The 258,854-nt window shown below is 37.9% G+C and overlaps 2 protein-coding genes and 1 pseudogene across 5 annotated transcripts; 1 reads left to right on the top strand and 2 right to left on the bottom strand.

Moving 5' to 3' along the window:
- Window positions 1-20,492: 20,492 nt before the first annotated feature.
- LOC131035664 (protein SUPPRESSOR OF GENE SILENCING 3 homolog) lies at window positions 20,493-161,213 on the top strand. 4 transcript variants are annotated; one of them, XM_059207500.1, is made up of 9 exons: window positions 20,493-20,649; window positions 20,890-22,555; window positions 79,341-79,523; window positions 80,157-80,353; window positions 80,510-80,660; window positions 159,911-160,018; window positions 160,129-160,164; window positions 160,283-160,511; window positions 160,653-161,213. In XM_059207500.1, the coding sequence occupies exons 2-9, from the start codon at window positions 21,005-21,007 to the stop codon at window positions 160,739-160,741; spliced, it is 2,544 nt and encodes an 847-aa protein (XP_059063483.1). In that variant the 5' UTR covers window positions 20,493-20,649; window positions 20,890-21,004; the 3' UTR covers window positions 160,742-161,213. The 4 variants fall into 4 exon arrangements, with proteins under 4 accessions (XP_059063483.1, XP_059063484.1, XP_059063482.1 ...); XM_059207501.1 differs by having other exon boundaries at window positions 160,622-161,213; XM_059207499.1 differs by having other exon boundaries at window positions 160,283-160,528.
- Window positions 161,214-178,306: 17,093 nt separating this feature from the next.
- LOC131035649 (cytochrome P450 76T24) lies at window positions 178,307-180,247 on the bottom strand. The gene is made up of 2 exons (XM_057967369.2): window positions 179,312-180,247; window positions 178,307-179,231 (listed from the first exon to the last, which is right to left on the bottom strand). The coding sequence occupies exons 1-2, from the start codon at window positions 180,224-180,226 to the stop codon at window positions 178,596-178,598; spliced, it is 1,551 nt and encodes a 516-aa protein (XP_057823352.2). The 5' UTR covers window positions 180,227-180,247; the 3' UTR covers window positions 178,307-178,595.
- A 20,485-nt stretch (window positions 180,248-200,732) lies between these two features.
- On the bottom strand, window positions 200,733-202,607 carry LOC131035654 (DNA topoisomerase 1 alpha-like; annotated as a pseudogene).
- Window positions 202,608-258,854: the final 56,247 nt, after the last annotated feature.

Below are 258,854 nucleotides of genomic sequence, written 5' to 3'. Positions count from 1 at the left end.
AAATCTTGACTTGTATAATATGACATGAATTATAATATTCAAGTTGTACTCTAAGATATGATCCAAAATCTTGACTTTTCTTAGGCTTGTGTACCAAATTTCTAAATTTTTCGTTTGACATTACTTTACTCTTGACATGATTTTCACTCCAATTTTTAACTTGGCTTGAACTCTAAGACTCTACCTTGATTTGATATGACTATACATTAGGCATTAATACATTCGTACAATGGAAGCTTCACGGACAAGATTAGATTTCTAATACCCCACTTAATCTTGATTGGAGAAGCTATGCATTTGATTTTGACTTTGATATTTACTATCAAATTTTTAAAATCTTCTTTTGATAATTCTTTTGTAAATATGCCTACAGATTAACACTAATGATATATAAAATTTTAGATGTATTTCATCATTATTAACTAGTTCTTTAATGAAGTAATATATGTTGGAATGTTAAGATTGGTCATACTTTTGGGCTTAACTTTTGGTGACTTTGTCAACCACATTCCCTCCCCCCCAATCAATTAAAGAGGGAGTGCAAGGGGGGCATGGGGCATAATTGCCCATTTTTAATAAAGAATTTGGGTTTTATTTTGGCATGTAAACTAACCTTTGTGAACCACCAAAAAGGCTTGATAAATAAGTGGTTGTGTAATTTGAAATATCAATCATATTATAATTTTTTCTTAGCTAGATAATAGAAAGAAAGTGGATAGGTGGTTCACTATGGATGTAGCTCGCATTGGGTGAACCACGTTAAATATTTTTATTGTGATTTGTTATCTTTATCTCTTTTACTTTGTGTTAAATTTATCAAAGAGCCTTGAAATGATACATTCATTGAAGCCAATGTTTGTGTATGCAACCATTTAGGATGCATCTTCATGTGCCACAAATGGAAGCAAATGCAGGGCCTATTATACCTGTTATCCCCATTTTTTAGTTTTGGCGCAAACATGGGATAGCCCCTACAAATTTTGTCTAATTTGTAGCCCATGTGCTCTAAAAACACAAATCGAGGTGAATTTTCATTTCCCTTGTCTGCATTTTAATCCTTGTGAAATCACCTTGATTTGGGTCCAAGTTGTTAATTTGAGAAATTGGCAAAGTGTTCTTTTAAGAGAGTTAGTTTTTTATTTTTAGGTGTATTTTCGGAGAAACTCCGAATTTGCACTTGTCATGTTTCTGAGGTGCATTTTGAGGTTATAAACCCAAAATACACATCTTACTGCACTTCGACTTTATAACCCCAAAATGCACTTATTAATGTTGGCACGAACTGCATTTATGGCTAAGTGTTTGTATTAAAATTGGTTTCTTTTTCTTTTTAATTTACCTCTTTGCATTTCATTTTCATCATTTTGCTTTCTCCTCTTCATGCCCTCTTGGCAAATCATTCCCTTGCCTCATTTGTGTCATTTGAAGGTTCATCAAACACTCATATTTTAGCATTATAGTTTGGGTAAGTCATGTTCTTCCTTCCTCAGTTTTCCTTTCACGTTTTTAGAAATCTATTTTGTGCCCTAGTTTATTTTCGTAATGTTTTAGGGTTTCTATGTTTTACATCAAATTGTTTTTCGTTTTATTTTTTATTGAATGATTCATAGTTTTGATGTTGTTCAGGCCTGTAAGTCTGAACGACATTATATGTATTTGTGTTTGATATCAGTTTTAGTGTGTAGTGTTATTAATTGTACACCTTTATTAGTGTGTTCAATTTCACACTCTCCTAGCATCTATTTTAGTATTTCCCTTTCGTCTATGCATTATGGAACCTTTATTGTAATTAATTAATATTTAATTCAATATTATGGGTCTTATTCTATTTTATTACATCATCACACTCTTATTTGGGCCATTAATTCTAGGTGTGCCCTTTACCATTTCATCATAGTTTATCCTTAATTTTAGACTAATTTCAACTCTCAAAGCATATTTTGCATACTTATGCATTATGGTTTGAGCCATTGAGATAGATTTGGCATTAGATTCATGTTATCTCGCTTCCCTAGAAATTCAAAAAAAAATTGATATGACTAGGGCATTGGGATTCACCATGGTCTCACACTAGTTTCCCAAAATTTTGGGAGTATAATTTGGTAGTCCTATCTTATTTAAACCTGGCTCCACTAAAAAATATATCAAATCTAAGTCAACCTAATCGTGGTTTTAATTATAAAATACCTATATAAGGCATCCTTCTCAATTCACTTCAATAATCTTATCTTATGCTAGCATTATCATCAATTCAAGAGCAATTTCTTCTTCCTCAATAGAAGGTCTGATTCAGGGAGAAACAAATTACATCAAGGTATCTTTACATTATGTTTCAATTATGATTTCATGATGGATTTTATGTGATTTATAATGTTATTGCATCAAAACATGGAGGACTTATCCTAAGACCATTACATCACCTTGAAGGTATAATCATTTGCATTCAAGCATTTCAGCCTTGCCTCAAAAGGCAAGCTTTTCCAATTCAATTGAAGTTCAATTTCTTTTAATTAGGGTTAATTCCTATTAGAATCAAATATCACTAAGAGGGGGGGAGTGAATTAGTGATCTATTGGAAGTTAAAACCACAAACTTATTCTTTATCCATCGATTAACAATGCTTAACAGAAAAGAAGATAAACATGTAACAAAGAATACAAAAATCCACAATACCGGAATTTTTGTGTGGAAACCCGGAAAGGGAAAAAACATGGTGGGGATAAAACCCACAATATTCATATACTATGGTCGGGATTACATAAATATTACATAGATGGGGAATGCACTTGCATTCAGGCTCACTGCCTAGACCTCACTACTCAAATATAGCTTCCCAGAAGGCTACAACCTTCAGGGAAGTCTCATTGACTTACAATTTGTTTTACAATGAGGAAATACAATGAAATGAACTCTTAATTAGCATCTAAATATGCAAGAATGAGTTTTGGTTAAGCTCTGAATATATGCAAGAATGAGTTTCGGTTAAGCTTTGAATCTTTGATTGTCTTCACTCTGCTGAATACTCTGTTTCTATCTCAGTCAGCTACCAGATTAAATGTGCACATGAAATTATACTTAATTTCAACAAAACTAATCACCACACCTCTAACACACCAAAAATCAATCGCCAAATCGATCTTATATATCTAGTCTTTCCACAAAAGCAATCTCCTTCAAGTCGGCTTCAATAAGTGTAACGTGAAGATCAAGTCGGCTTCAATCTTGAACAAAACATAGCACTAGACCAAAAGATTATAATCACATGCTTCCTAAAGGTCTTCCCAATCACCAAGATCTCAAAAACAATCACCAAAAATACCGCAACCATCGAAAATCATTCTGGATCAAAGCATTACCGAAATACCTCGTTTTATCGGTTAATTGTCTACCCGTTACCACCAACTTCCAAATAAGATGAAACACGACTGCCGGATTGAATCACCATGAAGATTTTCCATCAATGATAAACCTAAACAAACAATCAACTACCAAAAGTCACCTGAAATCACCGAATGAGTGTCAATTGCCAACAATTCCAAACATAGGGTTTGACCTAAGGCAAACCCCTTCCCCTAACATCTTTCTCTCTCTTTTTGTGTGCATGAAATAAGTGTGGGAGTTGTACTCAATAATTCCAATAGAGTAAAAAGTGACAAACATGTTATCTTTTGATGGAGAAAAATTCGGAGGACTAGGACAAATTTTTGCTACCTGGTCTCAAAAAAATAGGTCGAACTTCTAGGAATAGGTTCTAAACATCTTCTTTTGCCCATATCTTAGTTGATGGCTCTATGGGACATCTATAGCTTACTATTTCTACCAATTTACATTAATTATCCATGGTTCAACCCTAATTTCACAATTACAAATCCAATTTCAATTTAGAAAGAGGGAACCAAAATGTTTATACAACTAGTGAATCCAATTAGAATTTCAACCCTTTCCTTAATTGGATTGAGGCTATATCTATTAGGTTCACACCTATTTTAATGTATTGGATAATTTGGTTAATTTTTGTTCTTATCCTATGATGTAGAGGATAATGGTCTTGATCAACTCGAAAGGGATATCATCAACCCCTTTCCCAAACTAGGTTCACAATCTATTCACTTTGTTTGATATTCAACCTTCACTAGGCTTCACTCAATGCACTCAACTATGGATTCCAACTCCAAAGACTTATCTAACACATCCAAAGGTCTCAAAACACTCATATAAACTTGACAAAATGTTTTTTACTTATCAAACTCAGGGTTCTAACTTCATTACACCTGGACTACTCTATAAGGCTTATTCCAACTAGCCTTACCTAACGAGTATTTACAACTTAATTCCAAATTATTCCCAAAAAAATTCTTAAAAAATTACATATTCAGACACCCATTTGGAATTCCTAAAACATATCCAAAACTTAGGTATAGGTACTTTGGACCAACTGTACCAACCAACACCCTGCTACACATGAAACTGGGCCAATTAGGCTACTTTTACAAAGAAACCCCTTCAAGATCTTAACACCAAGACTAAATACCCTCAAAAAGTCTTTCCTTAGGGTTAAAATCAACATATTTTCAAGGTTTCATGGGGTTCCATTCTTTTTTAGTCACTCAACCATTAAACCCTCCTTTTTAGAGATTCAAACTAGGGTATCCTCAAATCCACTCTTCCAAACTCTTTAGAACTCCTCCAAAGATTCAAAAACCATCTAATAAACCTTCAAAAACTCCAAAAACCATAAAAACACCCACTCATTTGATTGTTTCACTTAAACTCATTCATGGTACCAAATTTCCACTTACTCATCACACAATTCCTCACCACCCTTCACCTTAGGGTTTCACCATCACATCTCCATGGCCATAATTGCACTTAGAATGTTAGAAAAACCTCTAATACAACTTTCTAGATCCATTCCACAATAAACCATAGATAAATAAAGTGGAATGGGTCAATTCTTCATTTTGACCCTCGAACCCTTACAAAACTTGTCAAAAGTGATTGGTTTTAGAACAATCAATGTGCAAAATGAATTAAAGGAACCTTAAACCAGTGCCAAATGAAAGTTAAAATATTTACCTATCACTTCCAAAATGAATCAGATCAAAAGATGCTACGAATGGAAAGTTACAGTAGTTGGAAGTTCATGTTTTAGACCAAAATTGCAGGGAAAATCATGTATTTCATTGCCAAACTCCAAATATTTACAATGCCAATAAAATTCAACCATAAATAACCATTACTAGGCATGTACATTAGTATTTAAACTTTTCTAATGCCCATCCAACCAACATCAACCTCCTAACCAACTTTCAAAACTAATCATGACGGTTGGAATTCAAAAGTGACAACTGAACTAGTTATTATATGACAACTTTGAAACTTTAGACCCTTATACATCACATAATGAGATCAATACATCCCCAATGGACTCAAATACTCTAATAACACAGAAAAACATGATCACCACATTTGACACAATTTGACAACTTTTTGACACAACTAGACAACATGACATATTGACCCAAACCATTACATCATGGACCATAAATGGTCTTATTACATCACATATTGATCAAAATGACCTAATTAGACTTCATCTAGAATCAACAATACACATTTACTCATGAGGTCTCTTAGTACCCTTGGGTGCTCTTGCACCATACACCCCCCCTACAAAAAGTCTCTTGTCACAAGAGAATGTGTTGAAAAGGGGTCTTCCTCTTACTCCATTAATCCTCCTTGTTGGTCTTCCATTGACCTGACCATAACAAGAAAAAAAATCTATGCCAACTCCACCATGCATTTGCACACTAGATTGCTGCAACAACAACTCCTTGCTACCCCTTGCTTCTTTCACCAACCTGTGACTTGCACCTGCATCAAAACTCCATGGAATATTAATCCTCCAACATCTATCTACTAATTGATGCCATTTGTACTCATTCCTTGGCTATCTAGATCCACCATCAACCTGCAAATCAAAATATGACTTCTTATCCACTTCCTTGGACACATTAGGAGCGATATCAACAAAAGGTTTACCATTCAAGGAACATTCTATGCTCCCAACCATCACACCAATCTGATTACCAACTGAAGTTCGTTGTCTCAGACCTTGCACTGAGGTCTTGGTATGCATCAACACCTTATGACTGTCTTGAACTTCCTTTTGCTGCTGGTAGGGATGTTCAACCACCCCTTTACCTTTGTCCTTAGTTCCTCTAACACTAGGAACATTTGCATTCACACTATATCTCTCATCCATGTGACTCAACAATTTCTTCTTTCCCATGAAGATAACCTTGAAGTCTTAGGAACTTCATCATCGCCCTGCAAAGAGTTCAACATAAAGATTCTTACACCCTTCTTAATGGTGTAAGCATTATTAAACCCATCATACATTGACTCTCTATCATATTGCCAAGGTCTCCCTAGTAGTAAATGGCAACAATCCATCGGTAATATATCACACAAGACTCTATCTTGATATTTCCCAATCTTGAAATTAACATAAGCTTGCTCATTTACCAAAAGTGTTTGCTTATCATTCACCCAAGATGCTCCATAAGGATTTTGATGAGGTAGCCTTTCTATTTGCATCTTATCTACCATTTATTGAGAAACTATATTGTCTTGAGAACCAGAATCAATAATCATTTTACGTATCTTACCTTTACTCTTGCAATGTATCTTGAAAATAGATCTTCGTGGTGTCCTTTTCTACTCCTTGGGTACCACACCAATATGGAGCATTATTACATATATTTTCTCATATGGTAACATTTGACACAATTTGACAACTGTTTGACACAACTAGACAAGATGACATATTGACCCAAACCATTACATCATGGACCATAAATGATCTTATTACATCACATATTGATCAAAATGACCTTATTAGACTTCATCTAGACTCAACAACACACATTTACTCATGAGGTCTCTTAGGACCCTTGGGTGCTCCTACACCATCCTACTTGGTGAAACCCTAGTTCCAAATTACACCAAGTTACATAGTGTTGTTTAGACTTGTAGGTTCGAACAACACTCATTTTTTGCACTTCCCATATTAGGTGTAGTTCGATTTTGCAAGCTTGAACTACACATTGATTAACATAGTTAGGATTTGCAACGTCGAACTACATGTTTTTTTTTTACACTGAGTTGTGTATTTTTCTAAGTTCATCACACGGTATACTTTGGCTTTGTAACCCCAAATTACACCAAGGTCTTTCCCTTGTGGTGTAGTTCAAGGATACAACCCCGAATTACACCAAACTTATTCACACAAAGTTCTTCATTGATGTAGTTCAAGGTTGTAACCCTAAACTACATCGAACTCCCAAATTATTATAAAAGTGTAGTTTATGGTTATAACCCTGAACCACACCAAAAACATTGTACTAAGTGTAGTTCAGGTTTATAACTCCAAAATAATTTTCCCACTTATGAATATAAGTGTAGTTCAGGTTTATAAACCCAAACTACACCTAGCTTGTTACAACTCCAAATGTAGTTCGGGGTTATAAACCCAAACTAAATCATTACACTATGTAAGCCTAATTTTCTTAAGTGTAAATTGGGATTGTAAACCTGATTTACACCATTGCATTTCCTAAGGAAAATTTGGGGTTTTGAACCTATTTTTTGTGAATCCAGAGCATAGTTATGAATGATCTTCCTCAAGCTAGTTGTTCAAATTGAAGGAATATTTTCATGGGTTTTTATCCAGCACATAATGATGATTTTATGTCTAACTCTAGAAGACCAAGTTCCAAATAATGTCATAGTTTCAGCTTCCACAATGCTATAGATGATAGAGCCATCTCCTAGTAAGACAACCATGAAGTTCAAAAAGCAAGATATTCATCCTTTTAAACATAGACCATATCAAAGACATTTAAATAGGTCATTTGGACCTTGAGGAGCGTCTCAAAAGGGTCAAAGAGCCTCCTCAACACTACAGAATGGAGTCAACCATCAACAATAATATCCACTTGGTTTCACCCCTTCCTATGCTTGCACAAAATCCAAAATTTGTGTTTGCAATGGCCAACCATTTTCAACCTAAGAGAAGAATTGTTAAAGATGAAAATGGTAAGAAGATACTTCAAGTTGGACGAAGATTTCTTTGACTCCATCTTCAAATGTCCGAGCATAGGCAGGTATGTTGACATAGATATGTAGACAACCCAAGCTAATTATGGGAGACACTCAGATAAGTGTCGAAGAAGTACGAATGATAATTTGTTGAAAACTCCAAGGCCCACCATTTCTAGATGGCCTAAAACCTTTCACCACAATGACTTCATTAATGAGGTCAATTATTTAGTTACTCTTCTCAGTAGAGTAAAAGGTCTTCTTATCTCCGACAGTTATCATGAATGGATGTATCAATACATCCATACCATTAGGATAAATAAGGAAAGATATATTGGGGCAAACAAATAAGTGATGCATTGTGTGATCAACTCATCAAGGTACAAACCACTTTGAGGTTTATATGAATTTTTACTTGGTGTATGTTGTGGCATCAATGAGGCACTTTCCAGGTTTGTTCATAGAGGGATGTAAAAGATAGGTACCAATTCATGAGTACTACTCCCAACTAGTTCTAAATAATAGCTTACATCATTTCAGGAGAGTCAATGATTCTTTCTTGTATCATTTCATATGCATTCTCAACAAAGATCTACAAAAGAAGAGACTATTTGATGAGGCCTGGGATTTGGTCAACCAGTATGGGTGCATGTTCTTGCAATTTCCCTTTTTCACCTACCTCTAGGTAGGATGTTTTGATGATCAACCCTTCATGCTTCCTAGATATCCATCTGATAAAATTATTCTCATGGAGTTAGCTCGACAAATGGTTGTAGTTCATGAATGGTAATCAGGTTCCCATAAATCTTGCTTCAAATTCACTTTTACTATTGGAAGGTACCCTATCAAATGAAGAAATGAGAAGAGTCACAATGAAGTTTTTCAAGGCCAAAAGAGATTTTGATTATAGGGGAATAAAGAATACATTTAAAAAGAGCTATACTTATGTGCATCTCATAGAGGATATGTGGATTGATTATAGGACTGAAGAAGATATTAGGAGACTTGACTACTATCGTCTCACTCTGGAGCAAATTGAGAACCTCAATCTTGCATACATTCCTAAAGGTTTGAAGGATGATGGAAATGTTTTGAATCCAATGTATGTGAAAAAAAATATTGTAGATATACCACTTCCCCCCATTTAATGGTTTGAGAAGGAAGTGACTTCAATAAGAGCCAGATTCTAGAATATCCTCACAAACACCAATTTTTGGCTTACACAAAAGGGGATCTAATTGAAGCCATTCAACACTGGGTCAAAGGATGATATTGTTGGACCTATTGGAAATAATCAGAGCTCATAACAAAGAACATGCAAGATCTTGTTGCCCCACAAGAGACTCCTAAGTACAAGTTTATGGGTAAGGGTAGAGAAAAGGATCAAGGTGAATATTCTACTCAAGTTGTTCAATAGGAAAAAGAGCCAAAAGAAGGAGAATTTGAAGATGAACTCATGGATGAAGAACAATTAGAGGAATAAATTCTACTAGATGAGGAACAAGAAGAGGAAGAAGGTTCTATAGAGGAGGGCCATGGACGAGAAAAAAATAACAAAATCCCAGCCATGGTAGGAGCACAGTTCAGAGATCAATCCAGAGGCAAAATTGGTTCAGTTTTTGGCTTAGTCAGAAAAATAGACTGAGCAGTTTCTATGGAAGGAAACCTTCAAACAACTATGGAGGAGGGCCATGGGTAGGAATTTTAAAAAATCCCAGCCATGGTAGGAGCACAATTTAGAGGTCAGTCTAAGGCAAAATTGGTTTAGTTCAGGGCTTAGTCTGAAAAATGGACTGAACAATTTCTATGGATTGCAACCTTCGAACATTCTGCCATTACCATACTTGTACCCTAAATTGCCTTTTAAATTTCTGAATAAACAACAACAAGAAATCTTTGACATTTGTGATCAATTTATGCCTGAGTATTTTTCGTACTCCAGAGAAAAACAAAGGGTTTCTTGATTAAAGATTTGGAGATTTAGAGACCGATTTAAAGTCCACGAGCATAAATTATGGACAACATGATAAAGGGCTCCCATCCTTTGTCTCGTGGCCAAATATGCTCCCTATAAATCTAAAACCTAAGAATACCAATAGTGGACAAGATGATATCTGGCCTCCTTCATATGTGTCATGGCCAAACACGGTTCCTCTAAATAAAGCAAGCTTTCTATCAAACCAGAACAATATTTCTCCGCATAATGAGCGCAAAGAAGCCTTCAAGTCAAACACCTTTTCCAAGGAAAATGGGCAGGGCAATTTGTGGGTCTGGAGAAAGAAAGCTCAGGACTTGGCTTCTAATAGAGATAGAACATATACAATGCTTTCAGAGAAAATTGGTCGTCGTCATAAATTTATGCTACCAAACCACTTACTTCTGCCACAAGTCTCACAGCTTCGGGAAAGCGCAATCATTGGTAAGTTCTAGAACTTTATCTCGTCTTTCCCAATTTTATCACCATGGGCGGAAAAAAACTAGAAAGGGCTTCAAGATATTTTTTACACTGATAAGGGTCTGGGTTCTTTATTGCTACTTTCCATTTGCAAGAGTACAAAGATTCAGTTTATAGAAGAAAGGGTTGGTTTTGTATGGTCTACGGTCTCTTTACTATTCCACGGGTTCCAAATTTTAAAACCAATGTTGAGATTTGCAAATATGCCCCTTTTTGGGTGGTTTTTCCTATGTTGCCTCTTGAATACAGGGATCTCGATGTGATTGAAATTCTTGCAAACAAGACAAGCATCTTTATCAAACATGACCTTATGCCTTTCAAACTTACACATCCTAGGGTTCGAGTCTGTGTACTACTGGATGTCTCTAAGCCATTCCCTTCAAAAACCTCTATTCTTTCAAAACTCGGGACTTGGAAACAAGAAATTTGTATTCAAAATCCTGAAGCAGTGAATCGTCATTCTGAAGCTTTGGGTCATTTTAGCTTCCAATGTCAAGGGATCAAATGATCAATGGCTCAAGTTTGTGAGGATCATTCCTTTGATCCTAGGTGTTGTACTTATCAATATAAGCCTCTCTCCTCAATCTCTAATGCCACTAAGGGGTATCAGAAAGAAATGTTTAACTTGCACAAAAATCCAGATTTACTGGTAGCTCCCTTCGAATCCAAATTTTTTTCATGTGCTCTTGCTAACGACAAACCTGAATTGTCATTCCACTTTTTTCACCATCTCATAGGTACTTTGCAGAGTTTTTACCATTTTGTCCATAATTTTAATTATGTCTATGTTCATCTGCCACTATCCAAGCTCTCTATTTTAGCATCAACATACTCTTGTTCTCCTATAGTTGACCCCCCTCACTATTATGTGACTCCAAATCTGGGTGATTCTAAGAAGAATCCTATTTTTGATAAACACTTTATCGATATCATGGGTGATCCAAATAGAGCACAAGGTTTTAAAATATATTCAGTTAATATTGAACAACTAGCTTCAGATCTGTTGTCCTCAACAGGATCCCAGTTATTTGATGAAATCACAAAACAAATTGTAAAGGAAGACGATGATATTTCCAAAGCCTCAAGATCACTCATTAAATATGTCCTCTTACCTGTTCAGGTCAATAATCCAAATGCACTACAGGAGTTCCATTCGGTGAAGATGATTGCAAATAACATTTTATTGCATCCTGGTCTGAGTGTTTTCAATAGTATGGTGGAGGATGTAGGGTTTATGCCTTTCAACATCCCTCTTATAGCCAACATCCCCAAGTCTCATCAGTTACCTCCTTTGTTGTTAATGTAAGTTGAGATGGATGACTTCCAATCTGGGGATTCTGAACTAGCATCCGATCATTTTTCCCCTAAGGAGGTTGTTATAAAAAACATTGAACAAGATGCTAATACCTACTCTGAACCATTATTTGACTTCTCTCAGTCTCTCTCAATTAATCAATATCCTGCACAGATCCAAAACCATATTTTAAAGAAGTTGAGAGGTAAGAAATCATACAAAGCAAAAACTAAGGAAGAAATTAAGGAAGGTATCCAAACAAATTTTGATGGTAAATTTTCTGCAAAAATACTGAGGAGGGCATGCTACTCTCCTCAACAATCATGAAAATCATCTCTTTGAATGTTAGAGGCATTAATGCTTCTAACAAAAGAAATAGGGTCAAGAAGCAACTTGATTCTTCAGGGGCAGATATAATTATGTTACAAGAAACCAAAACCGCTAAAGATACTTTTTAGGCAACAATTCACAAGTGGTCTAATTAGAAGCCTGCTCATGTTCCAACATTAGGTGCATCAGGAGGTTGAATTACTCTTTGGAATCCAAAGTCTTTAGTTGCAATGTCCGTCAATGAAGGTAACAATTGGCAACTTCTTAGTGTTCAATATTTTGATCTCTCATTTATGCTCTTAAACGTTTATGGACCAACACCTACTCATGAGAAAAAGAGATTATGGGATAGCTTAACAAACATCATTCATCAGTTCCCAGAACATAATGTTATCCTAGGAGGGAATTTTAATGCAATTACATCTAATCATGAAAAAAAGGGTGGTATATGCCCTCCATCTAAAATCATCAAGGATTTTGTTTTCTTCATTTCTAATAATGATTTGAAAGATGTAATTACCAAGAAGCGATGGTTTACTTGGACAAACAAAAGGAATTAATTTCACCCAAATTGCAGAAAGGCTGGACAAATTTCTCATCTTTGCAGAATTATAATCTGGAATTTGACATTTTACCCCTCATTTTCTCAGACCACTTTGCTATTTCACTGAACATTACTAGTGCCAGTAAATGTTCAGTACACCAATCCTCCTTCAAATTTGAAAAAATATGGTTTAGGCATCCACATTTCTTTCTCGTCTTGTGCCAATGGTGGGTTAGTGCTCCTTTTCATCACGACACAAAGATGTTCTAGCTTGACAGGAAAATGCAACATATCAAGACTCAAATCAAAGAATGAAATGTTAAAGTCTTTAAAAACATCTTTGTAGAGAAAGACACAATATCTAAGCAACTAGTAGACATTCAAGATCCAATAATTCTTCATGTTTTGGATCTAGGTACACATGAACAACAAAAATAGTTGCAAGAGACACGGGAAGAGTTGTGCAAAAAAGAAGAAGTTTATTGGCGTTACAAGTCTAGGGAGTTATGGTTAAAAGGAGATAAAAATACAAAAAAATTTAATGCTACTGCCAAAGCTAAGCGAGTGAAATGATCTATCTTCTTCATTATTTAAGCAAACACAGGAAATAAGCTTGCAAATGCCATTTAGATTCAAGAAGAAGAGGTTAGGTATTTCAAAAATCTGCTAGCTCCTGATATTGCTCTGAATCAAATTCCAATTCAAGATGAGCAAGATGTTTTGAATAATATTCCACATCTCATTACTCAGCAAGATAATGAGGCCTTAATGAAACCGTTTACCATTGATGAAATTAAAAGAGTGGTATTTTCACTTGCAGCTGACAAAGCACCAGGACCTGAGGATGTTGTAAGTTTTGACTTATTGGCGGCACTTGAGGAGTCTAGAAAGAGTTCTTTAGTTCTCAAAAACTTTAATGCCACCAACATTGTAATCTTGCCAAAAGTTAAAGATCCAAAAACCTTTGCAGACTTTTGACCCATATCGTTGTGTATTATGTAATACTTTTTATAAGATTCTTACTAAGGCTATTTATCTAAGACTGTAGTACTTGATAACACAAATTATCTCTTTGGAGAAAGGGGGTTTTGTTCTAGGTAGAGAGACTGGGGAAGGTTCTTTAATTGATCATGAGGTACTTCATTCAATACATACCTCCCTCTTTCCTTCCTTCATTGTTAAACTTGATATGATGAAGGATTGTGATAAAGTAATCTAGAGTTTCTTACTCAAAGCCCTTCGTAGATTTCGCTTTTCAGATAAATGGTGCAAATGGATCAAGGCATGCATATCGAGAGATAATTTTTCAATAATTATAAATGGGTCTCCAATCAGGTTTTTTTCTACTACTCAAGGAGTCCGGCAAGGAGATCCTCTATCTCCTTTTCTCTTTATTGTCATGGCAGAAGCTTTCAGTAGGTTGATCAACCTTAATCATGATAGAGGTGTATGGCAAGGCATTCACATCCCTAACACTCTTATTTCTGTTACACACTCTTTTTTGCGAATGACACATTGTTATATGGAAAATCATCATATCAAGAGGTCATTCAAATTAAGAAAGTGCTGGAATTATACACTTCAGTCTCAGGCCAACATATCAACCCACTCAAATCCAAAACTTTCATTCTCAACACCAAGCCTATCATCAGGAAAAGAATCATTAAAACTTTGGGTTTTCAAGTAGATGACCTGCCAAGTGCACACTTGGGTATTCCACTTTTCATGGGTCTAAACAAGATTTCTTTTTGGAAAAATGTTATTGACAAAATCAAGAACAAGATATCAACATGGAAAGTTAGATGGTTGTCTTTGTCTAGTCATATTCTCCTCATCAAATATGTCCTAGATGCTATCCCCATTTACTATATTTTAGTGCTCAAAGCTCCCAAGTTTGTTCTACTTCAAATAGATAAAATTATTAAGAGTTTCTTGTGGAAAGACAACTTATCAGAAGACAACAAGATCCCTTTCATCTCCTTGCGTTCAATGTCAAGCGGGAAGAGAACAGGAGGAGCAGACTTTCTTGATCTGACCAAGCACAATATAGCTTTTGGAGGAAAACTTGTTTGGAAAATATACTCAAAATCAGATTCAAAATGGTGTCAAATAATGCAGGCCAAGTACCTTGATTTAAGTGACCATACTAGGATTTTCACTATTTCTAATCCATCGGAAGGCTTCGTTATGTGGAAATTCATGATGTCCTCCAGAGATGTGGTAACTCAATACATTTCTTGGCAAGTGCATAATGGGGAGTTTATCAGCTTTTGGCTTGGTTCATGGAATGGTTTTCCATCATTAGCCCAAACTCCTCAATAACAGTCAGCAATACCATTTTTCACACTTAAATGGGTTCAAAGCTAGTAGACTATGTGAGTGGAATCAACTTATACTCAGAGTCAGTCAAATGGAAGGATTTTACTATTGATAGGATTGAAGATGCAACCTCTCGTCATTCAACAAATCCTTTCATAGAGAACGGTTTTTTTGACAAATAAAGAGGACAAAATCATATGGGCTCCCTCCAAAGATGGAAATTTCTCAGTCAAAAACGATTGCACAACTTTATAACCTATGGAAAGTCAACAACAGGAGCAACGTGACTTCCTTTTCTATTGGAACAATGCAGTCATGCCAAAAGCAGGTACCTTCTCTTGGTTAGCTTTGAGAAATAGAATCTTAACCAGTGATAAATTAGTAAAACTCCAAATATCCCAATAGTTCAATTGTGTCTTATCTGATCAAGAATTTGAAACTGTTGATCACTTACTCATTCAATGCCCCTTTGGACAACAATGTTGGAAGTTTGTTATGAATAAATTTCATTTACAAATGCCTCTGTCAAACACAATATGGGATGTCTTTCAAGCCTGGCCTTTTCTCATTAAGTCCTCCGTTTTTTCATGAATTTGGAAAATCATCCCAGCCTTAGTTTTGTGGTCTATTTGGTGGGAACACAATAAGATAATTTTTATAAAAGTCTCTTCCTTTGTAGATAATGTTTGTGTGGAAATTGAAAAACCCATCTTTGAATTGGTTAATGTCTATGTGCAAATTCATCATAAATGCAACTCGCCCTTCACCTCTTGGGATGGGTCTTTTCTAAAAGAGTGGAAATCTATTTATATTTCTCCCATTGGTAACATGCCCCCTCACCCTTGCAATCCTAAAAGTGATAGATCACTCATTATTTGGCTTCCCCCGGTTCAATATTATGTCAAACTCAATTTTGATGGCTCATCTCAAGGTAACCCAGGTATGTCTGGAGTGGGAGCTTGCATAAGAAATCACTTGGGTGAACTAGTAGCTTTTAAATCTTCATCGTTGGCCAAGAAATTTGGTTTTAAGAAAATTAATGTTGAAGGAGATTCCACTTTGATTATCAATGTGTGTAAAACCTGAATGTCTTACAATTGGAATACATGCTATCTTCTATCTCAAGCTTGGGATCTACAAGACTCCTTTGAAGGTTTTATTCTCTCCCACACGTTCAAAAAAGGAAACAAAATGGCGAACAAATTGGCTAATATGGGCTATGACAATTATGAAATTGAGTCACATTGAGGTTGTAGACTTAGATTCTTTTCCCCATCTAAAGGAAATTGTTATTGATGACATTCAAAAGTTAAACAAGGAAATAAAAACATTACACTTTTGAGGCTGAGAAGTTGCAGCAAACGATGAGTGTCCCTAGATGTGAGATCAGACTGGTTAGAGATTGTTTCAGTTTGACCGAAGTGGTGTTGCTAAGATGTTGATGAAGAGCAAATTAGTTCATGTTGGCAGAGCTGAGTAGGATGCACAAGTGATCAAGTCGGGATAGCTATATTGATAAAGTTTTGTGTTGTTTCAGTGATCATATCGGGATAATTTATACCGATTAAGTGTTGTGCAGGTGATAACTGCTTAGGTGGTCATATCAGAATAGCTAGGCCAATGCCGAGTTGTGTGGAGGAAATTGCTATTTGTATAAGTCAGGTCGATGTTGAGTTGTGTGGAGTTTTCGTTGCGTTTTGTTAGATCGGGATAGCAATGTTGAATGTCAAGGCAGAGTCACTTATCGGGATAGTTGAACATAGGTGGAGTAGCGATTTTATGTAAAATCAATAGAACAAACTGCTCTAATATCAGTATATCGAAATAGCTATGCCAGCTAGGAGACCGAGGATACCTATCAAAGTAGCTATTGAAGGCAAATTGACACATTCTTGCTATGTCGATAGTGTAAACTATTCCGATAGAGGAGTATGAAGAGAAGTCCCCTTGGTAAGTTCATCGGAATAACATATGTTGATATGTTGAAGGACTGTGGGTATGCAATTTCAGAGTAACTATGCCGATGGAGGTTCAAGTTGGGTCATCAAAATAGGTTTGTATTGACGGGTTAGTGCCCAGAAGCTAATCGGATAGTGTTGGCTATTTTGATGGAAGTTCTCATCGGAGTAATCTATGGCGATGGGGATAACAATGTCGAATGTCAAGACTCACTTATCGAGATAGCTGAACATAGGCAGAGTAGTGATTTTATGTAAAACCGATAGAACAAACTACTCTGATATCAGTATATCAGAATAGCTATACCGACCAAGAGACCGAGGATACCTATCAGAGTAGCTATTGAAGGTGGATTGACACATTCTTTCTATGTCGATAGTATAAACTATTCCGACAGAGGAGTATGAAGAGAATTCCCCTTGGTAAGTTCATCGGAATAACATATGTCGATATGTTGAAGGACTGTGGGTATGCAATTTTAGAGTAACTAAGATGATGGAGGTTTAGGTTGGGTCATTGGAATATGTTTGTATTGATGGGTTAGTGTCCAAAAGCTAATCCGATAGTGTTGGTTGTTCCAATGGAAGTTCTCATCGGAGTAACCTATGTTGATGAATTTTGTCACCATGGAGCTTGAACTTTGGAATACCTATGCCGATAAAGGTGAGTTGATAGTGTGGCATCGAAATAACTTGTTCGGTCGATCTAGCATGATTTTTCTATGTCGATAGTTATGGCTATTCCGATGAGTAGTCATTTGGCTTGAAGCTTTTCAATTCAGGATAACCTAATTCGACAAGGTCTGTCAACATGGTGATTGTGCTTCAGGATAGCCTATGGTGACAAGGGAAATCAAAGGTGAGTTTCCCATCGGAGTAACTAATGCTGATGAAAGGAACTAAAGGCATCACAATGTCATCGGTATAGGTTGTGAAGGCGGTATAGATGCGAGAGGTTTGCCCGACAGTGATTGTTATGCTGATGAAGGGACAAGGTGTGATTTTGGGATAACTATGGCGATGAACACGAGGGTAGAAAAAACCAATTGACACAGTTGTTCGACATAAGTGTTTAACTGTAAGTTACTCGATATGTGCAACATGTCTGCATAACATGAAGGTTAGTCATGGCATGGAGATCAACTAATCTAAGTAGCCCGATTGTCCACATGGTAGTTGAACTGTCTTGACCGAATAACCTAGACGACAAATGTTAAGACATGCGTACCCCAAGTGGTCAAGAAGATATGTTAGGATGCTGAATGAGGCAGTTGGTCCATCCAATCAATGTAGAGGTCGAAGGACAAATCATATACGTTTGCATGTCAATAGACTCACAATCTGATGATGGCTACCTTGTTCTCAATAATGAGGTCAATGTTGGCTATGTAATATGTTTCATGTTAGAGGGCTATTAGAGATATCTGTATAAATCTCTTGCCCCCCTTTTTAGTTTAGTCTTGCAAAGCAAAGCGCATCGACCATGTAATATTTCCTTCTCTGTTTTAGTTAGGTTAATATGGTGTATTTTGGGCCTTTAACCGAAGGTTTTCTTATTGGCTATTTCCTCCTGGGTTGCCCTTTGAACTAGTTTTTGTACTCTTATTTATAAATTAATATATTAATGGCTTGCCACTTTTGCCAAAAAACAAACAAAAAACATTGCAATAAAATTCATTCAAATTGTGTAGCATTTTGAGACTTTGAGCTTATTTTATAAAGCATTTTTCAAGTAAATAAAGGAGTAGTTGTGCATTCAAACTTTGTGCTGAAGCATTATTTCATATGAGCGCAATGTTCTTATGTCAATGCAATTATATGACTTTTGTTTGAAGTATAATGTTATTGTTGTGAGTTTTAAAATGAGTTTGAATTTGATATTTGAAAGTCTTTGAGCTACAATATCACGTTTAGAAGTAAGAATCAAGAGTCAGGAGATAGGGAAATTTTGATGTCTTTGAGCTTCAAATTTTCTCTCTCATATGTTTTAGGTAGTATGATATTTGAAAGTCTTTGTGCTTCATATATTGTTATCTTTGTTGTTAAACCTCGATAGGAAATTCTAGAAGTCTTTGTGCTACACAAGTTTCTTAGTACAAGTATTAATTGCATTAGTACATTGTTGAGTTGTTCTTTCATTCAAATTAACTCTTTATTGGTTAAGAGAATAAGGAAACATTCATTCTAAAAGATAGAATTGAATGATTGTAATGCCCTTGGATAGAATAGAGTAGTTGATTTTAGAATAGATACCAGTTACGTACTGGAGAGGCAATAAGAAGACAACCTCCCCTTTGTGAGGAGAAATTTAATCTCGTACACTATGGCTAAAACTCACATTTTGTAAACCTTTCTAGTTTACCATATTTTCAACCAACAATACCTATGAGCCATTCCTCTCAATTCACACCAAACTTCCAAACAATTGGATGCAATGGAAAGGATAACTACTATTTCAAAGTGCTCTTAGATGCTACTCGGTTTCCTTTGCTCTCAAAGATAGTAGAGAAGACTATTAGAATATGTACAAAAGCATTACACAATATATGACGACTAAGTTGCAAGATTATTTATCTCTCACATAATTTTTTTAAAAGTTTCATTAATGTATTTTGATTATTTATAAATATTAATCTATACATTTAAATTTAAATTTATTAAAATATTATGTAATTATTTATATTTTCATACTTTTAAAATAAGATAGTTTTTGTAAATTTTGTATGCAAATTTGTCTAGATAAATAGAAATGTATAATTATATTTTTGTATTTGTAATATGAAAGAAAAAGATAAGATTTGTACATAAAAGTTTATGGTTAAACAAAAAAAATAGATGTAATTATTATGTTTCATATTTTTATTTTACCAAATCTTATATTTTAAATTGAATTTTATATTTTATGTTTGATAGCTGCCTTTATAAAGCTTTCTATAAAGAAAATGCCTTTTTCTTTAAAAAAAAAATATTTCACTCAATACATGTTAGTTAGTTATTCATTGAACTATTTAATTAATAAAAATATCTTAAAAAGAGATTATTAAGTCATTTTGTTGAGTTTCAACATTATACTATTTACATTAACTAGGACATGCATAAAGATACTATCTTCCTAGTTATAAAATAAAAATAGAATTGTGTTATATTGATTCTTAATTTTACCCCTCTTATTGATTAGAAGATTTAATTTTTTCTAATGATGAATCATACACTATAATCATTTAATTAATAAAAAAAAATAAAAAAAATACACACAATCTAATGAAAAATTAATTACTCAACCCTAAACATTTCAATTGAATCTTGCAATATGATCAACCCTAAACATTTCAATTGAATCTTGCAATATGATCAAAACATTGATGACACAGTTTAGTTCTCATATTTTAAGATTTTATATCTATCATATTTTAGATAGTTTTAAAAAAAAATATATTACCACCGAAAGATACCAAACTTATATAAAATTTTTTACCATCGAAAGATATTTAACATATTCCGAACAAATTTAAATCTCCACAAACGGGAAAGCAACTTGTGAATTACGTTTTATAAATTGCTCTTGGCTTCGCAGCGTCTAGCTATCATTCTAGGGTTTAAATTTCTTCTCTCCGTCTGAATTCACCGGTCATTTCTGTTTGAACGAGTAGGATCTCGTGCTGCTGTTAGTTCCAGTTTTTTGTTCTTAATAATTTGGGCATTGAAAAACATTTGTCGACTGGTTTTAGACATTCTCTTTCGTTGAGCTTCAACCGAATTGCTATATCATTCCCTTTTATGTTGTTTCTGTTTTGTTTCAGCCCATAAAATTTACATTTAACATCATTAATTTTAATTATTGGGTTTTTTAAATGCTCAATTTTGTTACTGTGACCCTCTTATGCAGGTCCCGGAATTGGAACGCTGCTTAATTTATTTTATTGGAAGCTTTCAGACAATTTCATGAACATTGACAAACCTTTACGTTTTCCATTTTCATAGAGTAATACTATAAAGGCAGGATGACAGAAGACAGCAAACATTGTCAGCCATCATCTCACGGCAGGAATTATGGTTCTGGTTATTCCATTGAGAGCGATCAAAGCAACCCATTTCGTGAATCACGAGCAACTGGTCACTTTAGGGGCACCCATGATGGCAATACATCCAAGCGCAGTGGCCCCTGGCATCAAAACCAAGTGGGTCCACCCAGAGAATTTAGACAAGGGATACATGACCATCGTAGCAGAGATAGTGCTAACCCATATGACCAAATCTCAGGTCCCTGCAATGTGCAAGACAGGAAAGCTCATAATGCCTTCTCTTCTCAAAGGGCCAGTAATGCCCAAATGGCCAGTGCCAACATGGATCGTTCTGGCGGGTGGCTAGATGACGACAGCTTTGTACGTCCAGAAAATACCTCTCATGCTTCTGGCTATACAAATTCACAAAAGCATCTACATTCTAAATATCATGTCAAAGATAAACATCAATTCATCGAAAGGCCAGAGCAGTTTAATAGAAGTTCGTACAAGGATAACCGCAGTCTTCAATTTCAGGAAAGCAATACAAGGCAAAATGCAGATTACAGCGAGAAGTATGGTGCTACTTCCCATAATTCTAATTTTAGAGGCTCAGCTGATAAACAAATCAGTTCAACAAATAATTTTAAAGAGACTTGTTATGGCAATGTAAATCTCACAGAGGATGAAGAGGAAGAGGACGACGACGACGACGACAATGATAGTGATTCTGAAAAAGATCTGGCTATAAAGAAGGTGCATCAGAAACTGTTGCCCAAAGTTAAAGAGGTCGTAGACAAGATATGCGGGTCTTCCAAGCCAAGCCTTGTTGGTAATATTGAATTGTCATGCTTAGTTTGTTCTCCACTCCAGTATTTCAAAGGATGGAAAGCAGTGTTGGCCCATGCCCAAAATTTTAGGAAAAAAAAGGTAATTCAACACCGTGGCTACTATCTAGCTCTTGATAGTGTCCTTAAGGACAAGGAGGAGCACGGAGAAGGGCAAGACCAGGAAATGCCATCTGCTGCTCGTTCAGCCCTCATTGATCTAAATCTCTCAGAAAGCCATCTCATAGTGTGGCCACCTGTTGTAGTTATAGAAAGCAGTGACTCAAAATCACAATTGAGTCGAGGCAATGCAACTTCAAAAGAGACTCATATAAATCAAGGCGAAATAAAAAAGGAAGATGTGATGATTCAGACCCTGCTTTCTCAAGAGTTGCAAGGTCTTCCTTACAAAGATATTATTGTCTGTGAAAGAAACCGATTCCTCATCTTGTTTGATGCATCCTCCGTGGGTTATATGGAAGCCAAAGTAATGAATGACAGACTACGTGAGGGTAAACGTGGGCGGGAAGATTGGCTGCGCTTTATGGACCATGGAGATTCCTTTCTCTCCACAAAATATTATGGAATAACATCATTGCTGTTTGGTTATTTGGCTGAACCGGCAGATATGAGGGTCATTGATCCAAATAGGACCATTGTCAAAGATTGGTCAGAAGAGAGCTATTGTGAGAAAGTGCAAAGCGCAAATAAGAGAATGAAACAGGTAATGGATATTATACTATTATTGGCTGTTTCCTTTTAACATTCAGCAGCCACCCGTTTCTTTACTTCAATGACTTTTTCCTTTGATTTTGTTCAGTATCTTCTCTGTCTTCACACAGCAATGCATTCCTAATGATTTATATGTATATTTGTTGCATTTTTACAATTGCAAAGCATATTAAGTTGCTTGGGTTACAAAGATATCTTGATAAGTGAAACCAAATAGTTGAAACACCTCCATTAGTTGCAAGAACATACAAGCAGGAATAGTTGAATCAAGAGGATGTTGCAGTATCAATGGATGTTCTGTGGAGATGCCGAACTACTGGTAAATCTCCACTATTTCCTTGATTACAATTGGTTCCCCATTATCTATAATGATAGCTTGCGGTTTTGCAAATTGATAGATGATTTGGCTGTAGAGAAACATTGCAGTCATTGGGTCCTTTGCTGCGGGAACTGCCACAGCCTGTACCCATTTTGTGAAGCACTGACTAGCATTAAGTATGAACTGGTATTGTTGAAACCATATTAGTTTAATGGAGCCTATGATGATAAATGTTCAGGTTGAGAAAGGCCAGGGAGTAGCAATTGAATGCAATGGTTTTACAGGCCTGTGAATTGTGGGTGTGTGAATATGACATCTGTGAGATTCTTCTAATGTGTAAGCTTTCTTAAAGTGGTTAAGCCTTAAGTAGCCCGTGCAAATGAATTTACAGGCAAGGAGTCTTTGCTCCAAAGTGCCCATCACATATGTTGTCACAACAGTCCAGCAATGGTACTCGAGGTTTCTCTTGACCCGGGCAATCTGTGGGGGGATCTTGTTAAATGATTGCTTGCAAAGTTGCTTAAAAGTTGATTTTTCTGCTTGCATTAGCAGTTAGCATCTTATGGGAAATTGAATAGATCTATCCTCCTTCAATAACCAGAACAAGTATTTTCACTTCCCTCATTTCTCTTTTAAGAAGAGGAAGAAGACTCTTGTTTATTATAATGAAGAGATAATGATTGAGAGGGTCACCTTGTATTAGAACTTGAGAGGAGTGGAACATGATTTTGAAGTGCCATTCCATCAAGTTCGCACATATCCATCTTTGGCATGAAGTGCCTAGAGCTACCCATAGAAAGAAGTATTTGGGTGATGGTCTTGCTTTAGATCTTAATCAAAGCAAGAAGCTGCATGCCCTTTAGAAGACATCTTTGCTTACCAAGTTTTGTGTTGTGTATCCATCCATTAAAATTCTCTAAAACCTTGGAGAGAAGCTATTTGTTTGAACATGTTTCGAGATCTTAGACACCCCTTTCATTTTGCTTTGTCACATTTGGGAAGGTTTTCTCCTTTATCTTGATGGGTTCTTCATTTATGGTATCTTTAATGTGTATGGGGTCCATCTCTTGTACTTTTGGATCATCTATGCTTGAAATCTTTCGAGTGACTTGATTCCTTCCCTTTCCTCTTGTTGAAGCTTTGGTCATGGTTCAGTCAAAATAATTTTGCAATAAAATACACAAAAAAAATTTAAATATGCCAAAATTTTCACTAACTTTATTTAAGCCCAGGCCTCACTTTTTTGAATAAACTCCAATAAATTCAATGATTTGTTGCCTTGGCAGCAAATTTGGTCAAAACCCTAATTTTGAAATAGCTCCTTCAAAACCACTTCAAATGATCTCAAATCTAGATTGTAGTAGCTTCAATATGTTCTTGATCAACCTTCTAAATTGTAGGAAAAAAATGCCTTGTTGAAAGAGATATGTACTTTACAATCTGAACTCCTAGATTGAAGAAATTGCCTAATTACTTGCCTTTAGACTCAAGATCATGCATTGACACCACTTATAATGAACTAATTTGCAGAAGAGAAGAATAGTTGGAAATGCGCTGTAAATAATTGATAATAAGAAGCTGTTTTGAGGGCTTAAAAAATTAAAATTGAAAAAAACAAGGTGGGGTAAATTGTGGAGGAAGAAATCTCTATTAAAGTACTGAAATTAGCCAATATTAGATTGTTCAAAAATATAAAACAAAGGGAAAAAACAAAAAGCGTCCAAAAATTAAAAAGTAAAAGGGTGAGTGACATGATAAGAAGGAAGTTATTTTTTGTAAGTCTAATTAAGTGTTTGCTTAAAAGACTTACCGCAAACAAAGAGGACCCTTATAAATTAACTCGACCAAGTCATTTCACCTCACCAACAACGCAAGTGCCAGAAGCAAAATTGACAAGGGTGACAGTAGCAAATTTGACAAAAAAGTAGGAAAAGTTCATGAAGGCTAGGAGGGAAAGGAAGTTTGTACAACAACCTGCAAGGTCCGTATGACATTCTTAGCAGTCCATACGAGGTCCAACCACGAGTTCATAGGGTCGTATGGTGGAGGTGGCGCAAGTAGAAAGGAATCCATACGATGGTAAAACTTCGACCTAGTTGTCCACAAGGAACCCATACGAAGGTAACCTCGACCCATTTGTACGTGGGTATTGGATGTGCAAGGCCATATGCGGGAGACAATTCGTACGATGATAGGAGAAAGTGGTTGTATGGAGACATACAATCAAAGCCATATAGGGTAAGCGTTCCATCGTGGCCATGCAAGGAAAGTCATTGTTCATACGGTAAAGGAGTTTCAAGATTGGACGAACAGGGAGGTGTACAAAAGCTGTACGACAAGGAGCTATTGGTGAGGCTGTATGAGGGGCACACCGAACCGTATGTTGAGGGCAAGCACAAATAAGGTGTACGAGGGAGAGAGTCTGTACAAGGGTGTTGAGTATTAATTGTTCGAGTACAAAGAACCACACATGGTGAAAACAAGTTTTGGCAACCCATGACAACTGAAAAGGAGTGACAGTTGTACTAAGTACTTGCTAGATTATAAAGCTGAGAAGGACAAAGGGCAGCAGTAATTATCAAGGTCAGTTCCAGTCATGGCGAGTAGTACTAAAGGAAAGAAACATTCCAAACCCCAAACTGCAGGAGGAGGAAGATAAAGGAATGATGACATAGTCATGACAGACTCCATTACTTGGGAATATTTGACAAGCAGTGAATGTAGAAGCTGGTGGTAGTACAAAGGACGACGTCTGTCATGCTTAGGTGGACAAAGCAGTCCGATTGTCATTTTTTAACTCCAAAGAATTTGAGCCCTATCTACGCGCCATGGTTGTTTGCTATAACTAGGTCAAGCGAGAATCAACCATTGAATATCATGGGTGCCAAGTGATTATTTTGTATTGGCCATCAAATTTTACTTGGGTGTCGAGCATCTCTTCTATTGGTAATTATATAGGGAAACCAAAGGTGAATCCACATAAGAAAGAACCATTAATTGAATGTGTGTGCCACCAAGGTTTGACACCAGAGGAGCGTGAAGGTAGCTTGAGCTCGAGAGTAAATAGAGAATCGAAGAAGAATTTCCTCGTGACACCAGAATGGAAATGTATATTGGACCTGCTCAAGTGCCGGTTGTGTTGATGTGTTTTTTAGGCACAATCGAACACAAAATAAAAAACCAAAAGTATTCTATCCTCTCTTGATCAAAATCTTCTTGGATGCTAAATTGAATGATCAACCAAGATGACTCCAAGGTTTCTATAGTCAGGTCATGACATGTGGATAGCTCAATTGGTTATTGCTGGTAATCCAAGGAGACTTACATTGAATACTTGAATGCTTGAATTGCTGGAACTTAGATTCTCAATTGGTTGATGTGATTGCTGGTAATCCAAGGAGACTTACATTGAATACTTGAATGCTTGAATTGCTGGAACTTAGATTCTAACTACTTGCTTGGAGAATAAAAAAGAGTAAAAGAGATGGGTTTAGGAAGACTATGCTACTCCTAAGAATGCAAGAAACGATTAACGATTAGGTGAAATTCAACTAAGCTCCACTTCGCCATCAAAGAACGACTCCACAAAGCTAGTGTGATCTTCTAGGGAGAGCAAAACGATGTTCAAATCACCACCAACAGCATAGATACCATCAAGACGATGCATATCAATGAGGCAAGTAGCAATTGAAGTTAAGCTCATTTAAAGATTCTAGCTGACCACACAAGACAAACTTACAATCAGCAAGTTTTTAGTGGTATGGATATATGAATTTCATCATCAATTATTCACAATTCCTTTCATTCATCTAATCGACATGAAAGCAAATGAGAAGTAGAAATCATGTAGCTTGTTGAAATAATACATTTCACCATATCTTCAATGAAAGAGTATATTCATTTACAAGCCTTAGCAACAATTTCTTCTTCTCCTACTCTATTCTAACTGCTATTTGCTACTAAGCTATTCTTGAGCTACTAACTATTAACCTGCTATTAACTATTAACCTTTACAAATGATGAGATTTGAGCCTTTTATAGATAGCTCTTTACAATGAATGGCTTAGATTGACTCACAATCAATGGCCGGGATTACAAGATGAAAACCCTAATTAGGGTTTGTTAAAACAACTCCCTCTTGCCAATGAGAAATTTACATTTAGGTTCGATATTGAATGCAAACCAATAGAAAATGGGGATAGGTAGTTCAAAGTTTTTGTCTCCATATGATGAGTCAGGTGCATTGCATCTAGACATGCTGACATAGAACCCTTTGATTGGTTGAGTGATGACAAGGATGCCACCTCAATTTGCTTGTACTTGATACGTCATCATGAATGATTATTGATGCCTTGGATAATATCTCTTGATACTCACTATTTCAAACTTTTGCAGTGATGATGATGAAGGCATGTTCCCGAATTATATCATGTTGTTCAAGATAATCTTCTAACTTTGATTAACTCTTCTGGAACTATCCTCTTGAATGTCTCAATGCTGAAAGCCATGAAGTTGCAAGGTGTATATGTTGACTTCCTCTTAGTCTTGAATCTTGATATTGCCTTGGAATGAACCCTTGATGTCACAACTGCTTTTTCACTCCTTTGGAATTCCTTCTATGTGATTCCCTTCGTGCTGTTGATTTTTTTTTTCATTCACATCCTTGGATGTGTGGATCATGTTCTTGTATTGGTGAATCCTTCCCACGCCGTCAAGGTGTCCCTTTTGAAGTTCTCAAACCTGAAGGGCAAAATATTTTACATCAAAACATTAAGCAATTAATGAGAATAATACTTGTACTTCAGCAAATCACTCTTCCTAAAAAAACCCCTCGCAATCTGGAAATCACATTGAAAAATCAGAAAATGCAAATCTGGAAATGTTCCTTAACTGAGTTTTAACTTGACATCAGATCTGATAAATTTTTATTAGGTCTGATTTTAATGACCTAACTCAGGTCTGTACCAAATTAGCTCCTTGAATTGCTTTGAGATAAATTTGCTGACTGTTGAAATCTTTCTTATATATATATATATATATATATATTCCTGAATTACTTTCACACACAGCCGACTTGATTGCATTTTAACATTTTCTATTAAATTTGAACCTTTGGTGCCAATAATGTTTATTCCTGCCGCTGCTTGGTGTGATCCAAAGAGGAATTCAGACTTTTTGACCTTCAAAGGAAGAAGGATCGGATTATAGATGGTCAATGGAAGTGATGCCGGACTTTTGCATGGGCAAAGGAAATGGGATTGGGTTTTTGGAGGGTCAAAGGAAGTCAGGTCGGGGTTTTAGGGTGGCAAAGGAAGTGTGGTCGGAGTTTTAAGGGAGCCATGGAAGTGTGGCCGAGGTATTGGGGTGGTGTTGTGACCTTTTTCACACATCACCCCATTAATGATGGGGACCCTCTCCTTTCCTGCTCTCTAGGGTTTTTGTTAGTGCCTCGTGGCCTTCTACTTCAGTTTTGCTCGGTTTTGTCAAGTTTTTAACGGTTTGAGTCCTAAGGATTGGAAGTCAGTTTTTGCAAGCCAAGTGATAGCAGAGTCCAGACACCATCAAAGTGCCTAGAAAGTCCAAAGGACAAAGAACGCAATTGATTTGAACGAATTTGAACAACTTTCTATTTTTAGAAAGTTTGCTTTTTTTGCTTTTTCCTAGTTTTTAGGAAGTTTTGTTTTTGGCATTTTTAGCCCGATCCTTTGTATGACTATTTTTAGAAAGTTTTCCCTATTTTTTAGGATGCCTGTTTTTTGCTTTTTTGGAGTGGGGACCTAGGTTTTGCATTGGTACCATCGACCTGCCTCGATCGCGATCAAAGATTTCCATGTTTTGACCTAAAAAGCCAAGTTCCCACATTTTAGGGGTCATGACGCTTCATATAGGTTACCTGAGTTTGGATTTCAAAAATCATTCTAATTTGGCGAAAGTTGGTGAAATTATCAAATTTTGAAGTTTTTCAAGTTTTTTCTCCGAGTCTGGCTAATCAATGTGGGATGGTGAATGTTATCACAGGAAAGATCAAAAGTCCGCCCATGATGAAGAAGCTGCCTAAGTCTCTCAAAGTCCGCCTTGATATGTGGTGCCTGAGATGGGAAAAGTCCGCCCTACCTTGCCTTGAACCAGCTCAAACTCCACCCTCCTTGGTGCCTAGGAAGAGAAAAAGTCTGCCCAAGAAGAAGGCAAGGTCATGAACTTCAAAAAATCCACCAAGGTGAGGGTGCACAAGACTCCAAAACTCCGCCCAAGGTCATGAACTTCAAAAGTCCGCCCTCCAAGCAAAAAAGATGGTATTGTGAAACCCAAAGTCCACCTTGAAGCATAAGCTAAAAAGTCCGCCCAAGGTAAGTAGTGTTGCGAGCTACCAAAAGTCTGCCCTCCAAGCAAGGTGAGTGGTGCCTAAGACTCACAAAGTTCGCCCTTCAACACTCAAAAGTCTGCCCTCATGGTATATACTAAAGATATCAAGTGCCCAAGGCAAGAAAAGTCCAACAAAAGTCCACCATGGATAGGATGCATGAAAGTCCGCCTTGATGGAGACCCTCCAAAGTCCGCCTTGAAGTTGAGTCCAAGAACTCCGCCTTCCTAACATCATGGCCAGCCAGAACTCCGCCCTGCTCTTGGTTGCATTGGAGCATGCCTCCAAAAGTTCGCCCTTCAAAGTGCCTGAGATGGCAAAAGTCTGCCCTACCTTGCCTTGCACAAGACTTTAAAAAGCCTGCCTTAAGGAGGTAGTGAGTGGGAAGTGGACATAGAAAGTCTGCCCTCAAAGTTCCCAAGAGGTAAAAAGTCCGCCCAAGGTGCCTAACTCCAAAGTCCGCCTTGAAAGATATGTAAAATGGTTCCTAAGTTGGAAGAAGTCCGCCCTCCAAAGACTAGGGAAGGGAAAGAAAGTCCGCCATCCATGAGCAAGTTGTGAGATCAATGGAGTCTGCCATGTAGGAGAGATGGAAAGTCCGCCCAAGCAATGGAGCATGAACAAAGAAAGTCCGCTCTATCTTGTGACTCAAGGCCTTCAAAGTCTGCCCTATGGGTGATGCGCAAGTTATGAGACAAAGGAAGTCCGCCTTTCATATGCTGGTGCTATTAAGTCCACCCAATCTGCAAGGTGGGGTGCAAGCAAGAGTTTCAATAAAGTCCGCCTTGGTGGTGAGCCATCAAATTCATCAAGTCCGCCCTAAGACATATTACTTGGCGCCTAAACTTAACAAAGTTTGCCTAAGGATATGTAGATGAGACAAACAAGCAAGTCTACACATATTTGAAAAATGGAATATTCCCTGAGTGATGTCAGCGAGATTTTAAGATAGGATTTGAACTAGGAATCAAATTAGAAAGTTTTGAAAAGAGATGTTTGCAGATCAAGTTCGAATATGAACTGAAGACTGAATTAGAAACTTGCATTTGTGAAGTGAGATGAAAGATTCGAACTAGAAAAGGATGACTATGCAACTTGACAATGAATTTGAAACTTTCTTCATAAACATTTGAGACTGAAATCAAAATGGAAACAGATTTTGGAGAGGATCTGCGTGTTTCTAATTATAAAACTCGACTTCAATACAAATAAGACATTCTCTCCTGCATTTTTACACACAAGAGTTCGAAGTTTCAAGTGTTGAGAGCAAGGTTAAGAGACATTCTTGCAGGTTGAAGGGTATTCGAAGGCTATTTCTGCAGATTGAACATATTTTTGGAGAAGTTAAGAGCATTGAGTGTCATTTCCAACCTTATTCTCCCACAACATACACAGATTTTGGAGATAAACCAGCTGATAGGAGGCAGATCTATCGAAATTTCTGAGTTTTTGAAAGTTCCTTCTATCTTGTCTTTTTCTTCTCATTCCACTGAAGGTGAAGTTGGTTTTGAAGGCAGATTTATTGGATTTTCTGAGTTCTTTGTTGGCAGATTCTAAAGGTTTTATCCAAATTTTCAATAAGAAAGATCATGCTAATTTTACTATTCCTTTCTTCTTTCTTATTTTCTGCCTATCCAAGCAAGGTTGAATGAGGTCTTCCAAGTTAAATCTGAGTTCAAGTTTAAAATCAGAATTTGATATTCTCTAGGTTTTCACACATTCTTCAGAATTCTCGGAATACCTACATGTGAAAACTTCATTTTTATGACTAAGTGTCGAGAGCAAAGTGAAAATACCAACCACTTAGCCACCAAACTCACAAATTACTCTTAAAAAGTATAAATTTTAACTTAAGTTGGTTTGATTATTTTGTGGATCTCACAGCCAGGATGAAGTTTTTGGTGGATAAGGATTCCCCTCCAGAATCCAAGATGAGGTCTAAGTGGAAGCTGGTGAAATATCCTAGACCAATTTTTTTCAATTTTTCAATTACAAAGAGTAATGCAACACACATCCGTTAGGGTTAGCACTTAAACCAAAACGATGCGGAAAACAACTCTAACCAAGAATGTACACCAGGATCCCGGGTTGGGCAAGGCGTGAGCATATGGTCAGAGGGTCTTAAAGCATTTTGAAAGTAACTCTAACCAAGAATGTGCCCAAGATGGACTAACATATGGTCAGAGGATCTTGGTGCATGTTGAAAGCAACTCTAACCAAGAATGTGCCCAAGATGGACTAACATATGGTCAGAGGATCATTACAATTACAATTGCTGAAAGGAAAACTCGACACCAAGCATGTGCTTTCAAACCGAGGGTGGGAATGGAGCTACCATATGGCGGAGATGCTAAGAACTTATAAATGGAATTAAATGTAAATAACAAGCGTGAAATGAAAATGGGAAGAAATGCTGCCAGTACTACTGTTCAGCTTACAATATGATAGTAAATGCTTGCCAAGATCATAGGATTAAGACTATACAATGCTGTAACAATATAGAAGGCTCTCTCGGGCTTAACAAAAATGATAAGTCCAAGAAATTCTACTCAAGGATCAATCTTAACATTCTGATTTATGACAGACCTGCACGTGAAATGCTTAATCAGCAACACATGGAATCACTAAAATGCTCATTACTCTCTCAATACTAGTCCGAATGACCCAAAACCAAAAGCAATGGCTTCCTATGAAGGATGCGACCCAACCAATACCAAGAAATCAGACATTAACCCAACAGATTATTTATCACGAACCCCAAGGCAATTCCCTACAGTGACGCCAGGCAAGAATGGCGATTCTTCTCTATAAAATAAAACACTTCATATTAGAATCTGCAAATTTGCACAAAGGAGTGCCCAGCCAAAACAAGAGGAAATATGCAATACCCAGAATGAATATGTTTTATTTTGAAATATATGAGTGAAACTACAAATCTGCCCTGCTAATCGTGACTCCCAAAAATGAAATGAAATGCAAATAACTGAACTTCAAGCACAACTCAAGCTACAATGCAATCCCCACTACAAACTCTCACAACTACACTAAATCACCACTAGTTGCTATTTTTCAAGCAAGAAGCAATGCCAAGGCTAGGAGGCATTCATTCCTCGAAGCAACCCCAATACCATTCCTGCAGAGTAACATTACAATAGACATGAGATGCCAAATGAAGGGAGGAGGCCTCCATTTATAAGCTTAACAAGGGATCTCTAGAGGCTTCTAGAAGAGAACCAATTGTGTCGAAATAATTAGGGCCACTGCCAGAAATAGAATTTACTAAAAATAGTAAATTCCAAAAAGTGCTTGGAACACAAAGCCGGACATACCATTGCGAAGCCCTTTGAAAACCCAGAAAGAATCCGCAATCCAAACTCTAATTCATGAGCAACAACAAACTCCAAAATTGGAAACCCTAATTTCACCCATTGAGTAGCCTACAGGTCTCCGAAATAGGCCATCGGCCAATTGAAACATTATGCCTGAGAAGGGGACATTACAGCTGGTCGGAGACATGAACCTGGGGCATATCAACTTGAGGGAGTTCAAGAAGCGAATGTATGGCCTTGACAACTTGATGCCTACTGCAACTGCCAGAAAGATGATGAGAAACGAAATTGTACAGGGTGCTGGTTTCCTTCCAGCAATGCAATGTGTTGAGTTAGTAGTGGAATGCTCTAAACACTATAATTCTATGAGTCGGGAGATCATTGCACCTGACGGGTGAGTCTTGGCGAATATTAGCGATGTTTTTATTAGGGAAGCTTTCCGCACTCCTGAATATCATAATCCTGTTTACATTGCACTTGATGGGTGAGTCTTGGTGAATATTAGCGATGTTTTTATTGGGGAAGCTTTCCGCACTCCTGAATATCATAATCCTGTTTACATGACCAAGGAAGAAGCAACACGGCTATACCAAGATAACATTGAAGAATATGAGGCCAACATCAATCATCAATGGTTGGAAAAACCGAGGAAAGGTGGTTCCAAGTTACCTAAAGATTTTATAAGAGCATATTTCAAGGAAGATATTGGAGATTTGATAGTTCTGCTAAACATGGTCATGGGTAGTCCACAAGGTGCACCATTTGAGCCTTGGATGTACTACTTCATCAATGAAATAAACACCGGAGTGAAGATGATTGATTGGGCAAAGATTATAAGTGATAATCTTGATGCCCAACTGAAGGATTTAGAGAAAAACATGACATTCTATATGAGTTCCTATCTGGTGTACTCTCTTGCTCCAACCTACAGATAGAAAGGACTCACCTGTAGAGGGGAAGTGGGAAATAAAGAAAATAAGTTTTCTGTCTATGATCGCTACCCGTAGTTGCACTTAGAGGAAAAAATTCACTTCAAAAGAGTTAATGATGCATTCTTAATGCATATTACTAGGACACTCCAGGGTGGTCTGCATCACATGCTCTCTCAGGAATCTAGATATTTCATCAGCAGATTCGGGCATTGGTACATCCAATATCCCAAGTTTACTTATCTAAGAATTCAAGGATTCTCCGGATCTCCTTATAAGTTACCTATGTATCCCACCAACAGGGTAGTATTGCTCAAAGTTGTTAGGCAACTGGAAAATTATATGATCATTCAGAGAGAGAAGCAGAAGAAGGCAGGGACATCTTCTCTCACCATTGGGAATGGATTGGAGACATGTCCATCGTCACAGGTTGCTGATAGTGTTGAAAAGGAGCTTGCTTGGTATCCATTATTCCACTATAAGGCTAGAGCACATTTTGACCCTTTTCACCAGATGAAAAGGGTCGATGGTGAAATATTCGAGCATAGACCGGATCTCGAAGACTATTGTGGTCTAGACTTCCCCTGAATTTGATTAGAGCAACATAAGTATTTAGGGTAGCAGATCAACTTGAAGAGGATCTTGAGTTTGAGTAGCCTCGCTTTGACAAACTAAGAAATGAGTCCCTTGCCTTGGTTAATTGGTTAGATTCTGAAAGATCAGACTTGAGTGAGCTTATGAGACCAATAATTGAATATTTGAAATGGTGGGCAAGTGAGAAGGCAAAAGATCTTAAATCCAAAGGTACCAATCTCACATATGATCTCACGGGGACCAATGAATCAATGTCTTCAAACCATGGTGTTTCGTCAATTGTTGGGTCTAGGGAAAGGAAAGAACCCACTGAAAATTCTCTAAGGGGTAAAGGAAAGAAAGTAATCGGGGATGCAAGCAGAAAATATAAATTTGACGAGGGTCAGTCGACCTAAAGTGCTACATCCACTGCTCTAGTCAAGGCTACAACTAATGAACAGAGGATGAATATTGATATAGGAGTAATAGCTCCTTCCCCTTCAGTGGAAGAGGTAATGGAAGAACCAGCCCAAGGGCCGAATTCTATTAAGAATGTAGAGGTTAAAGAACCTGAGTTTCCAAGGGAGTTCCTAGATGGTATAGTTACAGGACCAAAGGAAACAAAGAATAAGCTTGATGAAAGTGGCATGGAGCAGTCAACCATTCCAGATTGGTTAAAGGAAAGAATAAAGGCTCAGGCTCCTAAAGAGGATCATTCATAAGAAAACACATAAGCATTCTTGGCTATGGTGAGTAAACTGATTCAGATAAGACTGCCCAAGCCAGCCAAGAGATTCTCTTTAATTCAAAGAGATAATGCAGTATTCAGAACAATGCAGGTAGCTGTACTCAAGGAAGGTAAAACCGGGACAATGTTGCCCCAGAAGATTATAAGATTACTACAGTAGTGTTGGGTAAGCCTACTTAGGCTCAGGAGGTTCAGTATTTTGATGATTCTTGCAACACCATCAAGGCAAGACTAGCCAAGGAGAAGGATAAAAAAATTAAGGTTGAAGAAGAGAATCGACAGTGGAGAAAGTATGTTCTCCATTTAACTAAGCCACTTGATCATGAAATACCTGTTACTCCACCCATACCTCTTCCACAAGAGTCATTAAAGGAGTATGAAGACATGAAGGCAACCTTCAAAGAAGTGAAGGAATGGACTGCGGATGCTTCAGAACATGTTGACATACTCGTCGAGAACTTGATAGCAACACATGAGTCCACATCTTCCTTATTGAGCAGAATTCGAGACATGGCTGAAGCTTGGGAAGACAGTGAAGATATTCAGAAGAAGATTATTCCATATTTGAAGGAAATCAGGGGACTTTCTCGACAAGATCTTGTAAACAGGAAAGTCATCCAGCATGGTGACCTGTGTGATTTCAGCACTTGGTACTTTACCTTGGTTACAAGGGCTAAATCTCTGAGAAAATCCGAGGATAAGAGTATAGAAGTTGAGAAAACCGTCAGAGATATTCAAGACAAGGTTTTCCTTATGGCAGCCGAGGTATTACAATAGGATGAGGTGCGAGAGAAGCATTTGTGTGTGGAGAATTTGAGGTCCAAAGTTTAGGGAAATTTCTTCAAAGCTACGGGGCCAGTTCTCAAGGAAAATCTCTCCAGAGTCTCTAGCTTCATGCGCATGGACGAAGATTTCCTGACACAAGCACTCAGCTGGGAAGATACTCTCGCCACTTGTACCGATAACATGGATATGATTGACTTCCAAATCAGCAATTTTCCAAGTGTGACCCTAGAGGAGGTGCGGCTTATTGTGTCCAGATACATTGAATCTACAAAAGGGGAAACTGGACACTCACCTCAGTGAGAATAGCAGTTCGCCACTTGTCTTCTCCTTGTTCACTCTAACTGATAGAGTTTTGGGAAACCCTAATTAGGGTTTATAACTTTCAATCTGGGCCCTTGATCACTATTTGATCTCGACTGTTCATTATTTTCTGAGAAACTATATAAGGCCACCTCCTCTCATTTGGAGTGTGTGAGGTTTTTGATATATTGTTGCTTGAAGGTCATTTTTTCAAATAATACATTGCATGTGCGCTTTCTCTTAAGACTTTGTATCTTTGTTATTTGAGTGATTAGCATGGTTTCAATTTCCTCAACACATTAGTTAAAAGTTAATTTAGATTTGCTTTCATGTTACTAGAATTGAATGAAGGATTTGATAAGTATTAATTAACGGTGTGTCTTTGCTCATACTTTTGGTGAATGGATGATTTCCATTTCACCGTGCAAAGTTAGTCTAAGCCTATCTCCTGTGCATGACTGAAACTTCGGTCATACGCACAACCCGTTGAAGATTGCACCCCCTTTGTGTAGTTATCCTTAGTGTGGCTAAGCAAAGTGTGGTTTCTCGAGAACACCTAGTTAATACCGTCTCCAAAATTTGTAGGTTTAGATCAGCTTTCTTAAACCCTGTCTCCCTTTTTTCCCTTTTGAAAGTCTAAATCCTAGAAAATCCAAAAAAGAGAAAGAACCTAAATTGATGAATCCATCTAAGTCTAGAAGCTTAAAAGGCATTCATAAACGTAAGTCCCCCTTGAGATTTTCAGCATACACTACCCAAGTAGCTATCCCACTAAAGCCGCTTGTTCGCACATATAGACCTTGGAATCAATAGTGATTTTTTAGGAGAGGATAGAATACCTTTGGGTATCTTATTCTAATGTTTGGTAGATGATAAAACGTACACCAACAAGTGGCAAAGGAAATGATGCCGGGGTTTAGGAAGGGCAATGGAAATGATGTAAATCGCTGTGATTCAGTCCTTGTTGCCATCAAATTCTTCATTAATTCGGTCCTTTCACTAATTTATGCCATGTCAATGAGCAAAGGCAAGGTTGTATTTAAGATGAAGCACAAGAAATGCTTAAGGTTTTTGTTCTCCATACATCTAAGTTCATCAACTCACCTCCAAACAGACTTTTTGCATCTATATCAAACCTCTTGGATGTTGAGAAAAATGTTTTCTAGGCCATGTCGTTGGCTGAAAGATCAAAATCATTGCTTGACAAAGGCACTAAATCGTAATTCATGAAGAGCAAAGACATTTTCAGACTTCTTGGAAGGCAAAGGAAGTCATTTCGGGCCTCTAAGAGGGCAAAGGGAGTGAGGTTGCTCTTCCAAGAGGGCAAAGGAAATTTTCCTTTACTTGGCCAAATTTTGCCCATGCGACTTGCTTCTCCATAAAGTGCAATCAGACCTCTTGGATGGCAAAGAATTTTTTTTATACTTAGTGAAATTTCATCCAAGGGATTCACCTCTCAAGCGTCCTCGCCTATCTTGTTCAAATTGACCTTACTTGACACCTTCCATTTAATTTTTCACCACTATAGGCTTTGATCAATCGGGTTGATAGCCATACATTAACCCTAGTCACTCAAATGCAAGAGAAGGAATACTACAAAACATCAAATGCTCATCCTTGATCAAAAGGTTTTCTATGAGGTAAAAGGAAGTGACTGTCAATGCCTTGGAAGAGCGAAGGAAGTCACTGTCAGTGCCATTGAAGAGCAAAGGAAGTGATTGTTAGTGCCATGGAAAAGCAAAGGAAGTCACTTTGGACTTTTTCACTGGCAAAGGAAATTTTCCTATACTTAGTCAAATTTTGCCCAAGACACCTCATCTCACATCTCACATCTCACAAGCCAATGGTGATGATCAAATGGAATGATCATCATATAATCATTCATCTCCTAAGCTTTGACAATTGACTAACTTCACTTAATCAAGAGAGAGAGACTTGACTTGATTTCCTCCTAGACACCTGAGAAACTACACCTCTTACAAATGAAAGGCTAATAGCTAAAGATTTTACAACTATCCTAGAAAGCAGAAAAGAGTGGGGGTTCCCATTTGCAATGGGGCGATGTGTGAAAACGTCACAACAGGTTGATGGGTGCTAGTTGCACTTTAGATGCGACATCTTGGATGATAGACTTCATAATCCAATTGAGTGTGGGGAAGGTCTATAATTGGGCGAGGGGTTTATCTAAACGAATTCATGAATTTCTTTGTCTTAGGCATAAGGCCTTCTACATGACCTAACATGCTGTTGGGTTATTCCTCGATGCCATTTACACACAAGTGCCTCTCAATAGATGACGAGGACTACAACCTGTAGGGTAGTTGGAGGCTAGATGGCCAACGATAGTCTACCAGACTAATTTAGGCATCTAGGTGGTTGGTGAGGAGGTCGGTCCAACAACCCTACCAAGAAAATGAAAGTGCCAAGAAGAGAACATTGAAGACATGACAATTGTAGCATCGTCCTCATCTAGTGAGGACACAAGGAGTACTAATTTGGAACACTAGTTTGGAGGAAGAGGGTTCGGCAATAGCTTATTCAATGCCAATACGACCACCACCTCCACCTCTAGCAAAGACATTTGTCAGAAGTGTTGTCAGAAGTGTTTCATTCTCACCTACCACGCTCTTAGCCACCACATTGTGCCACTCAGAATTTCCTTAGGAGAGGGGATTCAGGAAGCTACACTAGTAGCAATTGTTGCAAGAGTGCGACTAGTTTCCACACTAGAATCCATTGCCACACCAAGTACCGCCACATAGAAGCGAGGTATGGCCACTCTAGTGCTAGATACCACCACTATGCTGCCAGGTGCCACCACTGTACTAGTACCAATTGTCTTTGCGAAGATGCTAGTTGTTGTTGAAGCGACACCACCGCAATTGGAGAAGGAAGTGGAAGATACATGGGTGGAGAGTTGGCTTAGTAGATTTGAGGTGGCATCCACAATGTTGTGACCTTTTCACACATTGCACCATTGTAAACGAGGACCCCCTTTTTCTTGCTTTCGCATCGTGTTAGTTTAGGGTTTTGGCTGTCAGGCGACAATTTTGAGCTTTTTAGTGCCCGATTCTGAAGTTTTAATATGATCATGCCTAAAATGATATTAGGGTTTTTGAGGTTTGAGTAGGATCAAGCACGTATAAAATGTCAAATTGTCTAGGTGATCCTAATTTTGTCTAAGTCTGGATTTTGAAGTGTTAGTGAGCTTAAATGTGTCTAAGTCAGTGATATTTTTGTGCCTAAGCGCCTAGAGGTCCTTTAGGAGTTGTTTTTTTCTCTCCTAGGAGGATAATTAAGTCAAAATTGCACTTTAACTTGATGAAATCCCTATTTTCTTGCTCAAATTCAGACAAATTTGACTGTCCTGATGCATAATGACGAAATTTGACATGTCCAAATGTTTTTGAGTGTGAAAATTGTTGATTTTCCCAAGTTTTATTGGATGTATTTTAATGTATATATCTGATTCAATCTGATACTTGCATTCTTGGAATTCTATGTGTTCTCAAATTGAATAACATTATACTATATATATTCCTTTGAGAGGCATGTCCTTGAATGGACATATCTCTCCTTTAATTATAATAATCTAATCAATATTATAATGTTTCATCAATCAATTATTAATTTACAATAATATAATAGATTAATATTGAATATTAAATTTTATATGATTAATAATAATATAATAATATAACATAATAATATATTATTATTAATCAACATATATTATATGTATTCTAAATGATCGTTCGACTGAAGCTACAAACATTAATACTCCCTCTTAGCTAGGGAGGATGATCAGGCAGAATGTGTAGTGATCTCCCATGTCAACACTTATGGCCCTCACCATAGCTACACAAAACATAATTAACACTCCCTCTTAGCTAGGGAAGATAAAATCAATGCAAACGTATTAAGTCTAGATTAATTATGGAATAGAGAAAATATTATCTCACTATGATATTAGGAAGTATGGTATAAACAAGAATATCAAGGCACATGATATTCACCATAACTCAAAAATATCATCTCATGATATTGGGAGTATTTGCATCAACCATATGATGCTCATCACAGGGGACCATAGTCTCAAGGTGTGAATTTGCCTCCGTCGACAATTCTATTCACAAGCTCTTGCATGGACTGCCTTTGTCGGCGATTCTATCCATAAGCTCTTGTGTGGATTGCCTTAGTCGACGATTCTATCGATGAGCTCTCACGTGGATTGTCTCAGTCGCCGATTCTATCCACAAGCTCTTACGTGGATTGCATCAGTCAGCGATTCTATCCATGATCTCTCACGTGGATTGCCTCAGTCGACGATTCTATCCATAGTTTTAAAACTCGTGGACTCGCCACGGACTCGCGAGTCCATGGGAGCCACGAGTTGACTCGCCAAGGACTCACGAGGCGAGCCCTGGCGAGTCCATCTGAAAGACTCGCGAGTCTTTTGCATGGACTCGCGAGTCTTTCAGATGGAGTCGCGCGACCTAGAAAAAAGTCATGCAAGCTTTAAAATTGAGTTTAACATGTGAAAAAATTTGTTCTCTCCGTCAGGATTCATATATGGAATATAACATTTAAGTATAAGAAATTCTTATACTTTAAGTTATATTCCATATATACTGTTAGGATGTTTGAGAGTGGTTTTGGACCTCCAGGGGTTACAATACAAAATCTAGTTTTTGGAGGATTCTTCAATTTTCCAGACTTGGTCAAATTTCAGGATCCTTCGGTGATGCCCCTTGACCCCAACTTGGGGGCCCTGCCTCCAAACCCCCATCGAAAAATATAGGGGGAAATTGTGCCGATGGAAGTAGGGAAAATTTAACCTTTGAGTCTGATTAGGCTCCATATAAAAGCATAATTAGCATTGAAGAAATCTTGGTATTATACATTTTAGAGTTGAAAGTTTGAAACTATGAGTATGTGAAATGTGTAATGTTTCAATTATGGCTCTTATGTTCTCTAAATGCATTAATTTCTTTATGTTTTTTTGTAAAACTACGGTTTTTTTTTGTCGAGTCCTTGCCGAGTCTTTCACGAGTCTTTCATGAGTCCGAGTCCAAGTCCAAATTTTTGGTTTGCTGAGTCCGTGGCGAGTCCGAGTTTTTCAACTATGATTCTATCCATGAGCTCTCAAGTGGATTGCCTTAGTCGGCGACTCTATCCACAAGCTCTTATGTGCATTGCCTTAGTCGGCGATTCTATCCATGAGCTCTCACGTGGATTGCCTCAGTCGGCGATTCTATCCACAAGTTCTTATGTGGATTGCCTCAGTTGGCGATTCTATCCATGAGCTCTCACGTGGATTGCCTCGGTCGGTGATTCTATCCACAAGATCTTACGTGGATTGCCTCAGTCGGTGATTCTATCCACAAGCTCTTAAGTGGATTGCCTCAGCCGACGATTCTATCCACAAGCTCTTACGTGGATTGCCTCAGTCGGCGATTCTATCCATGAGCTCTCATGTGGATTGCCTCTGTCGGCGATTCTATCCACAAGCTCAAGTTATTGTAAGATCGTCACCTTCCAATAACCTCAAAAATACAAGTGGAAATCATTTGGAAGTCGTCACTTCCTTATGATTTACACAAGGCCCATAAGGCATTAAATGATTTCATTAGTATAATAATCAATTGAATCAAGTTTTACCTCATAAGTGTTTCACCTTCAATAGTGAAAATCCCTCTCAATCACTATGATCGAAATTGTCACAAGTTGACTGAACCATCTACTCCCTCTGAAGCTCAAGTTCTTGTATCAACCTCTTGTCCTCTTTTGAAATGTCAGACTCCCTCTGCATCTGGTCTCAATCATCAATTTGTTTCTCTCTTTAATTCAATTTTATTGTGCTTTCGTCCTGAAGGTATGTCAGAGAGAGATTACAAATAGCTCATAAACTAAATTATCTCGAACAGAAATACCAATGATAGAAACATACAAGATTTTACTAGCCAATATTATAGCATAAATTACAAACTCAATAATTCATGTGCCTTAATAAAACATGGAATACTTATCTTAAGTTTAAAACATTTCCTTTCATAAGGTGATCCCATATAAGAAATATCACGCATGAATCATCTCTCATAATTCCCTTTGAATGATGTAGAACATTTTCATAATTTTGATCAACACTTTCATTATGATCTGCCACACGCAGTTGCTAATAACTTTTGCAATTTACCAAATTTATCCAATCTCTTCGGTGAGATGTTAGAAAATCTAATTACAAACATTTCCTCCAAGTTATACCCAGATCCAATGGTTAAAACAAAAGTTATGATATTTTTCCCAAAACTGCTAACACTAGGTAGGGTTTCAAGTGACCTGCAGCAAAGTCGTCATATCTTGCACAAAACTGAATCAAATTTGTTTAGGTAAACATATTTGAAAACTAGAAACACAGATCTTTCCATCTATTTATTATAGTTCTCATTTTGAAGCCAACCAAGGGCCGTACAATGGCATATTTTAGACTGAAAATTCTAAAAAAAACTGAATTCTCCAACCCTCTCCAACCTCCAAATTAAACATCATAGGCCTAAGCTCTGATACCATGTTGATTTTCCCAGGTTTTATTGGATGTATTTTAATGTATATATCTGATTCAATCTGATACTTGCATTCTTGAAATTCTATGTGTTCTCAAATTGAATAACATTATACCATATATATTCCTTTGGAGAGGCATGTCCTTGAACGGACATGTCTCTCCTTTAATTATAATAATTTAATCAATATTATAATGTTTCATCAATCAATTATTAATTTACAATAATATAATAGATTAATATTGAATATTAAATTTTATATGATTAATAATAATATAATAATATAACATAATAATATATTATTATTAATCAACATATATTATATGTATTCTAAATGATCATTTGACTAAAGCTACAAACATTAATAAAAATCATCAAATTCCGTATGGAAAACCTTTAATTGAGGCCTAGAGGTCAATTATTCTGATGGAGTTTATGATGGACCTTGATTTTCCCATTCAAATTCCTAATGAGGGGCGTTTTTCCCCAACTGTCCTGACATTTGTCCTAATGGACCACATTTTTCCACCAAGAGGCCCAAATTTTGACTAAGTGTTGGAAATTTTCCTGATGAAGGTCGAATTTCCCCAAGAATGATGTATGAACTTTGATGTGGATGAAATTGATTGTCTTGATGGTGTTCGTTTTACCCCAAGTCAGCTTGCGAGCAAATTTAATAGAAATAAGTGCAAATGAATGTGCTAATGAAAGGCGAATTTCCCCAAAATGTGTTTTGTGACAGAAAGTGATAGGGAGAGTCTTAATTTACCACCAACTGGAGTTCTTTGATGGTGTAATCCTATTCTCTATTAGGGCCCATAGTCGTCTCCTATGTACTCCCCTACCAATAGTTTGCTTGTTTCACCTTCCTCAAGCTCACAAGGTAAGCTTGCTCACTATATCCTTGTAGGGGTGCATGACAACCAACACTTGCTCTCTCTCTTTGCAAAACCACCTCTCATGTTTGGTTTGGCAAACTCTCTCCTTTCGGTTACAAAATGACTAAGTTCCAGGGCTTATAGCCTTCTAGATCTTCTTCCAGTTCTCAATAGATTCCTCCCCTGCAAGTTATCTCTTTCACACTACTGACACCTAGTCGGACTATCACCAAGCTCGCCTAGGGCAAGTTTGCAGAAATGGCGATTGCCATTTTCTGGTTTCCCCCTACTACTTCTCTACTCTTACTGTACATTTTTGGCTCTTCCTGAAGAACTCTGTTTGCTGGTACAACTGGAAAATTAAGTACATGAAATAATAATGTACATGACAATGCATACTAGACACGATAGAAAATATATCTTTATTCGCACATTCAATTACTACAGAGAAGAGACCAAAGATGGTCGGCCAAGGATTACACTAGATCCGATAATACCATCCCCCTTCCTTGACAGTACATGGCATAATTAAAGGACCCGACGGTTGTCGAGAGGTACACAACCGTCAACCAACTGACACATAACTACCTAAGACTGACAACCCACTCAATACAATTAATTAATACCTTGTCGGATAACAAATATTATCAAACATAACAATAGGCAATTTATGCCGACAACAAACTCAAATGGCCGTGTGGATCCCACGGTGGAGGTTCAAGGCAGAGCCATATTTACTCTGTGGATTCAAAACACCGAAACGAACAACAAAAAGGAAACTTAAATTACAAAACTGTAATGAAAACTTATCAAAACAAGACAGTACAACACATAGCCAAAGAAAACCAGAAAACAAACTGTATGTATTTCCTGTAGTATTCAACCATCCAACATCCAACCTTTTACAAATGTCCATTGGGTCTTTTAAACATTCCATCCGTTGTGAAACACAGATGGTTACAAGCTGAAAAACAATTTCAAAATGGTCATCGACGTAGCCTCAGAACTTGGCTTCCGATGCCCGTTGCAAAGTTCGCACTTTTCCCTTCGGGCGTCGGGTTAGCAAGAAATCCCTTCATCCGATAGTCGATGTCGACTTTCTGCGCTCTGCACTTCCTGTCAGGTCTTTGGCGTAACATCAAAATGGCTACCGATGACCGACGTCTTCACACTTACGCTTCGCACTTTCCATCGGGTCATCAGGTAGCATGACATTGTGCTTTTTCGATGGCCGATGTCTCCAAAGTCGACCTCCTCCGCTTGCACCTTGTTATCAGGTTATCGGGGTAACAAGAAAACACTCCTCCCGATACCCAATAACTCTTTCCTCGACTAGCACTTTCCTATCGGGTCCGCGGGATAACAAGAAACCGTTCTCCTCGATACCCGATAATTCCCATCGGGACATCGATGTAGCGTGCAACAACTCCTGCCGATACCCGATGGCTCATCGGGTCATCAGTGTAGCAAGAAAAATCTTCTGCCGATACCCGATGGCTCCGCTCCAAGCCAATGCTAACTCATCGGGTCATCGGGGTAACTTGAACCGACTCCTTTCGATACTCGATGACTCAACAATAAACAACCCATCAGAATAGGTTATCCCGATGCACTTATGGGATACTATTTCAAACTGAGAAAACACACATTTGAACCTAATCACACCAAAATTGTTGAAAACTTTGAAAATGCAACCAAAACTAGGTGCTCTTGCACCAGAAAGTGATGAGGATAACTTTCCAGATGGGGATCGATTTTCCCCAAAAGGTGGATTTTGACTTAGTGAGTGAAATGAAGAGATTTTTTATGCATCTAGATGGGGGTCGATTTTCCCCAAGGGTGAATTGTGATGAGTTATGACGATTTTCTTTTATGTGGATTTTAATTGAGACATGGGGCATTCTTCCCCAATCGGCCCAAATTCAATCAATTGAATGATATTAAATGCAAATGTGGTTAAATTTAATTGTTTTTGCCTTGACCACAATTATTTAAATGATTAATAACAATTATTTAATGCCGGGAAACCAATTATTTAATGATTAAAATATTTTTTTTTCCAAGTCAAATCGATTTTCCCAGGCAAGTATAAAGGCAAGTTTTTATCCCACGTTGCTTGTGTGGTGAAGTTTCAAGGTGAAAACTAGTTTAAATATGTCCAGCCAGCAATATAATAATATTATATTTGCTGATGTGACTGATTGAAGACACTATTTGAATGCTGATTGGAGTTCCCAGTTGGGCGTTTTTTGTCTAAGTGTCCATTGGACACCATTGTTGAAGTTTATTTGCAGATTTGAAGGAGTTATTTCCCCAATCAGATCTGGGCATCATCATTGGAGAGAGCTACAGCGAGTTTGGTGGCTGATTAAGCCACATTGGGTGAATTTGGAGGGTGGCGGCATTGCTGGAAAACCACGATTTTGTTTGTGAGGCTGTTTGCTTAACATTTTTGGCGATTTTAGAAGACATTATTGAGCTCCATTGTTGCTGGGAGGATGCCATTTCACTCAGATCTGTGTTAGACGGCATTGCTGAAGGTTGTGTTGACACCATTGTTGGCTGAAGTGTGCATTTCCAGATTCACTTTTTCATTTCCAGCCACTCCCACACTTAGTTGATTTTGTTTGGGAGTCATTTCGGAGAGGTTTGGGGGCATCTTGGAGTTGTTCCTTCTTTGTACAAGGGTCCAAGTACACTGCCTTCTTCGTCTGTGCTCTTGTGATAGCTAAAACTGCCTCATCTTGTTTTGCCACGTCTAGTATATTAATACCCTTTTGCTTTAGGTAGTCGATGTCTTCATGATTCCTTGGTCCACACCATTTCCACAGTAATTGTATGTTTTCTTTCTTATTCTGGTAGTCTAATGTAGAGTGTCTCCATTCACTACATTGTCGGCACTGTATGATAGGATGTCCTCTGGAGTCGTACTGTATTTGATTTCGCCCTCGTTGATTTCCATAACCTCCTGGCAATACATTCTGTGGTTTTGATGGGCTAGACTCTCCTTGTGTGAAGAGTACTTGCGTACTTCTAGTCTTCAAATTGTATGGGCACTCCTTGATTGAATGACCCATCACTTGGCAAATTCACAAAACATCATTTTAGGACAATTACCTTTCGTGTGCCCCTCAATTTTGCACTTAGTACATTAGAGTTCATTACTTTCTTTATTGGTTCCTTTCTTGAACTTCAATTATTTCATCATTCTCAACATATCCTGTCAAAGGGTTCAAGCTGTTTTGGATTCTTTGTCACTATTGTCATCTGTGATCTCGTAATCGTTAGTCTTCCTCTTCCCTCAAGAGGATGTTTTGTTTTCACTCTCGTTGTCCATCGACCGATTATAAGCATCGGCGTACGAGGACAAAGGCACTAATTTCATCTTCTTGCATAGCGAGGCGATCAATCACTCGATGAACCACCTCTCCTTCAACTCATCGGTTGGCTGATTCTCCATCTTGTTCAACAGTTCCTTGAGCCTACAATTGTATGCTTGTACATTCTCGTTTTTCCCTTGCCTAGTGTTGTAAATTTCTGCAGCAATTTCATTGTCGTCTCTCAACAGTTTAAACTCTTCCTGAAATGCCAGTTCCATGAGACCTTGTATTGAATCGCTAGGTCTATATACCAGTCGACGGCAATTCCCCATAGGGTGACGGGGAATGCCTTCAACCAGTAATCATGGTCATCCTGACCATTTGCCTCCCATATTGTTATGCAAGTCTTGCAATGGTGTACGGGATCCTTCAATTTGTTCGAAAGATATTGTGTATTTGACCAAATTGGCTCGTCCCGCTCTCGTTCGCATTCCTGTGCCTCTCTTGCATTGTCAACCACGTGCGAGCTTTCTATACGTCCACCTTTTGCGTCTTCTACACCTTGGTCACCCTCTTTGTTTCTGTGCTCTCTCCTCCCTAGAGTCTTTGACTCAAGCCCCCTATTCTTGGTTCCTCGGTGAGGGACAAATTCTCGATACGGTAAAAATTGGTTTCAAATTTTTTGGCAACTTCACTTTGGAGGTTCATTTCTTCCCCTTCATCACATATTGATTGTACGGACGGGCTGCTGGTACTATTTGTAGACTCAGAGTCTTCACTTGAAGCAGTGTGCGGTTTGGTTACTTGCTTGGTCGGCGAGATCTTTGCTTACTTCATTGTCCAATAGTGGCAGGTTTTTGGTAACCTCTTCCAACTAACTCCATGTACATGGTCTTTCTCTCTCCCGACTATGACTTCGGTTGACACTTGACTCCTACTTCTTAGTGGACTCTCCAAACCTTCGACGATTCCCCATAATCGTCGTCGCCTCTCACTTTGCTCTTTCAGTTAGAGAGATCTCCTTACTAATCCCTCCCCCTCCTCTCGAGTGTCTCTGGTACGTTAGTCCTTATTTGGTCGTAGGGGCATTAATTGTTGGGGGTATGATGTGTTCCAGTGTCCCGCTCTTCTTCCTCTCTACGGGTCCTTTCTTTGTATCATTGCAGTATTTGCTGCCGACGTTGCTCTCTATTCCTTTCCTCCTGCTAGCCTTGCAATTCAATCAAATTTCGTGCCAACAACCTTGGAATTCTCCCGAGAAGACCGAAGACTGTGTGGTTTACTGAGCGTTCGTCACGTACCTTGCTTTCAGGGACTGCTCTCTCCCGAGCTTCCCTTTGCACGTATTGATTAACCGAAACTTGCCACAGATTTACCAAGTCTTGAGTCAACCGATCTTCTGGTGTTTCTTCCTTGTTTTCACTTTACGTTACTAGTACTTGCTGTTCAAATGATTGGCCCATTACTCTGCCATGCTTGTTGCCACTCTTAGATCTCTAGGTTCAAATCGGCAACGGTGTTTACTGCTATATCTGATAAATTAAATATAGGAAATAATAATACAAATGACAATGCATACCAGACACAACAGTAAAATATTTCTTTATTTGCATATGAAATTGTTAGAGAGGAAGACCAGACATGGCCGGCCAGGGATTACGATTGATCCGGCTATACCATACTACCTTCCTTGGCGATACACAACATATTTAAAGGATCCGATGGTTGCCAAGAGGAACACAACAATCAACCAACCGGCACATAATTACCCGAGAGTGACAACCCACTTAATACAAATAATTAATACATTGGCAGATAAAAAATATCATCAAACATAACAATAGTCATTTTATGCGGACTACAAATATGTTAAATAGAATGCAAAAACAAATATGGTCAACCCCCTTTAGAGCTGCCCTTATTTAAGGGAATGAAATTAATTTTGGAACCTTCCCTTTGATATCATTTGGGATTGGATTTGGGTAGTTCAAGATGCCATAGAAATCAAGCTGCCCATAACTTTCAACTTGTAAGGGTTGTCGGAAAGGTGCAAGCCTTTGAACTTGTTTCCAGGGGTCGTTCCACATTTTGTCCTACATTTTGCTGCTATAGGTTCTACTGATTTTGAGGCATGTTGTGCACTTGTAGATTAGGAATGTTTTGTGCATTGTGCTGATTTCCTACTTGCTGTTGAGTAGCTTGAGAGCAAACCTGAGTTAGCTGATCAATTTCATCTTGAAGTTCTTGTCGTATCCTCTTGACTCAGTCAATCAAGTCCAACTCTTCATCCAGAATTCTGTCTCTTTCATTTGCCTGATTCTGTATTTGTTGATCAGCACCATGAAAAGTTTGATCAAACTGGGATCTTTGGGAACCAGTGGGTGAAAGTTGTTGTTGGTCAACTTGGTGAGCACCCACTGGTCATTGGTGATATGCCATACATTTTTGCATTTGTGTTTTTAAACTGATCTCTACCTATTTTTCCCATTGCAACATTGTTTCTCCTTACATCATACTCAACAACATTAATTTCTCTCCTTCTGAGCGGTTGATTGGCTGAATCATTACAAGTGTACTGGTATTGGTCCCTTAGGTTCCCAAAGGCACTGCCTCTACCTGAGGTGCTTGCTGTTGGTTGTTCTGCCCTGATAAAGTAGCTCCATCCCTTGTCTTCCACTTTGCACACTGATTTCTTAATTGCCTGCATTACCTCCTTGTACAGACTGATCAATTTGTTGCCTTCTTCTATCCATGGTAATGAGAATTTTGAATTGAGGTTTTTACAATAGAGTTGCCTCTTCCCACGAGGGAAGCTAATATTTTTTTGTGAACAACATTGTTGTAAATGGACCTAACAATTTAAAACACAATTTTCACTGATCTAGTAATAATGTTCAGGTCTCTAACTGTTATTCCCCAACAATGGTTGGGTTCCAAAATTACTGTACCACTTCCTAGAACAAAGTTTCACTCTCAAGGCCAGGGTTGTCATCTAGCAAGTGAAATGAGTTCATCAACATAACTATGAAGGGTTCAAGTTCAACTCTATGAGTGTGGGTTTTCTCTTCTACACTTCTAGTTCAACCTAAACTTAGGATGATATTTCTAGAGGTTGAAATATGTGAGATGACTAAAGAATTGGTAGCACCCAACTGTTGGTTCAACTCCAAAAGATGTCAGTGGGTTAAGAGCAACTAACTACCTTAGTGCCTCTATGTAGCTGATTCAACACCATTGATTGTAAGGTGGGGGCAAGATACCTGATTCACAAAGTCTACTAAATTTGATATTCCCTGTGTACTGTGATATTATGAATTGCATAAAAACAAACTAAATGGTAATGGTTAATAATTTGGCCTTTTGATGGGTGATTGGAACAAGTATGAGGGAGATCGGTGCCAATTCAAGGGGTACGAAGTCTCAATTGAGAAGGAAGAAATAAAAGAAATAATAAAAAACACTAAGTTGATCTAGCATTTTGATGCAATCAAAAAAATTGTTTTCAGTTCCACATTCTTAGTTATCCCTTAATAAGTTGAACACATTCATATGCAAGCACAAAATGGTTTATCACAAATTGTTGTAATAAGTTTAAAATCTTGTCAAGTGCACTAAATCTTGTTTACATTTACAACATTAAGTGTGTTGAAGGAAATATTTCAAATTGACAAGTTTTTTGAACATGCTCATTGTTGTCGGGTAATTAAGCATTAAGGTAAATTGTGTTAGCGTCGGCAGTTAACCCGTCGATTGTTGGTAGTTGGTACCGGGTAATTGACCAAACTCCTTTATATTGTATTTGTTTCCAGTCTTTGGACAGGCTATTGTAGTCGAACATATTGCTATCATTGTATGTACTGGCTTACCATGAATCAATAGAACACTTGTGAGTTCCATATATTCTGTTTACTTATGTCATTTATGCAATGTCTTAACCTGACACCCTACAGGGAAAACATTTGGCGCTGTTGCCTAAGTAAAAACTTGGGACCAACGGGAAAATGACGTACTACATGGCACATGGATAATGGGACAACCATTACTAGAAGGAACGAGTGACCCTGACAGAGAACCCGACGAATTGTTCGAGGGGGAAAAAACACTCACGAAGGATTTCTCTTGCATCCTACAGATGGCAATCGAAACACACATATGGAGGGAAGCCACTGCTGAAGATGTCCCAGAAGATGCTGTGTGGAGTTCGCTCGGAGTAAGCCCCACTGTGAATCGGTTGATGAGCCAACTGCCTAACCTTTTGGCACAAGGATTTTTGGCTCTCCAGAACCAAAGGGAAGACATCTACCGAGAGAACCGACAACAACAAATTCGACGAGAATTTAGGGAGTGCCAAGAAGAGGAGCGCAATACACGAACTCTGACGGTTAGTGAGAATAAATAAGAACACCCCCATTGTAATGAGTATGTTAGTGACATACATTATGTACAAGGGATGAAGTAATAAAAGTTTTTTTTGTTTGGTTGTGTACATGGTATGTGCTTGCTGTGTACGGAAGTGATTTATGCCCAATATACTAAATAAAGACAAAAATAAAAAGATACAAAGTGACGAATGGGAAGTGGTACAAAGAGTGTTGAATCTCAAACAACAGATAGAACGAAGGCGTAGGCTAAGGCCGCTTGCCAACGAACGACCGGCCGAGGGGTTGCTTGAAGGGAACCCAGGAGGTGTCATGGAGGTTGCGGAGGCAGAGATAAACGGAGAGAATTACACTGTTCTAGAAGAAGTCACGGAGGGTGCCGAAGGAGAACTCTACAGTTCGCTAGAATACCACCATAGGATAAGAAATCGCGAAGAGTTGGTGGAACAAACAAGGCGAAATCTAAACCTGATCGATGCTACCAGAGACCTACTAAAGAACTTGTCCATTTCGGAGGACAACCAGAGGGAGACAACCAACCAGAGGGAGACGACTGAAGGTGCCGAGGGAACACAAGGGTATCGTACGGGAGGCAATTTGTTTAGTTCGGGGTCACCAACCTTCTCCGAAGGACCCACGAGTGGAGCGTTCGGTGCAAGAGGCGGAGGCGGAGGATCACCAGGTACAAGCACACAAGGCATCAGAGGAGCAAGACTCAACGATGGGATGGCAAGTAAACAGATTGCCAAAGTTCACAGGGGACGGCAAGGAAGACCCCGTACGACACTACCGTACATGTGAAACTATTTGGTCCGCCAACGGAGTGATGGACCAGGATGAGTGGGCACAACAGTTCCCAGCCACATTACGCGGAGTTGCCATAGATTGGTACTCCGATGTTGACAAGCAAAAAGTGGCCACATGGGCCAATCTACAGAAGGAATTCAAGGAGGAGTTTCGGTTGCTCCGTGATGACAATGAAATTGTAGCCGAGATATATAGTACCAAACAAGGTCCCAAGGAGACAGTACGGGCATACAGCCGGAGGTTGAAAGAACTGCTGGGTAAAATGGAAAGCCAAACCGCAAATGGGTTGAAGAAACGATGGTTCGTTGAAGGGTTGAAATCCTCCCTACGGAAGAAGATGAAAATTGTACCCCAGACGTCATATGATGACGCCTATAATAGGGCGACAGACCTCAAGAGCGAACACAAAATGTCAAAGAAGAAGAAAAGTAATAAATACTCATCTGACGATGATGAAGACTCTGACAGGGAAAGCAACAGCGGTGGCGAATCGAGCAAAAAGGTGCACACGCTCCAAAAGGACATGGAACAAATGTTGAAAGAATTCAAAGTCATGAAGGGGAGTACAAGTAAGACTGAAGAAAACGATGTGTGGTGTACGGATTGTAGGAGTGACAGACACACCAAGGGGTCTTGCCCCAAGAAGGCTTTTTGTGACATTTGTTAGATTGTCGGACATTTGACAAAGGAATGTCCCTACAATATGAAAACTAGGAGCCAACAAGTTCTCTTCACGCAAGAGCAGCTGACCGCCAAAACTTAGCAAACCGCCAACAATAATGCATCATCTGGCAGATATTGGAACAATCGGCGAGGGGGGAAGACCAATAATAACAATAATAATAGGGGCCGGATCCAATATGATGCGAAGGGACGACCAATGATCCAGTACTGAGCTTGCAATCAATGGGGCCACTTTGCCAGAGAATGCACCTCAGAAGAAACCCCACAAAAACTATGCAAATGGTGTGGGCATGGAGACCATGATGATGGAACTTGCCCAAAGTCGGGAGTGAACCTGCTCAACATTGACAGGACGAAGGAACGGGTATTGGCAATCACACGGTCACAAGCAAAGAAGGCCAAAACCCGAACCCCCGCACAGAGAAGCAGCTGGCGTTGGAGGCGAAGGCTGAAGTGGCGAAGGAAATGTTGGCACAAGGGAACACTCAGGAAGCGGCAAGTACTTCCCGCTCTGAGGCTGAGGAAAATATCCTGAATCAAATGCTGCAGATTGAAGTACCTATGAAGATGAAAGACCTCTTGGAAACGATGCCGCAATTACGTATGACACTCCTACGTACGGTGCAAGTAACCCCACAGAGTCGGGTGACCTGGAATACGGATGTTCCTAGTGGAACACCAACGGACCCATTGGTGCTGACACTATACAGTGGTCGACACTCGGCAGTGGTAGAAATGGGAATACTTGGCACCATTTTGACTAACACCATTGTTGACGGCAGGTTGGGAGTGAATGTGCTTCCGGAAGAAACCTGGAAGAAGCTTGGCAAGCCGACACTATGGCTGTCAACCTTCAACTTATTGGGAGTGGATCAACATGGTATCAAACCTCTTGGAACGCTCATGGCGCAACAAGTGACCATCGGGACACAACCATTTGTCCTCGACTTCGTGGTGATTCCGCTCGCCAAGAAAGGATACGACGCCATTCTTGGCAGAGGGTGGTTGGTGGTGGACAGAGTGAATCACAACTGGAAGCGTAACACGTTGTCCATGGAGAAAGCTGGGCGAAAATTTATTATCGACCTGAAAACACAACTCGTGAGTGAAGAACTTGCGTTAGAATCAGAATCAGACGGCGAGGGTGGAGTTGACGAAGGAAAGTACGGAAGGGAACCGGATGAGGAAGGCGTCTTGGGAATCCAAGGATGTTCGGAAGATGAGACCGATTCCCTTAATGGGCTCTTCCACTAGCAAATGGAAGACTACAAGTTGCTCTATGGGTGCAACATGTTGGAGGTTGACGAGGAGCCGGACGAAAATGAATTTCCGCCAGCGTACGGGGAATACACGGAAGGGGATGCTCCTGTCAACGAGACACCAACACATAGGTTTGACATGACGAAACTAATCCGGTACGAAGAGTCCGTAAAACCTACAAACCTCGGCACGGAAGTAGAGCCAAGGAACATCCTGGTTGGCGACGACTGGAATCCAGTCTTGAAAGCCGCCGCGTTTAAAATATTCATGGAATACAAGGATGTATTCGCTTGGATGTACAAGGACCTCAAAGGCGTGTTGCCAGAATTGTGCATACACCAAATTTCACTCGTACCTGGGGCCGTACCTATACGAAAGAGGCCATACAGAATGAATAAAAACTATGTTGCGAGAGTGAATGATGAAATCGAGCGTTTGCTCGAAGCCGGGGTTATTTTCAAAGTGCAGACCAACGAGTGGGTATCGCCCATAGTGATATCCCTTAAAAAGGAGGCAAACCAGATCTGAATCTGCGTGGATTTCAGATGCCTTAATGCGGTCACCATAAAGGACCCGTTTCCAATACCATTTACAGATAACATCTTGGAGGAAGTGGCCGGTCATGAAATTTATTCATTTATGGATGGATTTTCTGGGTATAACTAGATATCCATTGCCGAAGAGGACAAATTAAAAACGACCTTCATAGTGGAAGATGGCGTGTACGCGTATAATCGAATGCCGTTCGGGTTATGCAACGTGCCAACGACATTCCAACGGATAATCCTTCACGTATTTGACAAGATGTCAATAGGGAACTTCAAGGCGTTCCTTGATGACTGGTCCATCTAAAGTAACCAGGATACACATCTGGCCGCACTTGGCGAATGCATGGAGAGATGCAGGCGAGCCCGCCTAGCACTCAATCCCAAAAAATGCAGATTCATGGTGCCTCAAGGGAAGCTGTTAGGACACATAGTGTGTAAGGCTGGACTCAAGACTGACCCAAACAAGATTCGGGTGATAGTGGAAATGGAGGCACTGACAGATGTCACGGGAGTGAAATCCTTCCTAGGACACATAGGGTATTACAGGCGGTTTATCAAAAATTTTGCTCAAGTATCCTGCCCTCTGGACAAGTTGACGAGGAGAGGTGAACGGTACGTATGGGGGACGGCTCAGGAAGAGGCCTTCCAAGAACTAAAGTCACGGTTGGTGGGTGTGCCAATCTTGACATATCCTGACTAGGACAAAGAGTTCCACGTACACGTTGACACATCCAATTTCGCCATAGGGGCCGCACTGTCGTAGGTTGGCGATCACGGGCTAGATCACCCGGTCTACTTTGCACGCAGACTCCTGTCGAAGGCAGAGAAAAATTATAGCACCACAGAGAGGGAAGCCCTCAGGATGTACTTCGTCCAGAAATTTCGACATTACTTACTGGCCACCCCGTTCACATTTTATGTGGACCACCAGGCGTTGATGTACCTGGTAAACAAGCCAATTATCCAAGGACGAATCAGTTGATGGTTGCTACTGCTTCAGGAGTTTACATTCAACATTATTGTAAGACCTGGGTAGAGCCATGCGATAGCTGACCAACTATCGAGAATCTAGTCAGGAGAACCAGCCGAAGGAGTGAATGAAGATTTTCTAGATGCTCACTTATTTCGCATCACCATTCTCCTCGCCTGGTACACAAGCGTGGGGGAATACTTGTCGACATCACGGTTTCCGAGGGAGATGCCACCAGGAGAAAGAAGGAAACTGGTACTGAGGAGCAGAACATTCCAACTCATTAATGGCCTCTTGTACAAAATGGGACCCGACCAGGTCCTACGATGATGCATCCTGGAAGAGGAAATTCAAGGTGTCCTAAGGGAAGCACATGAAGGGCCCGCAGGTGGACACATGGGGCCCAACACCACGGCCAGGAAAGTTCTGTTGGCAGGACTGTGGTGGCTGACACTACATAATGACGCCAGAGAGTGGGTGACGAGCTGTGATACATGCCAACGGATCGAACGAAGAGGGATTTTATGCCCCTCAACCCATCGAATGCCCAGGAACTATTTGAGAGATGGGGATTGGATTTCATCAGACCATTAAAACCAAGTAGAGCCCGACGGTGCAGATACATTGTAGTGGTGACATAATACTTGACCAAGTGGGTCGAGGCGCGGGCTTTGTCGGACAACTCGGCGGTCAATACAACAAAATTTATCTATGAACAAATCATTACGCGGTATGGGATTCCAATCCAACTGACGAGTGACAGAGGACATTTTGTAAGTCATATAATCCGGTTGCTAACAACAAAGTTCAAAATCTTCCACTCCTTATCAAGCCCCTACTACCCGCGGGCGAACGGGCAGGTCGAGGCGACCAATAAAATAATCGTGTCGGTGATTTATAAGTCTTATGGAGTGGAGAAGGATGATTGGGAGGAGCGCCTACTGTCGGTACTTTGGGCATACTGAACGACTTATAAGGTAACTACAGGACAGACTCCCTTCTAGCTAATGTATGGACAAGAAGCCATGGTGCCAGTTGAATTCATGGTGCCGAGTCTCCAAATCGCCATCGATAATCGACTTGGCGACATGGAAAGCCTGAGAGAGAGATTGTACGCTTTGAACAAATTGGACAAGCGACGGATGATGGCTCAGTGGGAGAGATGGCAGAGCAAAGGCGGAAGAGTTGGCACGACAAGCATTTGCGAAGAATGCGGTTTACCCTAGGGCAACTTGTATTAAAGTTTAATGGGCGCAACGAGATCAAGCCCGAAAAATTCAAGGTAAAGTGGCTAGGCCCTTTCAAAGTTTGCGAGTTCAGCGCGAACGGGGCGATCAAGCTGTGGACACTGGACGGGCAGGAGGTGTAGGACACAGTGAATGGCTCTAAATTGAAGGTGTACCATAAGCGAGAAGGACCCAGCCAACGACACAAATAAGAAACAATAAATTAAAAAAAAAAAAAACCGCCAAACTTGTAGTGTACCTACCAAATCAAACAGAGGTTTGATGCCAACACCCTAGTGGGGTCAAGGGGTAGCGCCCCAGGTGCGCTCCCTTCAAAACCACAGGAAACTTCATGGCGCACACCGTTTTCATTATTTTTTGCAGGAACTTGTCTTTATTATTTTTGCGAAAATGAAGGGAAATTTGCAAGTGGCGAGCCAAAAAAAAAAAAAAAAGAGGAAATTTAACAAGTTGGAAAAATTTAAAAGAATGTTTTTTAAAGTGCCGAAGAATTAAGGGGGACTCGTTCATAGTAAGTCCGTACGAAACAAAAAGACAGAGATCCATACGGATTCCACAAGTAAAGGAAATACCGTATGGTCAATAAATAACACTCCACGGATCTTAGAAGAAAAATCCGTACAGAAATTAGAGTACGGGAAGGAGTGTCAACAAAGGAAAGAATCCGTATGTTTTATATGCAGAGGCCCATACGTATCAAGGAAAAGCGAATTTCGTACGGAATCTGGTACGGTGGGGAGACAAACCTTCCGTACGGAAATAAAAAACAATGAAGGGAAAAGTCCGCACGAAATTAAAGTGGCAAGTAGAGGAACAAAACCATATGGAATTTTTTGGCGACAGTGCCAAAGATTTTTGTACGGAAAGTGGAGAACCGAAATTCTGTACGGAATTCAGATGCAAAGTCCGTACGACCTTCGCCAGTATCCGGATTTGGCGTGACAAATTCCGTACGAACCAAGGGGTTGCCAGAGTCAAGAAAAAGTCCGTACGGATTCAGGGGTGCCAGAGGAAAACAAATTTTCCGAGAAGTAAAATACTGTCCGTATGGACCACGGAAGCAGACTAAAAGTCGAAGCATACAAGGCACACCGGGCCAAGTCGTACGGACGCAAGGGGATTGCAGCAAGTAACATTGAGACAAAGATCGCAATCGGAAGAAAGAACATGTGAAGGTGCCCAGGAGAGGAAAGATATAAGTTTGGTAGAAAAAAAATTAAAAAAAATCATTTGATGGCGTCTAGTGCTAGGCAGTTGAAAAAAATGGATTGGAGGAGGAGACTACAGGATTCAGAGAAGACAACCAAGAAACTGTCTACAGACTGTCCTATGGATAAAGGGAAGGTTGTTGTACCAGATACAGGCGAGAAAGAAAGGCAGTCGAAAGTCACAGCGGACACAATCACTTTCGAGGGGTTGAACGGTAATGTGTGCAGGCAATGGTGGTTGGAGGTGCAGTCCCCAGATGACATTTTGGTGAAAACATAGTTAGGAAGGGCATGGGTGCATTGGGCCATTCAGATGCCGATATTCGCCATTCGGGATTTTGAGCCTTGCCTGCGCATGATGATAAAATCGTACAATGATGAGTTGCGCACCTCCTCGTTCAATTACCAGCACACAGACGTCACTGTGTCTTTTGCTCCGGATGACTTTGCCAGGGTTTTTGGCATTCCTGACGAAGGGAAGAAGGTGGACAAGCATGCGATGAAGATGTCCGCTGAGAGGAAAAATCAGCTGCTACAACAAATATGTCGGGATAACCTGACTAGAGCAGAGTGGGACAGGATTACGGCACCCAAGGGGCGAGGACTGAAAAAATCTTACATAGTACCTGGTGCATGGCAGTGCTTGCTCGACTTGATGAAGAGCCGTCTCACAAGAGCCAGTAGGGCCTCCGACATAGTCGTGCTGATGATTGCATTGATGAACAGGCTCCGGAATGGGACGGTGTACAACTGGGCTACTGTGCTGTCAGATCGCATTCATGAGTTCCTCACACTAAAGCACAAGGCATTCTATATGCCCCACCACGCTATTGGGTTATTCCTGGACGTAGTCCATATACAGGTGCCGGAAGAAAGGCGAGGGTGGCAGTCACGAGACAACATTGACCCTACCGCACCCTCCATTTTTTACTGGACTCATTTGGATACACACACAGGGGATGCACCATCCAGCAGGAAGCGGAAGCCCCAGATTCAGGTAGTCTCTGCTAGTGAGTCGAATTTGGCCACTGAGAGCAGTACAGGGGCGGAGTCGGAGGAGACATCTTCTCGATGTTCGGGTGGTGATACCGGATTTCGCCTCTCACACACGGAGGTACCGTATCCAGAGTTGGGTACGGAAGAAGGCGCAGTGGTACGGTTGCCCTCGGCCAGATATTGAAGGAGATGCAGGGACTGCCAGGAGGAAGAGTGGTCCGACCTACCGGTATTCAGACAGGGAGGCTAGTATATGCACCCGCTGTGTTGACTACAGATGGGACCGTGACACCATTATCAGCAGCAGGAGTGACAGTGGGAGCCATATCAGCAATCCCTGTGTCGGGGTTTGGCCAGCTGCATCCTCGTCCCTCCCTCGGGCAGATTTCACAGGTCCCTAGCAGCAGTGTAGTTCAGCTAAGGGACACAACCCTTATTCGGATAGAGCCAATGGTACAGCCGATGGAGGGTGGAGGTGGAGAGATTAGGTTAGACAGGGGTGACGTTGAGGGAGATGATACAGACTCATGGTTGGAGCAATACTTAGCACCACCGAGAGCCCCAGTAGGACCCCCGCTTGCCACACCTCACTGTCAGGAGGTGGTTGATTTAGAGGGCAGTGACTCTCCTCATGAGATGCGTGCACAGGGGGAACCTACGGACCTACTCCAGCACATGGGTAGTGCAGAGGATACGGTGCCACAGGTAGACATTCCGATGCCTAGTTCTATAGAGAACTAGCCCATTGCCTTGACTCAGTTTTTGGCAGCAGTAGAGAGTGAGGCACACAGACTTTTGGCCTTGACGGAGGAAGGGACCCTAGGGTAGCCAGCGTTGGAGGGTCTCCTGGCATTTGCTATCGGAGGAGTTGCTGAGGCGTTTCAGCGGTGCTTTGTTGACAGAGGATGGCCTTGCGTGGATCTTCTTGTGATGTTGGAGGAGTGGCAGCACCCTGGACAGACTGGAGAGAGTCAGGTGCAGAGCCTACTCAGGAGGATCGAGCAGGCCATCCGGGATAGTCATTTGGCGCATCGTCGTGCTCAGTAGGAGGCAGATATCACTAGGGAGACACTGGAGTTGGAGTTGGCTCAGTAGAGAGCCCAGATAGGGAGTTTGGAGGAGGAGTTGGCTCGTGTCCGCGCCGAGTTAGCAGCAGCCTCAGCCGCACGGGTGGCAGATAGAGCTTTGTTGGAGGCCAGTCCGAGTAGTACGAGGGCAGAGCTGGATAAGAAGCATACCGAGCTGATGGAGGTCGTATTCAGAGTGCAACGGTCTCGGGAGCGCCAGCTGGTGGCTGAGAGGGATCTTCGCCACCGCACAGAGCAGGTGTTGCAGCTCTGGGAGCAGTTGGCCTCTTCCTCATCCACGGGACCATCAAGGACGCCATCTCTACCCCAATCCCAGTAATTTGTTGTTTTGGGGTTTTAGTTTTGCTTGTACATCATTCCCATTTTGGTTGTCTGTCGTTCGGAGACAACGTTTCTTTTTTGGGGGGATGATGTTGTCGGGTAATTAAGCATTAAGGTAAATTGTGTTAGCGTCGGCAATTAACCCGTTGGTTGTCGGTAGTTGGTACCGGGTAACTGACCAGACTCCTTTATATTGTATTTGTTTCCAGTCTTTGGATAGGCTATTGTAGTCGAACATATTGCTATCATTGTATTTACTGGCTTACCATGAATCAATAGAACACTTGTGAGTTCCTTATATTCTGTGTACTTCTGTCATTTATGCAATGTCTTAACCTGACACCCTACGGGGAAAACACTCATACATCAATCAAGACATAAAACTGACAACAATGTGTTGATCTAACACTGCCCTTGTCTTGTTACAGCTATTTTGACCTTAATTTTCATTTATGCCTTTCTGGATTGTTCCTTTTCTAATTCTGTAACCTGGTATTGTTCAATGATAAGAATAAGGTCACAACTTACCCAAACACCCAAAGGGAAAAATCCTAGCCACTGCACTGTAGAACCAAAAAGTCATGGCTTGAGAAGTATTCCCGCCCAAAATGGGCATTCCAAATTGAAGGAGAACATATGGAATAACTTTAGGTAGGTAGGCGTCCTTTGCATTCAAGGCTGGTAACTAGGGGTTAATATCACCATTAAGGCGAGTAGGTGGGGAGTCCATGTACAACACCACTTCATTTGTAATGCCCACTTCCCAAATTGCTCTAACTTTTACCCAAAAACATAAATTACATAAATTAGGGCTAAGGTTTTGAAACTTACCAAATACTAACTTGCTTAACATAATGAAATCTTGTATGTAGATCCTGCACACAAAACAGGGGAGTATATACATAGATACATACTCAACATATTGTTAGGGTTAGACAAAATTTCATTCTTAATCAATTACTAATCCTACAACACATGAGAGTAGGGGAAAGAGGCATGAAGGATTTGCTCTGAGCCATTTCTACACCAAGCCCAAGAGAGATTTGCTCCACTTGGCGGTCCGTACTAGCTTACCCATCATCTCCTATTTCTCCCAAGTTGACAATATCTATTAGAATATTAGTATGCTGATGATATCAATTGATAGAGTTGTGGCATTAACAAATGATGCTACAATAATGGTAATGATACCCTGATAACCATAATGCAAAGTATTATTTCATATGGACTATTATTAGGCTGAGATTAGACTGCTTATTGGAATTCATATACTACAATGAATCAGAAATTAGGAATAAATCAGAATTGCATGTTATAAATGATATTCCTTAATTATATTCATACCAAGAAAACTTATAACATCTTGTGCAGCAGATATTTAATATTGTCCTAATGGGATTTCCAATAGAATGTAATTGTAAGAAGCATTGGTGCACAGGTGTGATACAGCATACCAGTTGGTTACTACAGGAAGTGATACCTTGCTGTCTTCCTTGCTGAGATGCAGTTTGTCCTCGATCCTTGGCTATCCTCTTCAATGAGATTCAGACCTTTGATCTTTTTTAGAGTGGATGATTATCCTTCTTCACTTTCTGTCATGCCTGCAATCTTTGTTTATGGAGTTAAATGCTGATCTTCCGTCATGCTAAATGATCATGGACCTGCTGATATTCATGGCTGCTGTTTTTGAATTCTGATCTCTACCTCTTTCCAGAAGAGCTATTATTCAGATTGTTAGATGCTAACTATAACATGTCTGAATCAGATTAGTGATAATCTGATCCTGAATATGTGACTGTGGCTTACATGTCTCTGATTCTGATTATTGTTCCTTGTTCGCTGATTGCTGTGTCCAGTTCTTAGTTGATGGTGATGCAGATGTAATTCTCCTTGATCGGAACTAACATATATTCTTGATCGAACTTCTTAAATGATTATTTATTTTGATGTGTTTCTTTCCTTTACTACTTAACACTTCTATCTTCTTATGGAAATCTGATACGATATTAACATATCTTTTCCTCAACTCTGCCTCTTAATCCCTCATATGCAGATCTCTGTTCCTTTTTCTACCCATTCATATTAAATATCCTGGATATTGAATAGTTGCATCCCTTTGCTTGGGAATGGACACATCATCATTCTTTCTTAATTGCACTTGTTCACTATTTAAGGACATTGGTTAATTACACAAATCGTGCCTTTATTCTTAATTGCTGTCTTGCTTTACTAATCATAATCTCTTCATTACTTTATTCACTTGTAATTTAGTTACTTGACCTTTCCTTGGGCAATAGGGATATTCGTTTCCTTCTTTTATTTCTATCTAATCATATCTATCGCTGCATATATTGTTTATATGTTTTTATCGCTGACTTTCTTGGGAGATGATCACTGTCTTCACTTATCCATTATGAATGATGTTTCTGACACTCAAGTTGCTATCCTCATTAGACACCACCTCCCTTAACATGGCAATTATTATGTTCTAATGTTTCCAAACAGGATTGTTCTTCATGCCTTTTTTTTGTCTTGGGCACTGTAGTCTTTCTGGTAGTGAATCATCAATGACAATTCATCAACAGCTTCTAATTCCTTTAAGCAGTTAGATTGGGTTCCATTGTAGTATTATCTTGGAAGCTATCATTATTTATAAAGATGATACAAGGAGCTTTCTCAGGTTAGCAACCTCATGCTTAATGAAGTCTTATCTTGTATTTCAAATTTGGATGGGGAGATCACATCATTTGGCATTAAAAACCCTTTTGAATTGCTCTTAAAAAGACATGGGTCATTTTTGCTCTATCTGTCGTGTTGAGTGTCTATTGGCATTATGGATATGTTTCACAACTTGAACCAAGTCCTTGAAGTATACTATAGGCCTCCCCTCAAGTTCTTTGGCTTTTTCTTAAATGTTTGCACTTAGCGTTGATGCATGAACCATTTTCGACAACCAAAGGTGCTTATGAAACTACCATAAAACTCTGCCTTATTAAAACAATTATTCATAATTTAGCCCTTTGTTGAAGGATAGACGGGTTTTTGGAACCCCAATGTCATCCACTTGTGGTTATAGAACCACTTAGAAACTCTGACACACAACTCCTTGAGCCACTCCACTTGCATTTCAACAAAGTTATAAAAAGCCTATCGGGATTTGGCAAGGTTGTGACCACCATGTTGATAATTGATAGGTGTTTTGAAAATACCTCAAATCGTTGATGGCGATGCATTTACAATGCTTTTCCCTTGAGTTAAAATAGCTTGTTAGGCTCTGATAAGGTTTTGAAAACCATGTCGGGAATTGACATGGATTTCAGAACCATCATGACTCATTGAAAACTTTAAACACTTTGTAGTTTCCTTCATATACTTTTCATTTCTTAGCTTGTTGGTAAAACAAGGCAGCAACATAACGCTCATTATGAACAAGGAGTGATTACCGAACCACCTCAAATCTCCGCTTAACTGATGAGCAAAAGCCTTTTTTCTTTGCCTTCAAAAGTTTAGGAAAGATTGTTGGGCTTCAACAAGGTTTTGAGAACCTTGCTAGCCATCGATAGAGGTTTCAAAATCACTATAAATTGCCAACACGGGTTTAAAAACATCACTCCTTTTTTGAAGAATGAAGAAGTTAGGAAACCTATGTTGGGCCTCGACAAGGTTGTGAAAACCTAGTTAGCCACCAATAGAGGTTTTAAAACCTCCATAAATTCCAACAATCTAAAAACTTAGCCATACTTTTGAGTTAGAGCAAAAGTCATGAATGTTATATGACTTTTTCTCTAAGAGAAGATAAGGTTATGAAATATCCCTTCAGAATTAAAAGGGAGATAAAAATAAAAGATTTTATGATCCCTTGGTTAAAGAAGAGATTAATAAAAGAATATTTATAAAAACTCTTTAAAAAGGTAGATGAACAATTATATATTAAATAATTATTAAAAGAAAACTTTTCTGAAAGCTTGTGATGGTTTAGAAACTAACCTTTAACATGTTATATAAAGCATTCATGTGACATTTGAGATGGGGTATGGAGATCACTCAAGGAAGAAAAAGGTGGCTTGGTGGGCTATGGCTACTTGGAGAAGGGGCATAGAGTGTGTCCAACTCAAGGTACAAAGTACACCTGTGATTGTCTTGGCCAGGGCTATTGTGCATATTTTGCAATTTCTCTGGAGTATGCTGTATGCATATTGAGTAAACTATGGAGCATGTTGTGAAAGATCCCTGATGGATCTCTTTTACCAATCTGCTGTAATTTTTATTTATTTAAATTGATTTTTCCTGCTTATTAATATTTTCTTTCAGAAATAGACAGAAGTTGCAGAAGGGTTGAATTCTTTTTGTATTTTGATGATTTTTCAACAAGTAAATAATGAAGTACAAGTACGTGAACAAAGTATTGAAAATGAAGGTCATATACAGCCAAAACAAATTCGATTCAAGGCAGATTTCTGAATATAAAATCAAATATTTGACCAGATGAAGATTTCCAATAATTTCAGGAAGATTACAATCAGGAATAATTCCAACCTGGATGCTGAAAGAGTAACATAACTAGGAATGAAGTTGTGGCAAGATTCCAGCCCTCCAAGTGCTGCACGTGGGAAGGAAAGTGGCTGCCAGGTACAGCCGTACGGCTGCCAAGTACACCCAACTGGTTAGAAACCTGTCATGTCCCCTTTCTAGAGTGGACATCGGAGACGGAGGAGTTGGCCTATCATTGGAGTCTCGTAGGCTAGCAGAGGTTGATTGGGACTCATTCAGTGCATATAGTGATTGGATTTTGGCTTTACAGGCAGTTTGGAGCCAGTTTGGAGCAGTTCCTAGATTTTAGGGGGTATCCCTAAATTTTAGGAGGTCGTGACAGTTGCTAGTCGTGAGGTTATTCATGACCTTTTAGATGGTTTCAGTTTCAGGAGATTTGGGTGTGTTTCCTAGTTTCTAGGAGCATCCCTAGATTTTAGGGATGAGACTGCCAGTTGATCCATGATTTCCGACTTCAGTCACAGACAGGTGGCAAATTCCGTTTCAGGTTTTTGGAGTCATTTGAGCCTTCTACAGCTATTTGGGATATATTTTTAATATATTTAAATATTTCTTAAGTTAGCGTTTAATTATTTAAATAAGGCTATGTTTATAGCCATTTTGGAGTGATAAGGGGTTTTTGGCCTCATCTGGATGCGTATCCCTTGGTGTGATAGCTCGTTGGAAAGGTCTTGGACTTTTCTAAATATTTCTCTTTTGACTCAGATCCTTTCGGTGAACGGATTTCGTTATATTTGAAAAAAGGTCATTTTCTATGCACTTGACAACTTAAAATGAGAAATATAACATTTTAACCCTAAACGCCCCATTGAGTCACTTTTAGGGTTTGAGCTTAGTGGGAAGCTGTTATAAGGAAGTTGAGACCTAATTCTTATCATCTTTTACACATTTTACATCTTGGATTTGAGATTTGGCTCTGGAAGAGCTTTTCAGCATCTGGGACGCCAACCCCAATGCCTTGCCTGTTTGGGACGTAGCCCCCAATACAGTGGTTTAGATTTGTTTGCAGCTATTAGCATCTTGGAGATTGTACGGCATTCTTTCTGGAGGTTCAGCAATTCTGACAGAGTTCAGCGTGGGGTTTGGGGTTTCTAACCAGTTGGGTGTACTTGGCAGCCGTACGGCTGTACCTGGCAGCCACTTTCCTTCCCACGTGCAGCACTTGGAGGGCTGGAATCTTGCCACAACTTCATTCCTAGTTATGTTACTCTTTCAGCATCCAGGTTGGAATTATTCCTGATTGTAATCTTCCTGAAATTATTGGAAATCTTCATCTGGTCAAATATTTGATTTTATATTCAGAAATCTGCCTTGAATCGAATTTGTTTTGGCTGTATATGAACTTCATTTTCAGTACTTTGTTCATGTACTTGTACTTCATTATTTACTTGTTGAAAAATCATCAAAATACAAAAAGAATTCAACCCTTCTGCAACTTCTGTCTATTTCTGAAAGAAAATATTAATAAGCAGGAAAAATCAATTTAAATAAATAAAAATTACAGCAGATTGGTAAAAGAGATCCATCAGGGATCTTTCAGTGGTATCAGAGCTTTGATCTTGCCAGCCTGTTGGGTGAAGATCAAGAGTTCTAATTCAGATTTGAGTTTAGTTTGGTTGAAAATCAAATTGGACATCATGACAGGGTTGTTTAGAAATAAACAAGCAGGAAAAGAATTTGAACAAACACCTTCAAGGAGTTCCAGACAGTCTAAGGATACAACTCCTTCAACAAGTACAAGGAGAAGGTCTCCTGCCAAGACATTCAATGATATAGTTATGAACAACTATGATAAGTATTGCTCTCTTCCCAAAAAGATACGTGACCATCTTTCCTTCACACAATTCATGGGTGTACCAGTTGAAGATGACTTGATGTTTTCAAGTCCACGTCATCAACCAAGAACAAAACAAGAGTCAATTGAGAGCAAGGGAAGCAAAGGAAGAGGAGCAGATATGATGTTTACCAGTGAGATTGGTAGGAAACTATTTGAAGATTTTGAGAGACATGTAGATCCAATTGGTGCCTCTTTGGTTGGTTACAACGCTGTCCCATCATTTTTGGTGGAAGATGTGAAGGAAGAGTTTGTAACTTCAAGCAATACACAAGACATTCATGAGAGGTTTGATGAGTTTTCAGATTGCCCAAAGACTGATTTTGAATCAGCAATTGATGAAGAACATGAGGTTGAAATGGACAGCGTAAGTTTGGATTCATTTGTCACACTACTTCCTCTTCTCAATTGGGAAGACCATGAGGAAAGTCGAAATTTAATGGTGTGTAGTGAATCCAAAGATTTGTCACCACAGTATGATCATAATTCTGAAGTCCATAACAGCAGTGACGTAACTTATCTTCCTCAAGATATGACAGCCTTTGGTCATGAAGAGAATAGAGATTTGCATTCTACATTTGTGGGTGCTTATGGTACAAGCATGGGTTATGCTGATGCAAATAATACAACTCACCATAAGTCTGATTTTGTGTACTTTGGGGCAGCTGATATAAAACATTGCCAAAAGTTGAACGAAGATTGGTTACATAGAGCTGCCCAAGCAAAAACGCTTGCTGCCCAAGAAAGACACCACCTCCAAAGAGTCAAAGAGCGTCACAATCGGTTAGATGACGCAAGGATACAAAGAGAATCATCCATTAGATCTTTATTTCTTCCAAGGGAAGAAAAGGACAGCGAAGATATATTGAATGGAAATAGAAATCAGTTTGATTTTCTGAGTTTGATCAGCAATTTTCCTTCATCTAATGAGTCAAATTTGAAACCTTGCATTGAGAACATTCAAGTTGGGAAGACTAGGTGTGAAGTTTATGAGTTGTTAGGTGGCATTCATAGTGGACCAGCCACTGAAGGTTTATCCATGTTGCAGAACAAAAACATCTACTATTCATTTGTGGACTTGTCACCTCTTTCATATGATAGGGCAGCGATGTACTTATTAATTGGTGACTGAGTTTTCTTAGATGTGATAGTGGGCTATGAAGATCAGCATGTAAGAGACTATATTTGGTGCATGGCTAAACAATATATTTATTTGGCATCCTCCAATGAAGACATACTAACTTGTGGAGAAATTGGGCAAGTTGCAGCCGCTGATCAAAGGTTTTGGAGAGGTTTCCATCACACTTTGCTTGTTGGAAATTGTCTTATTGATGGGTCCATTTCAACATTGAAGATTGGTGGTATTTATGGTTTCACAGTGGCTATAGAGAGACACGGTATCGAGGATGCCTCTTACTATCATTGTCTCTTCATGACAGATGGATGTGGATTTAGTTTTATTTGGGATCCAGGTGTTGATTCATTTGATACAGCGTCTTATAGGGATTATAGTATGTTGCTCCAGATATTAAGATTATATGGCACTTATATCAGAGGAGAGCAGCAGGAGCAGTTTATGTCCTACAAGTGGTTTGTGTGGGATCATGGTATAGACATGTGTAGTACCTTCCTTTCGTGGATCCTACATGGGTTGCTTCACTTCAGATGTATAGATGTAGTCGTGTGTGTACAATGGTTGTTGACACTTGGACGGTATGTTCGGAATATCACGAGGATGGAGCTAGAGTTTACCCACTATCCATCTCAGTTTATCGAGCAGAGTGGGACGACAGTTGATCCACAGGTTGATTGTCATCAGATAGCTGGCGTGGATGAGTTATGTGATGTTACTCCTAGTGAGTACTTTGAGCCAGTTGATGTGGCAATTTCACCTGATTCTCTAGACAGGGTGATTGTTTCATTGCTAGTTGGTGATTACATATTTTTAGATGCCAGCTTGGACAGTGATGATTTTAGTCAGTATTATATATTGTCTAGTGAGTTGGCATTAGATCTTCCGACACATCAGCAGCAGTGTGTGGCAGTTGTGTGTCACTTGTGTCAGATGGGGTCAGATCACAGAGGGTCTTCCATGGATTGGCATTCATTGGATATTATGACGGATGTTATGCATGTTGGTGATCACAGACACACTAGTGGTCTTGGCATTTATGGATATTTGATCTATGGAGATGATATAGTTTTCCATTGCTCACTTGAGGTATTCAGCGGGAGCTATGCTTCGCTCTAAGACCCAGACAGTGTTGATTTGACAGCACAGGTGCTTCAGCATTTTGAGGAGCCATTCCAAACCGGGGCATTGCATGTTGTTTATATCAGAGATGAGCAGTAGTTACATGCAATGATTTGTTTACATCTTATTTGGGATGGTGGAGGATTGGTGTTTCAGTTGCTTGTGGGCAAGCAACTCTGAGAGGGGAGGCTTGTCATGTCCCCTTTCTAGAGTGGACATCGGAGACGGAGGAGTTGGCCTATCATTGGAGTCTCGTAGGCTAGCAGAGGTTGATTGGGACTCATTCAGTGCATATAGTGATTGGATTTTGGCTTTACAGGCAGTTTGGAGCCAGTTTGGACCAGTTCCTAGATTTTAGGGGGTATCCCTAAATTTTAGGAGGTCGTGACAGTTGCTAGTCGTGAGGTTATTCATGACCTTTTAGATGGTTTCAGTTTCAGGAGATTTGGGTGTGTTTCCTAGTTTCTAGGAGCATCCCTAGATTTTAGGGATGAGACTGCCAGTTGATCCATGATTTCCGACTTCAGTCACAGACAGGTGGCAAATTCCGTTTCAGGTTTTTGGAGTCATTTGAGCCTTCTACAGCTATTTGGGCTATATTTTTAATATATTTAAATATTTCTTAAGTTAGCGTTTAATTATTTAAATAAGGCTATGTTTATAGCCATTTTGGAGTGATAAGGGGTTTTTGGCCTCATCTGGATGCGTATCCCTTGGTGTGATAGCTCGTTGGAAAGGTCTTGGACTTTTCTAAATATTTCTCTTTTGACTCAGATCCTTTCGGTGAACGGATTTCTTTATATTTGAAAAAAGGTCATTTTCTATGCACTTGACAACTTAAAATGAGAAATATAACATTTTAACCCTAAACGCCCCATTGAGTCACTTTTAGGGTTTGAGCTTAGTGGGAAGGTGTTATAAGGAAGTTGAGACCTAATTCTTATCATCTTTTACACATTTTACATCTTGGATTTGAGATTTGGCTCTGGAAGAGCTTTTCAGCATCTGGGACGCCAACCCCAATGCCTTGCCTGTTTGGGACGTAGCCCCCAATACAGTGGTTTGGATTTGTTTGCAGCTATTAGCATCTTGGAGATTGTACGGCATTCTTTCTGGAGGTTCAGCAATTTTGATAGAGTTCAGCGTGGGGTTTGGGGTTTCTAACCAGTTGGGTGTACTTGGCAGCCGTACGGCTGTACCTGGCAGCCACTTTCCTTCCCACGTGCAGCACTTGGAGGGCTGGAATCTTGCCACAACTTCATTCCTAGTTATGTTACTCTTTCAGCATCCAGGTTGGAATTATTCTTGATTGTAATCTTCCTGAAATTATTGGAAATCTTCATCTGGTCAAATATTTGATTTTATATTCAGAAATCTGCCTTGAATCGAATTTGTTTTGGCTGTATATGAACTTCATTTTCAGTACTTTGTTCATGTACTTGTACTTCATTATTTACTTGTTGAAAAATCATCAAAATACAAAAAGAATTCAACCCTTCTGCAACTTCTGTCTATTTCTGAAAGAAAATATTAACAAGCAGGAAAAATCAATTTAAATAAATAAAAATTACAGCAGATTGGTAAAAGAGATCCATCAGGGATCTTTCAAAACCCCAAACCCCACGCTGAACTCTGTCAGAATTGCTGAACCTCCAGAAAGAATGCCGTACAATCTCCAAGATGCTAATAGCTGCAAACAAATCCAAACCACTGTATTGGGGGCTACGTCCCAAACAGGCAAGGCATTGGGGTTGGCGTCCCAGATGCTGAAAAGCTCTTCTAGAGCCAAATCTCAAATCCAAGATGTAAAATGTGTAAAAGATAATAAGAATTAGGTCTCAACTTCCTTATAACACCTTCCCACTAAGCTCAAACCCTAAAAGTGACTCAATGGGACGTTTAGGGTTAAAATGTTATATTTCTCATTTTAAGTTGTCAAGTGCATAGAAAATGACCTTTTTTCAAATATAAAGAAATCCGTTCACCGAAAGGATCTGAGTCAAAAGAGAAATATTTAGAAAAGTCCAAAGCCTTTCCAACGAGCTATCACACCAAGGGATACGCATCCAGATGAGGCCAAAAACCCCTTATCACTCCAAAATGGCTATAAACATAGCCTTATTTAAATAATTAAACGCTAACTTAAGAAATATTTAAATATATTAAAAATATAGCCCAAATAGCTGAAGAAGGCTCAAATGACTCCAAAAACCTGAAACGGAATTTGCCACCTGTCTGTGACTGAAGTCGGAAATCATGGATCAACTGGCAGTCTCATCCCTAAAATCTAGGGATGCTCCTAGAAACTAGGAAACACACCCAAATCTCCTGAAATTGAAACCATCTAAAAGGTCATGAATAACCTCACGAATGGCAACTGTCACGACCTCCTAAAATTTAGGGATACCCCCTAAAATCTAGGAACTGCTCCAAACTGGCTCCAAACTGCCTGTAAAGCCAAAATCCAATCACTATATGCACTGAATGAGTCCCAATCAACCTCTGCTAGCCTACGAGACTCCAATGATAGGCCAACTCCTCCGTCTCCGATGTCCACTCTAGAAAGGGGACATGACAAGCCTCCCCTCTCGGAGTTGCTTGCCCACAAGCAACTGAAACACCAATCCTCCACCATCCCAAATAAAATGTAAACAAATCATTGCATGTAACTGCTGCTCATCTCTGATATAAACAACATGCAATGCCCCGGTTTGGAATGGCTCCTCAAAATGCTGAAGCACCTGTGCTGTCAAATCAACACTGTCTGGGTCCCAGAGCGAAGCATAGCTCCCGCTGAATACCTCATGTGAGCAATGGAAAACTATATCATTTCCATAGATCAAATATCCATAAATGCCAAGACCAGTAGTGTGTCTATGATCACCAACATGCATAACATCCGTCATAATATCCAATGAATGCCAATCCATGGAAGACCCTTTGTGATCTGACCCCATCTGACACAAGTGACACACAACTGCCACACACTGCTGCTGATGTGTCGGAAGATCTAATGCCAACTCACTAGACAATATATAATACTGACTAAAATCATCACTGTCCAAGCTGGCATCTAAAAATATGTAATCACCAACTAGCAATGAAACAATCACCCTGTCTAGAGAATCAGGTGAAATTGCCACATCAACTGGCTCAAAGTACTCACTAGGAGTAACATCACATAACTCATCCACGCCAGCTATTTGATGACAATCAACCTGTGGATCAACTGTCGTCCCACTCTGCTCGATAAACAGAGATGGATAGTGGGTAAACTCTAGCTCCATCCTCGTGATATTCCGAACATACCGTCCAAGTGTCAACAACCATCGTACACCCACGACTACATCTATACATCTGAAGTGAAGCAACCCATGTAGGATCCACGAAAGGAAGGTACTACACATGTCTATACCATGATCCCACACAAACCACCTGTAGGACATAAACTGCTCCTGCTGCTCTCCTCTGATATAAGTGCCATATAATCTTAATATCTGGAGCAACATACTATAATCCCTATAAGACGCTGTATCAAATGAATCAACACCTGGATCCCAAATAAAACTAAATCCACATCCATCTGTCATGAAGAGACAATGATAGTAAGAGGCATCCTCGATACCGTGTCTCTCTATAGCCACTGTGAAACCATAAATACCACCAATCTTCAATGTTGAAATGGACCCATCAATAAGACAATTTCCAACAAGCAAAGTGTGATGGAAACCTCTCCAAAACCTTTGATCAGCGGCTGCAACTTGCCCAATTTCTCCACAAGTTAGTATGTCTTCATTGGAGGATGCCAAATAAATATATTGTTTAGCCATGCACCAAATATAGTCTCTTACACGCTGATCTTCATAGCCCACTATCACAGCTAAGAAAACTGAGTCACCCATTAATAAGTACATCGCTGCCCTATCATATGAAAGAGGTGACAAGTCCACAAATGAATAGTAGATGTTTTTGTTCTGCAACATGGATAAACCTTCAGTGGCTGGTCCACTATGAATGCCACCTAACAACTCATAAACTTCACACCTAGTCTTCCCAACTTGAATGTTCTCAATGCAAGGTTTCAAATTTGACTCATTAGATGAAGGAAAATTGCTGATCAAACTCAGAAAATCAAACTGATTTCTATTTCCATTCAATATATCTTCGCTGTCCTTTTCTTCCCTTGGAAGAAATAAAGATCTAATGGATGATTCTCTTTGTATCCTTGCGTCATCTAACCGATTGTGACGCTCTTTGACTCTTTGGAGGTGGTGTCTTGCTTGGGCAGCAAGTGTTTTTGCTTGGGCAGCTCTATGTAACCAATCTTTGTTCAACTTTTGGCAATGTTTTATATCAGCTGCCCCAAAGTACACAAAATCAGACTTATGGTGAGTTGTATTATTTGCATCAGCATAACCCATGCTTGTACCATAAGCACCCGCAAATGTAGAATGCAAATCTCTATTCTCTTCATAACCAAAGGCTGTCATAGCTTGAGGAAGATAAGTTACGTCACTGCTGTTATGGACTTCAGAATTATGATCATACTGTGGTGACAAATCTTTGGATTCACTACACACCATTAAATTTCGACTTTCCTCATGGTCTTCCCAATTGAGAAGAGGAAGTAGTGTGACAAATGAATCCAAACTTACGCTGTCCATTTCAACCTCATGTTCTTCATCAATTGCTGATTCAAAATCAGTCTTTGGGCAATCTGAAAACTCATCAAACCTCTCATGAATGTCTTGTGTATTGCTTGAAGTTACAAACTCTTCCTTCACATCTTCCACCAAAAATGATGGGACAGCGTTGTAACCAACCAAAGAGGCACCAATTGGATCTACATGTCTCTCAAAATCTTCAAATAGTTTCCTACCAATCTCACTGGTAAACATCATATCTGCTCCTCTTCCTTTGCTTCCCTTGCTCTCAATTGACTCTTGTTTTGTTCTTGGTTGATGACGTGGACTTGAAAACATCAAGTCATCTTCAACTGGTACACCCATGAATTGTGTGAAAGAAAGGTGGTCACGTATCTTTTTAGGAAGAGAGCAATACTTATCATAGTTGTTCATAACTATATCATTGAATGTCTTGGCAGGAGACCTTCTCCTTGTACTTGTTGAAGGAGTTGTACCCTTAGACTGTCTAGAACTCCTTGAAGGTGTTTGTTCAAATTCTTTTCCTGCTTGTTTATTTCTAAACAACCCTGTCATGATGTCCAATTTGATTTTCAACCAAACTAAACTCAAATCTGAATTAGAACTCTTGATCTTCACCCAACAGGCTGGCAAGATCAAAGCTCTGATACCACTGAAAGATCCCTGATGGATCTCTTTTACCAATCTGCTGTAATTTTTATTTATTTAAATTGATTTTTCCTGCTTATTAATATTTTCTTTCAGAAATAGACAGAAGTTGCAGAAGGGTTGAATTCTTTTTGTATTTTGATGATTTTTCAACAAGTAAATAATGAAGTACAAGTACGTGAACAAAGTATTGAAAATGAAGTTCATATACAGCCAAAACAAATTCGATTCAAGGCAGATTTCTGAATATAAAATCAAATATTTGACCAAATGAAGATTTCCAATAATTTCAGGAAGATTACAATCAGGAATAATTCCAACCTGGATGCTGAAAGAGTAACATAACTAGGAATGAAGTTGTGGCAAGATTCCAGCCCTCCAAGTGCTGCACGTGGGAAGGAAAGTGGCTGCCAGGTACAGCCGTACGGCTGCCAAGTACACCCAACTGGTTAGAAACCCCAAACCCCACGCTGAACTCTGTCAGAATTGCTGAACCTCCAGAAAGAATGCCGTACAATCTCCAAGATGCTAATAGCTGCAAACAAATCCAAACCACTGTATTGGGGGCTACGTCCCAAACAGGCAAGGCATTGGGGTTGGCGTCCCAGATGCTGAAAAGCTCTTCCAGAGCCAAATCTCAAATCCAAGATGTAAAATGTGTAAAAGATAATAAGAATTAGGTTTCAACTTCCTTATAACACCTTCCCACTAAGCTCAAACCCTAAAAGTGACTCAATGGGGCGTTTAGGGTTAAAATGTTATATTTCTCATTTTAAGTTGTCAAGTGCATAGAAAATGACCTTTTTTCAAATATAAAGAAATCCGTTCACCGAAAGGATCTGAGTCAAAAGAGAAATATTTAGAAAAGTCCAAGACCTTTCCAACGAGCTATCACACCAAGGGATACGCATCCAGATGAGGCCAAAAACCCCTTATCACTCCAAAATGGCTATAAACATAGCCTTATTTAAATAATTAAACGCTAACTTAAGAAATATTTAAATATATTAAAATTATATCCCAAATAGCTGAAGAAGGCTCAAATGACTCCAAAAACCTGAAACGGAATTTGCCACCTGTCTGTGATTGAAGTCGGAAATCATGGATCAACTGGCAGTCTCATCCCTAAAATCTAGGGATGCTCCTAGAAACTAGGAAACACACCCAAATCTCCTGAAACTGAAACCATCTAAAAGGTCATGAATAACCTCACGAATGGCAACTGTCACGACCTCCTAAAATTTAGGGATACCCCCTAAAATCTAGGAACTGCTCCAAACTGGCTCCAAACTGCCTGTAAAGCCAAAATCCAATCACTATATGCACTGAATGAGTCCCAATCAACCTCTGCTAGCCTACGAGACTCCAATGATAGGCCAACTCCTCCGTCTCCGATGTCCACTCTAGAAAGGGGACATGACATGTTGTGTAGATGTTGAGGTAATCCTTGGAGCATTTGTTTAGTTCTGTATAAGAAATGTTTCTTCCTATATGTGCCATAGCATTGAGGGCCAAGATCACCGAAATTTTCTTGGAGTGAGAATGATTGTTCCAAGTGCTCAATATTCAGATAAGTACTGGAAACACTTGATGATAAAAGATATTGGTAATATAATATATGATCTTAATGATAATATGATTGAGGTTGTGACAATGCTATTCAATTTATTGTGTTAACAATTGAGCTTATAATTCTTGCCAAATTATTACACGTTATAGTTACATTGGTTATTTATGAGAAGCACGTATGCAAACTGAGAGAGGGCGGGGGGGAGGGGTGAATCAGTATTGCAGAAATTTAACCCTTTTTTAAAAATAAGTCACACAGAATCACAACAAGAATAACCACAAAGACATAAACACCATATATATTGTGGAAAACCCTTTTGGGTAAAAAACTACAGCATCAAAAGACTTTCATTAACTTCAAATGGGCACCAACCCAGATTACAGAGCAAAAATAAAAAAAGAGCACCAACTCTCCTCACAGCACCAACTGTGAACAGCAGAGGCTCCAACCCCTATACAAAAGAGAGCACCAACTCTGAAAACTCATATGTGACACCTTCAAAATGTTTTTTTTTAAAGCACTATCTCTGCACAACAAAAAGAACTTCACCACACTCACCCATTGGAATGATCTACTTTTTAATTTTAGAAAATTCCAGAACTTGTCAAGTATGTCCCCACGACCTCTTGGATACAAAACCACATCAAAAACAGCTCAACCACCTCTCAATCAAACTTTACCAAAGCTGCAGACTTTAATCACAGAAAAACTTTCTTTTTTTCAAGCTCCACACCGCCACTAAATCATATAAACTCAAAAATAGAGTGACTGCTCTGTCACACTCATTGATCCCCCTATCTTTCCTTTAAAAAAAAATGACCCAATCAAGAAGAAATATATTCCCACTCAAACGGTACCACCAAAACCGTCTTTCAGCTCGTGGTCCTCACTGTGTGTGATAGGTAAAAATTAGAATGTATCATGCTCAGAAGAATACATCACGATAAATGCTCTGAAGCTTCATTTTAATTTTTTGGCCACGACTTAAATTTCTGTTAAACAGCATCACACACTTTCTCGTTCCAAGCCTACTCTACTTCAATATGGTAAACCACGATCTTCATTAATAAGCAAGATGTTTCTTCAGTAACGTTTCTTAAGGATGGTTCACACCCAGCATCATGAGGTCTAGTCGTGCCAAGAGATGCACTAACAATAGGCAACGTTTCCACAATCTGCCCAGCACACAACAGGCGTTGCATGACCTCAAGAATTTATTGCCCAGAAAAAAAACGACGCCTTAAAAAATAAAACGATTCATAAAAGCCGCCATAAAATAAAGAATACATGCCTTGAGATATTTCCACACTTAGTCAAATAAGACCCACACCAAAGAAACATATGTCAAGTCTTATAGGACGCTCACACCACATACACATGCAATACGACAGATTAAATTCAATCAACTCTTTTATCTCCAACGGTTTATATTTGCTGTCACAAATATTTCATAGAAATCAACACTTTGAAAAATCCAGCTGATGATGTGTCATATTAATCTGACTTGGCAAACAAGTAGGCAGCTGACAAGGATGACAAGTAAGCATACAACTTTCTTAAACAGACACTCAAACAGCGCTAGCAGGCACACAGGCAGCTCCAGCAAGCAACCAAGTAGCTGAACCAGGCAAGTAAGCACCTCAAGCACACAAGAAGGCAAGCAGCTCAAATAAACTTCAAAATGAACTTTGACATTAATGACAAAAATACCAACAATTTCCATCTAAATTATTAACATTACGTCTTATAAATGATCTCAACTTTAATATTTAATTTATGTAATCGGCTGCTAATATTTAATTAACTCTGGAGAAAAGTGACCTTACAATAAACAAAGGGAAAAAGGTAGACAAACAAAGGAAAACCCCTCAAAAACATTTAGGCCAGTAAATCTTGGGGCAAACAACATACAAAGATTCCAAAATTTTGGAAATCGCAACAATTGTAATGCACAATTTTTGCAGAAGAGGTAAAGAGATGCTAAAACATCAAAATTAGTTTGAAGTACAATCTCCATCATCATATTAATCACCACCATCAATGGTTAGGCATGAAACTATCATTTTCTTTGACTTGTACTTATCAAGCTATCAAAGAGAGAACATAACAAGGATTTCATTTCTCTTATGAGCTTACTTGGTAACATCTTTTTTATTTGAGGGATAACAGGGCACATTTGCATATTTGAAGACACAGAATTTAGTTAGTTATTGATTGCATAATTTGAACATTTGCATTTTTTGAGCCAAAGGAAATAAAATAATGCTTACAAGCTTGGCTGAAGCTCTAAAATATTCCACAGATCACAGCTTTGCTTCTTGATAACAGTAAATGGTCATCATGCATCTAGTTTGGATGTAGGAAAGAACACATGCAACCTTTTCCCTTTTGAGAGTTTGTCCAACATAGATTATTATTCTTGAGGGAAAATTACAAGTGTAGCTAGGTCTTATTGCATCTCTTGTATGAGTCATATGCATCTATTGATGTGTACAAGAAAATATAAGACTCACCTCTAGATCTTTGAGACATTGTTAGTCAAAGACTGGTGGGCCAAGTTCTCACTCAAATATAAAGATTTGTAAAGGACTATAATAGATAGACAGCAGAGAGCCCATAGTGAAGGGTGTATTGCTACATGTTTCATATCAATAGGGTTTTTCACTTGGATGATTCTAGAGTCTTCTCTTTACTTACCTATCCAAGAGGAAATGTAAACCCCAAATTATATCTAGATCCCAGTGCCATATAATCATTAGCAGATGTTACTTTTAGTTTATTTTGAGGCTTTGATAGTTAGAACATGAGGGTGCGAACCTCTTTGACCACAGTCAATCATATGGCAAACCATTCTCATGGATATACTTAATTATGTTAGAACATGAGGGTGCGAACCTCTTTGACCACAGTCAATCATATGGCAAACCATTCTCATGGATATACTTAATTATGTGAAACAGCTGCACTAATTTTTATAGCATGCCTTTTTTTGTCAATTCTCTTCAATAACATCACTGAAAATACCTTGGGCTTTCCAAGATAAATGAACATGATAATCTCTTTGATCACTTTCTTTTGTATTGGCCTTCGCCCTTAGGACATCAATATTAGGTTGTTTGGTCACTGAATTGTAAATATTGACTAGTTTATCAAGTGATTGCAATTTTCATCCTCTTCAAAAAGCAATGCAGTTGCATGTATGCATATGCTTGCAGATTGTTTGCTATGATTCGTATGGTAAGGCCATGGTTAAAATATGTATATCGAGTGGTATGGTACCCGTTTTCCTTGCCCTTGTCCCAGTTCAGTGCTGTGATTTTTCTTTGTAGAGGAAGTTGCATCTTGTCCTGATATAAAGAAATATATGGATCAATGTTTAAGAAGGAATCTTTGGGTGATCATTCTAATTTGGGATGTTTCCTGCAACTTAAATACAAATTGAAATGATGTATAATGCAATTGATAAAGCTGTGTATTCTGAAACACTTATTTTATGTGAATGTGAGAATAAGTTATACTATTTTTTCCATCTATTGCCACATTGTGAGGGTATGGGGAGTGATGCAATAATTTACCAATTTCTCATGAGAGGATTTCCATATTAGCTGCTTGAGGATTTTGATTATGATTGTAAACCTGCAGGAACATGCACATAAACAAGCAAAACTTAAAGCTATGGAGTTGGAAGTTGTAACACTGTCCGAAGAGGAGCAAAATATCAAGATACAGAGGAAATCAATATCTTGGCAAATACAGATGAAAGCTAAGCAAATTGAACAACAGCAAGCTCTAACTTGTGTAATGCAGGAACGTTTTACTGAAGAGGTAAAAGTTGCTTTTATTCTAGAAGTGCTGGACACACATATGATGCATATGGTTTTCTTATATTTCCTCTTTTATTTTACATTTTTAATATTTCTACAGGAGCATTCTGTTGATGCTTTAATTTTCCTTCTACGTTCTAGTACATCTGAGCTCACAAAGAAAAGGAACCAAAGTTATTTGTGACTAGAATGATCCATTGTTTCCACAGCCCCTTTCCACTCAATCGAGAACACGAGCAGGACATTCTAATACTCAGCAAAGTAGACTAATCTTTTTTTTATGAGTGGTGCTATTGTAAAGATTTTGGCATGGAGCAAGATCCAGATCTTTCAATATTATTATTTCCTTGTTTCTGAACTGTTAGTTAACATTTAGCCTGATGGACCTAAAATTATTGTTTGGCCAGATGACCTCAATATCATTACTTTTGTTCTGTTATATTATAGTTGGAACTTCTTGGGGTTTTCCTTTAAATTAAGGACGAAGAGAGATAATTTACAATGGATTTACTTTAGAATTATTTTTAAATTTGCATGATTATTTTCTTTTCTTACTCGTTTGCTTATTGTCATGTAGCTCATCCTACTGTCAAAGTTTTTCATCAGGGCAATGCATATTGTATAATATTTGCAGGCTAGGAGATTACATGAAATGTTTGAGGCAGGTGTGTCTAGAGTGGATGAAGAAGGCTCTTCTATAGAGAGAGAGCTCAGGGAGCAACTAGAGAGAGATGAGAAGTTGCATGAAAAAGAAAGGAATTTTCGGATGAAGCAAATTCATATGCGTCATCAAGCATTACAAGAATTGAAAAAGGGGAACGAAAAGCTTGTGTAAGTAGCTGTCTAGGAGAGTGCCATATCAAAAGGCATCCTCAAGGATTTCAGACAACTCATTTTGTCTTGATGCCTTTGACTAGTAAAGATGCCTAGACCCATCATCTATTTTCAGGTTGGCGCATGCATTTACTTCTATCTTTTTTGTGGCAGAGAAGAAAAAGCATTGGCTAGGGAGAGTGAAATAATGAGCAAACGGGAAAAATTTATGGCAGCAGCACGGAAAGCTGAGACTGATTTTAATGCAGAGATTCAGAGGTTGGAGTCATCATTGCAAGCTGAGCAACAAGAGGAGATGGCAAAAGTACTCTCCCTTTTCCTCTATTTCCCCTTTCCGTTGCTTCTTCATTTATAGTATTAATGCATTTTTAGAATTAAATGTTCAAAATAAGTGCATATTTCCTTTATTTGTGTGGGCCCTACCTATGGTTTAGGATTTTTTATAGTAGTTGTAGATAGGACATAACCCCATAAATTCAAGCATATTAGGGTAGGAACATGAGCTTGTAGCTATTTTAAGGTTGGTGTAATGCTGGGATGATTTGCTACAGTTGGCAATCATCTGCCTGGCCTTAGCATGTGTTCTTCCCAAGATTCTCTTTTCTCTTGAACTTTAAGCACACATGATGCAATGTAAACTAATCTCAAATCTATCTAGAAATGAAAATCATATCAATTATACCTAAAAGGATTACCAGGTCACATGCAACAATCAGACCTTAATGAAATATATTAAGAAATATAACAATAAAATAAAATTCTATTAGGTAATATATTAAATAAATAACAATAAAATAAGATTTCATTAGGAAAGTATACTAAATAACATTAAGATAAAATAAAATCATGTTAAGCATTAATGGATTGTATTAAAACATTATAAAAATAAAATAAAATTACATTTGGTGTTAATGAAATATTTTAAACAAGATAACTAGAAAATAATATCATATTACATGATAAATAGATAATAATGTTTTTGGATTTAGATATAATGGTTATGTAGTAAAGTGGATTCAACCAGAAACTTATTTTATACCCTCAAAGCAAATCAAATATGTACAGAATACATCTCCCAATCACCTTCACAGGAAACTGCAGTAGAAACACTGACATAAATACCTGCAGAAACACTAGCAGAATCATGGATGAAAGTAAGGATTGAAACACCATAGAAACATGGCTTTAATCCTATTATTATCAGATGCAATGTCCATTTTTCCAGATTTATGAACAGTGCAACACAGAGAAATACGAGAGAGATCCTTTCATGATAGTTGAAAGGTGAAAATATGTTTGAGGCAATATAGGGTATGTCAGTTGGGATGGTCATTTTCATCGTTCCCATATATTTTATTAAAAATATTTTTAATTGTATTAGTTTATATGCTTACTTCTTTCCCTGCTAAGCTTGGTCAATAGCTTTGCTAATGCTAAATAACTAGCTAGAAGATGAGAACTGGCATCTTGTTCAGTGGATGAAACTGGGTAGCAGTGGAAGGAGCCTGGGTAGAAGCAGCAAACGTTGAGTTTGAGGGCTGACTGCTGTTGGAAGGTACTTTGGATCTACAATATGCTAAAACAATCTGTGAATCTGCTGTTCTATTTGGAACACTTTCAATGTTTCGTGGTGACACTTTTTAAGTTTTTTGTTTAACAAAATTTATCTCCTACCTCAAATCTCCTGACCAAATTTTCTTATAGTTTCTCTTTTCCTTCATTTCAGTCTCAAGCATTTGTTTGAGCTTTACTGGTATAATTCTCCATATTCGCATGATAAGAGGTACAGGTAGGGGCCCTCTCATATGCATTCATTGGAAGCTAAGTATTGGTACAGGTACAAAAGTTCTATTGTTTTTGGGACCATGGGCTCAGTATGAATGGCATGGTATGATCAAGCAAACAATAATAAAAACTTTAAGGGGTTTAAACAAAAAAAAACCCATAATATTAGTGTTACATGCATAAAATAAACAAGAAAACAATAGAAAAATAATGATATTTGATAATTCAAAATATCAAATGAGTCATGACCTAAGCTGCTAGTTCTAGTAGAGATTTGGGTATGGGTATGATGATTCACCAATTTGTTTTGACCTAGGTTTGTTATGGCCGTACAAAAATTGACAAATAGACTGATCCATAATTTCCTCTGCTTTCAAGTAGAAATTACAAATCATACAAATAAAACTACTCTGCTATTTGCTATTACCAAATGACAGTGTTAATAGAAGAATTAAACTGCTGTTGTGAATGGAAATGGAGGATGTAAATGAAGAAAGAATGCTACTCAATCACAATGTTTATCCTGGGAAACCCCAAGAAAGTGGGAAAACTCAATTTGTAGTGGCATCTACTCTTCTATTGGAGTGTATTGCAGAAACAACAAAGTACAAATAGAAAATATCAGTTCTATCAAGTCTATTTTTCCACTTTCAACTTGTTGGTCAACTTTTTTTTGGCTACAATAACATGAATGCCATCCAGTTAGAACCTTCCATCCTAGGGATAACCCTAAATATAGTAGGGGTGCCTTGGGCTATCAATTTCTTTTTATAGAGTGCCAGAAGACACTGAATATGCAATAGAGAGTTATCTTGCATGGAGTTGGAAGAGATAGGGTCAACTGGAAAATTTCACATTTTTGTTTCTTGTGTCTGGACTAAACTGCCTCTTACTGTAGACTGATAGTTTTGTTTTTACAAAACCACTGCGATAATTTTGGAACTGTATCTGCACTAAACTACCTCTTACCGTGCCAATTTGAACACAGCGGTTTCGTATTATTGGATTCTCAGGGTGATTTCACTGTGCGGAACTTAGTGTAGTGACCTCATCTGATGTCAAGCTTTCCTTCTAGGTCCATATGGATAACACTCCCTTCTTAGAGAGCTTTTCGTCCCACAAAAGTTTCTATTAGAAATATTGTTCAATTTTTCCCTCCTTTTAAACTTCTTTATTCAGATGAAACAAAACCTCTCTCACATCCCCCCCCTTGAACTCCAAGGTGATGCTGCACACTCAAGTGCCTTGAGATAGAAGGTAGCAGTGCTCTATTTGTGTAGGTCTCTCGTGTTTGGTTGGAACAAAGACCCTTCACATCTCCAAAATGATGCTCAACACCAATAGAACTACGAGGTAGAAGTTAGTGACACAATTATCATGCTTCAATATTGGGTATATTACAAAAATCTGATGTTTGTGTTCTTCCCACAATCAACTCTTGGTGTCCATTGATTTAGAAAGGCTCATGCATTTTGACTTACCAAACCCATGCATGTATGTAACATGCTACAATGATTGCCATGGACTAGGAACCATGTGACAGCTTGGTCTCTTTACGCGAAAACTTATAACTCTGCTGTCATGAATGATTCTCCTTGCTGTTGTAACCCATATTACAATGAAGGTTGTATTACAACGCCATTCAAGACTTTATGAATTGTTATATCATTTGCTGTCAATAGTTTTCCTTCCTTGTATATCAGTGCAATGAAGGGCATGCATCATTGCAATGTTTGCAACTGATTGGAAAAATGAGTCTTCATCCTACAACTATGCCCATACTGCAGCTGGGACAAGAGTTTGTGCAAAACACAATAATGAAGACCATCATTTTGATACTCTTGGTTGAATCTATGCTCATTTGTGATAAGTAAATTGACTCTGTTACTTGCCCATACAAGCTGTATTATCTCCCTTTCCTTTTCATATCATACAATAAGTGAAACAAGTTGCTAAAATATTAAAATTGCTATGGAAATAAATTATATATGCATACAACACTGAAAACATATTCATTGTGCTGACCATGTTATTAATTTTCTGATTTTTGTAAAAGCCTTATATCATTATGCGATCAATCATCTCTGCTTCTCCCTGCTTGCTAAAACAATTGCTATTATTTTCCCTTTTCTTGTCATTTCACACAAGTGGAACAAACTCGTGTTTCTGATTTTACTCATCTTGTTAGAGGTCATATCTCTTCATGCAACAAATCACCATGCTTATCCTTTCAATATACAATTTGTGCAAATCTACCATTAAAGCAAGAAATGTGAAGGCTGACATTAACCGATTTCTTCATACATCATTCTTCTTTCTTGTACCTTTGTGACCTTCAAATGGACTTGCTCTTGATGCTTACCCACAGTGAGTGAATGATGCTCCTTGCTTGCGTTTTCTTGTTTTCATTTTCCAAGTAGACCTGTTTGACATCTTCACTCTAAGTTGCTGGTCCTGGTTCGGGCTTGGGTTCGGGTTCGCGGGTTCAATAAATTTTTTTGTTGGGGTTTTGGGTTCGTTAGTACAAAAACATAAAAAATAAAATATATACACATATATGCAGCAGTAGTTAAGTTCAAAATACACCACTATGCTAATAGTCAAATAACATAGCAAAATACACCATCATATATTAAAGTTTTAGTTCAAATAACATAGCAAAACAGTAAATACACCACCATATTAATGTTTTAGTTCAAAAATATTAATGTCAGGCTACAACAATCAGCCATCACTGATCAAATATCATTTGGGTCATCAAAAATATCATCATCATCCTCCATATGCTGTGGTAGATTAGAAGAACCACAAACAATGCCACTGGGAGTGGCACTAGCACTGGCACTGGCACTGGCAGTAGCATTGGCAGCAGTAGTAGCATAGCCAGCCTCATGATTAGTAGTTAGCTCATGGTCATCAATGCCATCAAGTCCAAGTGCATTGAGCCGGGCAATTGACTCATCCAACTCGGTATGTTTTGGATCAATATCTCGTCGCTTTGTCTCCCCTTCTTTGTAGGCATTTTCTTTGTGTGTGATGAGCCGCAAGTTTGATTGTACAAAGATCAAGTCCTCCGCCTTTTTGGAGTGTAGTCTATTGCACTTTATTGAGTGGATGAAGGAGTATGCGATCCAATTCCTCTCGGATGAAGATGAACTAGCAACCTATCAAGATTTTGAAATTAGATAGGTAAGAGATAAATTAAAATTTAAAATATAATTATATAAGCAAGATAGACGAGTTTTTTAATAACTAAGAGTCTAAGAACGAACTTGTGATAAAACTTTGATGGCAAGAGGTTGGAGGTTCTGGTATATCTCTCCATGGAAGTACCACCAACTATGCGCAGCAACCTTATTCTTGTCAAAAAGAGCATCAAGACCACAATCATTTGTGCTTGAAAAAATCATGAATTCAGTCCTCACCTTGAGCCGTAGGTCTTGGGGAAAGAGTCTACGAATGGCTGCCTTGTACCCTTGAGCAACTTCAGGATCTTTATAAGGGGCAACTCTTGTGTCACAGTCTTGAAGAATTTGCTGACTATAATACTTCCGGCTCAATGCAAAGGCAAGGAGATGCAATGGAGTGGTCATTTTGTTCCATCTCTCCACAATGATTTGTTGTATTTGTTTGAGATTTTTTTCTTCTAGATCTTGTTGTCATTTTATGACACCCTTGGTCCATCAGTGAGAACCGATCAGAGATATGTTCCATGGACCAGCGCTGCCCCAGTTGATCAAGGAGAAAAGCAATGGAATTATGAAGTGTGAAGTGTTGTCTTGTCAGAAGGAAGTTCCTAAGTCCTCAACCCCGAAACTCCGGAACCCCCAGGTTCCCAGGTTCCCAAGTTCCTAATTCTTCTACCCCGAAACTCCGGAACCCCCAGGTTCCCAAGTTCCTAGGTCTTCAACCCGGGAACTCCGGAACCCCTAGGTTCCCAAGTTCCTAAGTTCTTCAACCCTGGAACTCTGGAACCCCTAGGTTCCCAAGTTCCTAGTTCTTCTACCCCGGAACTCTGGAACCCTGAAGTTCCCAAGTTGCCAAGTCTTTCCAACTTTGGTGACCCAGGTCTTCGAAGTTCCCCCAACTTCGGTGACCCAGGTCTCCGAAGTCTTCCAAACTACTTCTGGCTTACAACACTTTCGGATGGCGTGATCGACACTCAAAGCTTTAAATGCTCCGACAACTTTGGTGACTTATGCACCTTCTTTTGTGGAGCCACAGGGGTGCATGTAATGTTTTTGGCAGGATTTCCATTAAGGGAAGTACGAGGCCATGCTTGTTGTGGTGACTTGTGTCATGTCTGCATACTTTGACTTTGGAACGTCAGTCAATCCACCCTTCTCAGAATTGCCTTTTGTGGGTATGGCTAGGTTGCTTGCATGTACAAGTCAAGTGCATGCACTTCCCTACACTCCGAGACTGACATACAGGGGTCATGATCACTCTTGTAACCATTTTTCTATATAAAGGTTGTTAAGCCTCATTGTAAAGGGTTCTCTCCCTGTTGGCTTGAGCTATAACATGCTCTCCCACTTCTCTCGTATTTATCTTGCATTTGTGCAATTGTAAGTTTGGCCATTGGCCTTATAATTAATTGAAATCACCATTCTTGCCTACTTTCAACTTAAGTATGTTGTGTATGTTTCCTTACCTTCATCATAGGTGTATGTTTTGTGGTTCTTCTCTCATATATGCTGTGTTAAATTTATTTTTGAGTGTGACTTGTGGGAAACCTTCTCCCCTCTTGGCATTCAGTGAATTCTAACCTTCATACATGCATTGGGGTCACACATACAACTGAAGTTTGTGCATCTCCTGGGTATTTCAGTTGATTTTTTGTGTCATTTCGGGTAGGGAGAGGAATAATCTCTTCTTGGTGCATCACCTCCTTTTATTTCAAGCATTTCTCTCTTCCCTTTACCTCTGCAATTTGTTAGGATAGGCCTAGGAGTTAGTTTTGAAGTGTTTAGTTGGTTCAACACCTGCACCTGGATTGAGAAGGAAGCCGGCCTTCTCCGGAGATTTAACCCCCTTGCGCAAGGTTTCACACTTCAGGGTTGTTTCCATGTTTCACAAGGTTGCTGAGTTGATAGCTCAGCAAGGGTGCAAGCTTTTGTGATAACAAATCTCTCTCTCTTTCATTTATGACAACTTTAATCTTCTCAATCATTGTGTCGATTCCATCATATACCTCACCCAAACAAGGCCTATCCATGTTAGTGTAACGGACATGCTCAATGATGCAGGGGCATCCTGCTCTTGCAATGTTTTGGTTTATTTCTGGTTGTTGAAGTTTTGGTTTTTGTTTGGAGTTGGGTGCCTTGTCTTGTGTTGCAGCATATATCAATTCTCCAGTTGCTCCTATCGCCTTAGCAAATAGCAAGCAAGGCTACTTCCTGCCTCCCATCGCTTGAGTGACATGAATTCATTTTGAAAGGGGGCTTTAACTGCTTGGCCGTTATGCTCTTCTAACTCGATAGTCTGTCTTGTTGGTTTGCACCGATAGTTAGGTGGTGGTTTGGTTGGCCATCGATGGTTCGAAGGAGGCTTCGAAGGGGCACAAATGAGAGGGCCGTTAGTTAGTTGGCGGTCAGCTTTTACCAAGCGATTGGTAACCTTCTTTGAAGGGGGCCAATAGTTAGAGACACGGTTGGACAGTGAAAGGAAACACAAAAGTCTGCACAGAGTAAGTGTTGGTTCAAGGGAACGAATGAATCGAATCCTAGATGCTTGTGAAAGACGAATTTTGAACACTGCCAATGTGTTGAAGGAGGAATCTCTATAATTGTTTGGTCATTACTGTGGATAATTGGTTGTCTTCTTGTCATAAACCAATATTGGAGTTTTGATTTGAAATTCTTCCTGTTTCTTTGGATGTGTATGAGACTGCAGAGTATCAGCTTGTTCTTAATTTCAGTTAAATAAATCTATTCTGAAATTCTTGTTCAAATTTGCTCTTTGTCTGTAATAAGAAAGTTTGATCCAAAATTGTGTTTGAAAGGTGAATTTGTTTAAGTGACTAGTGAGGCTTGCCATCACTCAATATAGGCTCAGTGAACTTAAGGAGGAACTCAACATTATCCCACCAAGGCTCACTTAGTATCATTCTCCTAACATTCGCTGCCCTTGTAGTGCTGGATCGCTTCCATATGCTCCAATTAGGGCTGATTACCATGGCAGCTAGTGCCTCACGAACCTTGACATGTCGTCTCAACACAAGTGTGTTGGAAGCAAAACAGGTCTCGGCAACCTATTTCAAAATCAAAATAAGAAAAAATTAAAATAAAAATTAAATTAAAAGGTTTACTAAACATTTTTAATTTTATTATTTAACTAAATTTAAAAATTAAAATTAACTTACCTTCAAAAGCTCCAATCTTGAGAATTGCCTAAATATGCCTTGTGACATATGGTGGTTAGTGATAAACATTTGGATGTCTTCGGCCTCAGCATACATATCTTTTAATCTAATCAACCTTTTTGCCAATTTTTTGCAGCATTAGGTTGAGTGAGTGGACCAAACAAGGTGTCCAAAAAATGTGTTGATACCGCTCCTCAACCAATAACCTAGCTGCCCTACAATTTTTGGCATTGTCTGTTACCACTTGAACAACATTCCGTGGGCCAACTTCCTCAATGGCTTGGAAAAGAATATTAGCAATGAATGGACCGTCCTTCACAATCCACTGCTCTCAAAAACATTGCCCCTTTAGGTGACAGTGCAACAACATTGGTCAATGGGCGATTTCTTGCATCTTTCCATCCATTAGATACAATGGACACCCTTGTTTCAATCCATGATTCCTTGATGGGCTTCAAGGAGTCCTCTACATGTTTCACCTCTTTCTCCAACAAGGAAGTACACACCTTCACATAACCTGGGCCCTTTAACCCCTTTGGAGCCTCATTAATTGATCTCACCATTTTTTGCCAATAAGGTGAGCAAACAACATTGAATGCCAATCCATTAGCATAGATGGATCTAGCTATGTCTTGCTTGGCAATCTGTCTACTCTCATTATGAAATGATATTTCCAGTGGACCCTTTGCTCTCTTATGTGACGGAATGGGATGTTGTTGAGGTATAGACAAGAATGGATGGCCCTCTATATGCTCAAGATTGACATGTGATGGAGAGGCCATTGATCCTTACTCTTACTCTTGCAGTTGCTGTTTACCAAAGGATGAAAGATTCTTTCCCAATTGCTTCGTCTTCTTTTCTTTGCTCTTCTATATATGCCAAAACTTGTGACTCTACAAGAAGCCCTTTACCTTTTGGCTGTCCTGCACAAAATTTGATGCCCTTGTGAGGGATAAAGCACAACTGTGCTTTCACTCGACTGTATGAGCTCTTGCATGGCTCTTTGCAATGAGAACAAATCCAAAGAAACCCTCCTCCACCAGGAAGTTGTTCTACCATTTCCACATATTTCCAAAGGGGAGAGTTTGGGTCTGTTTTAAAACGGGGTTCACTCCTAGCACTAGAAGCACTTGCCATTCTACAAACCAAAATGAAAAAATATAAAATAAAACAAAACTATAGTTATTTCAATTTGTAAAAAAAATACAAGGAAAATTAAAAAAAAAAGAAAAAAACAACAAAAAACCTACCTCTTTTGTTGAAATCATCCTTTTCAATGCCTTCGAGAACAAATCTACACTTGCAACTGCATAGGAGTAGCACAAGAACCAGCTAGGAACAAGCAACAATCAATCTTCAACTCTCCTTGAGAAATGACAAGCAAAAACAAAGTTTACCAATGGAGCAAAGAAGTTATGTTTTTCATTCTATTGTGCAAAAGTGAAGTTGCCTTTACCTTTTTAGTGTTTTAAGTCATCAAATTAGGGTTGGGAGGGTCAAATATGCTTTATTGGCATTAAAAAACGATTTAAAAAAGTCAAAATTTTACACTTTAGCGCAGAATTCTTCCTGGGTTTTGCAAAATCCTCCAAAATTCTTCCCGTGTTCTTCTGGGTCTAGTAGGGAAGAACCCACGCAAATGAAAGCAGCTCACCCTTCTCTCCTTTGCAAATCAAGTAAGTGCTTTGTTTAAGAATCAGATAACAATCCCTTAGATTTAATGGTGGTATAGAATCATGTGAGAGTTGTTCTCTTATTAATTTTGGTGTTTTGGTATGCTTCACTTCCCCTAGTGGCTGCTTACTCTTGATTTTGCAATGCTTTGGGTGAAGCTCTGGATGTAGTTTCCAACACTTGTCAATTGAATGTTCTTCAATCTTTTAAGGAGAGAAAAAGCTACTTGCTTTGCACATACCCAAATCACCTTGCTTATTACTTCCTTTGAGTGTGTCTTGATTGTTTTTCTTCCCTTTGTCTTGGAGAGTGACTTTTTCCTACACTCAATCATTGTTATGATACTTGTGCTCCTTAGTGGTGTTTGCTTTGCATGTTATTCTACAATGGTTACTTATTCCACAATTAGTGCACAAAACAAGAAACCTAAATTTTTGTTCAACATGTCCATTCTTCTTGCAATTGTAACAAGACATAGAATCTTTATTGTGTTTACCCACATGCTCTTTTACCTTCTGAGGCATGGTTAGTGGTGAAGTAGGTGGAGTGGAATGTCCCCATTTCTCATTTCATCTTTTGGAGTGTCATACTTTGCTTCTCCCTTCTTTGAAGGTGTCCTCATCTCTGAAGATTCTTTTCTTTTGAAGTAGAGTTTTTCTCCTAGCTTACCGGGTTTGCCCCTAGACACCCCTGGTACTGGTCCGGTCTGGTTCGGGTCCCTAATTCGGGTCTGGTCCAACCTTGGTTCGACCAGGGTTCGAATTTCTTAGTGGGGGTTCGACTTGGCTTGAACACGGGCGGCTGGGCGGCCCAAAAAGCCACATTTTATGCAAAATTTAAATTTTTTTGGAATCTGCCATGTTAAAAGTGAATTTTATACCCTAAAAGTGACTTCTAAAACATAATCTTGGCTCATTTCTCCTCATTTGTGTTGCAAGCAAAAGTTTTTTGACAGCAGGTTGAAGAAAGGATGAACAAAGTTTGGCTTACAAGATCAAATAGGAGGAGTTGAAGACTGATTTTTGAAGCTTCAACAAGTGTTGCAACATCATTTCCATACATTTGCAAGCTTCCATTGGCTACAAGAGGTAGGTTTTTTAACCATTTTTTCCAACTATTTTTGTTTCACAAATTTTCAAACATGAAACATTAATTGTTTTTCATTATTTTGTTTTTGTTTTTGAATATGTTTTGGCATCTACCTCTTCCTCCATTGGCAATGAACAAACAAAGAAATGATCCAAATTCTCCCTTATGGAAGTATGTTGACATTTTAAAACCGTTTTTAGGAGGTGGGGGATTCCGTTGGAGATGCCAAGGATGTGGTATTGAATGTAATAGTTCATATTATCGGGTGGTAGGCTATTTGTGTGGAATAAAAGGAAGAGGCATCAAAAAATGCCCTGGAAAAGATAGTAAACCTATACTAGATGAGATAGTGATGAAATATATTAGGGAGCATGAGGAGGCAGAAGAGAGAGAAGCCCTTAGATTGAATCAAACCGCACTATAGAAAACAAGGAGAATGCAAACCCCATCTAATCCCGATGTTGTAGTAGAAGACCACCACTTCTTTTCCACAAATGAACCTGAAAGTGAACCACCCTCGACACACAAAAGAACAAAGGGGCCTTTAGAAACCGCATTTCAAAATGAGAGTAGAGACATTGCTGACCAAGATGTAGAAAGGTGCATTTGTGCAAATGGGTTGGCTTTCAATGTTGTTTGCTCTCCATATTGGAAGCAAATGATAAAAAGTGTTAATGAAGCTCCAAGAGGGTATAAAGGCCCAGGTTATGAGAAGGTACGTGGAACATTATTGGACAAAGAGGTGAAGAGGGTTGAAGATGCATTGAAACCCATAAGGGATTCATGGGTTGAGACAGGTGTAACAATTGTTTCAGATGGGTGGAAAGATGCTAAAAATAGTCCCTTGATCAATGTCATAGTGGTGTCCCCTAAAGGGGCAATGTTTTTGAAAGTTGTGGATTGTGAGGGCCAAGTAAAAGATGGCCAATTTATTGCAGAAATTCTCATCTCCGCCATTGAGTTAGTGGGACCCCACAATGTTGTCCAAGTCATAACGAACAATGCAAGAAATTGTAAAGCTACTAGTTTGTTGGTTGAGGATCGCTATGATCACATCTTTTGGACACCTTGTGCGGTCCATTCACTCAATCTTATGCTACAAAGGATTGGGACTAAAATAAAATGGATCAGAGATGTGTATGCAGAGGCTGAGGACATCCAGATGTTCATCACAAACCACCACATGTCTCAAGGGATTTTTAGATCCTTTTTCGAATTTGGAGCTATTGAAGGTAAGTGAAATAGTAATTTAATTTTACATTTTCTATTTTTTTTTAATTTCAGTGTTCATAATATCATTGTGTAAGCTATATTGTGTATTCTTCTTTAAAGTTTGGGTTTATTTTTGAATCATTTTGGCATTAATTTGTATTATAGGTTGCATCAAACACAATCGTCTTAAGACGACTTGTGAAAGTTAGAGTGGCACTATGCAATATGGTGATCAACAACAATTGGACTGTATGGAAGCAGAGTAGTAGTGAGAGGGCAGAAAAAATTAGGGAGAGAACATTGAATGAGAAATGGTGGGATCTTGTTACATATCTCCTAAGTATCACTGAGCCCATTATGAGTATGATTCGCTATACTGACATGGATAGGCCTTGCATTGGTGAGATTTATGATGGCATTGACTCAATGCTTGAAAAAATAAAGTTCACTATAAATGCAAAGGAGAATGAACCCGAGGAGAAATTCTTCAAAGAATTGAAAGCAATTATTGTAGAAAGGTGGAATAAGATGACCACTCCTTTGCATCTTCTTGCCTATGCCTTGACACCAAAGTACTATAGCAATCAGTTTCTTGATAAACCAGGAAGGATTCCACGATGGAGAGATCTAGAGGTATCTGATGGGTAGAAGGCAACATTTCTTAGACTATATCCTGATGATGGTTTGTGAGATATTGTTACAAGTGAGTTCATAGAATTCACAAATGGGAATGGTCTAAGTGTTGATGCACTTCGTCATAGATCCAAGAAGGACACTCATAGCTGGTGGTATTTCCATGGTGCATGCTTCCAACACCTAGAACCCCTGGCTGTAAAAGTTTTATCACAAGTAAGTTTAATTAATTAAAATTTATCACAAGTTTATTTATAGTTTACTTTGTCTTCATATGTTGTTAGTAATTTTTAATTTTTAATTTTATTAATGTATAACTTTAATTGTTTACTTTGTCTTCATAGGTTGCTAGTTCATTTGCTTCAAAAAGAAATTGGAGCACATACTCTTTCATCCACTCAGTAAAGCGCAATAGGTGGCTATCAAAAGGAGTGGAGAATTTAGTATATGTGCATTCCAACCTACATCTTCTTTCACACAAACGACATGACTACACACAAGGGGAAACGAAGATGTGGGATATAGAGCCAGAGCATACTGATTTGGATGCTCCCGCTTCTCAGCTTCTTGCATTGACACTTGATGACTTGAAGAGCCAGCAAACTTATAGTGCAAGTGCAAGTGGCATTGGCTCATCTAATGTCAATGTCAATATCAATGATGAGGAGGATTAGGAGGAGGAGGAGGAGGATGAATTAGCTGATCCATTTGATGATTAAACTTTATATTGTTGAAAGTTGAAACAATGATACTTGAATATTTTGTCACTTTGATATTAAACTTGATGTATATGATGCTATTATGGTATGATCATGATGCTATGATTACAAGTTTATGTTTGTTTTGTTGTTTATATGATGCTACGTGACATGATAATCTTAATTCATGCTTATAGGCTGCACAAATATATATATATATATATATATATATATATATATATATGTATATGTATGTATGTATGTATGTATGTATGTATGTATAAAATTTACATGTTTTTGTACTTACGAACCCAAACCCCTTTTCAAAATTTTGCCTTACCGGCATACCGGTGCCCGAACCTGAATCGGCAAGCTAGTTTTTCCCTCATCTACTTGCTTGGATTATTGCTCATCCTTTGAAGGCAACCTACAATCCTTTTGATGCTTTACAAAAATAATATTAGAGGAGTTTTTACCTTCCTTCGACAGTCTTTGGTTTTTGCATGGTGTAGATCCCTTATTTGTGCTTTCTCCAATTTACATACTTCAATAACCAAAAGCCCTAATGTAGTGGTCTTTGCTTGATTAATTACCAGAAATATTCCTTGACCATCATTGACAAGTTGTTTTCCATCATAGCCCATCCTTGCTAGCAAGTTGGAGCTTATACCCTTGGTATGCCTTTCAACCTTGCTAGTAAATTTATCAGGTTTAAAACCATTGAAGAAAACATGCTCATGTGTGCTTTCCATGCATGCTTCATTTTCTGTTTGTTCTTCATGAGTAGGGGCTCGTTCACTCTTTCTTGTAGGCTCCTCTTTTTCTTAATGTAGTTTTGGTAGCAATTCATTTGTCAGCATTAACTCTTAGTCTTTTTGCATTTTCTCAAGGTTTCTATAAAGAACTCAGTTTAGTCCTCCTTATAAGCTTGCAACTTTTCAATTCTTTGCCCCAATGTTGTAGTTTCTCTCAAAGTGCTTTGTTCTCTGCCCATATTTGCTCATGGCTTTTTTGGAGATCTTCAAGCTTTTTCTGAGATTTTGTCATGGCTGTACCTTGCAAACAGCAACTTGCAATGCCTTGTGAAAGAGTCTGGAAAAAGATCATACACAAAATCCTTTATGTTTCATCCAAAAACTATCTACAAGCCTCAAGGCACTTGTGGTTCTAATACTAGTTGATCCATAAGTTCCTCCACTTTCAAGTAAAAATCATGAATTAAAGTTTAAATAATTAAAAATATTGTGCTACTTGGTGTTACCAAATGATAGCGTGCATAGAAGGATTAAAGTGCTGATGTAAACAGAAATGGACTGAAATGAAGAAATGAGACACAACATTTATCCTCAGAAACCTCATGAAGAGGAAAAATCTTGGATGGTAGTGGCAAGTGCTCTTCCACTAGAGGTGTATAGCTTAAATGAATAAGTAAAGATATTTGATGTTAGTTCTCTCAAGTCTATTTCTCTAGTTTCGGCTTGTTCTTCACCTCCTTCTTGTGAAAACAACTTAAATTATCCCCCCCTTTGTCTTGGGCTGACAATGTCTTCTTATAGAGTGTTACAAGACTCCAGACATGTTATAGAGTTTGTTGTGCATTTTGCACCACATCCCCGTCTGTGACAGGGGACCCCCGATTTTTGGATTTGCCCATTGCTCTACGTAAAGAGAAAAGGTAAATGCTCCGTGTTAAAGCCGAACAGTCTGAGGCCAGTAGAGTCCTGAATTTGTGTTTAAGTGATGAAGAGTCAAGACAAATCATGTCGCCTTCCAGGAGCTCATAAAATACCGATAGAAGCTTCGAGAATGATCATATGTGAAATCCCTTAGGCATCAAAAAAGAATGTAGAGGAAAAATTCGGGATTCATCCTCACATTCGCCGAAGAAATTCCTTCACAAATGCCCTCAAAAAGCCGAAGTTAATCCTGATATCAATGGGTGAGGGGTTTAGAGAATGAAAATCGCAAGTCAAAAAATTCAAAGCAAAATCACGCAGTTGCCCTAGAATGACCAATAGAATACCAGGATCTCGCATTTCGATTCAAAATGTTGAAGTTCAAAAGCCCCATCAGCCCCGAGTTTCACAGACACCAAAAATCGTGAGTTTCTTCCTTAGAGGCCGAATTGGTAATTCAAAGCAAAATCGTGCAATTAGGCTAATCTCGCCAAAAATCTCTAAGTCACGTGAGGTCACCTCTAGAGCTGAAAATAGGAAAGAAAGACGACGTCGCGCATTTAACCTCAGAAGGCCGAAAAAATCAAAATCGTTAATTTCCTCCAAATCGCCCGAGTTCATTCAAAACAGAAAGTCGCAGGTCTTTAGCAAAATATCTGAGATTTTACCAGGGGCGTAAGAGTTCGGCGTTTTTTTTAAGGGTTTGCAAACAGAAAAGCTAAAATTGCCCATTTCACTCCAGATGGCTGAAGTTTGGTGAGCAAGAAGATATCAAAATCGTGCGAATCATTAGAAAATGCCGAAGTTTGCAAAAAAAAAAAAATCGCACAAATGATCTCATATGCCCGAGTTTGCTAGGTCGAACAACACTAAAGTCGTGCATTTTTACCAAAATAGCCGAGTTTTACTAAGGCGTTTAAGCAATTAAAAAATTCATACATTTTATTAAAGAGGGCCGAATTTTACATTATAAAACATCCAAAAGGTGCGAAGTTTTATCGTCCTAAAGGGGGCACTTTGAATCAAAATGAAAGTCGCATCTTTTTGGCTATTTAGCCCGAAGTTGCTTAGGAAGAGTGGCGTTTTAAAATGAAGTTTAGTACTTTTCCTAAGCATAAAAAAAGGTCACACACTTCAAGCCTTAGGCCAAATTTCATCATTTGAAAGGTGGGGTTAAAACAAAAACTTGGCCCTTTATTAGATTTTGCAAGAAATGAAAGAAACGTCTAAGTTCACACAAAGAGTGCCCTCATTAGCCGAAATTTCAAAGGAGTTAAAAATCGCACCTTTTGAGTCAAACTTGCCGAACTTTTTAAAGTTAGGCGTTCAAACTTGGCAAAATAATGAAATCACATATTTCGTCTAATAAGACCAAGTTTGACATTTGATGTCTAGGAATTCTTGCATTTCACCCCAGATGGCTGAATTTCATTATCAAAGAGAAGGCATTTAAACTACAAAGCCCGACATTACCAAACAAATTAATATGATTGTTAAATTAATTTATTTAATTTTTCAAAATGATTAATGCAGGTCAAAATTGATTGTTTGTAGATCAACCATGTCGAGGAGACCTGATCGCAATCAAAGCCGGGAAGCGAAGATGCAGTGCGTAGGACCAAAATGACGAAGCATGGGGAAACGTGCCACCACCGGACGATGAGTTGAAGTCCACCAACGAGATTGAAGACAAAGAACACAAAGTGCTACAAAATGTGCATTCTCAGAAAAATGCACAACTGGAAGAAATTCCAGAAAATCAGTTTAAAATTGAACTGTTTTATTGTAAAAGAGTGCCTGTGGGCCCCGTCTAATGGATTTAAAATGAGGGGACACAGTTCAGTTATTTCCAACTACTGAATTGACCTGAATTGAAGCCAAACAGTTGTAGGTAGTTGGAAATATGGTTGGGGGGATAACTAAGGATTGATTGGGCATGGGTTAAAGTTGGTAGGCTTCTAGAAGACAAATTGCAGCTGTTGGATGCAGTCCATCCTGGCCTTTTATTCAAATTGTAAAATCTATAAAAGGCAAAGGCTTTTCTCTTGTAAAGGGTTAGATTTTTAGGGTTAGATAGTTAGATTGTTTAGGGTTAGATAGTTAGATTCTAGTTAGATTTTTAGGGTTAGATAGTTAGATTCTAGTTAGATTTTTAGAGTTAGATTGTTAGATTCTAGTTAGATGGTTAGAGTTTTTGTAGAAGGTTAAATTTTACTAGTAGCTTAGAAATGCTGCAGAAATTGTTGTAATAGCAGCTAAAATCAATATAATGGACATTGATTTGGTGTTTATCATCTTGGTTTTATTTTGTTTGCATGGTTTCTTTTGGTAGGTTTAGATAGATTATTTCTGGTGTGCAGATATTTGATGGATTCGGGTTCATACCATTGGGGATATGCTGATTGTGTATCCTTGTGTATGGTTAGCCCGAGCCTATAAAATTGTATTTAGTTCAATTGCAAGTGTCCGTCTGAGCTAGGCCAAATTGGGTGTTTGGGTATGCACCTACAGTTTGAAAATCTTCTAAGTCCCCTTGAAGATTGCACCGTTCTTGTGAGGTTGTGAGTTATTCTGGCCAAGCAGGGATTGGTTACATTGGATCCGTCTACTCGCACACCAGTCTTGTTAATTTTAGATCTCCTAAACCCTTCTCCTTTGCTTTTATTTCTCAGTTTGAGAATCGCAGTAGACCAACTTGTTGTAAATGTAAGGCCCCTTGTGCTTCCAGCAAAACACATCAACTGTTGAGCTATCTCACAGTCAAGAACTAACATTTGGAACCTTGAGGTTGTCCCCTTTGATCAACTAAAACAACATTAGGGATTCCTTATACAAGAGAGGATAGGATACTCAGCGAGTACATTCTATTCTGCATTGGCTGGATAGAGTTGTAGCAATACAACTTTAGGGACGTCAACAGAGTCCTCTTGCTGCCCCTTGTTTGAACTTGTTGGTTTCAAAATCACTGCTTGATCAAAACTAATGGTTGTACTACTAAGCTTTGGGGGTGATTTCAATGCTTGTAACTAGCTGAATTAATTTCATTTGATGATAACCTTCTAGATCCCATATAGATCATAAACATATTTAACCATAATATGCATAGAGTAAACAAAATTAACCACAGTGTCAAATGCAAGTGATAATTTGATAAATCCAAATGGTTTCAATTTTATATCATCTATTTAAAATAGACTTGTCTGTTGAAATTTTTTTACACCTGGGGAGGCATGCAAAATTGTGGTTTCAGCCACAGCGTGAGTTAAATTTTTTTCTAATTCTAAGGGAAGGCTCCCCCTTTTCTACTATTACAAATCAACAATGATATATAAACATTAATCTAACTTGGGTGGGACAACATCCTTTTCTCTTTCTTTGGAAAAGATGATTTTCTTTTCTCTTTTTACAAAAGAAACTGCAATTAAGAAACAATTACAACAACCTAAGAAACTTTATTGATTACAAAGATGTTTATACGAAAAAGGAAGTGAAGTTTCCGTGAAAGCTCAAAGTCTTCCGTCACTTCCCTGGAATGGGAAAGTAGAAACAAAGCTCAAAGTCTTTAGTTTCCTACTATCCTATCTACCTTCCAGAATGATTAATATTATAACAATGTGCAACTTACAACAGCTCAAAGTCTGTTGATATGGTTCACCTCTAAACTACTCTAACTAGGAGTAACTACAAGCACAAAGTCTTATATCTCTCTTTATTACGAACACATAGCTATTTTAATCCTCAATACTTATAGCGCAAAGTCTCACAAAGTCTTATAATCTATCTCTATTACGAACAGTTAGCTATTTTAATCCTCAATACTTATAGCACAAAGTCTACAAGAAGTTAGATCAAAGCTCCTGTTAACAATCTCACTAGAATTTCAAGTACATGCAAAAAAATATACCACTAACATAAGAACACAATGGATATAATAACAAGGTTTCAACACAAAGTCTGAAACTCAAAATGCCTTCGTGATATTGCTTGAGAAACCAATTTACAAGTATAAAACACAAAGTCTTTATGACTGTAAATTTCTGCAAAGTTTTCTTGCTTGCTAAAAAGATTGAAAATATATAGAGCACCCTCCAATATATGTAGGAGAGGGGTTGAGATCAAAAAGTGGGAGAAGTCCAACTAACCAAGACTTATTCCACAACTAACTATGACTTATTCCAAATTACAATCCTATTGTTTCTCAACTTGTAATTTGTTTACATGTAATTATAGGTTACAAGATTGCGAGTAATGTGACTACTTGCAATTACAACTTTTGGCATTACATGTAATTTGTCAAAACTAAATTACATCCTGCATAATTGAAACTAATCTAAGTGTCTGAGACACGACTCTATTTACATCATCCTTTGTCTATGAGGTCTTTATGCTGCTACAAGATGTTGGCACTTGAAGTATTCAAGATCAGTGAAGGTATTTGTGCAGGAACATCAATGTGCATTGTTTGACTGTGAATGGTAATGACAGTGACCTCATGAAGATTAATCACGAAACTTGAATATAAATAACATTCTTTGTTGGTCACTGTGACAGTGAGAGTCACTGCTTTTTACCACATAGCGTTGCTATAATGCATTGTAACAATGCATTCCTTTGCTACATTACTCCTTCATTTGTCAAATTCTCTCTTACAATGGCATTGACTTCCACATTTAGTAAAGGAAAGAAAATATTTCCAATGATGAAACTAGAACTGTTATCTTTGATCCTAGATAGGACTTGACTTAGCCACTATTCTCTACTTCATGGTTCATGATATTTTGACCCTCTTTGTGCATATGACAGCATACTCTTTTCATTTGACATCATTACTGCCATCAACATATGACAACACTAGCTTTGCTGGCTGTCCTTACATGCATTGAAATCCCTTGCAATCGGGTCTCTAGGGCCCGACTGCATGTATGTAATGAAACAAGACTGCAAGGTGAATATAAGCTTTCTGATCAGGTTTTGAAGGCCTGATTGCAAGTGAATACACTTCAAAATGCTTATGCAATATGGGCTTGCAATCGGGTCTTGAAACCCCGATTGTAAGTGGAAGGGAAATATGAAGGTAGCGAATATGAAGAACATGCTTGCACAAAAGGAACCAACTTGAAATCGGGGTTTTGAAACCCGATTGCAAGTGTGAAGGATTTGGAAAGTAGGCGCAAACTTGCAACCAAATGATGCAAGCAACGAACATGGAAGGAATACCTGCAATGAAGGAAACTAGGTTACATGCTTGCAATCGGGTTTCCAAGACCCGATTGCAAGTATAATATAATGGCAATAGAAAGGCTTGCAATTGAGTCTTAGAAACCCGATTGCAAGTGATCACACTTGCAAATGAAAGACAAATACCTACATCCTTGCAATGTTGGACTTAAAACTTGACTTGACTTTGACCAAAACGCACAACCAAAGGGACTTTAGTTGCTGTTGGGTCCTAAAGACCCAATTGCAAGTGTTATAGGTTCAAACTTGCATTTCGGGTCCTAGGACCCGATTTGCAAGTAACAGTGCAACTGAACTTGTAATTGGGTTTCTGAGACCTGATTGCAAGTAAAGTTAACTTGCAATTTGAGCAAAAAGTTCCTACTTGCAATGACATAAAAAAGTTCCTACTTGCAGTGAGTGACTTGAAACCCAAAATTGCACAAAATGCTAGGAAAATGAAAACAAAAACCAACCAAAACTTGGGCAATGATAACAAAAACACTCGCATGACTAGACGCAAACAAAAATGAGTTTTTTGCCTCATAAAACGTGCCTAAGAGAAGAAGACTACGAATTTTGAGTAAAAATTTGTAGGGGTTGTCAATTTTTTGAAAGCTCAAAAATTGAGACAAGAAGACTAATAGTTAGTGATCAACAAATTATATATTGTACATGGAAACTCAATATAAATCATCTTATTATTCTCCATTGAGAGTATGACATTGTCACTTGGTTCGTTAGAACCACAAGAAATCCTATGCGACTCCCACTAGCCATGACATGTAGTTTTGATTAGAAGTTTCTTGCCCCTCTTCATTTATGTTGACTAAGGAAAGAGGTGCAATTGAAGCATCCAAGTCAAGATGCATGGAATCTACATTCCAATGTTTCATCACATTGTGTACTTGATTTGCATGTGTGATATTTGGTGCAAGTTTGAATGAACATACATTAATTCTATTACCTTTTGGCTGCCAAATGGCTGCACTTGATTGAGGGGATAAAAGAGCATGTACTTGGTTCCACATAGCAGAATAGCCCACGACCTATTAAGACAGAATCTGTATAAAATTAAAAACTTCAAATTAATTTATAAAAATAAAGTCATAAAAGTAAAGAGGATAGAGAGTTGAGAAGCTTACATGTGATAAATGTTTGATGGGAAGATGCTTGAGGTACATAAAGTCTTGGCCATAGAAGTGTCACCATGTGTGAGAGTTCCTGTGCTTATTGTGTTGAGGCTGTGAGCTATTGAGTCTATATACTTCCCAGACTTGTTCGCAACCATGTTGCCTATATTTGGGTTAGGGAAGAGTCTTGTGACTGTTGCCTTATGCCCACGACTAACTTTAGCATCCTCGCATTGTGGCACCCTCCTATGCAAAGAAAGTATTTGTGTCTCAATCTTTTTGTTTTACAAAAAAGGCAAAGAGAGGCAAAAGAAAAGGAAATTATTATTCAAATACATGTTTATCTGAAGTTATGGATGAAGCAACATCTGGTAGATTTGGAATAGGTGAAGATAGAGGAAGATACAATGGTGACTCATCACATAGGCTGTTACTTCAAGCAAAGTATTTTATACAGATTATGAGAAGTTTGTTACAGACTTGAAGCTTGTGATTGAAAACTAAAATAATCATTAATTGCAGCAGTTATAGAGAACATGAGTCTAAAAATAGTAATAGAGAGATTGAGGAACCTGTTGATGTGTGTTTTATGCACATACGAACATAGAATAAAATACCAAAGTATTTTACCCTCTCTTGAACAAAATCACCTCGGATGCTAAATATCTGATCAACTATGATGATTGCAAGGTTTCTACGGTCTGTTCTTGACATATGGGTAACCCAATGGCTTGATGTGATATGCTGTTTTCACTTGGGGACTTGCGTAATTGTTCGGATTGATCAATCTTATCATGGATTTGGAATAGGTTATGCCAATGACTTCAAATGATTTTGCAATATAGCTCTTGATCTAATCTAACAAAGATTTTTAAAAATAAAAGGACAAAAGGAACAAGGGTTTAGGAATTCTATTCTAAAACCTAGAATGCAAGAAGCAATGAACAATTCAATGGAATCCTACTAGGCAAGGTTTCACCATCAAATGAACAATTTGACACAAGCTTAGTGCAATCATCTAAGGTATTTTTCATAGATGTTCAAATTATCACCATCAAACTTGTGGACATGCAACAATTGAAGTTAAGTTCGATTTGAAATTCCAGTTGACCACGCAAGACAAACTCACAATCAGCAAGAAGCTAGTGGTATGGATTAAATGGATTCCACACAAATGCATTCAGTTACTCTTTCATTCAATCTAAAATGCTTGAAAACAAATTCTAATCTAACTTGGAGGTAGTGAGAACCACAAATGCATACAACGCTTAAACAAAATCACCAAACTTCAATGATTGTGTTCAAATCTGTAGCATGTAGGCAACACTTCTCAAAAATCTCTCTCTTACAAATGAGAGGCAATGGGGCTTATATAGAGTCTCAAAAGAAATGAATGGCCAAGATCATGCCCACACAACCCTAAATTTGCCCTAATTAGGGTTTACATCAAAAAAGGAATCACCAACATGTGATCCAATAGAATGACGCCTAGTCATCAAACCGGAATCTTCTAGAAGATTCCGGTTTGCATCCCTCTCTCTAGCAGCATATTCCAAGAATCTAGCCAAAACTGAATCTAGCTGTTCCATGGTAATGTTGGGCAAAACCTCTTGTTGTGCATCCATTTCATCCAATGCATTCGAGCAAGCATCCAAAACATTCTCCCAATCTGGCATAAGCTTCTGCGAATTGTGGATGTGAATCAATAGGGAAACTAAATCATCAATCTAATTCATCTTCAAAGAGTCCAATCGGCTGAAGTACATGAACTTCATCTTTTCTCTCAACTCTTCTAAGTGTAGACCATTGGAAGCATTGACATCTACCCCTAACAATTCTTCAATGGATGAAAGGATTTTGGATTGAATCTCATGGATCGATCCTTCCATCTCTACACAATCTTTTCTTGTATGCTCATAAGTAGACTTCCACATGGCCAATCAACAATACCATCCCTAAACGTCATAAATATCTCCCTTGTGCACAACTCCCTCATGGATCAAAATGGGCATCGGGATTCGCTTCAATGCCTTGAGGTGAGGAATTGTCTTCTCATGTACCGGGTGGAAATCATCTCAAACTCCCTCCAAATACTGTTTCCAGAATGCGAGTATTGATGATCTATCAAATGCCTAGACAAACTGAGTAAGGAAATCATCCGCTTGCTTTGTCACATCTTCAATCCACTTCCCAAATTTTGTATGTGTATTATTCCTTGCTGCATCATGATCAAAGTGAAATCCACGATCAACTACAATAGGCGAGACAAAAGTGGGGTCTTCATTCCTATGGGAACTCATCCCTACAATATATTCCTTAAGTCTCATGTTCTCATCCTTATACATATTCTTCTTCTCACTCTTCCTATCCAATCGCGCTTTGATTGCTTGGACCATATCATTAAGTTCCTGGAACTCTTGCTTCTTTGTAGTTTGTCCAAGGGCAATCGAAGTAATTTGATAATCCATGGTAGTGGCCACATCCTTGGTCACATCAACCATCGGGATAGCCACTTGCGCAACTTGCACACCTGTTTCATCTCTAGCCACATTGGAAAATATCTTAGCCTTCTTGTGTTCTTTCTCCTTATGTGTCCTTGCTAAGACATCATCAATATTCTTAGTAGGTTGCATTACTACCATCTTTCTTTTCTCCATGCTCTGTAATAACCAATATAGAATGGTGGAAATACCCATCCCATCATTAAGGCACATCTCTCGATCAAGTCCTCTATTAGCTGAGATGACATCATTATCCTTCTCCTTATCCCTAGTCAAATCAAACACATTGTTGCCTAAACTAACATTCAAATGGACCATGGGAGATCCTGGTTGCTCTTCATCCTCATTCGGTGGTGCTGACTATGCTGTAGCGTATAATTCATGCATATTTTCTGGCAAGTTCTCCATATTGGAACATTGTTCAAACTCTTTGCTCTTCTCACTCATATTAATCTCTTTTATCGATGAGTAACTGGTGGTGGATAAAGGAGTGCTAGGCTTATGTTTCTTCTTCAATTGCTGACTAACTATCTCCTTGACCTTCATTTTAGATTCTCCAGGCATACCCTTCCTTCTTTTGGGAGCATGACTCTCCTCATCTGCATGTATCCTCACATTTGTGGGTGTTCTTTCATCATTATTATCAAGGGAGGGCTCCACATGCCTCATTTTTTCATAGGTGAGGGTGACACCCATTTCTATCAATTTGTTCACATATTTGTACACCCATACCTTGAAATCAATAACTTCTCTCATAAGTTCATTCAAGTCCACCACCTTAGATTGTGTCAAACAAGGCAATAAGATGGGCATGCTCACTTCATTTTCATATTGTAGATGAGTATGATCACTATCATAAACCACTTGATCAGGAATGGAAAAGAGTTCACATTTCCTTATGAAATTCACTGACATTCTGGATCACATTCTCTTCATTACTACTTGCTTGTCCATGAGATTAGCCCAGTAATCCTCAATGCCAACCTTATGCATGAACTTTTCTCCTTTGATCTTCACAACTTTATTATGTGGATCAAATCAATCGCCGCTCTTATAAGCTCCAAGGCGATAAAATGCAAGTTCATCAATGACTGAACTAGCTGCAGCCGCGTTGTGGCATACCTCCAAAGTTTTCCCTAACATAGTAGGGAGATTTATCCATGTTCCGTGCTTCTCCTTTTGGATAAAATCAAATTCCAGAAGTTATCTCACCACCTCAAGTAGGATCATTTTGTCTGTCGGATACCTAGGGAGTTTATAAGGTTTGGATATTAATCCCTGAATCTGTAGGTGTGTGAAGGTGGGAAACTGAATGTACCACAATTCATATTGTTCAATAAGATCCGTTACCGCCTTGGACAATCGTTTGTGATCTCTGGCCTGCAGAAGCCTTGTGACGTACGTGGTGAAAGCATCGGTCACCCTTTTGTAATGTTCAATTTTGTGCATATGAAGTTGCGAATAGCATTCATAGAGTTGATACTGTCTTGGTCCATTTCTAGCTTCACCTTGCATATCAATCCCTTGTATGTGACAAATCTTGCAAGTGAGTACACAAGGTAGGAAGTCATTCCAAATGACTTGGTTTTCTCCGCATTTCTCAACCAGAAGTCGAGGTTATCACTTATAATCTTGGCCCAATTGACCACTATTCACTTTATACAATCTTGGATAAAGTAGAACATCTAGCCCTCAAACAAAGCACCTTGAGGCATCTCCATCACTCGATTGAGTAGGAACAAGAAGTCACTAGACTCATCCTTAAAATATGTACACATGAGCCTCTTGGGCATCTTTGAATGGTGAGGCCTTGGTTCAATCATCCACTCTTTATTCACAACTGTCACGCATGCATCCGCCTTCTTCAGGAACTTTGCTTCATATTCATCCTTGGTATTCTCTCGCATATCCGCATTTGGATCCCAAACACTTCCGCGATCGCATCTTCGGCAAGGTATGCAAGCACGACCCCTTTAGGTGATCTGATTAGTCGGGTCATCTTGTCATAGTCCTTTGCACACTCTATAATTAGCTCACTGCATTGTATGGATTGAGGAAAGCCAATCGCCTGGTATATGCCACTCTTCATGATATTGGTGGAAAGTGGGAAGGAAGCCGATTCTTCATTCCGAACATCCTTTGCTGCATCCGCTCTATGTCCAGGAATTCCATATTCGTATCTGTGATTTTCTTCCACCGGGATGACAACTATGAATCTGGATAGAAACCTTCTCGTACTATCTTCAATTGATCCTTCCTCGCAGCAATCTCTGCTTTAGACATGGTACCTGTATGAAACTCAAAGTCAATATAACGGAAAAATAATTGAAATAGTTTATTTTGAGAATTGCATAGGTTCTGATTTTTTATGATTTAGACAAATTTAGGATCAAAAATCAGAAATTCTAACAATGTTCATCACAAATTCTGAAAATAAAATGAGAATTTGATAAAATAGGGTAAAAAAACCCTTATAAAACCTTAATTTTCAGATTTTATAAGGTCTGATCATGTAAACTTAAGTCTGAAGACAAGTTGGTATACTCAGAAAAATGTCAAAATGGGGTCCGAAAGTATACCACAAGTCTGATTATACTTGGAATAAGGTGTGCAAAGGTCTGATTTTCAACTTTCTATGTCTGAATACACCTTCCAAGGTCAACAATGGCTTCCAACAAGTCTGAAGACAACCTGCAACTAAAATGAATTAGCGTTTTGAAGTAGTTGCAGCCATGTGAAATGTTTGCATTTGATATATTTTACCTCTCCAAGGCTGAAAATGGCCAAGTCTGTGCAAGACTATGCTGTTGGTAATAAAATTCTAGTTTGAAGACACTGCTGAAAGTGAAGCTTTAGACTGTAACAGCGATGGTGTTGCCACAATATGGCCCCAATTGATGTCTAGACAAAATTGCCTAAGGCTGGAAGTGAAAATCGGGCCTAGAAATGAAGGTCCAGCCAACAATGGTGATCAAGATGACCTCCAGCAATGGTGTAAAATTCTGATCTGAGTGTAATGGCAGCCCTTATCATCAATGGAACTCAACTAAATCAACAAAAAATGCCCCAATAAGCGAAGCAACCAGCCACAAAGCAAAATTGTGGCCCTCCCAATGGTGGCACCACCCTTCAAATTTGCCAAATGTGGCTCAATCAGCCACAAAAATCTCTGCAACCAGCCTGTTGGTTGAAAATTTTGTACACTTGGGGGAAATATACAAAATTGTGGTTTCAACCACAGCACACAAGTAAAAACTCTCCTAATTAAGGGAAGGCTCCCCCTATCTAACTAAAACTGAAATAAAAACAGGATGGGACAGCAGTCTTCCTTCTTTCTTCAAGAAAGACAATATCCTTTTCTCTTCACAGAAAAGGATAGCGATTGAAAATGAAAAGCAGTAACCACTTTTAAGTAAAATGAGAGAAAGGAAATGAAGTTTCCTGAAAGCGCAAAGACTTCCGTCACTTCCTTCGGGACGGGACAGCAATATCAAGCTCAAAGACTTGATTATTGAAAGTCCTATCTACCCTTTGCTATACTAAATTTTACAATGAATAAAAGACGACAACACAAAGACTGGAATAATTTATTCTTTTAACACAAAGACAAGAACTAATGCAAGCTCAAAGACTTGCTGCTATTTCTTATCAAACAATAATTTTTCTCGAGAACAGACGCAAGCTCAAAGACTTGCTGCTCCTTCTAGAGTTTTCCTATTTTAATTAATCTTCTCTACTTGCAGCTCAAAGACTTCAAATCAGATTGGACTAAGCTCCTTTAGAAACACTTTGCATAGAATAAATAAAAAGAATGAAACTCAAACTTGTAGATCAAAGATTCAAAACTTGAGTAATCTTTCTTTTACTATTTCTTCAAAACCTTTAATTCACATACATAAGCTCAAAGACTTCTTGCTGTAAATTTGGTAGAGTTTTTGCTTGTTTTCCCAAAAGATAAAATTACAATAGACTCCTCCAGTATTTATAGAAGAGGAGCTTTGAGAAAAAGGTGGGAGGATCCTAACTAACTTGAGAGATTCTCTCAACCACCAAGACTCATTCAATAACTAACTGAGACTTCATTAACTAACTAAGAGTTACTCTAACTAACTAAGACTTATTCCAACTACAGTCCTGATCGGACACAACTTGTAGTTGCCTTACATGTAATTATAAAAGTGCAAGTAATGTGTAACTTGCTTTTTACAAAAAATATTTTTACATGTAACTTGTCAAAACGAAATTACAAATGTATAACTAAAATTATTCCATGTGTCTAAAGACATGACTCTAACTGCATCATTTTTTGTCTGTGATGATCTTCGTGTCGCTTCAGGATGCTAGAACTTGAAGTATTCTAGATTGGTAAAGACATCTTGAACCGGAACGGGAACTTGCATCCTTGTCTTCTTGCTTGGGGTAGTACTATCTTTTCAGGAGGGAAAGGGTTGCCTTCCTCTTTTCATGTCATGACCATCTTTGTCTTGAAAGCATTCTATGCTCTCAACCATGAATTGTTGTTGTATCTCTTTTTTGTATCATCCTCCGATCTTGAAATCTTCTTGCAAAATGAGGCCCATGCCTTAATCCATTGATTTGGTAAATCGTGTGTGCAAACCGGACTGACAAGGGAAGAGAGAAATTGATGCAAAAATGGGCTCACAAGTGGATTTCGGGTTTTGGAAGTTGATTTACATGTGTGGGATAAACAAGAGAATTAACTTGCAAGTGTGGGAACAAACATGCAACTTCATATGCGTAATGGGTAACTACAAGTTTGCACTTGTAATCAGACTTTTAAAACTCAATTTCAAGTGTTTTTTGAGTGCATTTTGAACCAATTTCGAGTTTTGGATGGCTGACCGCAGGTAGACTTTAAATGGGGAAAATGAATGAAAGTGTGAAATGAGTGGATGAAATGGTATGTACGGATGATGGGAATGAATATGAAAAGATTTTGACAAGATCATCTTCAAGAAAATGGGAAGAACTTGATTTTTAAATCATTGAAGCTTGATTTTTGGACTAAAGAAGGTTAAGTCTTTGTCCAAAAAGGGAAGAACACTAATTTTCCTCTTACTTGCAATTGGGTTTTTTTAAAACCCGAATGCAAGTAAAGAAGGAGAAATTCCAAAGGGGAAGAACAACTTTACTTTACAAATTTCTTTGTAAAATGGGGAATTTCCTCTCATAAAAACCGATTTTAGGGAAGAACCAACCATTTGCAAATTTACAACTAGAAAGGAGAAACAATAAAACAAGAAAACAAGAAAAATGAAACAAAAAGAAAATAAATCTTACCTTCCTCCAATCTGAAAATGCCTCTCCAAAAGATGATCAATCTTTGAAATAAAGAAGAATATCTCTTAAAAAGAAATAAACCGTATTCCAAAACCCTAGCCACGTTTTTGAAAAAAATGCGAAAAATTGAAAAACGTGGTAGCAAATGCATGAGAAATGGCATGGAAAATGACCAAAACTCTTTCTAACCTCAATACCTTAGCATACCAAGTCAAAACGATTCACAAGATTGCTGATTCGTGGCATTTTTAATGAAGAAAAACGTGGTTTTTTGGCAAAAACGTGTTTGCTGTTATAAAGCTAAAAACCAGCAATCTTAACCTCCATGTGGCGTGAAAGGTGTTTGAAAATGCATAAAAATAGGGAGGAATCCAAAACGCCTTCTATCTCCCAAAAAATCTCCACAAAAATTTGCTAAAAATCCTCAAAAAACATGTTTTTCCTTGCAATTTGGGTTTTTTTGGAACAAATAGCAAGTTTAAAATGCATGAAACAATGAAAATCGGGTTTTAAAAATGTAATTACAAGTTTAAAATCCTCAAAAAAGCACTTTATGAGCAAAATCGGGTTTTAGAAAAGAAATTACAAGTAAAATTACTTGTAATAGGGAAATAGAATTCCCTTTACAAGTGATTTCACTTAAAACATGTAAAGGGGTTTTAAAATCCCATTTACAAGTTTTATTTTAACATTATAAAAACAACTTTAAGTTATAAAGACATGTAAAGGGGTTTTAAAATCTCATTTACAAGTTTTTAAACACTTAAAGTGAAGCTACTGGTAATGGGGGTTTTAAAATCCCCATTACAAGTTTTATAAAAAACTTGCAGTTGGAGAAAAATTCCCCTACAAGCCTAAAAGCTTCAAGGGGGTTTTGAAAAACAAATTACCAGTTACTGGTAATCATTGAAAAATTCCCCTACATTGAAGCAAAAACATAGCAAACGGACTCGAAACACGACGAAATTTGAAACGTAGCTTGGGGATGGATTGAGGATTAAGCCAGTCTAAGGATTAGTCAAAATTTTGCCTCGGGAAGTGTGCCACAGAGTAAAAACTTCAACTTGCAGTGACTATTCTGAAACCCGAAATTGCATAGAAAGCTAGGAAAAAGAAGACCAAAACTCACCAAAACTTGGACAATGATGGCAAAAACACCCCCCAATGATTTGACACTATCAAATGTGAGTTTTGTACCTCGTAAAACATGCCTTGGAGACAAAAAATGACACTTTTAAGGCAAAAATTTGTAGGGGTTGTCACATTTTTGAGAATCCAAAAATGAGGACAACACAGCCACAAAGCAAAATCGTGGCCCTCCCAATGGTGGCGCCACCCTTCAAATTTGCCAAATGTGGCTCAATCAGCCACAAAAATCTCTGCAACTCCCTCTCCAATGGAGATGCCTAGGTCTGATTGGGCAAATAATCTTCTCCAATCTACAACTTTCTTCGACAATGGTGTCAACAAATGACACTTGAGCAAAAATCGCCCAGCTGGGAACACTAATCAGCCTCCAACAATGTCTTCAATCAATCACATCAGCAAAATATAATAATATTTTAATGCTGGTGGGGCCTGTTTAAACTAGTTCTCACCTCAACATTCCACCACACAAGCAATGTGGGATAAACTTGCCTGGGAAAATCGATTTGCCTTGGAAAAATATTTAAATCCTTAAATAATTGTTTCCTGGCATTAAATAATTGTTATTGATCATTAAATAATTGTTGTCAAGGCAAAAGCAATTAAATTTAACTACACTGGCCTTCAAATTCATCTTCATTTCTCAAATTTGGGCTAGTTGGGAAAAAACGCCCCATGTCTAGATAAAAATCCTCATTAAATTTCCACATAACTCATCACAAATGCCATTTGGGGAAAAACGACCACCATCTGGATGCATAAATTCATTTCATTTCATCAACTTTGCCCCAAAAATCCATCTTGGGGAAAAACGTGGGCCATCTGGATGCCTAATCCACACATTTTTGCCATTCAATTCCCTTTTGGGGAAATTCAATCCTCATCAAGACAAATATCTGCACTTACTTACATTAAATTTGCTCACAAACTGACTTGGGGAAAAACAACCCCCATTAGGAATAATCAATTTCATTCGCATAAAACTTCATACTTAATTCTTGGGGAAATTCGACCCTCATCATGAAAATTTATAGTACTCAAGCAAATTTGGGCCTCCTGGTGGAAAATCGTGGTCCATTAGGACAATTATTAGGATACCTTGGGAAAAACGCCCCTCATCAGGAATTTGAGTGGGGAAAATCGTGGGTCATCAGAAATTTGCCCTAAAAGCTTAGGAAAAAATGCCCTCCATCAGGATAACTTACTTCTAGACCTTAATTTAATGTTTTTTCATTGGGAATTTGATGATTTTCACACTCAAAAGCATCTGGAGATGTCAAATTTCATCGTTGTGCATTGGGACTTAGTCAAATTTATTTGAATTTGAGCAAGAATATAGGGATTCCATCGGGATAAAAAGCAATTTTGACTCGATTAATTGACTAGGAGCGAAAAGACAAACACCTAAAGGATCTCTCAAGGCTTAGGCACAAAAATGTCACCAACTTAGACACATTTAAACTCAATTACGCAAATTTATCTGAATTTGAGCAAGAATATAGGGATTCCATTGGGATAAAATGCAATTTTGACTTGATTAATCTACTAGGAGCGAAAAGACCACCTAAAGGATCTCTCAATGCTTAGGCACAAAAATGTCACCGACTTAGACACATTTAAACTCGATTACGCTCAAAATCTAGTCTTAGACAAAATTTTAGGATCACCTAGACAGTTTAACATTTTATACGCTTGATCCTATCCAAAACTCAAAACCCTAATAGCACTTTAGGCATGATCGAATCAAAACTTGAGATGGGCATTGAAAGCTCAAAATTGTCGCTTGACTGCCAAAACCCTAAACTAACACGACGCAGAAAGCAAGAAAGAGGGGGTCCACGTTTGCAATGGGGTGATGTGTTAAAAGGTCACAACAGAACCCTCCTCAAGCGAAATCTAAGTATGAGATGCCATCTAGCATGCATCTTATTAATATGTTGCATCAGCATAAGCAAGAGGGATGGTTGGGTCTACCACTACCCAGCTGACTAGGCTTACATAAATTCACGAACCAAGAAAGGATTGATTAAGTCATGAGAAGGTATAGCCACATTATTTCACAATGAGGTGCATTCTTATACAAAGCCTCATTCAGATTAGTTGAGAAGGCATTGATTTTGGGATTGGATTTATAGCCATGGTGGTTCATGGCCAAAGCACACTTGGTGTTCATCTAATTTTTTTGGGGAGATAGTATAAGCAACATAGAGGCTACTTCTGTTTAGTTGTTATATTTAGCAACAAAAAGTCACATTTTGATTAAATTTCTCTTATATTTTTTATATAAATAAGAAGGGAAGCCTTCTTATAAAGGATTATGTAATGTCCCTTAAAGGAAATGCCTTAAAATATCCTAGCTATGGATATCTCAGTTCTTAGTGTAGGGGTTAAGAAAGAGTACCTTAGCATTTGCTGTGGTCAAAACCTGCAAAAACAAAGTCAGAAGATACTACAAATGACATTAAGGAATGGTCATACAAGCAACTATATACAGAATTAGCTATGTATAACATAAAGAGAGATTCCTGTAACAATATCATAGATAGAAACAAATTAGGATAGTGAGCTGTGATACAAGATTTGGTAGGGTGTCGCGATTAATCGTTACCCCTTACGAAATAAAATCATGTAGGGTTTCTTATACAACAGATCCCCCTACCCAATACAGTCACGTAGGGTGTCTTATATAACAGTTCCCTCTACCCAATATAATCATGTAGGGTGTCTTATAACAGTACCCCCTACTTCTCATGAATTGGTTCAGTTTGTTCAGATTGTTATAAATATGCAAATTATTATCAGCATTCGTGCATTTATTAATATTCAGATTATTTATCAGACAATTACCAGTGTCCAGATCTGTTGGACAATACTCAGATTGTTATCGATTTCCATGTGTTAATTAGTATCCAGATCATTTACCAAACAGTTACTAATGTCCAGGCTCGTTTGTCAATATTCAGTTTATTATCAGTTTTCAGACAATTTAAATAATTATCAATACTTAGATTGTTACCAATTCCCACATTATTGCAGGGTGATTCGATTACCATATACAGGAATTAATACTGTTATTGTAGAGTATACCAATATACAGAAATTAATATTAACGTTGCAGAACATATCAATATCCAGAGACTAATGTTAGCATTGCAGAGTAGGGGAGTTGTATACATGCTACAGGGGTATAGAAATTCATACCAGAAAGAGATGACAACCTGAGTGTGGTTCTGGAAGCATAAATGGGGCCTATCTCCTTGTTTTCGATGTTTCTCCTTATTATTATTATTGAATGCTGTGTGTGCCAGCTACGTCTCACGATGCCTGCCTTTTTCTCTTGATAACACCCGATCCTTGTTTATTATCTCCTATTAGTCTTTCTTTATGTATGACACCGAGAACAAGGATGCTACTGCCTGTAACTTAGCAACAGTTCTGATCTGATCTGATCGATGGTGATGTCTACAAGAGGCTTTTGATTCCTTTCCTTTATATCTCTCAATGTGAGGGAGGTGTCACACTTCTTCATCATGTATGCCCTTTGGCAAGAGACACAACCTTTCACCATTTTGCACCCTTTGAAAGAGTGCAACTCTTCATTATTTCTGCCCTTTGAAAGGGACACAACCTTTCACAATCAGATCTGCACTTCTTATCAAATCTGATCTGCACTTTTTATTCCACCATTCTCCCCTCTCAAATGAGGTAATCTTCTCCCTTTATATCTCATGTTTGAGGGAGTCACAACTTTTCATTCCATGTCTTTTGACCATTCATTAACTTGATTAAATTTTAATTATATTTGATTATATTCTTTTATATTTTAATTTTATTATTTTTTTATTCTTGTGAATTTTAATTTTATTATTATTATTTAGTATTAAATTCTATTTCTAAGTGGGGGGACATTACAGTTTACAAGTATGGGAGACAACCCATGCTATGAGTGTGGTATAAATAAAAAGAACATACATAAGGGAAATATAACATAAAGCATATCCTAAAGTTTAATTAGAGTTAGTAATTTCTATTTAATGGTCATTTAATGCTACATTTAGGGATCTTTAGTTTTCTTACTTAGTTTCTAATTTCAGTTCAGTTTACAATTGTTTCTTTTAGAAACATCGTTTTGTAATCTCTTTATATGTACATTTCATGTTCATAGTTAAGTCAATCAATTACCAAAACATGGTATCAGAGTAGGTCTATTTTTTTGCCAATTTTTACAATTACCAAAACATGGTATCAGAGTAGGCCTATTTTTTGCAATTTTTTTACAAAATTTGTTTGCAATTCTAAAAAAAAACTCATAGGATTTTTTTTAGCGATAAAAATTCACAAGGTTTTTCTAAGGCGGAAAATCACATGCTAATTTTCTTGGGTTCGTGAAGTTTTCGAGCCACTTTTTGCAAAAAGCTGAAGGTTTTTGTTGCATCCTGTATCTGAAATCGTGAATCTTTTTTAAGAATCACGGATTTTTTGAAGGTGAAATCACACTATCTAGACGATCTCAAACCGCATCGTTTGTGTTCGTGAAAGTTTTCGATTAGTTTGGGCATTTGTGTTTTTTATGTTTCGTGAACCTTCTCTACATTTCGCTCCAGCTTCCTGCATTCTGTAATTGGTTGTGTTACTTTGTTACGTTTTTTTTGCACTCGACGAGAGATTCTTCTGCGCTTTTTTTCGTCTTTGTCGAGAGTTTTTGTAGCTGCAATCTGTAAGATTTTTTAGGGTCTACAAATTGCGTGACAGGTTTTGGGTGCCATTTTCTTTTCAAATGCAACCCATGTGTATGCTTCATCTCTGCCTACGCGATTTTCTTCAGACCTTCATGAGATCTCCTTGCTAAGTGACCTACACGACCTCTGTATTTTGCTCGTGCGTTGACTACAGGTTTTGTTTTGTTACACGACCCATCGTATGGTTTTTTCTATTGTGATGTGATTTTCAAAAAATTCTGCTCGTTTGGGTCCCTGTGCACTAGGGCTTTATTTTTTGATTGATATTTTATATAAAAATTAGGGTTTTTTACAATCTTATTTCCATTGGGATCTGTGCCTTGAAATCCATGCCAATTTGCCTTGGGATCTATCAACTCTTTATGTGATTTGATTAGTAGCTTATGCATTGTTTTTTGAGCTCTCACAAGCTTGATTGGCTTTGACCTTAGTATTTGTGATGGCGTCTTTGACCATCATTATGTTGGAAAACAGCCAGAAGTTCAACGGCCGCAACTACAACACGTGGAAACAATGCATGTTGACTATGTTTGAATATCAGTGTCTTGATGGGGTGGTTATGGGTATAACAACTTGTCCTCCGGTGACAGGAAAAGACTAGGACAAGTTCGATGAGTGCAATCTGGAAGTGGTGGTGCTAATCAAATTATCCGTTACTGATGATCAGTTGCCTCAAGTGCCATTTGGAAAGACAACTGCAGAGATTTGGACTCATTTGAAGGATCTCCATGAAATCTTAGATAAGAGCCAAGTATTCTTTTTGAAGAACATGCTATTTTCTATTATGATGGACGATATGATGACTTTGCAGGAGCATCTTACGAAGATCAAGGACATCCATGATCAGTTGGAGGCGAATGGTCGAAAAATGGAGTAAGATATGGTAGTCATAACTCTGAAAAGCCTACCAAAATCTTATTATTACTTTATTGAGATGCTCAACATTACTTCAATGAATGTTGATTTGAAGTTTCCAGATCTATGTAACAAGCTTCTCTAGCAGGGTAGTTGGAAACAACAGTTTGGTAGCAGCATTGGCACATCCTCCATTGAGGCATTCACTGCCAAAGCCTTGGATAAGGACAGGGGCAAGGGCAAAGGCAAGACTTTCTAGCAGAAAGGCCAAGGCAAGCCTCTGGAGAATCCTAAGAAGAATATTTAGTGCAACTATTGTCATAAGTATGGCCATATGAAGAAAGATTGCAAGAAATGATTGGCATCTGGGCAATCTAGACAAGGAGGGTCTTGTTCTGAGGTATTCACACATTGCCCCATTGCAAATGGAGACCCCCACTTCATTTTTTCCACTTTCTAGGTTGTTTTAGGGTCCTTAACTATTAGCCTTTGCATTAGACAAGTATAGGTGCTCAAATGGCTAGGAGTCAAGTGGATAGTCTTGAAGGAGTATGAAGTAAGTTTATAAAGTCTGGGGTCACTTCAAGTGCCACTCTTGGGGAACCAACTTCACTTCATGAACATTCCTCGTGTAGTGAATTTCTTACACTTCTCCCACAGAGTGAAGACTCACTCTAAGATCTCATGTTGAGTAAGTTATCGGGTATTGAAGTTGAGAGTGTAAGTGAAAATGAGCAAAGGGGAGTTTGGTCTTGGTTTGAAATCCACTTCATGAGGAGCGAACTTCATCTTCAAAGCCTTAGGAGTGAATTTCATCTTCAAACTTCATGAGTTGGGGTATTGGAGCAAATTTCACCTTCAAGGCTTCATGAGCGAAAGAGATGAAGGAACCACTTACTTCATGTTTAAGCATTCACAAGCGAACTTCATCTTCAAAGCCTCAAGAGTGGATTTCACCTTCAAACTTCATGAGTTGGGGTATTGGAGCGAATTTCACCTTCAAGGCTTCATGAGTGAAAGAGATGAAGGAACCACTTACTTCATGTTTAAGCATTCACAAGCGAACTTCATGACTTGCTGCCTTGGAGCGAACTTCATGAGTTGCTAGTTTGGAGCGAACTTCATGAGTTAGACTTTTGGAGTGAATTTCTTCATGTTGAAAGTGGAAGAATGAGGGAAAGTCAAAAGGCGCCTACTCCATGATCAAACACTCAAGCGAGCTTCATGACTTCATGTGTTGGAGTGAACTTGAACTTTATGAGTTGCCTTCTTGGAGCAAACTTGAACTTCATGACTTGCCTTCTTGGAGCGAACTTCATGACTTGCCTCCTTGGAGCAAATTTCATCAACGAGCATACACAATCAAGCCTACATGAGTGAAGTCGAATGAGAAATGAAGGATGATCGTCTTGAATGGATTCAATGCCAATCAAACTTCATGACTTGCTGCCTTGGAGCGAACTTCATGACTTGCTGCCTTGGAGCGAACTTCATAACTTGCTGTCTTGGAGTGAACTTCATGACTTCATGTTTTGGAGCGAAATTCATGACTTCACCTTTTGGAGTGAGCTTTATGTTTGGAAGCAAGCTTAGCAAGCAATGTGATAGAAATAAGACATCATGTGCACACTTCTTGGTGCGAAATTTTCCAACTTCATGAGTTGCCTTCTTGGAGCGAAATTTCCAACTTCATGAGTTGCAAGTTTGGAGCGAAATTCATGAATAAGGAGGTTGGAGCGAATTACATCTTCAAGCCTTCATGAGTGAAGTTGGGAATAAATGAATGGAGCAAATTTAAGAACATGAACTTCATGAGTTGCAAGTTTGGAGCGAAATTCCTACTTCATGAGTTGAGCAAGTGGAGCGAAATTTCCTACTTCATGAGTTGAGCAATTGGAGCGAAATTCCTACTTCATGACTTCACCTTTTGGAGCAAACTTTATACAAAATGTATTTCATGAGTTAGAGGTTGAGAGCGAAGTTCATACAAGTATACTTCATGAATCAAAGAAAAGGAGCGAATTTCATACAATGATGAACTTCATGTTTGAAAGATCTAGAGTTCATGTTTTGAGGATATGTAGAGAATCTCATTCAAACAAACTTCAGGAGTTGAGAAAGACAAGCGAATGAGCAAGGTAAAAGAAGTTTGGAGCGAACTTCAGAAGTTGAGGATTTGGAGCGAATTTCTACAAAGGTGAACTTCATGACTTAGAAGATTGGAGGGAATTTCATGAGTTGAGAAAGACAAGAGAACTCAACATGCAAGAGTGAACTTCATGAATGGACAGAGGGGAGCGAACTTCATGTTCTGAGCTGCAAAAGTGAATTTCAAGAATGAAACTAAATTCAAAGGCAAGATGAGGCCAATTTAATGGACATGGAATAAACTTCAAGAACTCCTTTCCAAAGAGCACTAAAACAACTTCAAGTGTCACTTCATGAGGGCGAATTCTCTTTATATGCTCTTATTAAACCTATATATCAAGTGTATTTGATACTTGCTTGTTTGTTTTGCAGGAGATGAACCAAGATACAAGGAGAACCTCTTCAAAATGCTTCATTAACAAACACAAGAACATCAAGGAGGAGAAGATCTCAAAGTGTTTAAAGCCTCTCACCATGTTAATTGCATGAAGAAGACTCAAAATGCTACTAGGTTAAAAGACTTCAAATGTTCAATAGTTGTAAGCAATAGAGCGAGATATCTTCAAGGTTCTCATTCTATTGCATTGACATGGAGAGATCACAGGAGTGCAAAGGAGAAATCATCCAATTACCTCAAGGCACTAGAGCATCAAGGAAGGATAACCTACATGATGGAAGGACATTTTACAATCTTGAATTCGCTTCGGGAATCCAAGAATCGAAGTTAGTACGATGAAGAGTTGCATTCAACCAGTTACATCATTCATCAAGTATGTCAAAAACGAAGGAAGATAAACCAAAGTCATCGCAAGACCTACATCGAGCATGATTGAAGAAGCAAATGGTTTCAGAAGAGTTAATCAAAGCTTGCTTCTCATCATCATCATTACATCGAGTAAACTGGATAATGTTGAGTATCAAGAGATATCTCTCAACATCCCTTCATGATGATGAATCAAATCAAGTTTAGAAGTGCAAGATTGAGGTAGTGGCCCAGTCATCCCTTCCACCAATCAATGAAGTCCACAGTAGCACGTCCTGATTCAATGTACTTGACTCACCAATGATGGCACAAACTCCGAGGCACCTACCCTTGTTATCTATTGGTCATGCCAAAATGTTGTAATTATTTCATTGGCCAAATTAAGTTTGTTGTAACAAACCCTAATTAGGGTTTCTATTGTAAAATCTTGACCATTGATCTCAAAGAGATCAGAGCCATTGAATTGTATTGAGAGCACTATAAAAGGCTCAAGTCTTTCATTTGTAAAGGCTAATAGTGAGTAGAATAGTTAATAGCTAGCATATAGTCGATAGAATAGCAATTAGAATAGAAATTAGATTAAGAGAAGGCAAAGGTTGTTGCCAAACCTTGTTGTAGAGAACAATTGATTTCATTGAAGTTATGGTGAATTTTATTTGTTGCTTCAACAACTCGCATGGTCTTTACATCTCAATTTACTTTCTTGATTGATTAGTTTGAGTGGATGAAATTGGTTGAATGTATTTGTGTGGAGTTTGTTTAGTCCATACCACTAGCCTCTTGCTGATTGTAAGTGTGCCTTGTGTGGTCAGCTGGAGTGAATTGAGCTTAACTTCGAATCGTTATACATCCATTGCTTATGCATTAACTTGAATGGTGATCAATGTTTGATAGTATTGACTCGAATATCTTTGAAATGTCCTTAGAAGATTGCATTGACCTTGTGTCAAATTGTTCAAGTTGATGGTGAGACCTCACTCAGTAGGATTCTGCCTAATCATTTATCCATTTTCTCACATTTTAGGCCTTAGAATAGGCTCTCTCGACCCTTCATCTTGTGCCATTTTTTCAAACTCTAGCTATTTTAAGATCAAAGAGCATCACCATATTGCAACATCAAATGATCTAAGTTCAGCGAATCAAACATTCAGGCATTCAAATGTAAGTCCCCTTGTGATTCCAGCATAATCGCATCATCCAATGGAGCTTATCCACACGTAGTGACCCTACATTCATGAACGTTGGAGTCTTCTCAAATGATCCTTAAGCTAATCTTCAGCATTTGAGAGATTTTGTTCAAGAGAGGATAAGATACTTTTGGGTATTTTATTCTATTCTCGTATGTGCATAAAAAACACATCAACATGTCTTAGTAGAAGGCCTATGTTGCCACGCATTTTGACTAAGAGTCTACCTTCTATGATTTCATGGCCAAACACCCATCTAATCATGTGAAATCATCTGCTTGGTACAATGACTCTGCTGCCTCTCGACACTTCACACATTGCCGGGATTGGTTAATAGAATACAAGCCTTTCACTGATTCAGTGATCTTTGGAGGAGGCGAAGAGTATACTGTTGTCAGAAAGGGCAATGTTTAAATCACATATGGAGGGAGAAATTTGATATTTTTCAATGTATACTATGTCCTTGGGATGGAACTCAATTTGCTGTTAGTCATTCAGATCATGCGCCATTCTCCATAGTTGGATGTCGTCTTTAGTTCGCACAAGTGCAACATTGTTGACAGGGAGACTTGCACTACAGTTGTTGTTGCCCTTGAGGATCATGGTCTTTATAGACTTATTGATATTGGTGATTCTTAGGAGCACGTCATGGCAGCCAAAAGTTCTTCGATTAGCAATCTCTGGCATCAGCGGTATGGCCACTTGAATGTACACTATCTCTCTCAATTAGTTTGGGAGGGTCTGGTTGTTGGGTTACTTGAGATTTAGACTTAGAATCATGGAGTTTGGAGCTTTTTAGGCTGGAAAGTAGCATCAGATTCCTCTCTTAGATGGTGATTCTTAGAGAGCCTCCAATGTTTTGCAACTGGTACATGCAAATGTCTGTAGGCCGATGAACACTCCATTAGTCACTGGATCGAGGTATTTTCTATTATTTGTCGATGATTTTAGTAGAAAAATGTGGGTGTATTTTCTTAAAAATAAATCAAAGGTGTTTAGCATGTTTCAAAAGTTTAAGGTCTTAGTGGAAAAAGAGTCAGGCTGTTAGATAGTCACTGTTAGGTCAGACAATGGGGGGAATTTTGTTCTTCTGATTTCTCCAACCTCTGTGCAACACATGGAATTAAAGGTCAACTTACCACACCTTACACCCCTTAGCAGAATGGTGTTGTTGAGTGGAGAAACCGTACAATCACTGAGATGGCTCGGTCTATGTTTGAGCACATAAATGTTTCAAAGAAATTTTGGGCTGAAGTAGTTTACACTGTAGTCTATCTTCTGAACCGGTCTCCCACATAAGCCGTTAAGAAGATGACTCCTGTTGGTTGAAAATTTTGTACACTTGGGGAAATATACAAAATTGTGGTTTCAACCACAACACATGAGTAAAATCTCTCCTAATTAAGGGAAGGCTCCCCCTATCTAACTACAACTTTGAAAATAAAATAGGATGGGATAGCAATCTTTTTTCTTTCTTCAAGAAAGACAATATCCTTTTCTCTTCACAGAAAAGGATAGCGATTGAATATGAACAACAGTAACCACTTTTAAATGAAATGAGAGAAAGGAAATGAAGTTTCCTGAAAGCGCAAAGACTTCCGTCACTTCCTTCGGGACGGGACAACAATATCAAGCTCAAAGACTTGATTATGTGAAGTCTTATCTACCCTTTTCTATACTAATGCTATAAAGAACAAGTTATAACAGCTCAAAGACTGAGATATCTTATTCTTTTCTACTTTAAACAATGGGAAGTAGTATAAGCGCATAGACTTACAACTATTTCTCACAGAATCTATTCCTAAATTCTTTTAAGAACAAGTGAAAGCACAAAGACTTGCAGCTACTCTCAACAAAATATTTATTTTAATCTATATTAAACTCAACTACTTGCAGCACAAAGACTGCAAATCAGATGTGATTAAGCTCTTTAGGACCACTTGCAAGAAAGATAATATAGAACACTAACTCAAGAATGTAGCACAAAGACTCAAAGCTTGAGCAATTTCCTTATATTCCTTTCAGTTCTTGAATTTACACATGAAAGCTCAAAGACTTCTTTGCTGTAAATTTGGCAGAGTTTTTGCTTGCTTTCCAAAAGATAAAAATTACAATAGACCCCTCAAGTATTTATAGAAGAGGAGCCTTGAGAAAAAGGTGGGAGGATCCTAACTAACTTGAGAGATTCTCTCAACCACCAAGACTTATTCAATAACTAACTAAGACTTATTCCAACTACAGTCCTAATTGGACACAACTTGTAGTTGCCTTACATGTAATTACAAAAGTGCAAGCAATGTGTAACTTGCATTTTACAAAAAATACTTTTACATGTAACTTGTCAAAACAAAATTACAACTAAAGATTACAAAAGTGGAAAAATACAACTAAGTGTTGAAAAACACTTAAGTTGCATTACGTGAAGACACAAATCCTTTAAATTTCTAGATGCTCATTTGTAGTTCCTTGGGATTCGGTTCATGGGTGTTCTTGGCAACAACCATGGTCTTCACAATAGTGTCATGACACCGAAGGAACGCAGAGTTTTATCCAGGATAGACTGGATTTCATGCAAAAGGCTTGGTGTTTCATCAATATTTGAATTGAAGTGGCCGAGAATTGTTCACTCCTCCATTCATTATGAATCCTCATCCGTAAATCAGCAAGAACTTCTTCTTCTGGAATCAGCTCTCCATCCTGACTTACTATGTTGCAAGAAGCCCTTTCACAATGTGAGACAATATCTCGGAAAACTTCACCCCGGAATCTCTTTGCATCACCGATCTCCTCAATGAGGGATTTAAGAACAAGGGCTTTGTTTTCAAGGAGCTCTTCAAATTCCAAGTACATGACACTGGACGAGATGATGGCATGCTCCTGTAAAACACTCAGCTGTTGTTGGGGCATGGTACACCAGATTGTCAAACTTTCTTCAACACCTTCCAGATTCTTTTTGAAAGCATTAGAGGTCTAATCCAGTTTCTCCTCAATGGTTTCCAACTTAGACATCATCTGAAAAATATTTTTCATTACCCATGCAAATAGATCATGAAGCTGATCAACCCAGGAATCCAGTGCTTGTACCTTCAGAGCAGCCCGTTCCACACCACGAATTGATTCTTGGGAACTAGAAGAACCTATGGAGTTACTCCCTTCAGCAGCAGGTTTTGTGATTTTATGAACGACTGCCATAAGTTGTCAGTTTTAATCTTCTAGCTTGTCTTTCTTTGCTAGAAGCTCATCACACCTTTGCACTAGCAAAGCAACAGAAAACTGAGCATCATGTTTAATGACCTCATGCGTCTGTTTTCCCAACTCTATCCTTGTAACCTTATAATCGACAGCTGACATTTCCTCAAGTGGCTTATCTGCAATAGGTTCCACAATTTCAGCTACCTTCATCTTGTTATTGTCAATGGTTACTCTGGAGATAGTCTTGGCCTTCTTAGCAACTTTGGATTTGGATTGTTTCAGTTGCCGATAGTCAAAGGCATCAGGTGAGATTTCTTGCTTCTTCCTTTTCAGAGTAAAAGAACTAAACCATGGAGGGAAAGTCATCAACTCCCCTTCAGTAGCAGCTTTAGGCAAAGGAGAAGCAGTTTCTGTTTGAATCACTGTGGTCATCCTGGGAAGAATATCTGTTTGGACAGCGACCACGGTTTGCTTAGTTACCAATGGGAATGAAGATTGCCTCATGAATTCTTCAAAACCAGAAGTGGAAGTATCAATTTCTGACAGCTGGATGCAAGTAGGAATATCCTCAAGAACTTCTAACACACTCTCTTGTTGATGATCAGTAGTTGGCTCGTATGCTGAAATAGGAATAGCATTCTGAGGAGATTCATCCACAAGCAAATCAAGGGGAGAAAGAGGCGTCTCAATGGCAACTGGAGGAATGATCTCATGGAGCGAGTCTGAAACTGGAGACTTAGGAGCATCATCAAATTGCTGCCCTTCTTCTGGATTATCCAGATCGATCACCTGAACATGAAATCGTGATTTTTCTTTCCCATGAACTGTCGTCTCCTCAGGAGGAAGCACTACTGCCCGACTAACTCGCAACTTGATTCTTGTGCCCGAAGATGATGCACCTTCCTTATTGTCAATTTGAATCTCAGACTTACGTTCAAAAGGCCCCGTAGAATCATCTTCTTTTCCAACCTTGATTTTTATAAGTCTAACCACATTATTTTTCAGCCATGCGTTGGTGTTAGCCAAGATAGGCTAAAATCTCTCAAGGATGGATATGCACTCTTTGTGTGACCATTGGATCAAAGGAAGTGGAGCTTCCTCAACCCTCCGTGAAATGTATTCAGGATCAAGTATGTGCCCATCATCAATCATCCCTTGTGGGATATCCACCAAGTTCAAATCAACAATTTGCTCAACAGTGAGCCTGTTGTAATCCATCTTCAGAACTTCGGCTTCTGTGGGGAGATCTACCCAGATGTCTTCGATGCGATGCACGTGCACAAAGGATTTCTTGATCTTCTCCTTCATACCCCTGTAATCAAAATCAGTTCTAGGTTTAAACTTTTTAAGCTTGATTTCCTGCAATTTAGTTTCCATGGTCTTAGCTTTCACAGATGTGACAAGGGAATACCGACCAATTTTTAATGGATTTGTGGTAGAGATCCCCATTCCAACCTTGTGTCTAGCAGACTAAAAAGTGTGGACAGCCATGATCTGTCTTCCCAACTCCATAAGAATGATCTTGTCAGTCGGGTATCTAGGAAGCACATATGGTTGACCACCATAGCATCCAATTCTCATATAGGTGAAGGTGGGAAACTGTAGAAAGAAACATCCATATTCGCACACCCTTTCCCATGCCTCATCTGATACTTTTTTGTTCTTCAGAGTTCTGTCAAACTGACACATGAAATATCCGAAGAATGCATCTTGAACTCTTCTGAAATGCAATCTGTTGGGTCTCAACGGCAACTGGTCATAATATTCCCAAATTGGTATAAGTGAGCGATCACCCTTGGTAGAAAGACCTGGAAAGTGTCTAAGTGATGCTGCCAAGTATACCAAATACAAGTTCATGAAGAAAGTCATGGTGGTAGGGACTGCTGCAAGTTGTTCACACAAGACATCGTTGATGATTTCTCCCCATGAAATGTGATGAGACTGCCTTATGAACATGATAAACTGATACATCCATGGCACAAAGACATTAGAATACTCGAGGCCCATCATCCTGTTGGGAAGGGTTATGGTGTCTCCTATCTCCCATTTGAAATCGCAGCGGTACAACTTCGCCCACCTTGAGAAGGAGGCTCATGGCTCTTGGATCCACCTGTTGATATGTGGCTTGCAATCTTTTTCCCTCTTCATGTAATACTCTGCTGCACTTTCTTTGGAGATTTCCGTGTAAACAGGTGCAGGAGGTATTCTGAAGACCTTCTCGATCATATCTACATCAAGATGGATTATAGCTTCGCCATCATCATTTTTGATGACTCTTGTCTCTTTGTCAAAATGATGGGCGCAGGTGAGAACAAACTCAGGTTCTAGAGCAGCCACCGGGAAAGAAGATGCATGATGGATATGGCTGTCCAACAACCGTTGCATGTTATTATCTTGTGGATCTTCCACCCTCTTGACGAATTCCGACATATCCACGTGCCCTATTTCCGTATCTTTGATATGATCCAAAGGGGAAGAAACTTGGGAAGGTCCTACCTCGTTTTGATATTTGTCATATTTGTACTTCATCTTTTTTGAAACTGGAGATGCCGACAAATCTGACATTGATTGTGAACCTGGAATACTGTGATGAAGACTTAAAAGAGTTAAGGCAACATCATAGTCAGCTGCAAATATGTAATGTCCCTACTAGGCAGGGATCACTATCCTGCAAAACAGATTGTTAGAATACAATAGATATTTATATATATATGTAATCTAAATTGCAATCGAAATTTAAAACACTTAATTAACATAATCATAATTTTAATCTAATAAAAAGGATACGAATGCCATACAAAGTATGTCCTTAGGCAGCCGTGAAGCTCGCCTTCTTGGAACCCATCTTGGTTCCAAGCGCTCCAGGAAGTCGAAGGTGAATTCGACTCCTGTCTTGAATGTAATTCCTTACATCCAAGCCCTCTAGGAAATTGAAGGTTATCTCGATTCCTGTCTTGGGTGTAACCTCTTACGCCCAAGCCCTCCAAGGAAGACCATGTGTCATTCCTTGCCTTGGGTGATGCATCCCATCACCCAAGTCCTCGGAGTGGACCGGCCAGATCCAACTCCTCTTGGTTGAACTTAATCAACCAAGCCCTACATATGCATATTAATAATCAGTATATATACTGCCCTAGGGATTTCATAATCCCTTCCTTAGACTAATGGAGTTTCCTCCCTATAGCCTCCAACATGGGTATACATTTGTATTTATAATGCATTTGATGATTTAGTTCTATTTTAATTTCCTAATCTTCATTTTACGTTAACATGTATTCCTAATGTGTTCTTTAACATATATACATATTAAATGTATCCTACCATTGTTGACATATGCATTACACCTTCCTTGATAACATCTTTATTTCTTAATCATTCCCTATGTGCAGATTAATATATTAATTAATTACCTTCTTTAATGCACATATGTTTTAACCTTTATATATTCTTACCAATGTTCAATGAAATATACATTACTTAATATTAACATCTTAATTATCACATTTAATTTAATGCTTAATGAAACATACATTAGTTAATGTTAACATATATTAGTTATCACACTTAATTAATGCTCAGTGAAATATATATTAATATATTAATCTGCATTAATATCCTACTTAATCCTATTATAACCTACCTTACCTCTTACCTGCTGTCCACGAAGGTCTGCTCCTGATTGCTCTTCCCGTCCTCTCTTCTTCCCTTGTGGTGGCTGCTTCCTTTTAGAGCCTTGCGAAGGGCTGTGACCCTTCACGATCTCCTTCTGCACCAAGGGTTGCGGTGGTAATTGATTACCGTCGCACCTCTTGGTGTGGGGGAATCGGGGGGTTTATTAGTGTTTGCCTTTTAGTTTTTGAATATATAATAATATATTAAGGTTTGCTTTTTTTTAATATATATTAAATATAATACTTCCTTCATTGTTATATATATTTAAAATAATAATATAATACTTCCCTCATTTAAAATAATAATATAATACTTATATTAAATGTATTTCCTCTATTTACAATAATCTTATTTACTTGATCCATACTTTACATCAGGTGCTAACGCGGGGTTATCACAAAATATCATTCTTCTTCAAATGGGAAAAACTTCGATTCTTGAACTTCACGATTTTGTGAGAGGAAGAGGGGAAATATATAGAAATGGGAAAATCTTGACTTTGACCAATTTTGGATCTTGGGGAAATTTTTGCAAGTATACAAGTTGGAAAGAACATACATGCAATCGGGGTTTTAAAACCCGAATGCAAGTATACTTGTAAATTTGCAAATGGAGAAATGGATGGAAAATGAGAATTTGACTTGTAGAAAATGACGGAAATGAAAAGTACGGATACGGGAAACATGAATGGATAGAAATGGGAAAATCTGGGAATGTCATTTTCATGAAAATGGGAAGAACTTTTCAACATGTAATCCGGTTTTTAAAACCCGAATTTGAAAGGGAGGGGTGTATTTCACACTTTTCAACTTGGAATTTTAACCAAAAATGGTTAAATTCCTTAACTGTAAGGGAAGAACAAGAATTTCCAGCGAACTTGTAATCGGGATTAAAAATCCCGAATACAAGTAAAGAGGGAATATGGGGAAGAACAATGCAATTCAAAAATTGCATACCAAGGGGAAGATCTCTCTCACAAAAACCGATTTTTGGGGGAAGAACAACATATTTACAAAAATGCAACTAAGGAAAACTAAGAAAACAAGAATAAAAATAAAAATAAAATAAAATGAAACAAGAAAGAAAGGAGAACATACCTTGAATGAAACTGAAAATGCTTCTTCAAAAGATGCAATCAATCTTTGAAAGAAGAAGAATATCTCTAATAAATAGACACAAACCGTAATCCAAACCCTAGCCACGTTTTTGCAAAAACGCCATATGTGGAAAAACATGGCAGAAAATACATGAGAAATGGCATGGAAAACGTTTGAATCTTCATTAACCCTCAACGCCTTATCACTCCAAGCCAAAATGATTCATACCATTGAAGATTCGTGGCATTTTCAATAGCAAATAACGTGGTGGCTGTTACAAAGCTAAAAACCAGCAAACACAACCTCCATGTGGCGTGAAAGGTGTTCAATCATGCATGAAAATAGAGAGCAATTCTAAACGCCTTCCTCCTCCAACAAATTCTCCACAAAATTTGCCTTGAAATGTTCAACAAAAATGATTTTCTTGCAATTCGGGTTTTTTGGACCAAACAACAAGTTCGAAATGCATGAAACAATGAAAATCAGGTTTTTAAATGAAAATCGGGTTTTTGGGAAGTTATAACAAGTTTAAAATTTCATTTTTTCAACATGTTAGGCAAAATTGGGTTTTTGGGAATGAATTGCAAGTTTAAAATTGTCAAAAATGCACTTTATAAGCAAAATCGGGTTTTTTGGAGAGAGATGCAAATTTTACTCACTTGTAAAGGGGAAATAAAACCCCTACAACAAGTTATAATTTGCTTGCACACATGTAATAGGGGTTTAAAATCCCTATTACATGTAAAAACCATTAAAGTAGGGGTTTTTGGAGAGAACTACAAGTTTACTTGTAACTTAGCCAAAAAATCCCTATTTTAACTAAAAAAGCCAAAAAACAATAAAATAATAAAAACAACAAAGAGGAAATTTAAAACAAATTACAAGTATTCATCTTTTAATAAAAGTGCACATGCAATAAGCTAAAAATTCCCCTACAAAGACCAAAACAATGGACATCATTAAAACTTGCAGTTTGAAGAAAATTCTCCACTTGCAGTCAGGATTTTAAAACCCGAAATTGAAGGAAAGACATATTAAACGAACCCAGAATTCGACGAAATTTGAAATGTAGTTCGAGGATGAACTGAGGATTAAGCCAATCCAAGGATTAGTCGAAATTTTGCCTCGGGAAGCATGCCATAGAGTATTTTTTTTCATTTTTTCACAAAATTTTTATGTTATGGTCCTTCATTTTTGGAAACAAAAATGAGGACAACAAATCTAGAGGAAACTTGGTCTGGAAGTCATTTGAAGGTCTTTGGCTCTACTACTTATGTTTGGATTCCTGATGCCAAGCTCACGAAATTGGATTCCAAGAACTAGAAATTGATGTTTGCGGGCTACAGTGATAACCACAAAACTTATCGGCTAATTAATGTAGACACTGATCGTATCATATTCAGTCATGATGTTGTATTTGATGAAGAACGAGGGCCCTTTGAGCTCGCTTCTCTTGTTTTGAGCCTTGAGGATTAGCCTTTGAAGGCTAAGGATTTGGGTGTTTGTCTTCCCTTAGGTCCACCTGATGGGAGTGATTCAGATGACTTTGAGTATGAAGTTGTGGAGTCTCCCAGGCATGATATTGCATCACTCGACTTTCCTTAGGAAAATTTTGATCCGCATTTAGATGACTTTGTTCCAGGCACCCTAGGTGAAGTTGATCTTCCTAACTTGGATGTTGGTGCTTCTACTCTTCGGTCTAAGTGGTGGGCCAAGACCATTGGTGATCTTCATGATGATGAACTTATTGAGGGTAGATCAACTTGAAGCTAGAGGTAGCAAAAGAACACTTCTAACTTTTCTTTTATGGCCAACATTCACAATGTGTATGAGCCTTAGACATATTCAGAGGCTAAAGGAATACCTAAGTGGGAATAGGCTATGGAAGTTGAACACCATAGTCTTTTGAACAACACTACTTGGGTCTTGTCTGATCTTCCATCTAGGAAGAAACCCATTGGCTGCAAATAGGTTTATAAAGTCAAGTATAAGGTTGATGGAACTCTTGATAAATAAAAGGCTCGGTTAGTATCCGAAGGGTTCTCGCAAAAAGAGGGCATTGACTGTGAGGAGACATTTGCTCCATTAGCCAAAATGAGCACCATTCAACTTGTCCTCGCTATTGCAGCCTAGTTTGGATGGAAGGTCCATCAAATGGACATCAAGAGTGCATTCCTCAATGGTGAGTTGCAGGAAGAAGTCTATATGACATAGCCTTCAGGTTTTAAGGTTGCCGGTAAAGAACACCAGGCATGCTGATTGGTGAAAGCACTCTATGGCCTCAAACATGCTCCTCGAGCATGGTACATAAAAATTGATAAGTGCTTAGTTGATCAAGGTTTTAGAGGAGTCCTTCTGATCCCAATCTGTATGTCAAGAATATTGGTGGTGATGCCCTCCTTATCATCTATGATGATGACTTGATCATTACTGGTAATGGAACACATTTGATCGAGCAGATCAAACAGAAACATGACAGACTTGGGACTTCTCCATTATTGTCTCGGTGTAGAGGTTTGGTAGACAGATGGCAGCATTTTAATTTCTCAGTCAAAGTATGCAAGAGTTTGCTGGATAAGTTTCGAATGCACGATTGCAAACTTACATCTACACCTATGGAGAAAGGGTTGAAACTATTGGACAAATTGGATTCACTTGTGGTGAATGAATCAACGTTCAGGCAACTAGTGGGCAGCCTCATCTATCTCACTGCCACTAGACTTGACCTCACTTATGCTATGAGCCACACATCTCGCTTCATGACAGCCCCAAAAGTTGAACTTTGGGTTGCAGCGAAGCGTGTGCTGAGATATGTGAAGGGCACTCCTAACTTTGGCATTTTGTACAACAGAAGCAAAGATCCTAGGCTCATTGGTTTTACAAACTCAGATTGGGTAGGCTTTGTTGATGATAGATAGTCTACTTCTAGGTATGTCTTCAGTTTGGGCATAGGTGTAGTCCCATGAACCAGCAAGAAGCAATAGGCAATAGCTCTTTCCTTGGCTTTGAAGGATGCTTTTTGACATGCAAATGTTTCAAGTAGGTCCTTCTCCCTTGCCCTTTGATAATCAAGGGGTGCTCAAACTTGCCAAAAATCTAGTCTTGCATGAGTGGACCAAACATGATGAGCTTCATTGTCATTTCATTCGCAAGCTTGTAGAAGATGGATTAGTACAGTTGTAGTATGTTCCAACTGAGGATCCTCACCAAGTCTCTAAGCCCATACAAGTTTGTAAAATTTAGGGGCCAACTTGGTGTAGTTGATAGAATTTCCATTAAGGGAGGGCATTAGAGTTAGTAATTTATATTTAATGGTTATTTAATGTTACATTCAGGAATCTTTAGTTTTCTTAGTTAGTTTCTAATCTCAGTTCTATTTACGATTTTTTCTTTTAGAAACATTGTTTGGTAATCTCTATATATGTACATTTCATGTTCATAGTTAATTCAATCAATTACCAAAACAAGTTGGAATGATTTTATGAGAGCTTATGACTAATACCTAATTGACCATTACTATGTAATATATACTCTTAATACTATTATCATTTAGAGAAGGTATTGTCAAAAGATGCATCCTCGATGATAACCTCATACTCATATTTACTTACATTCCTTTTTTGTATTAAATCATTTGCTTGCTATCTATTATTGTTATATACATTCATACTTATTTGTTCGTTGTTGTAACATTCATGTGATGTCTTGTTGCCGCAATGCAGATTCCCATTTGGTGTGTTCCTAGGGTTGGGACCCACCCATGATCGGATGGGCTTTAGTTGCCATGTGTTTTCCTTGTGTGCAACCTCTAGGATTTTTAGTGGGACAAAAACCTCACTCTTAACATTGGTGGATGCCATTCACCACTAGATTGGGCATTTGGCATAGTAGGTGCCTTACTTGGTATTATTGTCGAGGTCTTGAGGTTGCATCCTATGGAGCGTGGTGGGCAGCTTGGGTAGACGTGCCTCTGTTGTGCACCCAATCTAGATGGTGGGGCCTCCACATGTCCCTTAGGTATAACCTCATAGATTGACTGAAAGAGGAAACCCCTCCCTTAACATCCTTGGTGTTTGTCCTCACCACTACGTCAGTCTTTTGGTGTAGTGGCACATTATAGAGGCAACTCTTTAGGGAGATCCATGAGGTGATGCATGATTATACCTTTCCACCATCAACTTGGATCAAACAATGAAGGCAGCCCTTGCAACTTAGGAAACAATTGAGACAACATGCATGCCTCCATGATGAGTCCTTGAAATGTCCTTTCATGTTATTGATGGTGATCTCTTGCACTAATATCCACTTTTGGAGTTACTCTACCGTGCTTATGCTTTGGTACTTTGGTATTCATTTGAACTTCTCCTTGAGATCTTCTTGTGATGCTTGCAACTTCCTTAATCTGAAGGACACGTCCAACATAATTTCTCCTAACTCTAAATGGTATTCTTTACTCAGTCCCATAAGTGACAATATCTATGAGGCTAAAAATGATGGAATGTAATAGCTGGGAATGATGATGATAGCAAGCCAAAGCTGGATAGCATGTGGGTAGGAGTATTTGTCACGTTTCTTGTGCAACATAGTTGCAAAAATAAGCATCACTTTTTATTTTGTTGAATGATTTGCATATGATGTTTGATTACAATGTTCTCAAACAGTCTTGTCATTCATCGGCAAAATTAAGATAACTGTTCTTACTTAGATTGAATGATAAAGACTAAGCTATGAACATTCAGATATAAGAACAGAGTGCACATGTAAACAAATGAAGCACAGACTTCAATAATTGTAGTTGTTCTTGGATTGATAACAGTAATACATGGCATACATATATGGTAGCGACTGTCTAAAGTTCTCATCCAGCTACAAAGAAAAATACTGCAGAGAAGTCTGACCTTTATATTGATGACATATCAACATACAGAGTGCATCAAGTACATTTCTGGGCATACTTTAAACCATCCGGCAGCAGAATACAACTTTGATGTGCAGAATGAATGACTACCATCTGTATTAAACCCCTCAAAATGGCTCCCATGGCTTGCTTGACGCAAGTTCCATAATCTTCAGTAATATCCCTCATAGTCATATGACCCTCTGTAAAAGAATGGCATTTGGCACCAATGACTGCAAAATGACTCCAAAATCTGCCTGTGAGGTCTCAAGCTTCGTCGACCTGGTCTTTGTCTCCCCTTCAAGCTAAATGTGCTTGTCAACCAGGTAAGGGAAAGGTCCCTACACCCATCAACCTGGTTTCCACTCCAACGTCATATGACTAAAGGCACAGCAATAGCAAATAGTTTTATCATCCCACTTAATCCACTCAACTACCAACTCCCTTTGATCCTTCAATCCTCACGTATTTTCCACATCACTCCTTTGTTTCCACTTCTCAAGAAAAAAGTGGATAGAAATTTTATTTAGCACAACTCCTCAATATTTGCAATTTGATGTGAGCAAGTCAAAACATGAAGTGGCGATCTTGGAAGGAAACTGTGATGACAGAGAAAGGGGTTCACAAATTCTTTATTAAGTCAATGATTCCATTCAAATTTGTCTTATATGATGGACACATCAGATAATTAATCCTCATGCCATACTCATTTCTTAAGTCCACGCCTTATACTAACACTAGTATCATCTGTGGCTCAAAAAAGCCAAGGGACAAATTCCAAGTCTTCTTCTTTGTCACTCTTATTCGCCTATTTTCTGAGACTTGTCTTTTATGACTGACCCCATCAAAGGAAATTTACATCAATATTAAAATATTTAAACTTCATTATTCATTAATAAACTTTACCAAATCTGAAATTTGTAAACTTTTGCAAACTCTGACTTTCTGCAACCTCTGTGAAACTTCATAAATCTCAACACACAATACTTGCAAATCTTCTTTTGTCACAAGTTGAGACTTTGATTGAATCTCATGGCATCAATGAGGGTGGATCTTTCACCACCTTAGTTGATCTTCCTCAAGAGGGTTTTTGTCCTTAAGAAGGCTGAATTGCATGAGGTTCAATTCCCAAACCCCAAGGGTTTTCATTAAAGAGAAGAATATTAATCTACATTATGCCAAATGAGCCCCTGTAATGCCCCCACTTTGAAATAGAATTTAATAATAAATAATAATAAAATTAAAATAATAAAAATTAAATTAAAATATAAAATAATATTATTAATTAAAAATTAATTAAGTTAATGAAAGATCAAGAGACATGGAAGGAAAAGTTGGGACTCCCTCAACAATGAGATATAAAAGGGAGAAGAGAACCTCATTTGAGAGGGGGACAATTTGAAAATCAGAAGTGCAGATCTGATTTAAATAAGAAGTGCAGATCTGATTATGAAAGGTTGTGTCCCTTTCAAAAGGCAGAAATAATGAAGAGTTGCACTCTTTCAAGGGGTGCTAATGGTGAAAGGGCGCGTCTCTTGCCAAAGGGCATACATGATGAAGAGGTGTGACCTCTCCCTCACATTGAGAGATATAAAGGAAAGGAATCAAAAGGATCCAGTTAGATCACCATTGATCAGATCAGATCAGATCAGAACTGTTATTGAGTTACAGGCATTAACATTTGTGTTCTTGGTGGTATGCATGGGATGTGCTAAATATGTATGCTTAATATATGAAGCCTGATAATGTTGTTATGCAGAATTTAGTATATAGACTGCAATATGTATGACAGTCATATTTAATTTCATATATATTTGTAATACATGAGAAGAAACTATACTTGTAGTCTAAATCATGTTATTACTGTCAGTATTTAAGAAGATGGGAATGAGATGTTCCAAAGAGGGGCAGTCTAAATCCAAGCAATATGTTAAGTCCCAAGATAGGGTGGGGATCAGCGACCCATAAAACCTTGAGGGTATAGACCCAAGATAGGTAAGGGCTTGGATCTGTAAACTTTGAGGGAACCTATTGTATTTGGTCTCTAAGCGCTTTGGTAACATACATAGATCCTTCTCCCTTAAAACTGAAGTAGTAGCAAGGTCTAATATCTATATTAAGAAACTATGAATAATGAAATTAATCTTCTAATGAGGAAAATAAATAAGCACTTGTTTTTGATTAAAAAAACAACGTTAACTAGGGCGCTGACCCTTTACATAGCCAGAGACTATTAAATTTAAACAGATCAAGCAGGGGTGCAAACCCCAAAAGAACAAAGTTGGACAAGCCAAACAAACCCGTCAAACCAGCAACAACCCAACCCAACTCAAGAGTGGGGAGAAATACCCAAAAGTTGACAATGGGGGGGTTGGGAAAGGGAGGTAGAATTTCTCTTTCGCCTACGACAAACAACCGTCTAGGCAACACTATCATTAGGGACAAAGTCACTGCCAGATTGCTGCTGCAGAACAGGTTGTTGCTGTAGAACAACAATAGGAGCGGAATCGCCAGGAGAAGAGCTAACGTGTGGAGCAGGAGTAGGAGCAACAAAAGTAGGAGCCAAGGGGGCGGAAGAGTCCACAACAGTAGTATCATCATCAAAAGTTTCATCAACAGTAAGGGGCACCTCATCTTGAGAGGATTCAACCGAAATAGAGTCTGAAGCATTAATTGTCAAGTGATCTTTCGTAGCATCCTTCCACCAAGTAGTAGCACCTCTGCGACGAGAGAGAATAGTTTGAAGCAAGGTGAATTGTTGAGAAGCACCTTCAACAACGAAAGGGGAGGCCCTCATAATCCAACAATTGAGTCCAAGGCCTATCCCCAACCATTAGAACCACATCCCTGGGGAGGGCCAGAGATATGTCGACATTAATTAATAGGCAAGTGTTAGTGAACAGATTTGCTCTTTTTTCAAATGATTAATCTTGAACTCTGTTACCTTATTCTAAGAACAAGTGTTTCACTAAACAGTTGGGTAAGTATTGTTCAAATCACTTCCCTCTGAATTTTGCATAGGTACAGCTCCCTATTTCAGTTTTTCAAGGAATGTTCTAAACTATTTATTTTTTAATAGTAGCTTTTAACCCGAAAGCGTGTAAGGCTGCCTATTTCATTCTTGGATGAAAGACTGAAATTTTTCCACATGTTTCAAAAAGACGAAAAGCTATTTTCCTAACTTTTCAATAAATGAAGCAACGGTAATTGAAACAAAGTTCAATATACTTTTTTTCACAGGTCTAATAAAGAGTGAACAGATTTAAGAAAGCTTAATCTGTCCCCGAACATGAATCTTCTCTAAGAATAAACAAACATTCAAAGGAAAGAACATCAGAAGAATAATAAGTTTCTGTAATGGAAAGATCATTACTATTATTTAATCAGATAAACATATGCAAAGACATGCATCTATTCAGATTCAAAACACACAGATTTTCCTTCTCACAAGAACAATATGATCAGACCTTATATGTATATTCTTATGCAACAAAGGCACGAAAATACATCTACAGATCTTCTTCCATTCCAGGTTTAACAATCTGATTCTTCCTTTGATAAAACAGAAAATACACAAAAACGGAGCGAAAAACTCTCCAAAATTAGTCACCAAATCTAACCCCTATCCCCTCTACTTTTCTTTAATTTATAGTTTAAAACAAGGGAGGTCTCCCTGAAAACTCGACCACCCCCCGTAAACAGTTATGAAACCAACAAGAAGTATTTTGGGACAGATGTCCCGAAGTCTATGCATAACCATGAGAAATTACAAAAATAAAGGAAACTGGCCCTAAATTAATGTATTATGCCATATTTCCATCATCATCATCCTCTTTGTTTTCACGGGCGTCGTGAGCAGTTGTAAGTTCTTGAACAATGGATTGGCTCGGAACTTTCATCGCGTTGAGCTTCGCCTTCGCCACCTCTTTATTCCACCTGTGTTGCACCATCTTCTTGGAATGTTTCGGCAACTGATCATTCCCAATGAAAGTCATAGACTCAATCCTAGCCACCTTGGTTATATCTTCCGGCGTGAAACTACCCTTGCCCCTGATCTTCTCCATTTTCATCCGGAAAGATCTGATTGCATCTTGCATGCTCAACCCACAAATTCCCAACTGCCAATCATGGTCAGGATTAACCACCTTATTATCATTGACTATGCTGCTTTGAAGATCCTGGAGTTCGTAAACAGAGGTCTTTGCATCGGTAATCACAGACTTGAAGGTAAGCACTCGCCACATTATGGTTTTCTTTAGCACAAAAAGCTGACATTCATCCGCCACCAGCTTGATTGAGTGTTCTGTCAAAAACCTGGTAACCCCAAATTCTTCTATTCTGACAAACAGAGGCAAGATATTCTGCCATTTGTGCTCCTCCTTCTCCCACGACACAAGCTGGTTTTGAACCTCAGAAATAAGACCCTGTATTTCATCACATAGTCTCCGGGAGTCAGTAATGTACTTCTCGCCGTCCTTGATTATCCACTCAATCCATTTCTCCACAGCTTCAGCAATACACTTGGCCTGTTGAACTTGGTTCATTAGCTTTTTGTTTTCAGGTGAAGTTGGGTCGAAGTTCTCAGTAGCATGAGATATTGGAAGTGCCCCAAGGCAACCAATACTATCAATGAACTGAGCCAGAACATTTATACGTCGCTTTAATTCTCTCTTTTCTCGCCCATCCTTCTCCGACCTAGTAAGCATTTTCTTTGCCGACACTTGGAAAAAGTGGTTGTCTGTGTCTCTGTTCATGTTTCTCAATTCCACCTTTGTGATCTCGAAATCATTAGGGCCAGCCTCCTTGTTTTCATCCTTAGGTTTATACGAGGTGATTTCAGCAACCCATTTTCCAGTTTCCTCATCATTGTTCAGGCGAGCGGCAGTCTTGAACCTTTTCGGCTTTGGATTCTTCTCTGTGTATTTAACAACCATTTCCTGAATCGGAATAGTCACAGGAAGGAAACTCCTTTTCTTGCTCACTGAGGTGGTCAACCACTTAGGAGTTGCACTGGAATGAGTAGTTCCTTCGATCATCTTTGAAGGTGGCATCATAGCCACAGTCACCGTTTGAGAATTGTTGACGTGTCTGAAATCGCATTGCTGCAAACTCCATACGGCCAACGCAAAATAGAATAGCCGACTGATTATCCTACTCTCTCTTGAGATAAGGAAGTCTCTAATGCTGTTTTATAAGTTTGATCAAAGGAGACTACCTCAAGGTTTCTTTTGTCAGGTCTTGACTGCGGGATCTCTCAGTGGCTTTATGTGTTTATGCTGGAAACACAAGGGGGCTTACATTTGATTAGTAATTTCATATACGAATTCCCAGGGACCTCTTTTGGTTTTCTTTCAGGTGATGTTGATTAATTTGAAGCTGATTTAGCAAGACTGTGGATTTCTAAAAAAAGGGGATAAAATTGGGAGGAAAGAAAGGAAGGGTAGGGAGAGAGAGAACAGTAAATGTTAACTAGGACAACAGATTTACCCAAGCAGACAGACACCTCCAGGAAACTAGGTTAAGCATCATCAGTCATTCAGACACAATGTTTGCATAAACTCAGTGCAATCTTCAAAGGAGAAACCAGATTTTCATATTATCAAATACAATATTAGAACTTCTACATCCATGATATGTGTTCATTTGATAATCGAACTGAATCATAAAATAGCCCAGATTAACCATGCAGAAAGGAGAGAAGCAATCAGCTATCCTCTAATGGTATGGACTATGAAGATTCTATTAGATGCTTGGTAAGAACTGCTGTGCAAAATGAATAGACATAATTTAAAAGCTTTCTAATTTAAATGAAGAAGGAGACCATGCACTCACAAGGAAATTTGAAGGTAATTTTAATCCATTGTATTAATTCCTGCAAAATTTCTTCAGAGCTTTCGCAACAATTCAAGAACTTCCTCCCAAATGAGGGAAAACCAGTCCCCTTAAATAGGTTTCCAAAAATGGATGAATGGCCAAGATCTAATCTAAACAAGTGGCCCAGATTCATCCTTACAAAAAGAGGGACCCACACTCATAAATAGGGAGATAAATATCTACAACTACCCCAAAAGGAGCAATAACTACCAAAGGATAATTACAACTTTGAAATAATCCAAAAAGGGGAGGTGCACAAAAAACTTTACAATACGTTGACCAAAAGTCAACTGTCACCCTTTTGGGACAAAAGTGCACTTTTTAAGACTTGGAGGGAAAAAAGCATTTTTGAGAAACTACTTTCTCTATCCTGGTTTCACATTCCTTTTGCAGAAACTGGTCTTCGCCATGCAGGTATTCTCGCCATAAATCACGACCTGCTGCTCGTTCCTCGCGGACATATTCCTGAAACTTGATGCATAATTGGAAGAGGGGATTAAAAGGGGGCATGGGAGGGTGGCGAATTTTGTATTGCATGCCTTCGAGATACTGGTCCACGTGCCTGTTGTGACGTTTTCACACATCGCCCCATTGCAAATGGGGACCCATGTTTTTTTGCTCGTTTTGCTCGTTTTCGCTTTGCTTTTTCTAGGGTTTTGTTAGTTTGTTAGTTGTCTGGATTTAGGGTCAAGCCTTAGGGTTTTAATTACCGTCTTTTCGGACCAGAATCCAGTCGCTTTTGGGAGCTTTTTGAGTTTCCTTTTCTAGAATGCAAATTTTGAATGCAATGAATTCGCCAGAATGGTCTAATTTTCAATTGGAATGTTGATGCAGAGCTTAAATTTGTCTAAGTGTTGAAGATGAAATGTGAATTTTTGTCCAATTGAATATTTTTGACCAAATTTTGACTTTTTTGAATTTTGATCCTGGGCATTGGAATTGATTTGTTTTCGCCTCGTGAAGTGTTAAAATGTGAAAAATCTTGTTATTTTGGCCTGTAGGAGCAAAATCGCTCCTGTCCCTCAGTGAAGGACGGGAGCTCAATTTCAAATATCTCATCGTCCCTGCAGAGTCCAGACAAATTTTACGTTTGAAATAATGGAGAACGACGAGATCTTTCCATTGAATATAAATTGAAGATTTTTGGGACGTCCATAACAGTGCTAATTGCCTAAATCGCTCCTGTCCCTCAGTGAAGGACCGGAGCTACAAATCCAATTTTGCTTTGTCCTTGCAAGATTTTAACGTCTTGACGATGTGAGAAGGTCCAAAGAGGTACATTTTATCAAATGAATATAACTTGAAGTGCTGTCGGGGAGATCAACAGGGTAGCAAGTCCGGCTTGAGTGAGGTCCTGATCCTGAAATTTGGCTAAGTCTGGAATGCCCTGATCCTGAATTTGACTAAGTCTGGAAACTGAAAAAACCTCCAAAAACTAGATTTTGAAATATAACTCCTGGAGGTCTGAAACCACTCTCAAACATCCTGAAAGTATATATGGAATATAACTTAAAGTATAAGAAAGAAGAAACATAGAAGGAAATGTCACTTATACTTAAATGTTATATTCCATTAAAATTGTCCTGATTGAGAGTGCGAAAAGTCAAATTTCGCTCGTGTCCTTCTCCAAGGGTCCAGAGCGAAATGCGCTCGTGTCCCTCTCCAAGGGACCAAGGCGAATCGCTCGTGTCCCTCACCAAGGGACCAGAGCGAAAATGCTTAGTTGAGCCATTCCTGACCTTGTTTGGACGAATCGAGACATCAAAGGCATGGTGAAGGACGAAATGAGCATGATAGAACATCCAGACTTGATCAAAAAACAATGAAATGATGAAGTTTTGCCTAGAGGGTCAAATTCGCTCCTGTCCCTCACTGAAGGACCAGAGCGAAGTTCTTCATAAGGTACGATCTGGGCAAAGATCAAGCAAATTTTATGTTCGAAGGCAAGAAAGGAGGTCAATCGAACCCGTTGAAGACAAATTGAAGATTATCAAACGTCAACAAAGGACCAAAATGCTTAAATTCGCTCCTGTCCCTCAGGAAGGGACCAGAGCGATTTTTGTTGTAGATGATTTTCTCGCCAAATTTCAACCGATCTCAAGGCATGAATGAATGAAAGGAGGCATTGCGAATCCGTTGAATATAATTTTCGAAGGTGATGAAGTGAAATGAGGCCCACAAGAGCAAAATCGCTCCTGTCCCTCAGTCAGGGACCAGGGCGATGAGGTACGTATCTTCCCACTTTTTCATTTTTGGGCGCTAGACAAACATTTTTTAAATTTATTTAAATGCTGGAAAAAAATCGATATTTAATTAAAAGCATTTAAATAGCGCATGGTATGTATTTATTAATTATTTTTTGCCTTTGTAAAAAATCGAAATTTATTAATTAAAAATAAAGGCATTTAATAATTAATTATTAATTTAATAAAAATCAAAAGGGAGCGCTTGGGTTTATTTTGTCAAGGTCGGCCTTTATTATTTATTTAAAAATCGTTTTAATTGCTATATTTTGCAAAAAGTCGGCCTAAGGTCAATATGAAGGTGAGCGCCTATAAAGGAAGGTGTTTATTTCATTTTCACATCATCATTTATCATCTCTCATATGCAACTTGGAGAAGGCAAAAGAGGAGCGAATTTCATACAAAGGAAGGGCGAAATTATCATTCAAGAAGAGGAGCGAATTCAATCAAAGGTGGTGCGAAACTATTATCCAAAGGAGAGGCGAACTTGAAGTTTCCATTTGAGCGAAGTTGCCTAGGACGTCAAAGACATATCAAAGATGGCGAAATTGCTAACTTGAAGAGGAAATCACGTCCAAGACTTGAAGGGTGGCGAAGTTGATAAGAGGAACGTTCTTTTGAAGATCACATCAAGACTATCGAATTTCAAATTTTGCCTAGGCGAATTCCTTTATTTTGCATTTTAGAGTTAAGCTCTCAAAGAGGTATGACGATATGGATTTATTGTTTTGATTTTGAACGTTGATCGTCATTTCCTTAATTTTGAATTTTGAAATTTTGAATTCCTAGCTCAAGAGTCTTTTTTAGGAAATGATTAATAAAGGACTTATCATTAAGTTTCCTAAAATTTGCTCTCTAATTTATGTTATGTATTGCTAAATCATGTTACTAATTTTGAAATGTTGTGTAGGCGTCAAATGGAGGTCTCTTCAAGGAAAATCAAGCCGGATCAAGGACGGTCTTCGCCAGGACGGTCTTCGCCAGGACGATCAAGCCAAGACAAGGGCGACCTCTTCCAATCCAGCGTTCCAAGGCGAGGTACATCATCCTGCACATCAAGGACAAAAGGAGTTAGAACAAGAGTTAATTAGAGATAGCCTCTCAACGACATCAAATTGAATATCTAGCAAGCTTCAAGTGTCAGATGAGGTGGCATCCTAGTCATCACTCCTCCAGTCAGTGAAGTCCACCTCAGCATGTCCAGATTCAATGTACTTAACTCATGGAAGGTGGCACAAACTTCGATGTACCTACCCCGGCTATCCATTGGTCGATTTTTCTAAAAGGGACATGTGTCCAAGCAATACAATTTTATCATTGGTCAAGCATTAAATGTTATGTAATGGTTGTAACAAACCCTAATTAGGGTTTTCATTGTAAAATCTTGGCCATTGATCTTGAATTGATCTAAGCCATCAAATTGTATTGTGGGCACTATATAAGCCCAGGCATTTCATTTTGAAAAGAAATTTTTTAGATAGGATTAGAGAGAGTTGTAAATAGTTGGAAGAGTTAGAATATAGTTGATAGAATAGCAATTAGAGTAGAATAGGAGGACAAGGCAAGAAATTGTTGCCATTGATTGTAAACAAACTCCATTTTCATTGAAGTAATGGTGAAATATGTCGTTTTTCTTGCAATTTGCATGGTTTCTTGTTGAGTCTTCAATCTTAGATGGTAGATGATTAGATGAATGGAGGAAATGTGATTGATTGATGGTGGAATTCGTACATCCATACTACTAGCAGTTTGTTGATTGCAGACTGGCCTTGCGTAGTCAACTGGAATCATTCAGCCTAAGCTCAATTTCAATTTGTTGCCTCTTCATTGATATGCATCAACTTGGATGGTATCTATGCTTGCGGTGATAATTTGAACATCATAAAGCTCCCCTTAGAAGATCGCACTAGTCTTGTGTAGATGTTCCATTGATGTCAAAACAAGACCTAGTTAGAGTTTCATCAAAAATCAAATCATTGCTCCTACATTCTTAGTATTAGGATTAGATCCTCTCTTCGCCCTTATCTTTTTTCCATTTTTTTTAAATCTAAGTTAGTAAGAGCCTGTGTCCAGCAAAGCAGATCGGAAGTTCGATGTAAGTCCCCTTGTGATTCCAGCAAATCACATCATACCACTGGAGCTTGTCCACACGTGGAGACCCCACTAAAAGAACCTTGGAGTCTACCTAACTGATCCTTTATGCGAATCTTCAGCAGTTAGAGACTATTTTCTCAAGAGAGGATAAGATGCCTTTAGGTATTTTATTCTGTGTATGATTGTGTACAAAATACACGTCAACAGTGCCTTAAACCGTCCTTCCAGCTGGAGCGATTACGCTCGAAGCATAATATGTCTGAATGGAACTGACCAGCAAAACTCAAGTCTTCAATGGAATAAGAAGCCTTATCTGCTCCCAATCTTCCCTCCCAATCCGGCCGGATTACACTGTCGGACAGGTCATTTATCCACCCCGAAACCATTGATCGGAGGATGGTCTTGCCTAGTTCTTGCATGTTCCCCAGAATCGCCTCACACGCGTCATTTTCTTTGTCAATAATTTCCTGGGCGTCGTTCTTCATGGTGACGGTCCAATACCATTCCTTGAGAACACTGATGCTATGGGGATTCAAGATGTCAGGCAGTGTGGGAATTTGTGTATGTGTCCAGAAAAGAGCTCTTAGGAGGGGAAGGGTAGAGGCCGCTACTTCATGCATGTGAAGGGATTCTCTCTTTACTTCCAACAGCCTGACGAGAGTGAGCTCTCGATGGAGAGCCATTTCCTTTACTTCTTTGAGGATCTGTTCTCCCTTTTTCTTGATGTCTTGCACCCATTCCTTAACGGCCTTTGCGGTATCCCGGATTCCTTCAAATTCAGTTGTGGTCCTCTGCGCCAATGCCATTGGGGGAATATGGGATTCAGAGGGGTTGTGTAGTGGCCGTAGGAGCTTATCGATGTATCCCTCGGCTTGTTCAGCACGGGCCCGATACATGTCCTTTTCAGCCGTGATTTCCTCGAGCTGTCTGAGTATGTTCTGCACCGAGTCCTTAAATTCCTCCTTTTCTTGCTCTTTTGTAGCTCGTCCGATGGGGACAGTCGTAATGCTATAATCTGCCAGGGTTATTTGATCTGCTGGCTTGTTTACGGGCGGGGTAGCAATATGAAGAGTGCGGTTCCTTTGCCCATCCTTGGTTATCTTAGAGTATGTTCTCGGTTTCTTCTTCCCTTTTGCTTTTGTTTGATCCATTCGTGAGAAGATGTCTTCAAGGTCGATGGGCGCCTTGGTGGCGGCCCTGCGCTGAGCTCTGGCGATCAGCCACTCTTGAGGCACCGTCTGGGTTGAGGATAGGGTTAAGTTAGCACCTTGTGCTCCCATACTTCCAACTGGCTGATCACAAATTAACAGGTGTCCCGCCATCGGAGGGGTGGAAGAAGGAGGAAGCTCTTTGTTTGCATCTGAGTTCTCCCCTATCTCACTGAATAATTGTCTGACATCTTCCTGTGATGGTGGCTCCTTGGTTCCCTCGAGCTCATGGATCTCGTCTGTTCTTTGTTCCCCTTCGACAGTTGAGTCGTCCTTGGCTGCATGGAGGAGTAGTAATTCATGGCGGCTCTGCTGGGTAGGTTCATGCACTTCGATCCCCTGGGTGGATGGGATTTCTCCTTCCTCTATCTGGTCACCCGGCTTAGTCGGATTGGGGCCCTTTTGCTCGGTGTCCGACATATCTGGAGCAGGAGGATCATTGGCTTGGAATGCCTCTATGTCGCTCTGGGAAGGCGGAGCAGGTATGCAATCCAAATCTATGGCGTCGTCGGATGAACTGGGGTCCTTTGAAGATGAAGTGGTCTCTGGCCTTCTTATGGGAATCTTCTCCCTTCTTGTTCTTTTGGACGTCCGAGTCCCTCTGCAAGCCTTAGTTTTCTTCCTTTTCTCTGGTTTTTCAGCTGATGTCCTTTCATCTTCGGAAGACTGAGAGTCAAAATTGCCCATCAGATGGTAAGTAAACTGGACCCCTTCATGGACTAGCCTCTCGATCTGGTGTTGTAACCATTGATCTGTGTATCTTGCCGGGGCTGCCATGACTGCTTCGAAATCCGTGATTGGGTCTTGAGACCAATCAACGCCTGGCAAGAGATGCCTTACTGCTTCGAATTCCCGAACTTGGAGACAGTTCCCCGAGTCTGTGAGCTGATCCGGGACCCGACGGTACTCAAAGAGTCGCATTTGCTGCACACTCAATCTAGAATATTCCCGTCGCCTGACTTCGTAGTCATCGGAGCAATTTTTACAGTAATCTTCAATTGACTCCTTTGCTCTGTAGCGCCTACTGTAAGCTCTCTTTGCCAAATTGTCATGATCAAAACATTTTCTTGGGAAATGTTCCTGTAGGCCATAAGAGGCTAGCTCTGCAAGGGACTCTTCTGCTAGGGTGGGAGTTCTCAATTGGACATCATGGTTGCCTATGATCATTGGAAATGCGAATCCAGCCTGCTTGCTTTCTCGTAATAATATGCCGGCAGGGCGTGATTGTCTTGCCACCTCCATGAGGACTACTTTATCGGTTGGGTACCGCGGAAGTCGAAGGGGGGCACCTTCAAAGCCAGCAATTCGGATGTAGGAGAATCTTGGGAACTGAATAAACCAGGCCCCATACCTCTGCACTAAAATGGTAGCTTGCTCCGAGAGCCTTATGTGTAACCCTCCCTGCATTAGCCTGACTAGGCGCATTGTGAAGGCGTCGTTGACACGTTCGTACTGTCCAACCGCGTAAGCCGGGCTGCTCTTTTCCCTTTGAGCTATATCCTGGTAGTGCAGCTGCGGGTAGCAATCATAAACCTTTACCTGACCAGGCCCATTCCCGATCTCACCTTTCATTATTAATCCTGGCAGTGGCTGGTTCTTTGTGAACATATAGACCAAATAGGAGGTCATGGTGAAATACTTCTTTGTCTCAAGCTCAATCAGCTGAGCGTGGATGTTATCACTTATGATCTGGGCCCAGTCAAACTTAGACTTTCCGGCAAAGACCTGTTCTGTAAAATAGAACATCCATTCTTCAAAGTAGTTGGACTTAGGGAGTCCCATGACTCGGCTAAGTAAGGTGACCATATCGCCATGTTCATTATGAAAGTCACTTCTGGGGGTCTTTTTCACAATCCTGGTGCTTGAAGGCCTTTTTTCTTTGAACCATTCTTCGTTAATTAGTGCCCTGCATCGAGCTGGGTTCATATCATACGCCTCCTGTGCCTCGTCCATTGTTGTAGCTATGGGATTATTTGGAAAGGGGATATCAAATGCATCGCCGATAGCCTCAGGGGAGAAGTCGGCAATAGTGATATCTTCCAGAAGCACTAATCTGGACTTTGGCTCGTAATGCCGAGCAGCTTCCACTACTAATTCATAGTTCTGGATTGCTGGAGGAAAACCTGCTGCTTGGGCGATGCCACTTTCCAGCATTTGCCTAGGCCTGCCATATGCATTGGGTGAGAAGACCCGATCCCTGAAATCCTGAATATCAATGTGGCCAAGGTCGGTGTCACCAATGTTGTCCCAGATACTCTGGACCTTTGACTCTCTTAACCCTCCCCTCTGATACTGATACTTCATTCTTTCAACTTTCCGTGGGATGTCTGATTTGGATGCTCGTGAGGTTTCTGCTGCAGCGGGTGTTTTTGATGATTCTGCCGCTGATTTAGGCATTTATCCTGCACAGCCAGACACGGATTACAAGGTGACACGATAATGACGATGCGGGTTAGATAATAACAGAAGTGTTTCAACAGACCGAGATTAGTTTAAATATCACTCTGGGCTAACAATCTGATTAACTTCTACAACATCATATTCCTGAAGATTTATGACTAAGCATTCTTACTCTCGAATTTTTTGGATTAATTTTAACAAAGGCAAAACATGAGAATTTTGAAAAGAGATGCAGTTTTCGGCCAAACCTCGGGAATGAGTCCTAAATTTTGGATGTTCGAATAACGGAGATGCAGACTCTAAGCATTTCAAATTTTGCGTATTTGCTTATTTGATTCACACATTTTAAATGACCGTACGCGATAAGGCGTACTTACCTGATTGGAGCGAATGATGGGTGATTGCCCGACCTTGTTGCGCGGGGCGAGCGGATGACCCTGCAAAATTTGAATCCCAACGGTTATCCTTCCTGTTCAAATCTTCGCGGTTTGGAGGATGAAAGAGGATTTATCAATTTCACATGGTTCTGTGCCTAGCAACCTGAATTTTAAATGGTTGATGGGAGGATGATGCAGTGTCTTACCTCCTTGTTTTCGGATTTAAGAGTTCCTTTCGAATTTTGAATTGGAGGTTTTCGAATCTAACCTTCGCGGGTTTGCTCGTCCTGACCTCCGCGTTACACACCGTGCCTTCTGCGTTTAATGTTTTGCTTGCTTTTGGACTTCGTTTTTAAACTTTCACCTTGGAATTTCGGACGCTTAGGGTCCGAAAACGCTGTTTGCCCGACCTTGTTGAAGCTCGAACGCGGGGGTCCGAAGTGCGTTTTGATGTTGTTTTAAAAGCTTATGCTGTCTTTGTTATTCGGACGCGGGGGTCCGAAGTGCGTCTCGATGTTGCTTTTGAAACACCACACTTTCCTTTTCGGAGCTTAGGGTCCGAAGAATGTTATTTGATGTGTTTTAAAACTTACACTTCGCCCTTTTCATTCGGAGCTTAGGGCCCGAAGTGTGCCATGCGCTGCGTTTTTAAAACCTTAGTTCGCCCTTTTCATTCGGAGCTTAGGGCTCGAAGTATGCATTTCGATGCTGGAGAAATGCCTTTAAAAACTTACTTCGCCCTTGGTCATTCGGACGCGGGGGTCCGAAGTGCGTCTCGATGTTGTTTTTGAAACACCACACTTTCCTTTTCGGAGCTTAGGGCCCAAAGAATGTTATTTGATGTGTTTTAAAACTTACACTTCGCCCTTTTCATTCGGACGCGGGGGTCCGAAAACGCTGTTTATGTTGCTTTAAAAAAAACTTTAACTTTGTCTCTTTTCGGAGCCTAGGGTCCGAAGACGCTGTTTGATATGTTTTTTAAAACTTCAACTTCGCCCTTTTCGGAGCTTAGGGTCCGAAGTATGCATAATATGCGTTTTTTTAAAACTTACTTCGCCCTTTTCGGAGCTTAGGGTCCGAAGTATGCATGATATGCGTTTTTTTTTTTAAAACTTACTTCGCCCTTTCCGGAGCTTAGGGTCCGAAGTATACATGATATGCGTTTTTTAAAACTTACTTCGCCCTTTTCGGAGCTTAGGGTCCGAAGTATGCATGATATGCGTTTTTTTTTTAAAACTTACTTCGCCCTTTCCGGAGCTTAGGGTCCGAAGTATGCATGATATGCGTTTTTTAAAACTTACTTCGCCCTTGGTCGATATTCGGACGCGGGGGTCCGAAACGTGGTTTTTTGATGTTGCTTTAAAAAAACTTTAACTTTGTCTCTTTTCGGAGCCTAGGGTCCGAAGATGCTGTTTGATATGTTTTTTAGAACTTAACAGCTTGTGTTATTCGGACACGGGGGTCCGAAGTATGCTATTGCACTGTGTTTTAAACTTAACCTTCACTAAAATTCGGACCTAAGGTCCGAAAACGTTGTTGGGCAGTGTTATGTTTTGAAACTTTAATTTTTTGGAAATTTCGGACCTAGAGTCCGGAATGCGATTGCCACCTTATGCTTTCAAATTTTGAATTTTCACCTTCGAACGCTTACATCCAAAAGGGGGGGAGCGCACAACGTTTTAAACTTAACGGCTCAACTTGACTTTCGCCAAGTTCGGACCTGGAGTCCGAAAAGATGCTTGCATTGCGTTAAGTTTTGAAATTTTGGAACAAACTCTCGGTATTTACGCCCGAAAGCCAGATCAGTCAAAAGGACTCATTGGTTCATTACTCCAACGTTGATCAGCTTACGGACTGATCACGAACTCGCTCGAGGAGACACGAGAAACTCTGTTTCGATTCTCGGGATGACGATCAAAAAACTCAAAACTGGAAAGGGGGACCCTGTCGGCGACAGGGGGCGTGTGCAACGCACAACAAGAATCCAGGGAACTAGCAACTTCGCCGTCCAAATCTTCAATTTCAAATATCTGGGCATCAAGCACAACATCCTTTACCCTCGTATCCTTTGTCTGATCCATCTTTCTTTGGGCGGCACTTCGTGACTGAGTATGTCGAGGAGTACGAAAATCCAAAGTTGAACTAGACCTGTGTCTAAGCTGGGGCGACTTGTTATCCTTACCTGCACAAACAGGAGCATTGTTAGAAAGACGCTTTGGTGAAGATAGAGGATCCTTATTACTTCTTGCAGAATGAGACTTAACGCCTGACTTCATTTCTTTCTTATTGGCCACCCATGCCGCGGTCCTTTCTAGAACTCCTTTGGTCCTTAATTGTATATCATCATTTTCCTCCTCATCCCAGTTAATTGGAGGCATTTCAATTTCTGCATGGGCCATATACCCTGGTTCGAATAATTCAAGATAATCCTCTTCGAGCCCTTTAGTATCTAACTTTATCTGCAAAGAGACAACTTGTTCTAACACCAATCTCATGTTTTCCCTTTTAAAAATTTCAAGTTCATCTGTACAATCTTCCCAGAAATCTTCTAACTGTGGCATGGGGAGATAAGGCATTAGACCAAAGCTTCGGGAAAGTCCTTTGTTATCAAAACCTTTTCTTTCAGAATACAGAGAAAAATTAAAATTCCTGAGGTCTGCTCCTATACTCAGAGCGTCAGACATTGAACTGCAAGACAACACGCCCAATTGTATGGGAAAATGACCTTCCCATTTGTCCCTAGGCTGTGCCTTTTTGATTACAGAGGTTAGTTGCCTGCATACTTCCGCTAGAACGAAGCAATCTGAATAGAAGTGAGGAAGCTTGAAGGGTTCCTCTTCAAAACTTCCTACCCGTATGTAACAGAAGCGTGGAAACTGGATATAAAAACTACCGAACCTCTTTATCAAAGTCTGTGCATCATCAGAAATCCTTTTAGCTTTCGCATTCTTCAATTCATGACACAAATCACCCAGGAAAACGTTGTGCACCCTTCTGAAATCCTGTAAAGCTTTATCTTTTTGCAGCATAGGATAAAACTCATATACGGGAACATCTTCCTCAGTGAGCTGTTTCGGTATACCAGCCAACTCTTTAACACAAGCCAAACAATACAAGAGATATGAGGACATAAAGAAGTTTTGTTTGAACTGCTTAGCCAAACTCAGTTGTTCTCTCATTGAATCGGCGATCAATTCAGCCCAATCCAAATACTGCTTTCCTTCTAAAACCAGCTGCACATAACAATAAATCCAGTTGTCGAAGCTATAAGCCTCATCAGATCCTCTGGCTCGGTGCAACAAAAGCATCACGTCATGAATATGCGGCAACATGTGGTTCTTATTAGGATTCTTGGGTAACCTTGAACCACCTCTTTGAGGAACCTTCAACCAGAATTTCGCTATATTGTTTTGGTGCTCGGCTCTGTCTGCATTGAACTTAGTGATTGACTGAGCAGGAGAAAAGTTGGAGAACTGGTAATCAGGTATCTTGAAGACTGAGGAAATTACTTCACGATTAATAGCAAGAAGGGTTTCATCATTGTCTCTCCTAATGGTTTCGGACACTGGGTCGTATCTAGCATTAAATTATCGAATCAACTCTGGATAAGGAATGGCTGGGGGAAAGGCTGCGGCTTCTATGAGACCACTACTCAGTATCTCCACACCAAAAGACTTGTCAATCCCCTTGAACACCCTTTCTTTCAACACCTCAAGGTTTTCCCCTTTTAGATCAGTATCGCTAACTATGGGTTCTATGGATGCTAGGCTAAAAACATTCCCAAACAAATGCAGCGTGGACTTCATAATTTTAAACAATAAACCTAAATTGATTACAGAGAAACCTTCTGTACGAGAGAAAATGCAAGCAAAACCACTGAAGAGAACAAGGAAAGACTCACCTTCACAGTTGAACAACGGGACGACGGCTAGCAGCTAGAAAGACTCCTATCCAGGAAAAACAAACAAAGATACAGCAACAAGGAACAAAGATGGAGTACTAACAATCCTTCATACCTTATTAGTGAAGGCAATGATACGAATACATTGAATGCAATAATTTCAAATTTCAGTCTGAGTGTGGCAAGTTTGTGGATTAGACCTTGCACGCATGCATTGAATGCATGGTGGCGTTTTTGAAGTAACCGCCAGTTCCCGAAATGATTACTTACTTCGAAAAACCAAGGAATGACATCACTTAAGATATGGTATTGCCTCTTCATATTTGGCAATGAATGCACTATCAAATCATTAAAACCCGCGGGGCCCACCAGTATTGAACACATATGAACATCCTGAACAGACTTCATGAGTGTTCAAGTGGTTCAAGATGTACGCCGCGCTCAAAGAGAATTTTGCCGAAACAAATAGTACCAAGCTGCTGACCACTTGTGCTTTATCGAACATGTTGAACATATTTGAACCTCTTGAACTTAGTTCAATAAGTTCAACACCCGACGAAAAATAAAGTGATATATCACCGAAAAAGGAACTTTTTAAGAGAGCCGCTGCAAGACACTTAGAGAAAACATTAGTATGAAAAGCCTTTCCTGAACACCTTGGAACCTACGGAACCTAAATGAACCTGTTGAACCCCGTTCAAAATGATTCAACGTGTTCACAGAGTTCAACCAAGTATCTAAACTTGACTTTTATGACTAGAAAAAGGATTTACAGACGCACTAAGGACTTGAACCAAGGTATCACTAGAAGAATTAGGACTCCAACTAAAAAACTTAAAGGATGACACACTCTTATCATAAGGAAAAAATGACGCAGTAACAACAAGCAAATGTAGAATGACCCATGGAGAACGTGGCATCATCAACCTTCAAGAAGTTGCCAATGGAGTTACCGATGGCCTCAAAACAAGAGGGCTCCCAGAAATGGAGAGGGAGATTGGGGATGCGAACCCAAACCAAACAAACGGTGAGAGATTCAGTAAGGGTTTGAAGGAAGAAGTCCAAGGCTTAATAGAGAGAGTGATTACCCCAAGTCCATAGCTTTCCCAAAATCAAATCACGATCATGAGTAGAGGTAAAGGAAGCAACGAAAAAGCCTTTAGCACAAGGGAAAATCTCAATGCCATGAGCAACAAGAGGCTTCCAAGAATCACTCACCTAGCGATGAAGGTTCGGAAGAGAAGGCCAAAATCCAACAAATTTGTAGACCAAAATGCTGCATTGATAGAAATCAACATTTTCCACAACCTCTCGGCCACATACCACAATAGGAGAGGTCTTGGCACAAGGAAGAGGACGAACCCCCTTAGAAGGCTGGACATTAGATCTAGCCACACGAGCAAAGCTGCGCTTCCCAGCAAAGGGTCTGGGCAGAGCATTATCACCCGCAGGAAGGTTGTCAACAGCACCAACAGGGGCCTCAAGGGCATCCAAATCCAAAACTGGATTAGAGACACCAGGTTTGGGAGGAACAAAATCACCAACAAGGATCTTGGCACCCAAACCCCGAACATCAGAACCCAAAACCATAGGAAGACCTTCCGTAGCTGCATAAACACACAATGCAACACACAGAGAAAACACAACACTAGCACCAAAAGAAGCAACCACGGATGGGGGAAACTCATCGACCCCACCAACAGCAGACCGAGGCCCCAACACAGCAGAGGAACGTCGAGCAGTAGCTGAAAGGGAGGAACCGTTGGGCAGAGTAGCAGTTGTAGGGGAGGAGCCGTTGGGCAGAGCGGGAGGAACCATTTTGAATTCTTTTTTGTTAATTTTGTAACGTCAGTCGTACTATTTCATGCTTCCGATATATATATATATATATATATATATATATATATATATATATATATATTTTGATTACATATACTAATATGTTAACGTTAACTAATGATAAATAAAACCAAAGTTAACTTATTGTGTTTGACCAACAGTTACATCGTTCATGGTATCGGGTGGTAAAGCGATTCTCAAACAAGTCGCACTCCTTCCGATCGGGTAAGTAAACAATGATTAGTTTATATACTGTGGTGAGAGGTACGTAGGGAAGAGATGTGTCTTCCCACGTGGGAAGACATATCTCTTCACTACGTAACCCCTCATCCACTTATATAGCATGCTTACATTGAGGAGGATGAATACACCGAAATTGATAAGTGTGGTGCATCTTTAAAACACGCTATAGCAGATAAAATACAACTTTCAGATCATATCTCCATCTCTTCTATTTTGATCATAGAATTTTGAAAGAACTTAACATGGTATTAGAGCGAAGTTAAGGAAGCTCATATTAAAATTTTGCAATGATCTCATAAACTTTCACCAGGCTCTTACTAAGATCACATTCCCATAATCCTAATGGCAACCGGAGTTAGGTTTGAAGATAGATTAGATGGAGCATCAAATTTTGTATCTTGGAAATTCAGGATCATGGTTGTTTTGAAAGAAAATAAAATTGACTCCCATGTCAAAAATGAAATTCTTGAACCCTCTGATGATACAGAGAAAATTCAGTGGAGCAAGGACAGTGAGAAGGCCCTTAATATAATTGTGGATTTAGTAGGAGACCACATTGTACTAGTTATTTCTAAATATGAGATGGCCTTTCAGATGTTCAAAGCACTAGCTGACATTTATGAAATCAACAAGACTAGCAGGGCTCTCACCCTAAAAAATCAACTACACCATATAAAGATGAATAAAGGAGAAACAATTACATCCTATTTCTTGAGGATCATTGAGCTTAGGGATCAACTATCCACTATTACATTTATGAAATCAACAACACTAGCACGACTCTCACCCTAAAGAATCAACTACACCATATAAAGATGAATAAAGGAGAAACAATTACATCCTATTTCTTGAGGATCACTGAGCTTAGGGATCAACTATTCACTATTGGACATCTAGTAGACAACAAAGAACTTGCTATGATGGCCCTAAATGGACTTCCTACCTCATAGGAATCGTTCATTCAAGGAATCAGTGCTCGTTCTAAATTTCCTAAGTTTGATAGATTGAAAACCGATTGCATTCAAGAGGAATCTCGACTTGTCACAAGAGGAATAAAACAAAACAATGGTAATGAAGACATTCAAGTTCTTAACTCTAATTCCCACAAGAAAGGAAAGAAGAAGAACTTTAAGAGAAAGAGGGACAACAACTCAAATGGGAAGAGGTCTTCAAAGAAGAAGAGAGACATTTTTGAAGTACAATGTTTCAGATGTGACCAATATGGGCACTATGCAATGAAGTGTCCAGATAGGATCAAACAACAAGCTTCAATGGTAGAAATTAAGAAAGGGAGTAATTCCGAGAAGCTAGTCTTCTATTCAGCCCTCTCTAGTCAAGTCACCTCCAGTTTCAACACATGGGTGATTGACAGTGGAGCATCTCGACACATCATTGGATTTCGTGAGCACCTAGATACACTTGTGGAAAGTTCAAATGAAGAAGTGACAATTGGTGATGACTCAAATTATCCAGTTATGGGAATAGGACCCTGCAATATCAACCTAAAGTTAGGCATATCCCTACAACTGACTGGAGTTCTATTTGTACCTGGTATAAAGAGAAAACTTGTCTCAGTTTCTGCACTTGAAGAAAAGGGTTATAGATTAACCTTTATGGAAGGAAAGGTACTTGCTTGTCCAAAGAACTCCACCATCAAGAAAGCCCACACCATTGGAGTAAGACAAGGGAGCCTCTATAGACTTTGCACCACTCCACCTCTAGCCTTGATTCATGAGACTCCAGATTCAAATGAACATTGGCACAAAAGATTAGGGCACCTTCATTTCCATGCCCTACCTAAGATAGAGAAGATGGTGATCGGCTTACCCAAGCTAAGTCAAAAATCTGAAGGAGCCTGCAAAGGTTGTGCCTTGGGAAAGAATACTAAAGGGTCTTTTAATTCTAGCAACAATAAATCCAACAATGTATTAGAATTAGGTCGTTCTGATTTATGTGGACCCATGTCTGTACCCTCATTAGGGGGATTTTTTATATTATGTGATATTTGTAGATGATTATTGTAGGAAGAGCTGGATATATTTTCTGAGGTACAAAGAGTCTGAAGAAATCCTTTCTAAATTTAAGGAATTCAAAGCTCTTGCAGAAAATATGACAGGTAAGAAAATCATAACTTTAAGAACAGACAATGGGGGGGAATACACTTCTGATATGTTTAAAGATTATTGTATAAATGCTAGGACTAAGAGGGAGTCAACTGTACCTTATAACCCACAACAAAATGGGGTAGCTGAAAGAATGAATAGGACTCTAGTAGAAGCTGCTAGGGCTACTTTGTTTGACCAAAATATAGAAACCTCATTTTGGGCTGAAGCATCTAGGACAACTGTGTACATTCAAAACAAATGTCCTCATTCTCCTCTTGACAATAAAACCCCTGAGGAAGCTTTTACTGGCAACAAACCTGACATAAGTCATTTCCGGATCTTTGGGTGTCCAGTCTATATTCATGTCCCCAAAGAAAAGAGGTCAAAGTTAGAACCTTCTAGAAAGAAAGGAGTATTTGTTGGGTACAGTGAAACCTCTAAAGCCTACAAAATATACATACCTGGTCAAAGATAAATTGAACTAAGCAGAGATGTCATCTTTGAGGAGGACATAGCATTCAGGAGGTCCAAAAGCTCTAATGAATTAGAACACCAAGATCCTCCTACAAGCTTGGATGAGGATTCCACCCCTGAGATTCAAAGGGAGACCCCTGAAGATGCTGAGCATGAAGTTCAAAGCTTACCTTTAGAAGAAAATTATCCCGAAACTAGGAAGAGACCCACTTTGGGCTAAAAAGATGCTTCAAGAAGCTGAAAATTATGTTGCTCCAAAGGGGACCTTTAGAGAAAGTAAGAGACCTAACCTATTTTCCAGTTATACTGCTTTGATGAGTGAGATCATTGATTTAGAACCTTCCTGTGTTGGAGATGCGCTCAAGCATCAAGTTTGGAAAGATGCTATGTCAGAAGAGTATCAGTCAATTTTGAAAAATGATGTCTGGGATATTGTGCCTAGGCCTAAAGGAAAATCTGTGGTATCTTCTAAATGGCTCTTCAAATCAAACATGCAGCAGATGGCAGCATTGAGAAGCACAAAGCAAGGTTTGTTGCTAGAGGTTTCTCACAGAAAGAAGGTATTGACTATGAAGAGACATTTGCTCCTGTTGCCAGATACAATCACATGTCTGCAGATTAAAGAAAGCTCTTTATGGACTGAAACAGGCCCCCAGAGCATGGCATGAAAGAATTGATCACTATCTCTTGGAATTAGGGTTTTTCAAGAATGAAACAGATCCAAATCTCTACTACAAGGTAATCAATGGTGAATTATTAATTCTTATTCTTTATGTTGATGATCTACTAATCACAGGAGAGGATAATTGTATTTCTTGATGTAAGAAAGAATTAGCCTCTGAGTTTATATGAAAGATTTAGGAATTCTTCACTACTTCCTTGGATTGGAAGTTTGGCAGCAGGCAGATGGTATAATCCTTAATCAATGAAAATACACCATTGATATACTCAAGAGATTTAGAATGTTGGATTGTAGATCCATGATCACACTTATGGAGACAAATCTGCACAAGCTAAAGGAAACAGCTGCAGAATCAGAGTTTGCAGTTCCTACACTCTATAGATAGATTATTGGATCTCTGATGTATTTGGTAAACACAAGACCTGATATATGTTATGCTGTAAATGCACTAGGTCAGTTCATGTGTGAACCGAGGGAAATACATCTTGTTGCTGCAAAGCATATTATGAGATATCTTCGAGGAACTATTGGTTTTGGTTTGAAATATAAACATGTAGAACTTAACCTACATGGATTCATTGATTCTGATTGGGCTGGAAGCATAGTTGACATGAAAAGCACATCAGGATGTTGCTTCAGTTTAGGATCAGAAATGATCTCATGGATATGTAGAAAATAGTCTTCAGTTGCTCAGAGTTCTACATAAGCTGAATACATTGCAGCTTCCATGGGAGCAAGAGAAGTTGTATGGCTCCAGAAATTGCTTGTAGGACTATTTGGTCAGCCCTTAAATCCTATTGTCATCTACTGTGACAATCAGAGTTGCATCAAGCTTTCAATGAATCTAGTAGTTCATGACAGGTCTAAACACATTGAGATTCCTTATCACTATGTTCGAGATATGGTGGAAAGGAATGTGATCTGACTGAATTATATTAGTACAGGTGATCAGATTGCAGACATTCTTACCAAGCCTTTCTCTAGGATCAAGATTGAACACTTTAGAGATAAACTTGGTATGGTTGAAAATGTTATTTAATTTTGAGATAGAGTCTCATTTATTCTGATATACTAATATATTTAAAGATGTTTAGTGTGTAAACTCTTTTATTTGTCATGTGTGTGACTCCATGACTGCATGGGCCTTCTGTGAACATTATTGAAGGGTGACGACTTTCAATAATGAACACTTGTTTCAAATTGATATTGTAAAGTGACGATTTTACAATTATCAATTTAATTATCTTGATGGATATCATGTGACTTGATATCTGTGGACATGTCATGATAGTATATATATCTCTAAGACATTATGGTAGATATCTGTTGGTTGATATCATTAAATAAACCATAATTATGGTAGAGATCTTCAGGGTGAATATTATGAACAAAATATTCGTGGACATGCCATGCAATCATTATCAGTATGGTAGGCATCATGTGACTTGATGCCAGTGCACAGACCTTACTTGATAACTATGAGTTATGGTGAGTATCATGAGACTTGATATTCATTGTTGAACCATATCTTTGAATATCACTATGGTGTGATATCTCCTCTCTTCACAATCAATGGATGAATTGTGATGTTTTCTCTAACATGAAATGTGTCCTCCCTAGTTAAGAGGGAGTGTTAATTTTGTAACGTCAGTCGTACTATTTCATGCTTCTGATATATATATATATATATATATATATATATTAATTTGATTACATATACTAATATGTTAACGTTAACTAATGATAAATAAAACCAAAGTTAACTTATCGCGTTTGACCAACAGTTACACCGTTCATGGTATCGGGTGGTAAAGCGATTCTCAAACAAGTCACACTCCTTCCGATTAGGTAAGTAAACGGTGATTAGTTTATATACTGTGGTGAGAGGTACGTAGGGAAGAGATGTGTCCTCCCACTTGGGAAGACATATCTCTTCACTACGTAACCCCTCATCCACTTATATAGCATGCTTACATTGAGGAGGATGAATACACCGAAATTGATAAGTGTGGTGCATCTTTAAAACACACTATAGCAGATAAAATACAACTTTCAGATCATATCTCCATCTCTTCTATTTTGATCACAAAATTTTGAAAGAACTTAACATTTTTACTATAAATAAGCACTTGTTAATAACTAATAAATTGAAGAATATCAATGACTGGCTTCATGATTAGTCTCTCAATCAATTTTAGTACATTGAAATAGATTAATTATGGTTAAGACAAGCCTAAACCTAGTAGGGGACATTACAGCTCCTCAATTCCCTTCTAAAATTTTTTCCTGCCAACTTCCGGAAAACAATAATTTAAAATTCTACTTTTTAATTTAAACTCCAATTTAGTTCTGAAAAATATTTTTTCATTAAATGATGAAAATTTGACATGCAACGTCCCTGTTTTATGCATCCATGATTTAGAACTTCTTGCCCTAGTTATGAGGAGCTATAATACTAGGTTGCAAATAAAATATTTCAATTAAATTTAAACAACCTTAGTAAAATAATTTAAAAAGCCATTAATACGCCCATTTTGTAGAAATTGCCTGAATGCATTGGAATCGGAATCTGACTGCATTGGAATGATCCCAATGATGAATAATGATAATGGAGCCAACAGGGCGACTTACAATAAATAGATGGTCTCTCCAAGATTCTTGGAGAGCACACCATAAGCCAAAAATCACCCCGGAAAGTGGCATATAAATCCTTCAAACCATCTGAACTCGTTAGAAACATCAAATGACCCCTCAGGCAAGACAAACACCCACCGGGGTCAGAACTAACTGCATTGCAAGAGAACCCTAAAATGGGAGCATTACATTGTACCTACTTGATCAGGCAAGCCAACTATATTTAAATATCATTCAGAGATTCAGATTGAGCAGATGAAAATATTACCATAGCATTATCATGATTTCATTGAACAACTTCTAAAAATTGAGTTGCATTTATGGCCTTGAGTATGGTAGATACATAATGATTTTTGTAAGTTCCTGGAACATTCGCATTCAATTCATATTTAAATTTAGCCACAGAGGATTATGCTGCCCATCTTGTTTGCAATCCTATTGAATACAGTGGCATTGTCAGGTAAGCTAATTGCTAATTTGGTATTTGGTCTTTTCTTGAAGCTTGCTGAAGAAAGTGAACGTGAAAAAGATGATTTCTACAGAGAATGGGAGAAAGAAAATGAAACCATTAGAAAAGAATTTGACAATCTTGGGACAAACAAGGAACAGGTATAGAAGGAGAAAGACGATGTAACAAACAGTTGTTTGATATACAAATTCTACAATCTTTTATTTTTGGTGAATTTACTGATCTGTCTTATATTGTGTGCATGATTAAGAAAAACGAGGAACAAATACATAAGGAGAATGAGAAGGTTAGCAGATAATTTTCATATCGTACTTCTAAGTGAATTTGCTGATCTATTGTATGTTGTGGACAAACATATTTGTTTGTTTGGGGATTATTACATTTTAATGGGATGTGTTTTGCAGGCTCCAGAATGTGCAATTTGCTGGGAGTGTCTCACATCAGACAATAGAGCTTTATTAACTCCTTGTGGTCATACACAAGTGTGTGTTGGATGTGCACAGGCAGTCTTCAAAACTACAAAAGAGTGCCCCCTTTGCAGGCAAAAGATTACAAAGAAGCCCATGCAATGTCCAATGTCACTGCTTGATGCATCACTCAAGGTTGATTCCAAGAAAAATGAGGAACAAATATGTAAGGAGAATAAGAAGGTTAGCAGGATAATTTACATATGCAAATTGTACTGCTAAGTGAATTTGCTGATCTATTGTATGTTGTGGACAAACATTTTTGTTTGTTTGCAGATTATTACATTTTATGGGATGTCGTTTGCAGGCACCAGAGTGTTCAATTTGCTGGGAGTGTCTCACATCAGAAAACAGAGCTTTGCTAACCCCTTGTGGTCATACACAAGTGTGTGTTGAATGTGCACAGGCAGTCTTCAAAACTACAAAAGAGTGCCCCCTTTGCAGGCAAAAGATTTTAAAGAAGCCCACACTATGCCCAAAGTCATTGCTTGGTTCTTGATAAATCTTAATATGTTTTTCTCAGCAATTCTTGATTATTCTTTATTGCGAGGCAAAGCAATGTGCTGGTCTATAATCATAGTTATGACGAAACATATGATTTGTAGATAAATATTAGCAAACTTATGTTGTTTCAGGTCAGTTGGAAAATAATATTTGCTAGAATGAAAATTTCAAAATTTTACTTGTATCTAATAACCAACATTAGTAGTCATTCATTTTGAAGGGATCGATCTCATCCCTATTGCCCCAATTTACTGGGAGCATGGCACTGAAATCATTGACTGATCTTCTAACAGCTTTAACATTGTCTAATTGCTTTTTAAAAACTTAGCTGGTGAGGAACATTTCATGATCACCTGTTAGAGATGCTGGTATTAGCAAAATGATTAACTTAATGATCTGCAATCGAGGTCAATCTAACTCTAACACAGGACAAATGATAACAACAAAACTTTCAAGCTTTTCCATTATCATAGCTTTTGGGTAGCCATAATGTAGTTCAGTACCATTTATTATTTTAGCTATATGATTTTGGCCACTTTCTAATTGAAACTCGTAAATTACAAAGTAGGCACAGACCAGTCTTGCAGTTAATTTTTGAAATCAATGTTTGAGCATAATTAGTTTGTCGTTTCTTTTTTTGTAGACATCAATATTTGAATATAATGGTTTGTCGTTTCTTATCTCTTACATACTGTTTTGAAGAATTTTTATGTAGAATAATTTAAATATAGAAATTAATTTGATTTCTCGTTTAGTGGTTTGTAGCAAGAGTTTTTCCATATCCACATAGATTTTGATTTGTAAGAATTTTTCTGAAAAGAGTTCAAGGGTATATTCTTTTTAATATTGAGACTTGAAGAGTTAAAGCAATATTAAACCAGCATGAAAAGGATTGCCCTTAACTAAAGTATTAAGGCACCATACAAGGTGCTCACATCTCAAAACTTACATAGAGAAAAACAATATAAAATATTATGGGTTGAAAAAAGGCACCCACCACAATAAAAAAAAACAACAGTTTCCAACCTAAAGACCTAGGCAAGGTGTCAATGCAACATTAAAAAGAAAGAAAACAATGCATTGAGACAAAGCTCATGATTTATAATAAAGGAGAATCATCCATCTTTATCTCATCCACAACATTCTACTAGACCAAGTTTGAACCACCAATGCCTGAAATCATGACAGGTGGGGAATTGTCATGATATTCACTTCAACTATATTGTTCAATCTTTTTTCAACGGTTAGTTCAAATGCATGAAGGAGAATACTGCTGGATTATTTGTCATTGATGTCAAAGGTCTCACAGTACAACAGTACAAGTAGAAATGTCAAATGGAAGAAGATTAATAGATGTTTTTGTCATTGATGTCAAAGTAAAATTCCAAGGACACTATATTTAAGGAGGATCAATACAGATATTTTATCCAGATGGTTATGCACAACAACATAAAAAATAAATAGAAATATTGTTGTTTTGTAAGTCAAATTTATCCTCAAATAGGGCCAACCGTTGGCTCTTGGTGTTGTTTCTTTGATGAATTTAAAACAAATAAATATTATTTTAATGTCAAACGAAAGAAGATTAATGGATGTTTTTGTCATTGATGTCAAAGGAAAATTCTAAGAACACTATATTTAAGGAGGATCAATATAGATATTTTATCCAGATGGTTATGCACAACATAAAAAATAAACGGAAATATTGTTGTTTTGTAAGTCAAATTTATCCTAAAAAAAGGGCCAACCCTTGGTAGTTGGCGCTGTTTCTTTGATGAATTTAAAGCAAACAAATATTATTTTATGGGGTCAACCTCCTTGACTTGTGTGCCCTACTTTGAGTAGTATTTAAATTAAATAAAAGATACCTTGTTTGGGCCGACCTTGTGAGTTTAAGCAGCCATTTTTGGAGGCAAATGAAAATTTAAATAAAATATAAAACCTTGCTGCCTTGGCCGAATTAGAGAAAAGGTGCATGTCATAGGTATAAATTAGAGACCATTTGAGGTCTTTCAATCAAGCATTCAATTGAATATCATTACCATTCATAGCAGTTCTTGTGCAGACCATAGAAGCAGATCTATGGGACATAGATGAGCAGTCAACATTGAAGGTTGTTGCAGAGATGTGCAGGTAATTGCAATGTTTCGAGCAGATAATTGCAGACCTTATGAGCAAAAGATTTTAGATCTTAGAGCAGATGTAAGGAGTATATGAGTAGAAATTTTTTAAGGATATGAGTAGATTATTATAGGCCTTATGAGCAGAAATTTTAGAAGGGTGTGAGCAGAATGTTTCAGATCTAAGAGCTTATCTTGAAGTTGAATTACTGCAAATCTAAAAGCAGATTTTGAAGGAAAATTGATGCAAGATTTTGAGTAGAAATATTGCAGATTTACTGGTATATTTTGAGAATTTTTTTGAGAGAATTAAGGCAGATCCTTAAGTTATTTGGAGCATCCATTTAAGACAGATTTGTAGTAGATTTAAGAAGACCTAATTCTTGTCTTTAGAGGTTGGCGATTCTTATTAAAAGAGATTGGTGTCTCTAGTGGGTTGGTGCCTATGAATCAGCTAAAGGGGATTGGTGTCTCCTATGAGTTGGTGCCTACGAATCAGCTAAAGGGGATTCGTGTCTCCTATGTGTTGGTGCCGTAGAAATTTGTAAGAAATTTCTAATACAAAAACAATATTTTGCCATGGTTTTCTCCCACAAGAGTTTCCATGTAAATCATGTGTTCTCTTTGTGTTCCAACTTGCTAGATATTGCACTTATGGTTGATTAGGCTTTAAAGTATTGCTATTGCATTTAATCAAGTTTTTGAAAAGTAAAAGTTTGTTTTTATACTGATTTACCCTCCCTCTTAGTATAATTATGTGCTCTTCAATTGGTATTGAAGCGGGTTCCTCCAGTTATACCTAACTGCTTGAAGGTACATCTATAAGAGTACTAATGGCCAAGCAAAGACATGAATTCTCATCAAAGAAGACACCATTTTTTGATGAGACAAATCATGCATTTTGGGGCATAAGAATGGAGATCTATTTGAATGGCCTAGGATATGATGTATATGTATATGTTTATGCAGTGTTCCACGGGCGTTGGGGACGGGGGGATGGGCGGACGAGGGGGACGCGTTTCCGAGACAGGGGGACCAAGGGCCTAAATTTGGGGACGGCGGGGGGACGGCGGCGGGGGGGGTGGCGGGGTGGTGGTGCTCATATATATACATATAGTACTTGAAAAACTAGTTTTGAAAAGATGTATAACAGTATAACAGTATAAGAATTAGATTTCAAATAAAACTATAGGAAATACCAAGATTACTTAGATTAGTGATACGTAACTAATTGCTAATTGCTAAAACTAAAAGTAAATAAAATTTGACAAATGAAATTGTCAAATTGGAGATTTCTCATTTCTATCATATGAATATCGAAAAAGGAAAACGAAAAATATGAATATCTGATGCCATTGCAAAGTCTATAATAATAAAGATGATTACATGATTCATCATTACAATGAGTAGCCAAATACAAATACGTGTAGCAATAGCATTACAAAAGAGAAGAGTCAAATACAAAATGACAAAACTGAAAAGTGAAAACTCAAACTGTAGCTAATGGAGGCCTCTAATCATTTGCAAACTCCTCCTCACTGGAACTGCTGGACTCCTGAGGATCAAGGTCCCTCAAGCTCACACCAACTAGCCCTGCATCTGAAGTGGTAGGATCTTCCTCATCAATCTGTGAAGGCTCCTCTGGCTCTACATCCCATCGTGCCGCTGGACTCTCCTTGTACATAAGTGTCTTGCGGTCAATGAGACGCAAAGCACTGTGTACAGCCACAAGCTTCTCTGCTCTCTTAGAGGTAAGTCTGTTCCTCTTAAGAGAGTGGATGAAGCTATATGTAGACCAGTTCCTCTCAGCAGTTGAAGAACTGGAAACCTGGGATAGCAGACGGATGGCTAGAGTGGTGGTCAAAGATTTCGGGCCATGACAAGTCCACCACAAAAGTGGGTCCTCCTGTGCCATAGTGTCTATATTCATCTTTGCCGCATCTGAATAACCTCTAAGAGTGGCAAATCTTCCCCACTCAGTGCGCATTGTGCTGGCATCTCTGGAATCAAACATCTTCTCTATGCACCTAAAGAAACCCGCCTTCACCTCATCATCCTCAATTGGTGTCATTCTACCCGGTCTAGCCTTGTACCACTTAGGATTCAAGGCAAAGGCAGCCATATGCAAAGGAGTGTTCAACTTGTCCCATCTACTCTAAATGATAGGCCGGATTTGCTCATTGTAGAATGCTAGAGAGGGGTCCTTCACTCGCACAACAGCCCTCATCTGGCCAAGCATAGAGTCAATGCACTCATACACCTCTCCAAGGTTAGGTGCATCCCCATCCCCATATCTGATCACCTGGAATACTGGAGAAATGATGGAGACAATGTATTTCGCATCAGTCCAAAACACATCACTCTTCACTATCTCCTTCACCCTTCTCCCTTGCTCTGTCTTGGCCTCAGCCCACCTATTCCACTCATTAGTCATAACCATGAGTTGCAATGCCTCTTGCAACTCAATCATTCTCTCCAAGAGAATGAAATAGGATGCATATCTAGTGTCAATTGGTTTCAAGAACTCCTTCTTCGCGAAGGTCTTGAAGAGTGCATGTGAAATGTGGTGGTTGCAGATAAACATCTGCACATCTCTCGCATCGGTGACCACTCCTCTAATCCAGTCAATCTTCCCCGTGTCCTTGAGTGCATTGTTCATGGCATGCACACAACATAGGGTCCACCAAATGTGTCTATAGGCTGCCTCAACGAGTCTCCTTGCTGCTCTACACACATAGGCTGCATCTGTCACTACTTGGACCACATTTTGTGGCCCAACCTCCTCAATAGCCTCCCTGAGGACTTGAAACTGGAAATCAGCATCTTTACGATGCCCTGTACAATCAACTGCTCTAAGGAAGTATGGGCCCTCTGCACATGTGACCATGACGTTGATGAGTGGACGATGGCTAATGTTCGTCCACCCATCCATAACTATGCTGCACCCCGATGCCGCCCAACATGCCTTCATCTTCTCCATCAAAATATTGATCTTGGAATAGCTTTTATCCAAGATCGAGGTCCTCATTTTCGTCTCCCCTGGTGGCACATAAGATGGTCCTCCCTTGGCCACCATATCTATCATCTTCCTATAATAAGGAGACCGTGTAACATGAAATGGAATGCCATTGGCAAAGAAGAAATTGCCAATGGATTCATCTATCTCATCTCTCAGCTGCACATTAAACATATCAGCAATGGGGTTGCTCTGTGGTGTATGCAACTTACGTTTCCCAGCCCTAGCAGCAGTAGAAGTGGAAGTAGATGGAGATCCAAACATCATTCCTCCCGCTTGCGAAGCATGATAAGTATGTGGCACTGACACATTTTGGCTGTCGTGAAGTGATGCCCTAGCAAACAAAGTAGTAGGCATTGAAATATTTGTGTCATCTGGAACCCCCCAAAGCCTGTTAAACTCAATTCTGTAATGTATATTTTTGGGTTCCTCCAAAAACTTACAATGTTTCACGCCTTTTCCTCTCCAAAATAGAAAGTGTGCATTCATCCTGCTAATGCTACCGAACCATTCTCTGTCACAAATATTGCACTTCCACTTCCTTGTTCCCCCACTTGAATGTGATGCAGTGCCTTGTACTGATATTTGTGAAGCAAACTGTTTTAGAGGAGACTTAGGATCAAAATGACCCCTAGCATATGGTGCCAACAACTCTGAAGGGCAACCTGTACTAGCTGCTGCACTTGCCATAGAACTAGATTGGGCTCCAGGATCAGCCCCATGGTCACCCCCCTCATTTTCAGGTTCATATTCTGAATCATTCTCACTATGAGAATGGATTTCCATGTTATCTTCACTCGTGCCTTGGGAGCTCATTGTGAAATTTTCAAATTGACACTGCATTTCACAAAATAAAAATAAAAATAAAAATAAAATCAGCCTTGTTTAACAATATATTTAAAATTTTTTTTCCTATTCATCTCAAAATGAGATTTGATGTTGAATCTTGAGGGATCATTTTGCCCTCAAGATTCAACATCAAATCTCATTTTGAGTCTTGAGATGAATAGGGAAAAAAAATTAAAAAAACCAAAAATGACATAGAACAATGAAAATCAGAAAGTAAAACAAAAAAAAACAAGAAGAAGTTGAAAAAACCTACCTTGTACTTGAAAAATCTCTCCAAAATGTAAAAGAATCTTCTTCTTCCTCTTCTTCTTGCTTCTTCTAGCTCCTATCACGCTTGTAGTCACTTTTCTCACCCCTTCAATCAATCTTCTTCAAGTATTTCCTCCTCTTCAAGTTGCTGGAAAAAAAATCAGTTTTCCAAAATGAGAGTGAAATCCAAAATAAACATGCTTTTGTGTTGTTTTGGGGGGTAGGGTGGGGCCCACATCCAATTAGGGTTACCCCTTAACCCCCCCCCAAAAAGCACATGTTATAAAAAAACTTAAAAAAATAAAAGAAACTGTCTTTTTTCATGTGGGAACGCGGGAGACGCCTAGGCGTCTCCCCGTCCCTCGAGGGACGCCTGGACATCTCTTGAGGGACGGGGAGACGCCCAGGTGTCTCCCAGGAGACACCTAGACGTCTCCTCATCCCGGTGGCGTTTGGGTGGCGGTGGCGGGACGGCGGGGGACGTCGCGTCCTCGTCCCCCCATCCCCGAGACGTCTCTGATGGGGGGACGCGCCCAAAAAAGGGGGGGACGCGTCCCTGTGGTTCACTATGTCTATGTCTATGTCTATGTCTATGTCTATGCATATGTATATCACAACCTAGAGGGTAAATAGGAGTCTCTTATGTAATGCTGTTTAATTCTAGTAGGAACTAGATGTATATGATGTATATTTCTTATGGCCTATTAGGATATGTTAAAAAGGCATTGGTAGGCATGTTTTACTATTGTTTGGTAAAATCTATAGTCATTTTTTGGTGCATTTTGGTCAAATTTGGAGTTGTGTTGTTGCACTTTGGACAAATCTCCAATCATGTTTTGCTATTTTTTTGTCAAATCTGCCCTCAATATTTGGTATAGGATTGCAACTGTGAGAGGGCAAGCTGCTGTAGTTTGTTTTTTCACAGTTGTTTCTATGCTTAATTTGTTGTTCTCAACTTCATTCCAACCATCTAGGCTGTGATATGTATCTGTTTATCTTCTATACTTCATAATAAAAAAATAACACTAAAAATTTTCAAAATAAATTGTGATTTCTTAAAAACTAAATTATATCAATTACATAATAAAAATATTTTTTTATTCATTTATTAAATATAAGGCAAAAATGGTTACAAAAGTATCACTGTTCAGACTATGCTTTGTTTACTAGAGTCCAATTAGAGGATACAAACAGATGGACATCGTTGTATGGGATTGACTCATATACACTATTACCCCAAATACTATATGCAAAATGGGGCCTATATATGTGATACAATATACATCAGATCTAAACATGATATACAACATATCCAATATAAACAACAGATACATCATATCTAATGATTACAAAGTTTTCATTGTTCAACCCAGGAGGCCCATCCAAATGACAGCCTTGTTCCATGGTATTGCACACATTGTTGCTAACTGGGCTTGATATTGGCATTCAATCATCTTGCCTTCATTGATCTCGTGCATGAAAGCCTCCAGTGCATTGACAAAAGGGGACCTTTCAATTTTGATTTTGGACCAGGTGCAGCCATGTGGTAGCTCAGACAGACAAAACCCTTGTAGTTCTGTCTTCTATGAATCTCTCAAACTTCTTCACAAGAAGTCTCATCATAATGGACACCTGGACATCAACATTATGAATAATGAGTTTCCTTAGAGACTCAGTAAGTAGCCTATCCTTTGCTAATTGCTAATTTTCCAAGTAGTCCAAAGAATTTCACAAGATAAAAGGGATAAAAAAAGATTACTATCTTTCTTAATGCCTTTAATGTAACCCAAAACAATATCATGATAATTGAAACCAATATTCCAGATTCCTTAGCAATAATACAATCAAAGGATATATGAATAGTAGTGTTAGCAACCTTGCAAATATTACACACAAAAATATCATTATGATTATTCTTAAAATAGGAAATCTATGGAGATTAGACAACCATTTTTTTCTTTTTAGGCGTAATGCTACTATCTCGAAGTGGGGTGAAGATTTTTTGCTAATCATCACTACTGCAATTCAAATGCCACACTGAATTAATATGAGTAATCAAACCAGAATTAGAACATAAAGCATCATAGATCGTTTTAGCTTTGGTATTCATGAGCGGAGAGCCACCCACCTAGGTGTAGGATCTGAATCTATCTGTGATCTCCTCACATGGTTTGGGGAGTTGAAAGCTGAGACAAGCCTCCCTCAACATAGAATAAGTCCTCTAGTTGGAAGGGTGAAAATGATACCTCTGATTGAGCTCAATCCAAGAAATCAGATTGCCATTAGTAATAATATTATTAAAGCAATAAACACCTTTAAGAAACTAGCTCTTAGTAGAGCAACCTTGGATGAGAGAAAGCGACCTATCCTTATGGAACAAGTTCCACCAAATAGACCTCTCTCCATAAACATAGTTGTTATTATTGAGAATCCTATTATCAGCAATCAGGTGTCTAATGAATTCCCATGCCTTCCATATTGCCTTGAACACATTGAAACCAACTAGGGAGATAGGGAATTTGTCAGCGATAAGATCACTAAAGGGGAGCATTTTCGATGCCTTGCCCTGCTTCGAGACAACAAGCTTAATGTTATTTATGATGAGAACCTTCCATGGTTCCTCACCTTCCAGAGCATGGGAAATCCATTTAGTGGCTAAAGTAATCCCTTGCATCTTGAGATCCTTCAGGCCCATTCCAACCAACTTTTCACTTAGACAACACTAATTCCATTTAACTAAGTGACACTTCATGTTACCACAACCATCATACCATAGGAAGTTTTTGGTATATTTATGAATATCATTAATCTAATAGTTACTGAACATCCAAACAGATGCATAGTATATGCTATAAGAGGAGAGTATCTTCTGACAGACCCGAATTTTGTTCGCTATTGTCTATTCCATTTGCCCAACTTGCACTCTAGTTTCCTTTTAATCCATAGCCACATCTCCTTCAGGTATGGATTAATAGTGAAGGGAATGCCCATATATCTTACTTGTTTAGAAGGACCACCGCATTGATAGCCATACTTACTGAGCCATAGAGTGGGTATCTTCCCAGCCCAAAAGAGTGGATTTGGCTATAGAAATTTTATCCCCAAAGGCTTCACATAATATATTGAGCTTTAATATCATGGAGTCCATATTGTCTTCTTCAAGTTCCAAAAAAAGGGTTGTATCATCAACAAACTAGATATTAATATGATCCACTTTGTTGGGTAGGGAGATACCCCTAACCCTTAAATAGTGGGTAGATTCTCTAAGCATGTAGAATATAGTGTCTACTACAATAACAAATAGGGTAGGAGAAAGTGGGCATCCTTGCTTGACAGACCTTTCCATCTTGGGGGGCTGAGTATGAGAACCATTGACCTCCACTTGAGAAGAGGCATCGTTAAGAATAACTTGAAACATTTGACAAAATGCATTCGTGAATCCAAATGCTTCCAACATCATGGTGAGAAAGCTCCATTTGATATGATCATACGCCTTTTTAATGTTAATGAGGAACATAGCAAATTTTTGGTCTGTTAACTTTGCCTAGTTCATGGTCTCCCAACTTGTGATGAGGTTCTAAAAAATGTACTTCCCTTTAATGAAGCTTGTTTGAGTGTTGCTATCAAAACTTGGTAAGATATCTATAAGTCTGATTGCAATAATCTTAGCAAGAATTTTATAGGAAATATTAAGTAATGTAATGGGCCTCGAGTTCTTAATAAGGGATTTGTCCCCTTCTTTTGGGAGAAGCTTTATCACCCCCTTATTGATTTCAGCACCTAAAGAATCCCTAGCTAGAGTTTTCTCATAAATTTGCAAGAGGTCTATGCTAATCCAATCGTTAGGTTCTTTGGGGAACTCAATGGGTAGCCTATTCAGACCTAGGGCCTTATTATTGTTAAGGGTACTAATAGCTTTATTTATCTCAATCGAGATAGGTTTTTTTGAGAAAAATCAGCCTCCTTTGCTGAAATATTTGTAGGTATGAGGGATCTGCATTTGTGTCTAGCAGAGAGGCTAGAGGGCAAGTTATCCTTAGAGGAGAATAACTTCTAGTAATACTGTAGGAAGGTAGTTTTAATGTCCTCATTGTCAACCAATTCTTTACCCTCCTCTCAGACTCTGTTAATTCTTTCCTTGAATTCCTTTTGTCTCATCATATGAATTTTTTTTTTGGAGCCCTTATCTCCTTGTAACCAATTGAGCCTAGACCTCACCTTGATTCCTTGTATCTTCTTATGATGGATGCTTCTTAACATGTCTTTGGTTCAGGATAATGAGAGAGATAGCTCTAGATTGTTAGGGTCATTTTGAATCTAGGCCTCCTGAAATAACAATTTATCCATAAGGGTCTCTTTCTAGTCTTCTACCATCTTTAGCTTTCTTCTTTCCAATCATTTGAAATAGTACTTTCCAACTCCTAACATTTTTGTTCCATTTATCAATGGCAGAGCGGGTATGATAGTCCCATTTATTGATTTATATAATCATATAAATGATACTTTTGACATCTTGATCATTCAGAAGGTTGGTGTTGAGGATAAATTTCTCTCCTCTTGGGTTGAGGGGTTGTATTAAAATTCACTATAATCTGAGTTGAGATTGGATGATGATTTGAGAGGGTGAAGGGTCAAACTTTGAGTGTGGTTATGTCACCCTCTTGCTTGAAAGAAAGAAAAGGACTTTATTAGCATAGAACCTATCCAACCTATAGTAAATTGTCCTCCTCCCTTTCTACCCTAGCATCAATGTGGGGAACCAGGGAGTGAGTGTTATCCACTCTAAGAACTTTCCTAATGGATTCTAACTTTTGGGGAATAACATTCCACAACAGAGGGGGGAGGTCTTTTATAATAATCCACCTAGGACAAGAGGGCTAAAATTTCATCACTAATAGCCTCCGATGACCATTTAAGGTCTTGAGACTTAGCATCGTTAAATAAAATGATAAATAATGCTTTCTGAATCATTCTACAAAAGGAAAAATTAAAACCTAATTTTGCTATCCAATTTTTTTTGAGCCATTCATCTAAATATTTACGTGTCGAGCATTTAGCAGTGTCCACAACCACAAGAAATTCAACGATGTCCTTTAACCTATATTTCTCATTATTCAAAGCATTAATCATGTTCGAATTAGGAGCTATATAAAGGCTAGATATGGAAAGATTATTCTACTTACCTCCTCCTCCTCCCATGTCCCCATTACCTCTGGATAGAGCAAAAACCCTAGCATCGAACTTTGCTAAGTTAGGGATAGAGAGATAGGAATTAACGAGCACTGCATTAAATGAATTAGAGCTAGTCATAGGGGCAACATCCGAATTAATGGTACAAACACTCGAAATAAATGCTACATTGTCCAGATCCCCATCCATTCCAATGCATTAATCAATCTATACATACTAACTGAAAAGCAAGAGCACGAGCACTAGATCCAACATTAATACCACATAGAGATCAAGAAGGGGAGAGACAACTTACCTGCATGGAGGAGGTCATACGCCCTCCTCCACGACCTATATTGGAAGATCCCTCCATCAGGGCATAAACCCTAATTGCACGCGTCCAAGTTGCAGAGCACCCCTCGTCAATTTGTCCACCTCTTCATCATAAATTAACTTTTCAAAATTCATAATTTGAAATAATTGAACGTATAAAAATTTTTAATTGAAAAAATAATACAGACAAAAAATAATAATGAATAATAAAATAAAATAAAATAAGATCTCTATACATTGATAATAGTTCTTAAAATTTTCATAATAAATTACAATCTCTTTAAAATTAAATTATATCAATTACATAATAAAAAGATAAATTAACTCTTCAGGATTCATACATTTAAGTTACTTATACCTATATAAATTGTATTAGAAAAATAATACAAGTAAAAAGTAATAATAAATAATAAAATAATAAAAATCTCTATGAAATAAAAATAATCCTAAAAAGTTTCATTATCAAATTCTAACCTCTTTTCCCATCACATTATAATACTACATCTATTTACTCTTATTTTAATAATGTCAACTATCAATCAATTATTTTTAATTAATTTAATCTTTTAATATATTTTTTAAAGAGGTAGAGAGAGATAAAGGTAGAGAGAGAAAGAGATAAAGAGAGATAAGTATATATGGATAGGGATAGGGATAGGGATAGAGAGGGAGGGAGGGAGGGAGGGAGGGAGCGAAAGAGATAGAGATAAATACATATATAGAGAGAGGTAGAAAGATAAATAGAGATATATGTGGCACTATCATAGAGGGATAGAGAGGTAGAGATAAGTACATATGTTATTTGCATTTATTTTAACAATAGTCCGTGGAGGAAGCAAGGGAACACATTTGGTAAATAGATTTTTATATGATCTACAATTTGTTAATCTCCTCAGATGTTTAGGCTATTGTTTTACTCATGCATATTGGTAGTTGTTTGGATGTTCCTGCCAATAGTTAGAGAGGAAGATAGAGATATATAGATGCAGATGGAGATAGAGGATGGGAGTGAGAGAGATAATGATATATAGAGAAAGAAGACCGAGAGATCGAGAGATATAGAGATAGAGATATCTGGATTCAAGACAATAAGAAATAAATAAAGGAAAGATGGAAGAAGAAATATAGAGTGATAATGATATATGGTCGATTATATATTCTATAATATAATAATTTATTAATGTCTTTAAAATAAAAATAATATTAAAAAAACTTAATATATAATAAAAAATTATAAATATAATGTTATAATTAAAATAAATTAAAAAATGTAAATTTAAAAGGTTTAAATTTATTTTATTTTTAATAAATTATTTCTTAAATAAATCGTTGGCCCCTCCAAATGTTATATATAAATAAATATAATGTTGCAATAAAAAATAAATCTAAAAAAGCAAATTTAAAAGGTTTAAAAAATATATTTTTTGAATAAATCTTTGCCCCCTCCAAATCTTATATATAAATAAATGTTATATGCTACTTAAAAGGAATCTAGAAGTGTAAGTTTAAAAGTTTAATTTTTGTTTTGCTAAATGACTTATTAAATAATGGTTCTTACCTACGTATCATGGCCACTAACAATATTAATATTTGAAAATGAGTAGTACTAGATTATAAATAAATAATTATCAATAAATAATTGACTTTCAATAATAAATAAATATTATCAATATTGACATTGATAATTATTTTTATTTGTTAATGTTTGTAGCTTCAGTCGAATGATCATTTAGAATACATATAATATATGTTGATTAATAATAATATATTATTATGTTATATTATTATATTATTATTAATCATATAAAATTTAATATTCAATATTAATCTATTATATTATTCTAAATTAATAATTGATTGATGAAGCATTATAATATTGATTAAATTATTATAATTAAAGGAGAGACATGTGCGTTCAAGGACATGCCTCTCCAAAGGAATATATATAGTATAATGTTATTCAATTTGAGAACATATAGAATTCCAAGAATGCAAGTATCAGATTGAATTAGATATATACTTAAAAATACATCCAATAAAACCTGGGAAAATCAACATGGTATCAGAGCTCAGGCTTGTGAAGTTTAATTTGGAGGTTGGAAAGGGTTGGAGAATTCAGTTTTTCCTAGAATTTTCAGTCTGAAATATGCCATTGTACGGCCCTTGGTTGGCCTCAAAATGAGGACTATAATATATGGATGGAAAGATCTATGTTTCTAGTTTTCAAATATGTTTATCTCATCAAATTTGATTCAGTTTTGTGCAGGATATGACGACTTTGGTGTAGGTCACTTGAAACCCTACCTAGGGTTAGCAGTTTTGGGAAAAATGTTATAACCGTTGGATCTGGCTATAACTTGGAGGAAATGTTTGTAATTAGATTTTCTAACATCTCACCGAAGAGATTGGATAAATTTGGTAAATTGCAAAAGTTATTAATGACCGTGTGTGGCAGATAATAATGAAAGTGTTGATCAAAATTATGAAAATGTTCTACATCATTCAAAGGGAATTATGGTGAGAGATGATTCATGCGTGATATTTCTTATATGGGCACACCTTATGAAAGGAAATGTTTTAAACTTAAGATAAGTATTCCATGTTTTATTAAGGCACATGAATTATTGAGTTTGTAATTTATGCTATAATATTGGCTAGTAAAATCTTGTATGCTTCTATCATTGGTATTTTTGTTCGAGATAATTTATGAGCTATTTGTAATCTCTCTCTGACATACCTTCAGGACGAAAGCACAATAAAATTGAATTAAAGGGAGAAATAAATTGATGCTTATAAATGAATTGATGATTGAGACCAAATGCAGAGGGAGTCTGACATTTCAAAAGAGAACAAGAGGTTGATACAAGAACTTGAGCTTTAGAGGGAGCAGATGGTTTAGTCAAATTGTGACAATTTCGATCATAGTGATTGAGAGGGATTTTCACTATTGAAGGTGAAACACTTATGAGGTAAAACTTGATTCAATTGATTATTATACTAATGAAATCATTTAATGCCTTATGGGCCCTATGTAAATCATAAGGAAGTGATGACTTCCAAATGATTTCTACTTGTATTTTTGAGGTTATTGGAAGGTGACGATCTTACAATAACTTGAGCTTGTGGATAGAATCGCCGACAGAGGCAATCCACATGAGAGCTCGTGGATAGAATCACCGACCGAGGCAATCCACGTAAGAGCTTGTGGATAGAATCACCGACTGAGGCAATCCACATGAGAGCTCATGGATAGAATCGCTGACTGAGGCAATCCACTTAAGAGCTCATGGATAGAATCGCCGAATAAGGCATCCACATGAGAGCTCATGGATAGAATTGCTGACTGAGGCAATCAACGTGAGAGATCATAGATAGAATCGCTGATTGAGGCAATCCACGTGAGAGCTCATGGATAGAATCGCCGACTGAGGCAATCCACGTGAGAGCTCGTGGATAGAATCGCTGACTGAGGCAATCCACGTGAGAGCTCATGGATAGAATCGCCGGCTGAGGCAATCCACGTGAGAGCTCATGGATAGAATCGCCGACTGAGGCAATCCACATGAGAGCTTGTGAATAGAATCGCTGACGGAGGCAAATTCACACCTTGAGACTATGGTTCCCTGTGATGAGCATCATATGGTTGATGCAAATACTCCCAATATCATAAGATGATATTTTTGAGTTATGGTGAATATCATGTGCCTTGATATTCTTGTTTATACCATACTTCCTGATATCATAGTGAGATAATATTTTCTCTATTCCATAATTAATCTAGACTTAATGCATTTGCATTGATTTTATCTTCCATAGCTAAGAGGGAGTGTTAATTATGTTTTGTGTAGCTATGGTGAGGGCCATAAGTGTTGACATGGGAGATCACTACACATTCTATCTGATCATCCTCCCTAGCTAAGAGGGAGTGTTAATGTTTGTAGCTTCAGTCGAATGATCATTTAGAATACATATAATATATGTTGATTAATAATAATATATTATTATGTTATATTATTATATTATTATTAATCATATAAAATTTAATATTCAATATTAATCTATTATATTATTCTAAATTAATAATTGATTGATGAAGCATTATAATATTGATTAAATTATTATAATTAAAGGAGAGACATGTCCGTTCAAGGACATGCCTCTCCAAAGGAATATATATAGTATAATGTTATTCAATTTGAGAACATATAGAATTCCAAGAATGCAAGTATCAGATTGAATCACATATATACATTAAAATACATCCAATAAAACCTGGAAAAATCAACATTATTCATTATTGAAAGTGATTTTTAAAATGAAAAAAAAAATTAATTTAAAAAAATAAATGTTACCAAATTTCAATTAAAGTGTTCTTGTTCAAAATAATATTGACAAATTTAAAAAATAGATCTTCAAATTAGTTGATCTTATTTTGAAACATCTCAATTAAATTTTTAAAAAAGTCTATTGAAGAAATTAATAAAATTAAAAATAAATAAACAATTATAATAGAATTTACTTTAATAAAAGTAGTAATGTATAGATTATGGCTCTTGCTTCTTGTTTTTTAAATTTTTGCTCTATTTTGGAAGGTTGATCTAGGTGAACTTGTTTCCTTATACCTGTAAACTATCATTTATTGGGTGAAATTGGAGAACAAAATATCATTAATTGCAATGATGAGTTTGACAATGTAAATTCACAATAATGAATTTGTCTAATATCTAAAACAAGTTGTCCTTTGATAAAGCACCAATCTACCATAAATATAAATAGTTTTCTTTAAAAAAAACATTATTTTTAAATTGACATTACTTAAATTTTAATTTTTTTTTTAATAATCAAACTAAACACACTTAACTTTTTATTTACTTTTTAAATTTAAAATAAATATATTTATCCAATTTAACATTCTTTATTATATTTAATTATCTAAATTAATTTATATTTATTTATATATTTATTAAATGAATTTAAATTACAATTAAAACAATTTAACTTTACAAATGCACTGTAATAAATGTTAGGGGAGAATCCCACATGCTATGACATGTTTATGAATTGTTATCTCCTCAACAAGTTACTCTAAAACATGTTAAAATAATAAATTTTATAGGTCAATGAAAAGTTAACAATTTGAATTCACATCACATACACATTTATGAGTCCAGCAAGGCCCGCTGTTTAATAATAATAATAATTAGAGACTAATCCAAATTACGGAGTGGTTTGTGGCGCAATGACTGCGTACCATATGGAAGTAGTGGTACACTTTTATTATATAAAAATTATGTAACTTAATATTTTTTATTTGAAAGCCAATGCTGAGAAGACAGGCATAATAATAATTATTTGTATAAATAGATTTGTGACAGAATTAAATGCAGAAAAGTGTGAATTTTTGTTGAAAATTTGAATTTTCTAGTTTCAATAGAAATAAAGAAAAATGTCATTTTGATAATTATTTTAAATAAAAATTAAATTTAGACTATAGACTTTTGTTTAATTCTATTTACTGATTAGATAAACAAATTAAAAATTTGAACTAAAAGAATACAGAAGTATCCTGCCTATGACAGAAACTGATAAATATATTTTATTTTGGTTGTCTAATTCAAGAAATCCCATCCATTTAGACCTTGATGTCACAGAAACCAAAATCTTAATTTAGTAAACGCATTTCCCGATTTTCATTATTGAAGCGGTGACGTGAGACCATCATTCAATTATTGAAAAAATAAAAATATATTGCCATTTAATTATAAAAAGTAGACGTCTTATACAGTTTTCCATCACTATATCTATGCGTGTCATTACAAAACAAGAGCAAACAGAGACTCCTCACATCTCTTTCTTCCTACCCACACGAGTTCTCCACAGAAAGAAAAAATGTGAAACAGCATTAACGAGTTCAGAATACAAAGAAAGCAGTGGAATCTCCATACAAACTATAAACAGGAAAATCCTTACTTTGTGTCAGATTTACTGATTTAATAGGTAAGATAACAGACTAGTAGATATCATGTGGGAGACGGGGCACGGGAATTGCCTGTAAACCTGTAGCCTTTTTTAAGGCAAGTCCGGCAAACTCATCGCTCATGTCCATCTCCTCACAACTCATCCCATCCGGAAGTATCCACTCAAACGAATGAAGCAGAGAAGCCAAAACCAAATGAATCATACGGCTCGCCAATGGAAGCCCCGGACAAATTCTTCTCCCCGCTCCAAATGGAATTAGCTCAAAGTTTTGTCCTCCATATTCTATCTTGCTACTCTCGCCCTCCAAAAATCGCTCGGGCATAAATTCCAAAGGGTTTTTCCAGATCGAAGGATCCCTCCCAATGCCCCACACATTCACCATTACCTCGCTGTCTTTGGGTATCAAAAATCCCCCGATCTCAAAGGAACTCCCTGCTTTGCGGGGTACCAACAGAGGACCCGCCGGGTGCAATCGAAATATTTCTTTGACGGCTGCATGCAGATATGGCAGACGATCTAAATCAGACTCCTCCACTCTTCGCTTGCAACCAACGACTTCATCTAGTTCTTGTCGGACTCGGTTCAATTTGATTGGATTTCGAATGAATTCGGCCATGCCCCATTCTATTGTTGTAGTCGACGTTTCAGTACCGGCAAGAAATAATTCCTGAAACCAGAGAGCACAATTAAAGATAAGGAAAACATCGGAGAGATTTATAAACCTTAAATAATGTTTTCAGCACTCACAACTATTAAGTTTCGAATGCCAACAAAAGTGAAATCTTCACTTCTGGAATCCAGCAGAACATCCAGAAAATCCTTCTCGACTTCGTTACGCTCAATTCTTTGGCTGGTGGTGGCGAGCCTTTTCTGTATGAATGCATCTGAAAACTCATACATGGCCTTCAAATGCTTGGCCGTCCCCCTGGACACACCCTGGGGATCGAGGAACCGGAGGAACGGAAAAAAGTCGACCGAATTGGGTATTCCTCCGAGCTTCAGTATTTCCCACACAATATCTTTGAGCTCCGCAGAAGCTGGATTATGCGGATCAAAGACATCTGTGCTGAAGATCATGTTGCCTAACAAATTCAGAGACGTGCAGAAGACAGTATGCGCGATATCCACAAATTTTCCCCAGTCCTCGAAAATGAGTCGAGTCGTCTGAAATACTTGATTTCTTCTGAGGTGTTGCAGAGCTTCGAGTCTTTTGGGGCTGAAAAGCTCAACAGTTGAAATTCGTCGAAGATTGCGCCAGTAAGGACCGTATTCACCCCAAGCTAGCGAGGACTTGTGATGGGAAAGCGACTTGGCTGCTTCAATTACCGTCCGCCCGGCGAGGAGGTGGTCGTGTGTTTTGAGGAGGTCCTTCGCCATGGCAGGAGAGGAGGCAACCACTGTTGTTTTTATGCCCAGACGGAGAGCCATGAGTGGGCCGTATTGCAGAGAGAGGGCATAGAGAGACTCGTGAGGTCTCTTTCCGAGCTGAAAGAGGTTTCCCACAATAGGCCAAGCAGGAGGTCCAGGGGGAAGAGGAAGCCTTGTTCTCCTCTGCCTTCTCCATAGAAAGAAGAATAATATCAGTGAACCGGCTGGAAGTAGCACAGAATACCAAGAAAGTGGTGAAATGTCCATACTTACGGTACACGAGAGGATGCTCATTTCGTTTGGTTTTCCGGTATACAGTAAATAACCAGAAACCTATCGGTAGATGTAATGTCATAGTTATCTAGAACATACATTTCAGGTTGATTACTTATAAATTAACCAATAAAAGTGATCATATCCATGTTATGATTAGGTCATCCACCATGGATGTAATATCAGAAAAATAGATTATCATTTTTTTTTTTGTTAATTTTATAAGTAATCAATTTGAAATGTATGTTCTAGATAATTATGACATAGAGATATCATCATTTTTATTGATTAATTTTATAAGTGGATGTAATGTCATAGTTATCTAAAACAAACATTTCTTTCTAAATGTTTTGATGAATAATAGTCATTTTTATTAAAAGAGATAAAGTAAACTATTCACAAAAAAAGGTAAGGGGATACAAGATCAACTCCCTGGAGTCAAATGAGCAGCACTCAGAGAAACAAAAAACACATCAATGCGAGCTAAGCTCGAAGAGCAGAAAACATAAAACAAAGTGGCTAAAGGAGGTGGATCTTTGTCATCCTTAGGACCCCATACTGTAAGGAACACCATAATATCAAAGTAACATAATTCACAAATTACACATCAACAAGTATACAATGATGCCACGTGTATGAATATACAAGATAGAGACATGAAATTACATTTTGTCATATAAAGTTAGAGTAACAAAATAATAAAAAGAATAAACATAAGGAAGTATATACCTTTACAATAGACCACACAGTCAAATACAATAAATGCATAATGAGCAAAACATAATAAGCACCCTGACACTTGTCTGCCTTGAACGCATCATGGGTGAGAACATTGCCGAAGCACGTTTCCACCCTACCACGAAGTAGTTACACTTCCCCAAAATATTTCATGACACGAAAGATACCCAACCCAACATGAGGAAGGCTAGAAAGGTGATACTGTCAAGAGTAATGGAATTGTGCAGCATGGCATATCCACATTCTAAGCCTAATGCAACAATACCATAGGCGTGCTAAATGCAATCGCCTCACATGTTACATACAATGTCTTCCCCTAACCTATACCTTGATGATAAATTTTTATCATTAACATAATAATAGATTCATATTTAAAATTGATGGTTGATTTTATTTGTTCAATAAAATTTTATTAACAATGATACTTTTATATATGTTATAGTTTCTAATTTAATATTAATATTACTTTTATGAAATTTATTTATTTCGTACATTGGATTTTATTTATTTATCTCTCTATCTCTCCTTATCTCTATATCTCTTTCCATATCCCTTTATATCTCTCTATACTATCCTCTACCTATATCTCTCCATCTCCGCCCCCTCTTCTTCTTCCCTCCCTCTCTCTCTCCCTCTCCCTCTCACCCCATATCCTTTCTCCCTCAATCTATCTAACTCCCTTTGTTCCCCCTCTTCTCTCAGTCCCTTTACCTATCTATCTCCTTCTTTCCCCTTCTAAATATCTTTCTTCATTTCTCTCCCTCCCCATCCCCCTATTCATCTCTCTATCTCTACCACCTCTCCCTTCCTCTTCTCATAGATCTCTCTCTCTCTCTCTCTCTCTCTCTCTCTCTCTCTCTCTCTCCCTCCTCTATATCTCTTTATATCTCTATCTTTCTATCACTCTATCCCAACATTTAAATTTCTCTCTCTTCCTCTCTACTTTTACCTCTCTATCTCCCTATCTCTCTATAGCTTTAACTCTCCTTCTACCTCTCTATATCTCTATTTATTTCTCTCCCTCTTCCTCTTTGGCTATATTTTCAACTCTACCTCTTTCTTCCTCTCTCTAGATGTGTCCCTCTCTTCCTCTTCCAAAACCACTACATTTATATCTCTTTGTCTCTCTATCTTTGTCTTTCCATATTTATTCTTCCATATCTCCCTCTATCTCTATTTCATTATCTCTTCATATATATCTACGCTTGTATCTCTCCCTCTCTCTAACCCTATATATTTTTTATCAATTGAAGTCATGTACATCACAATTTGTAATGAAAAAATAGACTGAATTTTTCCCTAATTAACTTTCGGCACCTCTTTAATGTACCCATTGCACACCCAAATGCGATTGCTAGTTTACTATTTCTACAGTAGTACAATAAAATATAAGACTACAATGAACAACTCAACTTTCGAAAGGTACTTGATATTAATAATAGATTACATTGTCTAATCCAAGATTCACATGATTGGATGATCCCATCCATATAAACCAAAAAAATCCCCATTTTGTTCCATTTGAATCAAAGCATTTCCCAATTTTCATTATTGAAAAAAACAAAAAGTTACATAATCTAATATTGTCATTCATGACGATCTTGATAGATTTACTTTTCTAATATAAAAAGTAGATGTCTTATACATTTTTCCACAAATAACAAATATTGTTTAACACGCCTATTATGAGTCTGAGTCTATCATATCTCATTCCATAAATAAAATTCAAGCTGATCTTACCGAATCTAATTCATTATACAACCATATCTATGCATCTCATTAAAAAAAAGAGCAAACAAAGACTTCTGACTTCTCTTTCTTCCTACCCACAAGAGTTCTCCATAGAAGAATAAAAACAGTGATCCAGCATAAGGAGTTTAGAATACCAAGAAAGCAGTGGAATATCCATATAAACTATAAACAAGGAAAGCCTTAATTTGTGTCTTGATTTACTGATTTAGTAGCTAAGATAACATGATAGTAGATATCACGTGGGAGACAAGGTATGAAAATCGCCTGTAAATCTGTAACCTTATTTAAAGCAAGTCCAAACTCGTTGCTCATGTCCATATCTTCACAACTCATCCCATCTGGAAGTATCCTCTCAAATGAATGAAGCAAAGAAGCCAAAACCAAATAAATCATACGGCTCGCCAATGGAAGCCCCAGACAAATTCTTCTCCCAGATCCGAATGGAATTAGGTCAAAGTTTTGTCCACTGTATTCTTACTCTTGCCCTCCAAAAATTTCTCGAGCATAAATTCTAGATTGAAGGGTCCCTCCCAATGGCCCACATGTTCACCATCATCTCGCTATCTTTGGGTATCACATATATCCTTTGATCTCGAAGGAGTTTTCGGCTTTGCGGGGGTAACAATAGAGGACTCACCAAATGCAATCAGAATAATTCTTTGACGACTGCATTGAGATATGGCAGACGATCTAAGTCGGATTCTTCCACTCTTCGCTTGCAACCAATGATTTCGTCCAGTTCTTCTTGGACTTCGCTTAATTTCTTTGGATTGTGAATGAATTCTGCCATGGCTCATTCTATTCTTTCAGTCAATGTTTCAGTACCGGCAAGAAATAGTTCCTGAAACCAGAGACCATAATTACAGATCGGGAAAACATCGAAGATTTATAAACCTTTAAATATTTTAATATCTTTTTACTACTACTTACAGCTATTTGGGCTTGAATACCAGATAAAGTGAAATCTTGACTTCTGAAATTCAATAGAACATCCAAAAACTCCTTCTCAAAGTCATTACGCTCAAATCTTTGGCTTGTGGTGGAGAGCCTTTTCTGTATGAATGCCAAATGTATAAATTTATGAGTTATGAGTCAAAGAGAAAGGTTTCCTTATATTTGCATCTTGTTTTAGTACAAATGTCTTAATATAATGTATAATTGATCCAATATTTATATCATTGAATTTGTTAATTGATCTAATTACTAACTTTTTTCCAACAATTAGACAAAATATCATATTTTCAACACTTAAATTATGTTGATCTCTGACAAAACTACTAAATAGAGTGATATGCATGACAATAATAAATAAACTGACATGGAGGAATGCAGAGTCTACACTGTATCACCTATACAAGTGAATTGATTTTGTGACCGATTTAAGATTGCTAGTAAATATGATGCAGAAGATGGTTTATGTAGTTAACGCTGCCAACATCATTTTGAGTCATGTGTATGTTTCACGTAGAAGGGCAATTCACTTACTTTTGTTTATGCAAATGGTTGTTGTAGCATAAATAATGGGAGCTTTGGAATAAGGTGAAATGATCTGTTAAATGTGTATGCAAAATGTGGAAGTATAGACAAGGAATGTAAATTGTTTGATAGAATGCCTTTGAAATGTGGTCTCATGCAATGTTTTGATTGGAGGATATGCACAAAATGCATCTGTTGAAAAGGGTTTAGAAACTTTCAAATCAAATGTAATCTTATATTTGGAACAGGGTGTGGACATCCATCAATGATAATGAAATTTAGATTAAATTTTAAGTTAGTATTTTGATTGTATAGAAATTAATAAAAAAATAATATATGAAAAATACATTATTTTTTACAAATTAGGTATTGTGATGATGAAAGTTATATATTTATGTTAATTTGATCTTAATGTTTACTTTTTGGTATTAAGTATATTAATTATTTTTTAATGTGCAACTCAAATAAGATATTAAATATCTAACTAAAATCGCATAAAACTTAACAAGTGAACACAAATAAATTGTTAATGTGGCTAAACACATCTCCAAAGATGCATCATAATTTTTTTTATATTACATAATTAAAATATTTTCCTTGTGCAAGGTGTAGACACACATTTTATTAAAACATAAACGATTTGATCCAAATAGTCTCTTTGATCATAGAATCAAATTATGCCAAATGTGAATTTAGTCGGTTGAAGGTGGAAGGTGGTAGGAGAGAAATTAGCTAAATTCAAAATTTTAAATTTTAAATTAAAAAAGATAAGTTCGTAACCCCGAGCTCACCTTGATGAGTACAATTTTTTTTTGGGATAGGATAATGGCCAATTTAGTGTGGTAAATGACTAATAGTGATAGGTGCATGGACATGTGTGATAAGTAGATGGATAAGGAAAATTTATAATTGTGTGTGTGTGTGTGTGTGTGGGGAGAGAGAGTGTGTGTGTGTGTGTGTGTGAGAGAGAGAGAGAGAGAGAGAGAGAGAGAGAGAGAGAGAGAGAGAGAGAGAGAGAGAGAGAGAGAGAGAGAGAGAGAGAGAGAGAGAGAGAGAGAGCGAGCTATGTATATGGATATTTGTAAAGTATAGATGGTCAAAAGACTAAAGGAATGATCATACAAGGTTATACTATTTTCTAGTTCTACTTGTATTTACACCACATAGTGTTGTATTGTGTCAAAGTCTCATAATCCCAAATTTAATGCAATTAACAAAGAAAATGATACTGAAATCATGGTCCTGTAGGTTTTGTTAATTTTAAGATTAGACTGTAAAATATAGAGAGCAATAACAAAGAACTAAAATAATGAACTCAAGGAACACCAAAATACCCTAGGAAAAACTCCCTCTTGGAGGTGAAAAACCGACCTATAATCTTAGATCTTATTATGCAATAATCAGTAAGTATCTTTACAAATCGACTTCAACCCTTGAAGCATTTAGAATCAGCAGGTTATGCATAGTAGCAATATTATGTCTCCAAACAAGGGCATGCACAAAAATGAAATAACTTATTTGCAAAATGCTAATCATGTAATTGTAAATCAAGAGAAGATGTTCACTGCCTCAAGGAAGTTCAATCTTTTGAATGGAGTTCGCAGTCCTTAAAGTGAAGTTCGCTGTCTCCAAAACTAGTTCGCTGTCTCTGTAAGATGATTCGTTGCCCTTAGGTGTAATCGTTGACCTTAGGTGATAGTTCGCTAAACATTGCTGAAGAAAATCACTGAATGAAAAAGGTACTTACTAAGTGTAGATTGAATTCGTTGAATTGTGTGTCCTTGAATGACAATTCATCTCCTTCATATAGAAGGTAGACACTTATTACAACATGCCAGCCAGGAACCTATAGAAATAACAAATAATAATATAATGCTTTCAATCCCACACGTTACAAGTTACATATTCTATAGAGGGCGTGACTAAGGCCAAAGGCCAATTAATCACATAAACATGCTAGGTTGGCCCTAGAAGGGATCTGACCTAGCTATAACATCAACACTCCCTCTTAGCTAGGGAGGAGACCTTCTCAAGATCCGAATGACATAGTGACAACCACCATGGCTACTCCAAGAGGGTGGGTCCATCATGGCTACACTCATGAATGGAAAACAAATGAACACAAGTGCCCATCATGCAATCATGATGTCATCATCTCAACATGACGTTCACCATAGCTACTCCCAGAGGGTGAATAAACAAAAGTGTTAGATCATGAAATTTCTTCCATGACATCCACCATACCTACTCGCAGAGGGTGGATCGACCATACCTACTCACATAGGGTAGAACAAGGGCTCTCACCTCAAACTTCTCTCATGGAGAGGAATGCATTAACAAGGGCTTGCACCTCAAACTTCTCTCAGAGAGAAGAATGCATTAACAAGGGCTTGCACCTCAAACTTCTCTCATAGAGAAGAATGCATTAACAAGGGCTTGCACATCAAACTTATCTCACAGAGAAGAAAACATTAACAAGGGCTTGCACCTTAAACTTCTCTCCTAGAGAAGAATGCATTAACAAGGATATGCACCTCAAACTTCTCTCCCAGAGAAGAATGCATTAACAAAATCTTCAAGATGATGTATCTCCCTCTGAAGCTGAAATGTCAAGCTCCCTCTAAAGCTAAAATATTAGGCTCCCTCTGAAGCTGAATTGTCAGGCTTCCTCTGAAGCTGAAATGACATTTCCTCCTTTTAGAACAAGAACCCTTATGAGTTGACATTTGACCTTGGCTCTTCCTAAGGTGTCCCTATGTCAACTTCTACAGAAGAAGCTATAGGAGTAGACCTAGATTTGTAATCTTGAGCAATGTGGCCATACTTGTCACACCTAAAACATTGAATGTGAGATAAGTCCTTCTTTTTCACAATAGGATCTAGACCTCTATCTCTATCCCTCTTTCTTCTTTTGCCTCTTTCCATAGAAGTGTGTGTAGAAAAGACTTGATTTTCCAGATCATAATTATTATGCTCAATTCCTCTTGATAGAAATCTTGACTCTTCTTGAATACAATCAGCATGAAGGTGATCAAATTTGGGAAATTTGGATCTCCCACTTATGCCTTGGATAAACGGCTCCCAAGAGTGAGGAAGGCCATTCAATGCTAGCATGACAAGATCCTTGTCCACAATTTAATCTCAAATGGCACTAAGCTGATCTCTCAAATCTACAGTCTTCATCAAGAAGGATATAATTGATTCTCCCTTTTCCATCTTGACTTGATGAAGTTGCTGCCTCTATGCAAGTGCTCTACTTGTGTTATTGATCTCATACATCCCTTCCAATGTCTTGAACATATTTTTGGTTGAAGACATCTTGTAAATGATAGGCACAAGGTGATCCTTCATGGAGTCAATCAGGATCTTCTTTGCTTTGACAACTTTCTTCTTGATCTTAAGGTTTAGACTATCCTTTCCTTGCATGAACTCGAAAAGATCATTTTATTCGAGGGTAACAAGAATTATAACTTTAGGTGAAGTTCAAATTTTTGTCAAGTCTATCTTCAAGCTTGAAACTATTCACCATCTTCAATGCTGGAATGACGTGACAAATGTGAGGAAGGAGCGTTGCTATCAAAAAGTTTGATCACAACTGAATCAACCTTATCTCTTATACCAAGTTAATTTTAAGACTAGACTGTAAAATATAGATAGCAATAATAGAGAACTAAAATAATGAAAACAAGGAACACCAAAATACCCTGGGAAAGACTCCCTCTTGTAGGTGAAAAACCTAGCTATAATCTTAGATCTTACTATGCAATAATCAGTAAGTATCTTTACAAATCGGCTTCAACACTTGAAGCATTTAGAATCAGCAGGTCATGCACATTAGCAGTATTATGTCTCCAAACTAGGGTATGCACAGAAATGAAAGAACTTATCTGCAAAATGATGATCACTTATTTGCAGATCAAGAGAAGATTTTCGCTACCTCAAGGAAGTTCGTTGCCTCTTGAATGGAGTTCCTTGTCCTTAAAGTGAAGTTTGTTGTCTCTGTAAGATGATTTGCTGCCCTTAAGTGTAATCGCTGACCTTAGGTGATAGTTCGCTAAATACTGCTGAAGAAGATCATTGAATGAAGAAGGTATTCATTAAGTGTAGAATGAATTCATTGAATTGTGTGTTGTTGAATGACAACCCATCTCCTTTATATAGGAGGTAGACACTTATTACAACATGACAACCAGGAACCTATATAAATAACAAATAATGATATAATGCTTTCAATCCCACACGTTACAAGTTACATATTCCATATAGGGCGTGGCTAAGGCCAAAGGCCAATTAGTCACATAAACGTGCTAGGCTGACCCTAGAAGGGATCCGACCTAGCTATATAACATCAACATGTTTAGTACAATTCTACTCAAGTTTATTAAACTAATTATTAGACCCCATTTGGTAATGTCATGACCCTAATAAAATAACAAATAATATAAAAAGTAGATGTCTTATACATTTTTCCACAAATAAAAAATATTGTTTAACACGCCTATTATGAGTCCCGGTCTATCACATCTCAGTCCATAAATAAAATTCAAGCTGATATTACCGAATCTAATTCATCATACAACTATATCTATGCATCTCATTAAAAAAAAGAATAGACAAAGACTTCTAACTTCTCTTTCTTCCTACCCACAAGAGTTCTCCATAGAAGAATAAAAATAGTGATCCAGCATAAGGAGTTCAGAGTACCAAGAAAGTGGTGGAATATCCATATAAACTATAAATAGGGAAAGCATAATTTGTGTCTCGATTTACTGATTTAGTAGCTAAGATAACAAGATAGTAGATATCACGTGGGAGACAGGGTATGAAAATCGCTTGTAAATCTGTAACCTTATTTAAAGCAAGTCCAAACTCGTCGCTCATGTCCATATCTTCACAACTCATCCCATCTGGAAGTATCCTCTCAAATGAATGAAGTAGAGAAGCCAAAACCAAATGAATCATACGGCTCACCAATGGAAGCCCCAGACATTCTTCTCCCAAATCCAAATGGAATTAGCTCAAAGTTTTGTCCACTGTATTCTTACTCTCGCCCTCCAAAAATTTCTGGGGCATAAATTCTAGATTGAAGGGTCCCTCCCAATGGCCCACACGTTCACCATCACCTCGCTGTCTTTGGGTATCACATATATCCTCCGATCTCGAAGGAGTTTTCGGCTTCGCGGGGGTAACAACAGAGGACTCACCAAATGCAATCAGAATAATTCTTTGATGACTGCATGGAGATATGGCAGACAATCTAAGTCGGATTCTTCCACTCTTCGCTTGCAACCAATGACTTCGTCTAGTTCTTCTCAGACTTCGCTTAATTTCTTTGGATTGCGAATGAATTCTGCCATGGCTCATTCTATTCTTTTAGTCAATGTTTCAGTACCGGTGATAAATAGTTCCTTAAACTAGAGACCACAATTACAGATCGGGAAAACATCGAAGATTTATAAACCTTTAAATATTTTAGTATCTTTTTAGTACTACTTACAGCTATTTGGGCTCGAATATCAGATAAAGTGAAATCTTGACTTCTGAAATTCAATAGAACATCCAAAAACTCCTTTGTCATTACGCTCAAATCTTTGGCTTGTGGTGGAGAGCCTTTTCTGTATGAATGCCAAATATATAAATTTATGAGTTATGAGTCAAAGAGAAAGGTGTTCTTATATTTGCATCTAGTTAGGTGTAAATACCCTGATACAAATTTTAGTACAAATGTTTTGATTGTAGGATATGCACAAAATGCATCTGTTGAAAAGGGTTTAGAAACTTTCAAATCAAATGTAATCTTATATTTGGAGCAAGGTGTGGACATCCATCAATGATAATTAAATTTAGATTAAATTTTAAGTTAGTATTTTGATTGTATATAAATTAATAAAAAAATAATATATGAAAAATACATTATTTTTTACAAATTAGGTATTGTGATGGTGAAAATTATATATTTATGTTAATTTGATCTTAATGTTTACTTTTTGGTATTAAGTATATTAATTATTTTTTAATGTGCAACTCAAATAAGATATTAAATATCTAACTAAAGTCGCATAAAACTTAACAAGTGAACAAAAATAAATTGTTAATGTGGCTAAACACATCTCCAAAGATGCATCATAATTTTTTTTATATTACATAATTAAAATATTTTCCTTGTGCAAGGTGTAGACACACATTTTATTAAAACATAAACGATTTGATCCAAATAGTCTCTTTGATCATAGAATCAAATTATGCCAAATGTGAATTTAGTCGGTTCAAGGTGGAAGGTGGTAGGAGAGAAATTATCTAAATTCAAAATTTTAAATTTTAAATTAAAAATGATAAGTTCGTAACCCCAAGATCACCTTGACGAGTACAATTTTTTTTTTGGGATAGGATAATGGCCAATTTAGTGTGGTAAATGACTAATAGTGATAGGTGCATGGACATGTGTGATAAGTAGATGGATAAGGAAAATTTATAATTGTGTGTGTGGGAGAGAGAGTGTGTGTGTGTGTGTGTGAGAGAGTGAGAGAGAGAGAGAGAGAGAGAGAGAGAGAGAGAGAGAGAGAGAGAGAGAGAGAGAGAGAGAGAGAGAGAGAGAGAGAGAGAGAGAGAGAGAGAGAGAGAGAGAGAGAGAGAGAGAGAGAGAGAGAGAGAGAGAGAGAGAGAGAGAGAGGAGAGGAGAGAGAGAGAGAGAGAGAGAGAGCACTACATATAGGGATATTTGTAAAGTATAGATGGACAAAAGATTAAGGGAATGATCATACATGGTTATAACATTTTCTACTTCTACTTGTATTTACACCACATAGTGTTGTATTGTGTCAAAGTCTCATAATCCCAAATTTAATGCAATTAAGAAAGAAAATGACACTAAAATCAAGGTCATGTAGGTTTTGTTAATTTTAAGATCAGACTGTAAAATATACATAGCAATAACAAAGAACTAAAATAATGAACACAAGGAACACCAAAATACCCTAGGAAAAACTCCCTCTTGGAAGTGAAAAACCCAGCTATAATCTTAGATCTTATTATGCAATAATCAATAAGTATCTTTAAAAATTGGCTTCAACACTTGAAGCATTTAGAATCAACAGGTTATGCACAATAGCAGTATTATGTCTCCAAACTAGGGCATGCACAACAATGAAAGAACTTATCTGCAAAATGCTGATCACTTAATTGTAGATCAAGAGAAGATGTTCATTGCATCAAGGAAGTTCTCTCTCTTGAATGGAGTTCGTTGTCCTTAAAGTGAAGTTCGATGTCTCTGTAAGATGATTCGCTGCCCTTAGATGTAATCAATGACCTTAGATGATAGTTCGCTAAATATTGCTAAGAATATCGCTGAATGAAGAAGGTATTCATTGAGTGTAGAATGAATTCACTAAATTGTGCATCCTTGAATGAAAATTCATCTCTTTATATAGGAGGTAGATATTTAATACAACATGACAACAAGGAACCTATAGAAATAACAAATAATGACATAATGCTTTCAATCCCACATGTTACAAGTTACATATTCCATATAGGGTGTGACTAAGGCCAAAGGCCAATTAGTCACATAAACGTGCTAGGTCGGCCCTAGAAGTGATCTGACCTAGCTATAACATCAACACTCCCTCTTAGCTAGGGAGGAGACCTTCTCAAGATATGAGTCACATAGTGACAACCACCATGGCTACTCCCAAAGGGTGGGTCCATCATGGATACACCCATGAATGAAAATCAAATGAACACAAGTGCCCATCAATTTAGGAGAGAAGAATGCATTAACAAGTGATTTCACCTCAAACTTCTCTCCCAAAGAAGAATGCATTAAAAAAATCTTCAAGATGATGTATCTCTCTCTGAAGTTGAAATGCCAAGCTCCCTTTGAAGCTAAAATAGAAGGCTCCCTTTCAGTTGAATTGTCAGGTTCCCTCTGAAGATGAAATGGCACTTCCTCCTTTAGAACAAGAACCCTTTTGAGTTGACATTTGACCTTGGCTCCTCCTAAGGTGTCCCTATGTCAACTTCCACAGAAAAAGCTAGAGGAGTAGACTGAGATTTGTACTCTCAAGAAATGTGGCCATACTTGTCACACCTAAAACATTGAATGTGAGATAAGTCCTTCTTTTTCGAAACAAGATCTTGACCTCTATCTCTATGCCTCTTTCTAATTTTGCCTCTTTCCATAGAAATGTGTGTAGAAGGACTTGATTTTCCATATCATAATGATTATGCTCAATTCCTCTTGATATCAACCTTGACTCTTTTTGAATGCAATCATCATGAAGACGATTAAATTTGGGAAATTTGGATCTCCCATTTATGCCTTGGATGAATGGCTCCCAAGAGTGAGGAAGGCCATTCAATACTAGCATGACATGATCCTTGTCCACAACTTAATCTCCAATGGCGCTAAGCTGATCTCTCAATTCTGCAATCTTCATGAAGAAGGATATGATTTATTCTCCCTTTGCCATCTTGACTTGATGAAGTTGTTGCCTCAATGCAAGTGCTCTACTTGTGTTTTTAATATCACACATCCCTTCCATTGTCTTGAACATATCTCTAGCTGAAGACATCTTGGAAATGATAGGCACAAGGTGATCCTTCATGGAGTCAATCAAGATCTTCTTTGCTTTGACAACTTTCTTCTTGAACTAGAGTTTCTCTTAATCTTTAGGTTCAAACTGTCCTTTTCCTTGCACAAACTCCAAAAGATCATTTTCTTCAAGGGTAGCAAGAATTCTGACCTTCCATGAGGTAAAGTTCAAAGCTCTATCAAGTCTATCTTCAACCTTTAAATCGTTCACCATCTTCAATGCTGGAAATGGCATGACAAATGTGAGGAAGGAGCGCTGCTAGCAAAAAGTCTAATCAAAACTAAATCAACCTTAGCTCTGATACCATGTTAATTTTAATATTAGACTGTAAAATACAGATAGCAATAACAGAGAACTGAAATAATGAACACAAGGAACACAAATACCTTGGGAAAAACTCCCTCTTGGAGGTGAAAAACCCAGCTATAATCTTAGATCTTATTATGCAATAATTAGTAAGTATCTTTACAAATCAAGTTCAACACTTGAAGCATTTAAAATTAGCAGGTTATGCACAATAGTAGTATTATGTCTCCAAAATAGGGCATGCGCAACAATGAAATAACTTATCTGTAAAATGGTGATCACTTATTTGTAGATTAAGAGAAGATGTTCATTGCCTCAAGGAAGTTCCCTATCTCTTGAATGGAGTTCGTTGTCCTTAAAGTGAATTTTTTTGTTTCCAAAAGTAGTTCGTTGTCTGTGTAAGATGATTCATTTCCCTTAGGTGTAATCACTGACCTTAGGTGATAGTTCACTAAATACTACTGAAGAAGATCGCTGAAGGTATTCGCTAAGGTTAGAATGAATTCATTGAATTGTGTGTCCTTGAATGACAATTCATCTCCTTTATATAGGAGGTAGACACTTATTACAACATGACAGCCAGGAACCTATAGAAATAACAAATAATGCTATAATGCTTTTAATCCCACACATCACAAGTTACATATTCCATATAGGGCGTGACTAACAACAAAGGCCAATTAGTCACATAAACATGCTAAGTCGACCCTAGAAGGGATCCAAACTATCTATACATAACATCAATAGGGTTTAGTACAGTTCTCCTCAAGTTTCTTAAAAAAATCGTATGCAAGGTGTACAACACATGTTTTCCTAACACATATGTGCTTTGATCAACATAATCTTTTTGACCATAGTATCAAATTATGCCAATTGCATGTTTAGTTGGCTCAAGATGGAAGTGTGAAGGGGACCAATTAGCGAAATTAGAAAATAACAAGTTTTCAACCCCAAGATCACCCTATGGGTATAGACTTATCTTTGGATGGGAAAACGGTCAAATCTAGGTGGTAATCACTAGATAGAGATAGGTGCATGAACATTTGCGATAAGTAGATGGATTAAGTGAATGTATAATTGTGTGTATGGATGAATATATTAGAGTTATGTTTATAGGGATAGATGCGTTATAGATAAATAGAAGGCTAAGGGGATAAGTCCAACATCATATAAGATTATACCATTTGTCACTTTATATATTTATCTACACCACGTAGTCTTGTATTATGTTAAAACATCATAATTCCAACTCTAGTACATTAGACAAAGAAAATAAAAGTCACATCAAGGTCATGTAGATTTCGTACAATTCTACTCATGTTTCCTGAAACCAATTGTTGAACGCCTTTTGGTAATGCCATGACCATACTATAATTTGAATAAATGATATATAAATTGAGATATCTGATTAATAGGAGATTAGTTATTAGTGTCTTTATTGTAAGGATCTAGAAGTCAAAGTGCTTTTACATCAAAGTTTTTAACATAATAAAATATTTACCATAGCTCATTTAAGTTTCATTTATTGAGGCTCAAATAGTTGAAATGACAAATAAAAATAATTTTGAGTTGGATACAAGGTGTAGGACAATACCTTGGTTGATGTGGATTCTTAAATGATATTTAATCCAATGATCAAAGATAAATTTTGACCAAACAAAGTAAGATAATTATTTACCATTTTTAAATAAGACTGAAATGTAGGATTACTATTATTTGTTCAAATTTAAAAAATATGATACTTAAATAAAATATCGATCAATTAAATAAAATAATTTAATGTTTTTTGATAAACATTTATAAATATATCAATTCAGAAACTAAAATCAAAATCAAAATTTTTATTAATACTTTACAAATACCAATACCATACCATTAGTTTATTAAGTGAATGATACACTAACTAAAAATCTACTTATCCCATAGGCTTCAAAAGTTGATTTGCAAGTCCACAATTGATCGACAAACCTGTCTCACACTCCTTTTTTTTTCTTTTTTTGTTAAACTATTTTTAGATCACCGATTATCAAAAATAAAAGTAATGATTTAGGTATTCATTGCCCACTTGAGGATAACCCTAAATGGTGGGAATGATGGCACCATGCACGCAGTTTTGGTGCCCTTTCTTGTGCATAGTCATGTCAGCGCTTTCATACATATTTTTGATCTTTTCTTTGCACCGGGTGTCTTCTATCACTTTAATTAACACATAATGGACTAAGAAACACATGTTTGGATGTGCAAAGCACAAGTCACAACTACAACAATCCAAACCCAATTTCCATTTTTTGTCATTCGTGGGCAGCATACCATTAGAGAATTGGAGAACCAATCCACATCACAATTCTTTGATTTTCTTATCGACGAATTCCTTGCACCTGTTCACGATGCAAGTGCTAGTATATAATTATATATTTTCATTGTCTAATTCAATATTTCTATCTACTCGTATGTTGATACGAGACATCAAAATACTAATTTCCTTCGATTTTAGTCAAATTTATTTCCTGATATTGAAGTTGAGACATTATCGAGTCTAATAATACCATCCATTGTCACTAGTAAATACGATGCGAAAGATGGGATACAAGGATTGCCTCTAAATCTGTGGCCTTCTTTAAACCAACTCCAAACTCCTCGCTCATGTCCATCTCTTCACAAATCATCCCATTTGGAAGTATCCAATCAAAGGAATGGAGGAAAGAAGCCAAAATTAAATGAATAACCACGTCTCTATCACTAAATAACAACTTCTATTAATTAAAATTCAAGTTGATCTCACCGAGTATAATTCATTCCCACGGCCAAATCTATGTAAAATTTTAACTAAACTTGCACAAGATAATATGATCTAGATGGAAAAAAAACATAAATTGCAAGTTAAAGAAAAGGAGGGAAAAGAAGAATAAAATTGAAAAAACATTGATATTTTTTAATTAATTAAAAAAAAACAAAGCAAAACAACACATTTATTTGTAAATCATGGATAAAATAGCAAGTATCTATAAAAGCAAGAATAAAGAAAGGTTGCAATGTTTGTTATCCAAAAAATATGTTTAAAACGGACCGTTAAAGTTATCTACATAGATTTCTAGAGGAACTATCACTCTATTTTTACACTTTAGAACTATCTCATTGAGACTTGGATATAATCGATTCATTCAGAAAACTCCATTTGTTAGATGGTTCCCAAGATTAAGTTATTATCAGTCCCAACTTCTCTGTTGCTAACCTAGGGTATTGACATAATAGGTTTGGGAGTTGGACATGATTCAATTTATACTGGATGATATTTTAGTGGAAAGGGAGTGAGAAAGATGTACAAAGACAGAGAAAGGACAAAACCAAGGAGTGTTTCATGTGTAAAAATATAGTCATGTCACTATTTCCAAGGGTTAAAGGAACCCACATGATAGGGCCTCCTAGATTGATCTTAACCACAACCACAACCACAACCACAGATGAGAAGTTATTCAAAATTATTCAAAAAGTGTTTTGTTAGTTTGGCATGATTACTAATGTAAAAGGCTTTTAGGATTCAAAGACTACCAAATGGTAGCAAACATCTAGTCTTTTATTTCTTCCAATTTTTCTCTTATAGTTTCTTTCCCTTGCTTTACTCTTCCAAATATTTACTAAGGCCTACATTTGTGAACTTTTCACTATAGAAATATACAATAGGAAGCAGGGGGAGCATGAAAATGTAATATACACTCCGATTTTCTACCAATCCTTTTTCCCGAATTTTGCATTGTTTTTACCATAGGCAATTTGACAAACAATTTGGTAACATCCCTCAACAAGTTTTTAATATTTTTTCACTGTTCTTCCCTTACATCGAAAAGATATTTGGTTTTTTTGCATGCATGATTTGATGATGTTCATATTGCGATGGCTTTAAGATTACACAAACTTGCACAAAACATTCAAATTATTGCAATAATCCTAATAAATGACATTACACGGGTGAGATTGATACAAGAATAGCACTAGGAAATCACTAAGATGGTTAATGAGTTTCTGATCTCCTCTCTTTTAATACCAATTAACATTTAATTTTAGAGATTTGTAGCAGACTTAGTGGACTGTATCATGCAATTTTCCTTCCAAACAAAACAACAAATAGGTAGCCTCATTTGCTTATTTCCCCTTGCATTTACAGACTAAAAGATTGTAGCTTACAATATGGGGCAAAACATTCACAAAAAATACTTCTACTACTACCATACATTGAAGATAAATACACCCTTTTTCCCGTGCCAGACCTTTACAAGGTTCCACACCATTGTTTTTTTTATTCTCACATGTTCGACAACCTCTATGTTATGACTTGGATTCTAATTAACCCCTCCACATAGGAGCAAATATGCAACAATAGGGAATCTCACCAAGGGACATAGTCCCTCCTAGAGAAAAACCATTATCATGTCTAGATTATTACAAATAAACTCCATGCCCTACCATTTATTTCCCACAAATCGCTCTAAAATTCCAAGCTTGGCAAGTATTGATTTTTCTATTTCAACCAGTGAACATGTGGCAGGTGAAATATTGAATGCAAGATGAATGTTATAATTATTTGAAAGTTGTTTTTCTCTGGCGTGAGAATGCAAAGTGTTTTTTATGGTGTGAGACATTACATGCCCATGGGAGGTTTTTCCCAATTAAAAACCTACCGGCTAATAAAACAATAATGCACACACCCTAATAAATAGCTATATATAACACAAAAATATTAACACAAACAAACCAATAAAAATAGTCAAACTGAGTGAACATTTCTACCTGAGAACCAACTTATTACCAAACTCTAAATCGAACATTGGTTTCATTCTCACAAAAGAAAATGCTAGCCCTCTCAAATAATAAAATAAAAAAATGTTTTCTTACTCTTTAACAATGCTGAAAATGCACAAAAAGGCACATAAGCCCATCATAGAATAGTGGGATCTAAAGAAGTAAATATATAGATCATGTACTTCCATCTTGGAGGAAAAGAATTACATAGCTTTCGTAAAGGATGGGGTTGTTGAGTGCCAACACTTCACATGGGCTAAAGCCATGAAATGAAATATACAAGACTCAAGAAAAGCATTTCACACCACCCCACAAAAAAGAGAGAGTAAACCACAAGGGTATAGTTTTTTTAATCTCATTAAGGATGTCATATGAATTGCACCTTTATGCACTTAACAAGACTATAAATCAAAATAAATATCAAAATTTGTAGTCTTTCTCTATGTCCATTGCCCATGCAAATTTGGCCAATAGAGATTTACTGAATATCCGGTGGAAAGAAAAAAGAAGAGGAATTAATAACAATCCAACTAGATGGAAACCAAACAAGCATTGTACAATAGCTTATAAAGCTAAAGAACAAAAATATGAACAAAAGAACTAGCTTTTCAATGCAAAGGTCATGGCGCTTGCACCAGGAAATTGTGATTCTTGGGTCCAAGTAATTTTTCTCACATATTTCCAATGCCAAAGTCTTAAAATTATCCTTTCTTCTCATTATTAGCTTCGTTTTATCTATTTTAACCTTGGTTTGTTCAATTTTCTTTTGAATTTTGCAACATGAGAAGGATTAACATTCTCATACCAAATATTCAAGCACACGACAAATAGGAATTCATAAATAAAATCACGATTCCACATAAAGGGAGATACTTTTTAGGATTGAATTTCCTCTTTATCTTCCCTTCTACATAATTTTGTGGTTGTTTCCCCTTTTTTACCCTGCTCAAATCTGTTTCAAGCTCCTTTACAAGATCCTATTTTCAATAAACTAGAATTTTAAAGATCTAAGAAAATAATTTGAACAAACTCTAACACTAAGATCTAAGACTCACTATCTCAAGTCTTTCTATGAAAGTAGACCTAGCCGATCTCAATAAATCCTTACATTTTTATAAAAGAATAAAAAATTGCAAACTCAATGCAGCATCATTGTGACAATTATAAGCACAACTACTTGTTTAAGAGGTACAATTCTAAAACTTGAAAAATGTAATTTGTCAATAGATCCATACATTTTTAATACAAGAATAAAAAAGTACAAAATCAATGCAATATCATTGTGGCAATTATAAGCACATCTTCTTGTTTAAGAGATACTATTTTAAAACTTGAAATATATAGCATACATTTCAAAAGCTTGAAAAATACATTGTGCATGCCTTTAATATGATGCAATAAAAATAGAGACATACCCCAAGTTATGCCATTTTTCTTGATAATCTATCCATTTGAGCATTGTGTGACTTTGACTCAGAGTGTTGATGGTTACAGAGAATTGCAACCTAAATAAGAACTCAAACATTTAAGAACCATTAGATCTAAGGCTTCTCATAAAATGAAATATATATACATAGTCTAGTGTAAATGTTCAAAGAAACAGTCAACAACAACAATCTAGAATTTGTGAATTGTGAATGTGCATTCGTCTCTTTGTTTACTTGTTGATAGCCAACAATTTTTTCTAGTGTACCACTGCCAGTTATGTCTTGAAGATTTTGAAGGACATGAAAACAAAAGACAAAACAATCATAAGAATCATTACATTGTGCTTATAATTAAATCACTCCATAAGGTGCACATTAAATTGAAGGATATTTCGCAAATGAAGCCCATAAGAAAGGAATCAAAGCAATCCTAAGCCATATGATGATTATAAATAAAGCAAAGATGAACATTGACAAAAAAACCAATTGCTAGGTACCACAAATCAATGCACTTCAAAAGGGACTAGATTCAAGTTCTATGATTTTGCAAGAATTTGGAAATAATTATATAAAGGCTTGATGCTGTGATCTGAAAAATTTAAATAGAATGGAGTGCAAGAGTGACTCCATTTAGTGAAAATATATAGTCCATATCTATACGATATACAAAACAATGCACTTTGTTAGTGCACATTTAGTTGATGAAAGGTGAAGTATTTGTAGACAAAAAATACCTTTAACATGCAGCTAAAGTAATAGCATATGCCAAACCATTCACTAGGCTATGGTTTGTGACCTAGTAATTGAAACATGGGGCAACAGTCATGCAAAATACTGGGGTTCAAACACCAGAGGCCATAGGAGTCTTGTTTGACTCTAGGGGCTTTGGGAATATTGTTAATGTAATTAAATTTGATATTCATGTACATAATTACATTTGATCTATGTGTGCATTGGGGAGAACCATCTTTAAGGAATGCAACACATATCGATTTGTCCAATGTGATGGAGGCATTATATGTTTTGAAGGATTTTGCTATGAGGCTAGGCATTATTTTCTTGAGATAAACATTTAGTATATTTGGATCCAACCGACCACCAAATAAAAAATAGCCATCCTATTTACCTTAAGCATACAAGTACAATTTATAAGAAACATAACAAAATTGGTTTAGCTCATATATAAGGCATTGTACAATGCAATTTAGCATTCAACTAAAGCATCCAGATACCTTTTCTAAAATATCAATAGTGATGTAGACTCATTCAGCAATCTCAACCATATTGAAGTATCAGATATAATCTTTACCTAGGAAGTCAAGCTGAAAGAAAAGGCCTCATCCATCAGAAGCTTTAGAAAATAAAAAACTTGTTTATTTCATTTGTTTCTTGTGAGATTGCTAGTAACCTATCTTAAAGAATGAGACATAAAAAACACAGTTATCCTGTCACTTGGATAAACTTTGGACGAAGTAATTTCACATTTTCTACTTTCAGTGTACAACAACCAACTGTATCAGCCTCATCATCATCCTGTAATTCAAGAAAATAATAAAAATATTATTCCAAAGTAGTTAAATTAATAAGAGAGAACATCTACCTTTCACTTCTTACATAAAGCTGCATAATACTAGATCAATAATTAATATGTATATCTAATTATTTTTCATTCACTAAATCTGACAATAGATTGCATATGGGCATACAAGTTCACTTTCTCAATTTGATGGATTGATGACCTATTCTAGTATCTACATGCCAAAAAATTTCCACAAGAAAAGAAGAAAACACCTAAAAATAAATCAATGAAGAGTTGATATTCTTATCTGGGAATGCTTGCATGCAAAAATTTCTTCAATTGGCTAAGTTTTAAGAAAGAACACAGAATAGTTTAAAGTTGTTCACATGGGGCAGTGAAATTAAAAATAGTGTATTCATAGAAAGAGAGAGACAACCACAATAATGATTTATCTATACATCATAAGTCAAATGAAAAAATGACCTATTTTCTATAGATTAGCACACATAAATAGTTGCTAAAAATTAACGACACTCTAAAAAGACACACAATGCTTGTTTGGAATAGAATTCAGTTCATGTTTGGACCAATTTACAAATAGAGAAAAAATTGTAGCTAGCTGCAATGTTAAAGTCCAATGATGCAACAACAACATTTCTTAAATGTTAATGAAAGCACACACAACAATATCAATTAAAAAATGTTCATGTATATACAAATCTATTGTGCAAACTAAGCATCCTCTATTAGATCGCCTTTTGATTGTCAACCTTTAACACAAGCCTTTCAATAAGATAAGTGGAAAAAACAAGATGTCTCTCACTTATATTTTTTGATTTGAAGTGTTTTGCGTATGAAACTTGAATATTATCAATGCAATTTTGCACAAACACAAAAAAAATTTCTTTACATCACAACATTTATTGGATACAAACCAACAGATGTCAGTTTAATTATTCCAAAAATGGTCACCAAAATTCAACAAGCACAAGAGAAGAAAATTACCTTGACCATTCTTGCCTTCTCATACTTCTTTATGTCACTCTGAACTTTTAGAGAATTATTGGCATCCATAAATACATACTTGAATTCCTTGAGATTGATTAAGTTATACCGAAAAGCCAACCATGTGACAGTTTTATCATTCTTGACCTCCTTCCACCTACAAGGAGGAAATGACCCAAAAAACATACTTAGAACCAAGAAAAAAAGTTCACATGTTTAGTAGTGAACACCAAAACTAGATATCATTGATAACGACAATTAGCAATAGACAACACATATTGTATGACCTGTGGCTTGGAATGGAGATATCCTTCCTAATGTTAATAGTAATATCCTTTGGGTTAATATACTTCTTCAATTTACCCATCTATGAATAGGTACAATTTTTTTATTATTATTGTAGTACTAACAAAATATTCAGAAAGAAATGATAACCACCAGTAAAAAAATTCCAGCCCTAAAAAGCCAAAAGCTTTTCAACTTTTAGCATATCAATTTCTTGAAGTAGATAAAAATCAAACCTTTGGATGCTCTCCTCAATCCTGGAACAACTCAGGGGGTTCAACTTCGAAATTGCCAACCTGCAACAATGCAAATGATAAATCTTGTTCACTAGAAAGGCAAATGAAAAGGAAGATAAAAACAAGATTATGTAATATTCTACTTATCACCAATAAGAATGAATTGTAGACCTTTTGTTTCACTCCATCCACAATAGACCACATGTGTTTTTCCTCTTCTTTTATCTTTTCTTCTTTCAATTGCTTCATTTCCTGCATTGACACCACAATTTAACAAATATATGTTCAATATTTAAAACATAAGAACCTAACAACAAAATGTGTTAGTTTCTAATGGATAAGGTGTAGCTGAGTTGCATATGAATTCTTCCACATGATACAGAGTGCTAATAGAAATTACATTTAAATCCATAAATAATCCTCTTGTAATAGTAACAATAAGTAGAGAATAGATTACAACTAAACACTGTATTCACACAAATTTGCAATCCAAACCAATGGATTGGACAAATAAAAATATTAAATATAAAGAGTACTTTTTTCCTTCAAATCTACATCAAGTTGTGATAAAATCCATAAACATCTTCCTACCCTAACTGCAATGGAATAGATGAGGATTGTAGAAGACATGCAGCCTTAATTTTTTGTCTCTTATTTTGTTGATATGTCATGCATTATGTTGGCATTTTTGATGTTTATGTTGTGATTGTCATTGATGGACACATACTTGCATTTAGATCCCCTTTATATGTATGAGTTAGAGCACAACCGATATTTGTTCCAACCGGTATGTTGTATTATAGTAGTTAGACTATTGGTGTTTTGCAGAATGTGTTTACCGGTCTAAAGTAGTATGTAGACCCCAAGCGGTTCGAGGATCTCAAGCGGCATGAAGGATCAAAGCGGTAGAACACATATTTCTCAGTCTTCATTTTTGTCAAACCGGCAACCGACATTTTGTTTGAACCGGTAATACTCTGTGATAAGTTACCTTCCATCGATTGTTTGACGGTGCCGACACTTTAACAGTTCTTTTTGTGTCGTGTTACCAAGTATTTCTAGGTTCATTGAACCTAGGAAATTGTAATGTAATCCTATTGGACCGACATGAAATCAGATTCCTTTATAAGGACATCATGTCTAGGGTTTTAGGTTGTTGATAATGTTGTTGTTGTGATAGTGGATATTGCTGCTAAAGTTTAAGGTGGTTGAGGAGTTAGAGAGAGCATGAATGTGTAGAAGACTGAAGTAATGTTGGAATGCATTAGGAACGAGCTATCAAGGATCTAACCAAGCAGTCAGTGCTATTAGCTAGATCAATCACTTGTTGATTACTCACATCTTTGGCAAGTCTGTAGCCCTTAACCGGGTAGGCCCAAAGGCCTTTTGTAAATTCTCTAACAAGGTGGTTCACATCTGTGGATCTAAAATCCTCTAGCAAGGCAGTCTTTAATCAGACTTATCTCCTAACAGAGATTGAGATTCCTAATAGGATCTGTTCTGGTAAAGAACATTGTAAGACCTTAACCGGTCAGGTTCCTATTCTACAGATAGTTACTTGTGAGTTCCATCATACCATGGTTTTTCCCATTTGGGTTTCCATGTCAAAATCTCATGTGTTATGGTGTTTGTGCTTCTGTGGGTGAATGCATTATTAGCCATTTGGTTTGCATGTGTGTTAATCGGTTTGTCTACTAAACTGTCTAACCGGTTTACTGTCAGTCTTGTAAAGTGTTTAAGTGCAAAGATTTTTGGCATACTAATTCACTCCCCCCCCTCTTAGTATTCATCAATTAGTATCAGTGTTGGCATTATAACAAACAAAGGGAGATCGTTGGCATTTCAATTAGGATATTGAGAAAGTTGTTGATGATTATGGATATAACTGATTAAGGATGTTTACTGTCTTAATATTATTATTTTGTCATTGATGTCAAGAAATTGATTTTCTAATTCAGTATGATGTTGCCATATCTTAAGAAGTATGATTTGGTGAGTATAAAGATGTTGGTAAAAGACACAGAAAGAATGTGATGAATAAGGGGAAGAATAAGTTATTCAATGGGCAACTATTACTGAGTTAGACAATGATGAGATCATGATGTTTAGATTGTTTTGATATCCTACATATGTTGTTGATTGTAAGGTTAATACTATACTATGTTATCGAGAAAAGAACCTAGTCGGTAAACCCTAAGGAACCTAGTCGGTAAACCCTAAGGTTATCGCTATCAGTTAATGAAGGCGGAATGTCTATCGAGTGAAGTTTAGTATTTACTGAGTTGAAACCGAGTAATAACAGAATGCATTGAATGAATAAAAGCATTATTTAATGAAGGAAGCTGATGAGATGGAACTAATTAAATGATTGGTATGCCATGCATGAAGTTTGTTAAAGAATCTATGACAAAGGAAAATCAGCAGGAAGATCTATAGCTCAGATTGAACCGCAATACCCTAGCACAAGTTCCAAGATATGTATGCAAGTTCCAAGGCAAGGTAAAACATTTTCAGATCAAAGGATACATTGAAATTGGTCAAGTTTGAAGATCTGATGGCTATGATTGATCATGGGATATGTGATCCAAGAGATTAAGCAGTTGGCAAATTGTTTATAAATAAGGAACTGTTGATAAACAATGTATGTGGGCAAGTGTATGCACAGGGATACTACATAGTGATTACCAAGCACAGAAGCTTGAAGACCTATTTTGAATAACAGAGTATAGAGCCCAGTAGATGGACAAGATAAGTCCTATGACTAGATTGTATTGAGCAAATAAGAATCTGCTTTAGCATTTTAGATGTGAAGTTGCAGATAGATTTTATTACTATTATTTTGTAAAGTGATAGAAAATCTCTTAACTGAGTGGACTTAACAGTCTTATTTGTAAAACCCTCTAGCAAGGTGACATTCTTATTGAGTGTTTGAAATCCTTTAACAAGGTCACTTCTAACAAGGTGAAGATCCTAATAGATCTGAGGGAAATCCCTTAACTGGGTCACATCTAGCAATGTGTTTGTAATCTTTAACAGGATTTTCTTTTAACTGAGCATACTCTAGAAGAGTATATTTCTTAGTGGGTCTGCAATCCCATAGTGGTTTTTCCCTATTTGGGTTTCCACGTTAAATCTGGTGTTATGAGTGTTATGATGTTTATATGCTTATGAGTTTGCATGTTTTATTGCTGAAGTATATGTTACCGAGGTTGAATTTGTTGGTTTTATGGAAGATTAAGTTTGTATGATTCACCCCCCCCCTCTCATCTTGTTAGCTTGGCATCTGTACTTAACATTAAGTATCAGAACTATCAATCAGAGCCAACCTTTCTATAAGTCTAACCACTTGGAAAGAGATATGGGGGAATACACATTGAGGGAACTTACTCATCGGCTCACTCAGTTTGAGAAAGCCTATGATGATCTTATGGTCAAATACAAGGAATCTCAAGCAAAAAGGAGAGAACATGCAGAAAAGTTGATGGAGCTATCTGAAAATAGTTCCTCTGATGAAGCGAACATGGAAGCCCTGATTCAAGAAGTAGAAAAGTTGAATGAATCAAACTCCAACCTAAGAGAAGAATTGGAAGGATTGACTATCCGGATGTGTCAAGAGCTTGAGAACTGAAGGAAAGATGAAGATCTGGTGAAGGACAGAGATCATGAGATCTCCAAGCTGAAACAAGAGACCAGTGCCCTAATTGCTCAACTCCATGCAAGCAAAGTGGAAAAGGAAGACATGCAAGGAGAATTGAACATTGCCATCTCTGAGAATAAAAAACCGATGGAAACAAATGCTACCATTTCCAAAGAACTCTCTGAGTCAAAGGAAATACTCGCTAAGCTCAACAAGAGTACTGTCAAGCTAGAGCAAAAGCTTGAATCTGCCAAACCGGTTAAGAATACCAATGGACTTGGTTATTCCAGTCATGAGGAAGGTGAGACCTCTGGCACAAATGTTGGAACATCAAAGAAACAACCGGCATCAAAGGATAAAGGTAAGCAAAAGTTTAAACCTATTTGCTTAAACTATCTTAAAGAAGGGCATACTGCAAATGTGTGGAGTAAGGCTTACAACAATTTTCCTTATTTCCTAAACGATAAGCCTAGATCCTATAGATTTAATGGTAACTATTATGCATGAAACAAGTTTGGGCATAGAGCATCTGAATGCAGGTCTATTATGAATAACACTAGAAGATATCCTCAGAGGACCCAAGGAGTTGGTCTTGAACCTTTTTGTGAACCAGAATCACAATCGGTCTAATGCTTTTAATCATCAGCCAAGAAGCAGTGGCTGTCAAGCGACAACCAGATGGAGAGAAAACTGTATGGTCTATCATGGTCATGGTCACACTGCTGCAACATGTAGAAGGAAGAACAACAACATGAATAATGGACCTTAGAGAGCACCTGGATTAGTCTGCTATCACTGCAACAAACCAGGTCACATTGTCAGATTCTGTAGATCAAGAAAGAACATATCTGATGATATACCGGTCACTCCAGAAGGAAACATTGATGTTGACACTGTTCAAGCGGACATGAACAAAACCTGGAAGAAGAAACCAGTGGTGTTACAAGAGGAACTAGTTTCTGCACCTAGTGTGGAAATCATGGAACTAACAAACTAAGCTTCATAAAAGCTTAGGGGGAGAAAATGGCGAAATGTTTCGAACCCTCGGTTTACACCAGTAAAAGACCTTAACCAGTATGCGATACTTGTCAATAGGTAAAAGATCGGAAATGGTAAAAGGCAAATTAGGGTTTATGCCCTAATGATGGAGCATAAATTGTGGTAGGTGAGGAATATGTTTAAAAGGATTTTTCAAATCATTTCTCACTATCAGTTTTTGAAGCAAAGGAGGTTTTTGAGTGCAGAGAGATGACAAAGCGATTTGTGCTGAGATTTTGAGAAATTGAGAAACCACGAAGGAGATTCAAATTCAAATTGCAAACAGCCAAGTGAAGAATGCAAAATGGTGATTCTGCAACTGACGGAGTGTGAAGTGAAGGAGAATTTGAAAGCCCTAAATTCACATATTTCAAAAGGTATTTCTCAAGTTTCTAAGTTTCTATCATGGCTTCCGCATCTCATACTAGTTCTAGTGCATCTGTCGAGTCTGCAAGTTTTATTCAACGCAAGTCTAAGTATAATGCCGTATCACAAGTTCCGGCTGGTGTTATAGTAGAAGAAGGGATTTCTGATTACATAGATTGCAAGATTGAAGACCTAGGGTCTCTAGCTATCCACTCCCAGCTAGGTTTGTTCTGTGGAAAAGATAAAAAGATGAAATCAGAGTATAGTATCTTGGAGAAGAAGCTCCACAATGTTGTTTATTTCCTGGAGGATTTCATAGATGATCACATTAGGATCATTCTGAGCAGAGTTCATGGTGACAAAATGTACCTAGAAAGAACACATGATATAACACCACAAGCAATTCATGTCGTCATCGGTTTCTGCAATACAAGGGAAGTGCCAGCCCTAAGGATGGTAAGCAAGACCGAAATGACAAAGCTCACCAGTTCAGTGAGTGACTCATGAGGAATGACTATTAATTCCATCAAGGATGACCTTGTGAAATATGCATGTATGGTGATTGGATATCGAACGTTTTCAGCCAGTAGAATTAACTCCGTATCTGCTACAGTGGTAAATGCTACTTACCGGATGATCAAGGAAGATTCATCATTCGACCTCTGTAGCGGTATGCAAAGGCAACTCCTGTTGAATCTCAAATCGATCAAGCATGATAATGCATTGAGGTTCAAGCTTGGACAACTACTGGTTGGGTTGTTCTTTTACTTCCAAGGCTACTTTCCAGGAGTAGGTGACATCCAATGGTCTGCTGAGCAACCAATAACCAAGCAAATCAAGGAAAGCATTCAAGTAGTTGGAACCGATTACCCTAAAGTCCTGAATAAGTACTTTGATGAGTTTAGATGCAAAATGAGTCAGAGGGTGAGAATATCAAGGGATATTGTCAAGAAATATGAAGATGACATCTGTTTCACCATTAAAGTGGATCAATGCATAATGGAGGCTGTTGAGCCTAGACAGGAGGAAGTGGACCCTATGGGCTATGAGGTAATGAATGATATGCTGGAAGGATATGCCTCTACCCTTATTGCCTCATTGCTTGATCCAAAGGTGAGGAGAACCGACACCTACCTAGAAAGGATAAAACCGGTTGAGGCACCCTCAATAAGGAAAGGAAAAGAACCTTCAGTGAAGAAGGCAAAAGCAGTGCCTTCAGCATCGGCACTGGCTATTGCAGCCAGTCCTAAAGTGACCAAGTGGTCACTAGCTAAAAAGAAACCTGAAGCAACACTTGCTAAAGTCTTTGAGAGAAAGAGGAAGACAAGGAATACCTCTCCTGACTTAGAAGAAATTGTGTCTAAGGAAAAACCTAAGAAGACACGACAAGCAAAGAAGAAGACACTGGTAAATATTGACATCTCCTCCTACAAACCTTTGACACATTGTCAAAGAACTATCAAAAACATTAGGAGAAAAGTGTTGAATGATTTGATTGATTGTTTTGATGAATTTAATGATGATGAAAAGGAAGCGGTAGAAAAAGAAATTATTCAGTATTTATGTGTTAATGACCGGTCGCGTTCAGAAATTAGATCTGAGACACTAGATTCTTTGTATAAGTCCCTATATAATAAATGGTGTATTGCCATAGAGAAAGAACATGAAATTAGGGAGAGAGTCTTTGCTCAATACTTTCCTGACCTGTCCAATTCAAAATTATTTGATATCATCAACCAAAATAAAGGACTCTTCTTCACCAGAAGAAGAAGACTCTGGTTGTTGGAAGGAAGAATTGATAATATTGAAAAAGACACTCATCTGCATATGACAACAATGGTTCATATGCATAAAGTGCTTCAAGCCAACCAGAAGGTTGAGCAAGAACTGGTAATAACAAAACCGGATGAAGCATTTGATGATGAAGGAAACCCGATTGTTGAGCTGATCGACACCATTGATGTCGATGCTATGGACGTAGAGGATGTTACTCAGGAAACACCATTTGAGGCAACAAGACAGGAGCAACAGGATAAACAGGTTGATAAGCAAGCTGAGGACAGATAGAAAGCGGCAAAGGAACAGGCAGAGCAGAGCAAAAAGGATGAAGATGAGGAGAAGCAGAAAGAGGAGGAAAAGAGAAAAGAGGAAGAGGAGAAAAGAAAAGAAGATGAAGAGAAAAAGAAGAAGAATGGAGAAGAGAAGAAGAAGAAAGATGAAGAGGAGAAGAAGAAAAAGGAGGAAGAGGAGAAAAGAAAAGAAGATGAAAGGAAAAAGAAGGAAGAGGAAGATAAGGAACACGAGAAGAAGACAGAAGCAGAGAGGAAGAAGAAGGAAGAGGAAGATAAGGAAGAAGAGAAGAGGAGAGAAGCGGAGAAAAAGAAGAAGGAAGAGGAAGAGAAAGAAGAGGAGAAGCGGAAGGCAACAGAAAGGAAAAAGGTAGAGGAAGACAAAGAAGAGAAGGAGAGGATAGAAGCAGAAAAGAAAAAGGCCGAGGAAGACAAAGCAGAGGAGAAGAGGAGAGAAGCAGAGAAGAAAAAAGTAGAAGAGGATAAGGAAAGAGAAGTGGCAAAGAGAACCTAGATGGAGACTCCAAAGGCAACCGGTAGTCAAGCCAAACCGGCTGACCTCACCAGTCCTATCAACCTCTAGTTTGCAAGTGAAATGGAGCTGATGCAGAGCATCAAAGTTGCCCAAGAATGAATTGAAAACATACGGAGGAAGAAGGAGCAGGATGTAATTCAAGCCGCTATGGACACTCTTACTGGTTTGATACCCGGTACTAACCTTCCCAACACTGAATCATCACTGGCTAAACTTAAGCTCCTATGCACAATAGTGGATGATCAGGTGTAGAGCCTAAAAGAGGCAGCAAAGGCAAATGTCAAGAAAGAGCATCAAAAAGCTCTTAATACTCCTCTGGTAAAGAAGTTGAATGAGCTCCGATTTGAACTACAAAAAGAACAAAAGGATATAAGGGACACTCTGGATGAGGGGAATCTGCTACTCAACAAGATCTGCCAACCCCATCTATTCTATGATGATGTGCTAGCTCAGAAGCAAAAGCTTCAAACAGACTTGCAGTCCTACATGAGCACATTCAAGCCACCTTATGATTCCTTTACAACTTATGAGAAAACCGTTCACCAGTTTCACATCCAGTCAGTAAAAATGGAGCAAAAGATCAACACCCGATCTAGAGATTTGCTAGAGCTACAACTGGTTCTACTCCCACGATTGCAAATTATTCAGAAGTGCTATCTAAACCTGGATGCCTTAACAGTGACACAGGAGATGAGCACAGTTGATGCCATGGAAGAACAGGTCTCCCAGATGCAGACAGAGAAAGAAGTAGCCACCTCCCTACTTGAGTCTTGGTCTTTATCGATGAAACAATTCTTGTAGGACTTTAGATCTATTTTTGACAAGTATTATTCTAAAATTGTCATAAACTTTTATTATTTTAATATCAAATGAAAACAGGGTTGTTTTGCTATACTTTGTCATTTTTGGCAAAGGGGGAGAAGAATTCTATTTGGAGAAGTATAGGGGAGAAGTATCTGGTAATCAAAATTTTGATATATGCTCTGAATATCTCAATGTTTATGCTCTATATGCAAAATTGTTATACATTGTATTGTCAAAGGGATAGTGTATATGCTTAGTGGGAGCAATTTTGCTAATGGCATGATTTTGTTGTAAAACACTTAGATGTCAAAATTTTATTTTCCTAAGTGTTGACATCAATGCCAAAGGGGGAGATTGTTGACATTTTTGATGTTTATGTTGTGATTGTCATTGATGGACACACACTTGCATTGAGATCGCCTTTATATGTATGAGTTAGAGCATAACCGATATTTGTTCCAACTGGTATGTTGTATTATAGTCGTTAGACTATTGGTGTTTTGCAGAATGTGTTTACTGGTTTGAAGCGGTATGTAGACCCCAAGCAGTTCAAGGATCTCAAGCGGTGCGAAGGATCAAAGCGACAGAACACATATTTCCCAGTCTTCATTTTTGTCAAACCGGCAACCGACATTTTGTATGAACCGGTAATACTCTGTGATGAGTTACCATCCACCTATTGTTTGATGGTGCTGACACTTTAACGGTGCTTTTTGTGTCATGTTACCAAGTATGTCTAGGTTCATTGAACCTAGGAAATTGTAATGTAATCCTATTGGACCGACATGAAATTAGATTCCTTTATAAGGACATCATGTCTAGGGTTTTAGGTTGTTGATAATGCTGTTGTTGTGACAGTGGATATTGCTGCTAGGGTTTAAGGTGGTTGACGATTTAGAGAGAGTATGAATGTGTAGAAGACTAAAGTAATGTTGGAATGCATTAGGAACGAGCTATCAAGGATCTAACCAAGCAGTCTGTGCTATTAGCTAGATCAATCACTTGTTGATTACTCACATCTTCGACAAGTCTGTAGCCCTTAACTAGGTAGGCCCAAAAGCCTTTTGTAAATCCTCTAACAAGGTGGTTCACATCTGTGGATCTAAAATCCTCTAGCAAGGTAGTCTTTAATCGGACTTATCTCCTAACAGAGATTGAGATTCCTAATAGGATCTGTTCTCGTAAAGAACATTGTAAGACCTTAACCGGTCAGGTTCCTATTTTGCAGATAGTTACTTGTGAGTTCCATCTCACCGTGGTTTTTCCCATTTGGGTTTCCATGTCAAAATCTCATGTGTTATGGTGTTTGTTCTTCTGTGGGTGAATGCATTATTAGCTATTTGGTTTGCATGTGTGTTAACCGGTTTGTCTACTAAACTGTCTAACCGGTTTACTGTCAGTCTTGTAAAGTGTTTAAGTGCAAAGATTTTTGGCATACTAATTCACCCCCCCTCTTAGTATTCATCACATTCTACAATAAATTTTCAAACATCGACTTTCAGCCCCTCCAAAATGAAATCTTGCTTGATTATATGATCTAGAGTGCCCACCTACCTATTGGAGATCCATGTAGTTCCATCAATACCTTAAAATTAAGCTACACAAATTGATTGAATAAGGTAGCGATATGAAACGGTTAGGTAGCTCATGTTTACTATATAATGTGTTGAAAAAGGCAAGTAGCATGAAAAACAAAGAACCAACAACAAGACAATAAAGAGAATAGGCGCAACAGTAATAAGTGGAAGGTGGTGTTACAAACAAAATCAATTGTTAGAGTAGAATGGTGGAACTATTTTGAAGTACAAGACTTGGAAAATACATAGGAGAGAGAAGCGCTAAGGAGAGCAACAAGACTAAAAAGAAATAGATGAAAAATATTGTTCGCTTTCCATTATTATACTAGCACTTGTACCAAATGAAGGTGCAATGGTTACGCTGATAGTAATTATATATACTATTTCTATTCATGAAAGTGAGCAATGATTTCAACAATTTTTAACTTAATATTTTTATTTTTCTATGTTTTTTATATAAAAATTTAAATACAGTAAAATTACTTTTAATAAACGTGTTTAATAATTTTTGAATAATATTGATGCTTATATATATATATTATGATTAAATTTTTATCATTAACATAATAATAGATTCATATTTAAAATTGATGGTTGATTTTATTTGTTCAATAAATTTTTATTAACATTGATACTTTTATATATGTTATAGTTTCTAATTTAATAATAATCACTACTTTTATGAAATTTATTTATTTCCTACATTGGATTTTATTTATTTATCTCTCTATATCTCTTTCCATATCCCTTTATATCTCTCTATACTATCCTCTACCTATATCTCTCCATCTCTACCCCATCTTCTTTTCCCCTCCCCCCTACTCTCTCTCTCTCTCTCTCTCTCTCTCTCTCTCTCTCAATCTACCTCTCTCCCTTTGTTCCCCCTCTTCTCTCAGTCCCTTTACCTATCTATCTCCTTCTTTCCCCTTCTACATATCTTTGTTCATTTCTCTCCCTCTCCATCCCCCTATTCATCTCTCTATCTCTATCGCCTGTCCTTTTCTCTTCTCATAGATCTATGTCTCTCCCTCTTTCTCTTCTCCTCTCTATCTCCTCCCCACCCCCCTCTCTCTCTCTCTCTCTCCCCACCCTCTATATCTCTTTATATCTCTATCTTTCTATTACTCTTTCCCAACATTTAAATTTCTCTCTCTTCCTTTCTACCCTTTCCTTTGTATCTCCCTATCGCTCTCTAGCTTTATCTCTCCTTCTACCTCTCTATATCTCTATTTATTTCTCTCTCTCTCTTCCTCTCTGGCTCTATTTTCATCTCTACCTCTTTCTTCCTCTCTCTATATGTGTCTCTCTCTTCCTCTTCCAAAACCACTACATCTATATCTATTTGTCTCTCTATCTTTGTCTTTCCATATTTCTTCTTCCACATCTCCTTGTATCTCTATCTCATTATCTCTTCATATCTATCTATGCTTATATCTCTTTCTCTCTCTAACCCTATATATCTCTATACCTATTGAAGTCATGTACATCACAATTTGTGATGAAAAAATAGACTGAATTTTTCCCTAATTAACTTTCGACACATCTTTAATGTACCCATTGCACACCTATTATGGACAATTCAACTTTTGAAAAGTACAATATTAATAATAGATTACATTGTCTAGTCTAGGATTCACATGATCGGATGATCCCATCCATATAAACCAAAAAAATCCTAATTTTGTTCCATTTGAATCAATGCATTTCCCGATTTTCATTATTGAAAAAACTAAAAAAGTTAGATAATGTGATATTGTCATTCATGACGATCTTGATAGATTTACTTTTTCTATTATTAAAATCAGTTCCCTTATACATTTTTCCAAATATAACAAATATTGTTTAGCACACCTATTATGACTCTGAGTATATCATGTCTTAGTCCGTGAATAAAATTCAAGCTAATCTTATCGAATCTAATTCATCGTACATCCATATCTATGCATCTCATTAAAAAAAGAGCAGACAAAGACTTTTGAATTCTCTTTCTTCCTACCCATAAGAGTTCTTCATATAAGAATAAAAATAGTGATCCAGCATAAGGAGTTAAGAATACCAAGAAAGCAGTGGAATATCCATATAAACTATAAATAGGGAAAGCCTTACTTTGTGTCTCGATTTACTTATTCAATAGCTAAGATAACATGCTAGTAGATATCATGTGGGAGATGGTGTATGGGAATCACTTGTAAATCTGTAATTGTGTAAGGGAAAAAGCGAGACTAGGTTAATCATGCCCTAATCCTACCTTTCGACACACATTACGGAATACGAAAGAGCCTAGAGATATCGCACAATTGGCTACTTCTTTTGGTGAAAGAGAGAGCCACGGGATATCTATTAGGATTTCTATTCCCTTGTTGAAATTGTAAGATCAAGTAATGCAAGTTCAAACCCTAATCCCAAAATGCAAGTATGAACCAATAACAAGATTGCAGAATTGAGATTGAATAATGAATAGCTGTAAATACAAGGATGAAATAAGAATGCAGATGTGTACCCGGAGTCAAAATCGGACTGAAAATGTTCAGGACGGGGGCGCGGGCGCCACTATCCTGAAAACTGCACCAGAAACCACTGTTCTGCACTCTAAAACACTGTCTGGAAACTGTTTGTAAACTGTCTGTCCGGAGGACCAGGGTGCCCAGCACCTCTGTCCCAGGGACCAGGGTGCCCAGCGCCCCTGTCCCGGTCTTCTGCTCTGCAATTTCACACAGAGTGCTGTCCCAACTTTCTCTCTCCGGATCTGTATCCCGCGGCGTCGTCCGAATCTCGAAACTTGCAATAATATCTGAAAAGGGGGAGGGGTGGCTATATAGGGTTTTGCCTTAGTCAAACCCCCGCTTCGGTGATTTCCACCTCCACGAATAGCCAAGTTGTTTTGTAAAATGTATTGTGTGTGCAGACCTAGTGTGTGTGCAAGGTCCAAAATGCAAGAAAGCAAACTAGAGCAACCTAGAAAGTAAACCCTAATTGCTTGTAAATGATAATGTAAATGCTCTAAATCAAGATGCAATGTGATCTAAAGCATGAATAAATGATGTATCAAAGCTTATGCAAAGACATGAAAACAATACGAAATCATACCCAACCCTCAAGGGAGGAGTACAAGCCAATCTTCAGTCGGTAATCTTCTATTGTTCTTCAATGTCTTCCAAGCCCTAAGTGGATGAATGAATTTGATAGATGCTTGATAGAATGATGTTGAATGTTGTTGAAGTCCTCAAAGATCTGCTCTTTTGCTGCATATGAAGTTCCTGGAAACAAAAATCCGATCCTTCCAAATGAAGAAAGAGAGCTCTTATGTATGAAACCCTAGGTCGTAAATTCATATTTTGGCCGACCTAGAGATTGAATATCCGGCCAATTTCTTGGGGTTAAGCTTTATTTTATGATTGGATCGCGCTCCTAAAATTTCGGGAAAAATGTCCGGGACCATGTGCACCGGGCGCCACGGTCCCGACAACTTTTCACCAAATTTTTAGGGCCGTCGGATATGATGATTTTAGAGAGAATCCCGAAGTTACAGGTGATTTCGAGATGTTTTGACCCCGAAACCAAGCCCCCAAGTTCGGAATAGGAGTTAATTAGGGTTTTTGATTAAGTGATGTATTGGAGGAATAAAATGCGAAGGGCGCGCTTTAGTGAAAGGGCCCAACTTTATGATGTAGAGAATGATGAAATAGGAACCTTAGACATAATTAATTTGATTAATTAAGTTCTTAAGGAGAAATGCAATGCAGAATGTAAAATGCACTAAGGCGGGTGCTAAACTAGGTGTGAAATTGTACCACCCTAGCGAGTGCGTACAATTTACGACGCTACATTTAGCCCCCACTTTAGCAGTCATATGAGTACTACGTGCATATGCAAGCTAAAGTACAGAAAAGTAAACATCATTTGAAAAAAGGATATATCCATAAGTTGTCGGACGAAGCCCCCAGCGGTATCTGCAGTACACAGTTAGGAACCGCACCCTACAAAACAAACGTTAGATCACAAAATCACCTAATGCTTACTAGGGAAAGTGATGAAATCTGTGAGTAGCTGTATGCCCCCCCCTGTTTCGACTTGCTTATTAGGGAGGTGAAACAGGGTAGCATGTTTACTTGCGACAAATTGTGTAAGAGAGTATTGATGAGGGGTGTTCACTAAATAGGCTTCATCAGAGCACTTTTTGGAACATCCCGAGAGTAGGGGAAGGAAAGTATGATTCCAACGCAACAAACGGCTTGAAAATCGCATCTCCCAAACTCAAGTTATGATAAGATGAATGACAGAGGAAAAATTAGGGTTTCAAAAAGTAAGAACAAGCAAACGAGAGTATATACCTCGAAAGTGACACTTGTATTCATCACTTTGTCAATTTCAGGATACTATTCAGTGTAGTGGAGCCCACCTAGCCATCACCATGCCTTCACGATGACCGAAGCGTCCCACGAGGATCGAGATCCTGCACCAGGCCGTGATCGACGACGAGCCACTAGACGAGGTGAGTTGACTGAACGTTTGACTTTTGATTTTTTCGCATGTTTGACTTTTTCGTGATCGTATGCGGGCCTCGAAGGCTGACCGGGGCCCACCCAGGGCGCCATGGTCCCTGAGGGGCGCCTTGGTCCCTCCAGGGCGCCATGGTCCCTAACAGGGGCGCCATGGTCCCTGCAGGGGCGCCATGGTCCCTGCAGGGCGCCATGGTCCCCTCAGGGCGCCATGGTCCCTGACAGGGTGCCATGGTCCCTAACAGGGTGCCATGGTCCCCAATCAGGGCCTAGCGAGAGGTTTCGGGGCTAGCATACGATGTGCGACGGTTTGCATTTGCGATTTAGATGATCGAGTACTGATTATCGTCATGTTTTCGTGTTGCAGGGTCTCCCGTACATGAGAGAGCACACAGCGGGACATATTCTTCGCACGTTGCGAGATCAGATTCCACGACTGACTCAGTCAGAGAGAGACACACTATTGATTGTAGGATTGTGGTACGTGATTTTGATGCCGGCCATTCGATTTCATCCTGCGATGCTGATGGCCTTGATGGAGCGATGAGATACTGACACATGCACCTTTCACCTTCCAGTAGGAGAGCTGATGGTCACACTCGAGGATGTGTACCGTATATTTTGTCTTCCTATCAGAGGAGCGATAGTTACATACGCGACCGATCAGTCAGCGGAGGATCATCAGAGAGAGAAGGTGTATTGCATAGGGAGAGTCATGCCGAGCGAGACTAGAGGTCGCATCATGGTCAGCTGGCTCTTACATCCTATAGGGGAGGTACCACTTCTGAGACGCCTTATGACAGCCATCATAGCACTAGCTGTCTGCCCTAATGGGCGAGGGACACACATGCATGGGGGCCTCACATGGTGTATTAGAGCGATGGAGAGACACAGGAGAGTGTATGCTTGGGGTCGAAGTATGCTTGCACATCTCTATCATGACCTTGGGGAGTATGTATTCGGATAGGGTTGTAGTTTGATGACATGCACACTTCTACAGGTGTGGATTTTAGAGAACTTCACATGCACCAGGCCCGTCGGCTTTCCACTGAGTACAGCGAGCGAGCGACCTAGGGTGTTCACTTATCCACTTAATAGAGAGTGGAGATTTGGCGATTTGTTGTATTGGAGAGTGATTATTGACAGACTGACAGCCGAGGTGATAGTGTGGAGACCTTACCTACTGATGCACAGATGGGATGGTATGGAGAGACAGTTAGCATGTCTACAGAGGAACTGCCTACTGTGAGGACGATATGCACACATCATAGTCCCTTTCTACTTTGACCGAGTATGGAGGCAGTTTGGACTAGAGCAGTGTGTTCCAGCCGATGTGCCCATCTATACTCGACACTCACGGGTCCTTCCTAGACCTGGAGCAATAGCGAGACCGACGGTAGATGATATTGAGACGACAGATTTAGAGGGATCTGATCAAGATGTAGTCACTGACTATTCTACAGAGCCTGGAGCACAGCGTAGATATGTTTCATGGTTCATGAGATCATATCCAGGTCCTATCTTTCCACCAGATCATCCGACAGGCTATCCAGGCCCATGGAGACATGGAGACCGAGACGAGGATGAGGGATCCAGGTCAGAGGAGCCAGAGGAGGGAGAGGATCATGAGGAGGCGGAAGATCCTAATCCACCTACAGGCGATCAGCCCAGTGACGAGGAGGAGGAGGATGAGGATGCAGATAGAGAGGAGGACGAGGAGGATGCAGGTGATGATGCAGATGAGGACGAGGATGATGATAGAGATGATGAGGAGGAGTCGGATGCAACTCCCCACCATTCAGGAGACGATACCATAGCTCTGGATCCACCCCCTATTCTCCAACAAGGGGAACAGGAGGCGATACGGAGACCCGTCACCAGTACCATCCAGCCTACACCCATCATGGATAGAGTATATGAGCGAGGGGAGCCTAGCGGTTCTCAGTCACAGATACTACCATATCATGATCCCTACTGGCGCGAGGGAGATCCAGGTATAGTAGGTTTATATTGATTGATTAATGTTTTGATGATAAAGAATGGTACTAACAAAAATCTGTTCTACTGCCACAGCTAATGTGCAGGAATGGCGTTCCTTGATTTAGTAGGCAATGACAGACATTTCCATGATAGCACAGATCCCCAGTTCCTCATAGATTGCCTATAGGCCTCAGGGGAACGTGGGTCGGCATGAGGATTTGTTTTTCCCATTCCGAGTACAGGTAGATATATGGAGGGAGAGAGAGAGAGTCCTATCAGAGGACCTCCAGCAGGCGCGACAGAGAGAGAGTCCTATCAGAGGACCTCCAGCAGGCGCGGCAGAGAGAGAGAGTCCTATCAGAGGACCTCCAGCAGGTGCGGCAAGATCTAGTAGCGGCCCAGACCGAGGCTACCACCTATCGTGTGATCCTTATGGATAGGGATCGTAGGAGTTCCTCTCGGAGTCACTCACGATCTGTATCGCGCTACACACCCATGGGTCCACCTCCACGGCCAGATCAGGAGGGAGCATCCAGTCGACACTCTCCAGCCACTAGCCCTAGGGATAGGAGATGATTGTATGATGTAGGAGAGGTCACATTTTGGATATACAGTGACCTATGTTTGTATACGATTCACACATATATATGTATATATACATGCTTCTCTTTTGTCTCAAATGTGTTATCTTTAATGCCTAAAACAGTGTATATTTTGTTTTGATTAAATCTAATACATTTGGTAAATGTACATGTATGTTCAGAATTTAATTTCCATGTGATTGATTTCTCAATGCTCCATGATTAAATTGATACATGTGTGACTTAATTAAAATATTTAATCAAGTACGACATTGATGATAAGGAAGAAATATGCATTAAGTCTAAGAATCATATAACTAATGTGATTTAATTTTGAACTTAAACACAACATGATACGATTCTACTTAACACATAAAGACATTGTATAATATGCTAGCATAATGAAAAATGTAAATCTTTTACAATTTACATAAATGAATTCAAGACAAACTATAAAGTAAGAAGACATGCTTGTCAGGAACGAAGCAATATAGATTAACATAACATTTAATTCTATTTTGCTTTAATTAAGAAATACTAACATATTATGCAATGTTGAAGAATTGAAAAAGAAGATAGATGAAAAATGAAGAATTAAACATAATATCTACGCAAGTGCATAGCATTAATAGGTTCTTTAAGAGGCGTACCGTCTACATCCGCTATTTTGTAAGCCCCTGATCCATAATCCTCAATAACGATATATGGTCCAAGCCAATTAGGACTAAATTTTCCCTTTTCTGTAGGTAAGGCATTCACATTGCGCTGATTCTCATAAAGGACTAAGTCACCTACTGAGAAGGAACATTGAATAACCTTGTCATTATAGCTTCGTTGTAGAGTTTTGTGATATGCTTGAATATGCTCAAGAGCGTTTATGCGTTGTTCGTCAAGCATCTCAAGCTGTTGAAGTCGTTGTTCCCTATAAGAGTCATCATCTACTATACCTTTGAGAGAAACCCTAAGTGATGGAATTTCTAACTCTAAGGGCATAATAGCATCAGCACCATAAACAAGATTATAAGGAGTAGTTCCTATAGCAATTCGTACACTCATTCGGTAGGCCCAAAGGGCATAGATCAGCTGGTTACTCCAATCCTTACCATGCTTATTCACGGTTTTACGAAGAATTTGTTCAATTATCTTATTGGATGATTCGGCTTGGCCATTTGATTGAGGATAATATGTGGTAGAAAATTGATGTTTGATATGATAATTCTCAAGGAATTTCTTCACATCCTTGTTTTTAAACGATGTCCCATTATCTGAGATAATAGTGGAAGGTATGCCAAATCGAGAAATGATGTTTTCTAGAAGAAATTGGCAAATCACTTCAGTAGTAGTAGAGCGAAGAGGAATAGCTTCTACCCACTTTGTAAAGTAATCTGTTGCAGTTATAATGAAGGTGTGTCCTTGAGATGAAGGAGGAGAAATTTTTCCAATAAGATCCAAACCCCATGCGGAGAAAGGCCAAGAAGCTACTTGAGAACGGAGTTCTTGGGCAGGAGCATGAATCAGATTATTGTGTTGTTGACATTGATGACATTTTTTAACAAATGAAAAGGAATCCTTCTGCATAGTTTGCCAATAGTATCCCATATGAAGCAATCTATGAACCAAGGATTTGCCCCCAAAATGCCCCCCACAGGCACCTGAATGTGCCTCTTCAAGAGCAACAGGGATTTCTGACTTGTTAAGACAACGGAGGAGAAGACCATCATAACCCCTTCGGTATAGGACATTAGAAAGAATGATATACCTAGCAGACAGGTTGCGGATTCTAGCCCTAGTGTTCCTATTAGCAGAATTAGGAAAGGTACCATCAGTCAAATATCTTACGATATGCGAGTACCATTCGTCTGAGTCTACAAAGTCACAACATGTTACCAAGCTAGAATCATCCTCAATAGCTGGAGAAATAAGGTTGTGAATAACAAAATTAAGATCGACCATAGGGTCCTCTAAAGATACTAGAGAAGCCACACATGCCATTGCATCCGCATGTCGATTATCTTTTCGAGGAACGGGTTCCATGGTATAAGAATCAAAATTTTGTAATAAAGAGATAGCAAGGTCTTTATATTGTGATAATTTGTCTTGTTTTGCTTGATATATTCCTGTTACTTGTCTTATAATTAATTGCGAATCTCCATAGATATGTATGTGTTTTATATTCAGAGCCAAGGCTGCTTTTATTCCCGCTATAAGAGCCTCATACTCAGCAATGTTATTGGTACACAGGAAATTTAGACGATATGATAAGGGAATAGGTTTCTTTGTAGGAGAAATTAGAACAACACCTGCCCCCGATCCTGTACGACACTTAGAGCCATCAAAGTACAACTCCCAAGTTTCATCTTTCTCTATAGAAAGAATGAAGTCCTCAGGAAAGGATTCAGGGTTAGGGAAGGAGAAAGGTGAAGGGGCCTCAACTAAGTGATCGGTCAACGCTTGTCCTTTAATTGCTTTTTGTGAAACAAATTTAAGGTCAAATTCAGTTAACATCATAACCCACTTAGCTAGACGTCCTGATAAATCAGTTTTAGAGAAAAGATGCTTCAAAGGATCGAACTTAACCACGACATGGACTTCTGAATTTAAAAGATAATGTCTCAATTTCTGAGTCGCAAATACCAAGGCCAAGCATTGTCTTTCTATCGCAGAATATCGGGTCTCATAATCGAGTAAGGTACGACTTATGTAATAAACCGGACATTCCTTGCCATCTTTATCATGTTGTGCCAACAATGCTGCGAGAGCATGAGAGGAAGCAGCTATATACAGAAGGAAGGGTTTAGAAGGTTCAACAGGTTGAAGAATAGGAGGACTAGCCAAATACACTTTTAAATCTTCAAATGCTTGCTGACAATCCTCATTCCATTGAAAAGTGATATCCTTTTTAAGAAGTTGAGTAAAAGGAAAGGTACGATCTGCAAGCTGAGACACGAACCTACGAATAGCTTGAATCTTTCCTTGTAAGCTTTTAAGTTGAGACACATTTCTAGGAGGTGGCATGTTGACAATAGCATCTATTTTCTTAGTATCCACCTCAATCCCATGATGCGAAACTATGAATCCTAATAGTTTTCCACTATCCACACCAAAAACACATTTTCGGGGATTCAAGCGCATGTGATATTTACGAATTCTTTCAAAAATTTGTCAAAGGATTTTAACATGATCCATGCGAAGAAAAGATTTGGCCAAAATATCATCAACATAATCCTCTAAAATCTTATGCATATAATCATGAAAGATAAGGGTCATCGCTCGTTGATAAGTTGCACCGACGTTTTTAAGTCCAAAAGGCATCATTATCCAACAAAACGTACCCCAAGGAGTGGTGAAAGCAGTTTTGAATTGATCTTGAGGGTTAATAAAAATTTGATTGTAACCTGAAAAACCATCCATGAAGGATAACAAGGCATGTCCTGCCGTAGAATCAACTATCATGTCAATGTTTGGAAGAGGGAAATCATCTTTCAAGGAAGCTTTATTCAAATCTCGAAAGTCAGTACACATTCTTATTTTGTTGTCTGGTTTAGCCACAACGACAATATTTGAAATCCATGGGGAATAGTCAATAGGGCGGATAAATCCAGCCTCCAATAATTTTTCAATCTCAGCTTTAACAAGCAGAGCCACCTTAGGATTCATTTTTCGAATCTTTTGTTTCACGGGCTTAGCGTCAGGAACTAAGACAATATTATGAGTAACGATCTTAGGATCTATACCAGGCATGTCAGAATATGCCCAAGCAAAGATCTCAGGGAATTCATGCAATAGTTCTTCATATTGTTTCTGTTCCTTTTCATCCAAACATTTCCCAATTTTAATGACTTTCTCTTTATTGCAAGGATCCATCTTAACATCAGTGGTGTCACTTATGAGAAGATTACTTTGTTGAGGAGTATCCTTTAACTGAGGGAATTCTTTCACAATCTTATCGTTATCAATCTCTTTTCCAAAATAGGCTTCGGTGTTCAAACAATAAGGGAGTCCCCTATTGTGATGATAACGAGGAAGAGTGTCATAGGCTCCCAAGAACTCAGCTAAAGCGTCGTCGGTAGGGAAGATATCCAAAGCACAATCACCCAAAGAATCCTCGTCAATATACTCAGGGTGTTGTATTGATAGAGATGTAGAAATAGCATTAACACTAATGCATGGTCTTTTAGAAGCTTTAGTACATCTGCAGGGATTGTAGCCAAGTCCAAAGGCATAATTGTGAAAATTAGTCTCTAGAGGAACTCTTATCCCTTGTTCATTAGCACCACAACCTTTTCCATGATACCCATGCTTATCGAAAATGCGAAAACCACGACCATAACGATCAGCCATTTCAGGAAGAGAAGGTGGTTTTTCATAAGACAAATAATCAAACTCTTCATAATTATAGATGTGAGGAGAAGAAGTTTGAGAAGCGGCCACAAAATTATTACTCATAGATTCAGGTAAGGTTGATTGATTTTTAGCTTCTTCTTTCTTTTCAACTTTATGATTTTCAGCTTCTTCCTTCTTTCCAACTTTAATTTCTCTAGAAGGAACCTTATATTCACCTACAAAGGTAGGGTTAAAATCAAGAGATCCCCAATCATCTTCTGCGAGAACCTTCTTAGGATCAAAATCCTTTTCATGTGTATTTTCAAGTCGAGAAGGATCTTCTCCAGGAGTTCCAGACTCATTCGAAGGATTTTGATCATTGGAGAGCGAAGACTCATCGATAGGTTTCTTATTTAAAGAGTCATCACTAGACGAGGATGGCTTAGAAGAATCTCCTTTGGAATTAGATGTTTGTAGACAAGCTTGAAAACTAGTATCACCCATCAAAGTGTATGTCTTATTGTTATAAACAAATTTAACTTGTCTATGCAATGTAGAGGGGACAGCTTGCATGCTGTGAATCCAAGGCCTCCCTAATAACAAGTTATATGTTAAATTTCCAGGCATAACATGGATAGGAGTAGGCAAAGTAACAGGTCCCACTGTGAGAGGTAAGGTGATGATACCTAATGAAGTCTTAGCCACATTGTCAAAGCCACGAATGGGACGAGAGTCAGGCTCCATAAGAGATGTATCCACATTCATCTTATGCAATAAATTAATGCTACACACATTAAGGCCAGAGCCATTATCTACTAGTGTTCTTCTTATAGCAGTGTCTTTCATGACAACCACAATCATCAAGGGATCATATTGTTGTTGAATTTCACTAGTAGGCAACTCATCTTGGGTAAACACAATTTGAGCTTTAGGATTCATCACAGAGTTAACAAAAGATGCTATATTACTAGATGTATTCGGTGGAGGAACATTCAAATCTTTCAAGGCATCTTGTAACATTCCATGATAAGCGGATGAAGTTTGAATCAAATCCCAAAGGAATATCTTAGCAGGGGTAGCTTTGAGTTGTTCTATGAGATCATATTCCTTACCCATAACTTGCGAAATACGGGGAGCTTGAGGAAGAATTGGTTGAGGATTAGGAAGAGAGACTGGAATAACAGGAGGAGGATTAGGTTGCCTATTATTTCTGGTATGATAGGTATGGGCAACCGCATGATAACTCTCTCTAGTTATTTGCTTAGCATAATTGTAAGGACTTATAGGTTTTCTTCCTTGCACAGTGATGATTGGTTTATTCAAAGTACGAAAGGAATCATGATCATACCTTCCTTGGACAGTAAGGAGAGGAGTTTTAGGAATTTGAAAGGTGGGAGAAGGATAAGCACCTTGGACTTCAAAGAGAGGCTTGTTATATTCATTCAAATTTATCATGTTAACCAATTTAGAGGTCTTGTTTTTGTTTAAAGGTTTCGACAAAGCCACAAAGTCATCAAGAGCATCATCCAACAAAGCATGATCATATCGGTTAAAAGGTTTGTCTTTTGATTCAAAAGGAGACATCTCCTCATAGAGGAGATTATTGAAAACAACCATGTTACTAGATTCAGGGGAAGAGTGGATAGGAATGTATCCTTGAGAGGAACCATTCGACTTATCTTTCTCATCACACCTAAATGGCATAGTAACAAGGTTTATGAGTTTTTGGTAAAATGAAGGTTTAGCATCCTTTGGGTTCAAAAACTCATCTAATGCTTCATCTAATTCATCTTGGCTATACTCATAATAATCATCAAAAGTATGAACATTTTGCAAATAAAAATCTGACATTTTGAAAAGATCGCATAAAATTTAAACACACAATGCAAAGAAACACACTCCTCTTCTTTTTTTTTTTTTTTTTCTTAATAAAATGAAATGAAAACACACTAAATCTACATCTAGATCAAACAAATGTAATGCAAGAGGAAGCAATGATAGATTCACGTCGGGTTCACCAAAATGTGTGAGGGAAAAAGCGAGACTAGGTTAATCATGCCCTAATCCTACCTTTCGACACACATTACGGAATACGAAAGAGCCTATAGATATCGCACAATTGGCTACTTCTTTTGGTGAAAGAGAGAGCCACAGGATATCTATTAGGATTTCTATTCCCTTGTTGAAATTGTAAGATCAAGTAATGCAAGTTCAAACCCTAATCCCAAAATGCAAGTATGAACCAATAACAAGATTGCAGAATTGAGATTGAACAATGAACAGCTGTAAATACAAGGATGAAATAAGAATGCAGATGTGTACCTGGAGTCAAAATCGGACTGAAAATGTTCGGGACGGGGGCGCGGGTGCCACTGTCCTGAAAACTACACCGGAAACCACTGTTTTGCACTCTAAAACACTGTCTGGAAACTGTCTGTAAACTGTCTGTCCGGAGGACCAGGGCGCCCAGCGCCTCTGTCCCAGGGACCAGGGTGCCCAGCGCCCCTGTCCTGGCAGGACCAGGGCGCCCAGCGCCCCTATCCCGGTCTTCTACTCTGCAATTTCACACAGAGTGCTGTCCCAACTTTCTCTCTCCGGATCTATATCTCGCAGCGTCGTCCGAATCTTGAAACCTGCAATAATATCTGAAAAGGGGGAGGGGCGGCTATATAGGGTTTTGCCTTAGTCAAACCCCCGCTTCGGTGATTTCCACCTCCACGAACAGCCAAGTTGTTTTGTAAAATGTATTGTGTGTGCAGACCTAGTGTGTGTGCAAGGTCCAAAATGCAAGAAAGCAAACTAGAGCAACCTAGAAAGTAAACCCTAATTGCTTGTAAATGATAATGTAAATGCTCTAAATCAAGATGCAATGTGATCTAAAGCATGAATAAATAATGTATCAAATCTTATGCAAAGACATGAAAACAATACGAAATCATACACAACCCTCAAGGGAGGAGTACAAGCCAATCTTCAGTCGGTAATCTCCTATTGTTCTTCAATGTCTTCCAAGTCCTAAGTGGATGAATGAATTTGATAGATGCTTGATAGAATGATGTTGAATGTTGTTGAAGTCCTCAAAGATCTGCTCTTTCGCTGCATATGAAGTTCCTGGAAACAAAAATCCGATCCTTCCAAATGAAGAAAGAGAGCTCTTATGTATGAAACCCTAGGTTGTAAATTCGTATTTTGGCCGACCTAGAGATTGAATATCCCGCCAATTTCTTGGGGTTAAGCTTTATTTTATGATTGGATCGCGCTCCTAAAATTTCGGGAAAAATGTCCGGGACCATGTGCACCGGGCGCCACGGTCCCGGCAACTTTTCACCAAATTTTCAGGGCCATCGGATATGATGATTTTAGAGAGAATCTCGAAGTTACAGGTGATTTTGAGATGTTTTGACCCGGAAACCAAGCCCCCAAGTTCGGAATAGGACTTAATTAGGGTTTTTGATTAAGTGATGTATTGGAGGAATAAAATGCGAAGGGCGCGCTTTAGTGAAAGGGCCCAACTTTATGATGTAGAGAATGATGAAATAGGAACCTTAGACCTAATTAATTTGATTAATTAAGTGCTTAAGGAGAAATGCAATGCAGAATGTAAAATGCACTAAGGCGGGTGCTAAACTAGGTGTGAAATTGTACCACCCTAGCGAGTGCGTACAATTTACGACGCTATAGTAACCTTCTTTAAAGAAAGTCCAAACCCGTCACTCATGTCCATCTCTTCACAACTCATTCCATCTACAAGTATCCACTCAAAAGAATGAAGAAGAGAAGCCAAAACCAAATGAATCATATGGCTCACTAATGGAAGCCCCAGACAAATTCTTCTCCCAGCTTCAAATGAAATAAGCTCAAAGTTTTCTCCACTGTATTCTATCTTCTTACTCTCGCCCTCCAAAAATCTCCTGGGCATAAATTCCACTGGATTCTTCTTGATTTAAGGGTCCCTCCCAATGTCCCACATGTTCACCATCACCTTGTTGTCTTTGGGTATCACAAATTCCTTGATCTTAAAGGAGCTTCCATCTTTGTGGGATAACAACAAACAATCTAAGTCAAATTCTTCCAATCTTCACTTGCAACCAACGACTTCTTCTAGTTCTTATCGGACTTCGCTTAATTTCCTTGGATTGCAAATGAATTCTGCCATGGCTCATTCTATTCTTGTAGTTGACATTTTAGTACCGACAAGAAATAATTCTTGAAACCAAAGAGTACAATTACAGATTGGGAAACACCAGAGATTTATAACCCTTTAAATTTTTTAAAAATCTTTTTAGTACTACTTATAACTATCAGGGCTTGAATACCAGATAAAGTGAAATTTTAACTTCTGATATCGAGTAGAACATCTAGAAAATCCTTCTCAGAGTCGATACGCTCAAAACTTTGGCTTGTGGTGGAGAGCGTTTTCTGTATGAATGCCAAATGTATAAATTTTTGATTTATGAGACAAAGAGAAAGGTATTCTTATATTTGCATCTAGTTAGGAATAAATACCCTGATACAAATTTAGGTACAAATGTCCTAATATAATGTCATTAAATTTGTTAATTGATCTAATTACTAACTTTTTCCAGCAATTAGACAAAAATATCATATTTTCAACACTGAAATTATGCTAATCTCAGACAAAGATACTAAATAGAGTGATATGCATGACAAGAATAAATAAACTGACATGGATGAATACAAAGTCTACACTGTATCACCTATACAAGTGAATTGATTTTGTGACTGATTTAAGATTGATAGTAAATATGATGCAGAAGATGGTTTATGTGGTTAACGCTGCCAGCATCATTTTGAGTCATGTGCATGTTTCATGTAGAAGGGAAATTCACTTACTTTTGTTTATGCAAATGGTTGATGTAGCAGATATAATGGGAGCTTCAGAATAGGGTGAAGTGCTCGGTTAAATGCACATGTAAAATGTGGAAGCATAAACAAGGAATGTAAATTGTTTGATAAAATGCCTCTAAAATGTGGTCTCATGCAATGCTTTGATTGTAGGATATGCACAAAATGCATCTGTTGAAAAGGGTTTAGAAACTCTCAAATCAAATGTAATCTTATATTTGGAACAGGGTGTGGACATCCATCAATGATAATAAAATTTAGATCAAATTTTAAGTTAGTATTTAGATTGTATAGAAATTAATAAAAAAATAATATATGAAAAATACATTATTTTTTACAAATCAGGTATTGGGTTAGTGCAGGATCTGTTAGAGTATTTGGATATTTACTTGATTAATTAAACAATATTTGTTTAATTATTTAAGTTCCCTTTATCTCTTTTACATTTAAGCTAACTTTAGGTGCATAATAATTAATTCTTTTATTAATTATTATGTGCAAACCTAGGTTTTCCCTTTTAGGGCTTCTTGACCTATTAAAGGTTAAGTTCTTTTTTTTTTCTTTGTAAGAAGAAGAAGGTTTTTTACATTACACATTTTGTGAATATTGAGCTCTCTCTTTTTGAGCATATTTTCTATGCATTTCTTTCTTCTGTGATTTGCTTCCTTGCTTCTTCTTGTAACAGGTTTTTCAGCTTGCAGAGATCATTTGGGCTCCTATGGTGTTGTATTTTCTCAATTCCAACATGGTATCAGAGCTTCAGATCTGCAACTATCTGTTCTTGTTTTGAGAATTTTTGCATTGGAAGCAGATCTGGGTTTTCAGAAAGTGTTTTTTTATGCACCTAGGTATAGGATTTTTTTATGAGCACTTTGGGCCTAAACGGACCTCACCATCGTGCTCAAAAGGCCCAAAAACCCCTATATTCATATAAAATTTGACCTTTTTTGGTTCCTAAGCCTTTGGGAGTAATTTTTTCTTAGATCCAAATCGTACGACCCTAGCACATAGTTCGAGAAAAAAATTCAATTTTTTTTTAATTTTTTGCCTTTTTATGGCATGCAAGCCAGATTTTTGATTTTTTGGGAAAATCACAAAAAAAATCAAACAAAATGGTGAAAAGCAAGTTTTTTTTTTAAATTTTTTTGGAGGGGGGTTCCCACAGTACACAGGGTATTGTGGGGCCCTTGTCATGCTGCAGGCCCCATATAGCCACCATCGACAGCTTTCCCCGGTCCCCCCTGTCGTGCTTAGCCCTCGGCCTTGCTAGCTGCTGCGGGCCTCCCTGCGGTCCCCGCCGCCGGCCTCCTTGCAGCCCCGTTGTCGTCGGTTTCCCTGCGGCCCCTGCTGCCCAGCCTAGCCCTGCCGGCAGCTCCCTTCGGCCCCCGCCAGCCCTGCGGCCTCCACCGGCTCCCTTGCCACCGCCACTACCCGACCCTTACCACCGACTGCCCTGGCTTCGCCGCCACCAGAAACCTCGGCCTGGCCCACCAGCTGCCCTAGCTTCGTTGCCCGACCACTAAAACAACCACCTGGCCATCGGAGCTCCACCCGACCACCACCAGAGTGCCGCTTACTGGCCACCTCTGCTTGCTAGAGCCACCAGACTACCCCTTCCTCTTGTTTTGAAGGGGGGTTTGGTTTTGTGGTCATATCTCGGGCATACGAAGTCATTTTTTTGAAAACGAATAGGCGTCGGAAAGCTGGTTCTGAGCTGGGCCTTGTCATGTTGGTCATTTTTTCCAATTTTTCTATTTTAATATGTTTTTTTCCAGTCAAAGTGAGGTCTCTTTTTTGCACTCTAGGGGACGTAGAATGAGCATTCGAACTCCGTTTTTCAAAAAATTTATATTTTTGGAAAGGGTGTGCTGTGTAATTTCCAGCCATTTGATTTTTATTTCTATATTCTTCTCCATGCATATTTTATTCAATTTTTTGCTTTTCAGCACTCTGGTAGATATCGTGGTTGTTTCAAGTCCTGGGATCTCTTCTCTGAGTAGGGTGTCTGTATTTTGGTTCTTGTTTCTATTTCTAGTCTTCTTATAATTGTATCTTGTATTTATGCAAACGTATTGAGATAAAGTGCCATCATGCATTGTTTTCTTGGGATCTTGCATATCTTGTGCCTTGTTGTACATGCACTACTTATAAAGTGCCATGAAGAGGTTGATGTCTACCTATTGTTTGCCATCTTCCTTTGTCCAATGAGTGCTCCTTCCATGACATTTGCCTCATGATGTGTGTCAAGTGAGTGTTCCTTCCATGAAACCATGTACTTTTCTCAGCACCTTTGATGTTCCTGGTTCTTCATCATGCAATTCTTGTTGGCTGTTCTTTTCAGTGTACCTATCCCTCTCCCTCTTCAACATTATGGGGAGGTTTGTCCTGTTGGTTCTAATGCTTCCGTGGTTTGATTGATCAGCTCTTCAGGCTTTGGTGTTTTCATGCCATCTGTATCTTTCGATTTCAGTTGTTTGCCTTGTTTGCCTTCTGATTCGAGTAGTGTCATTTGAGGGCACTCATATAGATTACAATCTTCTCTACCTGGCCATGTTCTCTTTCAGTGGAGGTTCTTCATATCAGCAGTTATTCTTCGACAGTGTTTGCAGGTTCTTCATGCTTCAGTGGTGTTCTTTTCCATCTCTTTTTGAAGTAGAATTTTTTCCCACGTGGTTTTCTCTATTTCTCCAGTTCATAGAGATTTCATTGTATTTGGGTTCCTGATCAAGCCTTGTTGTTGTGACCCATCTTTCCTGCTTTTAGTAGTTGTTCTAGGTTTTAGCTTCTCCCTAAGTCTAGCTTAAGGGGGGGTGTTCGAGTATTCGGGTATTTACTTGATTAATTAAACAATATTTGTTTAATTATTTAAGTTCCCTTTATCTCTTTTACACTTAAGCTAACTTTAGGTGCATAATAATTAATTCTTTTATTAATTATTATGTGCAAACCTAGGTTTTCCCTTTTAGGGCTTCTTGACTTATTAAAGGTTAAGTTATTTTTTTTTCTTTGTAAGAAGAAGGTTTTTTACATTACACATTTTGTGAATATTGAGCTCTCTCTTTTTGAGCATATTTTCTGTGTATTTCTTTCTTTTGTGATTTGTTTCCTTGCTTCTCCTTGTAACAGGTTTTTCAGCTTGTAGAGATCATTTGGGCTCCTGTGGTGTTGTATTTTCTCAACTCCAACAGGATCATGGGGGGCCAAAAAGTGGCGATGTGAAATAAATAGTCTTCTCCACTTGCCTAAAAATGCGAAAATCCGTGTTGACTTTTTGCTTAGCCTAGGTGTCAGCACACCTTGGCATGGTAATTACCTAAGCAAATCGGATATTGGATAAAATCGGATATCCTATTTTTATTTGTAATTTTAAATTAAAAAATATATTGTATAATATATAATGTAATATTATATATTACATATTTTATAATATATAATATATTATTATATTATATTATATATTATATAATACATAATATATAATATAATATTAGATTATAAATATTATATTATATATTATATTATTATATTATATAATATATAATATAATATAATATATATAATGTAATATAATAATATATAATATAATATAATATTATATTATATATTATATATTTTATTATTATATTATATAATATCTATAATATAATATAATATATATAATATAATAATATATTATTATATTATATATTATATTATATTATATTATATTATGTTATATTATATTATATATATTATATAATATTGTATTATAATATAATATATTATATAATATAATATTATAATATAATATATTATATAATATTATATTATAATATAATATATTATATAATATAATAATATAATATATAATATAGTATTATATTATATATTATATAATACATATTATATAATATATAATTATATTTTATAATATAATATAATATGTATTATATAATATATTATTATATTATATAATATAATGTTATTTTAAAATAATTTAAGTATAAAAATTGGATATACGATTTTCTGAGACAATATATTTCAACTATGATAGCCCGTGAGTCACTTTTAACTCACGGGCTGTGCGATTTTATAGAAATCTGATTGCATCTGATATCCGGTGTTTTGCCCAAAAATTGCTAAAAAATAGATTGAAAGGTAAGATTTTTATTGTTTTCAATCATTTTCATTCAATTTTTGTATTTTTTTTAATGTTTATTTGATTTTCATTGAAAATATGTTTTTTTTCATGAAAACTAGGTTTTTTAAAATCAAATACAAAATTGTTTAAATTTGTTAACCAAATTCAATTGTTTACATACAATTAGTTTAAAAATGGGGGATAACAATGAAAACATTGATCAACCACAACCGCAACAACCAAACCCTCCTTTGCCAAACCCCCCTCAATTCAGGATTTGATTGCACAAAATTTGAATGAATTGAGGGGGATTGTAGATGTATATCGTAGGATCCCTCGTCTAAACCCTATGTTTGATCCTCTCACGTCACTCATAAAAGAGTATGGAAATCATGACTGAGGAGCACAATGCCACCCTTTTGTGGCGAGATTCTATGAGGGAACAATATGTGGATGGCTTGTCGTATAAGGAGATCAAGGATCTCAAGTTATCGAAAGCTGATATCGCCTCATTGTTTGTGAATCCCCACACTGGTCAACTCGTAGACCCCCCCCCCAAAAAAATTTCTATTAAATTGTGGACAAATGATGGTATTGTGAAAAACTTTTGGGATCGTTGGTGGATGGTTTTTGACAAGCCACCCAACAACAATCTTGATGTCCCCTTCTACTTCATAAAAAAATTATATGTTGAGTTTGTTTTATGCAAACATGTGAACTACTTTGACATCCAACCTTTCCAGGGTGTGGGTTTAGGTATGCCCCAAAATAGACCTGGGGTAGTCAGAGTAGTTCAGGGCCCATATGCCCCCCCTCCTTCTGTTGATCCCCCACCTCCAGTGCAGCATCTAGATATCATTTGTGAGGTGGCTTCATGGACCATATCGACTATTCACTCTTTGAGTAGCCTTTTGGTTTCTCAGGCTGGGTCAATAGCTCAGCCTACTTTTGATGGTAGTGGTGCATCTAGTGGCATTGACACATCATCCTCGACTCCACACATATGCATGCCCCATAGTTGTGTCATGTGTGGGAGCATATACTTGGGTCCAATTGGACAACCCGTTGATCCTCCTGAGGACAATGTAGATTATGAGGTGCATGAGATGCATGATGCACCAGATGTTATGACATAGACTGGAGGATACTCTGGGGAGTCCTCGTATGCTAGAGGCGAGGAGGCACCATCACCATACATTGATGATGTAGTGGTAAGATTTGTATTTTCACAGTTCATGCTATATTTTAAATGAATATTTATAATCTAGATAATATTAAGTACTAATTTTTATTTACATGGTTTATTTAATAGTTGATGACCAATGAGGAGTTGAGACAGATTCAGGAGGGCACCTTGTCGGCCATTTCATTTGGCCTTGATAGTTTGATGATATATATATTATTGCACCTAGTCATTTGTATTTTATTGTACATACATGCTCATCATTTAAATTGGTATTAATTGGATTATGTAGTAACTTGCATGTATATCTTATTTTACTCTTGTAGGGCACAAGCAACATGAGTGCGAGGCAATGTGATTTAGGATCTGGTAGTGCAGTTGGAGACAAGGGAAAGGTAATTGAATGCAAATATGATTGAATGAATAGTTTAAATAACTTATAGTGATTATACACGTCTAGACATAGATTGATAGTTTCATATACTTGTTGTGTATATGTACAGAGAATTCTTGGCTTCACATCCTTGATGACTACACCGAGTATACCTGAAGATGATGAAGAAGAAGAGATGCCTCGAGTCGATGTGCGTTTATTTTATTTTGTGTTTAGTAGATATAATTTTTTATTATCAGTGATAATTATATGCTAACTTGTATCAATGTCATGTTTATGAACATAAGTAGGCTGTGTATGAAAATATTGAAAACATACCTCCCCTACCGAAGACATACATCAAGAGTCCTGCAAAATCGAAGAGAAAACATGGAGATGAGGTAAACATGAATAGTTCAATTATAGTTCATTTTTATGTTAACTTTTCAAATGTGAATTATATAATATAACTAATATTAAACGTGGTTTGTTTTTCTTGTGGAGGATCCTTTAGAGCCGAGCAGTGCGGCAAAGAGGATTGATTTTGATGATCCATCAGCAGCTTAGGATGTTATAGATAGTTTTGGGATGCTTACATGTCTAGTTGGCATGTATATTTTGTATATGGACATACATTCACATATTTAGACATACATTTTGTTTGAGTTGGCATTTTTGCCATATTGTGTATGGACATGCATTTGTAATCATTTGACATTTTTATATATACAAAAGTTGATATTCGATCATATAAATTGTTTCTCATTTGTGTATGGTGTTATCATGGAAATATTTAATCTTCATTCCAATAATTAACAATGGTTAATAATGGTTATTTAATGAACAATACAATTCATTTCATTTCATCGTAAGTGTTGTTTGTATAATGAACAATACAATTCATGAACAATACAATACAATTCATTTAATGAACAATACTTGATATAATTCATTATTACCCTATGCATGCTCCTATTTTTTCCCTCCACTCGGTCGAACGCTCGAGATCATACCCTACCGGTGTTGTCCCTTGAGCGCCCTAAGTGCTAAAATTGTCAAACTTTGACGGGCCCTAACTCAAAATCCATGGCACCTGTGATCAATTGGTGAACCTAAGGGGCCACAAGAGGGGTCCCTACAAAATCCTATCTTGGTTTTTCAAGTTTCCCTATGGTTTTATTACGGCAACAATTTTTTGGTTGGCGAAAAAATCGTTAGTCTCATTCATTCGAATGTTGTCTCATGGCCAATTTGTGGTTCTACTCATCACGATGACAAACCATTAGATCCAACATGTCTAGTTAGACATTATTACCCTATGCATGCTCATATTTCCCCCCCCCCACTTGGTCGAATGCTCGAGGTCATACCCTACTGGCGTCGTCCCTTGAGCGCCCTAAGTGCTAAAAATTGTCAAACTTTGACGGGCCCTAACTCAGAATCTATGATACCTGCAAATGATCCATTTTAACCTATAGGGCCATGAGAGGGCTCCCTATAAAATCCTATCTCAGTTTTTTAAGTTTCCCTACAGTTTTATTAGGGCAACAATTTTTCGGTTGGCAAAAAAATCATCAGTCTGATTCATTTGAATGTTGTCTCGTGGCCAATTTCTCATTCTGCTCATCGCAATGACGAACCGTCATTTCCAACATGTCTAGTTAGGGATTATTACCCTATGCATGATCCTATTTTTCTCCCCCACTCGGCTGAACTCTCAGGGTCATACCCTACCGGCGTTGCCCCTTGAGCACCCTAAGTGCTTAAAATTGTCAAACTTTGATAGGCCCTAACTCAAAATCTGTGGCACCTACAAATGATCTGTTTGAACCTACGGGGCCATGAGAGGGGTCCCTACAAAAGCCTATCTCAGTTTTTCAAGTTTCCCTACGGTTTTATTAGGGCAACAATTTTTCGGTTGGCAAAAAAATCGTCAGTTTCATTCATTCGAATGTTGTCTCATGGCCAATTTCTCGTTCTGCTCATCGCAATGACGAAATGTCAGCTCTGACATGTCTAGTTAGGCATTATTACCCTACTAATGCTCCTATTCCCCCCCCCCCCCCAAACTTGGTCGAACGCCCGGGGTCATACCCTACCGACGTCGTCCCTTGAGCACCCTAAGTACTAAAATTTTTAACCTTTGATGGGCCCTAACTCAGAATTTGTGGCACTTGTGAATGATCCATTTGAACCTATGGGGCCATGAGAGGGGTCCCTACAAAATCCTATCTCGGTTTTTTAAGTTTCCCTACGGTTTTATTAAGCCAGCAATTTTTCGGTTGGCGAAAAAATCGTCAGTCTCATTCATTCGAATGTTGTCTCGTGGCCAATTTATTGTTCTTCTTGTCGCAATGATGAACCATTGGCTCTGACATGTCCAGTTAGGCATTATTACCCTATGCATGCTCCTATTTCCCTCCCCACTCGGTTGAATGCTTGGGGTCATACCCTACTGACATCGTCCCTTGAGCGCCCTAAGTGCTAAAAATTGTCAAACTTTGACGGGCCCTAACTAGGAATCCATGGCACCTACAAACAATCTGTATACACCTAAAAATGGTTTGAAGATAGTTAATTAAATACGCAGTTATTTGATTAATTCCCCTTCCCAATTAATTGAATTCACAAGCAATTTAATTAATTTCTCTATTCATCTACTAGTAAATAAATCTAAATGTTTTATTTATATAGTTCATCTCACATCCTCCTTTGATTAATTAATGTATCCCCATATTAATCAATTCTTCTAATCCCTAATTAAGATTAACAAACTCAAGTTTGTTGAGATTAATTAGCATTTTCCAATTATTTGAATTTCTAAATTCAAATGAGCACATGGCTCCTAACTTTAACCACCTAGCCTAACCAAACCATCTCCTAACCTAACCCATTCCACCTAATCCTGGGTTTAACTAACCCCATCCTATCTTGCACATTCTAACCTCCTTATCCTAACCTCCCATGGTGTGGATATTCTCTCCTTGAGACACATGGCACTTTTGCCACATGTCTCCTCCCTTGGACACTTGCCCTCTCATGAGCAAGGCTCCTTGACACTTTTCACCATAGAGATGACAAGTGTCTCTTCCTCCATCCTCTTCTCCAACTTCCTCAATCTTGGCCCTTGATATCTTCAGATCAGATCTAGACCGTTGATTCCTACCACCTCAGCTTTGGCCTTGGAATTCCTATAAATATCCCCCATTTTGAAGCAATAAAGATCCCATCTCATTTCATCTTATGCATTGTTACTATAGGCAGATCCCATCTCATATCAATTTAGGCATCATTACTATAGGCAATTTGCATTTCAATTATCTAGCATTTAGCTTTTAGATTAATCATAGCATGTTAATCTAGTTTCTTAAATCATGCATTTCATAACATCTCCATAGTTAATCATGATCAAATAGCTACTCAACTCTTGAGTTGTCACTTTGGAGGTCATTGCTCCGCTGAGAGCCCATCAATCCAACACTTTCAAGGTCCTCAAGAATAGAGGAAAATGAAACATTTCAAGGAAGGCTTATGGTTTGCATCTTCGATTTAGTTGTGAAATTAAGCTTTTCAATTATACTTTATTGTCTCATTATATGTGTATGCCTCTTATACTAACAACATTTTTAGCATCACATTAATTGGTGCCCACTGTGGGGCCCAGTCCCTTTGATCTTTAACAAGTTTGCTTGTAGGAAATTTCATTGACAGGTTGATTAGCTCTTTTGGAGTGTAGATTAGCTCTCTTGGGCTCCTGAATCATGTTCTTGGCTTCTTTTGTGGCGTTTCGGCACCTCAAATGATGTTTATGGGAGATTCTTCAACTTGGTTTTTATGTTTTTCTGTACTTTAGCGCTTTCAGTCTTTACTTTAGCATTTTTGGTATGTATGGTGGCATTTTTGGTACATTTGTCAGCATTTTCAATCTGTTTGACAATGTTTTTGGTTTGCAGAACAACGTTTCTGGTGTGCAGAGCAACGTTCTTCGCACATATGATGGCATTCTTGGTCAATTTGATGGCATTTTTAGTTTTTTTATTAATTTTGCAAATATTGTATGTTGCATCCCTCGTTTCTGCTTCTAGATTGTCATTTTCCTGAACCTAATTTGCAGATTGTTGGTTTTGCAGGTACTTATTTTGCTGTGAAAGACCAGAGTCATAAACTATTTCATTGTCAAACAATGCAACATAAACTACTAACTTTGTTTGCAGCCATGAGATTTTGCACTTATATTTGTTAAATTAGGCACATAGACTAATTACAATGGAAATGAACAAACATGTCTTATGTGTCTTGATGATAGGAAAGTATGCTCTCACCTTTCTTAGGTGATCAGAAAGCTAGACTCATCCTTTTCTTTCAATAGTGCATATCTTTAGCGGGCCTGTCACAGTGAGAAAAAGTAATCACCCTGTGAGAACGACCCAAGTGAGTACAACTGGACCTGAGCATTCCAACTCACTATAATAAATAGATCTATGATGATTAAAGTCTTAGAGGATGGGATTATTTGAGTTTTCTCTTCGAGATCTCTCATATCGGGCATTTTGTAGGGCCTCGTGGTCTCAATTACGTTTACGTGACTACAACTTGTTTCAGTACCTTGTCAGGCTATAGGCCTCAATCATGCTTGCGTGACTTCAAGGGGTAATTTCAAATGGAATTCCTGACTAAGAACTATAAAAATAGAACCTACCTGATTCACCTCCGAAAGGGTGATAATCTTTGTGCAAGAGAGATAGTAACTCTCCCAAGACACTTGCCATATCGTGCCCCCATTAGCATTTGGAGTCAGATAATACAGCATTGAGAATCCATTTCGTGAGACTAAACGACCATATTCTGATTAGCTATTGGGTGTGTACCTAAGTCAGCAAGCAAAGGTTTTCATTCTCAGCCAATCTCCTTAGGATAGACTAATTGATGTGTTTTTAATTGTTCAAAACCTTTGGGACAAAAATACAATCTGATTTTTGTGTTTATAAGTCAAGTCAAGATCTCATCCATTGAAAGACAACAAACATTGAAAACTCAAACTTCAAACTGTCAAATTCACAAGTTTCGTAGCAAATTTGCTCTTTCAGTCCAAACAGTCACATCTACAGTCCAAACAATCACATCTACAATCCAAACATTAGCTTTTATAGCTCAAACATTAGCTCTTTCAGTCCAAACAGTCGCATTTTCAATCCAAATGTCAGCTCTCTTGGTGTTAATGTCAAATTTCTCATTATTTCAACATTAACTCTCAAAGGTTGAGCATATTAGAGTTTTTGGTTGGTCTGTCAGAGTTTCTGGTCTAAATAGCAGTGTTTCTGGTCTAAACAACAGAGTTCCTGGTCTATACATTAGAGTTCTTGGTCTGTCAGTCAGAGTTCCTAGTTTAAATAGTAGAGTTTTCGGTTTGTTTCTTAGCGTTCTTGGTCTAAACAATAGCTCTTTTAGTCTAAAGGTTAGCTCCCTTGGTTTAATCAACAAATCTTGTAAGTTGCACGTCAAATAACTCATGTTGCGGCATTAGATCTCCCAGTTGGTACTTGTTAGGTCTAAACATCCATTTTCTAAGTTTGAAATTCATAGAGTTGGGTCAAAATTGTAATCTCCTAAGTTCAAACACTCAATTTGCTAAACCTACATATCATTATTTGAACTTTAGACTCACTAAATTGTAGAACAGAGTTTCTGGTCTGCCCGTCAGCATTTCTGGTCAGTATAGTAGCATTTTTGGTAACTCTGTCAGAGTTTCTGGTCCAAACAACAACATTTCTGGTCTAAACAACAGAGTTCCTAGTCTAAACAACAACGTTTCTTATCAGTACAATAGAGTTCCTGGTCATTTTGTCAGCGTTTCTGGTAAAATACATCAAAATCAGAAAACAAAAACAACCCATTTCTCAAACAGTCAAACATAGAGAGTAGGTCATCTTGTTGGGTCATTTAATCAGGTTATCTTCTATCAAAAATAGATTCAAGAACAAGACACACAAAAGTCTCAAATATTCACCTCAAACAAGTTAAAGATCAAACACCTTAAAGTGCAACACCACATTGTCTTTAATAAATTGATCATTCAAATATAGTTTCTCATCAGGATCTATCATCCTTTAATCATGAAACTAAAACGCTTGATCAAAACAACCTCGTTCTTTATCATAGGATATATCATTCCTATTTGAACTTGGTCATATAAAAAAATCACAAAATTTGCACTCCAAAACTAAGATCGAAAAACTTGCAAACAGGCAAATACTTGAAAAGATCATTTTGTGTCTATACATCCACAACTTCACCTCAAAAATTGATCACTTATAATGACACATTACTCAAGATTTAAACCTCAAAAAACATTCAAAACACGTGTATGCCCGTTCTAACCAGGGCTTAGAGACAAAAGATTACAAAAATAGAAACAGAAACGTTTGAAATAACTAAAGACTATAGAAACATGGAACACAAAGATGAAATACAAGTTGAAGAGGAAATAATAGAACAACATGTCAAAGACATAAAAAAAATCCTCAATTCAAAAAATTTATGCAGAAAATATTGGAGGGAGAAAAAGAAAAATATTTCCTAATGTTAGCCAAATCTGGTGCCACACTCCCCCAAGATTTTGATGTAAACAAATTGACACAAAAGAAAAGTGATCCTCCTCCTAATAATGAACAATATGAGGACATATTTGGTCTCAAAATGAATAACACGTCAATTCCTAATAACACCAGAACCAATGAAGAGACTTACATCCCCAACAGAGATGAAGTAGAAATTCTGAATAACATTCAATCTAATGAGGATACAAGAAGGACTAGGGATGAACCAAGAAGAGATTGAGATCCTCTTAGAATAAAAAATCAGGGTTATGCTAGAGCAAATCATGTTGATAATCCTATCATGACTCTCACACAACAACTACAAACATTGAAAACACAAATCCAAGATATGCAAAGAGGAAATGTTAGACGATACTTGCTTCAAGAAATATGTCCTTATCCGTTTGACATAAACCTCAACATGATACTTTTTGCTATAGGTTTCGAGACTCCGAGGTACAAAAAATATGATGAAAGCACTAACCCTGAAGATCATATAAGAGAATTTTGCACAATGAGCATGGAGTTTGCACATGAAGATACATACTTAATGAGACTATTTCCAAAAAGCTTAACTAGATTAGCTATGGAATGGCTCTCCAAACTTCCACCAGGAATCAAATCATTTTTAGAGTTGGTGGATAAGTTTGTATCCCAATAGGCTTATAACATCCAACATGAAATAACCATGCTAGCCCTGTGTAACACAAAACAAAAAACCGGAGAACCCTTCATGACATTCTTACAACGATGGAGGCGGTTAGCTTCGAGGTATCCTTGTACAGTACCGAAGTATGAAAAAATGGACATATTTATCGACAACTTAAATGATCAAATGAGTTATTACTTAAAAATGCAAGGAAATCAAAGTTTTGCAAAAATGATTGACAATGGAATCAGAATGGAGGAAGCCATGATAAAGAAAGGTGAGCTGAAAATATTCAAAGAAGGAGTTCACCCTCCTAACAACACTAACAACAACAATCACAATGATAAACCAAAATTTTGGAATAGAAATCGTAATGTTGTCAATGATGGGATAGTGGATAACAACAATGTAAAACCAAAGCAATCGGTTTTTAATTTAACCAATCACTCAACAACAGCTCAACAAAACAACAATCACCAAAAAGAAACTATCAAAAACTTCTTTCGAAGGCAATTTACAAACATTGGTGAACCCCTTGGGTCCACATTAAAAACACTCATCGCAAACAAATTGATTACTTTACCAAAAGAAAGAAACTTTGAATCCAAGGTAAAACCTGCATGGTGGAATGACAACCATTATTGTGATTTCCATCGAAACAAAGGACACCAAACAGATGCTTGTCAACGATTAAAACATGTCATCCAAGATTTGATTGATAATGGAATAATAACCATGGATGGACATACAACAAGCAAATCTCACACAACTTTCAAAACTCCACTTCCTAATTATGAGAAGGGTGAATCATCAATAGGGCAGAATGGTAAAGGTAAAGCAAAGGTAAACTATGCTCATGCATACGACAATGTGGTAAATGTAATCGTGGTTAAAGAGAAACAACATCATGACCCCGCTCATGTTATCACATGAAGCAAAGCCAAAGTGGTTTTGTCGGGTCCTACAACAAACACCTCATCCACTACCAAACAATACAACCTAGTGGATCAATTATAGAAAACACCCACACAAATTTCCATCTTAGAACTGTTAAAGCTTTCACCTGCACACAAAGAAATTCTTGAACGAGCATTAGTAGATACCACAGTGTCCAAAGATCTTGATATTGATCAATTCCAAACCATGGTGGGACACCGCACAACTCCTCACTGCTTATCATTTACCAAAGAAGATGACATGTCCTTGCAACATCCCCACAATGCTCCTTTGCATATTGAAGTCCTCGTTCATAAAATGTGAGTTAAACATGTTCTAATAGATGGTGGAGGTGGCCTAAATATTTGTTCATTGACTCTTGTTCGTGCCTTAGGATATTCAGAAGATGCAGTTGATCCCCACAAAAAGATCACCATAAAAGCCTATGACGAAGAAGAATGTTCCTCCAAGGGAATTGTGATACTACCCATCAGAGTGGGACCTTTATAGAAAAACACAGCATGCCAAGTTCTGGACTTGGACTTATCATATAATATACTCCTGGGGAGACCATGGATACATGACTTGCAAGCTGTCCCATCAACCTATCATCAGTGTGTCAAATTTCCCTATGATGGACAAGAAATCACAATATCTGCATATTCAAATCCATTCCAGTATTGCAGCAATCTAAAAATGGGTCAAGAAGTCATTGTTCCTCATAACAGGGAGGCGTCATCTTCAAACACACAATCCAAAGAATAATCCTTTGCCTCTATTTTATCAAGTATGGAAAAACAAATGCAGTTAAGAGATCGAGGAAATGGAGAATACTCAATATCACAATTACCACTCTCTCCTAAATCCTTTGGAAAACCATCAAACTCTAAACAACAACCAATTGTGAAACATCTTCTGATATTTGATGGAGCATTCATTAGTGGTGGAACTTTGTTAGAGGAGACATAAGACAAAGATGTGCTATAGTGGCTATACAAAGATGAAGAAATTCAACAAAAGGTCAACAATGTCAGAATACCTACAAAAAAATATGGAAAAGGATTCAACATTCTTCAAAAGATGGGATACACTAGAATAGGTCCTATAGGAAAAAGAAAAGAAGGTATCTCAGAACCTATCCAACCTCATAATTAGCAAGCTACAGACAAAGCAGGCTTAGGGTATGGACAAGTTACTCTACCAAAAGACACATTTTCTAACCAACAAAAAAAAGAATATGAAAACAAACAAGAACAACTTGCAATTGAAAGGGAAGAAGCATCTGCAAAGCAACGAGCACAACCAAACATGAAATGGAAAAAGAAACAATCCTCAAATCAACAAGAGAAACAAACCAAAAATACCTCCCAAGCAGCATTAACTCTCAATCAAAACAAGCATGAACCTAGTACTAATCAAGGAGAGCTAATAGAAAAGTTGACAAAACTCAATCTTAGTCTAGAAGAAGTTGAATATGAAAGAAGGAAAGATATAGCAAGACAAATAGAAGAAACACATCAAAAGCTATATGAACAAATTTGTAGATTGCAAGCTGCAAGTGAGACAGATTCTGATGAATGGGAATGCGATTCCTATCATTTTGAAGAATCAGCTGAAGAAAATTGCTTTAAAGAAGATGTAGGAGTCGATGTAGTTCATACGTATGTAGGACAAACGTTAGGAACTAGTTCACTTGAATTAGAATCACATTCGGCTAACTTGGACTTAATTGAGGATGATCAAGAACTTCTTGGGTGAGGTCATTCTAATGAGGGTACCATTCTAGACATTGACATACAATATCAAAAACTTTGATAACTCAATCATGACCCTAAATACTCTCGAAAAATCTCAACCCGATGATCCTTTACCTCTACTCCACCCCGAACTTATTGAATGGGAAAATGAAGGACATACTGCCATTGATACCTTTCCAAATGACTATGCCATATCCGTATATCTTAATGCAATCGAACCCGCAACAACTTCCACCAATAATTTCAGCAACACATCTTCCAATCAAGTGGGTGCCGAATCTCCTAGTCGCAAAAGCGAAAATAAAGAAAACAATATCAGTTCTAATGTTGAAAACCATTTCTTGGCAACATTAGATCAAGAAAAAGTAAAAAGAAAGGACGCATCTAACGGTGAAAACCTCCTTGAGGCGTCGAAAGATGGGAGATTTGACACTTTACCTGAGTACTATCAAAAAAGGTCATCAATTTTGATCGAACCAACAAAAGCAGTTAATATTGGGACAACAAAGCAACCAAGGATCCTACATGCAACAACTTCTCTATCAGAAAAAGAAAGGAAAGAATATATGGAATTCTTTACACGATGGCAAACCAATTTCACCTGGTCATATGCAGACATGCCAGGATTGGATTCAGAGCTTATTATGCATCACTTGAATGTCAATCCAAGAGCCAAACCAGTCAAACAAAAATTAAGAAAGATGCATCCACATATTGCTCTCTTGGTCAAAGTAGAACTAAAAAAATTACTGGATGTAGGATTCATTAGACCTATAGCATATCCTCAATGGGTATCAAACATTGTTCCTATTTCAAAGCTAGACAAAAGTATCAGAGTATGCACAGACTTCAGAGATCTCAATAATGCATGTCCAAAGGATGACTTTCCTTTGCCTAACATTGACATCATTGTAGATTTAACAGCTGGACACTCCATGTTTTCTCTAATGGATGGTTTCTCCATATACAATCAGATTAAAATAGCACTTGAAGATCAAGAAAAAATAGCTTTCACATGTCCGTGGGGTACTTTGTGCTGGAACGTCATGCCTTTTGGACTAAAGAATGCGGGTGCCACATATTAGAGAGCTATGACAACGATATTCCATGACATGATGCATACATTCATGGAAGACTATGTGGATGACATCTTGGCAAAATCATACAATAGAGAAGAACATATCACAATACTGGAAAAGATCTTTGATCGGTTAGAACAGTACAAGCTATGGCTAAATCCTAAGAAATGTTCCTTTGGTGTCACTTCAGGAAAGCTATTGGGATACATTGTTTCAGCTAGAGGTATCGAAGTAGATCCAGCTAAGGTCAAAGCAATCATGGAAATGGCATCTCCCAAGAATATAAGTCAACTCAGATCACTACAAGGAAGGCTGCAGTCAATCAGAAGATTTGTGGCTCAACTAGCAGATAAATGTCAACCATTTACCCATCTATTGCATAAAAATGTTCATTTCAAGTGGGACTATCAATGTGAGGATGCATTCAACAAGATCAAGGCATATCTCATGCAACCACCCATTCTAATGTCACCAATTCCAAACAAGCCATTATTGCTCTATGTATGAACCACTAAAGTATCATTAGGAGTTTTTCTCGCACAATAGGATAATGAAGGAAAAAAGCGAGCCATCTACTACATCAGCAAAACACTAGTGGGATACAAGCTCAACTATTCCCCAACAGAAAAAGAATGCTTGGCGGTAGTTTTTCCTTCTCAAAAATTAAGACACTATCTACTGTCTCACTCCATCAAGTTGATAGCTAAAATAGATCCATTGAAATATTTTCTCAGCAAGGCAACATTGACAAGACTACTAGCAAAATGGATCATGATCCTAAGTGAGTTTGATATTGAGTATGTAGATAGAAAAGCTATCAAGGGACAAGACATCACAAATCAACTAGCAGAGGCACCACTTCAAGATGATCATCCTCTATAGATTGAGTTTCCTGATGCTGATATCCTAATAGTCACAACAAAATCATGGCAACTATACTTTGATGGTTCATATATGCAGCACGGATCAGGAGCAGAAATTCTATTTATCACACCACAAGGTCATACAATTGTGAAAGCATACAAATTAAGCTTTCCATGCACCAATAACAATGCAGAGTATGAAGCTTTGGCTACAGGTATCAAAATGGCTGTAGAATGGAACATTACACAACTTCAGGTCTTTGGAGACTCTCAGTTTGTCATCAATCAAATCAATGATGACTATCAAACAAAAGATGACAAACTCATGCCTTATAAAAAGATGGTGGATGACTTCAAGAAATATTTTATTGAAATCACTTTTGAACAAATTCCAAGAAATGATAACAAAGTAGCAGATGCCATGGCAACACTTGCTTCTCTATTACAAACACAAGAAAATCAAGAGCGTTATGAATTCCTGGTTGAAGAGTTGTTTTATTCATCTCATAATTGTCCTAATTCCCAAACCATTTGTTAACTTATAGGACATGATTCCTCTCGCTATGGCCAAACTTACACATACCTGAAAGATAACATCTTACCTCCTGACTTATCAAAAAATCAAAAGAGAAACTTTATTCAGCAATCCTCCCATTATACTCTTGTCGTGGATACCCTATTTAAACAAGGTCTAGGCGGTACTCTTTTAAGATGTCTTGAACAAGAAGAATCTGTGAAGGCCTTAAAGGAAGTCCATAATGGCATTTGTGGCACTCATTCAAGTGGTCTTACCCTTTTGAAAAAACTCATACGCTTGGGCTATTATTGGCCAACTATGGAACAAGATTCTTTTTAGATAGCTAGAACGTGCAAACAATGTCAAATCCATGGGAACTTGATCCATGCACCAACACAAGAACTTCATGATTTGGCAACATCTTGGCCTTTTTGTCAATGGGGTTTTGATCTAGTAGGAAAAATAAATCCTTCTTCATCTAATGGTCACAAATTCAACCTTGTAGCTATAGAATACTTTACAAAGTGGATTGAGGTAGTACCTCTCACAAATATCACAGGAAAACAAATTGCTGCATTCATCTTGAATTACATCATTTGTCGTTATGGAATACCAATGACCATTATCACTGATAATGGGCGACCATTCAAGAATCAGGATGTACAAGAGCTATGTGAGAAGTTTAAGATCCAGTATAGATTTTTGACACCCTATTATCCACAGGGGAATGGGCAAACAGAAGCATCTAACAAAACTATTCTAAAAATCCTCAAAAAGATAGTGAACGATGCTGGGAAAGATTGACATATTCAATTAAACCCTTCTCTCTGGACCTACCGCACCAGTATCCGCACACCAACAGGTGCCACACCTTTCTCTCTTGTATATGGATTAGAAGCCATATTGCCAATCGAAGTAGAGATACCCTCTCTACGTGTATCACTAAAAGGACTTATCCCAGATGAAGAACAATGAGTATCTAGACTACAAGAGTTAGAACTAATCCATGAAAGAAGACAAAAAGCCTTTGATCATCTAAAGGTACATCAGCAAAGAATGTGCCGAAGTTATAATCATAAGGTCAAACCATGAATCTTTCAAGTTGGATAACTAGTACTAAAAGAAAATTCACGAAATCGGTTAGATCAAGAAAAAAAAGGAAAATTTGAACCAAACTGGTTAGGTCCATTTGTGGTCACAATAGTATTTGGGTCAAGAGCATATCAGCTATCAACACAAGATGAGGATTAGCTCGAGGAACCCATCAATAGCATGCATCTGAGGAAGGTTTATGTCTAAAAAATCCAAAAACAATGAAAAGCAGAAAATCCAAAAACAGTGAAAAAGCAGAAAATCCAAAAACAGTAAAAAAAGCAGAAAATAATAATAATAAAAAAAATCAAATATGAGAAAAAGTGTAATAAAAACAAATGGTGAAAACCTAGCAAACAGGCACTATCTGTCGGTTTGATTTGCCATCTATTGGTTCGTACTTTCTTCCGCTTGCATTCTTTTCCATCGGCGTTATTCATATTCATCATAAAGCCTTTGTACATATGCAGGCATCCCAGGTGATTTCTTGTCATGGTTTGGATCATTGACTATATCATAATAAGGCTTGTTTCTAGGCTGGGGACAAAATCCTGAACCTGGTTGGGAGCAAAAAAGTTTTGATCATTTTGAGCTTAATCAAAGTAGGTAGAACAACAGTCAGACAACACTTGTCAAGCGAAAAACTAAGACACATCCAACGTTGAACATAAGATCACATTGTCAACCATTAACTATCACATATCAATCTAAACATGACAAAACACATATCAATGGATGATATATCTTGACTCATGATTTTAACACTTTGGCAATAATGGTTCAATTATTTTATTTTGATTTTTGCTATCATGATTTCTGAGTAACTCCAGGATGTCTTTGACTAGAGGAACGAGGAAGGAACATAATATTTTTCTTGTCTACTATCTGTAAATTAATCATTAATATGTGCAAGGTTGTCTAAGGACATGATCATCTAAGTATCATGGAAGACATGTCGGACTTGCATATAGAAATGGTTAATATTGCTTGTTTTATGCAAGCAACACTCTGGTCATCTTGGTTCAATTATACCTCAATGCTTGTGCTAACTTGCAATATCAAAACCCAGGAAAGTAGTGCTTAGGTCATCATGGTTCAATTATACCATTGATGTTTGCACTCACTTCCCACATTTTAGAGGCTCAATGATGAAACAAAGCAATGACTCCATGACTGGTCCGATCATCGCATGACATTTCATGTTTTGCATTTGCATTTTAAGGTAGATTTGCATTTCATTTCTGCATGGGATCACAATGCTCATCTTTTCCAAGGCTAAATCTAACATGGTGTTATCTCTCTTATTACGTGATTGAATACATTGGACAATAACAAAAATAATCAATTCATTCATCCTGCATGATAAGTTAGTTCATCTCATGTAACCATTACATACCAAGACATCGTTCATATAAAACATAAACTCATTCATTCATTTAGTAAGATCATTGCATGACATTCATCTAATCTCAAATCATATAAAATAACACCATTGCATTGCATTGCATCAATCTCATATTAACATGCATGAGAAAATCATAAACATAGAAAGCATTGCATCGCACAAACATCACATAGAATTATAGGCATCACCATACATATTTGCATTTGCATACATCATGTAAATACTACATCATCATATATCTATCATCTAGAATTCATAAGCATATAAAAATTAAAGCATACATCAAGCATACATCATGAAAGTAACTACACATCATAATCATATGTCAAATAGAATGCATCCATCATCTCATAGGTCATGTAGAACGAATAGGATCAACTGCATATCATATCATCAAAACAAGATCAATGTCTAAGGTACAATGATATCACAAAATATATGAGATACATCACAAATATACATCGTAGGAATTATCAATACCTCATCACAAAAAGGTGTGTACATAAATAGATCAATGTCCCATATCAGTGTGACCACTCGGACGTGGACCAGAACTCTGTCCTGATGCGGCAGGTAGAGTAGCACCAGCTAGTACCCCTGTACCTAAGTCCCCACCTAGAGGAGCTCTTTGAAGTGGCCCTGTCACTCCTCGACTCTCAGTCTGGCTCTGTCCTGATCTCTTGCTCAGCTGTGAAAATCCTAGAGCCCTCCGCTTAGGAGGAACAACAGTAAAGTACAATGTCCTATAATACTCAGCCTCTCGGATCCCCTAGCACATCATCTTCAAGGAACTCTTCCCTGAAGTAGACCCTCCTAACAATTGTACTTGTGTCTTGGCCTGTCGACACCTATCCATAGCTGCATCTCTTTCGACTAGGAGAGAAGCCATATGAGTCTCTAGCTGGGCCATCTGAGAGTCCCTCTCTGCTAGTCGACTCTCTAGCTGCTGAACCTGAGCCTATAGGTCTGTAATCTGAGCCTACTGCTGATGTGACGACATCCTAATGAGGATCCATCGAGGTGCCTCTGCCTGTGGCTGCTTAGCCTATGATACTATCATAGGTACCCAATCAACTAGGGGAACCTCCTGCTCTGGAACCTGATGCTCCTGATCCCCTGGACCTAATCTCCTGCATTTGACCACCCAGGCCATCCAATCTGTATATACATCTCTGGCAGATCTAGAACTACTAGCTCCTGGTGTGCCTGTCGCTGCCACTGCCACTGCTCGACCATCTCCCCCATCTCCCCCATCATCATCTCCTCCATCATCATCCCCAACACCCTGATCTTCTGTATCTCCTCCATATCCATCTCCATCTCCGCTATCATCTCGGTCTCTACCATCCCTCCATCGTCTCGGAGCTCTGTGTCATGGCCTCTCATCATCCTCATCTAACACTGGCTCTGGCTCATCCAGACATGTTATCCTTGGAAACCTGTGTACAGTATAGTGCATAGCATGCTCATGTGTCATCCCACTATCCATCACGCTTGGAAGATAATCCCAATTAGCTGGCTCCAATGATTGATACTCTGCGTAGGCTTGGTCATATGAAATAGAAGGCCCCCAAGTAGGCACATCCAATCTTCGACAAGCATAATGAGTTGTACCCTGTTGTATCCCCTGTATCTTGTCATACTGTCTCAACACCCTCATACAAGGGAATCGCTCGATGACATAAGGTGTCGAACCAATTAGATATCGCGTCATGAATACATATGACATCTCCACTGCATCCTTGGGCCAAATCTCGCAGTCCCTGTATGGCCTCCATATCACATTATCTAGGTCATCCAAGGTCCATCTCTAGTACTTTAATTTGCCCATCTTTCGCTGGATAATGACACCAGGATACCCGTCAGCATAAGGTCTGCCTAAAGGTCTCTCTCTGTCCGCCAATGGTCGTGTGATAGGTAAATGCTCCCAGGTCCATATCTGAAGCACAACCACCCCTGCTGAAAATGTAGTTGATCCTTGGTACACAACTCGGTGCAAGTCATGATACAAGTGTGCTAACATACATGATCCCCATGAAAATCGGGTCCCCTCTATCACCATCTGCTCAAGCAGACGACCCCATCCAATACATAATCCCTTTGACTTATGATTAGGACAAAGGAAGCCTCCAATAAATCCGACAAGCATAGTAGGTAACGTGGCATACCCTAGCTCTAACATCTCCTATCACGCAATATCATACCCGCAAATCTCGTCATCTTCAAACACGTGACAAAGTACCTCTATCCCACCCCGCTCGCTGAGATCATAATATACTAAATCGTCCATCACAGGGATGCACAAAATTCGGTAGACATCCTCGAGTGTCACCGTCATCTCTCCAGTTGGTAAGTGAAACGTGTTATGTTCACTATGCCAGTGCTCTGCTAAAGTTGTCAGTAATCCCTAGTTTATCAGAGGCCATGGCATGTCAAGAAGGGAAGATAGACCACATCTGCTAATGTGATCTCACTCCGCTTGGTTAAGGCGAGGTATCAGCATCCATGTCTTCAGGAAACACTCCCGAGACTGAAGAACAGTAAAGTGCTCCTGCAATCAAATCACCTCATCATATTAGTTTCTTGATTTATCTATCTATCAAATCTATCTATCGGTCTATTTTGCTCAATTGAGATTTTTATCAAATCTCATTGGGCCCTTATCAATGACACTCATCAATCATGAAGTCATTATCAATCTTATCTCATCTCGCGCATGCATTGAGATAATCATAAGTGATAATCAAATTTATCAATTAGGAGTGTCTAATTTTATCGATTAGATAGCTAATCAAATCTTATCCTATCAAAAAAATCAAAAAATCAAACCCAATTAACAGCAAATCCGACAAATCAACAAATCAAATCATTTTCTCAAAATCGTCAAGATGATAAAAAATTTCCAAAAATCAAATATAAAAATCATCAAGATCGAAAAATCGTCAAAAAAAAAAAAAAATCGTCAAAAAAAAAAAAAAAAATGTCAAAAAGCCAAATGGAAAAATCAAAAAATCACCCAAAGTGTAAAAAAAAAAAAAAGTTGAAAAAATCGAAAAAAAAAAAATTCGAAAAAACAAAAAAAACAAAAATAAATTAAAAAAAATTCCCTCCCCCCAGTTGGTGCCTGCGGTGGCGCTGCCCTTGGCACCTGCGGTGCCTCCTGCAACACCGGTGACGACTGCGGTGGCGCCTCCCACAGTGCCGACGGCACTAGCGGTGCCGCCCACGCCGCCTCTTGCAGCACTGGCAGCGGCGCCCATGGTGTCGATGGGGCTCCGCTCCTCCACCGCCCCGCCCTTTCTCTCTCCTGCCCAAAATTTTTGAAAATTTTCAAAAAACCAAAATTTTAATGCGTGCATAAATAATTTTTTTGAGATGTGAATGAAATTTTAAAAAAAAAAAATCCGAAAAAACCCATTTCACTAATCAAAAAACCCATCTCAAAAATGCAATTTTCTCCCCAACCCATTTGGCAAAAAAGCTAAAAAACGTTTTTTTATGCAAATAGCTAAAATTTTCAAAAATTAACAAAGCTAAGTTTTCTCGAAGTACGTACCGATGGATCGTATGTCGGAGGATGCTCATATCGCCGAACTCGCTCGAACCTATGCTGGTGGTATGGGATCGCCATTTCCTTCCTCCAGAGCAATTTTTCTCCAACAACTACAGTGCACAAATGAGGAGTGGAAAAAGAAGGTCGCCTTTTTAAACTCATAATGGGGCATTTAAGTGGGATTTTTATTCCGCTTATTGTTAATCATTTAATCAACTAATCAACCTGGCAGGACAACATTTTCAAATTTCTTATCGGGAAATGAATCGGATTGACTCTACAAATCTCTAAATATCAGAAAATCATTAAAAATCTAAAAATTTAAAAAATGTCAAAAATTTAAAAAAAATTGTGAAAAATTAAAAAACATTCAAAAATTATCTGATTCATCTCCCGAGGGGGCATCCTCGCATCAATTTTTATCAATCAGAGTTTGGAGCATCATATCGAGATTTATCATCTCCAAAATTGAAACTGCATCATATCGAGATTTATCATCTCCAAAATCAAAACCGCATCATATCAAGATTTATCATCTCCGAGATCGAAACTGCATCATATCAAGATTTATCATCTCCAAATCAAATCAGTACATTGAAACCAAATCTGCATCAAATCAAGATCAAATCTACATTCTATCGAATCAACAACATCATCAATCAAGTTTTCTTTGAACCAACGCGTCGTCACACATCGCTTCAAAGAGGGGCAAAATATATACACCTAAAAATGTTCCGAAGATAGTTAATTAAATACACAGTTATTTGATTAATTCCCCTTCCCAATTAATTGAATTCACAAACAATCTAATTAATTTCTCTATTCATCTACTAGTAAATAAATCTAAATGATTTATTTATATAGTTCATCTCACATCCCCCTTTGATTAATTAATTTTATAAAATGTCTCCCCATATTAATCAATTCTTCTAATCCCTAATTAAGATTAACAAACTCAAGTTTGTTGAGATTAATTACCATTTTTCAATTATTTGAATTTCTAAATTCAAATGAGCACATGGCTCCTAACTTTAACCACCTAACCTAACTATCCCCTAACCTAACCCATTCCACCTAATCCTGGGTTTAATTAACTCCATCCTATTTTGCACATTCTAACCTGCTTATCCTAACCTCCCATGGTGTGGATATTCTCTCCTTGAGACACATGGCACTTTTGCCACATGTCTCCTCCCTTGGACACTTTCCCTCTCATGAGCAAGGCTCCTTGACACTTTTCACCATAGAGATGACAAGTGTCTCTTCCTCCATCCTCTTCTCCAACTTCCTCAATCTTGGCCCTTGATATCTTCAGATCAGATCTAGACCGTTGATTCCTACCACCTCAGCTTTGGCCTTGGAATTCCTATAAATATCCCCCATTTTGAAGCAATAAAGATCCCATCTCATTTCATCTTATGCATTGTTACTATAGGCAGATCCCATCTCATATCAATTTAGGCATCATTACTATAGGCAATTTGCATTTCAATTATCTAGCATTTAGCTTTTAGATTAATCATAGCATGTTAATCTAGTTTCTTAAATCATGCATTTCATAACATCTCCATAGTTAATCATGATCAAATAGCTACTCAACTCTTGAGTTGTCACTTTGGAGGTCATTGCTCCGCTGAGAGCCCATCAATCCAACACTTTCAAGGTCCTCAAGAATAGAGGAAAATGAAACATTTCAAGGAAGGCTTATGGTTTGCATCTTCGATTTAGTTGTGAAATTAAGCTTTTCAATTATACTTTATTGTCTCATTATATGTGTATGCCTCTTATACTAACAACATTTTTAGCATCACACAATCTATTTGAACCTATGAGGCCATGAGAGGGGTCCGTACAAAAGTCTATCTTGGTTTTTCATGTTTCCCTACGGTTTTATTAGGGCAACAATTTTTCAGTTGGCAAAAAAATCGTCAGTTTCATTCATTCGAATGTTGTCTTGTGGCCAATTTCTCGTTCTTCTCGTTACGATGATGAACCATCGGCTTCGACATGTCCAGTTAGGCATTATTACCCTATGCATGCTCCTATTTCCCCCCCCCCCCCCACTTGGTCGAACGCTCGGGGTCATACCCTACCGATGTCGTCCCTTGAGCGCCCTAAGTGCTAAAAATTGTCAAACTTTGATGGGCCCTAACTCAGAATCTGTGGCACCTGCGAGTGATCCATTTGAACCTACGGGGCCATGAGAGGGGTCCCTACAAAAGCCTATCTCATTTTGTAAAGTTTCCCTATGGTTTTATTAGGGCAGCAATTTTTCGGTTGGCAAAAAAATCGTCTGTCTCATTCATTTGAATGTTGTCTCGTGGCCAATTTCTCGTTCTGCTCATCGTGATGACAAACCATCAGCTCTGACATGTCCAGTTAGACATTATTACCCTATGAATGCTCCTATTTTCCCCCCCCACTTGGTCGAACGCTCAGGGTCATACCCTACCGGTGTCGTCCCTTGAGCGCCCTAATTGCTAAAAAATGTCAAACTTTGATGGGCCCTCTCGGAATCCATGGCACCTATGAACGATCCGTTTGAACTTACGGGGCCATAAGAGGGGTCCCTACAAAAGTCTATCTTGGAATCCATGGCCCTAACTTGTTCAATGAAAAATATAGATAAACAAGCATTACACTGTAGACACATAATGATCATCAATATTTCCTTGTATTGTATACACATAATTACCATTACACTTGCATGTGACATCCATGAAGGGATATGCAAACATGATTTTTTTTTCATTATCAATACAACTACACCAATGTACTCATGTATAGATACATTGTATATCATCAACATAACTAGCTCATGGACATTTTATATCATCATAACAAAGTTACATAAATTTACATCCATATACAAATACAACATCCCACTTCATTTGCATCAGACATCCTCATTTCCTAAGAGAAAAGCTTACGTACAACAATGCCTGCATATAAATAAAGACCAAAATAAGTAACTTTTTTATGCGGAATGAATGTGCTATAAGAAACAAATTATAACACTTAATACAAATTATTTGTCAAATTATAAATAGATCATTTGAAATATTTTTAAGATGTACAAGATTGTATAATTATGAAGCTTACCAGTTTCTCTGCAAAGTATACAAGCATAACTTTGAAGAAAGATGCATGTTGATTAAAGCCGTTCTCACTGCATTTATCTACATGGTTGAAGATGATGGTAGATATGGTCATTTCTAAATAGCAATACATTCACTTGACTTAATGTTTATGTACAAAATTTAATCTCATTAATGCACAAAGGAATATGTACCATCACCAAGAGAGGGTCTTGTCAACAACGAATGATCTAGCATGAACCTATTTTTTTAAGAATTGTTAGTCTACACATAAGATGCATGGATGAACATAAAGGCTTTATGATAATCACTTCAACTGAAATGCATGATAATAAATGAAAATGTGGGATTATATACCATAAAAATACGTCTGTTCGAATTATATCAACAAAACCCACTATGTTGACTCAAAAATCATAATGTAATACTGTTGTATATCATCAAAAAAGACCTGCATGAGCATAAAGGTTTTGCGATAATTATATCATCAAAAATTGTCAAATAGTGTTCTCCAGTAACAAAAATTGTAAAGCTCATCAAATGCATGATAATAAGTCGTGTTGCAAAAATACATCCCTTCCGATTATATCGAGTGTACCCGCTATGTGCATGCAAAAATCGTGTTGCCAAAAAAAATCGTTCATCAATAGACCTGCATTTTGAACATATCCTTAATATACACATAACAAACTTGAACATTAAGGTTTAATGATCATTGTTTGAAATGAAATGCATGATAAAAAAATTAAGGCACCATTAAAGACCTACTACTCAAGTATGCCTGAAGGGTCATCTCTTTGTTTAAGAGTATCCAATATTGCTTCATGATCAATAGTAGTCAGTGTCCATAGTTCTTTGGTCTTCAATTTTTCTTGATGCTTCAACAACTTGACATTTGTAGCTATAATAAGGTGTGAATATATTATAACGGTTTTGTGTCTCTCATAGTCTTCAAATGCAAGTATGCCATTCTTTCTAATCATGTATGTTCGCAACCAAGTTCCCACAACAACAAATGAACCTGTAGGATACGTGAACCCGTCATCATCTATCATTGGTTGCGTTATCTTTTGTTTTCCCTATACACATCGTGCCAACCAATATTCTGATCTCTCTTCATTCCCTCAGTGCTGTGCAACAACTGCAAAAACATGTCCTGGCTATACAAGATCTGATAGATGATCATACTCAAGTGAACTTTCCATGTCATTGTTTGACAAGGACATTGTTTGAGATAAAGGAGTTAGATATTGGGGAACCCACGTATCAACCCACTCACTTGACTCGCATTGATCCCAATCACACCGAACACAACTCTAACAAAAACAAGCCAACACTTGTGTCCAAATGGTTCATGTACTTGCATGTGAGCTAAGAAATGAATGCATATTTGAAGAATCTTTAATTGTTTGACAATCCAATCTATCTCCCACTGTGCCCTCCTCAACCAACCAAAAGAATCTGGTCACTGCTGAATCAAGAGTACCTCCAAGTGACAATGGTGAACTACACCAATCAACAATAGAACATGCATTAGAGAAATTTGTACCTGAAATCCTCAATTGCTCTTTAACTAGAGCTTAGATCTCTCTTCAAACATTCACCTGCTCCATCATGCTCCCCCTTTCCATGCCCTGCCTCAAAAAACACCAAATATAAGGTATATGCCTCTCTACATGCATTCTACTCAACCAATAAAACATACAGGCATTCTTGAATTGACCCGTACAGTTATGTGACCATATGATATGTCGATCAATTACAATATCTTTCTCATGCAAGAACTCAAAAAAAATTCTTCAAAGAATATTGCACATACTCAGAGGAGTGTGATCTATCATCACTCATATAAAAATGATACTCCCTGATTATCTTCCTGTCCTCTTCTGTACTATCAGGAGCATGTCTATATGTAATGTGAACAAAAATAGCAATCTGGATTGAATTGTAGTACTAAGACTGTACCTCATTCTGTGGTTGCAATGTATAGTTCTTTGCAAAATCAACCACTGATACAATATTGCCAATCGGGAAAGAGTTCTTACACATCTTGAACTATTGATCCAACCATTGAGACCTATGGGTGTGCCTCGCATACTTGTAGAAAATATTTTCCTTAAAATCCAAAATAAAATCAGCAATACTCACTTCTCTTGAGACTAATTCGAATCTAGAACCTTCACCTCCACTCTTCAAAGTATATTTCATTGTCTCATATCTTTTTTTCTCAACATAATTCTTTCCAAACTCATGTTCACTAACCTCATGAAAACATGAAACAAACTTTGACAACCCACCACATTCTGAGCACTTCTCATTCAAACAATCATTTCTATAGAAATAGCAGCCATCATCTCTAGGGCATAAAAATAGATCTTGAAAGTCTCTTGATGATCTCAGAAATAGCATTGCACCACACTCCTACAACATCTCATTAGTATGCATCATAGAACGAATATGACATAAAATTTCATGGTACATTGAAAACTCCACATGGTACTTGCAACAACAAGTATTGTGAATCTTAAGAGGAACACAATAGAATGGTTTCAAAGATTCAAAGGCCCTTTGTGATATTTGCAAAGTTGGATGTACTTCACAAATTTTTTTGTACAACATTGTTTGGCTTGATTCCAAGAAATGTTTGGGATGTGGTGTGCGATTTCAATTGCCGATTCTTAATTTCAAAATATCCTTTACATTGGGTGACACTCTAGAATTGGAGTGCCAAAATTGTTGAATCTCCTCCTTCACATTGTCAGTCAACTTTGTATCAACACGTGGAAGCCTCCCACCAAAAGCCCATGTATCTTGTTGAAGTGGATCATCAAGTCTTTGTGTTCATGCAAGTGCTCTATCCAAGGTTTTACGGTTTATGTTAAAATCAACACAAGTTTGTCTCATTTGATGAGCCTTCCTCAATTGATGGCTTACTAAGGAGGTTGTAATCACTCTTCAAGTAGCTCTCTTATCTCTTTCTTTGGTATTCTTTCCAATATAATTGAGAGCATCAAATAGATT

Source organism: Cryptomeria japonica, chromosome 6 (genome assembly GCF_030272615.1).
Source record: "Cryptomeria japonica chromosome 6, Sugi_1.0, whole genome shotgun sequence".
NCBI lineage: Eukaryota > Viridiplantae > Streptophyta > Pinopsida > Cupressales > Cupressaceae > Cryptomeria > Cryptomeria japonica.
The sequence above is the reverse complement of the archived record's forward strand: the minus strand, read 5'-3'. Positions and strand labels throughout refer to the sequence as shown.

What these genes read in the sequence shown, in the direction of transcription:
- LOC131035664 (XM_059207499.1), top strand. Translation starts at nt 21,005, where the DNA reads ATGACAGAAGACAGCAAACATTGTCAGCCATCATCTCACGGCAGGAAT. An exon ending in TTGGGACAAACAAGGAACAG is followed by an intron (nt 160,019 to 160,128) that starts GTATAGAAGGAG and finishes TGCATGATTAAG; the next exon opens with AAAAACGAGGAACAAATACA. An exon ending in TATGTAAGGAGAATAAGAAG is followed by an intron (nt 160,529 to 160,652) that starts GTTAGCAGGATA and finishes TGTCGTTTGCAG; the next exon opens with GCACCAGAGTGTTCAATTTG.
- LOC131035649 (XM_057967369.2), bottom strand. Translation starts at nt 180,226, where the DNA reads ATGAGCATCCTCTCGTGTACCGTAAGTATGGACATTTCACCACTTTCT. An exon ending in GCATTCGAAACTTAATAGTT is followed by an intron (nt 179,232 to 179,311) that starts GTGAGTGCTGAA and finishes CTCTGGTTTCAG; the next exon opens with GAATTATTTCTTGCCGGTAC.